General features: G+C 45.0%; 8 protein-coding genes and 1 long non-coding RNA gene across 23 annotated transcripts; 2 read left to right on the forward strand and 7 right to left on the reverse strand.

Moving 5' to 3' along the window:
• Window positions 1–2,231: 2,231 nt before the first annotated feature.
• Window positions 2,232–98,069, reverse strand: sh3pxd2aa (SH3 and PX domains 2Aa). Of its 3 annotated transcripts, XM_039613977.1 has the most exons (15): window positions 97,453–98,069; window positions 83,162–83,242; window positions 65,125–65,200; window positions 63,053–63,129; window positions 61,310–61,401; window positions 46,835–46,860; window positions 36,831–36,959; window positions 22,029–22,142; window positions 16,757–16,840; window positions 12,104–12,221; window positions 10,169–10,566; window positions 10,068–10,082; window positions 9,608–9,657; window positions 9,081–9,200; window positions 2,232–8,683 (listed from the first exon to the last, which is right to left on the reverse strand). In XM_039613977.1, the coding sequence occupies exons 1-15, from the start codon at window positions 97,546–97,548 to the stop codon at window positions 6,527–6,529; spliced, it is 3,633 nt and encodes a 1,210-aa protein (XP_039469911.1). In that variant the 5' UTR covers window positions 97,549–98,069; the 3' UTR covers window positions 2,232–6,526. The 3 variants fall into 3 exon arrangements, with proteins under 3 accessions (XP_039469911.1, XP_039469912.1, XP_039469913.1); XM_039613978.1 differs by lacking the exon at window positions 10,068–10,082; XM_039613979.1 differs by lacking the exons at window positions 46,835–46,860; window positions 61,310–61,401; window positions 63,053–63,129; ... (1 more) ...; window positions 83,162–83,242; window positions 97,453–98,069 and adding an exon at window positions 37,030–37,386.
• Window positions 98,070–101,983: 3,914 nt separating this feature from the next.
• On the reverse strand, window positions 101,984–107,020 carry stn1 (STN1 subunit of CST complex). 3 transcript variants are annotated; one of them, XM_031738954.2, is made up of 9 exons: window positions 106,775–107,019; window positions 105,749–105,844; window positions 105,543–105,620; window positions 104,890–105,060; window positions 104,599–104,710; window positions 103,688–103,838; window positions 103,042–103,164; window positions 102,895–102,967; window positions 101,984–102,331 (listed from the first exon to the last, which is right to left on the reverse strand). In XM_031738954.2, exons 1-9 carry the CDS (start codon window positions 106,905–106,907, stop codon window positions 102,174–102,176), a joined length of 1,095 nt encoding a protein of 364 aa, XP_031594814.1. In that variant the 5' UTR covers window positions 106,908–107,019; the 3' UTR covers window positions 101,984–102,173. The 3 variants fall into 3 exon arrangements, with proteins under 3 accessions (XP_031594814.1, XP_031594813.1, XP_031594815.1); XM_031738953.2 differs by having other exon boundaries at window positions 104,890–105,063; window positions 106,775–107,018; XM_031738955.2 differs by lacking the exon at window positions 105,543–105,620 and having other exon boundaries at window positions 104,890–105,063; window positions 106,775–107,020.
• Window positions 107,021–107,906: 886 nt separating this feature from the next.
• slkb (STE20-like kinase b) lies at window positions 107,907–128,923 on the forward strand. The gene is made up of 18 exons (XM_039614035.1): window positions 107,907–108,869; window positions 110,405–110,569; window positions 114,778–114,826; window positions 115,084–115,233; window positions 116,815–116,887; window positions 117,030–117,224; window positions 117,573–117,654; window positions 118,400–118,531; window positions 119,016–119,759; window positions 119,838–119,968; window positions 120,148–120,271; window positions 121,168–121,347; window positions 123,250–123,379; window positions 124,279–124,403; window positions 125,543–125,734; window positions 125,814–125,939; window positions 126,020–126,133; window positions 127,039–128,923. The coding sequence occupies exons 1-18, from the start codon at window positions 108,720–108,722 to the stop codon at window positions 127,183–127,185; spliced, it is 3,009 nt and encodes a 1,002-aa protein (XP_039469969.1). The 5' UTR covers window positions 107,907–108,719; the 3' UTR covers window positions 127,186–128,923.
• Window positions 128,521–155,656, reverse strand: LOC116319579 (collagen alpha-1(I) chain-like). Of its 9 annotated transcripts, XM_031738952.2 has the most exons (55): window positions 155,149–155,588; window positions 147,918–148,000; window positions 147,745–147,815; window positions 147,499–147,540; window positions 145,635–146,069; window positions 143,818–143,865; window positions 143,682–143,735; window positions 143,519–143,566; window positions 143,277–143,420; window positions 142,833–142,922; window positions 141,807–141,881; window positions 141,636–141,716; window positions 141,452–141,496; window positions 141,180–141,338; window positions 140,964–141,035; window positions 140,845–140,889; window positions 139,396–139,527; window positions 139,020–139,310; window positions 138,886–138,936; window positions 138,781–138,807; window positions 138,675–138,701; window positions 138,531–138,593; window positions 138,344–138,448; window positions 138,205–138,267; window positions 138,043–138,078; window positions 137,899–137,952; window positions 137,216–137,287; window positions 136,635–136,697; window positions 136,483–136,554; window positions 136,334–136,360; window positions 136,199–136,234; window positions 135,839–135,874; window positions 135,625–135,741; window positions 135,485–135,538; window positions 135,306–135,389; window positions 135,165–135,215; window positions 134,978–135,040; window positions 134,810–134,869; window positions 134,686–134,712; window positions 134,561–134,611; window positions 134,391–134,453; window positions 134,196–134,243; window positions 132,488–132,619; window positions 132,311–132,406; window positions 132,086–132,211; window positions 131,924–132,007; window positions 131,583–131,720; window positions 131,353–131,493; window positions 131,061–131,195; window positions 130,851–130,979; window positions 130,590–130,667; window positions 130,374–130,508; window positions 130,222–130,302; window positions 130,089–130,124; window positions 128,521–129,211 (listed from the first exon to the last, which is right to left on the reverse strand). In XM_031738952.2, the coding sequence occupies exons 3-55, from the start codon at window positions 147,800–147,802 to the stop codon at window positions 129,162–129,164; spliced, it is 4,530 nt and encodes a 1,509-aa protein (XP_031594812.1). In that variant the 5' UTR covers window positions 147,803–147,815; window positions 147,918–148,000; window positions 155,149–155,588; the 3' UTR covers window positions 128,521–129,161. The 9 variants fall into 9 exon arrangements, with proteins under 9 accessions (XP_031594812.1, XP_039469968.1, XP_039469963.1 ...); XM_039614034.1 differs by lacking the exon at window positions 130,374–130,508 and having other exon boundaries at window positions 130,560–130,667; window positions 155,149–155,656; XM_039614029.1 differs by having other exon boundaries at window positions 130,374–130,667; window positions 147,745–147,812; window positions 155,149–155,651.
• A 1,905-nt stretch (window positions 155,657–157,561) lies between these two features.
• LOC116319569 (E3 ubiquitin-protein ligase TRIM21-like) lies at window positions 157,562–160,426 on the reverse strand. Its single transcript, XM_031738945.2, has 2 exons — window positions 160,133–160,426; window positions 157,562–159,463 (listed from the first exon to the last, which is right to left on the reverse strand). Exon 2 carries the CDS (start codon window positions 159,452–159,454, stop codon window positions 158,159–158,161), a length of 1,296 nt encoding a protein of 431 aa, XP_031594805.2. The 5' UTR covers window positions 159,455–159,463; window positions 160,133–160,426; the 3' UTR covers window positions 157,562–158,158.
• A 2,215-nt stretch (window positions 160,427–162,641) lies between these two features.
• On the reverse strand, window positions 162,642–172,881 carry LOC116319576. The gene is made up of 7 exons (XM_039613524.1): window positions 172,719–172,881; window positions 169,960–170,086; window positions 164,870–165,027; window positions 164,528–164,573; window positions 164,325–164,440; window positions 164,118–164,153; window positions 162,642–163,434 (listed from the first exon to the last, which is right to left on the reverse strand). The coding sequence occupies exons 4-7, from the start codon at window positions 164,531–164,533 to the stop codon at window positions 162,642–162,644; spliced, it is 951 nt and encodes a 316-aa protein (XP_039469458.1). The 5' UTR covers window positions 164,534–164,573; window positions 164,870–165,027; window positions 169,960–170,086; window positions 172,719–172,881.
• Window positions 172,882–177,085: 4,204 nt separating this feature from the next.
• On the reverse strand, window positions 177,086–180,743 carry LOC120440718. Its single transcript, XM_039613868.1, has 5 exons — window positions 180,594–180,743; window positions 179,994–180,058; window positions 179,197–179,330; window positions 178,891–178,926; window positions 177,086–178,323 (listed from the first exon to the last, which is right to left on the reverse strand). The coding sequence occupies exons 3-5, from the start codon at window positions 179,328–179,330 to the stop codon at window positions 177,423–177,425; spliced, it is 1,071 nt and encodes a 356-aa protein (XP_039469802.1). The 5' UTR covers window positions 179,994–180,058; window positions 180,594–180,743; the 3' UTR covers window positions 177,086–177,422.
• A 21,781-nt stretch (window positions 180,744–202,524) lies between these two features.
• Window positions 202,525–238,345, reverse strand: LOC116319573. Of its 3 annotated transcripts, none has more exons than XR_005613459.1 (5): window positions 238,245–238,345; window positions 205,326–205,640; window positions 204,715–204,780; window positions 204,316–204,444; window positions 202,525–203,576 (listed from the first exon to the last, which is right to left on the reverse strand). XR_005613459.1 is itself a non-coding variant. In XM_039613805.1 (5 exons), the coding sequence occupies exons 1-5, from the start codon at window positions 210,303–210,305 to the stop codon at window positions 203,470–203,472; spliced, it is 672 nt and encodes a 223-aa protein (XP_039469739.1). In that variant the 5' UTR covers window positions 210,306–210,320; the 3' UTR covers window positions 202,525–203,469. The 3 variants fall into 3 exon arrangements, 2 of the variants coding, with proteins under 2 accessions (XP_039469739.1, XP_031594809.1); XM_039613805.1 differs by lacking the exon at window positions 238,245–238,345 and adding an exon at window positions 210,251–210,320; XM_031738949.2 differs by lacking the exon at window positions 238,245–238,345 and adding an exon at window positions 208,719–208,872.
• Window positions 238,346–241,498: 3,153 nt separating this feature from the next.
• Window positions 241,499–245,515, forward strand: LOC120440801. Its single transcript, XR_005613525.1, has 3 exons — window positions 241,499–241,576; window positions 241,668–241,723; window positions 244,958–245,515. It is a non-coding gene; the product is annotated as an uncharacterized LOC120440801 (long non-coding RNA).
• Window positions 245,516–246,664: the final 1,149 nt, after the last annotated feature.

Here is a 246,664-nt window from a genome sequence, read left to right on the forward strand (position 1 = left end):
TCTTTGTCATTTGCAACTTTTCCTTCTGTCAGTGTGCAGTTACTCTCACTGCCAGAAGGGGGCGACTAAAGTCATGCGCTACAGTTTGAACCCGCTTAAAAACATGGCAATAAAAGCAGAAAGAAAAGAGAAAGTGAAAGAGTAGCACCTCCTTTGGTCCAACTCGAGGCCTGTAGTTGTTACTGACTTGCTGGTAACGGACTGTTTTCGTCAGAATCGAGAGATCGCGAGCTCCACGGGCGCTTTGTTTTGGCACACTGCTTTCCACAGCAGGGTGGGGACACATTCTATTCTACAAATGCAGCGGCGAGTTAAAAAAGAAGAAAAACAGGCACCACCTTTGCCATTAAAATACTACTTCAGCTGTCACTCAGCATCAGTCACTTGTGACAGCTCGTCTCGGCCGCAGCGCTGGGCGCCATCTCCCACGCGGGAAGCCGCGGCGTTCTTTATTGGGAAGCCATTAGCGCTGAAATACTGTCAGACCGGCTGAGGTTAATTAAGACACACTGTTGTGCTAATTGGAAACAGGGATTCAAACGGAGACAAAGAAAGCGCCGCCGAGGCACAGCGGCGCGCCTCCTTCCTCGACACAGCCTCCTCCTCTGGAGCTCCTGCTGATGCCTGCTGGCATCTCAAACGACTCAACTGCATGAGGAAGTTTTCAGAGTGACATAAATAATCTGCATCGCCTGATTTTCTGCACTTCTGTTTTACCTGCTTGAGAAAGAGCCCTCAGCATCCGCAGCTCATCTGTGCTCTCACGCTCTAACAAGAAGCCAGACGTTAATTAAAAACCTACAAAGCCCCCCCTTAAATGCACCTCACCTGCTCCCACACACTTACTGAAACTTTCCTATCTAACCTGCCTTCATCACCTCCACCATCGCTCTGCCTGCCGTCGACTTCTGAAACTTTTACATCTTTTGTTTACAGCTTTAAGGCGTTTCATTAGAAGCCAACGAGCCCTTCAAATCCCGCCTCACCCTTTTTACAACATTCAATTATTTTCTCAACAAAAACATGAGAGAATAAAGCAAAACATGAAGTCTTTTTTGTCTTATTCTAAAAAACTGTTTTCCACCAGCCGGCTCAGCTCTCTCAGCCTCGGGGCTACGTGAGATGTGAGAACAGCAGCAGGAGGAGCTGCTCATATCAGAGGTGGGACCAGTTCTGAAGTTCTCCTGCAGACAGGCGGGGAGGCCGAGAGAAGCTGCTGCAACATCAAGTCATTCGTCTCTCGCAGACTTTTGAAACTTCAAGCGGTGCAATTAAAACCGTGTTTGACGTAATGAGATTTCACAGCTCGGCTCAGGAGAGGAGCGCTCATTAGGTGTGAGGTTTCTAGAAAGGTGGTTAGAAGGAGTTTGATAAAATGGACTTCCTGTTGAAGACATTACTGTTCGTCTCCCTCCAATCAAAGCACAGCTCCTCTCACCTCCCTGCCGCCTCGTCTCCTACGATCCACTATCTGATCCGTCGTCTGTCTGCCTGCATCCTGCAAACCCCTCCTTGACCTCCGACTTCTCTTTTCTCCAACACACCTGCAAACGATCCATCTCATCATGCACGCACACACTCCATCCTGTCGGGTATCTTTGTGATCTCAGCGGCCCGGCTGTGTCGAGGAAGGAGACGGAGGTGAATCAAAAAAACAAAACTGGAAAGGCGCTTCACGCCCGGGAGGCGCCGTCCGTTTGTTAGAATACAAAGAGAGAGCGAGGAATCAGACGGCCAAGCGGAGCCGTCTCGCTCGGCTGACCTCCTGGAAGATGATGGAAAACTTGAGCGTTTCCTGTAAGACTCGCGATCGGCACGGAAACCGTGTTGGCGTGTGGACACACCTGCTGAGCTGTGCAGGTGAAAGGCAAAAAGTAGCGGACGGTAACCGAGCTGTTATTAAAGAGCAAAACTCCAACGTAAATTATACTCTGACTATTTTCACTTTGCTGCTGAGCGTTAAAGGAGACTGATAGCACTGATTAAACACAGGAAGTGAGGGAAAGGGCTGGGCCATATCATACCGTCCACGGTAATACCGGTATAATGTTAGGCAATGATAAGAAAATGAAATATCGCGATAGAATATGGGTAAAACTCGTTGGCTGAAACAGCATGCGCAGTGCCTTTGTTTTCATACGCACATGGCGGCGACGGAGAATGAGAAGGGGGAAAGCGGATCGTTGAACGAAACAGATGAACCAGAGTTGGTTTGTAAAAATGCTGCAACTTCAGAGGTGTGGAACTGGTTTGGCTTTTAACCGGCGCTCAAAAATCTGTCAAAAATGTTTTAGTACGACTTCACTAAGCTACGAAGCCGCACCGCCTGATGGATTGTCGGAGCATCACGGCTATCATACGCAGGCGCCTCGCGGAGTGATACGTAGTGTGCTTCAACATAACATCACCGTATTGTGTGTGTATAACCTCTTTTTAAGTTTTGTGGATATTATACATGGTTATGCTGAGGATATGTTGGCCAGTTTCCACTGGAAATGCTTTTTGGTTAAACTGTCAGTGAAGAATTTGCATTTGCTGTTAAATCTTTATATAACTTTAATGCACATAAAAAAAAAGCTGCTTGTTTAAGTGAAAATACATTATTTGTGCAAAAAACCATCAAAGTTGTGGAGCTGTAAAGTATTTTGCCTTGTGTCAATTATATCATTATCAAATTTTCAAATATAAATCGTGATAAATATTTTTGGCCATATTGCCCTAGTGAGGGATTTAAAGGGACTATTTCTTGTCCACGTACAGTGACCTGCTGACAAATCTCATCTTCAACAAACAAATGTTGATCTGGGAGTTTCGGAGCTGTCAGCTTTGAGCTCTTTGCACTTTCAGTTTTTGTGTTTCTTAGTCTAAAAGTCAGAAAACCAACGTGAGCAGAGGCAACGGGCTGAAAACATTCAGACAGCTCACAGACGCGCGTGTCTGTTCTGCGGTCAGCAGTGACAGTTAGAAGGTTTCAGAACTGGCTTCCAGCTTCTGACTGAAAACCAGTTTCAAAAATCTGTGCGAATCTCTCAGCAACAAAGCGAATTAGGGAATTTTTCCCTTAAACGTGGAGTTAAACACAAAGTCAGCCGACCCCCCCAAAAAGGACCGGGCTCGAGGCGCGTCGGGCTCGAGGCGCGTCGGCCTCTACGAACAGCACGATCGCGCGTTCACCTGTGGCAGAGCTCTCTGCAAAGACAGCGTGGGGGCGAAAAAACAGGATTTTCTATTTTTGGTGTTTATCCTGGAAGTTGATGGATTGAACTGAAAAGGCCTGAAGGAGCGTTCGTCTCCCCGGTGTTTTGTTTACCGCCGAGACACTGGCGTCGACGTCACATCGCCAGCCGGCGGTCCCAAAGGTCAACAACGTTACGGTGATTGCTGACGAAAAGGCCCGACTTGGTCTCACAGCCGTGGGGGTAAATGTCAAAAGAGGCATCCACGTAGGTGGGGAGAGGACACAGTCCAGAGGGAGAGGAAGAAGAAAACAACAACACAGAAACAATCAAAGAATTCCATTCAGGCACAAACGTGACAGCTGAGAGCCCCCGATGATGATGATGATGGGCCAGTGACTCTACGTCTGTGACGAAGATCCCAGATGGCTGTAATGTCACTACAGGATGGGTCAGCGGACTTCTCCGTCCACGGCTGACGGAGGTCGCGGGAGCAGACTTCCTCATGTTAGTCCATCACGTCGCAGATGATGACGCGTCACTGCTTTGGTCCGATGAGTGCTCTGACGTCAGGACCTCACACACCTGCTCTCTGAAAACAGACTTAAACATGACACACTGGAAAAGACGACAAAAGCCTCGTGACCGGCAGTCTGACCGGGAATATCTACTCCCGGCCGTCCCACTATGATCTTCCTCCTTTCACTGAAGCATGAAGTGTTTTTGTCTTTTTTCTTCTTCTTTTTTTAAATCTATTGCACATTTCCTCGTGGGTTCAGAATGAAAGAAAACAAAGAGGAAATAAGAAAAAAGAAGTAAAAGCATGAATAAAGATCGATGCTACACAGCTAATCGCAGGCTCGACACAGAACGATTCCCTTGCAAGTAAGTTCAGCTCAATCAAACAAAGCGATATGCAATGATAATAATAATAATAATAATAATAATAATAATAAATGTGCTGGAGCGAAATGTTTAGAGTGATTCGACACATTTACATAATGCCTTCGTCTCAAAGGATGGGGCCTGTCAGCATCCAGACTGTTACTGGTTTTATTTATAGGTCCATACATGATTTTATCACCATCACAGGACACGCTGATGGTTTCTGTTTGAATGAGGGGGAACGGAGCTTTCCAAACTGTGAAAATAATAATACTATTCATTATAAATATGCTTTAATCAGGCATTATGTAAAGCACAATAAAGATGAAGGAAGTGCCCATGATTTGCTAAAGTTGCAGCAAACAGCATCGAGAAAAAAATCACTAAATTTTCAGAAACTAAATTATTGCCCAATGCGAAACAAAATGTGCTATAAAACAGTTTTAGCTGCACTAAGATTAAAAAAACAAAACAGTTTTTGTGGAGACTCACTGACCAGCAGCGCATTTCTTATTGCACTGAGGTAGGACGGCAGGAAAGTCACGTTGTAGTACCTTTCACTTTCCACAAGAGGTCTCCAATTTGACCAAATCCCTGTCACTGAGAGCAGAACTCATTCATAATTAAATAATTACCAAAAAACACATTCAATAAATAACATGCTGAGTATTTACTGCATCTTTACATTAATGCACCATAAAAACAGTTTTTAAAGTGCACTAACTCACAAAACAGAACCACTTCGTTCCTCGTTATTGTCGGTGTGCGATCACAGAGACGACAGAAACAAATATGGTTTTGTTAAAATAGATAACTGCGATCTAGCAGGTACTGCACTTTGTTTAATACTATGATACTGTCCAGCAGAAACATAATGAGAAGTTCGTGTTCGTTAGAAAATGTATTTCAGCAGTCTTGAACATCAGCCATCAGAATTTTGAACTTTGACTCCTTTTGGAAGAATTAATTCTATCGTCACATTTCAAACAGTTGCTAATACCAATAAAATACCTACTCTAGTCTCTGTTTAAATCCCAATACTGCACAGCAATATCTGATATTACAATTAACTGTTCACTTCCTGCCTCTATTAAAAATCAAGTGCTTCCAGATATTGATAGAAAACGTCAGTTTAGAAACCTCGTTTTAGGCAATTTGGTGAAAGTGTGTTACCATTTGTACCGTAAGTAAACAGTAAAATCCCCAAAACTGCCAATGAAGTGATCTCTCTCTTTGGTTCACATTTTGGCCACTAATCTATTCAACTAAACCCCTGGATTAAAGTTATTTCACTACGTTTCCAGTAATTTATCACCGCGATAGCTGCATTATGACAACAAAATATACACAAAATCATTTGTTCCTGGAGCTAAAAACATCTCTGTGAAATGAGGTTATCCTTTACGCTTGTATGAGGTCTCATTGTTCCGCTGCTTGTTCTGTATTTTTCAAGTTTCACAGGTTTGTTGGTTTTTTTTGGTTTTTGTTTGTTTTTTTTTAAATAAATTTGTTCTCCCAGATGACTACATCCAGGACAAATGACACTAAGATATTTCTGTGGTATCTATGATAGAAACTGTTTACAGAAGCCGAGCGTCAGCCGTCTATTCTGCCAGAGTCGAGCTTTGACTCGTCCAATTCAAGGCTGTCGGTGGAAAACAGATGTCACAAGAAAGCAGAAATAATTCTCTAAGGAAGACTTGTATCAACACGAGACACATTAACAGAAACAAACTAAAGTAGTGATGATGAGATTCAACTATCGTCTTTGTTTGGTGACTTTGTGGCTTAAAACAAATAAATCCTCTGGGAACTTGAGTCCCTTCAGTCGTGCTTTTCTTTCTTTAATCTGCGCATCGAACTGAAGACATCTAAATCCAAACTTTGCGCTTCGAACTCGTAACTTTGTATAGAAACGCTCTCGGTGGTGTTCATAGGACTATGGCACTCTGTAAAGATTTGGTTGATTTACTGGTTTGCCATCCACCATTTAGGACCTTCGTTCAGGTGACCAAATACAAAAGGCACTTATTGGCCATCGTAGTCAGTGATGGGCAGGATGAGCGTAGCCACTACTCTTCTCCACTTCTGTGTTACATGACACAAACCTCTTTAAGAGGTCATCGCTCCCAGTTAGACCATTTTCCATGTCAGACACAGCATCCACCTCGAACTTCCTCAACCAGTGTGGCCAATTCCATCTTTGTCTCTCCTTCCTAGGTAAAATACTGAAAATCTTCCCACTCCTTTCGTATAAATTTTAGTAAACCAGCACTAAAAGTGTCCTTCTTTATCAGATTAAAACATCTTTCTCTTTACACAGTCTGACCTTATGTAAATTTTCAAGGACATATTGCTTAAGGGAGATTGCAGGTAACATTCTCAAGGAGTGATGCTGCCGCCCAAGGGCCTAGAGCGGGGTGTGGGGGTTGGGGGTGGGCGTGGCTACGGATGTAGGCTTGCCTTTATTTTTTCCGCTCAAGGTAGTTAGAGGGGACCCAGCCTTTGCGGGGAACCAGGCTGTCCTGCACCTGGCAGTACCACCATCCATTGGGGTTTCTCTCCAACACCTCCAGACAGGTTCCCTCTGTGAACCCCATGGTCTCCTCGTCGCCACGGTAATCAGCAATGGACACATACACATCCCTGCCAAGGTTGTTGTGGATCAGCTGGCTCTTCTCCAAGGGCTTGGGTCTGACCGTGGACACGGGGATACCGTTGCGTTGGTTAACTCTGCTCAGGGCGTCTTGGACATTGCTTGTGCTGAACGCGCTCCCCGAAGACAGACTGGAGCGTTCGGCAGGCCTTGTTTGGCTTTCAACAACTACGTGTGGCCGCACGGTGCTGAATGAGGCATTTCGGCGAACTCCAAGAGTGGCAGAACCAGAACCATAGTGATCGCTCCTGCCCAGTGACTCATTCCGTCTCAAGGACCCTGTTGTGTAGTGCGTGTCCTTGGCTGGTTGGGTAGTGGTGACAAATACAGACTGAGGCCTCACCGCCACCTGGCGTACCCCGTTCCTCATCCTTACGCCTCCATTAACCATCCCAGATGGCTTCGAGAAGCCGCCGGGAGGCTTGGAAGGAATCGGTGGAGAGTTCCTCCTCAAGCCTTGATGCTGCTGCGTCAGGCCCTGAATATTAATGTTATTGAGGGCCAAAACATGCTGCTCATTCTTCTCCAGGCTGTTGGACTTACTCCCACCACTCCCGTGTCCATCTAAACCACCACCGTCGCCCATTTGTCTGACAGGTTCCAGGTAGTATGAGGGCGCCCAGCCTTCTTCAGAGCCCCAACGGATGTACCACCAACCACTCTCCTGTTTCTCCAAAACCTCCACCTCAGCCCCAGCTGGAAAACTGATCTCAGAGTCCTGGACTTTCTTATAGGCATCCACGGAGCGGTAGAGATTGGGGCCCTCTACATCGGAGTCACCGCGGCTTCCTTTGGAGTAAACAGAGGAGAGATCTGAGGTACTGCGTGAACACACCGAGTCCTCTGATGATATTACAGAAGCTGTTTCAGAGTCCTCCCCACGAGAAGGTTTGAGGCTATGTCTAAACTGACTCGTAGGCCTCAGCTGTCGTCTCAGAGAGGTGATGTCCATCCTCTCTGGACTCTGGGGCTCTGATTTGGTCAAAAGGGGTTTAGGTCTGACGGAAGGCTTGGACCTGGTGGAGGGGCTCTGGCCTATTCTCTGCTCCACCTCCCGGTTGAAGACAGGGCCTTTCTTGGAGCCTCTGCTCAATTCATCTGATGACGAGTGAGGACTGTTATCCTGGGATCTGAAGCTGATATCTATGTGTCTGCCCAGGGTCTGGCTTCTCCGACTCATCTCTGGTGTCATGGTTTTCATGGGCCTGCCAGGTAAAGGCGAAGATCCGGAGGGTTTTCTCGGGACTGTGGAGGAATGGTAGCTCCGTGGGGAGTTAGGCTCACTGGAACCTTTAGTCAGGGTTCCTTCAACACTGCTGCTCGGCCTGAAGCCATCATTCTCATAGATACACTCCTCCTTAGCAACCTCCTCTACAGACCTGAAGGAGGTTCTTCGATGGGTGAAAACAGGAGATGCCTTGCAAACAGGAGGGGAGGCCTTGCAGGAAGGAGGGGAGGCCTTGCAGACGGGAGGGGAGGCTTTGCAAGAAGGAGGGGAGGCCTTGCAAACGGGAGGGGAGGCCTTGCAGACGGGAGGGGAGGCCTTGCAGACGGGAGGGGAGGCTTTGCAAGAAGGAGGGGAGGCCTTGCATGATGAAGGGGAGCTGCTGTACTTGTCGCTGACCACACTGTTGATCTTCACATCGCGGGAACGCTCGTCCTTCAGAGGATCCGGTTCAGGCTCACTTTCGCATCCGACTGCAGGAATATCATATTCAGGTTCTTCGTACACAGCCCTGCTAGGCACCTCTGTGGTTTTGGAGGAAGAGTTAGCAGAAGGCGGAGCCTCCTCAGATTCTTGTTTTTTGACAGGTGGAGCTGGAGGAGGGACTTTGGGGCGGGTCAGTGTGCTGGACCTACGACTGAGATTGGGCTTTTTACGCTTGTCGATGTAGGAGCAGGGGGCCCAGCCCTCCATCTCCCCAATCTGCACATACCACCAGCCTCCAGGATTCTTCTCTATTACCTGCACAATAAGGAGTAAAGAGTTACTGGAATACTTTTTATATATATATATATATATATATATATGTTTGCTATATACTAGTGATTAAAGACATGCTAATGAAAGCAGAATACTGTAATAAGATCAATAATGCATCTATTACTGCACTCGGTACAAGAATCACCTCAGCATAACTTAATAAAAAAAACCCTGAAGGAATCTCCGTCATTATCTCCATCCTCATCCTGAATCCCTGCACAGTGAATTCTGTCTACGTCATCACTTTCACACACAATATCCCAAGGTCATCTCTTTTGTGCCTCAGCTTTCCTGCCTGTCGGGGGAGCACGCAGTCTGCATACATATTCAACAGGCCCTGTCTCATCTGAGCGACAGCATTGTAGATCTGGCCTCTTACATCAGCCTTTTGTCCTCCACGGAAACTGATGCCATCAGAGATCGCGGACTGGAAATCTGCTATAGTGTAATACTCTGCTTCCACAGCAGGGGGCTCTGGTGGCTTGGGTAACTGGAAACCCTGTACAGCAAAGAGGGAGAGAAGTGAGCCGCTCACGTTGAGCCATCCTGTATCTGACACACATAAAACATAAGATGTGATTTACGAATGTGTGCAATCATGATATATAAATATGAGGGTAAATGTAAGGTGTGCACGTACGATACTGGACCGGGATAATCACAGACATGCTGAAAATGTGCCTTAATGGTTGCTATGCAACTCCTGCAGTAGTCTGAGAGCCAATTAGATTATTTCTCTTTTTATATTATTTATTGGTATTTATCCTTGCACTGAAAGATTCTTGAACACAAGAAGAGTCTCGACTGTGATCACGTGTGCTTCAGCAGAAGCATGGTAACATCACTGAGCACACAGGAAAGGCGCTCTGGGTTTGTCAGTAAGCAGAAGCTTCTCTGGAGTCTTACCAAGTTGGTGTCTCTTCTCGGGGGAGGTTTTTGCCGCAGATTAGGAGACCCTGATTAAAAAATAATAAGATTTTATTAAGAAAAATTCAGAAAAATGACCAAAGAAAGAGGTTAACACTCGCTGTAACAACAAACACCAAACGTTTAGTTCTAAGATGAATTATGTCACACTAGAAAGAACAACATATTTAAAGCAAAAGTAAGATCTGAAAGATTTAAGGATTGCTTTTTTCCTGGGTTTGGACATTTGTGGAGCATCGGTTTGTTAAAAAATGGGCTCATCCTAAGGGATGGATGGGCGGAGCTGAGCGATGACTTAGTAACTACAAACTGACCACAGATTCTTAGTTTGTGAGTGAAACCGAGGCTGAAACACACACCGAGCATTCGAAATGCCCGCGTTTTACATTACAGGTTAGTGTGACAGAGCACGGTTCGATACAGCAGCCGTGTAGCTTACCTACAGCGTCGAATCCTGCACAAATGGAAAGGGGCACGTCTTAATGTTGCATTCAAGCTTTAGGTTGAACTTTAAACCTTACAAACAACACATTCTCTCACCGATTTCCACTCTGTGCGGTGCCACTCTTGCAACAGCCGGGGAGCCCGGCTCACCTCTCGCTTTATTCTCATTCAGGGCGGCACTCGCCGCTATTCCGAGACACGGGCTGTTGGTGTCCCGGCCCGCGCTCAGCCTGCGGCCTGTCGCGGCGTTGATTTCGGACGGCATCGGCAGGCTGATCTCGCTCTTGGAGAAATGGCGTTCCGGTGTGGTGCCGCCCTCTCCGTCTGTCTGGATGTCCTTCTCACTAACAGACTTCTTTTGCAGCAGGTTGCTGATCTCCATGATGTTTCCGATGATCTCCACGGGGCCCGTCAGCGTCTTCTTCCGTGGGGAGAAATCCTCTTTAATCTTCTTCAAGTAGGAGGCCGGGGCCCAGCCCTCTTTCCCTAAATACCTGCAGCCCAAACATATAAAGACAGAACCTTTATTATGACATTGAGTTTATGTTTCCCTCATTTTTTCAACTAAACTCAATTAGACATCAGGACCATGTCAGGATCAGGTAAAGCTGCCCTTTCCATACAGCACAGGGCAGGAAGTAGACTGTGCCAGGAGTGATCTGCTGTGCCACAGCAAAATCTCAGGTTTCACTCTTATTAGTTTCCCCTCAACTCCCTGATCCTGGCTCTCTTCCTGCTAAAAGGGAGTTCTTCCTTCCCACTGTTGCCAAGTTCTTGCTCACAGGTGGAGGGAGTGCTCTCTTTGTAATATTGCAATTTGATGATGATAACTCCAGCTGACATCCAGGCCTTCCCCTCTCCACGACTGCTCTACTCCCAACAATGAGCCAGCATTCAGTACACCTTTGTACATACGTGTGTCTGTGTGTGTGCTACTTTTTCCTATTGCAGCTGTGTAGTAACAGTAGTGTAATGAGCTCAGCATGAGAGCTTCATTTAGCACATTTTAATACACTAAGAAAAAAACGTGTGATTTGAGTAATGACTGAATGTGTCGCAGCAGAGCTTTAATGCACTCCATGCTCCTGCACTCGAGTACCATTCTAACTCAGTGCAGCCACTGTGCAGCAGTGGCGTCATGAGCTATACGTACAATTAATAAATAACTGAAAAATTCCACAATTTCTGCTGTTTAAAAATGTATGAAATCACACCGAGTCAGATCCTGTGTGTTGCAATAAAGCCACAATTTTAATTCTGGTGATGTGAGTAGCCAAAGGCAAGTAAACAGAATGCATAATAGATGCAAAGAGATGCTGCTTCCCCACATTTAAGCAGTCATTGTTATGCTAAACGAGTCATTTTAGAGTGCTTTGTGAAACAATAAGTAATGCTTCAAATGAAACTCCGAGTCATTTCCCCGGGACAGAAGAGAGGCGACTGTTCCCCGTTTCCCAACTCCCAACTGCGACCACAAGGAGTCCCCATAACTAAAAAAAGCTTCATGCATGGACTCTGCTGTTTAAAGAAGGGCCCACTGAGAGCAGCATGACTCAGACATGCATCTGCAGGATTATTTTCTGTTGGACACGGTGCTCAGAAATGACTCGGTGTGCACTGCAGGGAGTGCCAAAGAGCGAACAAGCTGTTAGAAAAGCAGTTAGTGTGTGCGTAGGAGCCACACAAGTACACACACAGCAGCTCGCTTCAAACAGGAGCTCTGGATCCATGTTTGTGTACATGTTGGTATGTGAGGTTCCACAAGGCGTCATGTGATAGTAATCAGCTGTGCAGCGGAGCGCCCAGGGACTCGAGGAACGGAACAACTGTGAGGAAACACACACTGGCTGAGTAAACGACACACACGTGCAAACACGCAGGCGGCTCTGACGCCACCATATGTTAATGCTTTCTTCTCAGCGCCATTATGCAAATGAGAGCCCCAGGAAATTGTTGCTCTGATCGCCGAGACGACGACGAGCAACAGCCTCACGGTGAAATGTGTGGGTTTGGCGTGCACCGTTTACCCACCTGATGTACCACCAGCCCTCCAGGTTCTTTTGGATGACCTCCACGGTGACCCCTTTCTCAAAGCTCACCTCGTCTTTTCCTTGACTGGTGTACGGCTGGATCGTCACATATTTCTCCTCTGCGGGGGTAAAGGAGAGAGGAAACAAGGGGCGGGAAAGTGAGTGAAACGTGATCATTGAAAAGTCTCACACTGCTGTAGATTACACCAGCTCAGAGGGAGAAGACGGTCAGTGTGACCCACTTCCACACCAACAGAAACACAAACCTCTCGTCTTTGTCCTGCACATTAATACCAAACAGCGCCCTCTACAGGCTGAACCTCTCCTCGTGGCTGCTTGATTTCTTTTAGGCCTCACTCATGTTACATGAACCCAGATTCAGAATCATTATTAAGCAGCTCTCAAAGAGGTAAGATGCAGAAGAAGCAGCAGCATGGTGGTTCACGAGGCTGCTGCACGTCTGATGCATGAATAAAAATGGCAGGTGCTGTAAAGTAGATCATGGTTTCCTATTACAGAAAAGTATTTGACCACAATTAAAACCCTGTAAGGATAACTAAACCTATGTCACAGCCTTTCCTGTTTCACACAGCACGAGCGCTCCCTTTAACACTCAAGTCTTTGGTCGTTTAATGTGGAGCAGAGTGGAATTTCTGACCCTGAACCTGCACTCACAAACCACACAGGGTGTGGAGGTGAGAATAACAAACATCTTCATAAATGTTGTTACGGTCGTCTCGAGCGCCGAGCGTGTGCATCAGTTTGTTGTCTCTAATTCCTCGAGGACTGGAAGAAAAGATGAAAGATTCAATTAATCGCATCTGTATTTGTTTTTCGTGAGCTGTACATGCGCGTCCGTCTCCGAGTTCATGCGCTGCTGCTGGCGTCACAGAGCTGCGAGCTGAGTGGGCGCTCAGCGGGACTATAAATCAGTGGAAGGAGCTGCTGCAAACGACAGCGTGCGGTGATAAACCTCAGGGACTCCGCCCCGGCCCCGCCGTCAGCAGCTGATCCACCACTGCCACCCGAGAGGTCGAGACACCCTGACCTGGCTTTGTGTCAGGATGAATGAACGTGAGGAGATGTGCTGTAATTTAATTTGAGTCAAGGTCTGCAGTGAAGGCTGTGTCAGCAGGATGTGAGCATACGACTGTTCTTCCATTAGCAAACTGCATCCTGAGAGAACATAAATCTGTGATCAGTCTTTGTTTTTGTCCTTTACTAAATCAAACTACATCTGAAGCGTCTGCACGGAGCTGTGAAGCCTCATTCACCTGAATCTCGTCTCTAGCAGCCGGGGACGGAGGGGGTGACTCCATTCAATGGAATAACTCAAGTTTTTCACACTTTTCTCTGCTTCGCTCAGCTTTCTGCAGCTCCTGGTAGCAGACCCAAACCATCTGGTTGCCAGGCAGCATAAAGCAACTGGACGTTGGCCCGCAGTCGCATAGTCAAGAGCGGTGGTGGATGAAAAAGCCACGAGAACTAAAGTCTGACATGACTACAGTGAGCATTGCTCCAGCTTTAATGGTGAGACTGTTTCTGATGGTGGAAAAAAGGCGACCGGTCCAAGAGTCTTTAGCCTGTTTGCAGCCAGGAGCACTCGCTGCCATGAGAAACTCGTCTGTCCCCGGCTTCTCTCGAGTCCTCTGTGACCTCACATGTGGCTTCATCGGGACGACATTTTCAGCCAGTAAACCTCAGCACTGAGGCTCATTCTCTGCCTCGTTACTAAATATGTTACAAGGTCAGATCAAAAACATTTTTGTAGCGGATCGATGTTGATTCAATTCTCAGATTTTTGGGCCGTCTGCTGGGAACAGATCGTGTGCCTCTCATATAAACCTGCTGTTTCTGTATTTAAGTTTAGATTTTAGCTTCCATCGCTCCGATATTCTTGTGGTTACTCCAGTTGATATAGGGTGACAGACGGGGTTTACGGGGTCAACCGTGTTAACCACAGGTCGCCTCGTCATGTCATATTAGCAATGCTAATGCCCTGTAAACACAGGACTGCACTGATAACACAGATCTTCACAGTCAAAGTTTCTATGCTGACAAACTGACTTCTGGAGTCCTGTTACACCAAAAAAAGCTGCTTTCCATCAGGGTCCTTGATTAACAGCTTCACTGAGAGAACACTGATCTCACAAGCAGGTTATTGTATAAACCACAGATCCAGCCTTTCTGCACTTTTGTCCTCTGTGTTCTCCTGTTCAGCAAAGGTGTGAACCCAGCATCAAAACTTAAACTCCACTCAAATTCAGGCCCAACTCAACTAGTGAGGACAGCTACACGTGACTCAGGTCCCGTGTCCATGCCCGCATGTATGTGATGTGTTTTGCATGAAGCAGATCGTGTCCATGTCGAGGCTGAGCAGTGAACGAACAGAAGGGGCGTTTTTACGCGGGTGCCACAGCTGCTAATGGACCGAGGGCCCAAAAAGAGCTGCTCGGCCTTCATCAACAGCCTCACTGTGTGTCTGGGACTTTCACGTTTTACTTTCACCATCCAGAAACATTTTAATGGAGGCACGTTGTGTACCAACATCACAAAATTGGAACAACACCACCGAGCAATAAAAGTTAAAAAGCTAAGGTGTCTTAAAAAGCAGGAATTAGAGAGGATGGCGTCCAACACAGCCTGGTGCCCTCATTCTCTGGTGGCGTCAGCTAGTCGAGTGACTCATCCACGCTGCAGAGGCAGAGGTCTGTGTGATTACAAGCAGTCTACAGATTGGGCCGCTGCCCCACTTTCACACTTTCCATTGGATCGTTGGGTTGGAGCGTTCTGGGAGACGCATCTGTAGTCAGGCAACATTCCCGCAGACATGGCCGGCCCGTATGGTCACATTCCATGAACGAAGTGGTAATCCTTTAATATTTCTACGTTAGCCACTAAGACTGGTGACAAAGAGGTCCCCACTCTGAGTTCATAACCAGCTGAGTGGGAGATGTGAATGAGTAATGCCCCCCGCTTCTCAACCACTACCACATTTCTCTAACGTGGCCGTGACGTACGACTCCATCTCCATCATACTGCTCTCATTTCCAGCACGCTTTAGGTCAACTTCAACACTTCCATCAGGAGCCCACTCTATAAATCAGCCGGGTCTGATTAATCATTAATCAGTGCTCTGCTGCCTGCTGGTCCGGGACAAAGTGGACACAGAGCTTCAGTCGGAGTATGTAAAGTTAAAGAGAAACAAAGAGCGTTCTTAGTTTTCTCGGCTCGGGATGAGCTTCCGTAAACACGGCACAACTACAAGGCGTCGTTATGAAGCAGACAGGTGCCAGACCGACAGTCTGGATTAGAAAGCGCCGGCTCGCTCCTCAGCAAAGAGACGCTTGTTTGTTTCTCACACATCGTTTCTCTCGCTTTTCAGCATTTACACAAAAATGACTCAACCAAACCACAAGTATCCAAAAATTAAAATCGAAATGTGAAAGTCATTGACAGCCTTTCAAAGCCTAAGGAAGCAACAACGCTGTTACGCAACCATTTACGTTGATGTCGCGGCATTCGTGCTGCGGGTGCCAAACGCTCTTTATTATCTAAATCTGTTTAATGCAGTCCAATTATTTTGCTTCTCAGCGAGAGCCGGGGAGCGTTCCACGTCTGAGGGAGCAAGATTTGAAATTTTACTGTCAGAGCTGACTCATGGGCACCCAGTATGCTGCTGCTGGCAGATACACAAAAACAACAAGTGGCCCAGTAAGTGAAGTTCACCATGTAGATGCAGACTAGGAGAGGACAGAGACGGCTTCAGCTACAGCTGTGTGATTAAACACACTATATTAGGGTATCGTGCAGCAGACCGAGCCAAGACAAAAAGACTAGTGTTACAACAGCCTGAGCTTTTAACTCCCAGGGATTACAAACACTGACCACACTATTTGACTTAATCGTTCACTTTGGCCACGTTTAACACAAACATCCACATCCAGGAAATAAAGAAGAGCTCAACACGTCCCACTTAATGCTGCTGAGAGAGGACCACACACCAAAGAATAATTTTATCTTATAGAGTCTCCAAATTAACCTCTAACATCATCTCGCTGTTAGCACGGCAAACATTTACCCTGCACAACTGTGGCACAGATCTTTGTGGCAATACTTACACAGGGTCACACAGGGACACACAAGATCAGACGGGGACACATAAGGTCACACAAGGTCACAGGGGGTCACACAGGGTCACACAGGGACACACAGGGTCAGACGGGGTCACCAGAGAAACATGCATCTGATGACAAAAACTGCAAAATGGAGCTGAAAATGTAAAAGTCCTGTGTGTGTTTGTCTGTGTGTGTCTCTCTGTGTGTGTCTCTCTGTGTGTGTTTGTCTGTGTGTGTCTCTGTGTGTGTGTGTCTCTCTGTGTGTGTTTGTCTGTGTGTGTCTCTGTGTGTGTGTGTCTCTCTGTGTGTGTGTCTCTGTGTCTCTCTGTGTGTGTTTGTCTGTGTGTGTCTCTGTGTGTGTGTCTCTCTGTGTGTGTTTGTCTGTGTGTCTCTGTGTGTGTGTCTCTGTGTGTGTGTGTCTCTCTGTGTGTGTTTGTCTCTGTGTGTCTCTGTGTGTGTGCGCTCATTTGTTACTCGATGTGGAGAAAATGACTCAGCGTGTGATTCGTTGTGGGTTTGTGTGTTTTCATGTTCACCTCTGCTCTGCTGGCGGTTAACTATACCGCCGAGGGTCCAGCGGCGGTCCAGCCTCTTCAGGTGGGCTTTGCGTCTCTTAGTAACTGATGAGGGGGGAGGGGGAGCAGCAACCAAAAGACAAAACAGACGAGTTAGTGTAAGAAGCACGTATTAGCAAAATGAACTGCTGTTAGTCGTCATAAACACGCTTTTAAACTGCTTCTCTTACAGGAAGTGTGTTTGTGAGTTTTAAAGACTCGGTGAGAAACAAAGCGGGACGATTCATTTCAGCCATCAAATCCTCTGCAGTACCACGGAGACAAAATGAGGGGAGCATGTGCACTGCTTGGTGCAAACTCACTGTGTTGTGTCTGTGGACTTAATAAGATAGTAATTGTATTTTGCCTGGAACAGCAGAACATCGCATGGCTGGAGGAGCCAGCGTGAAAGCTGACCCTGCAAACCCCACCGCACTGATTGTCAGGGATCAGTGTACCCAGCACGCTACACGCTGTTTGTTAGCATTAGCTGATAATTTAGCACTCTTCCAAATATGGACACATCCACCTTAACAAATCACCAAACCCAGGAACACAGCGGTGTCGCGTTCAGAGCTAATAAGATCATGCTTGCTGTTCCAACAAACACAATGCAGCTTATTTTAGGAGCATCCCAGAAGCTCTGCTCCACATTGCTTAAAATAGTACCGGGTCTATATTTTGCAGAATCCATATGAAGCTACACGACGCAGCTATCAGAGGAGGGTCAAATCTGAAACAAGTTCACTGATGTGCTTCTGATGTCCAGTGTGACCTGCAGCGGTGCAGATGCACACCACGTTTAATCCTGCTAACACTGATGCTTCAAAAGCCAATGAAGACGTCACCGTGGTTACGTTCATGGTTATTATACCGTCTGTGGTTATCACACACACACACGAGAACACCAATTACAGACACAGCTCCAGGACCTCTGAGGGCCTCGACACATTATGTGGCTGCCGTGTGTCGAACTCTTAACCTCGAAGCTTGTACGACGAAGCAGCGATCAAACATGGTGAGCCAGTTTCCTGTTCTGCTGCCTCCTGAGGGGAAAATATTAATGACAGGAAGGATGGAGGGAAACAGCAGCTGTCCTCCGTCTTTCTTTTGCCTGCAGTAATTTCATTTCTTCTCCGTCTTCTGTCCTCGCTCATCTCTCCATCGCTCCTCTGACTCTGCTCCTTGTCACTCGCTGTCCCTTTTGATTCCTCTCCGGCGTTCCTTCCATCCCACCGAGCGCCATCCTGCTCGCGTTGACCTCTTAATTGAAATATTGGCTTAAAGGAAGGGACACGGGGAAATGTTATTTGGAGGTAATTTCAGCAGGGCTGGGCGCGCCTGTCGGTTCCTCCCCAGCGAGCTGAGCTGTCAGTGGAATTAGGTTACGGACCATGCAGAGATAATGAGACGTAAGAGACGACGGGAAACCGGAAGGGAGAGATCGGGAATGAGAAGTGACAATGTGTGCAAACACAAAGACACCAGGCCTAATGGGAAAATGGGACCACTGACGGAGGATGAGGGGGAAGGGAGTGCATGTGTAGCTGTGAGCTTTGGGCAGTTAACATCAGTGTCAGATGCCACTGGGCTTTAAGAGTAACTCTAGTTTATTTGAGGCTTTTCAAATATTTTTATCTTTAACAGAGTATTCTTACGCAACGCCGTTCCTGTAATCCGGTTCCTCTACCCGGTGTTGAGTCGCTTTCTCTGGAACCACAAAAGGCTTTAAACAACTTTTCCACATATTGTTGCCAAACTTTTGTAAACAGCTGATGAGTCAACTTTTAAAGTCTTTTTAAAAAACACATGGTACATTTCAACAACACGATCTCCACATTGGTTCCACTTTTATGTTTTTAGCATTGTTGAGCCAATGAAGAGGAGGAGGAAGAGCCAGGCTTTGCTCTGAAAACTCTAACCTACTGTCCAACACTGTCCCTAACCCAAAGGTCAGAGGTGACACTCCTTCTCTTTCCCTAACCGGTTGCAGCAGATGGCCCCGCCCCTCCCTGAGCCTGGTTCTGCCGGAGGTTTCTTCCTGTTAAAAGGGAGTTTTTCCTTCCCACTGTCGCCAAAGTGCTTGTTCATAGGGGGTCATATGATTGTTGGGTTTTTCTCTGTATGTATTATTGTAGGGTCTACCTACAATAATACATTCAAGCGCCTTGAGGCGACTGTTGTTGTGATTTGGTGCTGTGTAAATAAAACTGAATTAAATAAACTGAACTGACGACTAGCACATCCTTAGTGCTAATACTTCCAGACCTTTGTGATTTGAAGGTGTGCAGTGTGGCTGTGTGGTCACAGCATGAGAACAGGCTGCAAACGCTGCACATCAGCTGAAATCATAATGTGACTGCAGGATCATTTAAAGCTTTGTTTGTAAGTCCGAGTGAAGCGAGCAGAGGTTAGACGTCTGATATGGCCATTTGTCCAGAAGCAACAGAGATCAGTTAGACTACGCAAGAACATCATCTTCTTTTAAAGTGAAACCATTTTTGAAGTCTACTAGGACAGCTTAGCATGATTCACAATTCAGATATTTCTAATTTACCATACTCGGCCTATTTATGCTTCCTGATGTTAAAAAGCATAAACAACAGCAGGTGGATGGAGCTTCTACGTGCCTGAGATGCGTGGCTGTATTGATAGATCTGCTCTGACTGGCATCATACAGAGGCATGAGTAAAGGAAAGAACTGCAGCCTGAAGCTTTTGGCTCACAGTGCTGCACATCTAAAATAATCAAATGAGATGAAAAGATAGAATAGAAACATAAAATGAGAAATAACACAAATAAAGGTAGTCTGAACTGATTCTGATTTAAAAATAGAATAAAAGTGGGTTTTCAAATGTCTAATGTTGTGGAGAGGAAGTTTGTTCCCGGTTTAGGTGCAGTCACAGCAAAGGCCCGATCGCCTCTTTAATCTGGACCTCGGGACAGCTCGGAGTGTTCGGTCTGCAGACCTCAGTGACCTCGAAGGAGCGTACCGATTCAAAAGATCAGAAAGGTGTGAGGCTGCGAACCCATGCAATGCCAAACAAAAGTCAATTCAAAAAGTGACTGTAACTATGCCAGTATGGGAGATATGTGGTCTCGCTTTCAAGTGATGGTTAGTAACCGTGCTGCAGCGTTTTGGACCAGCTGCAGTTGGCTAACCGATGATAGACTGATATCAGAGTAAAGATGAAACGAAGGCATGGATAGCTCTCTCAAGGAATAGCTTCACTTTAGTGAGCAGCCGGAGACGAAAGAAACGAGCTCTGATGACATCATTGATCTGTTTGTCAAAAGTACGCTGTATATGACAGAAAATGTAACAAACACACACTCAGGCCTCCTTTAAGGGCTTTTAGAGGCTTTACCAACCAACACCTGCTGCTTCCCGACACAAACAGAGTAACAGTGTACGCTGTTAAGTGCCAGGAGGCCAGTGGGCACTCTTTCAATGATGAGGATGTACACATCCTGGACAGGGAGGAACGCTGGTTTGAGGGCGGAGTCAAGGAGGCCATTTACGTGAAAAGGGAAAGACCATCTCTGAATCGAGGAGGGGCCTAAGGGTCCATCTGTCGCCATCTTACAATGCTGTGATTGCAGCCATTCCCCAACTCTCTGTGAATGGGACTCATGGCCATTGATCAGTGTTCTTTGATCAGTGGGTTTTGGTCAGTGATTGTTGATCAATGGTCATGGGAATTTGCATAATTATGATTAAGGAACTGACCTCACAGCCCATTGTTCCTTCAGTGGGCTGGTTTCAGTCATTATGCAAATGTACTGTTTATAAGGTTTGGGGAAACCTGCAGTCAGCTGAGACTGAAGAAGTCACTTGGATGAGTGACGAAACGTTTCTCCCACAAAACGCTACGTCCAGATGAACAGATTCAACTTTTGGAGAACACCTGCTGCTGTTTGACATAAAGGAAGTCAATCAAGGTGCTTTAGAGGTCACATTGAAACCAAAAGAAATAAAAATGACCAACGATAAAAACAACAGAATGAACAAAAATAAAAAGGAAAAAAACAATAAAAGCAATGATGGTCGAGCCACCCGTGAATGTGAACAGAGCTGTTTCTAGCTGAGCTTCCAGCAGCAGATAAATGCTCGTCACGCGCTAACAGGTGACCAGATCATTCAGACGGTTCGTCTCCATCAAACATCTCAGATACATATTTATGGCCCAAATCATTTAATCATTTATAAACAATCAGACTTTAAACTCAGTTCTGTATATTACTCTAAACATCGCAGCGAGCTGAGAACTGCAGCGATGCCCTCTCTTCCTGTTTTTGTTAAAATTCTAGCTCCAGTTTTCTCAACTGAAAGTGTCAGAGCACGAGTCTCGTACGTGCCGTTTCATTCAGTGATGCAAAATCCATTCAGTTCAGCTGAATAAATCAGAGACAGAATCAATGGGCAAAGCTACAAAGATATAATAAGGCTAAAGTATTCCCGAGAGCTGGGTGTTGGTGTTCGGGAATCTGCAGCAGATGTCAAACAAGTTCTGAGCACAACTCAAAAACAAACAGAAACACCATTAACAACACATGCATCCAATCAACAGGCAGCAAACAGCCATTAAGTTATTATTTCATCTCCAGCACGTCACAATGTAACAAAATAACACTAAATCTTTGTTACAGGCACTGCCAACTCCTCAAAAAGAACAGCAAATAACAGCAACTGAGCTGTTTGTGTTTGTTTGTCCACTGAAGCATGGAGCCCAGCATGTGTCGCAACAGAGACGGAAAAGTGTTTGCAGGAGAATCCAGCAGGATTCTACATCCCATAAACTGCTTACATGCATCTGCAAATAAACTGCATGCATGCGTCTGTGCGTTTGCACGCTCCAGATCTCAGAAAGGGGAGTTGGGGGGGGGGCGTATGACAGTGATGAAATGCTCCGTCCCAGCAGGCAGACTAAACATTCAGGAGGAAAGGGTCGCAACAAAACGAGAGCCGTGGCGTCCCGGGGGAGCTGGAAGGAATTTTCTGTGGTGCCAAAATATTGCAACCCCTTTGGCTGCAGTCTGGTACCATTTCACCATGCTGCTGCTGCGACTGTGGTCTCCAAGGTTCCCAATGTGTGACTGGAAATGCGTTTGTGTGTTCAGCACTAACTTGTGGATGATGTGATGACAGTGAACACAGAAGGAAACTAGAAAGGATGGGCTGCACACGCAGACTGACGTTTATGTCTTTCAGTGTTTTATGAATGTAATAACGCGTGTCTGTGTCAGCGCTAACCTTCGACAGTCCTGGACGTGCCCAGATCCAAATCGTCTCTGGTTCCATTTTGTGAGTCGAGGTATGTGGCCGGGACCCAGCCCTGCTCCTCCGCTGTGCTGACGAACCACCAACCTGAGGAGAAGACATTAGTGCTGTCAGTAAAGCCTGACGGATGTCAGTGAGCACACCAGCTGTGGGACAATTTACACCAAAAAAGAGACGTTACTGGATACAGCCCACGCAGGGGTGGGAGAACACGTCTAATAGGCTGCTCCTGTCTGTGTGAGTGTCAAAGGGACATCTAAAGGGAGCTCATGCAGCTCAGAGTTTCACCTTCCTGGAAAGTGGTGTTCATTACTAAACCAGACACTGAAAGACACATAAGTGCTGGGAGTTCCTGGGTCAGGAGCTAGGAGACCTCCTGAGTTCCCCTTTGTTCCTGCTGCTGTTTAGCTTCTCTTTCACCTCCAGGTTTGTTTGAAAAGCACGATTTCCAACAGTAAACAGGAGTTTAAACCCCTGACGATCCCCCAGAGGAGGCTTTAATGCTTAAATGGAAACCCTGTGAGGTAAACTAGGATCGCACGTTTTCACACTGTTATGTCAAAGGCGTTGTCTCCATTTTAAGTTCACTGTGTGATAGAAAAGTCAAGCTTCGTATGAGATGAACTGTTACTTTTATGTATTCATGTTGAGCACCGGTGCCAGAGGAACATTACCTACGATGCAGCTCAAGCTGACTGCCACGAGCTAGCTTGTAGCCTTCGCTCCGTTTTGGTGTTTGCAAACAAAATGCTGGACAGAATTTCACTGGGAAAGTATTTGGGGTTTTCCAATTTATATTTGGAAGACTTTGTGAGATATTTCAGGTGAAACAAAAAGCTGGTCCTGGTAAATCAGGAGTTACTGGATTCAGCATTTGTGAACTGGGAACACTGGTGCCAAATTTTGTGCCAATCAGGCCTTTGTGGGCGTGCACATATGTGGTAAACAACAACAGCCAACACAATTCATCACCAATCCCTCCATGAAGTTCACTACATTTACCCAAAGCCACAGCAGAAACGTCACAAACTTACCGACCCCTGGTTGGTCCATACATCTGCACAAAATGTGCTTTGCCAGACAGCCTCCTCCAAGAACGAGGTCAGAAACTTTCACGATTATCTACGTTTAACTCTTTTTCCTTTGGGGTGTCTTATGAGGCTTGAAAGGCTTCCACTCACAAATGGCCTAAATCACGGCGTAACATCACCCCGTGGCGTTCCCCTCTTCACCCACACCCTGTGGCTGCACAGCAGAGATCATGTCTTGATTACTACTGACGCATGAGAAGTTTGTGGTCACGTCTACGTTATGCTGTTACAGCGCTCGCTGAGCTGACTTGACACAGTTGCAGAAACACACGACACGTTGGGCTGCGACCAAAACCAAAAGAACCCAATCCATTTACACAGATCACAGTCTGACAGCTAGCATGCGTCTCTAAGCAAAGGCTGTCGTCAGACTGTAGTGACGACATCGAACGCACCAAAACCCTGTTAGCCATCTAAAAGCCAGGAGACGTGGCTTCATTAGTGTTGCTGTGCTGCATGGCTGCAACCCAACGTGTGACACATTCTTACAGCCTATACAGGGATGATATGACGGCAAGAGTGAGGTCATACATGACAGCATTTCACTCCTTACTGTGGAAAGTACAACAATAGTGTGGATGTCCTGGGTCTAATGTGAAGGTGCGCGTGCAGTGGAAGTGATAATGTAAAAGCAATGGTGGTTAGCAGTGGAGCTAATGGCAACAAACTGTTTTTTTCTTTCCCCAAACGAGTCCAACAATTAAGTCATCGCTGCTCGGCTGTATTTACAGCCATATGGCTCCGCTCTCTAATGCGGTTGGAGAAGCCTGGGTGAATCAATTCATCACGCCCTTTTTTTATTACCCGGCACGACACCAATCACAATAATATGTGTTATGAATGATGCGGAAAATATGCACACAACATAGAGCTGTATCATAGGGAAAGTAGCAGTAATGGCACTGAGAGGTAGGTGGTAGAAGTGAAAAAGTGTGGTCACGGCAACAGAGAGTGAGCATTGGTTTCAACTTCACAGCTCTGATAGGAAGTAATAGTCACAGCTAGAATTCAAATCATGTCAACTATTAAACTGAGCCTACAGTCACATCGTTTGGACTGATGGAAAAACACGTTGCCACTGCAGGGAAAATCCACTCTTAGTTGTAGAGTTATGACAAAAATAATGCGTTTTCCTCTACTTCAGGCTAAATGGGATTAAGTCATGATAAAGATACAGTCCTCTGGAAATTACTGGGTTACCTTATGTCATATTTTAGCAGTAAAATTAATGATTATTAGACCGCATTATACTCGCAGCTTTTCTTTTATACAGAAAACAGGAAGCACGGTGACAGAATCAATACCCAGTGTAGCACAATGAATTAAAACGATCGTCTCATGTAAACCAGCAGACATGATGCTGTTTAAGTCAGAAACAGCATGAATGGATGGAGGAGCAGCAGAAGCTAATGTGGGTTGCAAAGCGGCTTGCAGGAAATGAGTGCAGGTTAAAGCTCAACCAGCTAACCTTCTATATATCATATTTGATAAATGAGCTTCTGAGACGTCTGCACCAGCGGTCCCCAACCCCCGGGCCACGGACCGGTACGGGGCCGTGTGTCATTTGGTACGGGGCCGCTAGAGTTGAGGCTCGGGAGTGAAATTTATGGTTTTCAGGGTTTTTATCGTTAACTCTGTTTCACTGGGTCTTTTCCTGTGTTGTAGTCGTGTGTCTTATTTTGAAAGAAATATTTATGCGTTACCATAGCAACCAGAGATCACTAAGGTGCAGAGAGGAGGATGTTACTCTCAGTGTTGCTGGCGCATTTCAGGAGGACGCTGCTAATAAAGTTACACAATTACACAGTGAATTCATGTTTATTATTATATTTACAAAATACCAGTTTTTGTCTCGGTCGTATCGTTTTATTTTGTTGTATTTATCCGCGACACCTTAAAGGCCGGTCCGTGAAAATATTGTCTGACATTAAACTGGCCGGCGGCGCAAAAAAAAGTTGGCGTCGGCTGCTCTACACCATCAGCGTGGCCTCATCTCTCCTTATACAAGCCCCGTGATGCCTGAGCTACCCTGACTCTGACAGCTGACGTGCATCATAAAAACACCTTCTTTCAGCATGAACAGAAAATCCTGTCTGCCTGAAATTCCCCCGCAGCAGGTCACGTCTCAGGGTGAACACAGGAGCTGATTCAACCTGAGGGCTGACAGACATGCAGGGGGACGCACAGCAGCTCCAGTGTAGCTCATCCAGCCTGAGCTTGCTCGCAGTCACACTGGCTGTTTGTTGATGCTCTGACTCCTGCAAACACACAGCAGTGCAGTCTGACTTTGGGAGAGGTCGCAGTCGACAGTTTGGACCCAACAGGGTTTGATATGAGGAGGAATCGCTTTCATATGTAATTCTATTAAATAAATCTGATACCATATATGGTCAGTGCTGCAAAACCCTGGGACGATTAAGATTTAAAATGTGAATTTAACTATGACTTTCTTTGTTTTGATGTATTATCATTCTCTTTTAGTGTCACGTTGTGCGTTTTATTTTCTCTTTCGCTGCAGTGTGAAAGGTCCACCTAGCAGAAAGAATAGCTTGGCCCATATGAGACACATTAGGCCTTTCATAGGCTGATTCATTACGACTTTTAAAAAGCTGAAGAAGAATTGGAGCCACCTGTACCGAAGACAGCACGGAGACAAAAGCAGGAGCTTCTCTTCATCCCACCTGGTACCTGCTGGAAAAACAGAATCATAAATCTCCCACGCCGACGGAAGAGACCAAGGTGACCGTTTGCCATCAGCAGTGGCAAGTGTGAGCGCCCCAGCTGACGCATATCGTATCTTACCTCCAGTAACTGAAGCCAATAGAAGCAGGAGTTTGAACAGAGACAGAAAAAGAAGGCGGCTGAACACTAATGCTAATCAATCAAACACCTGCCAGATAAGACGCGAGAGCTGTGCAACATGAACATCTCTGCAGCATATCTCTGTCCGCAGAGACGATGGAAGTCTCGACTGATGCCAGAACCATGAGGACTGCAGGAGCCAAATGTGGGGAATTAAAAGCATGAAGAGTTTCCTCCAGACCGCTAAATAATGAAAACTGGCTCAGTGAAGAAAGCCAGATGCCACGACTCTTTAGCAGCACCGCTGATCAAAGCTGATGTTAGAACGTTTATTCGAGGTTTTAAAGACAAAAACAAAGAAAAATGAAAACTTGCGTGAATATGAACAGGCTGGGAGAGTTCTGGGGTTCTCCAGCCTTACTCACACACGCACATCAATACAAAACATCTCAAAGGGCATAAACACACACGCAGCAGGCCTCGGCCTCCATCGTGTGCACACATGGTATCATAAGGCAAGCTTTTGACAGGGCCCAGTTCGCTAATAAATCCAGCTCAGGAGAAAGTGGGCACAGTAAAAACAGATAAATGAGGACCAGAAACACTGCTGCCCACCCTCAAACACACACACACACACACACACACACACACACACACACACACACACACACACACACACAACACACACACACACACACACACACACACACACACACCTCACATCACAAAGCACTGAACAGACTGCAGACAGAGCACGGGGAAACAACACAGAGAGGCAAATGTGAACATAAGACACCAAATGAGAACGACTGGCACAAAAACACTCGCTGTAACAAACAGTCGGCATCGTGGTGAACCTGAGCGCGTGAGCCACCTGTGGACAGATTAGAGTTTTCACTAAAAATCTGTCTCGTAGGAGGAGATCTGGACCAGAGAGAAACTGTTCTCAGAGTCAATTAAAGCGAAGCAGAAGTTGTCCCAGCATATGTGTGGAATAAACTGTCCACTTCTGTGTGTGGAGGGCCGAAACACTCGAGAAGGGCTAAATGTTCACTTGCAGCAAGACGAGTGGATTTTTGTCCTCGTGCTGGCGTCGCCTGGATCCTCCAACCATCCCACCGTCTGTGACTCCGAAACAATAAAGTACTTTCAGCTACTTTAGAATGGAAATACTTCAAAGTAGGGCTAAAGTGGATTCAGGTGAGGATGCACACTGTGGAACATCATCTCCTGAAAGTCGTTCATGATGCTGCACAGAGCTGCACAAAGAAAGCTTTCAGGATAAGTCCAGTTAAATATTCCAAACCAGAGAGGTCAGCGGTGCAGGATCCACAGTCTAAGTGGTCAGAACACGATTTTCACAGGTTTGGAGACAAAGTCATGGATGTTCATGACAACGCACAACACCAGCCACTGAAAATGATCCCCAGACATCTACTTTGCTACTAAATCTGTTCATTTCCTCCAGCATTAATCCAGTGTTTATTGTAACACGTGCTTTCTGCTTCTCTGTCACTGTGTGAAGTTTGCAGGTGGTGACATTTTAACTTGAATTTAACCTTGGAGAAGAGGATGAAGCCACAGGTGCAACAGTGTTGGCGTGAGCTAAGAGCGCTGTGAGTTCAGAATAAACACGGCTGAGGTCGGCGTGTCGGAGTCTTCGGGATGCTTCAGTCGAACTCTGACCGTCCGACTCGATGACTAAGTATGTCCTGGTTGTGCTCCTGACCTGACGCGCTGCCTTTGGGCTCGGACGCGGCACAGCTTCTTTCATTAAAGACTTTCATGAACAGGGATGATCCTCAGCAGAAATGTGGGTCAGGTTTACCCACGAACACTGAGCGAGTGTGAAGTCCAAAGTTAAACTGCTGAAATGCACGAGCAAGCGCTCAGAGCAGGAAACCCCGGCCTAGCAGATGGTTATTATTCTTTTTATGCATCAGAACTTTTGTTTGCACCTTTAATAAATAGATTCACTTCTCGTTTCTGGGGAGACATGGAGCTGTAGGCCTCTTATTAAATCTACAGCGATTCAAACACAGCCCAGGCGGAGCTGTACGTGCTTGGAGATGAGATAGTCACCTTCCTGAAACATGACACATACATCAAGAAGGTGAATCAGCAGCAGCTGTGAAAATGAAGCAGCACAGAACGAGGCGAATAAAAGGTGTCCAGGTAATGAAGTGCATCCTGCAGAGCCATGTGCACGTACAGCAGAACGCAGTTGCTTTAACAGGCTGAAATCATCATACCTTGTTATTGGTGGCTGGGTTCACCCAGTGTGTGTGTGTGTGTGTGTGTGTGTGTGTGTGTGTGTGTGTGTGTGTGTGTGTGTGTGTGTGTGTGTGTGTGTGTGTGTGTGTGTGTGTGTGTGTATCACCAATGAGCAGAGCAATCCCAGAGCTCTCAGAGTGTTCCCGACAGCTGTAGCGTGTGCTGTTTCTTTACCCAAACACTAAAATAGAACCCGTCCAGCAGCCGCGCTCGCGTTTCTGCGCCCATTTACACGCTCCTGAGAGTCTGTCTGACAAACTACACCCAACTGCTCTGGGGATTTATGAGGCGTTCAGAAACTAATGACTAATATTCAGTTAGATTGTGCTGCGACACTCGCTGCCTGCCACATTTATACACAGACACAGCACAAAGCATAAATATGGAGACAGCAGAGGGGCAGTAATTGGCATTTCTTACAGTGCTGGGCTCTAATTGGAGTTTCTAACTACACCAAACCTTGGCAGGCAATAACTGCCTTTTTTCCCCACAGAGGGAAAGTGGAGGTCACAGTGAACATAGTGGAACAGTAACCGGGAAGAGCCGGCTTATCACTGACTGAAACGGGCCTGGGGGGGGAGCTTTGGATGAACGGGAGATACACGAAGTTCTTAAGAGTGAAAGCGATAAAAAGAAGACAGAGGTGAGGAAGAGAGCCAGAGCGGGAGGAAGAAAGAGAGATTAAAAGAGTGTTATGGGCAAAGACTGACCGAGGGAAGACAAAGGAGGGGAGCAGATGTTTGGCTGGGGCTTCAAAGCTCGAGTATTTCATGCTAATTCCCCTCCAAAAACAGCACCTCACACTTTCCTCTCACGTTCTCATTTTCTGGACCGCCAAACGCTCATCAGCTTCAACAAGGATGTCTTTTATTAATGTGATATGCAGGGGTTACCTACGAGGTGACTGTCATTTTTGTTCGTTCCCTTCAGCTTCTAATTGGGAACAGATCCCCTGGAGAGCGGCGAGGGCTGGAACGCAGTGCTGCTTCTCAGCATTGAACTAACAGCTTATCTTTCTGCAGAGTTAGCAGGAGGAGAGATTCAAAGAATAGGAGAACAACATTTCTCGCTGCCTAAAACCAGCTGCACAATTAGCCGCAGTGTTATCTTTACCGTGAACTGCAGCAGCTTCATAAACGAGATTAGCCTGAAGCAGTGCTTTTCTACCAGAGATATTCATCATCATCATCATCCAAAAATATCCTTTTTATCCAGTCGACACGCTAAATGTTGGTGACTGAATGCTTCCAACTGAAACCCAGACTGTCCCCAGTTAAACCTGTGTACCGACACAAAGCTGGGATTCCACAGACTGAACTCTGTGAAGCTATAAAAGTCATTAAAGAGAGAAGGAGACGACATGTCAAGGCTGTAGACCGAAGTCATATTTGTTTAGCAGATGGCAGTGCCAAGAATCATCAGTGTTATATCTGCTGCTTTATCCAAAAACTCCAGTGAAATGCAGCACGAAACATTTCTGTAACAAGCATCTGATCAGTATCCTTAAAACTTTCTTCAGTTCAAGCGCCAATGGTGAGCTCAAACTACACACAGCATTTAGCATTCAGCACATAAAATACATTTGATTTTGGTTTTAGGGTCATTTGTTTGTGGTTTGTTACTGATTGGGATAATAAAGCATTCTGAAAGTGTAACAGCTCTAATTTGGCTCCTCCATTCGGTCCCTTTATAAACTGCCAAGTTGCTACTCAACATCGAACAGCTCAATAGACTTGACCAAAAACACTGCCTGCTGGAAACATGCAGCTACGTCTATCACTGCTGCTTGGTTGCAAAACTACTGCAGTACATACTGTCTGTAAAACTAGAGCTTCTGAAAGCCCAGCCACACAGGCAGAGAGCCCCTTCATCGACAGCTAGCTAACTGTTTCTAGTTTTTTTTTAATGCATAATTTTAGCTAGCTAATTTAACCGTTTATCCAGCATGTTTAGGCCAAAAATGTCATGTTTGTCCATCCTGCTAGCTAGCAACCCAACTGCTACACACAGGGTTAGGGTATAGCTAGCTATTTTAGCTAGCTATACCCTACCCTGATTAGCTATTTTTAATTATCTATCTTTTGTCTAGCCTGGTAAAGCTACCCTGTTATTATACAACCTGCAGAAGTGTCCCAGCATTCAGTAGGCCAGTGTTTCTTTACTCGCCAGCTTCTTATTTAAATCTGTATAAAAGGTTTGTTTAACCTGAAGCCTTTTCCTTGTTTCACTGAGTTACTTGATTACTCGGCCTACTATTGTCCTTTCCAAGAACAACATTAAGGTTATCATGATAACTTTTAAACGTCAGCTTACACTGGAGTAAAATCCTTCCAGAAACTTCCCCTCCACCCATCTCACTAATGACTTAGCACAGTACATTTAATAGACTGAAACTTTGCTGTGGAAATAACTGGAACCTACTTTCCCAATCTACAGGCTTACATCATACATCCACCTCTCAAACCTTCATGGGGTTAATGTTTCATATTCAAAGCATAGATTTCACATGGCGTGTCACTTTAAAGCACTTCAAAGCTCGTCTCAAAAAGAGTATATAAAAGAGCACCCAATCCTCTTAATGACAAATGTCAAGGTTCTGGTCTTTACTGACGAGCAATGGTGGAAGCATTACATCCCAGTTTGAAGCTCATGTTACCTCCTGGAAGTTTTCATAAAACTCGGGGGTCTTGTGACTGAACCGACTTGTTACAAGTGAAAGGGGATAGCTGGCAGTGGGACCTTCAAAAACCAGTGTTGGCTAAACATCACGATCAATGGAGTGAGGCTAAACCTGCGCTGAGCGTGTGTTAGCATGTGCTAACACTGTCCTCATGCTCATTAAAGATGGCAGATTTGTTCTGAGGGTGCAGAGAGTACCAAAAACCAGCCTGTCAGATACATTTACACACATCTTTGCTGTCGTTATTGAACCATGCTGGGATTTTTTTCACCTCCACCCCCTGAAGGTGGCCAGCTTCAAGTACAGCAGCTCCTCTGAGCTCCCAGTATTCCCAGCCTCTCTGAGCTCCCAGTATTCCCAGCCTCTCTGAGCTCCCAGTATTCCCAGCCTCTCTGAGCTCGACTCTAAGAAGTGACTGAAGCACTTTCACGCCTTTTTACTGCCTGAGGGTGAAGCTAGCTAATGCAGCCAAGCTAGGCTGTAGAGATGATAGCACACCATCTTCTGGATAAACCACCTTGTTTGATGCTGGCTGTCAGTATTAATGCTCGCCCCCAGCCTGCTGTGCAAACTCTGTCCGAAACAGCCTTTTTCTGATCCAGAACATCCTGCGAGTTAGCCTTGGCACAACTTAATTAAAGACTTAATCTACAACTGAAGGCCTAAAGCAATGGACATGTCAAGCTAGGTTAAATACAAAATGTTTAAAAGGCTTTCATAAAGTTTTTATTTCACAGTTTGGCACTTTGGTGATTTTTATGACACACAGTGGTACATTCAATATTTCCAGTGTAACATTATTGGATATATTTATTGTGTCTTTCCTGTACTTTCAGCGGGGTTATTGATGCAGTTCTGAAAGCCAAGTTTCTTTTATAATTGCTCATAAATCTAAACCACAGTTGTGAGTAAACATACAGTATCCTTATACAAGGAGCAAAGCCTTTAGGGGCAGGTGGAGCACTATACTGGCAACTGCAGCAAGATTCAAATAATTAACGAAGCAGAAGAATTTAAATACATTCAGAGACATTTTTCATCCAGCAGTCTGGTGCAAATTAATAAATTATTTCACAGCCGAAAGTTAAGGCTTGCCCCAAGTTAACAGGAGCGTTTAATGTAAATGATCTAACGCTGAGGTTTCACTCAGTGTGTTAGCTCATGGCTCTCTCTTTATGAACCTCACTGAGGACAGGGCTTTGGAAAGGCGTCATGGGCTAGTCTAAGTGCTGCCATTCTTACCAGCTCCCCTGGGCACATGGAAAGGTGTGGCGGCAAAATGTTGCCAAAACTTCTGCCGTTGACTCTCCGTCCAACAGAATTTTAGCAGCTAACAATAATTCAACATAACTAAGATGTGGCTTCAGTATTTCCATGTAGACTTCAGCTTTATGACAGAAACTGCTGTAACTTTCTTAAACGGAGGATTAGTATTATCTGGGAACACAGCAGGAGGTCATACTCTATGAGGTGCTGAGTCAAGACCAGAGAAAGCCAAGCAAATCTGTCTAATCTCTTAAAATCAACTGTGACAAAATGCTCTTGAACCCTGGCAGTAAGCAAGGCCAAGATATTTGGGCAAATGGCTTCTCCGGCTGGTGGGGCTGAGGCGGCACACTAACCCAAAGAATCCTGTTTGCAGTTTAGAGTCAAGGTCCTGCTGGTAGATCCATTAGTCTCAGATGATGAAACAGGGGGAAGAGGGGTGTTTTTCTCCACATATACTCTCTGTCTGCCCACAGAGAGGAAGGCTAGTCGCTGCAATTCAGAATTCACTGTCAAAGATCTCAGAAGGTGACGAATTAATCTGCTGAACACTCTTTATCTTTATTCTGTACAATGTTTATATCATTTCTGAACTTGTTGGGCATTAGACCTTAAAGAAATTAGAAAATGAAAGAAGAATGGGAGGGATTACATGAAGCAACGGTCATGTTTAAGACCCTACGCCAACATGTAGCTAGATTTGGGTATAAAAAAAATGTGCATCCATCACTGAAATCAAGTCCATGATCTAGAACAGAAACCTGGTATTTAGAGGACATTAAGTCAGCCCTGATACCGACAGATCCAAGCATAATTTAACCAGAAACAATTAACCTGTGGAGTCATAAAAAGTCTGCCAAGCAGGCATCGTTTTGTAGAAGTGCCTGGAGTTAGTCTCAGGGGACGACTCTGTTTGTTGGTCTACCATTACAGACCAGACTGAACTGTGGTCTCCTTAAAATGGACCATAATGACTGCCGTGTTCTCATTAGCCTCCTCCTGTGGTTTTAAATGAAACTCATTGACTCTTTGTATCTGCTGGACTGATGGAGTCTGGCACAGATGTCCACAGTGCCAGTGGATCCTCAGGTCCAAGCTCTAACTCCTGTGAAAAATCGCAGCGTCGTGATGAAATATAATCAATTCCATGTTGTTTTTCTAGTTTCATATAAAATGCAGATCTCAGAGAGCAGGGAGGTTTGTATAGATTTGCAGAGCAACCCTTCTACCATGGGAAAGTGGACCATTTATAACCAGTTATGAGTGGACCAGGGACCAGGAAGGTGGACCAAAGTCACTGGATTCAAACCGTTTGGAAGGTGGACCAGGGACCAGGAGAGTGGAACAGGGACCAGGAGAGTGGAACAGGGACCAGGAGAGTGGACCAGGGACCAGGAAGGTGGACCAGGGACCAGGAAGGTGGACCAGGGACCAGGAAGGTGGACTGCTGTCCCCAGGGACCACATTTTTGCAACAGGGTCTTTTTGAGAGAGTGGAACAGGGACCAGGAAGTCCAGGAGACAGGGACCAGTAAAAACTGGAACAGGGGACCAGGAGAGTGAGACCATGACAGTGGACCTGGGAGCTGTGGAACAGGGACCAGGGTGTTTGGACCAGGGACCAGGAAGGTCCCGAGATCCCCAGGGACACATGCTTCAGTGGAACATGATCTCTCAGAGAAGGTGGACCAGGGACCAGGAAGGTGGACCAGGGACCAGGAGAGTGGAACAGGGACCAGGAAGGTGGACCAGGGACCAGGAGAGTGGGTCAGGGACCACTTTTTTGATCAAGTGACTAATTAACAACACCAGCCTTCCCTCTCTGTCCCTTCACATCACTGCCTCCTCTTACTCCAACACATCATATAATTTAACTAGTCACATATGCAGATTTATTTTCTCCAGCTGGAACGTTGCCGCTCCAGACACTGAATGGTTCCCATGTCTAGGAGAGCCCAGAGGGAGAGATCCAGGATGGTGGCCCAGACCGACTCTATCGCTCACTTGGGGATGATTCTGGTTCGCCCCGTCCCCCTGATGCTTCATCTATTTTTACTGGATTAGCAGCTCTTAAATTGTAAGTTACTTGTTCAGTGATACACAAACAGACCTGCGTGCACACCACCTCACACAGATGAGACTGTGACTTAACCAGTTTCCAGTCTGATGAGGGAGCTTGTCGACACTACAGTGAAACAGCTGGGTCTTGACTTGTAAGGCCAATAGCTTCTCACAGAGGCAAAAATAAACGACATCCGGCTCCACGGTTGAACCCGTAATTATGTCAGGTCAAGCCTGCAGACACATGAAAAACCCGACTGAACTCTTCTCTGCTGGAATAAATAAAAGCAAATGCATAACAACATGTGCGGCGAGTGTGCAGAGAGAAAGAAAATGTGCATGTGAATGAAAAAGATCAGGTACACAAAAGGATTTCAACATTTCCTGGAGAGGATCAGAGGATAACACACCACTCCACTGACACGCATTAAAAGACAATAAGCTGTAATTAACAGCCCCACTGTCAGTGTCTTTGCATTGAAGACAGAACATAAGCACATCGGGCCAGGAGGCTGCAGGAAAGCCTTGAAAAGCAGGAAGGGGGCTGTGGGATATTATACGAGCTCTCAGATGTGTTTGCCTTGGCATAGTCTCCAAGTGATGTCACCATCATCATCACCACCGTTGCTCCACTTCCTTGGCTCAGCAGATGACGACGGCGCACACATCCAGCTCTCAGACGAGAGTTCCCGAGAGCTCAGAAGCCGCTCCTGATGCTCCGAGTTCTGCATCCACGCTGCTTTTAAACACGCCTGGTGAGCAGCTGCTGTCAGGCCTCATACGCAGAAACAGGATCACAGGGAAAAACTACTGTGCAACTTGAGCAAACATGAATATTCATGACATGAAATATTCAGCGATGTGTGCGCTTAACACCAAACGGTGCCTGCGATCAAAGTTATATGAGAAGAGTCGAGAGTTTCTAAGAACACTTGACATTAATAACTGGTTTTTATTCCTGTTACAGTTTCAGCTTTGAAGAATTATGAAAACAAAAACAAACTAAATGATTCCTTTTTTCTTTCACTTAGCGACATGCATCAAGTGAGCGAGGAATCAAGGAGCCACTGGTAATAAAAGGGAACGACCATCTCTGAACCGGGGAGGCGGGGGTGGGGAGGGTCTGAGGGTAGTCTGCGGTGCGCTCGTTATGCAAATGAGCTGTTTGTAAGGTTGGGGGAACCTGAAGGAGTCATCTGGATGAGGAGGAAATGTTTCCTCCACATCCAGATGAACAGGATCAACTTTCTGGGATCAAGTAGAGCTTCACCACCACTAAACTCACTCACAGTTCATTAACTCAAAAACTTTTATAAAAAGTCATAAAAGGTTTGATCAGGTGAGATTTTCACGGCACACCACCTACGTATGGAATCACTGCAGGCATTGTACGGTCAGCTGAGCCCGTGTCCCACCACACGCTCACCTTTACTTGCTTTCATGTGTTTACATTATCTTTCAAGTTCAAAGAAATGCCATATTTTCAAAAAATAAGCTGCTTCATAATTTCATAACATCATAAACAAAGCTGCAGCGTGACGCAGCAGTTCTCTCGACTTCCTGAGCCACATCGAGACAGAACCAGCTTCCCATGTGACGCCTTGCTCTGTCTAAACTTCCCATAAAAATAGTCTCATTTCTGCTGACTGTGTTCAAACTGCAAACAAACAAAACGCCAAATAAACAAAAATGTGAAAAATGTTGAGCTTCAGCCTAAACGGACTCAATAAGGCACATAATGACTCGAAGATGTGCGAACTCCGGATATCTGAAAGAGAATGGACTCCTGTGTAATCAGAGTACAGATAAGAGCTGAGCGACGCAGCGACGTGCTGTGTCTGTGCCAGAGTTTCTGCTGTGAGTTGTCCAAGCTGCTGGCTGTCAGTGGCTGTTAGCACGGAAAATCAGATCCAGCTCTGAGGTCGCTAAACAGAATTCCAACGGGGGGAGAGCAAGGTAAAGCGTGGAGCGTCTGCTGATGAAGCAAACACTGTCGAGGTGGTGTAGAATAGAATAGAATAGAATAGCTTTTTATTGTCACTGTTACAAGAACAGTGAAAGGCAGTTTGGCATCTCTCCATGTGTGTGAAGTACACAATAGCGTAAGTATTTACACAATGACAAATTTACATTTACACAAGAAAGATATGTACAAGTTATACATACACCTGCAAACATACACGCACATACATACATATATGTATATATATGTGTGTGCACATATATGATTACTGGACAGTCCTGTCCACATATCCCGACTTCTCCGAGTCAAACAGCACCTCCAGGTGGTGCCAAGCCCAGCCCGGAGAAGCAGGAGGCAGGCGTGTGTATATAAAGGGGTTTGAAAAGGAGGAAACATAATCAAGAGGACAGGAGACAGCATCCAGAGAGGCGCTGAGTGAGCGTGGTTTTGTGTGTTTATGCCACTGTACAAACAGGAAGAATCAAACTAAATGTCAAGCAGTTCAAAGCGTTTTTAGGAAAAACCGCACTTTTCCCTTTGTTTTCGACACAACACCTGTGAGCTACGATGTTTGGCTGTAGATCTGAGTCAGCACTTGATGCTTGGCATGTAAACTGAGAGAAAAAAAAATCCACTCACCGCTTTCGCTCTTCTCGATCACGTCCACCGTCTCGCCGGCCTTCAGGCTGATCTCAGAGTTCTCCTGCCGCTCGTAGTTGGCCACGGCCACGTACTGCTCCAGCACCATGGGCTCCGAGCTGTCAATCCCTGAGGGGAAGAAACATGCCGTCAGCCACCTGCCCGCCGTGGCACCCCGCGAACGCCCACCGCAACCAACCGCACTGCCGCCGCGCGCCCGGTACGTCTCCATCGGCCGAACCCCGCTCCCCGCCGCTGTGCGTCCCTGCCCAATCAGAATGCGACCTCGCGACTTGGCTGCATAGTCCCAAACGTGTGGCCATACAGCTGAGTCGACCCTTGGCCCGCAGCGAAAGACCGAGGAGCATCGGAAGGAGTCAAAACACAAGCGAAGAAGCGGAGGGAGAAGTTTGTAGGGGCTCCATCTCACATCTACAGAGGATCCATGACCCGAGGCAAACTCCCAAATCCAAAAAGGAAAGAGAGAGGAAAAGGGGGGAAAGAAAAAGGAGAAACAGCGGAGCTGCTAACGGTCTGAAGGGAAGGCTGGGGAGCGAATGAGTGGAGGAATGGTGAAGTTTCCCTGTGGAAAATCAACAGTGCGGTTGAGAGGAAAGGCCTCCCCTCCGCTGCCTCTGGGAGCCAGCCGTTGGACGGGGGAGTCTGAGGGGGGGTGAGCACACCAATCATAGCAGTCGGCACTGCTGGCCTTAAATAGAAACATATGAGGAGACTAGAGAGAGAGAAACAGGGAAGGAGGCTGGGTCCATGTTTATGTGAAACAAAAGAAGAAAGAGTTGCAGTTGGGTTAGCCCGCTCTGTTTTCTCCCTCTGCTTCGCTCCAGTGTTTAACCTCTTAGACGCCAGTGCTGACTCTACTCACGTCACACGCTGCCTATCAGAAACACTCATTTGGCCACAGGGAGGTGAGCCCATGCAGATTCAGATGAACTTGACTAGCAATTACTCCACATCCTGTTGTTCACAGAGACACGTTAGTGAGTTTCAGAAACCGAACGTCAATGCAGGAAGTAAAAATAAACAGGTGCTGTGGGGCCAAAACACTATAAAACATACACTTTCCACACTGGTCCAATAACTGAACCCTTTGAGGTCATTACTGGTGAGAACTCCAACCCCGAACTCCAAAACTCTTGATTTTACTAGATTTTAGAGAACAAAAAGAAAAATTCAACCATTTTCTGCCACCTGTGTGATTTGTGGTGAAACAGGTTCAGCAGCTCCTCTGGGAGACGCTGAGATGTTCCCCAGCCAGTCGAGAGACATCATCGGGGTCTGTCCCGGGGTCTCTTCCACACACAGTGATGGACACAGCTTCTACATCTCAAAGGTGACGTCAATGTGGAATAGCCTCAAACTCCCCTTCTTTATAAAGACCACCAGGGGGCGATACCACTGGAGAAAAAGCCTTGGGAGCGATGGGAAAACGGCTTTCTGACTTGACCTCAGTAAAGACTTTTCTGCTGAGCCTATGGTCATGTATTTGGGATCATATTGAATAAAAAACAGAATTAAGGCCACCTTGTGATTTAAATCAACTGTGTTGGATGAAGGGCACATCTAAAACCTGCAGGACAGCGGCCCTCGAGGCCTGGAGGTCCCACCCCTGGTTCATGGTGTCCTCCCAGGACTCCAGGAGGCAGTCAGATGATGTGAGTAGCGGCGCTGCTCACCGCCTGTCCTGAATGGCCGAACTCCTCACCCTATCTCTAGGGGAGAGCCTGGACACCTTAGTGGGTGTTAACTGTTAAGGTTAACTGTCTTTAGTCCTGCAGTACACAGAATACAGCACTGAGGCATGTTGGAAAATGTTAGGCATTTAGTGCTTTGTACGCCTAAAACACAGTTAAGCATCTTGGCACGTGAAGCAGAACTGGCATCGAACACCTTGGAATGCTCACAAATTTACTTCACCACTGGGTGAGGGCGGGTATTCCACTTTAGCATCTCCTCCAGTAGGATTAATGTGTGAGTAAGGCAGCAGCGTATGTGGAGGACGCAATCAAAGCCAGCCTGAAGTAATAAAGCAGCACAGATCCAGCTATTTAAAAGCTTTACGCTGCGGTAAAGGCAACCACGCCTTGCTGAGCAATAAAGACCTGTTTCCTTCTTCTTCGATATTCCAAAACATTCCTTGTCCAAATTAATGCTGTTTGAGAAAGTTTTACAATTACTTTTTGTCCCTAAGCAGCACTTTGACAGTTTTAAAGAAAGAACAACTTTCGATATCTGAGCTTTGGATACGTGAAGCTACACGCTTGTCAGGAGAAATGTTCTTAGCTGGAACATCAGCTGTTGTTCTTCTTTGGTCGCCCTCACTCATCTTTCCTGCACTCCCACAGTTAACCGAGCTCAGCGGCTGCCATCAAAACAAATGTGAAAGATCAGACTTGACACCTTATTTCAGACCAATGCACTTCATGCACCACATGCAGGCCTGAAGTCCACGTTCTGCAGCCAGCTGCTTTATCGCTCCAGCAGCTCTATCCATCCGCAGATGGATGAGAACGCTGCAGAGAGAGAAGCTGAATTTAAGCGGATGGGTTGGGGGAAAGAGGGGGGGGGACATGCAAAGCAGATGTTGAGAGAAAGCTGAAGTGCGAAAAGAAATAAACCGAAAAACTGAAAGGGATGCAGCTGGCATGTCGCGCGAGCACAGCAGCGCATGCATATCTACCTGAGGCCTCTTTCCTCGGGCTGTCTGTAAAGCCGTACATCCACACTGCAGACGAGGAGAAGGAAGGAAAGAAGCAGAGAGAGATTATTCAGTTTGACGGCATGCAGAAGCAAAACTATGTTGCAGCGCGCCGCTCTCACACCCACTGAACACGAAATAAACGTGGCACAGATGAGATCCTTTCACATTTAGGATCCACGAGCAACACACCAGCTCCACTTCTTGCTGCACCCATCCCACGATGCCCTTTTCATCTTTCTCCATTTCTTCCATCACTGTGTGAGGAATGTCTGAGAGGGGCGTGAGCCACTTCTAAAGCCGTTCCCGTCTCCCCACCGAGAACACCAGCAGCCCCAAACCAGGAAATTAAACGCAATGCATCAGAGGAGACACAGCTACTACACTGTGATGATTTAAAGCGTCGTCTCGAACCAGACCAAACTAAACGAAGCACGTCAAAGTCGGAGCAAGGATCAAAGCATGGAGGCGCCTCCACAACACTAGAAATGACGCAGCTTATTTAACCCAACGGGAGAGGCCTGAATGCATCTACAGCACCTCATCTGAAGCTCAACATCTGAAAAGTCTCGTAGTTCTGGAAACAGTGACTGTGCAGCGTGTGGCTGAGACGCAGCCCTAACCCGACCCCAGCGGTTCGCTGGTGACCCGGCCGATGGCGGTCTTCTGTTTCGAGGCCAAATGGGTGAAAATGTTTCATTTGAACACTAAAGAATAAACACGAGGATGAAGTGACGTATGTGGAGTGTTGTAGCATAAATAAGCTGAATACCAAACAGGATAAACGAGTCTGACGAAACATTCTCACAGTGTTTCTATCAAAGCTGTGGAAACGAGCATCAAACGAGCATTTTCACAGGAGCATTTCTGACAGTTTTACACTCTCAAATAAAACGGCAGACAGTGAGTGTGGCGTGCACTACAGGACACCAGCACACATACAAGCAGTAACTACTCCAACCACATCATCTGTTTTCTGCAGCACACAATGCTGACGGCAGCAGACGCCTGAGCAGGTTCTCAGACTTCTTTAAGATGGGAACAGCTTAAAGCTGGAAGCGTTAAATATCTTTGATAAACTGGAATAAAGATGTTTACAGAAGCTAAACAGAAAAAAGTCTGTGTGTACGTTTTCTGAGCGAACAGCAGTTTAGAAATAAATCAAAAGCAGCTCTTTATCAAATAAAGCACCGCAGAGTCAAAGGTGCTGTCCACATTTAAATTCAGCACTGAGGTAAACGGACGCTCTGATTCGTGGCTGTACTGGGCGCCGTCCCTGCCGTGAGGCCGCGGCTCTCCTCCGTGGACTCACGTGAGATAATAAAGACTAAATCCCCGCTCGTCATCCTCCTGAGCTTCGGTGGATTGAAGTTAGTCCCACAGGGAGGCATACGGCTGGTCCCAGGTCAGCCAGGGTCAAATCCTACACACTAACAGTCTACCGTTATTATTCCCCACCCGCCGCTCTCAGAGCCACACTCGCAACATCTGAATGATATTAGCTCTGCTCTCCACCCTAGGTCCTCCACACTAACCCGCTCCCCCTTCAAACAAACACGCACACGGACACGTAATTCTTTTCAGGTTTGGAAGATGACGCCACAAACCAGCCGACCCGGCAGCGTTTCCTCTGCCCCGTCGCTGCTCGGGGTAATTTTCCTGCATTTCTGACCCCAAACGTCTACACTACCCTGCAATTAAGAGCAGACGGTCAGAAATGACATCTCTGAGGTCCTTTTTCTGTGTTTGGACTGAAGGGGCCAATCAGCTGTCTGTCTAGTTTTTCTGTCAACAAGTAGATAAGTTGATGATAGTACAAAAGTTGATTTTGCTGACAATACAGCACATCCTGACGAATCAGTCCATCAACAGGATAAACGTGTTGCCTGGGGACTGTAAGGACTACGACATGCAGCATAACTGCACATCTGTACAACTTTTCTGAAGCACCACAGAAAGCATGAACGCTTTGATTTGAAATCTGAATATGATGCATTTAAATTCCCCCAAAAATCATTGTGTGATTTGCTGCTGATGTTTGTAGTGTCCATGTAACTGATAGAGAGAAGAGATGTGCAATCAGTTTATAGGAAACCCCCCTTAGGCAGCATCATTAGAAGACATAGCATAAATTTTCACTGCTATGCAGATGACACGCAGCTCTATCTGTCCATGAAGCCAGGTAACACACACCGATTAGTTAAACTGCAGGAATGTCTTAAAGACATAAAGACCTGGATGGCCGCTAACTTTCTGCTTCTTAATTCAGATCAAACTGAGGTAAAAGTACACCTACGCTAGCTCTGAGAGTCTGCACAGTGGTACCTTGTGCTAAATGCTAATGGCAGTTAGCCATTGATGTGACAATGCTAGCAGCTACAATTGTTGGCATGCGCACCGCTGCAGTTTAGCATGCTAACATTTGCATTTAAACATCAGAAGAAAACACAAGGAAAGCTAATCACAGCTACATTCCAACACAGCAACTGAATATAAGACTGTGTCAGTGAGTCATTATCTAATCAGGAGGTCAAAGCTTTGGGGTCACATACAGAGCATGAACCTAACTGCACACAGCAGTGACCCACTGGTGCTGAACTGGTGCTGAACACTGAGAGTGGAGAGCAGGCTGAGCCTGTCGGGGGGAGACGGAGCCAAAGACACTTATGATAGAATATTTAATTTGGGTGGAGTACGCGAGCATTTTCTCTGCACTTTTAAATATTTATCAGATAAGCAAAGTCCATTAATCCCCATTAAAAATGTCAAAGTGAAGCTCCAGCCTTACCTCTGAAAAGCCATTACACAGCCAGCCAAGGCTGCTGTACCACAGCAAAGATACACCGTCACCAAGACAGAAGGGACCAGTAACAAATTACAGAAACCAGCATCGATTCAGTGCTCGTGAAAAAGCTCAGCGGCCAACGGGGACGCCGGCGCTAACAATGTCAAACGGCGGGCAGAACCTAACTCGTATTGATGCCACGTTTAGCAATGAGAGACGCCGAGTCTGAAACATCAGAGACAAACAACACGCGAGGAGACGCGTGAAGGTCAAACTCCATATTACTGGATCTGCAGCTCGAGGAGACAATGATCATTTCCAGCTGAAGTCGATCCTCACTTTACCGTCTTTACCTGATGTGACAGCACTGTGCTGACATCATTACTGCTCCAATTAGGTGCTCAGTGTGACGTTAAAGGAGGAAAAGTCGACAAAAAGAAGAGTTTTATTGTTACAAAGTGGCAGCTAATGGAGGGGTGTGTGTGTGTGTGTGTGTGTGTGTGTGTGTGCTGACAGAGGAGCTCCTGAGATGGTCTGAGATCCTCATGAGCAGCGACAGCTTACATACAAACTGCTCAGCACTGACTGTAAAACTGCTAAATGGCTGGATTTTTGTACAGTCACTGCTTGTAACACACACACACGTCAGTACGCTGTCACGTATGAAATCTTATCTCTTGCGCCACGTAAACAAACAAGCTCCTGCCGCACAGCTGCGCCTCCCTCCTGCGTCCGCTCCGCTCCCACGGAGGAGTACGAGCCGCACTCCCCTCAAATCCCTCAAACTGACACTGTTTAACTCACACATGTGTCCGCCTAACGTCTGAGAGACCCGCAAACGACTGCGTCAGCGACACCCGCTGAGTGTTGTCATCACATCTGTGGCATCTGACCTTCATCGTGGGGGATTACGTGCGCTAAACAAGCGACACAACTTCCATCTCATCTGTTGTGAATTTGTGTACTTAATATTACACAACCAGTTTACGTCTGTTGTGAGAAACATCTTGTGTTTTGGGGAAAAGTGTTTTGATTCGGGGGAAGTGATGGATGCACCGCCACCAACGGTTTGTTTCAAATTAACAGAAGGCCGGCTGTTGGCAGACGCAACCACCATCATCTCTGCACACAGCAAACAAAGGAAGGCCAAACACAGCAATGTGGCAACAGACTAAACCTGCCTATGATTTCACAACGTAAAGGCCAGAGGACAATAACCAGCACTCAGACTGGTTTCCTGTAAGCCCCACGTCGCACAAGCCCTCCATCACACATCAGCATCTGCAGCTGTCACCAGTGATCAGCTGTTCTTGTTCCATAATATCGACCATAAATGATTAAACAACAATGATAAGAAACCAATTTTACTTTTGTCAACACAAAGCTGTGCTTTATGTCTCGTTTGTGGAACAAATGAAAGGACTGGTTCTTCATTTTTATGTCCTGTGTTGTTGGAAGTTCAGAGGAAAACTGAAAGCATCAACAGATCGTCTGTGAGTCGTCTGCGCAGCACAGCTACAGCCAGGGTCTGCTAATCAGGCTAATTAGTGCAGGGTTTGGTCTAGACGACAGAAAACAGGAGAGAGTTACTGCAGACGCCTGGTGTTTGTCGAGGAAAGTGTGGCGATCAGAGATTTGTTCAATATGACATTCAGTGAGCCAAACAGTCCTGCAGCAGTCAGACACGTGAAAAACCAAAGAAGAAAAAAACAGAAATGACAGTGAATTAAAAAACTGAGCTGAACACGTCTGAGCCTGAGTTTGATTAATGACTTGATTCATAATAACAAAACAAGCAATTGTTCCAAAAGTAAAGCGTTGAATTAGCCAAAGGTACAGCCATCGACTGATACTATAGGCATGAATATATTGTTAGCTAACAATCAATAAAACGTGTTAGGCTGAAGGTTTGGTTAGCTGTTAAAATGTTAGCCAGCAGTTGGGAGTACAGTGCTAACAGTAAGCTAACATTAGCTGTGTCCCAATTCCTAGGCTGCATCCTTCGGAGGACTCGGCCTTCACGGTCTACGTGGGCTGTGAAATGGGACGGTGCAGCCTTCAGCTCTGCGTCACCGCTGTCTCGGTGGAGTTTAATAAACGGGACACTGGAGTAAACTCTCGAGCGTTTCACACTCCTGTTTAATCAGCTGTGTGAAAACTAGAACTTTACTCTCAGCCAAACTGATTTACTCAGGAACAAATAAAACACTGAAAAAAGCCAAACAACATTTTTAAGTTATCTGAGTGACGCGTATATCATGTTTAACCTGAGTAGCGAAAGACTGCGGGGGTCCGAAAACGATGTGCTGGGAGTCCACTGTTCTCGCCGGCTCTAGTGACCCTTGACCTCCCGGTCAGCTATCGAGCGGGTGGGTAACAGACGTCTCTGAAAACGTCGGAGCACTTTTGCAAATATGTGGTGTCTTGATAAACCGAGCAGATATTTGAGGTTTACACAGCTACATTCTCACCTGAAAATATGTTAAAAGTTTATTTTGTGACCCAGAAAGAATAATAAGAGTAATATTAAAACTAAGTAGCGGCCGCCATTGTTGTGGCCACGAAGGACACACCCGACCCATCCTTCACATCTGGGGAAAAGGAGGACGCATTTGCAGCCTACGTTTTGGGACAGAGCTATTGATGGAGCGCTAAAACAGTTAGCTGACCGTAATTCATTATTAAATCAATAATGTGAAATTATTTCAAAGGACATGTGAGTCACAAAGATGCTGTTCTGCAGTGTGGATGTGAAAGGTTAAAGGTCATACTGGATGTTAGCTGTGATGTGCTTTAATGGTCACGTTTAACCAGAACTGGACCGTCCCCTCAAACTTCAACAGCGATACCACCGGAGAAGACGATGATGACTTGCAGTATGAAGAACAATGAGCAGTAAGACTAACAGCTATGACTGTGTAAATGTTGGTAAATGAACAGGAGCAACCACAATGGATTGTGGGGGTTTCTCTGTGTGTACAGCAGATAGTGAATGGTTTGAACGCCGTTAGCTCGACAGCTAAACGGCTTAATCAGCTTTGTGTATTTCACCACCTCTGCGTGTAAACGCCGACATGTTTGGTATATAAGAACTCGATCTGGTTCTGCCATTTCCAGGTCTCTGCCAGAACCAAACCACAGAAGAAGTGTGGCGCCTTTCCTTCGTTAGGAGATACTGTTCCTTTACTTCGCACTTACTGAAATGTTTCAGACGTTTTGTAATCTCTCTGAAATTTAAAGTAGAAGTTCAGACACCCTGTTGCAACACTGACTGACTTCATGATACTTGAGGTCGCGCTGCAGCAGAGACGAGTGGGTCAGTGGGGTGCCGTCCAACCGGGCAACATCCCAAAGACTACGTCGGCAGAGACGGAGGTTACAGGAGCCGCCTGCCTCAGAGCCTGCAGTGAAAAATCACAAGCTGGCTCTTCCGCAGAAGCAATCAGCCTCCGAGAAATCAAATCACAGCGAGGTACGTGGACGTAACTGAATAATAACCCCTCTCTCTCTCTCTCAGCTCTCTGCTTTGAGGCCAAAAATAAACTCATGATCATTTGCCAGAGTGTTCTACTCGGAGAAAATCACCTATCACAACCTTCAAGCTGCTTAAAAATCAAGACAAAGTAAGGCCAAGAGAACCATAGTCTCCCATATCCAGAGCCTACTTCCTGCATTTTCCCTTCAATAATTCATAAGGAGGTATTTCCACAGCCTACCAAGCCTTAAACATGCAGGGTTCCCATATATGAGTGACTCACATGTACCAAGGCTTTGTTAAGCAGCTATTCTGTTGCTAATACCTTCTAAGAGCCATGCATTTGCTAATGAGGCTAAAGAGCGTTCACAGTCACAGTTTTACAGTCAGATGGTTGTTTTCTGCTGTTTTTGCTTATTAGCCAATCAATGACATTTATTCCTGAATGCTATTAGCCTTTATTCTGTTACAACCATGTGTGACAGCCAATGGAGGCATTAAAGCTTCTTTTTGTTTGACTGATCAGGTTGAAATTAAAACTACTCTGAGACACCTCTCCGTACCCTCAGAGGCACCTGTGCTGACGAAGACACACCCCTTCATCTCCTATGTTGAATTATTAAGGAAACTAAACGTGTGTCACCCAGAATGCTTCGCCTGTCACTTCGACTGAAGATTCGGCGAAACAATCCAGTCGTTCTGATCGCCTCATCAGATCTCTGACAACTTTATTCTGACATCCCAAAAAGCTACTAGATAATTCTGAACCCCACCCTGGGCTGTGAGGCGAATCTGCAGCCAGAAGGAAACAGCCTGACAGCTGTTTGAACCCAGCCCAAAGCCCAGAGCGGGGCTAGCAAACACACCACACACTGACATCACATGGGCAGCAGACAATCCACAGTCCTGTTTGTGACACAGCACACACCCCCACCCCCCGATGGGGATCTCAAGGAGCAACAAGTGACAGAGAAGGAAGGTTAAAGTCAACTTTAGGGAAGAGCAATGAAGAAAAATGTTGGACTTACCCGACTTGCGCTTGGAGCCATAGTCCCTGAGAGAGAAGCAACACAAGAGGGACATGGTTAGTGATCGGGCAGCTCGGGCCACAGCACGGCACACGGTCACCACATGTGGATCTGCAGAAGCTGGCGGCTGCACTCATGCACGGACGCACGCATGCAACCTGCTTTAGCGCACTAACGAATGCGTGTGTTCGAGGGCGAGAGAGAGCGAGACAGAGCGAAGGATGGAGAGAGAGGGAGGGACGACTTTGGCCAGCTGCCTGCACTCCCCGCAACAGACACAAATCAGTCATGTGACTCTACAGCGGCACCACCATCCTCCTCCTCCTCCTCCCTGTCAGAGAAGGAGGAGACCTCTCCCCACTTTTGAAAGCAGGAGGATGAGTTGAAGATGCCTTGCTTAAAGGACTCTAATGGGATTATGCGACTAAGCTATAAATCGGCAGTGACAGATTTGTGTGCGAGGTTGGCCGAGCAGAGCGCGTCTGCTTCTGTCCTTAATCAATAGCGACTTTTGGACCGAGGCAGCGTGGCGATTGGGTGAAAACAGATGAAGGCAGAATGAGCTATTCATAGAAACACAGACCTGACAAAAACCTGTCCATCCCCGCATCCCATCATCCCTCCTTTCCTTCCTTCCTTCCTTCCTCCCAGCCTCTTTTTCTCTTTTGCTGGAATCCCAACTTTTCCTGAGGACAAATAAAACCCTCAGCTAATCTCAAATTCAGCCACGTCATCCCTGCTACAGTACAGCTGGAAATCAAACACAGGCAGTAGAACTACTGCATGGTGCTGCAGCGAAGAGCTGAATCCCACTAAAACCTGTGCTGGAATATCAGCTGATGGAAAACCACAAAGGTGACTTACAGCTACGCCTGGTCTTAGCCACGTGTGACTGCCACAGCTCTACTCAGGGTTATTCAAGTAAAAAGCATTTTAACAGCTAAATAAATGAAAAGTAGGACTGAACAAAGACAAACTTATTCATTGCATTCATTCTTTACTAAACAAGTAACTTAGCAGTGCCTGCAGCAGACAGTAACCAATGCTTTTGGTTGGTCAGAAACTCTTGAAGGAATTTTAAGAAGTTTCTCTGATTTGTGTTGCAGTATATGGCGCTCAGCTGGTGCAGATTTTGGCCCCAGTATATTGTGCATAAGTGCATGTAGGCACGTGTGTGGTCATGTAAGGTCTTTGCATGTATGCACACACAAGGATCAGCTGCAGCTCTGAGATGTCCTTGACTTGGACAGGTGGCCTGGGCGGTGCCTGTGACACGGCCCACTTCATTAATGAGGGGCTTCATCTGGTCATGTAGGACGGCTGATTACACTGACGAGGGCAGAAGCAGCCCGGAGCAGGGTGGCCGGTGTGACCGGCGGTGGAGGTGCCCTCTCACTGCACGAGGTTAATGAGTACCTTCTCTTGGCTCTCTCGACTGCACTCAGGTCCCGGCTGGACGCATCAGGCACAAACGCCTGGTTGAAGAAGCAGCTCCTGATTCTTCGTGTCACTGCGCTGTCTTCTCTCCATCCCTTCCTCCAGTCCCCTGTGATCTGATGAGCTGTATCTGCCTCTTTGTGACCGCCCGCAGCAGATGAATAAAGCCTTTATACCGACCTCTCCACCAAGATCGCTGCGTGCTAGCAACCAGAATATGCTTCATTGTCACCAAAGTGGGACACAGAGTGAGCGGGACTTGACCCCTCATCTCATCCCATCCATCTCGGGCTACACGGGACACACGACCTCTAAAACATGGGGAGTGGATTTCATTTCTGCCAGTGTCCAACCAGTTAGAGTGTCTGGATGGGTCTAAGTGGAAAGTATGCTTCGGAATGACTGAGCCTCAGTGCGGGCAGGATATCTGCCAAGATGTTTGCCCTTTTCACTCAGGATTTTCCGTCGCGGCTTTGAAAGATGCCGATATCCTCTGTTGGGGTGCGAGGGAATGTTTTACATTTCCAGGGAATGTTAACTGCCGTGTTCACATTTCCATATGCCCGGTGCTCTTCCTTTATCCACCTAATCTGCTGCGGTTTAAAATAACTTTTATTTTTATTCCAAAGTCTAACATCATTCTCACACATGCACTGCAGCCCTGCAGCCCTGCAGCCATTCAGCCCTGCAGCTCTGCACTTCTCTGGACGTTACTCGACGGAGGTGCATGTGAGAACGTAAATGTCTGATGCAGGGTTGGACATTAAATGTTTTTAAGCCTCACAACATCGACCAGGTGACCAGTGACCTGTTTGGAGTCAGAGTTGGGTTAACAGGTCCCCCTTTGTACTGAAAAGGCCAAATGCACGTTAGACACTCCAGACGTTCAGGAATAAACACGCTCGGCGCGCTCTTTACAGCCGCCGGTGCCGTTTGACCCTTTGAAACCTGGATAACAGTCTTGTTTATTAACACCAATCAAATAAATTCTGTTAATTTGATCCTTTGACTGTGTTGTGGACGAGTAGAGAAGTCCCAGGTTCCGAAACACAGAAAGGGAACGGTATAGGCCTACATGGCAAAATCCAAATGACCCCGTATGTAAAAGGATCGCCTTTCCATCAGCCACAAACAGCTTCATACACGTGCTGGATGCCTGCTGGGTTAATTGAACAACGGTAAACGATCTCCACCGAGTGGCAACACAATAGGTGCAAGTGTGAGACCTGGAAATGGCTGGTTGTAACTTATCAAGGAGGTGAGGACAGGGCCAATGAATGAGGGTTTTTTCCTCGAGGAAAACAGCAGCAGAATGAAAAGTACTTTGCTTTAGCGAGCTCCCTGGGAGCCTGTTAAGCTATTCACGCTGTGCACGGTTTGAAAGGCAAATACAACCTTGAAACGCTCTAAACAACAAGTTCCAATCAGGACAGAAGCTGGGACATGAGCGAGTCCTGGTCCAACTGTACAAGTTTGCAGAGGTCATTTTAAAGTGTGGCTTAAACCATCAGATCCTAACAGAGTAACTACAGCATGTCTGTTCACAGCCGTCAAAATAGAAAATGAGCTTGTGTCATGTGTGAGCTTTCAGACCTGCATGAAACAGCTCAACAGGCACATTACTCCAAATACAAACTCATTAGCAACACTGACAAAGAGCAGTTAATTACAGCAGCAGTTAATTAGCAGCAGAAAATAAAGTACTGTGAAGAGAGTGTGTCTGCAGCAGAATCAGAGAAAGAGGCTTTTTGGCTAAACAGCTAACATTTAACACTAAACCAGGACGTGCCAGCGGGAGCGCTGCTGGCTAGTTTTGGCTTTATTTATCGAGGTATGGACCTGGAGGCATCTGTAAAGCATTAGGCCGCAAAGGAGGAGCAATGCACCAAGAGAAGCTGGGAGAACAGAAACACGGGCTCCAGAGTTTAGCCAGTGACCAGAGTCCCTGAGGCTGAAATCAAACACTGCCCTGGAGCTGCCAGCTCTCTACTCACATCTACTGGAGGTAAGAGGAGGAAGCAGGAGGTGAGAGGTCATGTGAAGCAGCAGTGCTGGGAGAACATGCTCATCTGGTCCCTGTGACAGATGTTCACAGAGGTTGTTGTTGAGCTTTTGTTTTCCCGTATTTCAGAGATTCTGTAACAAACTATCTGTGATGACAGATCATTGAGCGCACAGATGTTCACGGCGATCAGTCACGCATCATTAAAAATGGATGTTGTTTTGATAGCAGCGGTGTTTTCATGACAGTCAAAATAAATGACGGCGTTCTGTGTGAAAGGTAAGCAGAGAGAGGCAAAAACATCAGCACGCTGGCCAGGAGTCGCAGAACAGCATCGACTGTCGAAACAAAACGTGTGTCCTGAAGCTGCGAGCCGTGTGGCACGCGGGCCGGCCGGTCAGCTGACTGAGAGGTTCAGCCAGGATGAAAGGTTTGCTGAATATTCGATTTTTGCCCCTCGAATTCTCAACAACAGGCTGGTTTCAGGGTGTTAGAGAAAATCATCATCACTGAAGAGCAGAGCTAAACAAATACTAAATCTTTAACACTGTGACCTCGTGGTATGAAAGAAATCACACGTAAGAGCAGCTCCAGCTCAGTGAGGTCAGAGGTCACAGGTGCCAAAGCTGCCGTTTCATTTTCAGTGGCTTCAGTTTACAAAAGAAACTTTTTAGTGGCCTCAAAAACGATGGATTTCCTAATTAGAGAGTATGAGTGGGGCTGGCAGATAAAGGCCTAATCGATGTGTTTACCACTATTAGCGTAATGGATGCAACTTAATGATTCTCACTGGCCTCCTGCTAGGCTACCCTGCACCACCAGTAAATAAATACTTCCCCAGATTATCGCCTTAGCCTCTCTCTGCTTCCCTCCCCGCCGAGGTCATCTCTAAGCCTCGTCAAATCCAGACCTCAGCTCCAACCTCCCGCCCGTGACCCCGCCTACTCTAAGCCCCCCGTGGACCCCCACATTACCCTCGGGGCCACAACAAGACTGAGGCTGACTCTGGGCATTAGCTGTCCAGACGAGTTTGGAGGAATCAATTAACCGCTTTGTACGCGGCAGCGCCGTCACACTTGGCGAGCACAGAAGAGAAGCACGTACAGCTGGCATGGAGCAGGCAGCTGAAGGCTCAAGCATTCAGTTTTGTTTCTCCTGATCCTCTCCACCGCACGCTTCTCAGTCACTTATCGTGGAAATAGCTTAATCGTTTAGTGTTTCCTTTATTATCCATCGATGAATTTTTCATCATTTTTCCAAGTTGACACCGTCTCATGTTTGATTTTGTCCTGTAACTTCACCATCTAATAGATGGTGAGAGCAGCAGACAGGTGAGGAGTGCACATGAAAGAAAAATGAATGATGAGTGAATGAAATATGAGAAAGGTTGCAGAGTGACTCGAGGTCAGTTCACCGAGTCAGTGTTTCAGCCTGAGGTTCACATGTTGGATCTTAAAAACCCCTCAACACTCTCTGCAGAGCGATTCAGCATTCAAAGCCTCAGCAGCAGGCTCAGAAATCATGACCTGGATTGTACAGGTTAGGGTCAGAGGTCAGGGGTCGTCACAGGAACATCGAGCTGCTCGGACACGGCCTCATAGCCTTCACCTTTAACATTTCTGTCTCCATCTCCTGAGACGGCTCTGTCCTTAGGCAGACACCTGTGATGCTAAGGACACGCCCACTTTAACATGTCGTCAACTTATGTTTAATTTTTTCTGTGCACCATCGTTTCTGTCCAGGCTGCTTTCAGTATTTATTTATTTATTTTAATGATTCTGATGAATCACAGTTTAAAAACAATGTCTGAAGTTCACTAGCAGCACATTTTCTCTTTTTACTCACTTTCAGATTATTTCAGTGACCACTGTGGGTTTGTGTGTCCTGCCCAGCTCTTCATATAATTCAGTTATTGAATGAAGTTTAAATGGTAACCTGTACTAACAGCTCTCTGTCATTTAAACCCCAGTTTAGGCTTAAATGCAGAATCATTTTAATCTTCGGCTCAGCTGGAGATGAGCTCACCCTGTGAATCAGGACGATGAACAGAGACACCTTTAACCTCGGTGACCTCAATAAAAGAAGAATGTCATTAACACGGTGTGAACCAGCATGGTGGATGTGAGGCCGTCTCCTGTCAGTGACAGAGCCGACCTCCTGGGTTACACCAACACATCGTCGCCCACAATTATTCCCAACGAGCCCCATCACCAGGGGTAACACTGCCGCTTAACCAGCCCCCTGTTGGGAGCCCGAAAACTGGCCAATCACACGAGTTCATGCCTTATCCAGCAATAATCTGATAATCTTGCAGCATCTCTACCCCGCCAGACACAAGCCAAGGTCAAAGCCTGTTGTTATTCACAGAGAGGGCTGTGAGGGGCGAGATGAATGATGACAGCATCACCGTGGCCTATAGGAGGGCGGCGGCGATGCCTTCATCGTGGCTCAAATACAGCATGCGCATAACAACACAGTGATTTGTCAACGTTATGGTCCGCAGAGGACGGATATTCCATTTAAGCTGATAGTTATACGATTACCAACCGTGAGCCCCGACAGATAAAACAAATCACTGCCCACAGCCATGCAAATTGACTCGATAAAAATGCAAGATCTGCAGGAAAAAATGCCAAGTAAGAGAAGAGGAAATAAAATATGTCTCAGAAAAAAGGGGAAAACAGACGGAGAGGAGGGCAGGAAGCTTTGGCCGGCCGAGAAATTCCACACGGTGGAAATATATCTGACAGAGAGGCTCGGCTACGAGGACACACGCTCGATACGTTTATACATGAAGCCTGTGGGAGGCGTGGGCTCCATCGGACGGGTTTGTGATGCAGAGTGCGCCACCATGTGGCCAGTTTTTAGAGAGTAGTGAACGACTCTGAGATTACTGTCCTAAAGACCGCTCACACAGTCAAACACTCAGTTCTTGGCTTTGGTGATCGCTCCAGAGTCCTCACTCTGAGTTCAAACACCTTCAGCCTGAGCTAACGCGAGCATTCAGGAGTTAGACACCCCGACTGTGTCAGGCACAACCTTGTAGTGTTACAGTATTTTTTCTTCTGTGAGCAGAATCGGCTGTTAATGCTTGCAGATGTCTGTGAAGGTTCTCAGTCCTCCAGGTCATTGTAGCCTAAGGAGCTCGGAGAGAAAAGAGTCTTCCTCAGGCGGACTCTTCAGACTCTTCATGACTCTGAGCTGAGTTGTAGTGTAACAACTTTCCTGTCAGATGAAGAAAAATCCTAGATTTTCTTTAATATTCTACCTCAGTAATCATCTTGTGACACCTTGATTCATTTGGCATCTTTAGCACACAGACTGGAAACCAGAGCTGAGGCGTCAGTCTGATGTTTGGAGGAGTTAAGCCGTTCCCGGTGTGTGAAAAACGTGTGTAGTTGTAAAAATGATGTGTTGGAGACATAAAAGCTCCAAAGACAAAGCCTTTGCTTTGATATCAGGCTTTTGCATCACAGGAGAGAAATATTTTTGCGGTTTTCTTTCTGCAGGGCACTTCGACGCATCAAAAAGCAAACAAAAAAGAAGAGCGGCGATCCGACTAAAGCTCCATTAAAACTTCATTTATTATCAAGGCTGCCGGACTTCAAAAAGGAGCAGCTGATGATTGCACGCGAGTGACATCAGCTCAGTGCCACTTGTGCCTGCGCTGCAGTACGCTGCTCTGCAGACAGGGGTCGACGTTGCACTCTCACATGGAGAGCGTGACGGTGGGCTGCGCTCGGGGTCTCCGCTCTCTTTGGAGCTTTGATTGATGGCGCCGGTTCCTGCGCCGCCCTGCCAGGCATGCGGCTCCTTTTCTAATCAGATCACAGTCACAGGATTCCATCTTTCATAGCAGAAGCACACCGACTACAGTTAAGGCACGACTCCTGTAATCAGATTTTATGAAGGGCCAATAAAGAATAAGACGTCATGACCGGATCCATAACCTCCCTCCTTCCTCCTTTCTGACCTGCTCTCCTCCTCCCCCTGAGGGACATCCCCCTTTCCTCTTTCCTTTCCCGCTCTCCTTCCTCATTTTCCAGGAAATGATAAAGTGCACACATTTCATCACCACGGTAGCTCCAGCTGCCGCGGCCCGCTCTATTCATCACACTCTCATGCAGCCAGGCCCTCGCAAAGCTATGACGGTAGGAAGCTCCCTCCCCAGGCTGACAACGGCCAGCGAGTAAGTGTGCGAGTACTCGTGAGTCAGACGCTGCATCTAGGTGAACGAGTGCATCCGTGAAGGGTGACGGCGGGAAAGAAGCCGAGCCGAGAGCAGACGAGAGGCGCGCTGAAGTCGCTGCAAACGTGCAGCAATGTTCAGTCGTGGAGAAGAAAATCCTCTCTGATGATGCTGCGCGTCTTTTTGTGTGAGGTGCGTGAGGTCACCGTTTCTGACACGGATCAATAAATACGCACGCTCAGCTGCCCGCTCCTCGCCACTCTGACACACTTTAACCCCGTCGACGCCTTAGTGTTCACCGCTCGTGCCGTCTCCCCTGAGTGCAACGACCCTGATACTGAAGCAGCTTATCCATCACGGGTGAGTGAGCACGCCGCCTGCCTGCTGCTCACAGCAGACGGGCTGATACAGACGGGACACTGGGAGGACGAGGGGACGGAGACGGATGTTTCCTGGACGACAGAAAGACACAGCTGATGCAGGCTCAGCTCAGACTTTGGAGCTTCTGCTCAAACGTAAACATGGTTTTCGGATCCATCCATTAATCTGCTTCCTGCTACTCGCCCAGGACATGTCCACACCTCGCTCTCCCCAGTCGCCTCCTCCAGGTCTGAGATGCGTGTCCTGGATCTGTCCTCTGGTCTCCTTCCAGCTCCGCCTCTCTGGTTACTGCAACAGGCCAGTGTGGCATCCACGTCTGTCTCTCCTGCACATCTCTGCCGTCACTTGAGAACAAGACCTGAACATACTTCACCTCCATCACTTGGAGACACGATTCCTCTCCCAGAGTGGGCACTCCACCCTCCACCCAGCTGAGAGTCATCGCCATCAGATTTTAAGGTGCTCGTTCTCATCCGCACTGCTTCAATCAGACCAGTGAACGACCTCTGTGCAAGCTAACGAACCAACAAGATCCACAAGACCGCCGACACTCTGGACCCTGGACCCCTCACAGGATGCGGTCACTCGATATTTGAGCAGTTTTAATCGTGATACTTCAAACCTGTTGGCCCATATATGATTGAAACACCTGACAAACTCACTCAGACACACAGTGTCTACCAAACAGGTCCTGCAGCACAGAAGTCTAATAATCAGCTCCAGTTCCTGCTGCATAAGAAACAATAAAAGTCGGACTGATCAAAAATATTCTCATGATGAGCATTTTTACCATGAATGAAGCGAAACATCAGGTCACCAAAGGTCATCAGTGTTGGGGAACAGTTCCCAGCAGGGGCCCGTGCACCCGTCAGCTTCCCTTCCCTGTTCTTTTCTCTGCGGCTCGAAGCTGATGAGAAGCTGTCGTCATTCACTTTCTTTCCAATTAACATTCGGGCACCAAATTATGTCGACTCATCAAAACGCCGCCTCGTTACGCAGGGTGAGAGGAAAAGTGGGGAAGGAGATAAACACACGTGCAGGCGTTCAGAGTGTTCAGAGATTAGCGGCGCCTTCTGGCAGCGTGTCGTGCATTTTAAGAAGCACCAGGCAGCGAGGACGTCTGCACGCCGACGTTAAGCAGCGAGCACAGAGGCGGAGGCAGCATCTACTACCAAGAGAGAGCGCCTTTAAACAGTTTCCTGTGACATCACAGAATTATATCATTCTGTCCAGTCACTGCGCTCACCTCCACAGTGAGGACATTTATAGCCACACTGACACATCTATAGAACATGAAGCGTACTTATATTTGTATTTTATGGAAAATAAACTTTAACATCATGATTAGAGCTCCAGTTTCATGGATGCTTGTTTAGGTCGACGTTTTCAGTAGTCATCCTCTCACGTGCTAATTCTTGGAAAAGGCTAAAATAACTCTTGGCTGTAATGTTAACGCTCTCATCAGCAGCCGGGGAAGCAGCGGTGCGAGCCGACGCTGTTGAGTGGAGATGGTCTCTGCTGATTCGGTCTCGTCTGCCTGGAGCCAGAATCCTCCGGTTAATCCACATCAATATTTTAGGCTTATTAACAAATAGTTCAAGACCTCTCATATTTGGATTAAATAGGTCATGAAAAATGAAGCATCAAAGCTGGTTAGTCCAGTGATTTGAAACATTTAACATTTTTTGGCTACAATTCATGAAATATTATAAAACTGCTAAAAAGTTCTGCTTTAAAGATATAAACATGTGAAAGTGACAGGAAGTAGACGAGCAGACTAAAGTCTGGACACGGACAAACTTGAAGCCTTTTCGGTCCTGTTGTTATGGGAGCAAACAGAGGAAAGCCGAACTGAGCAATAACACAAAGAAAACAGATGATTCAGATTCCTCCATCGTTTACCGTCACCGCAGGTTTGCAGTGTCTGATATCTGACCATCACCACAGGAGCCCTGTCAATAGTTACTGTGGGGTTTCCTGCACTCTTTGTTGTAATGAGGTGGTTTTGCAAACCACTCAGGTGCTGCTGGAATCCATTTCATCGTGAGAAACAACAGTCCATCTTTAACTTTAGACAAGAAGGTCCCAAAAAACTCAACGACTTTAAACGTTTCTTCAAGTTCAGCTGCAAAAACCATCAAACCTTCATTACATCACATCTCAGCACCAACAGCTGTGACAGTCCAGCTGCTGCTAGGAAACCACTACTGTACACACCTGTAGGACCTGCTCAGGTATCACACCTGAACCTTCGACGGACTCCTAAGAGTCCCCATGTGAGAGTTTTAGTTCGAGGGTGTTGGTGGTTTATTCTTGTTTCTTGGTATTTAATACTCGATAGTCTGCAGAGGTGACAGGTGACCTCGCCCTCCATCAGCTGAGGATGTTTGGGTCCTGCTGGACTACAGATTGGCAGAAAAGGTGCCAACAGGTGCCCGGATGTGCCAATTTTAAATGTATTTGTTTAAAACAGTTTGAAAACCTTTAAAATGTGACTTTATGTCCCAAAGTCTGTGAATCCTGTTGAAGAGATCTGAAATAACCAGACGGTACGTTTGTGTCATGCAGTGAGTCACTGTATCCAAACACATTCGTATTTACAGCCAGGCTGGGGGCAGGTACAAAGAAATATCCACTAGTAAAGCGCTGCCCCCTGCTGGTGAGGTTTCCGTTTAATTCTGCAGATGGTTCCTTGGAAAACTGCTGGAAAAGCTCCGGGTGACGACAGACTGAAGCAGGCAGTGAAAACAAAGAGTGTCCAAAGCTGATCTAGAAACATGACTCGTGTCAAAGTCCAGAGGTGTCCAAACGTCCGACTGCACACACACACACACACACACACACACACACACACAGCAGGGTGTGTTTGCACGGCTGCTCGGCCCAAATCGCCTTTCTTCTTCCACAGCACTCAGTCTGACACACACACACACACACACACACACACACACACACACACACACACACACACACACACACAGACAGTCCAATCATGGCTTTGAATCAATGGCCACTCTGGTTGCCGAACGCCCCCTCCCCCACGGTTCATTTTCATTTAGCAGATGCATTATGGGTAGGGAATGAAAGGAGCCCATCCAATTTAGCCGAGACACAAGTCGAGTCGTCTGGATCACGACGTCTAACTAACCGAGCAGAGCTGTTCTATAAAGCAGGCGGCGGGCGCTTCACCCTCCTGAGTATTTCCTTCTGTTATTAAGGCGGAGCCTGCAGGGACACCGAGCAGCCAGGAGAGGTTGGAGCTCCATTTGATCCGAATCTACCCGAAGTGCAGCGCTTCCTCACATCCTGCGATCTCCGTCGTTCCACAGCCACGCTCAAGAAAATTTCATGCATAAACCTTAAATGAGCGTGTGTTTCCCTTTAAATTCACTTATGATTTATAGCTGGTTTCAATCTGATCAATCGATATAAATGAGACTTTTCTTTTTTCACTGGAAAATGAGTTCAAATGTGGTTTTCACTGCCTCGACGCTGGGCACTGAGATGGACTTATTTAGGAAGATTAAAACACACATTGATTTGTTTTGTTTTTTTCCCAAATATTAATGGTGTGCTGTATTGATTTGGCTTTCTTCTTATGAAATATCCAAATTAAATGGTTACTTGGTAAAAGGCCGGGAGATTAAAAAGAGAGCCCTCTGTAAGGATGAACAGCTGGTTGTTACAATTAAATTTCCCTTTTATTTCATCTTGTGATGAAATAAAAGGGAAACTGTGCTGCGATGTTCTACTCTAATGGGAGATGCATTTCCTTTTAATTTACAGCTGTGAAAGCAGGAAAGAAAAGTGCTTTTCTGATTTTCTTCCTAGCTACACACAGCTGTCATAAAAAACACATTTTCATTTTGTGAAGTCCGACTGAATCTCCATGCAGAGCACCAAAGGAGGTCCCAGCAAAGATGTTTCTTTCTTTTATTCTCAGCTCTAACAGCCATGTGGCTTTTTTAACAGACATTATTGACCATGTTGGAGGAGGCTGGACTGCTACGCTATTAGCTAACAACAACAACAACAATAATAATAATAACAATAATAAAAAGGATGCCTGTTAATTAGTGCTCCGTGACAATTAAAATTCTTTAATTTCACTTGCCAAAACTGAAGCACAGGTTTCTTTAAAGGTCTGTTACCACAGTAACCTCACAGCAGCCGTGTTATTGGTCACATGATGTCATTAAAAATGCTCCAAAAGGCTCCAACAGCACGAACACGGTGCACTGGTCCAGTTCAGGGACCCAGTTAGCTGAGGTGTAGGTTAGCAGAGAGCTAGCAGCTACAGATGCTAATGTATGTACACCTGTCACTCAGTGGGACGACAACAACTTTAAGCCTTAACAAAATGCAGACAAGTTAGTCAAAATAATAAAAATAATAATCTATATGGTTGCTATGAAGGGGGAAATTTATACATGGAAGTCTATGAAAACTGACTCAGTTTTAGAGCCGACCTCCAAGTGGCCACTGGAGGAAGTGCAGCTGTTGCTGCTCGTCTGACTGTAGCTCTGCTCAACAGCAGCTGTAGGTTTGAAATGTACGCTACATAAGCAAAGGTTTGCAGCACGCCTGTGTGCCCCGTAATCACGGTGTTCCTCAGGGGTCAACCTTTGTACCCCCGTTCATTCTGTCTGCACAGACTTCGCCTAGTGCACTTTGTTAGTGGGTGTTTCGCACATCCTTGAAAGTCCTTTAACAACTTTCATGCATTGCCTCTTGTTTTGGCATCCATTCAGTTTCAGAGGAGCTAAATTAAGTATTCAAAGTAATTCTGCATGCCGCTGTGTGTAACAGATGGAGGATAACAGGCTGTATGTGATGAGGTCAGTGCTTGCACACATTATTGATGCGCCACATGTATGACTTCATCTCCCACATCCTCTGGCAGCAAGATTAATGGGATTTCTTAATGCACTGGGCATACAGGAGAGAGGGGAGGAGGAGGAGGAGAGATGATGAGGAGCAGAAGTCAAATGAGAAAAACGAGAGAGATGAGATGATGAGATGAGGTATGACAGAGTGTGGATGGCGAGGGGACCAAAGCTGAGCGAAGAACAACCGTGTCGGCGCCGTTGTTTGTAACCTTGAACAGTCTCGTCAATTAAACGCACTTGAATTTACGAGGGTGAGTTAGACACAAAGTTAGAGGAGGAGGAAAATGAGCGAGAAGAGACGCTTCGTTACTGACAAACACAGGAAAGCAAGAGGTCAGTGAGCAAGGCGTGCAGAGAGGAGGAGCCTGGATGGAGCAGGAGCGCTGGGCCTCAGCTGTCTCAGTACATACAGGAACACATTACCAGTGAATACTGCGATACTGGCATTTGAGGTTTGGAGAGGAGAGTGTTCTCTAATTAACAACTACCCAAAGGGGCCATCTCCTGCTATGAAACAAGTCATTCTCCTCCTCCCACACTGACATCCATCAACTGCTCTCCCTACAACAGCCCTCCCTCCCTCTCCGCCTGGCCTGGTAGGAGGTTTTAACGAACTCAGTGAGAAAGAGTCGAATTGGGAATAGACTAGAAAGCGAGAACAGACAGAGAGGCAATGAGCTGAGCCAGTGAGCGCTGGGCGTACTGGAACATCTGAGCTGAACCATTATCAATCAACACACGAGATTTACTCAGTCGTTTAGCATCATGTTTGCATGCAGCGCAATGCAATTAGTGCCAGCAATTCACACAGTGTCTGCATGCACGTGTGTGTGTGTGTGTGTGTGTGTGTGTGTGTGTGTGTGTGTGTGTGTGTGTGTTGTACTGCATAGACTAATCCAGGCTGGAGGCAGAGCAAACAAGCTGCTGTTACCGTACAATCTAATCAACATGCTACGCTCAACTTCCTGTGTCGATTTGTAGTTTATTTTACCAAGAAAGAGTAAAAACTTCCTGTTAAACACGAGTATTTCTATGACAAACTACATGCTAATTAGCATGACCATCTAAATGATTTTAGCTTCTTTTGCCATGAAGTGTGTACAGTTAGCTACATGCTAATGCAGCAGATGGCTATCAAAATGTTGCTAATTAACAAGGAAAACTACATATTTTCACTTTGCCAACACTTTCAGCTGATTTAATAACAACATTTAGCTTAGTGGAAAAAAAAGGAATTGTCATACAGGGCATGTAGCACCATCTGTAAAGCTAGCAAACAGTAGCTAACAGTGATGTCACACATGACATCAGCTGGTCATGTGATTAAACCCCTGAAACACTGAGCAGCTGTGGATTTAAATGCTTTTACATTTGACTCGTCATCCTTGAGAGGAAGACTGACAAGTTTGATAATGCTGATGTCATAGCCCTCCTTTAAAAGTGATGCCTATCTAAGCCACACCCACTCTCACCTGGAAAGGTGTGTAAAGCTGATTCAGGTACAGAAATTGGCCAGCGGATTAGCCTATACAGCAACTGTGTGTGTGGTGTTTGTCCACAGTGTGTGCTTCACTCACTCCACGGGGGGGTTGATGTCCTCAGCCTTCGTCTCGAAGAAGCGCAGCACCTCCTCGCTCTGAGAAATCTGAGGAGGGAGTCGCACCAGCGCCTGCAGAGAGAGAGTGACAGTGAGTGCCTCTCTGAAGACGCTCCACAGTTTCATCCTCAGACTCTACCTGAGCAGCTTAAAAATAAGTTTGAGTTTAAACAAAACTGTTTATTATATTAAAGCACGACCTGTATATAAAAGATTAATGAAGACTTTAAAGCAAACCCTGATTTATTCCTTTCAGCTCTAAACGGAACCACAAATTACAAAATGCACTTTATGTTGTATTCAGCAAGACTTGAAAATAGTGATCGAGTTCATAAACTCATCAGAATAATGAGTAACGTTAGAATTATTGTAATTTTACACCAATCAGCCTTCAGAGTCAGCGCCCCCAGCTGGTCAGTAGAGAAACTGCAGGTCTAAGGCACCAGCTACACTCAGACATGCAGCAGAGATTATTGGACTTCAATCTCTATAAAGTGAAAATATAGCAGAGCTGTGTGCAGCTTGTATTTCTCCCACCGAGAGGTATAAATAAAAATATCATCAGTTTAAGTTTAGATCTTTGTTTCCAGAGCGACTGTTTTACATTTAAGGTTTCAATATAAGCTGAATGATACAGACTACAGACATCTACAGAACACAAACACACGATAAATGACTGTTCACACACAGAAGCACGCCGCAGTCAGAGACAGGATCACGTGTCCGTCTAAATATCTATATTTAATGATGTGACTGGCTCCAGCTGTAGAGTGACTTGCGTACAGCTCGCCGTGCTGGATCGCGAAATATACACAACATATGTGCGGCGTAGGCTTTTTATTTAAATTGCCACAGTCTGAGCTGCCTTCATGTTTCATTCATCCGATCCTATATTATCCACAGCAGAGGCCATGTGCACCCACAGCCGGCCGGACTTCCACCCCGCAGGCTCCGGGGAGCCCATCCTTGGAGAATAATTTCTCTTCCTCTGTGTTTGCCTCATAAACAGGATGCAGGAAGTAAACAGTGCGGCGTGCTCCATAACGCTGGCTGAAAAACACCAGTTTGCTGTAGCAACTGTAAACACTGGAGCGCTTTAGGTTATTTGGATAATGAAAAGGCTTTTGTGTGAACCTTCGCCTGTGCTGAGCTGAGGACCAGCTTCACTTCACATGTGTGGAACTGCTTCTTAAACTAGTCCCAATTACTGAGCTAATGCTGTGGGTAACCCTGCCTGACACAGGCGAGGAATACTGCCCCATAATTATGTGGGGAGACAAACATAAGAGCCTGAATCTCCCTTCTGCTCGTGCAGCTTTGAGCCAAGAGGAAGGAAGGAAGGAAGGAAGGGAGGAAGAGGGGGAGGGCATGATGGAGGATTAGAAAAACTAATAAGAGTGGGAACAGGAAGTGATAAGGAAAGTCACTCTGGAGCTGCAGGACTACAAACGCTCGTCACAAGTTTGGTTTTGTTGCTGGAAACAAAACCAGCAAACGAGGGACGAGGTCGTTAGTGAGATGGACTTTAAAATAATGGAGGTCAGTTTAAGGTGTGAAAGCTTTATGCAAACTACGTCGACCCTGCTTTCCTACAACATGTCCCATCAGAGCTCCCCCCCCCCGTCTGAACAGCTTGTGAAAGACAGCACGGATCGTGACCCTCGACCCCTGACAGGCTCGGGGATGCCCCCCACAGACAGACGAGAAGCTGGGGGATGTTTACCCTGCAGTAGTCATCGATGAAACGCAGACGCTTCATGGCCACGTCTCGCACATGACTCCTCCGGAACAGGATTTTGCCTGGAAGGGAGGAAAGGGGACAAAAAATAATAAAGATGGAGGTGAAGGCCAACAGAGGCAAGGAGAAGAGTAAATACTTCAGACATGCACAGCATCCCTAAAAATACACATTTAAGCTGATTCTGCAGAGCAGCCAAAGCTTCCTGTAATACTCAGACCTGTCAGGAGATGTCAGTAATGAATGACATCTCCGGCCCACACTCCGGGCTCCAGCTGTGACACACCCCCACCCCGTCAGGCCCGGGGTCGTGCACTCTGTTGTGTAAGGAACCCTGGAATTACTGTTTAATGGGGAATCATCCAGCATGGACTTTAGTCCCATTTTTCCCCATGAGTCATAAAAACGGTGCAACGTTGGACCTGGAGCAGCATTAGTGTGACTTTACAGCAACAACAGCAACAAGGCATCAGTCAACACTGTGACGTGCACACACACACACACACACACACACACACACACACACCTCCCGGGGACATGTCCTTGGCATCATGCTTTCCCTAACCATAGCCTAACCTTGGTTGGCCTTCAAACTTGTGGTGACCTGGATTTTGGTCCCCACAAACCTGCAGTGATACCAGAATATAGATGAAATCTGAAAGTGGCAGAAATCATACAATAACTTTCACTACATTCATACTTTTGTAAACGATCCCTTTTCAGTTGATCCAGCCAAAGAGAGGCCACAACAACATGACTGCTTCACGCACTGCAACCTGAAAAGTTTGACCTTAAACACCATCTAACTGCACATATTCTCTCTACTGAATCTACAGAAATCAAAATCAACCAAAACGTGACTCACTTCTGACCGGGACACGACCCCGACCAGCCACTGATGTTCCAACGAGGAGCTCAGCACACATTAAACAGCCGCTTACTGACCAATCAGTGCAGGGAAACAGCGTGATCATTAGCAGAAGATCTCTCAGAGCTCAGTGTGCCGACAGGAGAATGGTGTGAAGTTAAGTGAACCTGGATATGTTGAACGTATCCACAGTCCCCACTGTGGGGCCGTGAGCGTCCTCTTGAATATAAACAAATTTAAACCCACTCACCGTGTGACCTCAAAAACACCCAAAACTGTTTTTGCATTTATTTAATAATCAGATCTTTTTTGGCACTTATTGGCTTCCATACACAAAACTGTAGAAAAACTGCACACTTGGTGATTTCTTTTTCTTTTTTTTATTGCCGAGCTCTGAAACTAAAACGCTGTCCTGCAACTTCAGACTGAAAGAGTCCATTAAGAATCGCGCGGCTTAGAGTCCGAGCTGAGGCGTGCATCCGCAGACAGGCGGTTATGTTTGCGTGTGGCGCCACTGGCTTTCTAGCAAAGTGGGAGGTTTGTGTTTGGTGGGTTTCCAGATTGGTTTTGTTTGTGAGTGTGAGGACGAGGAGGGCTGGTGGGAGGGGGCGGGGCTTTAAAGCTGATGCTGGGACCACGTGTGGGCCACAGGGCTTAAACAGAGTGTTTACCAACATAAACTGCTGTGAAGACACAGAAGCCTTTTACTGCCTGAGCACACACGGAGCTGGAATCTCCATGGAGAACACACACAGGTGGACACACACAGGTGGACACACACATGCAGCATCGTGCTCACTGCTGCAGGTCACCATCAACCTGAATGTGAGGAGAGACGAGTGTGTGTGTGTGTGTGTGTGTGTGTGTGTGTGTGTGTGTGTGTGTGTGCTGTCAATCTCACACACACAGACACGCGAGCGCCGCATAATCAGGCGATCACATTCATGCATGATCATAATGTGACTCAGACGCTCTGCACATCCAAAAGTGAACATCACACAGACGCACAGGCACCAAAACACAGCTGAGATTTGAAAGTCACAGATAATGCCTCATCAGCAGTAACACACACACACACACACAAACACACACCAGTAACCAGCTCACACTGACGCCCCGCGAGTGCCAGTCATACATTATTAATATGGGAGCCTGTTCAGATAACGAGAGCTCGGGAGCAGGCTATTACCTGGGAGAAACGGGATGATCCTCTTCTTCGGGTCTTTTTGCCCTCCCTCAATTGGGAACTTGTCGAGTATCTGCATCTGTGGAAACACGAGGAGAGGAAACGGCTTTAGTTTTATGCTCGGCTCAGCTTCACGTTTTAGGAATCATCTGCCGTCTCTTCACGAGATAAAGATCGATATCAATCTCGTGAGTCATGTCGAGTGTAAACCTGAAGCCAGGAGGCAATTAGCTTAGCATAAACACAGCTAGCCTGGCTCTATAGCTCAAATCCTGAGAGCAGCTTGAGAGATCATTTTCACCCACACGGAGAAAAACCTCAGATAAACGATCCTGCATCGGTGGATGAGATGATTCCAGGATGGCATTCCTTAAAAGCAAAACGTCTTAGACGTCAGCTTGTGTGCATGTTACCTTTTTAGCTCTAGTTATAGAGACAAACGGTTTCCTTATTTGTGAGCGATATTCAAAAATGTTTGACTGTCATTAATTATTTATATAGAAAAATGGGTTAGGCTCAGCCTCAAGGCCTCTGCAGCAGTAAATCTTTAGCCGTGGGTTAATACAAATATAAATGCACACGATCTCATTCTGTGGCCATGCATGTGTGGATGTAAAGACAAAACACCATGAAGGAAGAACACTGGGGGACAAAGAGGAATGCAAAGATGAATTTAAAGATTTAGATCAGTTATCCAAGACAATGACACGTGATCAGAACGAGAGTGGAGCGGCTGATTAACTGTCAAAGTTTATCTTTATTAATTAAAGAAATCAATGATGTGCTCACTCCTGTGTGCACTCTCAGTCTCTCAAACACCACAAAGTTGGGAAATGATGCAATGCTGTCACAGCAGGACAGTTACACATCACTGTGGGACGCCAGGAGGCCACACAAAAAGGTAAACGCTATAAACCAACCGTGGACATGAAGCCTAGCCCAGCTACCACAGGGCTGGTGACCAATCAGGTTTAAAAAACAAACAAACAAAAAGACAATAGTTTAACATGAGGACAAAGACCTGTAGCAGTTAGCTTAGCATCACCACCACAGTAATGTCTGTTAAACACAAGCATCTCTTTGTATCTGTTGCTGCTGGAACATGTTACTATGAAGCAAACATATTGCTGACACCAAACTTCCTCCTGAGTCTTCCTCACCAAACAAAAAGAATGAAGGTAACTCTTAAATATGAAGTAAGACAGCCTCAGTCAAACTAGCAACTTTTAATCTACTAAAAACGCTTCTTTACCATCATTAAACAGTTTTTCTGCTCAGGGGTGATTGTGCATCATATCGAGGGTTACACCTCAGCCCCAAAGCTGCATGCTGGTATCAATAAGAAAACAAGTCCACCAGCACGCCGTTGGTCCGAGCAGCAGCGGTTTCATGAGCCGCAGGGTTCACGGGAGTCAAACCAGCATGAACGACATGAACATGGTGAGAGAAGTGCTGACACCAGAGCAGGAGCTGCAGAGAGGGAGCGTGCAGAGCGAAGCATAAAGACAAAGAAAAAACAGGAGAAAGTCTAGAGAGAGGGGAACGCAGCAGATTCCTGCTCTTTTCCACTTTCACTCTTCAAATAAATCAATCAAGATTAGAGAGAAAGCAAAAACAGCAAAGGACAGATGCAGAGGATTAGCAGGCATACTGCACAGCACTGCAGCAAACGGATTCCTACAGAATCACAGACGGGAAGGAGCATGTATGCACACGTGTGTGCACGTGTGTGCAGGGGGCTGAAGTCCATAAAGAGGTATAACAGGAGCTGAGAGCTGTCGGCGTGTCTGTGTGTGATGGCTGAAAGCTGTAAAAGACCTCGGGGAACCCAGTGAGCAAACAGCCGGGTGGGTCTCTGGATGCAAGAAGATACCCAGAAAACACTCGCACTAATCCCCAGCGCCCACTCCGGAAACATCCGTCGCCTGATCCCGTTTCCCCCGTCCATCTGTCAGTCTGCCTCCACCTTTTCATTGAATTCCTGTCTTTTTTTCCACTCATCCACTTGGCTGAAGTCTTAGAGGATACACTCCACTGGCAATGCCCAACTCTTTTCCTGTAATGCTGCCACGGCACTAAACGGTTTGGATCCTGCTCACAGGATCTGTGTCCGTGACACACGGATGGATGACGGACGGCCCCCAAATATTTCCCCAATGCTGAACCCGCAGGTTTATAGTGTGACTGCGCCGCCGTTTCCACTTTCTTAATGAAGGCAAAGATGTAAGGTGCGGCACGTGCTCACCTGCGTGCAGGTGCGACAACCTGAGAGGACAGAAGTAACCGTAAGGGTCGTCATGTCAGCTCTCAGCCGCTGTCATGTTCAAACCGCTGACTTTTTTCTCAGTTCAACACACTAATTGCACGCCCACCCCCACCCCCACCCTCCTTCTCAAACTCTGCTGGTGCAGCCTGAACTGATCCACTCGGATCAAGGTCAGCTCATTATTCGAGACACTCTCCGGCTGGTCGAAGCTTGTCCTGAAATACACGTTTTCCTGTCGCTGCTGACAGATTCCTGGCAGGAGAGAGCGTGCTCACGACCTGCCGGGAGTTACAGGATCACCGAGGGAGAGAGAATGGTGAGAACAGGTGGGACGGCGGGGATCAGGTGACACAGCCACGGGCACAACTGCTCTTTTACATGGATGCATGCACACAGGCTGCACATGCACGGCCTGCGAGCGTGCACGTTTGCAGCACGATGACAGACGATCAGGAGTCCAGGTGGTAAAATTCCACTCTGAGGATGCCAAAGAGAAAGAAAGAAACGCCAAACCATCGCTCCACTTCTCAGACTTCACTGTCTCCTTGGTAACCAGCACAGAGAGAGTGTGAAGAAGAGTTGTGAAGAGATGTGATTGGATGATGCGGTGCAGCTCTGGACCACTGGTGTAAATGTTGGGAGTCAGGTAAAAAAAAAGGTTCTTCTCCCCTCAGAGTGGATCCAGGATGCGATGATGTAATGCTTACTGTCCTGCTCGTGCTGACGCTCGTCTTATTTCCACATTACCACACGAGCTAAAAGCATAAACGTGATCAGAGTGTAGTTACTGAGAGGAAGCTGGTCTGTAGTCCTGAGACGGCCTCGGGACTACAATTCAGCAGAGTCCAAAACAAACCCTTTAAAATGAAGCACCACAAAAATACCAGCTGAGCTCCTTCAGCGACTAAATGAGTGGGGTCGGTCCCACTTTATACAGAAATCCTTTATTAATGACTCTGCTTGTGTTTCCCATATCGTTACTTTGTCTATGCCAGATGTTCTAAAATACATTTCATACATCTGTGTGAAAAAGACAGACTCCTGCCTCCAAATCCAACACTGCTGAACGGCTTTCCCAATGTTTGTGTGTGTGAGGGTGTAGCTACTTCTCATAACAAGACGAGCATGTAGGCCATGGAGGCAGGCTCGGTACTGACAGAGGTAACTGAAGGAAAACACCGGACAAACCATATGGTAGAGCAGGGGCGGGAACTCCAGGCCTCGAGGGCCGGGGTCCTTGATCCAACACAGCTGGTTTAAATGGCTAAATGACCTCCTCAGCATGTCTTGAAGTTCTCCAGAGGTCTGGTAATGAACCAATCATGTGATTCAGGTGTGTTGACCCAGGGTGAGATCTAAAACCTGCAGGACACCGGCCCTCGAGGCCTGGAGGTCCCCACCGTTGGGCTGGAATGACCAAACAAGTACCAGTACAGTACACGTCTCACACTCAGTAACAGGCAGTACTTCATTTTTCAGTAATCGCTGGTTCTACACTGATGGTCTCAGCCACAATATTAGGCATGTTGTAGCTGATATAGCAGCACTGACACAGCACTAATCTCCATGTAATTAACACATGTGAACGCTGACGGCTCGTGCTGTGCATGACTGAACGTAAACCGTCCACCATTAATGACACCGGACTACAACTGTGGGTAAGTGAAATATCCACTGACTTATTTTGCCTCTTTTTAGGATGACGACAAACAGAATGCATATAGAAAACTAACATTTACCATCAACAGTCTCTAATAATCAGGACAGTCTGTGCACTCTGATTGCAGGAGAATTTCCACCAATCAGGAGCCAACAGGGCTGACACACATGGCTGAATTCATAAAAACATCAGTTTGAATTTTGCAGAGTCCTAAACATCGCTGTCCATCTTTGATACGTCTATGATTTCCACACAGTCACTGGGGAAGTGTAGCTTATTAAACTTTGAATTCAGTCCTCTTCCCCAAACTCTGTGTCACAGCTACAAACCGAGTCAGAAAATCCAGATATACAGAAATATATTTGGATGCACTTCTGCCTCAGTGGCTAGCATAGATACGCAGGACTGGACTTCATGTCTGCTCTCGAAGGAACTGAGCGAAGATTAAAAGGCTCCAGTAAAACATTCGTTTCGCAATGATTCAACTGTTTATTCATTCATTTAGTCGACTAAAGAAAAAAAAATCATATAATGTGCACCATAATTTTGTGAAAATGAAGGAAACTAGAACAGAGGCAAAGCAGGAAGATGTAACTGTAACCAGCAGAGGTCGCTCAAATTTTCCACATGAAACCTAAAGAAATGTGTCTCTGTAATGAAAACCTAGAAACATCCACCTTAAAGAGAACGTTCCAGCTCAGCGTTTGGTCAAACTGGCTTTAGCAGTGACAGTTATTATAAGAGCGCTTTAGTCTCACTTTAGTCTTCGTTCACTCCAGTTCAGCTTCATTCAGGAACGACGGGGCTCAGAGACTAACAGCAGCTCTGTTTCATGCACATGTGCTAAGAATAGAGCCGCTCTATAAGGAGCTGTGAGAGTCACTTGGCACAAACTTGGGGGATGCCACAGTGCCATTATAGCCAACTCATGCCTCACTTCCTGTTGTGGGTGATGTGGGTTTACTCTGGGCTCTGCAGGAGTGGAACAGAGTGGAATGGAAATAAACACACACACACGAGAACTACTGCAACAACTCATGACCGTCCTGACAAAGCAACCATGTGATCTGCTGAGTGAGGCCGCAGGCTCGAGCATGCTTCTCCTCACTGGCGAGCGCGCGATAAGGTTGCTGCTCTCGCTGTCGTGTCAGTATGCAAACATCCCGTCACAGACAAACTCAACATGCTCACGCTCGCTTTTACACCCCGGAGCTGTCAGATTCCCCCTGCTCATTCCCAGATCCAGATTTTTATACTCGGACGCTACCAGAGAAGCTCGGCATGATTCACAGTTCAAAATAATCCTTATGTACATTAATACAACCCTTCGTTTGTTTAGCTGTTTGACACAAGCTCCTCCTTCTTCAAGCCAACCATCTTCTGATTGGCTGCCCCTCCCAAAGAGAAGCCAGCAGTCTGAGCTTTGGGTCAAATGTCGACCTCATTAATTGAAAATCTGGACGTGTTTAATAAAAAGATTCACCATTATGACAGAAAACAAGGAGAAACATGGCGGGTCTCCATTAGAAAGCTTCCTGAAAGCTCGAATCCAACAAGCAGAAACTAATGGAGCACATGAATCAAGCATGAGCATGCATTAGCACCCAGCAGTGTTCAGTTTCAGAGAGGCAGATGTCTCAGATTATGGAGGGAAGGCGTTCCTTTCCAACCACAATCACTCACAGTTGTGCCTCTAAATTTAGACTGGCACCCTGGCAGCAGATCCGGACAGGTCGCTGCCCGTGGTGGGCACATTATATCAGGTCGGAACATGATATGCTGGATTCCTGAACGCTTTAAGCAGCGAATGCATGTGTGGGAGTCAAGCAGGGGGCTTGGATTTGTCTAAAAGTTGAGGCTCTGTTCATGAATATGTCGACGCCACAGGGTGTTCAACCCCACGTGGCGAGCCGGGCTCCCCTCGCTTTCAGTACGACAACAGGTGCAGGCGTGTGTTGATGTTCGTCCATCTGCAGTCACTCTGTCATCACTACCCAACCCCAGGCTGCAGGGCCCGCTGTGAGCTTTGGAACAAGGCTCGAGAAATGGACTCTGACTGGGAAACTCCCTTACTGGAGTGAGATCCTGTTTTCTCTAGAGGATGAACCGGAATTCCAGCTTATCTCAACTCCTTGTGGCATCTGCAGTCACACGAATACTCACAATCAGACCAACAGGAAGACCTTTAATCTTTGCAACATTAAAGGGCTTCAGACAGCATTTGTTTTCAACACTGAGTATCTGCAGTACTGCTGCCTCTGCTGCAGGTTCACATGAGCACCAAGCATTGTGTCTGTAATAACTCTGATATATAAATGTTAGCTTTGAGTCATATTCCTGCATGCTGTGCTAAAGCATGTTTGCAGTGGGTCTTCCAGGAAGCTGTGCGAGGTGTAACGTCTGCAGGTCCCTCACCGGACTAAAGTAGCATACAAACTAGGTTTCTATGAGTTTTTAGCAATTAATTAGCTCAATTCAGTTTTATCTTGTTAGCACCAATTTACAGCCACAGTCACCTCAGGCTACTTTACAGTAAAGTAAAGACCCTGCAGCGCTGAGAGACACGCCAACAATCAGACGATCTGCTCCGAGCAGCGTTTGGCGACAGAATCACTCTGAGAGCAGATGCTTCTAATTTTAGCATCATCCTGTTGATGATTGGAAGCGGTCCTACATTTGTTTAATGCACGTGTTGAAGGACATATCCCAGTCTCCGAGGTTTCTCCCAGTGTTCCTGGAAGCCGGGTTAATGCCACCCAGAGTCGGGATGTAGGGCCAAATATAATCAGCTGTCAGCTTTGTCAGAATCTCGAGGAAGAGGACAGCCCACTGAAGTTTTAAGACTTTCATTTCTGCAGTTTTAATCAGCCAGGAGTTTCTCTGGTCATGTGACAAAAAGACTGTTTAAAAATCTCTCCCATCTATGATTTGACCTCTGAGCTGTGGAGACGTCGTGTAACTGGTTGATATATCGATACTTCCATTTTTAAAATCACCGAATGCCGGTATCGGCCTAAAAACATCGGATACCTGTCAGGCTCCCGTAGTTACTGGTTTAGCTGGTTTTAAAGATCAGCAGGTGAACGTGCGGCCACAAATTTCGACTGAATCTTTGAATATTCGGCACAGTTCACTCTGGATCCACTCCACGTGGCAGCTGAAGGTGCAGATGAAGTGGGTAATATCAACCAAGCACTCTCACTGAAAAACCATTTAAGACTCGTGACTGGCCTGCCAGTTGTGTCAACTCTGTGCTGGAGGAGAAGCTTGGCAGAAAAATGCGGTTTGTGAGGCACTCGAACAATCCGCACGCCTCTCCGTGTCCATCTCAAGAGTTCGGCACAAGCAGCGGTGTTAAGGTTCAGGCAAGTGGGTGCTTCGCTCACAAACGGCCATTAAAAATACATTAATCACTGACATAAAACAGCATTTGCTGTGAAAACCTGAAGTCTGAGTCGGTGCGCTGAGTGCAGAAGAGAATGAAAAGAAGCCGTTTGCTTTCCCCTCACAGAGTTTATTTTACTGGCGTTTGGGCTGCGACGACTTGATTTTTAATCCATAATAAAAAGCAGTTTTGAAGGGCAAAATTAATCAAAGAGTGACTATTTTATCCTACGAGCTCTGCCCTTTATTTGCACCCACAGTTTAACCTCCTTTCACATTTAATAGAGGCACCGGCTAAATGTTCCACTGGCATTTTCAGGCCAGTCATCGCTTCAGCCGCCTGGCTGAGTCCTGCCGGAGTAAACCAACAATATCTTTGCTCTTTAGAGCAGCTGCAGCCTCGGTCTAGGGAGAAGAACATGGGCGTGTTTAGGTTGGGTTAAGTAAGTAGGCCAGCCAGCTTACAGTTACACTACAGGCAGAGAGGAGAGGCCCTCACCTGAGCCAGAGTTCAGTGCTAATAAAGCAGCTGAGGACCTAATTTAGCCATGCTGGCGGTCTCCAGAGTTTCCATGCTGACAGCCAGGACCGACCTCGGGCGGCGTGGCTAAACCACATTCTCCTCCCTACGGGGTGAATGTGTGTGTGTTGGTTCTCAGTGCACTGCATGGCTGAGGGTGGGGATGGTAAATGAGAAGTGAGGTTTGGAATATAACCACGAGTGGGCTGAGAGAAGCAGGAGGCAGAAAATACTGGAAACCAAGTGGAAGAAACCAGAAAAATGTGGATTCGAATTAGCCGTCCCTGATTGGTGCCAAGTTATTTATACACAAGGAACTCGTGGAGAGCATAAAAGACTGTTTTATGTGAAATCAAACTTTGGACCAACTGTTGTGTGTTACACATTCATGAACTTGCTGCCGTGAACTAATACCAACCCTGCTGTTAATTTCCACCAGTGGTCACGCACAGGACGCCAACGGGAAACAAAATCTCACTGAGACCAGAATTATAACTGTGACTATAAACCAGTTGCTCCCATTCATAAGAACTGGGCAAGGTTTCATATCTTTTGCATAATTTTGGCGGTGTTGAGTAATGGTTCGAGGTTTTTTGAAGGTTTGTCACAGTTTTCTCTGGACTTTGGCTGCTTTTTCACTCAGTCCTCGAACCGCACAGACACCTCTGAGTCCTCGAACCGTGAAAAGGCCCCCAACTCAAGATCAACCAACGAGTCTACACATAAGAGAAAAGCTGGCAAAGACTCAGTTTTAAATGCATCTTTAGGCTCTTTGTTACGAGAAGCCAAAAACACTACATTCATTTCCATTTGTTTAGCTGAAACTATGAACAATGCCAAAGATAACACAGTCTGACAGGCATAAAATAGCATTTCTACAGAAGCACGTTGACTGCAGAAGTGCTATTAGCTGCAAACTTGGTCTCAGCATGGTGTGCAGCGTGTCCATGCAGAACAGAAGAAGTGACAGGCCTAAAAAAAAAAAAAAACTACAGTAGATGAATAATATCTGAAAATCACATCATAAAGAAACAGGAAAGAAATCCAGCAGAGACCTGACGACTAATCTGTACCTTCAGCTGATCCATCTACTGTTCACTGAAGCCTCATCAGAAATGTCTGCGTGGACGAGCGGCTGTCCAGAAGCCATTCATAAGGAAGGGACGCAGAGAGGAAAGGCTGAAGTATGAAACTTACACAAGAACTGAGGGAGCAATCAACATGTGAGGAGAGTGGTGAGCGAGGCACAGCAGCAAGTGTCTGCAGACATCGCTGAAACACGGTGCAGGGCTGCACTTCAGACAGTGGTGCTGGAGATCTTGTTAAAGTTGAAGGAATTATGAACCTGAGAAAATACCATCAGATTCTGATCCAGCATGCAATTCAATCTGGAAAGCATCAGGATGATCCCAAACACACATGCTAGTCACGGATCAGCTTCGTCAGAGCCCAGACTTCAGCATCACGAAGCAGTGACGGATCATTGTGACAGAGAACAGAACAAAAGGCAGAAACATCCAAAGAAGACCTTTGAACATCAGTCCAAAACTATTCCTGCAGACTGCTTAAAGAAATAATAAGAAGGCTTCCTCAGAAACTTCCAGCTGTGCTGCAGAATAAAGGCGCTCGAACCAAATATTGACTTTCAAGCTTGTTAGAGTTGGACAAACTCTGTTTTTGCCTCTGCAGTGGATTTTCATATACATTAGCTCATGTTTCAACACATTCATGCACCTATGCCCCGTGCTCAGAGCAAAATATGAAGAAATTAGAGGTGCTCGAGCCTTTTGCACAGTACTGTAGCTGTGTGTCTGAAACCATCGAAGAGGCAGCACACCACATCAAGTTTCCAATAGTGAAACATTTAATCAATGAATACTAAAACTTACTATCCTCAAACAGGTGAGACCGTCACGCTAAAGCTGCAGAAATGTGCATGCATATTTCCGTGCATTAACATGTAAACGTTTGTTATTACGCAGCGGTAACACTTTTGCGTTGCTGTTTCCATTTGCACGCTCACATTTTTACCATTTCCTTTTAGGGACATAATTAATTCCATAGGGTCAGCCTGCAGAGGCCAACTTTCCAAGTGTAAATGGTATTATGGTTTGTTAAAGGGTTTTAATTCAAAGGTCTTTTATTTCCTTTAAAGCTCCTCCTGTGTCTGCACTATAAAATGTAATCCGACTGAGATGGAGAGGTCCCCGCGGGGTTAAATTGGATCACGCCGTAATAGAAAGACTGCCTGGGTAATCAGGAGAAAACGCCAGCATCTCAGGCATCACGCATACACCCACATGCAAACGTGTGCATGCACGTCCACGGACACGCAAACTGACGAGATGTGCACGAAGAAGAGCGCCGAGTTGGCGAAAGCACTCAACCGCGGGAGGATAGAAGCTGCGGTGGATCGGCTGGGGAGGAGATAGGAGGGTGCACAGGTGGTGAAGGTTGAAGCCAGGAAGGCATTTTTGCAAAGAGCCAGAGACAGGTGAAGAAAACAGAAATGCAGGCAGAGACGCAGATCGACAAGTTGCAGGAGGTTGATGTGAACGAAGAGTGTGAGGCAGCAGGGGAGACGTGACGAGTGCGGAGGGAGGCAAACGAAAAAGGGAGACGACAGCATGAGAGATTTTCCCTCATCTGTTATCTCTGTGCTCCTCTACCTCGACCTCTCCCATGTGTCCTATCCTGCCTGCTGTTTACTCAGTCCTTGTTTATTAACCTACAGGCAGCGAGATAAAGCTGGGCTGGGACCAGCCACCGATACTGCAGATAAGGAGCACTGTGAGAACTTCAGTCCTGGATTCAGCACAAGTTAGTGTTTGGAATGACTGATGGGAGACGTTCCAGGCGTTAGCAGAGCGTAGATGGCGTCAGATTAAGGAAGCATGCTCGATTTACTTTCAAATACACAGCATTAGACCGAAGTTTCCTTTAGCATGTTTATAGCATTAAAGAGCAAACAGCAGACTGTGTCGGGCAAGTTTCAGCCCACATTTTAAAACTAAAAAGAGCGAATCTTAGTAACAACTGAGGAGTCCTGATGTCACTAATTTGCAGGACGCACTGTATGACACATGGATGTAGCTGCTGGTTTGCATATTCCTGCTATGAACTGAGAAAATGAACACACTCCTTGGTTAATGAGTTGTGAGTGATAAATCGTTAGCATATGAATCCTGAATAATCTCCTTTCTGACTCTTTGAATTATCATAATTTACAAATGTGCTTAATGTTTTATTCGGTGGGGCTTTAAACAAGTGGCTGAGCGCATAAACTCGACTGCTCTGTGACGCCGCAGGACCACAGGTACTAGCATCAGGATCTCCATGCTGCAAAGCTTTATTAGTGATGTTTTGACCACGAGTGGTGCATAATCTTCATGAGTGGGCCTAGTTTGTCTGTGCAGATCACAAAGGTCATATCTGTTCTGGTGAATCGTCCACTCTCACAGTGATTTGGGGGAAGTGTAGATGTTGCTGTGCCGTCCTCGGGCCGCGGTGACGCCTCGCTGCACTCACTACTGATTGGAAGAGAGCCCAGTCCAACCCACCAATCAGTGGATTCTCCTGGTTGCTGCCCTATTTAAGCCCAACAGGGCTGCGACTCAGGGTGGGCTGTGATTTAGTTGATAAATTCCTACAGGCAGACACTGGGAGGATGTGTTCTGCTAACAGGCAGATACTAGGTGGAGTTACTCGCTGCTGCCTGAGGCTGGGCCAGGTTTAGACACATACTCACACACTGCACACACACCAGGAGCAAAGGCAGCGGTGCTTTCTTCTTGGCCAGGAGTCAGTTTGTAGTTTAGTCATCCTGTGAGCTGGTTGGTTTTGTTCCCGTCTTTGATTTGGCAGCACTCTCACGCCCTTCAGTTTGTCCCGTTCTTGCTTGTGGACATTAAACATCGCCACCAAAACCAACAACATCTGGTTGCACGTCGGTTCTCTCTCCCCCAACTCAGCTGGGACGCGCTCCTGCAAACATTCCCACCATCTGGTTCCTGAAGTGAAGCGTCTTCCCAGCAGCGCGTGAAAGATGCATCTATCCATCTTCTAGATGATCTCTCTGGGATGCATCTTCAGCGCTCTGCAGTGGTGGGGTCACGGGGGGGGTTTGTGTCTTTAAACATTAGACCCAGCTGGGATTAATCAAGCCCCGACTTGCATCCCACCAGCAACCAATCACGGATCAACCTTTTAATCCAAAGTCACCGAGTGCCTTACAGACTGAGGCCCTGATTGGCTCAGTCGTCTGAGGATTTTGCAGAATGACCATCCTGCAAAGCCTCTCTGAGCACTTTCCAGTCTCTCTCCACCAGCTCCTGGTTCTTCTCACTTGCTGCTTCTTCCTTGGGCACCGAGTCCCAGATCGATCAGCTGTTTGTGAAGCCCGGTCGGAGCGATGTCATGACAATGTCTTCTGGAAACGTCGACTGTTTGTCGAGCTCCCAAAATAAAGTTTGAACACACTCGTTGCTTCAGATGGGCCAAACAGTCTTCCTCCATTTTCCCAGAGTCTTCCTCCACGTCTCAGTCTCACCAGTAGCCGGAGTCACGTTTTATACTTCGTGTATTTATTTTTCACCCCACTGCTGATAACATCTGTTGTTCAGTCACTGAACAGTGAAAGCTGCTCTGTGCTCAACAATATCCGGACATACAGAGAACACCACCCGCCCTCTCTGAACAACAGACGCCGCAGGAGTGTAAAATAAATACTGTGTTATTCATCAAACGGCGAACAAAGGCACGTCATTCTTGGGCAGAAATGTAATGAAAAAGCAAAAAAACCTTGAGCAACTTCTTTGTTCAAAGCTCAGCGTGAAGCTGCCGGAGCTCTCCCAAGTTTTCATCGAGTCTCCTTCTGAGCTCAGCGGCGGAGAAGACCTTGAGCTGCACAGAAACACGAAGCCTGACCAGCTGAGCGTGGAGAAGAGAGAGGAAAGAAAGCCAGACTGAGACAGCCAGAAGTCTGTCAGCTACCACATACATCGCAGGTAACAGGCAGCAAAGGAAACAGAGGAAGCACACTGTGGGAACGTGCAGAGGCCTTCTATCTGCAGGCCGCCTCCGTATCTAATCAAATATTGCAACCGGCCGAAGTCGGGAGAAGAAGTGCAGGAGGGAAGACACAGCTGCACAGAAACACAAAGCTACTGTAAAAATAGAGCTTTAAGTCTGCACTGACCTCAGAGTCGGGCCACAAAATGGCATGAAAACAGAATAAGTGACAGACGTGCAGCCATGAACTCCCAGCATGCACTTCATGCTGCCCGTCTCTGGGAGCGAGAGCAATCAGCTCAGTGAGAAACACTGAAGCCAGAAACAGCTTCTGGCTTTAGAGGGTTAACTGGCTGTTTGTTGGTGACGACACACCAACGTTCATCGGTGTCGGGAGGCTTTGTGCTCATTATAAAGGCTACTTCATCTTGCCTTCAGCTTAACCACACGCAGCATTTCTGCTTCGTGTTTCATGTTTAAAACTGTTTTCTATCAGCGTCGGCTGTCGCGCTTCCTTCTGCTCGCCTCTCTCACTCCTTGAAACACTTCCAGTCACACTGCTGACTGTTTCAAGCCACGGAAACGTCCCACAAACAAATGAACTGTGCTCATTCATCCTAAATTTAGCCCCTCTCCCGATCCCTTCGCTGTGACTGTGGGAAACGCTGCATACTCCCCCCCTCTGCTCTGGGTCCAGTGAGGACCCGGCCTGTAGCCGTCTTCTCAACTGCTTGATTGAAACTGGGAGGGACACGTCCAGTGTTTGGCGTGTAGGTGTCCTTCCTGTGTCTGTACCTCCCGCTCTCTTTTCTCTCAGGCGCACACGCCCATAAATAAAATAAAGCAGCTTTTATCCTCGACCTGAAACAATGGGCTGAGTTACAGTTCATCCACAAAGCACCTCAAGGACAAAGAGGCTGAGCTAGCGCTCTGTCCATTCAGCAATTTGTCCTCGAGGATGGCATACCGATAATGCCTCGCGGTCTAGACACACGTTTCCATCAAACAGCCCACATAGAGGTTAGAGATTCACGATTCAGTGACCTTCTGTGTAAGCGATTTGACCACAGCGACTGTGTAATTTGCTGTGCTGAATATATACACGCTGCTGTTTTACCAGAAGCCTGCTGCTAGCATCTGTTAAGCTGCTTCCAGCCTTGAGACTGAGCAGCTAATAAAAGGGATTTTTGGAAAGACGTAGCATGAAAACCTCCCTGAGCCGCACATTCAGTAGCTGTAGGGAAGCTCGTGTGAGTGTGGACTCGGGCAAAGAAGAAAAAGAGTGCTTGTGAAGGCGCGTGCCGACAGAGCACAAATGAAGAGCCCTCGTAAAGGCGTGAGTCAGAGGCCTTCCTTCACAGAGCCAGGCCACAGCTTTAAATAGACAAACTTCAGCGGAGGCCCAAGGACACCCGGAGCGCCATCACCCGCTCCTCACGGCTTCCTGGAATACAAAAGCCTGTTTTGTAAAGAGTGACCTCGAAGAAACGCAGATGATCAGAATACTCATGTCTTCCACCTGCATCACCGGCGTCGTCATCAGCCTGAATCTTAATCTCAGTACCGTCACTTACCGTTAAAGCTTTCATGTTCCAGCTCTCCACTGCTTCATCATCTCGTCATCATCAGTCCACCTTTCCTCCCGGGACCGCTGGCTGACCTGGGCTGCTCCCTGTCCCAGTTTCTATCCACCTGATGATTAACTCAGGCACTTCTGCCAGAGCTGCTCAGTCAGGTCTGAGTCAAAACCACATCCGTGCACAGCAGCCAGCAGGAGCCAGTCAATGAGGAGGACTGGTGCAAATGTATGTGCTTATGCTTCAGGTATGTGTGCTCCAGGAGCAGCTTCTCATGTGTCATCACAGCACTGCGCTGTACCAGGGCGTGTGGAAACACTGTCGATGACTCTGCCACCAAACAGAGCTCAGCGAGCTGTGAAACACAAAGTTTAACTGCCCAACTATTTATGACTATTTGGGGTTTTAGTCGTCTTGATGAATGTGAGCTGGTCAAAGCTTTGTGGCTAAAGAAGCTCTGAGGCGTCGGTGTCTGCAACAGCAACAAGCTCCACCGGGACATCGAGCAATCATACTGAAGGAGATGCAAGCTGCTACTTTCACGATGACGGAGCTCCTCCATCTCAGAGTCGGCCCAGACACCACTGGGAGGATGCTGGTTTCACAGACCAGATCAGCCCTGCTCATTTACTGGTTGGACACCAATCACAGCATTAATTAGTTTAGCAAACTGGTTCCAGATAGTGAGGGCAGCTAAATAATAGTGACATCTGTGACTTCCATCAGCAGCAGTTTATCTTTGACTTTTTTCATTATTTAAACGTAAACGCCATCGAGTGAAATGTCGGGAAAAACTGCCAGAAAAACCACCATCCAATAAAGTGATACTGGATGGACGACGGTGGCAGACGGAGGTAAAACCTTTGTTCTAGAGTGTGGGATCCAACACACTCCTAACAGAGTGAAAGTACAGAAAAAATGGTTCCCTCCAGGGCGATTCTGGCAACACTTTGCACTAATATATTCATTCTATTATCCGTAAATGACTTCCTTTTTCACAGAGGGACACAAAATAGCACTAATATGGCTCCTATTATTTTTACCTTAACACATTCTCTGCGCTGTGCAGACAGAAGCGCTTTGAAACTGAAGGATTTGTGAACTTCAGAGTTTTTGGCTACATTCAAACCACTCTTCATGTGTGACTAACATCGAAGCATGTGAGCTTCACTGCCCGTGCATTCAGCACAACATAAAGAGCTTGTTTCCGTGACTCAACCTATACAAAGTCAGTCAAAGCAACATCTGTGGTCCCTCTCATTTGGATGGCAGCCTGGAAGCGGGGCCAGTGTTTCCAGGAACACGGCCCGGTCTGGTTATTACTAGGAAACTGTCTTGGAATCCCCAGCGGTGTTTGCCAAGGATTTGGTTAAACTGCTCTCCGGCAGTTTCAGAGCTCCAGTCCGTGTTTTTCTCCCTTAGGGTTACAGCAAGGCGGCTTGAAAGCAGCGGGGACCCCGCAGCAGATAAATGTTTGGACAGGAGAGGCTCCAGGTCTCACTGGAAACAATGAGATCAAAAAGGCTCCATCAAAGCCATCGAGAGAGATCAAAGTCTGGCAGGGAGAACTTCACTCTGAGTGCACACACCGACAGAGAGGATTAGAAAGCTGGCCTGTCACTGCTGCCAGCGGTGGTTTTATTCATGAATGTCACCGTGGAAATGGAAACATCAAGAAACCGGGCAAGGGGAGCCGTGCTGGAGCTGAAGTACTGCAGTGCGATTTAATGAGGGCATTTGGTAAATGTTTGAAATATTTACCAGAAGATTCTTCACAACAGAGCTGATTGAAAAGCAGCCAAACTCTGTTGACACGACTATATTTGACTCAATAAAGGAACCAAGTTAGACGACCTTTGCCCCCGTGCCATCTCATATACCTAACAAAATCAATCCTGCTGCTGCTGACTGGGAGTCATTTTGTACAAAGCTACCCAGGAACCATTAAGGCTCATTAGTTTTCTCCCAGGCAATTTGAGGACCTCGCTCTTGTAGACAGCGAGGTGAATATTAGAGGTGCAAATCACCAAACACCACATCAATACAGAATTATTATCATTAATAACTGTTTTATAAAATAGGATAAACCTGTCTGACTTTCACTAAGACCTGCCATAAATGTTGCTATAAGAAGGAGCCAGTCTGCGATCAGTCTGCCACCAGTCTGCCACCAGTCTGCCACCAGTCTGCTACTGAATGGGGCCAAGCTGGAAATTACATGCAATCTGTTTCTGATGTTCCGACAATTAGCTGTGATAAATCCAAAGTCCACTCACGTCCCCACGGGTACAACCGCCACAAATGTGCTGTCTGGGGCTAGTTATAGGATTTGTGGACATTTAAGGACCAGAAAGGAACTGATTAAAAAAAAGGTGCATATTTGCACCACATCTTCCACAATCTGTGATCTCAGTCGATCTGTGTTTGGCAAAACACACAAAGACATTGGATAAAATATTATGTTCACTCTTAGAGTTGCAGGTTTAATCACAGACTGTAATTACTGTCACCAGACCAAAAAAACTGTCACCAGAGGTTCGAGGGCGACTTTGATAGAGAACAAACCACAAGGGTGTAAATAAGCCCCCCTACACCACCCCAGCTGTTCAACCACTACAATAAGGTACTTTATTCTTTCTGAGAGTGTATGAAGCATTCATACTGTTCTGTGTTTATCACTCTACCTCTCTCTTTATTCCATTTTGGGACTAATCAGCTGCAGTAGGGGTGAGGGTCTATTTTTCACTGCCCCAGTGGTCATCAATGGGACCTTTCAGGAAGGACCTTTCCTCTGCTGATTGAAACATCATTCCCTGCTGGACGAGCACACTGGAGCTATTGAGATGTGCTCCCTGTAACTCTCACACTATGGCTCTGTTATATTTACTAGTTATTGGTAGACCCCTGGTGCACTCTACATATGGTATCAGCTTGCAGTAGGGCAAAGGTGCAAGGGGCCTGAAGCAGAGCACATAAACATTCTCTCAGTATGGAAGAGTCCATGTGAAAGATACAGGGAAGGTTTTCATTCCCACTCCTGCCTCATTCCAAAATAAATAGTCCCAAAGAGACAACGCAACAACATTTTAAACAAGGGAGTAAAGCGTCTGAGCCAAGACAGCAAAGCAGAAAAAAACTCTATTTAAAGAAGCCACCAATCAGAGCAGCCCGTAGCAAGAGAATCTAACGACAAGCCACTGCAAAGCCTGGTACATTAAATTTGACTTCCATGGGGCTTTCTTGCTTGTACCATAAAAAAAGGCCTGTCAGCTCCCTGACGTTTTGAGGCCAAGCCAGCGATGAGACGAGAAAGGAAAGAAGAAGAGCGGGAGGAGAGAGAGGCGCAGGCTGAGGCATACAAACCACGTCTCCCCCGCTCCCCGACCAATTACTAACTCACACATTGATTCATTGAGGCGGCGAGGTGTGGCGAACACGGCCGGAGACACGGCAGCAGCAGCAAACGGGTGCCAGGTTTACACATTAATCTATACAAAACAATGCTGCAAGTTCACACGCTCGACCTGCTGAAGAATACATCAGCGGGCGGCGGCATCGGGGACTTCAATCCAAACACGGCCCACACAGGGCAGCAGGGCGGGCTGAGACTGATGGGGGATTACCTGTAGGTCAAAGAATTTGCTGTATCTTCTGTAGATGATGTGAGAGGTGTTGTCCGAGTAGGTGACATTGATGAGATACACCTGCAAAGACAAAGAAGGCACAGTTAAAACTGCAGCTTGGTTTAATCTCTTAAATCCAGAAGACTTGCACCTGAAAAAAAAAGCACACAAGCTGGGACTGAAATTCACAAACGCAGCACGTGACAGAAACGAAGCACCACATAGATGCACCTACGGTGTGAAGTTCTTTCTCAAGTTGTCGTGTGCACAAAGTTGGGTGGGTGAGGGGTAATAGAGGGACGCTTGGTCAATGGCAAACAAATAATCAATAACTGTACTCGTAATGGTTTTCTGTCTGTCCAGCGGCTCCGTTTCCTCCAGTGCTGCAAGGATTAGCAAACTCGCAATCATTTGCCTAAAGCACTGATGCTTCACAGTAGCTGACGGTCATAAAACCGCCAACCAGCCACAAGATGGATGGTGACATCATCCCTCTTTTTCCCGCACACTGACCTGGCGGCCTTTACCCTGCCAGACGAAGCCTCGCTGCAGCCCTGAGAGGCCTGATAAGATTGAGATAGAGTCCATTTATCTGTCAAGAGGAGGTAAGTGATGCTGCCATCATCTCTAATCTAATGAAACATAGATAACCAAGGTAACGGATCCGGAGGCCAGGAAACTTTCATCAGAGACGTTAAGAGCAGGTGGGATCTCTCAATTGCTGTTATAAAGGCGCTCAGAGAAGACCTGGATGTGAAATTACTCGAGTGGATAAGCTGTTACGTAACATTAGACTGCAAGCTCGAGCTGCCGTGGGCACAATCGAAAGAAATTCAATAAGACTGAAAGTTTTTTCTGCATAAAGGAATTTTTGGCGCAGCCCAAAGAGGTTTTAGTCAGCCCCAAGAAAAAATGTTAAAACAAACCCACCGCCAAAACGATACGAAGTGAGAATAAATATTAAAATCATCTCTGAATGTGTTTATTAGCAATTTATGAAACAACTGTTCACCAAGCAACACGTAATGCTGCACGAACTGCTTCCTGTCCTGTGCAGTTAAAGGCCAAATATGAGACGCCCTAAATACAGATTTTTATATTTTGGTTCCGAATGGATGGAAATACAGTGGACAGCATATCAGACACCTTCATTACAAATACAAAAAGGATTACTTTTACATAAAAGTTCACCTTCATGGTTAAAAGTGACTTTTAAATATTATTTAAAATCTAAACACATCAAATGAGTAAACTGAGAAAGCTCATTCTGAATCCGACGGCAGCGTCTGTGACATCATCACGTTTTGATGATATTATGTCCTGTAACTCAGCGGTCCCCAACCTTCTTTGCACCACGGACGGTTTAATGTCCGACAATATTTTCACGGACCGGCCTTTAAGGTGTCGCGGATAAATACAACAAAATAAAACGATACGACCGAGACACAAACGGTGGGATTTTGTAAATATAATAACAAACATGAATTCACTGTGTAACTGTGTAACTTTATTAGCAGCGTCCTCCTGAAATGCACCAACAACATTGAGAGTAACATCCTCCTCTCTGCCCCTTAACGCTCTCTGGTTGCTATGGTAACACGTAAATATTTCTTTCAAAATAAGACACACGACTACAACACGGGAAAAGACCCAGGGAAACCGAGTTAATGATAAAAACCCTGAAAACCATAAATTTCACACCCGAGCCTCAAACGACTCACGGCCCGCCCGGGGGTTGGGGACCGCTGCTGTAACAGATCAGATGGTCTACAAAAGTTTACCTTGAAGAACATTATTCTGAAATTCTTCCACATTTTGCAGATGCACAGTCTGATTCTCAAAGATGCTCTTTCTGCACCAGATCATGTGACTGACGTGTTGCCAGTTAACCTGATTTGTTTCTTCTTAGTTCAGTTTCAGTTTCCAGTCGTTGCTCCATCACGAATTAAAAATGTGCTCTTTTTTTCCTCATGAAACTTAAAAATGTCTCAGTTCAAACGTGCGTTTAGACCTTGACATGTTTTCTGTGTCGTAGTGTGAATAAAGTATAGGTTTTATTTAAAGCCTTTAACTTTTTTGTTTGTAGTGCTCGTTACATTTAGGCAATTAAAGCATTTTGGCTGTGGGAGAAACTCCCGGTCATCCTCGTGGCAGGCTCTGGACTTTAGTTCTTGCGGGTTTGAGGCAACTAAAGCTGCTGAAATCAAGGTAAGGATCGTAACTATGACAAAGAGACACTGACGTTTATCGTGGTTTCAAATCTAGGATGAAGGCTTTTCCGCTGATGTTGCCAGAGACTGATCCAATATATGCTATATACATCTGGCAAGTACACTCTGTACGACTTAAACGGCCATTATCAAGTGATTTGTAGTAAAATAGCACTGTCACCCAGCAAAGCATTTCAGTGAAGTGGCCTGGACGCAGTGCAAACAGGAATCACTCAGCATCAAGTCACAATGTGAACAGAAACAGCTGCCTTTGCCTCACGTATAGCATGAAACAGGCGGTGTGTGTTTCCCCGGTGAGCCATTGCTGCTCTTTATTTCAGCAGACTCCATCTTTTGGGACTGATCTTACGCCGTCACTCCAACCCTCCGTACCTGCCAAGAGTCTGAAGAGCAGCGGCGAGATGAATGAGGTTGAGTCAAAGGCCCTGACGTTGACGCAGGAAGGGCAACAGCCCGAACAAAGGAAGTTCCACAACAAAGGCGGAGGGTTAAAAGGCCTCGCTGCTGCTGGCAACGAGCCACCGCGGTACGTTCGCTCTCATGCAAACACGGCTGCTGGCATGCAGAAGCTGCGACTGTCACACTGCACCGACAAACGTGCACGGTGGGGTGTCACCACAGTGATTAGCTCTGGCATTTACTGCTATGAAAATGTGCTCCCCGGGGTCCTGCGGAGTTACAAAATCCCAAAAATGGCTCAGCCAGGCACAGTCAGCAACATCCAAGTGTCTCTGTGGTTTCTGTAGCGTAACAAGGACTTGTGAGAAGAAGCAAAGAGCTCTTTTTACTGCTCATTCATGTCAAAGAAAAGAGTTTTAAAAACTAAATCAACTGGTTGAGGTGTCCTCGGGTAACACGAGGCCTCGTCCCACCTTCAAAGCTTCATGTAATCATAAATAAGGAAGCAGAAACACACAAACGCGTGCTCTTGTAAACGGCAGCCCACATCAGACTGGGGGGGGGGCATGCCTGAGGGTGGATGGAGGGTCTGCCTCACAGCTTGTTTTTGCTTAATGACAATTATTTTTAAGCAGTTTATTTAAAAAAATAAATCAGTTCATAACATCAGTGCCATCTCTGTGTTTAAGCCGGTGCACAGATTCAAATATCTGTACCAGTATTAGTGTGACGGTCCAGAGCATCAGTGTCACTGTGCTCAGTAACAGCTGCTCTTTACCTGCAGCAGAACGATGAAGACGACGTGACGCTGAATGTAAAAACATCTAAATAACTACGGCATCGTTTTCTATATGATTATCTACAGAGTGACGTGATGCTGGGACTTTGTCTCCTGGACAGACTGGGTCACCAAACACCACAGAGTCACTGGCTGCCTCATTAGTTTCTCTGCTTCTGCTTTCATTCCCGTGGCTCAGATTGATCCATGACAGGTTTTGGTCCATGTTGACAGCCTTGATAAAGACCATAAAAACAACACTCAGACTGTCGCTGTTGACCTGAGTTCAAAGAACGCTCAGTTGGGATTAGGGGGCCCAAAGTGTGCCCACACTATTACACCAGCCTGAACCGCTGATCCGAGGGAGGATGGATCCATGCTTTCATGTGCTTTACTCCAAATTCGGACCCTCCCGTCTTTAAATTTTGAGACTCATCAGACCAGGCAAAGGTTTTCGGTTTAGAGGAGTCTGCGTGAAGCTTAGCCTCAGCTTCCTGTTCTTATCTGTGTTCTCCATCTGCTTTAAGCCATGCTGTGCTGTTCAGAGATGCTCTTCTGCCTACCGTAGCTGTAACTAGCATTGAGTTACTGTTGCTTTGCTATCAGCTTGAAGAAGTCTGATCAGTCGACGCAGATCTGTCATCACTGAAGCATTTTCACCAGGAGAACCGTCGCTCGCTGGATATTTTGTCCATCCTCTGTGAACACTACAGACGTCTGTGTGGGAAGAGAATAATCAGACCCATGTGTCGCTCTGACTTTCTGTTTGATCTTCAGCAGGTCGGCTTGACCACGCCTACACACCTGAAGACATGAAGTTGTTGCCATTAATGAGGTGACCAGTGAGCGCTGCAACAAACTAAAGTCTGATTCCAGACGTACTAAAAGGTTTAAGTTTAATTTAATTGAAATGAGATTCCTCCACGACCTTTTCTAACTAAAATTACTTTACATGTTCCTTTGGGCTGCAAAAGCCATTTTTCCCATGAACTTTGCATAATTTGGGGATGTTTTCCACAACTGTCTCATATGTAGGACACAGCTGGAAATGGTCTGCTGTGGATACATTCCCACTATTGAGTGGGTTAGGTAAGGAAGCACGCTAGCTGCCCTGTCCTCCATCCAATGTTGCCTCAAATTTTTCATGTGTCTGAGCGAACACACAAACTCCCTGAGCGTCCCTTGGACCACTGTGAGCGACATCAGACGTGTGCACTGTGGTCACGCCAGCATCTAATCCATCCAAGTTACATGGTTTATTAAAATAATCAAATTACAGCATTTACATTTATGGTAGACTACTTTTAATTAACTGCTTTAGCCCACTTACAATGAAAATGTAAAAAATCCTGTTCATGACCTGTGTAGTATGTTAACACTATTGGAAGTAAAAATAACTTGAACTCCAATTTTGAAAACACAACTTTGTTTCTTTTTTTTTTTTTCATAAAGCTCTGACTTGTATTATGAGTCTGTGGTCTGGGAGAGAGTCTGTAACTCTGTCTGCAAAATACAGCATATAATGACCAATGTTGGGCAATTAATTATATAGTTACTACTTCAAAAAAGTAACTCAGTTTTGCAAACAACAAAGTTTTTTGCAGCTGTTTACCTAAAAATGCAGCCAAGGCGTTTTTTTAAATAAACATTTCAAACTATTTACAGAACAATCAGCTGTTCTGCATCAAATCTGATGCCACACAAATTATTTGTGCCACTCCAAAAAATCATTTCTGTCCACTATGAGATAAAGGAGAACAACAGCCTGATACCTGCAGGCCTGACAACAGGAGATGTATCACTGCTGTAACACCTGTAACATTCAGCAGCCGCCTCATTGTTCTGACACACACAACAAAACTATTGACTACACTACACATTAACTACACACTAACTACACACTAACTACACAAGATTTGCGCTAAACGTCTCAAATCTCTCACATCTCAGAACACCGCTGTCACTCCTAAAACTTCCCCCCGTTTCTTAACAACTAGATGCCACGTTGCCATATCATTTTTTGATTGGTCGACACGGTACTTTTTTCGACCAATAGGAAAGGGTGGGGGGTTTTGGTGTTGTTTTTGCTCACAGGCGGAGAGTGCTTTTCCTTATAAAACGCCGTTTTTACCGTTTCTTCCCGCAGTAAATATAAACAACGACAGTATTCAGGAAGAAAACCAAACATTGCAGATATTTTTATCATAACTCTGGTTTTACGTGGCCTATCAACACAATTTAAAAACTGGTATAAAGTCCACACTTTTTCTGTCAGTTGTTCCGTCTGTCCTGCTCACATCTCCAATGGTTGGACACGTTGTTATTAACGTGGCTTCACTGCACATCAGCCACGCCGCTTTGCTAGCTAAAACACCGGTGTCGGCACATATTTACTTTAATTTCAATTCAGGTTAGAATTTTTTTTGTGTGCGCAACGCAGATTTTCTCTGCGCAGAGCCCGTGCCAACAGTGCGCAATTGCGCACGTGCGCAGCTTAGAGGGAACATTGCCTCCATCAGTGCAGGTCGACGTCACGTCGACGGGCTTGTCAGACTGTAGCGTGGAGGTTAAAGATCGGCTAACAATAGAGTTTGGACTTTTTTTCTGTTTCCAGAGTTTAAAACTGCAGCGTTGGATTGCTGATGTCATGCTGATGTCATGCTGAAGCATGTCACGAGGATCAGCCTGGAGCTGAGCGAGCGATCGAGTGTGGGAGCAAACTGTGAGTGAATCTTTGTCATTTCTCTGCAGCAGTACCTCGACGTGGATCAGCCAACACAGACTTGGATCTAACAGCACGCAGCACTGCAATTTTACCAAGTGGCTGCGTGTGAATGAGAGCACTATAAACTCCTCTGACCTTAATGGCATGCCAGACTATCATCCTCCCATCATGCCTCTGGACCACTTAATTCGACTCGGATGAAAATCCGTGCTGAGCTTAAGTGTAAGACGGGAGCCAGGCCGGAGGATGTGGACTCAGTGAAAGGATCCAAACCCCAGAAGCAGATGGGTATGTGATGGCAACCGCAGTGAAAAACACAACCGACAAGGTCCCAGGTCTGCTCGAGCCCAAAATATCACGCTTAAACCGAACGCCCTCCCACTCCCTGAAATAAACTGCACACACTCTGCATCGCCGCTGCCGCCTCTCGGGATAAATCTAGCAGCAAACATCGTCTGATTGGCTGCTAATTACATTTGTATCGTTTCTGTTTGCATTTTACATGGTAGCTGCATTTTCCAGACACTCGTGCAACTAAAATAAGCCGAGCTGAGATGACTCAGAGCTCAAGTACGCCCAGTCGTGAGAGCCTAAATGCCCCGACTCAAGCGTTTGATTGACTCACTCAAATGTCAGTTAGGAAATAATCTGTCTGCCTATTAAATAACTCGCATACATTTTTCATCACCACAGACAGTGAGCGAAAAAGCTGCGATTGCTGCGAGACATTCCTGCACAGCAGGCATGTCAGGACCAACCAGGCATTGCTGCAAGGCCAAAACCGAGGCTGAGATTTGTGTGAGGTGGCCACATTAAAACGTCTGCGCGATCTCAGAGTCTCTAACAGTGAGCTGATAATAACCAGGCCTACATCTGGAAACAGGAAGGTGTTTGACGCTAAAACCACGAGATTAGGAAACGATGAGATGAGAAGACTGACGTGAGAAACAGCCCACAGCTGCTACAGAATAGGAGCAATACATAAGATATATATGTAAGAATAGAAGCTCCTCTTCAGGCTCCGCAGCACTGATGTATTCTTCCTTCAAACTAGTCAGAAAAAATGATTCATAAAGCACGTAAACAAAAACGTGGGGAAAAAACTCCCAAAAAAAGGCCTGTGAGGGAAGCACGTCCCAGATAGGAAGAAAAGCACTCACACATCTGTTAATCCCACAGAGGAAGAGCTGCTTGAACACAAAAGTTTTATTCATGCTCTGAAGCAACGACAGAAACACGAGTTCTGACGACTGAACAAATTGGACCTCTGATTATTTCATCGTCTTCATCTGAACCGGTTATGAATATTCATGCCAAGCTTACAGCTCGCTTTATTTCCCCCCCGCCTCGCCTCTGCAGAGCGCTCCTCTAATTACCAGGACGTTAAAATAATTCATCGACAATCGCGGAGAACGTATAAAAACACAAAAACAAAAACTTACAGTGTCGGAGAAGAGCCAGGACCCAGCCTCGCCGTTTCCAGGAGAAGAAGGCAAAGGAGCCGAGCTCTTGGTGGGGCACTGAATGTGGGCCCAGCCACTAAATGCGCTGAACCCCGCCTAAACTATATTTAAAGGAACTTATAAAACAGGACGGCATACTTTCAAACCATCAAAGAAAAAAATCGAGCTGGAAAAATTCAAGTCTTTCCACATGCAGCTGGTCTAAATATACTCGAGTCTAATAGGGTCACTGATTCTTTCAGTTCAGCCCAAGAGGTTAGCAACTGACAGTAGAGCTTTAAAGCTGTTTGCTGACAAAAATGTCAAAGCAGCGAAACAAACTGTAGGACAAGCTCATCCACCAGCATCGGCGGGGGTCTCTGGAAACCCCTCCAAAGACGCAGTTTTTGTTCCCGCAGCCAAAGCTGTGGCCTTTAGCAGCCACGCAGCAAGACGCCGCAGCGATGCTTCGAAACTGTCAGCGAGCCGCTTTGAAGGGGCCCGGTCACGCCTCGTGTGCCCGAGCTGCGGGCGCAGGAAGTGTCTGCTCAGCAGGTAAAGTCCACCTTTGAAGCCTCCTCCATACATTTTTCAGATTGCACAATACACGAGAACAATTCTCAAGTTTTTCCATATTAGATTCCAGCAAAGTGAAAAAGCAGACAAGGTCGTGCGCTTGAATAAATCACTCTACCAACGCCGCTTCAACGGCGGGCCCTGCACGGCGGATTCCCGGTAATTGAATTTTAGCTAGTCTGAGTCTGAGCATCAGCGCTCATGTGAGAAACCCAGAGCAACGTTACCCAGCTGACAGAGCCGCACCCAAGTTATGGACGCGCTGGTCGCAGTGACTTCATAACCTGTGCAGCACAGACACAGGCAGAGCCACCTAAGGTCAGACTGAAGGAAGGGATCGCACAGAGCGAGCCGCTGTTTCCATGGAAGCTCCTTCATCTGAAGCCTAAAGAGATTTTTATGTTATCCTGAGGTCAGCACATCAACAGGAACCCATAACACGGAGGACACAGAGCAGCAGGGTCCGATCATGCTCCTCGTCTCCCTGCTTTGGTCTTTCTGAGACGTCAGTCGCACAGGGCGCTGAAGGTAACCTGCGAGCGCCTTACAGCGTACAGAGTAGCACGTCTGAGGCACTGCTGTGGGGAATCTTTGCAGAGCCCACAAAGTAGAGGCCGACATCACTGCTCACATTTATGCTTGTGCAGGTGCAGTACTGTCGCGTCCTGATGTTTTATATGATATATGTGTGTTTTATATCACGACTATTCTTCCTCATATTGACGATTGTTATTCTCTTCCTGATAAATTCAAAAACAGCAGAGAAAAAGGAGCAGGAAATACACAGCATGTCTTTATCCTGTCTTCCTTCTCTCACCCCAACCAATCACAGCAGATGGCCCCGCCCCTCCCTGAGCCTGGTTCTGCCCGAGGTTTCTTCCTGTTAAAAGGGAGTTTTTCCTTCCCACTGTCTCCAAAGTGCTTGTTCATAGGGGGTCATATGATTGTTGGGTTTTTCTCTGTGTGTGTTATTGTAGGGTCTACCTTACAGTATAAAGCACCTTTAGGTGACTGTTGTTGTGATTTGGAGCTGTGTAAATAAAATTGAATTGATGAGGAACCAAACGTTACTGAACAGACCAATCACAGTAGTGATTCCCAGGGATGTGCAGGTCAGCGCTGCAGCTACAGACTACCAACACACCTGCGCTTTAATCTGGCAGGTGATGTCCGTTGGCTTTGTCTGCAGCTTCCTGCTGATAGCAGCTAACCGCTGCCTCTGGAAACCAAACTGATGGGAGTTTATCTTCTAACTGCCGGCTACAGCAACAGTCTAAGTCACTGGATTAACTGTTTAAACTGAAGTATTTGTGTGACTATCTGAGTCTAACTGCTGCTGTACTGTAGCTGATTGTGCTCGAATATTCCTCATAAATCATCCTTGTGCTTAGGGAGAGAAACAGTATCTTGTCATGCTGATCAAGCCGGTCTAATTCTAATAATGTTTTAGCCAATTTCCCTGACTATCTGGTAATCTCATGAAAAGAGCCACAAGCCAACTCCATCTCCCTCCATCACTCCGCCTGCTCTCTCACATAAAGACACATAAGATCGAACTGTTTCCCAAACAACAAAACCAAAGCCAGCACCGTCCTGGCCACACCCACTCCACCTCTCATCATCTCCAGTTATGACGTCATCGCAAGTCAAGCTGCTCAGAAGGAAGCGAGGAGGTGTTCACACATGTGCCTTCACCAAAAACAGTCGTCGTTCTGCATCAAGACGTCTGTAAGAGACAAACTTTCCTCGATCATCAAACACACGAAAACAACCCCGAGGTCCTGGTGATATCAGCGCGGCATGACAGCACCCGCCTCAAACGCATCGACATCAGCAGAAGCTTCTGCCTCGCCGTGCTCTGACCCCGCAGCACCGCCCGCTGCTCATCAACCTCCCCCAAACAAAAAGCAGGCGGCCTCGTAAACCGCCGTCTTCCCAGTTAGAGGCGAGGCTGGAAAAAAGGCGCTCTCTTTACTGAGATATCAGCCTGTGTTTGATAGGCCAATAAACATGTGAGTGTGGAACGGCCCTCTGAAGAGATGTTTTACGGCGCCAAATAACACCGTCTTCCAGCCTGGGCCTCGGCGCGGCGCAGGAGTCTCTGGAAAATGAAACGTTATGGGACTGGGACTTGTAGGGAAACAGAAGCTTAAAGTAAACATGGCCGTGCCCGGCCTGCTTTCTCTTTTATCACCTCCTCCTCCTCCTGCTGCCAGTACACAAACCCTTAAAAAAAGTGTGTGTTTGATTCGTGTTTGCGACTCAGCGGTCCGGTTTTCTCTGACAAAAGCCGGGCTCTAATCCCCCCCCCCCCTCCCACAGGATAAGCATTTCCAGCTGGTTTCACAAACATTACAAATGGGATTCAGTGTTTGCCACAGATTGTGTCTTCCTCTCGTCTTCTCCGCTTCCCTCTCGCCCCGCCTCCCACTTTTCTCTTCTCACAGTGACTAGCCTCGTCCCTTGAGACCGGGTAGCTAGGGAAACTAGGCCACAGACTAGCCTGCTGAGACCGTGGAGCTCCAAACACAGTACGGCTCTGAGAAGAAGCTCCTCTTACTCCTTCACTGTACATACGAGTGGCCTGGGTAGCGCTCAGCAAGCCTTCCTATAGAGCAGGAGCGATTTGGGAAGCTCGTGTTACACAACTAATCCACTCTAAGGGAAAAACAGCCCGCGCTGCACTGAAACTGTGTCTATATTATCAACAGTAGACCATTAATTCAGTGTCTCCGAGCACCTGCCTGTGGGTGTATTTTCAATTAGCCTGCTAAGAATAATTATTTGCTTTCCGTGTGTGTTTTTGAGGAGTAATTTGACATTCTGAGGAGTGCATTTATTCGCTTTCCTGCCGAGAGCGAGCTCAGAAGACTGATCTCCTGTCTGTGTATTAAGTATGGCGCTGGAGGCGCAGAGATCAGCTTAGCTCCAGTTATTTTTATGCTAATGAACACAAACACTGCAGACAGGAGCAACCGGCCAGCCGGGCTCCGTCCAAAGGCACAGCGGGACACAGGAGACAGTGAGTTTTATCATCCTAATATCTTAAACTAAGCTAAGATAGCGGTTTCCATCCTTGCTTCTTAATCTGTCACTTCTTTGTTTAATCTTGTGGATGAACCAGGACAGAGCAAAAATCTGGTGCAGTGACAGCTGACTACACCCTGAAGGATCTGCACCACCTGGTTTTCCTGCCTTTATCCCAACAGAACAGAAGTAAAGGAATATTTTTGTCTGTTTTTTAAACTCATCCATATGAGGAGATGGGGGTGTGGCCGCTTTGATTGAAAAGTGTCACCGCAGGTAAAAGTAACCAAAACGCTCCAATCAGGTCCAATGGATGGCTCCAGGGTCGTCTTCTTTTGGGTCACCACAGCAGATCCATCCCTACTGTCCTCCTCTGTCACACCAGCCCATCAATCTCCTCTGAGGTCTTCCTGTTTTCCTCCTGCCTGGCAGCTCCTTCCTTCCTCCCTCTGATGGACTCATCTCTAACCCTCTCCATGCTGCTCACTCCCAGTAAACATCTGAACGTCTTCCATCATCTCCAAACCATCACAGCAGGTCTCACTGCCATCTTGTAGCTCTCTGCACTGTGCTAACCCTAGCTTAGCTAGCATTAGTGCTAACTTAGCACTCCAGCCTCATCTCCAAATATAATCACTCCTGGTTTCCAGAAAGCCAACACGGCGGCAGCCAAAGCATTAGCCCTGAGGTGTCAAAATGTTTAATCCCACTGCAACAGGTGACATCAAGGCAATTGCATCTTTTATTTACAGTCTGTGTGCACTGCAGTCTGTGACTGGACTGTGCTGCGATGCTGGACGCGTCACCTGCTCCTAAACAGACCTTAAATGATTGAAAACAAGGTTTCTTATCTCCCCTCGTCTTCTACAGCAGGTTCGTTGTGTCCCGGCACACTGAGGAGAATAAGTGTGCTAATTGTGTCCACATATCACTGAGCCTAAGGGCCTGCAGGAATGTAATTGCATATGAGCAAGATCGTGTTCCTTTCATGGCGGTCATTTATTTTGACTTGTTTATGAGCTTGAAATAGGATCTGAAGCGGGGATGTGAGGTGCAGAGCCCCGGCACAAACTCTCGCTGTCACGCTTATAACAAGTGTGGTATTGATGAGCGAGGCCACAGGAGGTGAGCTTCAGGAAAGTAACTGGAGCCTGTCACGAGGGTTCGCTTGGTCCAGAAAGTGGAGAATAAAGTGACCAAGATTCCTACAGGAAAAAGGTTTCATGCAACGAGGCGTTTAAGAGATTAAATACAGCAAGCAACGGGCTTTTTTTCAGCCAGCACATGACCGCAAAAAAGGTTATTACAGGTTATCGAGGATGAACGACCGATCTGGCTTTCACACGAATAAAATCAAGCCAATGTGCCCAAACCCGCTCTGCACATGCTCAGTGCGGAGCAGGATCATCTCACCTTGGCACAAGCTTTTAAACAAAGAAGAGATTTTAGAGTTTTTATTTAATGTACAGAATTTATCCTCTGATGATTTTACAGCAACTTTAACTTCAGCTTCCTGGTTAAAAATGCCCCCGAGCTTCTTATCCAGACATAGTGACGGCCATACGAGATTTTATCATGGCTGCAATGTCCGACACATTGAATGGCCTGTCATCGAGGACGCACTCTTTACATTTAATACTGCAGACAATAACATTTGTATTTATCCACGATAATAAAGACAAATTTAAATATCAACACAGCTGCGTAAAATCAGTATTTCATGTAAAAGCCATAATTAGTCTAAATGTTTCACTAAAGCCTGAAACATCAGTGACTCAGGTAAACTGTGGGGGTCCTTACATCCAGACAAAACACCTGCAGCCTCCAGCTCACCGAACATCACCTTAAACTCATTCAGTCACTCGGGGGGAGCAGACTCTTCAGTCAGCTGATTCCTACAAATTCAGGGGGAACTTTGGGGACAGCAGCAGGAGTCCTGGGACAGATGGAAATAACCTCCTGCACTTTTCTCGTGTTTATCCTGTGCTGAAAGTCTCCTGCTGCTCTCTGCCTGGACATCATCTCACAAAACATCCACCCAACATCCACCCACCCACCCATCCATCTACCATCATCTTCCACTTATTCATTGAGCTGTTACAGGCTGAGAGGCAGAGACCCCCTGCACAGGTCACTGTTACAGGATCTTCTAATAAATACTGACGCCTGTTTGTGTGACTCTTACAAACCCAGAGTTACAAAGTGCTTCACAAACACAAATATATACGTTCAAATAAGGCAAAGGACACATTTTAGAAACAATAAATCTGAAATGTGCCATCAAGAACCAACAACAGCATCACAGGATGAGGACACTTTACTGTAGTATCATCTTCACTGTTGCTACATTTAGGTGCTGCTCGCCTTTACATGTGCGTTTGAAGTCATCTGTGAGTTCTGAAGGAAAATGCTGCTTCAGACGGAGCACCAGGGTTTGGTACCAAAGAGGTTTGATGCTTCCACCACAGGGAAATGCGCAGGCTGAGATATGAAAATCTGCAGGAAACTTCTTTTAACTGGAGCATCGTTTCCTCAAGAATGAAACAGATTCTTGACAGAAGTAAGAGGAAAACGCTCAGATGTTGGTAAAGGAAGGTAACACGGACTCGTTACCTTTAATATGTCGTGCTCGTGAGCACAGCTCCCCCCTGAAGGTAAACTGTGGGTACAGTGTCTCCACAGTGATGCCACACTGCACCAAAGCATGTCAGGAGCTCAGAATAACGATGAAGCTGACGAGCAGAGGCAGCAGGCTGGCTGTGTGACAGCTCACCTGTGCTCGTGCTCTCTGAGGTGAAGCACTGAGCGGGCTGCTGCCCGAGCTCCGGCTCCTCCTTCACTGATAGCAGGGACTCGAGCCGAGCTTAGCGGCTGTCCTCCCCCAGCAGCCAGGCCGCACGGAGAGAGGGCTAAACGCTGCGTTTAGGTGTCACACTGTGACTGTGAACAGGCCGGACACACACACACACACACGGACGCACACAGAGACACTGAGACACAAACACACACACAGTGACACACAGTGACACACAATGACACACAGACACACAAACGCACACAGAGACACACACACTCGTGAGCGGGACCAGGTGCGGGGGGTGCAGGTGACTCACGTAGTGCTTGGACGGACTGCGCCTCTTCTCCACGTCCACCACCTTGACGTCCAGCACGGTGCGCAGCTGCATCTTCACCCTGCAAAGGCTCTGCATGGAGGCGCGTGCGTGCGGCCGCCGGGCTCCGGTCAGCTGACTCGTATCACGGCAGAGAAATCACCGCGCGCATCGCCGGTGTCGGCTAACGGTTCGGCGCTCCGGTCTCGTGACGCAACCAGCATCCGATCAGACCCCAAACTTATCGACCGTCCATCTGAGCGCGTGCCCGTGAGCGGGTTCGCCTGCAGCCTCCACAGGCTGAGCCGGCGGCGGGCGGTCACCTCACAAACGAAAACGACGTGCGGCGGCTGCCTTTGTGTCTGCGGTCTGCATACCTGGAACTGCCGGCGGAGGGGGGCGGGGCTTCACGCGCGTCCTCACGGCTGAAGACGAGAACGAGCCGGTACCGGCTGCGCCTCCATCCCGCTGCCCTGACACGGAACCCGAAATATGTACGGCCACCCCCGAGCGTCCCCCTCTCAGAGAACCGGAAATGCTGTGGACATCTGGCAGCACGTGCGGCTGGGAACGTCACAGGCTAAACACCACAACCACCACCGTCCCACGCAGCGGCAGCTTTCTGGCCGGAGACACGCGCAAGTGGAAGTATGGATACAGATGTTTCACTGGCGACCAATCAGCGGCCGCCCCTCTGCTCCACATGAAGGAGCCAATTAGTGACTAAACACTGCCCCCCTGCGCACGCAGCAGCACCCTTTAAAGACCCTTTTTGTGATCCCGCTCTGCAAACTGCAGCTATAACTCCCAGCAGCAGGGGGCGGTGTGGTACCGCTCCGTGTCTTATGAGTGCTGCTGTTTAACCTTAGTTGTTACTTTTGTAACGTCCTGCATCTCCTCAAAGCTCTGTCCCAGTCCGCACGTGTAAATGAGACTGACCTGATTAAATAAAAGTTACTCGGACTCACTGTGCGCCACCCTATGGTACAAAGTGGTATTACACCACAGTACTGCGAGCTCCAGGTTTGCTTTCAGGAGAAGTTTTGCACACCGTATGTTCAGTTGATTTTTTAAGAGATAAACTCAAAGCGATTCTTTTTCTACACAATCTGATGATAGTTTCAGTTTATTTAGAAATTTACTTCAAATTTACTTTTGAAGTTAATAATTTACCTTTAAAACACTCAAGTACCTCAAAATGTTTGAAATCACTTTTAAAAAAAATCTCATCTCTGAGGCTTTGCTGTAACCAGGAGCACAGCCGTGCAGCTGCCTGGAAGCTCCAGGTTTCCTGCTGCAGGGGCATCTGCTCCGTGGTAATCTAATTACATTTGAAAGACTAGATTACCAAGCAGGCAAAATGCACAAATCTGCCCCAGGAGCTTGAATCCTGAGAGGCTTCAGAACCCGGGTGTCTGTGGGAAAAAAAACATGCATCTCTACTGAAAGCAGCACTTCACCAGTTTCACATGATGAACTGGAGCCGTGACAATGAGGCCGTTGTGTGTTTTTGCTGTTTTGGCGCCACAGGGATGTTTCCAGGGTTTCAGAAGATTCCTCATAACTGAAACTGTGAGCAGCTGTGGAAGTTAGTGAAGAATGTAGGAGACAAACTTCAGTCAGGGGTGTTTGAGGTGGCACAGGGAGAGGGGCAGGAAACACTGGGCCTGATTCTCTTGCTCATGTGCTGGAGGTCTGCCTGTCCATCCATCCTTCTTATCTCCGTCCTGGTTGCGCACACAGCGGTCGAAGTAGAGACGCCCACACCTCCACATGACACGATGCTGCACAAAGGCCTAAACATCTCTTCGTATTGTATCTGAAGTCCCAAATTTAATACAAAGGTTTCATCTACATGTACTTAAAGTAATGAAAGTAAGAGTACTTGTTATGCAGCATCACATCAATTACATTACTGTTTGCTTCACTTCAATAATTTACTCACATCCTGCAGGTAGTGCTCATCTTTAAAAGTACTGCATATAAAACCAGGGTAAGGTCAGGGAGCTGTGGCAAAGTTAAAACTGTAGGATAAAGACTCATCTATGAATTTTGTCCCTTTGTTCAGTTTTCAATTCTCCATCATCAACAACAGAAAGCTGGAATAAGGCCTGAAGCAGCAGGTGAGTGTAATCATGGTCATCTCGTGTTTCCAGCCTCCCTCTAGCGATAATAAAGCCACGAGTTTTGCTTTAAACACCATCTTCTCTGTGTTTATCTACCATGGATGTAATGTTTGTGACAAACGTCTCCGGGTGTATTCCAACCAGAAACCCTGGATGACTAAAGAGGTCCAGGTCCTGCTGAAGCAACGTGACGCCGCTTTTAGATCCGGTGATGGTATGCAGTACAGTGCAGCCAGATCTGAGCTGAAAAGAGGCATCAGAGAAGCCAAGGCAGTGTACAAGAGAAGGATCGAAGACCACTTCAGCAATAACAACTCACGACAGGTATGGCAGGGAGTTCAGCACTTAACCAACTACAAACCTTGCAATACCACGTTGACTGAGGGTAACGCGGGCGCTATGGAGGAGCTGAACCACTTCTTCGCACGCTTTGAGACGAAGGGACCAGAGGCAGCAGCAAAAACATCAGAAAGCAGAAGCAGCCCAAGCCTAAAAGTGCAGGAATATGAGGTGAGGCGCACACTGAGGGCAGTGAACCCCAGGAAGGCCGCCGGACCAGATGGGGTAACCGCAAAGGTCCTTAAAGAGTGTGCAGACCAGCTGGCTGGGGTCTTTACTAAGATCTTCAACACTTCACTGTCCCAGTCCTGCATCCCACCGTGCCTAAAGTCAGCCACAATTGTCCCACTGCCAAAGCGTACTAACATTAGCAGCCTCAACGACTACCGACCAGTTGCTCTAACACCTGTTATAATGAAGTGCTTTGAGAAACTGGTCCGACGTCACATCATGTCCTGCTTGCCACCCACACTCGACCCGCTCCAGTTTGCATACAGAGCTAACAGATCAACTGAAGACGCCATTATTACAACGCTCCACACCACCATCTCACCTGGAAGTGCAGGGCCGTTATGCCAGGCTGCTCTTTGTTGACTTTAGCTCTGCTTTCAATACGATACTCCCGGACAGACTAATAGTTAAACTGCTGGAAATCGGACTTCCTTCTACCACCTGCCGCTGGATCAGAGACTTCCTCTCAGACCGTGTACAGAGAGTTAGAGTGGGGCCTCATCTTTCCTCAGCCCTCAGCCTTAACACCGGCTCCCCACAAGGCTGTGTACTGAGTCCCCTACTGTACACTCTGTACACACATGACTGTGTTAGTACCCACCCAGACAATGCAGTCATCAAGTTTGCAGATGATACCACCGTGGTGGGGCTCATCTCAGGGGGAGATGAGACGGCGTACAGAGCTGAAGTTCAGAGGCTGTCAGATTGGTGTGTAGATAACAACCTGGACCTCAATACCAACAAGACAAAAGAACTTGTTGTTGATTTCAGAAGGAGGAAGTCTGAGCTGCAGCCTGTCAGCATCAACGGGAGTGTGTGGAAAGGGTCTCCAGTTTCAAGTTTCTGGGTGTGCACATAGACACAAACCTCCAATGGAGCTCAAACACCTCTGCGGTTTTAAAGAAGGCCCAACAGCGTCTCCACTTTCTGAGAATCCTCAGAAAAATGGACCTGAAGAAGGAGCTGCTGACCGTCTTCTACCGCTGCTCCATTGAAAGTGTGCTGACATATTGCATCAGTGTGTGGTTCTCCAGCTGCACCGCAGCACACAGAAAGGCACTCCAGAGGGTCATCAACATGGCCCAAAAAATCACTGGACATCCTCTTCCCTCCCTGAAGGACCTGTACAGCACTCGCTGTCTCAAGAGGGCACGCAGCATCCTACGGGACTGCACACACCCAGGACACCGGGTGTTTAAGCTGCTGCCATCTGGCAGGAGGTTCAGGCTGCTGAGGTCCCGAACGAATAGACTCAAGGACAGCTTTTACAACAGGGCAATAGCCCTGATCAGTGCAAATAGCTAAACTTGACTGGCTACCTACCTGGACTTACCGTTAACAACGGTAAAAACAGTAATAATAATAATAATATTTATATTTATAACAAGGTGCAATAATAATTAATGTGCAATAATAACAGTAATACAAATACACTTCTTCTTCTTCTTTTTAACTAAGTTATTATACTGTGTTGTGTTGTTTGTGTTGCGTTGTGATGTGTCGTATCGTGTCATGTTGTGTTGTGTTACATGGTTGGTTGTTGCCGACGTAGGACAGTTTTCCAATTTCATTGTACTAGTGTACTATGTATGACTGTGCAATGACAATAAAGAGTTATCTTATCTTAATGAAGCTTGTGGGAGGAGCCGGGCTGATAAGGAGGTAATGGACTGACGTGATGAGGAGGCGGCGACGGGGGAAATGTTATGTGGGGTTTCTTCTTCTTGGGACCTTATCTGATGATGTTCTTGAGCAGACGAGCTTAATGGAGCCCAGGAGACTTGGCCTGCCCCGCGGGAACCTCCCACAGGCTACTTAGGCCACACTCCAGTCCCGTCTTTGTTTCTTATTTATTTAAAAACTGAACGTATATTTACAACAGTGATGGTTTGTTTACACATGGCTGTCATGGTTTTTAGAAACATTAATAACTTAATATTTAACATTTGTGCGCTCATACAGCAGCTGGGTAAAAGCTAAACATGATTTCTGCACCGAGCGCTGATGTTCGGGGCCAGCGGCGGCTCCTCAGATGGCGGTGTAGTGGCTGTCACTGGTGCTGATGATGTCACTGTTGCACTCGAGCGTCTTGAGGACGAGCTCCAGAGCGGCGCGGCTCACGTTGAGGCTGTACCGCTGCCTGACTGCCGACAGGATGTGCAGGACGTGGCAGCCCTTCTCCACGTCTGCAGGCGCAGGAGGAGGAAATGAATGTCCGCACACACGCGCGCACACACACACACACACACACACAAGCCTGTTCAGCTATCTTAGTGAGGACCTTCATTGACATAATGCTTTCCCCAGCCCCTAACCATCAAAACTGAATGCCTAACCCGGACCCTTACCCTAAACCTAACCATAACCCAATTGTAACCCTGACACTAAAACCACGTTTTGAGCCTCAAAAAGGCCTTCAAACTTGTGAGGACCGGTGTGTGTGTCCTTAGAAGTGACTGTTGGTTCTCACAAGTATAGTAGAATGTCCTCACAAAGATAGCTAGACAGGAACACACACACGAGATCTGAAAGTACGATAAGGATTTGTGCCACAGTGAAAACGGAGCTGTGATTAGCGAGTAACAGGTGTAATTGTTGTGCTAATTTGATTTCTGACAAGCAGGTAAAAGCTTTCATTCTTAATTATATCCTCTGAAAAATAATTAGTGCCTCTGAGGAGAGAAAGCTGTGAGGGCATCACTAATCTAAACTTTTGTGTCTGTACTGCACTGAGAGTGTGTCCACGCACACTTCTCCCTCCTCGAGTCCTCCCTGATGATGTCTTTGACGGCCACGAGCAGATCCTTGTCCTGCACGGTCACCTGGCGAGGAGCAACAGCGTCACACAGGGCACAGCAAAAAGCTCCCAGAGATGAATGTCTCTGCTGTTTCTTACGAGATAGACTTCGTCCTGGGACTTGACCTTGCGGTACACGGCACCCTCGTCCTGTAGGATCTGCAGGGCCTCCTTCAGGAGCTGACGGAGCTGCTGGCACGCAGACGGACCTGCGACAGGCTCCTAATCAGCATCAGAGGAGCAGGAGACAGAAAAATCCAATGAAATGAAGAAAGAAGGAATTTTGCTTCAGATTTTAACACATTTGTCACTGATGAGGAGACTTCACCTCCACATGAGTTACACTTTTCAACGCTACAGGGAACTCATGTTAGAATCACTGCAGGAGGTTTGGTCTGGGTTTCAATGCGCTAACCAATGCTAACCAATGCTAACATGTCAGGATTCAGCTTCCTTCATTGCCATGGCGTCAGATCAGAAACGCTCTCTGGGGAAAATACCAAACATACACGCGCCTCATGCACGCGCTGTTTGATGGCGTGCTTTCACATCTTCTAAACTTTGCTAGCTAGCATGCTAATACCGGTATTAGCATGCAGCACATCACATTCTGAGAATAAAATGTGATGTCAGAAGAATCAGTTTTACTTTGCTGCAAAGTATCAAATCCTGGTGTTTATTCCAGTATTTCAAAAGGAGGGTTCGAGGTCTGACGACTGGTTTCACGTCCCCTCCCAGTTCATACCTGGTCAGCAGATGCTGCCTGAGGCTGGCTGGAGATCAGAGGCTGCAGGAGGTCCTGGACATCGTAGGGTCTGAACCTGCTCACCGACTTCTGCTTTAAAAAGTCTTTCAAGATCTTAGTTGCCCTGCTGAGGGAGCTGACAGCCGAGTCTCTGAAAGACAGATGTTTGTTGTGACCATTTGAGCTGCTGTAATAAAAATAATAATACTAACTGATCAAACGTGTAAGCAGCCTGTGACCTCTTTCACCTTCTGTCCTGCCAACAAACCTGAGAACGCACTGAAAAACTAAGTTAGGTTTACTGTAAGCCTGAAATAACCATAGCCCGAGGATTTCAAGGCACAACAAGATGTGGGAATAAAAAAACATCTGTATCCATTTTAGCTTCTCCTCTTTTTCCGAGGACGTTCAGAGGTTCTCTCCAGCGAATCGTCAGAAAACAGACCGACTGAAACGCTGACACATCCTGTGACACTGATCTCAGAACAGATTTGGGCTTTAGACTGTGACACTTAGAGTTTAGACTGCAGTTTCAAACAGAGCCTGAAAATGTGATGATGAAATCTCCTGTAATTATAAAGAAAAACATGACAGTGTGAAATGTTGACCGGCTGGTGTGTAGTCTGGCCCCACAGCTGTGAAATCGACCAGAGTGTGAAGGTAAAACTTTTAATGGCTTCATTACATATACTAAGTTATTGTATTTGAAAGAAGAGCTGATCCTGGGTCAGCTGTGGTTTATTGATGTGGACTGAGGACATCTCAGCCACTGGATACCCTGTGTGTGTGTGTGTGTGTGTGTGTGTGTGTGTGTGTGTGTGTGTGTGTGTGTGTGTGTGTGTGTGTGTGTGTGTGTTTAGGGTTATATGTTGAAATGTTGACTCTCTGGTGTGTTGGGTGGACGTTCGTACCCCGCCGCGTCGGGCTCCAGCTGAGGCGCTTTGTCGTAACACTGTCTGTAGAGCTGAGGAGCCTCCATCATCCAGGAAATCTGCACCGCCATCACGGGGTCGCTCACTTTATCTGAGGACGCACAAGCACACGGGTGAGGACGGAGGCGGAGCCTGCCTACATCCAAATATTCACTGTGAGTGTTTGTGTGTGTGTTTTAAGTGCATGTGTCGCTCTGTTTGTGGTTCTTTGTGTTATTTGCAGTGATGGTGGTTATGAGCGTGTCTGCAGATGAAGCCGTCTCCACTCACAGTAGGTGGAGGCCTTGATTTCCCTCTGCTGCCTCGACGTCTTCACCGGTCCCCTGACTCGGAGCAGCTCTCCGATCTCCAGGTGGCAGCGCGTCCGCTGGGCTCGTCTCAGCTTCTGCAGCTCCGCCACCGGCTCGAAGCCTCCCTGAGCCGCAGCGCTGAGCTGCGCCCCTGCTGGAGATCACACGAGGACACTCGCTCTGTATCAAGTCTGCATCTGAAGCATCACCAGGCTGACAAAGGTGATTATAAGCTGTGGAGGAGAGCACAGCTGGCTGGCTATTGATCTATGACCATGAATGTCTGACCCTAAAGCAGGTCAGCTGCACTGTGACCACGATGAATTTACACATCTCATCTTTTCTCCCTTGAACCTGAAGTTAACTTGATAAACACAGAGTCCTACTTCGTAGCACCGGCCTCTGATCCAAACATCCGATCAGTGCATGCTAAACACAAACACACCCTGGACTGATGATGACGCCTCCTCCTGGCATCTATTTAAAGTGAAGCTCAGAGGATGAAGAGATCAAACAAGCTGCTTCATTTTATCCTCCGCTCTCTGCAGCACTGAGACACAGCTTTAGTGCACGGCTCATTTTTTTGCATGCAGCGCTAACCACGCTAACACTGGGATACAAACATGAACTCACACTTGCTCGGCTCCCGCTCCTCTTTCAGGAGGTCACTTTTCCAGCACAGGCAGTTTATAACACCCGTACCATCATCCACTGTGAGCACAGCAGCAGAGCGTGGGCGGAGACAAAAACAGAGCACATGTGACCAGAACACAATCGTGAGGTCTCACGACTACAGCAGTGATGAGCACAGCTCCATAACAGTAAGTGATGAAGAGCACCTCCATAGCAGAAGAAGTCCTCCCTCTCCCTCTTGTAGACCACCGTTCCCAGCACATCGACTTTGGAGATCGGGTGCAGGTTGTAGAAGTAAATCCCTTTGAGTGGAAAACAACAGATAATTACAGGTAAATGTGTGGCTCCAGTGAGAGAGCAGTGTGTCCTCCTCTCCATGTGCTGAAGTGTCCTTGAGCAAGACACTGAAGCGAAGCTGCTCCTGATTGTCCAGTCTAGCTAGACTTCACCTGAGCTAACTGGAGTCCCTGAACTGGACCTCTGGACCAGGATTGTACTGTTGGACTATTTTTAATGCAATTACATGACCAATAATATGGCTGCTGTGCTTAATGGCACTAACAGACCATCCAAGATGTAATAATAACAAAAGTTTATGTCCTTCTTTGATTTACAGACTAAGGTTTCTAAAATATATCCAGACAGAAAAAACTTTGTGATATCAGTCTGGATATCACAGATTTATCTGGCACAACTTTGCAAATGTTTGCGCTTCTTTGTTGTCTTTTTGCACGTCATCACATGGGGCCTGACCCCGTGGACCGCTGAGCTGGGGCACCTGGTCCACTCCATCACACCTGCAGGGTTTACATTTATGCGCTGACAGTAACTACAACACATGACACCTGGCACACCATCAGGTGATGTAGTTTAAATGAAATAACGGGCATTACACGCAGGATTTATGATCGCAAGCAGATTAAGCTGCCTTTTCTGTCACTAAAAATGTGAGACTCAAACTCAGACCTGACATGATATGAACGAAACAGATTGTTTTAAGGTGTCCGTATTGCAGCATACTACCAAACAACAGGTAAAACAGTATAAATAACTACAATAAATGCAAAAATAAAAATAAAGGAGCTCAATAAATGTAAAAAAAAATAATAAAAATAAATAGCCCAATGCGTGGTGCAGGCTAACAGGAGCTTTAACAAAATCTAATTTCAAATTAAAAAGAGCTTCAGGAGTGACGACCAAGTAAAAGGTGAGGGACAGGTCCAGTTTGTTACCTGGTACCTGGGTGGACTCCGTCATCTCCAGGATGTCTCTGATATACAGCCGAGCGAAGGCGGAAAACACCGGGTCCAGTCCCCACAGCATCGACGGAGGCTCTTCCGCTGGATCCATCGCAGCTGCCTGCATTTCATCCTGGGATCAAACACTGATGGTTTACCTGCTTTCACTGGTTTCCCGCCGGCCACACAAACTGTCTCGAGGACAAAGTTAGCTGGTTTCAGTGGCGTCACTTCCTGTTAATCCCACGGTAAATGAACCTGTAGTTCATCCAGAGCGGCAGCAGAGGGCGCGCACGATTAATAAAAGTGGACCGAATTTAATGTACAGTTTCATCCAGAAGATACAATCCAGGTTTTATTTCAGGTTTCAAAAATTTTATTTTCCAATGCATTCAAAATACAGTAAAACGACACGCGTTTCCCTTTTTCTTACAAAGAAACTGATTTTGCCCACAAATTCAGGATTTACGACAGGACCCCATACCTTGATGGCAGCCAAATGAAAAAGTAATTAGGCGTTATCAGTGAAGTTCAACCACAACAGACACGATCATGTGTGTATAACAGTTATCTGGTTGTGGTGGGCGAACTCGACTGTTTCAGGCGTACGCTGTTACAGATTTTCCGCGGCTGCTCGCTTCATGCCTGAAAGCAAAATGGCGAATGCCGTAAAGTGGAAAAGGGTGCAGAAAAGTCCCTAATATAAATATTCTTTTTATTTCTTTTTAAAACTGTACGAGAAGATATAAAAACAATCTAACTAAATAAAATCTCCAAACTCCTCATATAAAAGAACGCTGACAGAGAAAAAGTGCTAACCCTACGAAATTCATCCAATCCGTATAGTGTTATTCATTTTGGATTATTTCGCGACTAGAAACCTGGAAAGAACGGTTTTTCGGTCACGTGACCTTTAATCAACTTTTTAACTTTTCTTAAATGCTAACTAAAAGTGCTAGATAGATTTCGTGTATGTACAAAGTATTTAAAAAGGTACGTTAGCAGCATTTCTGTGAGTAAAACTAAATATTTCAAGGCATATTTTGTCTCGCCAATTCGGCGCGTCTACGTTTGCAGTGGCCGATGGGAAATGTAGTTCCACGAACACAAAGAACCCCGACTGTTCTGTTTATAGAAATGACAGAGACCGTTGAACGCAATAACACCACAACGACTGAGTAAAGCTGGGTGTGTCGGTTGTTTTCATGGTGGGAATGCGGCACGGGAACCGTTTAACCGTCAGCTGTGATCGGTCTCCGGGACAGACGGGGGCAGCAGGAGACCGGAATCCGCGCGCCAACCGTCAGGCACGAGGAGCTGGGAAAGAAAAGACCGCAGGCACGCGCACCCGTGGACGCGCACCGACACTAAATCCGCTAGAATACTAAACCCGTCCCACACCAGGGAAAGATGACTGTTTTTAACCGTTTTAGCGAATGATAATACACGGACCAACTGTACGTGTTTTTTTATACCCTGAAGGAAACTAATGAATTACTCCGTGGAAAGCGACTCGGTTATTTTAAAGGACTCTTTTCCCGTGTTTTTTTGTCTTTTGGCAGAAGAAAGAGCTCCGCAGGGCTGTCGGGCCAGTGGGTCGCCAGGAGTTGGAACAACGACGAGCCTCCAATAACACTTTTACTACTTTACAGCAACATAAAATCTTCTTTTGGACGAACTTTAAATACTAGAAGACGTCTAGGTGATTCGTTGGTGTTTTTGTAGGCGTTAACAATGACCCGTGATGTGAGAAAGCGCGTTTCAGTGGACCGTCCAGAACAGTGTCAAAGGCTAAGCTAGGTCTGAACCCGACTGTGAGAAAAGCCTTCATAGTCGTTATAACTAATGACACACACATGATCAGCCAAAGACCGACGCTGAACCATTACTTCTGTTAAAGTTGAATTCCTTCAGGAACTTTCCAGCTGAATAAACCACGATGTCGTTTTTTAATTTCCGTAAAATATTCAAATTGGGAGCGGAGAAGAAGAAGAAACAGTACGAGCACGTCCGCAGGGATGAAAACCCGGAGGAGATCTGGGAGATCATCGGTGAGCTTGGAGATGGAGCCTTTGGAAAAGTCTTCAAGGTAGGCATTTTGTGCTCCACCATCCATTCGTTGCTCTGTGCCTCACGTCTCTTGCTCGGTTTTAATGATAGTGTTTCCTTTGGAGTGTCTTGTGTTTTTTCCCACTCGCATGAACTCCGGTTTCTGGGGGCACCCAACCAGCAAGCAGGGCCACCACCCCCTACACCTGCCCCTACACCTGCTCTGTAACAGCCAGAGATGGTGTCAGGTAGAGTGCTGTGATCCAGCCGAGCTTCATTCACACACCTTTGATGGTCTTGTGCTGACAGGTTGGTTTCGGTTGTTTGGGTGTTTAGGTCCGTGGTTTGATTTGATCCTAGCTGGAGCCTCATTACCATGAGAGACAGTAAATATTATCACACAGGAGTCCAACGCCAGGAAGTCTGCATGTTCTGTGTGCCCCCTTTTGTTGCCAGATGCTATATTTGGAGACTTTTAAATAGTTGGATTTACCCAAGACTTCAGGCCAGTGTATCATACTTACGTTAAGCCTAATCTTCTTCCACATTCAGCCCTAGGGTTGCTAGTTTCCCAGCATTTCACCGGCAAGCCTCATGCAAACAACACAGACCATTCATGCAAGCCTTTCAGCACTTATTTTGTCCTCAGCTGTTTGTTTCTATGTGTTGTTGTGATATTTTTAACTGTAAATTTCCAAACTTCGTTTTACAGGAGTTTGCAGGGATAATGGAAATTTGACCATGCCAAGTAATTTCCCACCTTTTTTTCATCATCCTGTTCTCATATGTATTGCAAATTTAATATTATACATCTTTAAAGGGTATACAGTCGCCACCCCTCCATAATCCAGGTTCTGTTGGAGGTCTTTTTCTGTCAGAAGGGAATTCTTCCTCTCCACCATCACCGTGTTCTCTAATACTGTAGGGTCCTGAGATATGAGTAAAGCTGTGCCTTTTTTGATGCACTAAAGTCCTAAATAATCAGATTAGTTATGTTTATTTTCTGTTGAAAGACAAACCAAAGAACTGTTGCATGTTTGTGCTGCACTCCAGAGTCGAGCTGCAGGAGATCCACAAATAGTAAACTGCAGTTTTATGTTTATATGTCTGGGCTTTGGGCCATCGCCGTTATGCATCACATCACCAGGGCAGTACCCACACTGTGATTCATAGAGCAATACCAGTTCTCCATTCTGAAGAATGGATTAGTATGTTGTAGGGGGTGCATCAGTGTTTGGCACTCAGGTCACCAGGAAGTGGCTGAATCCCATATCGCAACAGCGACTTCATCGAGAGCTTCCTGTCTGCAGAGAAGCCCAAAACAAACAGGAGGAATTTCCACTTTGGCGAGACGTGTCACATGTTCTGCTGACATATTCAGACCTGCAGCACAGCTCAGTGTTTGTTTGTTGGTTGTTGAGCCATTGATCTCAGTTTGAGGTATTTCTCCGAGGTCTGGGGTCAACAGCACTTCAGATCTAATATAAACCACCTCTGGTCTCCTGAGTGTTTAAGACAAGTGTCTAGAGGAGTGGAGAGTTACTTGTTCTCATAATTCCTAAAAATATTTTACAGGCTCAGAACAAGCAGACGGGCGTACTCGCTGCAGCCAAAGTTATTGACACAAAGACTGAGGAGGAGCTGGAGGACTACATGGTGGAGATTGACATCCTCGCCTCCTGCGACCACCAAAACATTGTCAAACTGCTCGATGCTTTCTATTACGAGAGCAAACTGTGGGTGAGTAGAAGGATGTGCTGTGTGATCACCGTGTGACTAATGAGGGGGATTATGGATCCAATACAAAGCTTGCAGAATCACAAATTAGAGCAGGCTAGATGTCAGTGTAGCATTCAGGACTTACACCCGTGTCTGCTGCGTGCTGTCGGTGCAAGCCTCTTCCAGCATTCGCTGCTGTAGTATTCTTATCAAAATGCGTGGCCAAAGTTCACACGAGCTGCCGAAACTAAGAGCCTTCAGTGCTGTTAATCATCATACTGGTTTATAATCCATCCGCTTATGATATGAGCTCATATTTAATGCCTTTGTTTTCTCCCCAGCTATTTATGTAACACAGACGTGTGTGTTTTGATGACATTTATAATTAAAGTGAAAAAACCCCATTTAGGTATTTTCACATCATAGAAGCTGATTTATGCATCGCTGTAAACACTGATGAGCTCTTCAGACGTGCTGACAGCACATGTGATTGTAGCCTGAGGACTGAGGCCATGTTCCTGGATAAATGTGCTGCTTGTGAGGGGCACTCATAGCTTTCAGTCACATGACCGGTGCAGAGTATTGGAGGGGAAAATTGTACATTAATATTCAGTATGTCAGCTAACATCGGACACTGGGAATCATCTGATTATCAGAGCCAATATTGTGTCTAGTTATTTAAAGATTTCCTACATCATTGGTGACGGCTGGATTGATGCTCAAATCCTTTACATTGAAGTAAGCCTAGACTCACTGTCAGCTATCTGAAGTGATTAAAGTCAGGGAAACGTTGATAATCAGCTGTAGGTGATGGGTGTGCTTCTCTAACAGGTCTGTCATCCAGGTCAGGGTAGTAAACTGGACTTCTTTACATGTCTTGAAAGAAGTCGATGCCGCTTTCTTTCCAAGCTTGTTAGACTCTCTGGCAGAGACATCCATCAGACAAAGACTGAACAAGAAATCTTCAGCATTAATAAGGGAACAACAATGGCAATGGCTACAAAGATACACTAAAGACAAATGAACAGCCAAGTTATCAGACAGCCTCAGACGAGCAGAGAGCATTCAGGAAAAGGACGAAGAGAAACCCCCACTGCTAACTAAACCAGCATTCCAGTGGCTTTCAAATTGCAGAGCAAAGCAGGCGCACCGCAAGTATAAACGCTGGAAGCTCTTACCTAGACTGCATCATAGGAACTGCACAAAGTCAGCATCGAAGTTTAAATTAAGCTGCGTGTGTGTGCGTGTGTGCACGAACGCAGTAACCAATGCAAATGGGGTTACACTAAACAGCGCTCTTTATTTATAGCACATAAGGCAACAACTTCACAACAACCACTGATACACTGCAGCTTGTTGATGATGAACTCAGTCACTTGTCAGTTATTATGATTGTGTGTTTCCATTAACAGATGGTAGAGTGGTATATGTACTACAAGAGGTAATAAAGGAAGCATTGAAGCACCTTTCCTCAGTATTCAGATAATTTGTTCGGCCATGCTGCAGCTATTGTGGCTGCAGGGTCACTTCAGTCATTTGGGAGCCTTTCAAATCCAAATAAAATGTTCAGACACGTCCCCTGAGCTGCTGTGGAGCTTATATGGCCATACTCTAACAAACGGAGTGGCTGCGTTTGATTGAACGATTGTGATTGTTTTGAAAGTCAATGTTCCTGTGAGGATGTGATGTCACAGGAAAATTATGAATTCAGGGTTTTTGTTTTTTGCACAAATCAAACAGTTGCTACGGATGGGAAAAGGTAGCCTGCCACTTGCTCCAACCCTGAAATGTATAAATTCATACTGAAACAGCTCAAACATGTCTGATTTAAATCAGGAAATGTGAGTCTGCAGTAACATTTCAAAGGAAGGTTGGGCCTTCATAAGCGCTCGCGCTCACTTGTACATGTGAGCGTTCTGCCCTTTTCTTCCTTTTGTCCTGTGAATAAAAACTGCCGCCTGATGGAGGCTGATGTCTGTCAGGTGCTGAACAGGTGCCACATTCATGCAAAGAGGAGGTGGAGATGAAAGGCTTCGTCCCACATTAACCCAGGAGGAGCTGGCAGGTGACGTTCTCGATAACTGCCTCGTGAATCGGTGCCACCTGCTGACCTTTGTTTCTCTTTCACTGTGCTGTCTAAACTGAACATTTCCGAGGCTCTGCTTTGATTTCGGTGCCGCTTCCCGGCCTTGAACTTGCAGGTGAGATCACATCCTCCCTCTCTGTGCCACATGAATGGATTAGAAAGTATGCGGGTGCATTCATGTATGTGTCAAATAAACAAATAGGGGAGGAAGCCGCAGCCCTGGCCCACGATTCCTCTCCGCGCGCCGCCGCGACTGTGGGGACCATTGTGCGATAGCGGAGCCACTAAAACAACAACACGCCTACAGAGAAACACGAGAACCGTGTGTGTGAGCGCACAAGACCGCTCTGATACTGGAGGCATTGTGTGTCCTGTAAGGGCTTTGTTTTAGGAAGTGGAGCAGTCTTGAAAAGCTCAGCTGTCTTGGAAGGCTGTTCAAACTTTACGTTACAACCCGTCTTCTTTTTTTCCCTTTTCTCTGTACTTCCTGAAAGATTTTCCATTTTTAACCTCGGGCTGACCCTGTGTGAAAAGTTTGGGCCATAACCAACGGATCAACCACAAGTCGTTTCTCAATGGTTTCCAAAATTGCAGAAGTGCAGCTTTACTTCCTCTTCTGTGGGTGTGACGTTCAGCCAAATGTTCCCCAAATCTCTGCAGGTGTGTGAGTGAACGTCACGCCACATGGCTGAGCTAAGCTCACAAAAGACGCTCCAGATGCTTTGTCTTACCTCCTGCACATCATCATCCTCATTGCTACCTGAGCCTCTGTGCCCAGAGATAATCCGGTTAGCAGAATAAGGTCTGGAAAGATAGCTATCAAGCAGGCTAGGTAGCAGCTGTGTGAGCCCTTTCCACAATGTGGCCCCAACTGGGCCAATCCTCTTACATCAGCAGCCATACTCAAAGCTCCTAAATGCCTTTAAGAGCTCAGAGTGTTTCATTCATGCAGGAGGAGGCGACGTTCATTCTCACAGTGGTTTCATCAGGGTACATGATGAGGAGGAGGAGGAGCTCTGCTGAGTGGTTTTAATGTGTACAGTGGATGTTCCAGTAATATTTCTCTGAGCCAGTGTCTGTTGGGTCATGAAGGTGGTGCTCAAAGTCATTTACAGTAAATGCAAGCTTTTATTTTTTTTAACTTTCAGTTTTATATGTAAGATTAAAATTGCCATGACGTATTCATATTTTACAAAACGAGCAGTGTCCTGTGATTTAATAATGTTATAACTGTTAATGTACAATCAACCTTAACCAATAAACTATCTGCACATCAAAGTGAATCAGTGAAGACGCAGAAGGAAATCTCATCTTCATCCTGTGTGAAGCTCAGAGATGATTAAATGTGACCGTAAACTAGGATGGACACCGCCCTGTTTAACCTGGAAGAGAGGCGAGGGCGTGGAAGTCTGGACCAGAACCATGCTGGACCTGTTTCAGCACTGCTGGAGCTGTTGGCATGAAGTTGATCACACAGAGGTGGTTGTTGCCTCTTCACTTCAAACTCCTCACAGCGGAGGACGTAACTGTGAAAAGTGTGACATAAAGCAAAAATGGAGACTGCTTCTGGGAATGTTCACCTTTTACTTTAGAGTGAACATTCTCTGCTCACACCTTTTCAAGTTTCATTGCAGCTTATCATTAGTTTGCGAGTATCTGTGTCTTCCATGCAAACTCCAGACACCTGCAGCAACCTGCTGGTAACCAGTGCAGTCACAGGGAGGTTTATGGTATAGCAGCCTCTTTGCAACAGCCAGCAGACCTTCTCCACCCACTCACATTGTTCCAGACAGTCTTCATTACTGTGACCGAGACCTTCATCCTGACTACAGGTCCACCTCAGCTAGCTTCACAGGTGAACGCAGCTGTGAGTTGTGGAAATCCAATCAAACTGCCCACCATACTTTTTGCTGGCCCTGGGTCATCGGCTCAATGTTTATTATGTGGACCCCCGATGAGAAGCTTCCAGAGCCTCACAGCAGATTTCAGAGGTGACCAGGTTCAGCCGGAGCCTGCCGCCTCGTCAATGACCTGCACTCTGTTGGAGATGTTCTGCAGCACTGCCCTCTCGGCACATAATGGTACACTGTGTGCTTTACATAAACAAATGCTTGTGTTCACACTTCTTTCCTCGTGTTGGCAGATACTCATCGAGTTCTGTGCAGGAGGGGCCGTGGATGCTGTTATGCTCGGTGAGTCAGCATTCCCACGTTGCACACAGGTTATAACATTAAAGAAAGCTGCTCTCATGGCAGCACTAACCAGCTAAGGGAAAAGAGCCAGTTTTAAACTTGAGACATTTCTCAGCAGGCCACCCACATGTTACAGCGTTCTTCTCCAAGACACTAAATGCAGCTTTAGCCCTCATTACCACCTATGATTAGGTTGCATTAGTATGTCAGGAATTGTAAGTGTGCTTTCGTGTGACCCCCTCACCCTTTCCCCACAGAGCTGGAGAGACCCCTGACAGAGCCTCAGATCAGGGTGGTGTGTAGGCAGACTCTGCAGGCGCTCGTCTACCTCCACGAAAACAAAATCATCCACAGAGACCTGAAAGCCGGCAACATCCTCCTCACGCTGGACGGTGACGTCAAGCTGGGTAAGGGCCAAGTGACACCCAGCTGTTAACAACAACAGTCCAGGATTGAAGCTCTGACTCAGACCCTCAGTTCACTGATGTTTAAAGTGGAGAGGGAGAAACCTAAGAACTAAAAAAGAATTAGTCCCTGTAAACGTTTCTCATGAGAAATCATAAGAGTTCAGTCTGATATAGATGAAAACTGCTGTTTTGTATGGCATCATCTAGATTTTTCCCTCACAAACATTCTTCTTTTAATCTTTCTAATACAAGAATCTTGGATGTTCACATGACTTCTCTCATGACTCTGTGCAGCTTGTTCTGACAGTCTTTGCAGAAACTGAAATATTTGCTGGAAATTTGACCAGATGTTTTTGTCTGCCAGTAATGACGTGATGAGCTTGTGTCTCTGGAGGGAGGGGAGATGGTCACTCCTTTGATCCTGCTGGTGCTTTGATCTTCATTACTAATGTGGTTTTATCTTTGTGATTCAGAGAGAGGCACAGCTCTATCCAGATGTTTCCTTGAATATCTTCTGGCTTTTAGTATCTTCTTGTATTATCGGTGATGATGATGGAGGGAGTAATGCTGTTGGTCGACTCCCACGTTAGGAAGGTGTATTTGGGTTGTTCCCATCACTGTTGCGCTGGCATCAGTAATATGATCAATGCGATGACAGGCTGATGGTTACTCACCATGCTGTGGTAATTTTCCTCAAACCTCTTTGATTGTTATATTAACTTGTCAGGGACTGTTTTAAGCCTCATTGACTTCTCATTTTAACTGTCAGCCAGTTTAGTTTGTAGTTTGGCTGCAGCTAGTAAACACCCATACACACCACTCAGAGCACACCACATACACACTAACAGAAGAGTGTGTGCAAAAGTTGTTAGTCTACGATAAAGACTGTCCCTGGTTCAGTTCTTTCACACTCCTGTCCAAGCTCAGACTCTTCAACATGTTATATAACAGTTTCACAGGCAGGAAAGGTGTGTGTGTGTGTGTGTGCGTGTGCGCGTCAGTGCTGTGTGTGTATTCATATCTTTGTGGGGACATAAAATTGGAAGTTCACTATACTTATGGGGACCAAAATCCTGGGGGGTTAAAATTGTTATAAAAAAACAACAACATTGAAATGAAGTGTGATTTAAACTGCAACCCGTCACTGCAGCTCTATGAGTCAGTGATTAGAGCCTTTGTAACAGCAGAGGCTGTTCGGTGGAGCTGCTCAGCGTCTGGGCCGACATCCTCAGCAGATGCAGCACTGACGCTTACTTAAAGGGGGATGAGTCACTGGGGAAATGACACACAGCAAGCATTTTGTCCAGTGACATAACACACACAGAGGTGCCTGTGCATCTGCCTGCTGGGACGCAGATGAGTGTGACTCACTCATGATACAAAGAATGATGCCTTCATGCACGTGTAGCTGCAGAATGATGTTTTATGCTGTGTTCAGATCATGCCCAGAAATCTGGGATTGAACCTCTCAGGACCAGTTTTCCATTTTGAACATTTGGCTTTTGTGGCCACATTTGGAAACTCAGTGATGACAGATGGTGACGTTCCTCTGGCTAATTTCTGGTTTTGCATGACTTCCAGCGGACTTCGGTGTGTCTGCCAAGAACACCAAAACACTCCAGAGAAGAGACTCTTTCATTGGAACGCCGTACTGGTGAGTCGAATGTAAAACAAACAAAAAAAAAAAATCACTCTGGCCTCCAAGAGGTTATTAAAAAACTTGGAAAAACACACTCACATCCACGCTAAAAAAGAGAGAAGTTCAGATTTCTTCTTCTTCTTGTGTCTTCCTCCAGGATGGCTCCAGAGGTGGTGATGTGCGAGACATCCAAGGACCGTCCGTACGACTACAAGGCTGACATCTGGTCCCTCGGGGTCACCCTGATTGAGATGGCACAGGTTGAGCCACCAAACCATGAGATGAACCCCATGAGAGTTCTGCTGAAAATAGCCAAGTCCGATCCTCCGACGCTGATGCAGCCGTCACGCTGGTAAAACTTTGCTTCAGTCATTTAACTTTTATACATTTAAAAAGAATTATAAAACATGTATTTTATACTTCTTTATATATGTAGTCAGATTTTTTTACTGCTACCACAAAACTACAAAACCGTAACTATACATACACACACACACACACACACACACACACACACACACACACACACACACACACACACACACACACAAATAAATGAATTCACCACTATACCATTTTTATGGGAAGTTATCCATAGAAGCCAAAATTATTTTTGCATCAGGCTGTAAACGTGAACTTCTGCTGTAAATCTGGACTTTGTAACTTGGAGTCTGCATCATCTTCTGACTTCCACCTTTAGGTCTCCAGATTTTAGTGATTTCCTGAAGCGCTGCCTGGACAAGAACATCGACAACAGATGGAGTGCGATGCAGCTTCTGCAGGTAACTTTGTTTCAAACATCTCTCCAGCTAAACCCTCGAGCACTCGTTCTCTTTTCCTTAAGCCCCACACCTGGACGCTTACATGCTGCAGCCCTCCCCAACCCCTCCCCACGGCCCACCTGCCGTTAGAGCGTAAGCTGGCCGACATCTGTTTACCTGCTCGGCGTCGGGACTGAACCGTCTGTCCCAGCGAGGCTCATCCCCGTGTGCTTGAGCTGACGTCAGCAGAGCAGGCTTTTCTTTTTCCAAAGGGTTTAAGGTGCTCGGCCACGTCTGAGCCACTTACTCACAGAGAGGACACGTCGGTACACACAGGTACACCGGAGCACGTCGAGGCTAACGGATTCTTCTGTGCGGACGAAGAGCTCGATGGGCTTAAAAATACAAAATAGCGGTCTGCCGCCGATGAAGGTTTTGATATCAAAGAAGCTGCATATTCTCAGGCCAGCGATCGAATATGTGCAGCACGTTTCTAAGCCGAAGAAGGTGAGCTGTAGCGTTTCTCTGTGAACAAGCTGCTGATCTGTTTGTTGGTTTTTGTGCTCGGACCGCAAGAAAGAAGAAGGATGAAGAGTAAAACCTGAAATGGTTATTTCAGGTTGTTTTGATGTGCTGTGAAGAGTTTATATCTCGGTCGGCAGTTTAAATGGAGAGTTTACCACAACATGTCCCCCCCACTGGGTGCTTCTTTTTTAAATAAAGTCTTTATTTCCTGTTGTGTTGTTTTTCTTTCTCTTACGAGCAGCATTCGTTCGTGTCTAGTGTGACGGACAGTAGGCCACTGAGGGAGCTGATCGCTGAGGCGAAGGCCGAGGTCACCGAGGAGATAGAAGAGCACAAAGAGGAAGAGGAGGAGGAAGAGACAGAAGCACGTCTGGTGAGTGGATATGGAACCAATGTGAACCTATTTGGAGTGTAAACATGCACTGCAGTACTGTGAATCTGTGTTTGTAAGTGTGAAGAATAAAATCTTCCACGTGACGTTTATTACCAGAAAAGAGCTTCCAGCTGTTTCATTTCTTAACTTAAATCTGCAACTGCATCTTATTTCAGTTATAAACCAGTCATTATCTACGGCTTGCAGGAAAGTGCCTTACTTGGAAATGCATTTAAAGGATAAGAGGTGCATGCAAGTTTTAATGTCCTGCTGTTGCAGTGAAACACAGTGAGCATCCTTGTTTTTAGTGTTAGTCTCTCTGCACAATCACACCGACTGTGGAGGAGAATCTGCAGACCAAGTTTCCTCACCCTGTAATAGAAACTTTGTCTAATGCAGCCGGGCTTTTAGATCCTGCTCCTCAGTTTATATGGAGGACGGTCACAGTAATTTGTCTTCATTTCCTCCTCTTCTTCTTCTTTAGGGTCATAAACGCGCTCCTTCTGATGTCAGCGTCGGCAGTTCTGAGGATGAGAAGATCCCCCTTTCTCCCTCCAGCTTGGAATCAGTCCCTGAGAAGGCGGAGCCAATTCTTCCTTTGCCCATACCTGCTGAACTCCCTGTGGCCAACCACGTGGTGAGCACCAGCTCCGTAGAGGAACCTCCTGCTCCTGCTGCAGGAGAGCCTGCAGAGGAGGCATTAAACACTCCAGTTAAGGATGAAGAGGCAGAAAAGAAGCCGGTAGAGGAAGAAGTTCCAGAAGTTCCTCTGGCTGATGTCACCCCATCAGAGCCAGAGTCTGAGCCGGAGGCACCTGCTAAGGAACTACAGCAGCTGGAACTAGCTGTGGAGGACGAAAAGGAGGTGGACACAGCCGAGGATGAGGAGCGCTCAGAGGTCACTGAGGCTTCTCAGGAGGAAAAGACGCCCATCACAGAGGAAACAAACACTCCAGCAGAGGAGGAAGAGGAGGAGGAAGATCGGTACAAGCATCTAAAAGTGACTCTGACACTACCAGATCAAGATAACGCTGTCCTGAAGGAGGAGGATGGAGAGAAGCCCACAGAGAAGGATGAGAAGACGGTGCCAGACAGAGCGAAGGACGACAAGGAGAGAGATTCGGATTCTGGAAATGGCTCAGCTGCAGATAACAGCAGCGTAGACCTGAATCTGTCCATCTCAAGCTTCCTGTCCAAAGCAAAAGAGGCTGGATCTGTTTCCATACAGGTAACGCACACAGTCCACACACTCGAAAAGACAAAATGTCACAGAGGCATCTATAAACTCTCCTCTGGGGTCTTTCAGGACACCAAGCGGCAGAAGAAGACGCTGAAGAAGACTCGCAAGTTCATTGTGGATGGAGTGGAAGTTAGCGTCACGACATCAAAGATCATCACAGACAATGACACCAAGAACGAGGAGATGAGATTCCTCAGGTAGTTCCTGCTTTTGCATAAACGGCAGACGCCACTTTAATGCAAATATTATGAAAATGAGTCATACAGGAAGCTAAGAGCACAACCCGACTGTGTCACATTAAGCTACCACACAGACTTGCTTTATGTAAAAATGACACACAAAATGACACATGATTAACAGCTCCCCTCCTCCTCAGGCGACAGGAGCTGAGGGAGCTGCGTCTCCTGCAGAAGGAGGAGCAGAGGGCCCAGCAGCAGCTCAGCAACAAGCTGCAGCAGCAGAAGGAGCAGATCTACCGACGCTTCGAGCAGGAGACCACGGTCAGTCTCTCGTAGGCCGATTGTTATTCATCTCTGTCTCTCTTCCACAGCATGTCTTCATCCCCTCACCCCAACGGGTCGCAGCAGATGGCCCCGCCCCTCCCTGAGCCTGGTTCTGCCCGAGGTTTCTTCCTGTTAAAAGGGAGTTTTTCCTTCCCACTGTCGCCAAAGTGCTTGTTCATAGGGGGTCATTTGATTGTTGGGTTTTTCTCTGTGTGTATTATTGTAGGGTCTTTACTGTTTGAACGGTCACATCATTTTACAGCCTCACACCTGCAGTCATGCTTGAACGTTGTTTGCCTGATAACCTGCATACGCTTGCTTTCTGAACTGAACAGCTCAGTGATGAGTAATGTTTTAAGGTCCAAAGTTTTGAGTAAATGGGTGAAATATGTGCTGTGTGAGCAGCAGGTACCTGTGTGAGGACAGATACTCCTCACGCTCTGCAGAGGGATCTTGATCTTTTTGCATCTCATCACTGTTTCTTCTGTATGTTTAAAATCCAGCTCATTCTGTGGTGAAGTCAAATTTAGCTTCTTTTTTTATAGTCAGCATGGAAAATATTCAAATGAGTCACGATTTGTCACACATTAGTTGGCCTGTATTGGACCTGTGTGATGTTCCTCTGTGAAGGCCAACCGGCCTGTTTATGGGGGCATAACACAGAACCTGCAAAGCTTGTTTCCCTTCCTGTGAAGAGCACATTTATTTCAATAAATAACAAGGTGCTGCAGGAAAAGCTCAGTTCACTGTTGGAAGTGTTGCACGTGATAGTTTTTTGTTTTTTTTAAACTGATGGAGATAATATTGCCAGAGATTGAGAAAGGTTTACTAAGTACTATATGATCACATTTGGATTCTCCATCTGAGGTGACTCGTTCCCGTCTGTCCTCCAGAGTAAGAAGCGACAGTACGACCAGGAGGTGGAGAACCTGGAGCGGCAGCAGAAGCAGACGATTGAGAGGCTGGAGCAGGAGCACACCAGCCGGCTCAGAGACGAGGCCAAACGCATCAAAGGCGAGCAGGAGAAAGAACTCGCCAAGTACCAGAACGTGCTGAAGAACCGCAAGAAAGAGGTTAGACGCGTCTCCGTGCCTTTCACCTCCCACCCCCACACGTAGCCCTCAGAAGGACGGGATAGCTTTCTATTTATAGTAGCATGTTTTGACATTTGCAACCCACCCCATCCCCCACCCGCACACACCCACACCCACTTCTCTCATCTGTCTTATAACAGCTTGCGTAACCTGTGTTTATCTTGGTGAGGGTTAACTCCGTCTACGCTGCCACTTCTCATTTACTTTCTCATCGAGTCCTAATCTACCCGCAGCTTTTGTCTAATTTTATTTCCATGTGCTCCCCACAGCTGTGCTGGTGCAGCACAAACAGGAAGCAGGAATTTCTCCAAAGCATGAAACACATTAAAGATGATATTATCCAAACCGGTCTGAGGGCTCCGTTTGCTGTGGAGTTTGAAATCTTCAAACCTGTTCTGAACTTGAACTTGTTCTTCAAAGTAAAAAAAGTCACAGAAAGCTGATATTTGATGCAGTTTTTATGACTTTCCTCTTTGCAAACCTGAGCTTGCTGTACCCGACACGGGTTCAGAGTGTAATGTGCTGCGATCCACAGGGAGCGGCCCACGGTGTGATTCAGTCCTTTCAGTTGTCCTCGTGCAGGATGTAAGTGAACCCTGCTCTGTGTCACTGAGGCCTCCTCAGATCATTTCTGGACTTTCATCTTATAATATTTAACTAAAACTCGACTGAAACTGTGTGTGGAAAAGCAAATCAGACAAAGATAGTTTTTGTAAATTCCTGTATTTAAATAAAGTTTTAAATCATCCAAAATGAATCTAATCATCTGAACGTGATGAAACGACGCCTATGACTCAAAGTCCAAAGTTCAGCTGCAGCTGGACTGGACTTTAGTGTGCTAACACTTCCATCACAGGATGGTGCACCAAGTCACGTACTCTTAGTTAGCCTGTAGACAACATACAGACAACTGATGCAATGTAAGAAGCTAGCCATGTTTTTAGCTAACCTGAGCTTAACAGGCCTGCAGTCACAGACACTTGATGATTAGTGATAAGTAACACAGTAATAAAGTATTGAAAATGTAATCATCTAAAAAAATTGTAATTCAGTTAAAAATGCTCCAGGAGGCACCAGCATGGTGGAAAGGTCCAGTTTAGTGACTCCAGTTAGAGAAGCAGACAGTCATCAGGACCAGCCGTCAATCAGAGACGTCACAGCTCTTTGCTTTTCAGAGCAGGAGGTTACAGGAGGAAGAGGGTGTAGGACGAAGACGAGCTACTCGAAGTTCTATAACAGCAGAGAAACTAACTCTAACTGGAAACATGAAGAACTAGACTTCAGGGAAAAAACAGCTGGAACTGATTATGTGATGTGCATGTAAAAATATTACACACAGGAAACGGCACCAACAAGTCCTCCTTTCATCTTGATTAGAATTATAATTTCACATCATTATTTTTAGTTTGTTTTATTCATTTAGAGCGAGCAAACTGCAACAAACACTGTAAATGAAATAAAATAACTCGGGTGTCATTGCTCAAAATGATGTATTGATAAAGACATAAATATGTCTGCTCTGTGTTTGTTAAGAGCAGCTCATTTTCAAACGTTTGGCCAGCTGTGTGTCGCCGTCCTGGAGTCAGAGATCATCTCCTCTCTGTTCACCGGGCCAAGTAGATCAGATTAATGTGACAGGCAGGTGAAATGTTCTTTAAGGACAGCTGCAACTGTCTGGTTCATCAGTTCAAACCACACTTAGCCTGACTTGGCTGAACGCCTGTGACACACACACACACACACACACACACACACACACACACACACACACACACACACACACTCTCTGCTCTTGGACGTTATTTAAGTCGTCCACAGCGTTTGGATGATAATCACATGATCTGTGATTTGCTGACATCATTTCTAATCTGGCTCATCCAGGAACAGGAGTTTCTGCAGAAGCAGCAGCAGGATCTGGACAGCGCCCTGAAGAAGATCATCCAGCAGCACAAACACGAGCTCGCCACCATCGAGAGAGAGTGCCTCAACCACAAGCAGCAGCTCCTCCGAGGTAAACGTTCGCCATCCGAGTCGAGAAGATCAGCATCTAAGGATGGACTTACAAAACTAAAAATAAAATCCAGTTTTTTCAGTTGTAGTCTTTCTCAGTGCGGTCTGCTTGTCTGAGTCACCTGCACAGTGTTCAGTTCCCTCCACCCGCAACAAATACTTCCTGTTTTATGATGAGAAGCATAACTAAAGGTAGTGCTTAAACTTAAATAAGCAGATTTCCTCTGGGTTTGAGTCTGTTCATTGGATGGTTTGGATTTCTGTGATAACTGCAGAAATCACTCGTATGACTGAGCCTTGAAGGTCTCACTGCAACAATAAGCTGCAAAAAACTGTTTTCCAGTTTTTATGACTGTTTATAAAAATAAATAAACCCTACTCAACAAAGATGAATGTTATTATTATAGCGGTGATTTTTCTCTGAACAAACAGCATTCCTCCCCTGAGATGGTCCCTGCTGTGCCGACACTGTAAACCGCACTCAGACTGATGTTAGCAGGTGTTTTCACCTCAGAACGTAAAAACTGAGGTTTCTGACCGTGACCCCTTCCAGTCGGAGCGAGGTGGACGGCTGCCCGTTGGCACAGACTGGGACTTAATCCCATGATTAATATTCCAGGAGCTGCACAAATAACACTTCTCAGAAATGCAGGTCACGGGAGGCTGCAGCTGTGCTTCAGGAGCTCAGAAAGAGCTCCGGCTGGCAGCAGAGAGAGGTCAAATGTGAACCGTCATTAGCAAAGTTGACGCCGAGGTTAGGAGCCTTTTTCTCTAAATAGGAGAGATCTGCCGCTGCAGGTCTCGAGCTCATGTAGTGAAGAAGACGTTCTCCTGTCAGCCTGTGAATGCTTCCTCTGTGCTCAGCTTCAGCTTTGTCTTTTGTTCTGTGTCTGCGTACAGCACGGGAGGCCGCCATGTGGGAGCTGGAAGAGCGCCATCTGCAGGAGAAACACCAGCTGCTCAAACAGCAGCTCAAAGACCAGTACTTCATGCAGAGGCATCAGCTGCTGAAGAGACACGAGAAGGTACGGCGTGGACGGTGCTGCTGGTTCAGTTTGTTAGGTGACCTCAGACGTGCACAGAGGAACATCGTTCACCTTAAAAGGATGAAAATCTGTGATGTCCTCCTGATTTAGGCACTTTTTAGTTATTTGATGTTTTTTCATTTAAGTCGAGAAACTAAAGTGTTTGACTCTGTTTGTCTCAGCTGTGTGTGTGTGTGTGTAAGAAAAACTGATGATTTAACACCGTTATTAGAAAAAAGGAATAAAGAGGTGGACAGATGTGTCCTGGGGCTAGTCAGGCTGGTCTTGTGAGGGTAACCTCTGCCTTCACTGGATGTTTGCAGTCGCACCTCAAACCCACACGACAGATTTACTAACCAAAGTCATCCATCCATCCTCTTATCCTCGTCAGGGTCACAGGGGGGCTGCAGCCTATCCCAGCTCTCTTAGTGCGAGAGGCGGGGTCACCAGTCTGTCGCAGGGCTAACACAGACACAGACAAACATTTGGCAATTTAGAGTCACCAGTTAACCTAACTCCACACAGAAAGACCACAGTCCGATGGTGGGATTGAACTAAGGACCCTCGTGCTAACCACTGTGCCACTCTAACCATAGCCGGTCCTTCAGCATGTTGTCGAACCCCAAGTTTTACTTCTACTTCAGATCCTGTTGATTCTCTTTAAGTCGGCCCGAGCTCAACAGCGAGTCAGTTTAAGATTGTGGGGAAAGGCAACACTGCGCTTCCTGAGAGACTAAATGTTCAGCGTCTGAAATTCTGCTGAAGGTCACAACAAAACTTCACAGACCCCGAGTGGCTCTTCCCACTAAATCCAGTCAGCATTTCTAAACTCTGGCCATTTCAACACATCAAATCCTCTGAACATCCTGTTAGAAGCTGAGTCGTTGGAATGAGTGTAGTGATTGTTCTTGAGCCAACTGCTGATGTCCTGCTGAACCCTTCATGACTTGATCCTGCCTGTTCCTCTCTTCTCTCTGTGCTTCCTGTCAAACTTGTCAGTATTTTTTCAGCCAACTTTACTGAAAGATGCTCAAAACTGTTTGTCGTCTTTCTTGTTGCTACTTTTGATTCTATCTGAATGAAAACCTGAATGTGTTTCACGTTGCCCACATTAACTCTGGCCGGTGTCCCGAGTACAGGAGATGGAGCAGATGCAGCGCTACAACCAGCGTCTGATCGAGGAGATGAAGAACAAGCAGACGCAGGAGAAAGCCCGACTGCCCAAGATCCAGCGCAGCGAAGCCAAAACCCGCATGGCCATGTTCAAGAAGAGCCTTCGCATCACCGGAGCCGCCATCAGCCCCGAGCAGGAGAGGGAGAAGGTCAAACAGGTGAGACGCCGCCTTCAGCTCGGAGAGTGAAACGTTCCCTCAAAGAATTCCAGCCTTTAGTCAATAATCGCGTCTCCAGTTCGCAGCTCAGGAAGAGAAGAGGCAGAAGAACGAGCGGCTGCACCAACAGCAGAAGCACGAAAACCAGATGAGAGACCTGCAGCTCCAGTGTGACGCCAACATCCGCGAGCTCCAGCAGCTGCAGGTCGGCTCCGTTAAACACGCCAAAGTCCCGTTTGAAAAAAGACTGCACTAAAATAACGTAACTGTGTGTGTGTGCTTCAGAACGAGAAGTGCCACCTGCTGATCGAACACGAGACCCAGAAGCTGAAGGAGCTGGACGAGGAGCACAGCCAGGAGCTGAAGGAGTGGAGGGAGAAACTGCGACCCAGGAAGAAGGTAACGCCCCTGAAACAGAATGAGTCAGAGAGTGATGACATCATGTGTAACTAGAGCTGGGCGCTATGAGAATCTAATATCGTAGTATTTTATTTTTTTTGACTACATCCTGATACATGATATATATATGGCAATATTTCTTGAGCCCCAGTGCTCCCAGTACTGGGGCTCGCTGCAGGCCTCTGTGACCCACCCTAACCAGCCACAAAAGAAGACCACAAATATACAATAACGTGGAATCAGAGTTACCGAGCAGCTACTCGCTGAGAGCTGCTGCAGCTCGTATCACGGCTGGTTTATTGAAAGGTTTCTTTGTGTGTGATGTTCACATGCTGAGTTTAAAACACTCCTCACGTTGCAGTGCATGACTTTTCAGCTGGTGGAATAATTTCGTGGCACTGCTGCCTTTTGGGGCAATAGTTTTACGGCATGTTTACCGCATTTTGTTCGACATCTGAAATCCAAACGACAGCGAGTCTGAAACTCCCAACGTGGCCATGTTTGTCCCTGTGTGGTAGGATATAAACACGCATGCTCAGCTCAGTGCGCCGGGTACAACATTTTCCAGTTGGGAGGGGGGATTAATGATGCATTCACAGCGTGTGGGAGAAACAAAACTCTGTGAATTACGTGGAAACAGCTTAATATTTCCATGGCAACCTATACTCGATGGTTACAATGATGTCATTTTAACCATCGTACGTGGAAAAACTTGCGATATATCGAGTATATTCGATATATCGCCCAGCCCAACACGTAACGTCTAAAAATGTGTTTTAGGAAGCGATTTAAAGGCGTGGACTGATTCTGTGAGTCGTAGCACCTCAGTCAGGTGACCCCTCAGTTTACCTGAGGTTCATTACACGAAGGAAACTGAAGCATTTTCATGTGTGTGTGCTCTGCAGGCGCTGGAGGAGGAGTTCGCCAGGAAGCTGCAGGAGCAGGAAGTGTTCTTCAAGATGAGCGGCGAGTCGGAGTGCCTTAATCCCTCCACCCAGACCCGCATCTCCAAGTTCTATCCAATCCCCAGCGTCCAGTCCACCGGCTTCTAGAGGACACCGACGTTTACACACACACGGACAAACGAACGGATGCATCGATGGAGACGGTGAAGACTGAGCCGTGCTGCCTTTGACCTCTGACAGCTGCAGAGACTTTTCCTCTGTTGTTTTCTATCAGGATCCATTTGAAGGAGAGTTCGTGTGAAGTGCTCAGTCCAACCTGCCGCAAGTATTTTTCTAAACAGCGCAGTGCCTGCAGAGTGTCGGCATTTAAATTCAATTAATTTCTAATTTTATTTGCTGCTCGACGTTTTTCCCGTTTAGATTTTTGCACAAAGGAAATGATGAAAAATAGTTTTACCACTAAATCTGATCAGTAAGTATCATTTCTAAGTGATGATGGAGAATGTATTGCAGATAAAAGAGGAGCCTCCTGGCGAAGGACTGATGACGTTTGATGAACTCGTACATATCTGTGTGTGCTAGAACTTTAGCTCGTGATCTGATGCATGACTTTAATGCAACGTTTAGGAACTTTTACTGCAGGTTTTTCTTCAGGATGCCTTCAGTCTTGAGCTCAAGACTATTAGTTGTTTAGGAACAAACCCTGTGAGGAGGTTGGAGACTGTTAGGGAGTCACTGTGGTGACAGGAGGAAAGCATTTACGCACCCGTCAGCCGGGTTATTCTCCTTGTTGTCTGTAGGAATGATATTCAGGGATGAAGAAGGAATACAAACTGCAGTTTCTAAGTAGGCTACGAATAACCGGACGATGATGTGACACAGCGATCTGATTTTAGGGTTACAGCGAGCTTCCCTTCAGGGTCGTGTCCTCGTGCTCCTCTGGATTATTTCTGCACTTGTTTTAAAACGTTCGATGGAAGTCCCGTTCGAACCACTTTCCCCACAAACACTTCTGCACAGATTTGACTTTCACGTTCTCGCCTGTTTCTCAAATTATTTTTTTCCATATTCAGTGTTCATCTCTCCTCCACTATTGATTTAATGAAGGATACCTTCACCACCTGTCGTACTCGGCAGGCTTGTTGATGGAGGCGCTCCACACAGGCACAGTGATATAAAGTGACTTCCACTGCTGTAGAAAATAGTCCCGAGGTGCACGAGGAGATGATCTTAACTAAGAGATCAGTCAAACTAAGTCACATGACTCCATCACACCTCATATTTGCCTCGTCTGTATTTTTGCTGCCACATGCAGCTCAGCAGGTTTGGATTCAGACTGTAACACTGTTTTAGCTACTAGCCTTAATCCTACAGACGTGGAGACCCTGCATACCTGTTGCGACTGCCTTTGAAGGAATTCTGAAGCTTATTAACAGTTATTGAGCAGGTGGGACGGCTCTTTATTAAAAAACACACATGAGCTCTTTGCAGTTTTTTTTATTATTATTATTGTTAAATCTGATGTAATGTTAAGAAAAATTGGACCTGACTGGTTTAGGCCATCTCCTCCTCTGATTGGTTCATTTGATCATCTCATCTTCTTTGATTGGCTGTTATGAGTTAGTCAAAGTGTTTCATATCATATGTACAAAAAACAAAACTCAGTGACGGAGTGCTGTGCACCTTTTACAAAACGTCCTCAGCAGTTATTTATGTATGAAAGCTGATCGTCCACCACAAACAGTTACAAAATTCTGGTTCTTAACTTCTGAATGTTGACTATAAAACAAACAAAAAACATATCACATTTTATAACATGTATAGTTTTTAGAAGGCCTGTAATGCTGATTTTCATTTTCATGTAAATAAACTTTTTTCTCTCTAACGTTGTGCTGTTTCATTCTTTATACTGATACCAAGAATTAAAACACAAACTCCAAAAAACATAAAATACTTGTTGGTCTGATGAGTAAAAAAATGAAATGGTAAAGTCTGCTGTTACCCCTGAACACCGTCACACACGAGCTAATTCAGTACGACGTCCCTGATTTCATGTGTTTCAGGTTCAAAACACACATTTACAGTTAAAACAGCGAAACGCAGGAAACTCAGCAGCTCAGGCGTCAAACACCAGCATTCCTCTTCCTCCTTTTACTCGTCACTGTGAATTCTCCTGAAACGGCAGAAAACCTTCAGTTAAAATTTGCAGCTGGAAGTTTTTTTAACTGTAAACTGAAAGAAAATCGTTCCCGATCATCCTCACAAAAACATTTCAGCCAAAATTCTGCTGCGTTTTTCACAGCCTGTGGAAAGAAAAACAAAAATGGCTCAGGGTCTGAAAAAGGAATTTGGGTAGAGGTTTAGACATCTGCTTGTCTAACAAAAGGTCGCTGGCTTTATTCCAGCAGGAGACACAAATGCCTTCGAGGTTGAGTCAGGAAAGTCTGCTGACATAAAGTTGGAGCCCAAATGAAATGTGTTGAGCCTGCATTCTCTCAAACGGCCAGCAGGGGCCGACTCGTCTAGCTGCAAACAATCAGCCTCCAGAGAAGAAAAGTTCAGCTGACACTGAAATGCCAAATAAGCAGCATTAAAAAGCATGTTTATGGCTATTTTTTAGAGTACAAACCCAGTGGGTGATGAAAGCTATGCTGAACATTTATAAACAGCTTATCGCTGCAGATGTAAGGGGTCGCAGTAAAGACTGTTTTCAGTGAATATTGTTACCAGTTTGACAGTTTGTTACCCCGAGGGCGTGTCGAGTCCCGCCCTTTCTCAGACTCATCCCTCACTTACAGCCGTCAGCTCGAGGCTTCATATCGGGGCTTTACTGCATTACCATGGTGCCTACGTCCTGTTTGCTCACTTTGATGTGCCGTTTAGTTGAGTTTAAGAGAAGTGAGCACTTTGCCAGTTTTGGCGAATTAGCTACAGAAGTGTTAACGACATCAGAAGAGTCTGGATGGATGAACAGCACAACAGGCCAGAGGAAAACTTAACTGTTCTTTTAAACTCTGTTTCCCACGAGCGATACGGAGTTCAACACTAACCTCTGTACACTTCAGGTCCAGGAAGGCCTCGCTCACCTGTGTCCACACACACAAAACACATCTTAAGATTACAAGCCGATGCGTTAAATGTTCTGACACTAACAATGAAGTCCATGATTTCCTTTTACTGCACCTCTGTCTCCTTTCAGTCCTGGAAATCCCCTCTCCCCCTTCTGGCCTGGTCTCCCAGGTGGTCCCACGATGGCTCCATGAGCTGTGGAGGACACACTCGGTGGTTAAAACACATCCACATTCTGCTGTACCATGCTGCTATATGTTCTTTACTTTTTATGTATTCCACTAAATCAGAAACGTTGGTGTCAGAACCAAAAAGTCTGCTGTATCCTGGTGGACCCGGAGGTCCCGGTGGCCCCGGGGGTCCCTGGATGACACGTTCAGTGTCTCGGAGGAGACCACGAGCTGCAAAGAAACCGAGAAGGAGAGAAGTGTGAACCAGCAGTCCTTTCAGACCTTTCAGCCAGTGGCTGTATCCTGGATGACCTGGGGGTCCTGGGGGCCCTGGAGGGCCTTGGAAGACATGTCTGTACTCCCTCATAATGTCCCGCATCACACCATGAGCTGCAGATCAAAGGAAACAGGGTGATACAAATGTCACGAATAAAGAGTGTTTAGCATTGTCTATTTAAAAGAAACGTCCAGTAGGGGGCAGCACCTCTGGATACAGTCCATTTACCATTTTATATACATAACCGTGCACTTCAGTGTCAGTTATAAAGGAAACCAAAGGTCAGGTTGACTTACATTTTAAGTATTCCACCACATCCATGACATTTTGTTGGGAACTAACCAATCGGGCCTCTCCAGGCATTCCTGGAGGTCCTTGAACCACGCGCTCAGAGTTGCTCATGGCATCATGGAGCAGACCGTGGGCTGCATGATTTAAGAAAATGTGTTTAAACAGATTCAGTCTGAAGTCAGTCATATTTTTTATGAAGTGTGACTGCCACCTACATTTGATGTAATCAGTTACTTTGAGAGCCATACTGGAGTAGTCATCAGGCAAACCTGGCTCTCCCTTGTGTCCTGGGGGTCCAGGAGGACCTGGTGGACCAGGAATTCCAAACATGGCGGCACTCGCATCATCACCTGGAGGAAAACACAGCACAGTCTGAGTTCATTAAACTGTAGCCTCTTCTCTACCCACAATTCTCTGTAACACCTGTCACCATCTATTCCCCAAAAACAGGTCCAGAACCAAAGATTATCTGGATTTGAAATGGGTGAAGCATTGCTCTAAACTCACTCTTGATATATTCTTGTAGTTCAGCTTTGAGTGCGTCTCTGTTGAGATGGTCAGCAAAAGTAACCAACCCACTGATTGGTCCAGGGGGTCCCTCAGGTCCAGGGGGTCTGGGTGGGCCTGGAGGACCTTTGAAAGCAACATCTGTAGGAGGACAGTGGAGAAGAAGACCAACAGTGAGACACAGTTTCTCTCTTTGAGAAGGTGGAGCGAAAGATTTTGGTCAAACTCACTTTGCAGGTAGTCACGAATGTCTGAGCTGATGTAGTTAAAAAATCCAGGTGGTCCTTCTGGGCCAGGTGGACCTTGTGGGCCAGGGATACCCGGGGGACCAGGAGGCCCCTGAGGGCCAACTAAAGTTTGATACCCATCTAGTTGGATAATATATTTATTGGATTAATAATGGTATTAAATCACGGTGAACTTGAGGGGTCTTAAAGTCGACCCACTCAGCTGGACTCTGGCTGTGGGGCAACATTGAACAAGACCTGTTTGTTTCACCCAGACCAAAATGGTTTGGCCTCAAGGTCAACCATTTGGTCTAACTGGAGAAATTAGTGATTCTGCTTCTTACCTGGTAAAAAGTTTCCAGGAAAACCAGGAGCTCCAGGTGGTCCAGGAGGTCCAGGAGGTCCAGGGACACCAAGCGCCTCCCTCTCTGCAGAGAGACCAGGATTATAGTCAGACACAACAGAGGACCTTATTGGTAGGTCACCTGTAAGACTATCACACCTACCAGTCATCAAACTAAGGACACGTTCAGCCACCTCCTGCGTGTTAAAGCTGTAGCTGCCATAACCTGGAGCTCCTGGAGGTCCCGGTGGACCCGGAGGACCAGCAATGTATCGCCTCACGTCCTCTCCTGGAAACAAATGAGAGGATTCATCACTTTTAGATTATCATGAAACAATTTTGTATTTCTTCCATTGTAGCAGATGTTACCTGTGTATCAGAGACTTACTCTGTAATAGGCTGATAATGTCATTGAGAGAGACGGAGCCGGGTGGACCCGGAGGACCAGGAGGGCCTGGGGTCCCATCATAACCTCTGCCTGAACCTGAAAGAGCAACAGTTCCAGACCTTCACTCCCACGTCTTGTGTACCATCCTGTGGAGCGTTATCATGTGATTGACCATACTGTGGATGTAGGCGATGACTCTGCTGGCGACATCATCAACCAGCCCGTCCACTGCATGTCCAGGTGTGCCTGGTGCCCCCGGAGGCCCAGGAGGCCCAGGAGGTCCAACGAAGTACTCTCTGATGCCACCACCTGATGTCAAAGCAGATTTATTCATCATTTTTATCCATATGTAGATACCAAGTTAAAATACCAGCTTCAAATATAGTTGCAAGCAGCGACAAAGTACAATGAAAGCTACAAGCAGCCATGCAGTTCAGCAGGCCGCCATGTCCAAAGCGAGGCTGAAAGCACTTTTTGCTTTTCGCAGCACCTCCCAGGGTTCAGGTGATGCTCATGAGGGGGCGACAAGTCCAAGATCGTGGATTGGAAAACGGAATCATGGCTCGGAAAATATTTAAACTCAAACAATAACAAAGTGGACATATGACAACTGACAGCTGATAGGACAACTTTTCATGTCTTGGTCTTAAAAGAATTATTTTTTAATTATTGCCGCATCCTTTTTAGTTGCAGGATGTTTTGTGCCATCTTAAAATGTGATTCAAGTCCATGTACCAAATTGGAATTTGACAAATACTTCCCATTTTCCCAACTTTGTGGCTGATTTATGTTAGCTGTGATGGATGAGGACATTTAAAAATGAAAAATCTATACCCTAATATCTGCGAGGCTTGGCCCGAAGATCATCCATCCCAGTTTTATCCCAACTGTGGCCTTTTCTTTAATCCCGAATTTCACTGGTTTTGGATGCTTAAAATCAACATGATCCAAGGATTCCAAGTGTCGTCATTTGTATAAAGCAGTTCAAAGTTACATGCATAAACACAAGTCCAATTCTGGCCCATTGGTGGCGCTGGAGTGCCTGAGGCGCAGATAAAAACCAGCAAAAAACAGAAAATCAGGAACTTTTTGCCAAATTTGTTAATGTTTTTAAAGTGTCTGCCATGGACCCCAGGGGGAGATTCAAAGAACAAGAATTTGATGGAGATGGATAAGAAAAGGGAGAAGCAGCGTGCCTGCGCAGCTTTGCCAGTGCACAGCTTACTCTTAAGGAATTCTGCAATGCATGGGGTCAAACCAAGTGATCCAGATCCAGGACAATCTCTTCCAGGTGGACCGGGCGGTCCAGGTAGGCCTGGGGGGCAATGATTGAGCAAGCTACCTGGTGCGATAACACGAATTCCCAGAATGTCATTTACATGTAGACAATAAGCTCAAATATCAGTTTAAAAATATTTGCTAATAACAGAACATGCTACATCTTCACCAAGAAAAACATGAGCGAGCAGCAGTAACGCTGGCCGAGCACTGACAGTGACTTCTATACAGCCACAAGTTGTATAGTGTGCTGAACGCTTTCCAACCAGAGGAGTCGCCCCCTGTTGGTTGTTCAAAGGAAAGCATGTTTGAAACAGTAACATTCCTAATTCCTAATCTAACACTGTCAAACTCACACTGGAAAGGCTTTAAAAAGAAAAAAGGTCCAAACTAGATACAGAGCAACTAATGCCTGAGGGTTCTGAAAATTTGGGTTTGGTGTGCTAGCAGCAGCTAATCAGGCCTCTGGCAGAGACGAATAGGCTGTAAGTGAGGGCCTTCCTTTAATTATTTTACATCACCCTGGGACAAATTACTTCCAATAATGTAAAACTGTGAGACTTTGAAGATACATCACAGATATAACATATATAAGAAATGATTTTACCTGCGGAGACTCCTGGAATTCCTGGAGGTCCTGGATCTCCCATATCACCTGTGAAAGGAAACATAAATCAAATTAAAGTAAATTAGAGCCTCTTCTGAGCTGGAAGCACACGGACAGAAAGAACAACCAATGTGCAAACATAAAAAGAGAATGATATTGGAAAGCTCAATAAGCTCAAGAATGATTTGAATTTACCTTTAGGTCCCGGTGGCCCGTCTGGACCTGGTGGACCTTGAGGTCCAGGCTGACCTGGGAAACCTGCAATGAAAACCATTCATATTCAATCATAGCTTGACTGTTACTGACCCCAGAAATACCTCAGGGACACCTGAACAAATTGAGACAGTAAAAAGTTCCTGACATACCAACACCTGGGTCTCCGGAGCTTCCTGGAAGGCCTGGTTGTCCTGGTTCACCTGGAATAGTCACCATTACATTTAGACTATCTGTGAAAACCTGGAGTTTCTAAAGTACGACGCAGTTTCCTCACCTTGGTACCCTTGTGGTCCTGGGTCACCTAAGATGAAAGAATTATAGAAAACATTCAAACTTCAACACTGGTCAGTTAATTTCAAAGATTTTCAATCATCAATATTCTGGTCCTCTGCACCTACCCTGTGACCCTTTCTGCCCCGGGGGTCCTGGAGGTCCGGGTGGTCCAGCAAAGAAGGTTTCTGAGATACAAAGTAAAGTGCACCAAATGCCATGCGAAGACACCAGAGGACAGTGTGTTTTTTGTTATTAAATAACTGTTTGTGTGAAATTAGTTTTCTTTTACCAACCTGATGTCGGCACAAAGCTCCCAGGTGCTCCTTTCTCGCCTGGAGGTCCAGGTTCGCCGATACCTGTGAGGACACAGATCGGTTTAAGATGGAGAAAAACTGTTTTATCTGATGCTTCCAAAATCATCTTTTATGCTGATGATCTATTTATTTATCTTTGTGTCCGTGGAGAAGAATACTTATTTACCTGGCTCTCCAGGAGGACCTCTGGGTCCTGGGGGACCCTCTTTAGGCTCACCTGAATGAAAGTAACATTTGCATAATCGTGAGTTTAATTTAAGCCACAATGTTTGAAATATTTGTATGTTACATATAGCTCTAAACATACCAGGAGGACCCTGTGGACCAGGTACTCCAGGAGGCCCTGGAGGTCCTGGTGGACCACGAGATCCAACCACTGAGGAAGTGTCTGCTAGGTAAGAAAACACAGAGGACATATTAATATAATATGTTTTTGCTGAAACCAGTAGCGGATTTGGTGAAACTAAAGAGTTCTGTACCGCTCACCTGGCTCCCCCTTCTGTCCCCTCTCTCCCTTTTCTCCTCGTTCTCCCTTAGATCCTAAATGATTTTATCACAGGAAAAAAATCAGTCCACATTTTTATTCCATCCCAGATGCTTCACATTGGACAAGATGGCAGATTTACCTGGTTGTCCTGGGATGCCAGCAGGGCCAATTGGACCTGACAGACCAGGTGGTCCAGCAGGACCTGGAGGTCCAGCTGGTCCTGGAGGTCCAGGGATGGCCACAGTATCAGAGCCAACTATACACAAAAAGAAGATAAATCAAAACCAAGTAAAGCTTTACAAGACCAAAAATGAACGAGATGTAGTGAGTGTAACAAAACCTGCTGTTCTTACCTGGAGAAATGACTTTGCCAGGTGTTCCTGGTTCACCTGAAACACAGCGTCACGTTAGGTTTCATCAAGCACCTATACAATCTAGACATATATCAACACCTCCTCCAGCTTTTGAGAAAACCACTCTTTAGTGTTTCATATATTTAAGAGTGTTAACAGAAAAAAAAACGTAATTAATAAGTAACAGTATTTATTAATTTCTTTGAGTTTTTTAGGGGAACTTTGGCTCCAGTTTTATTCATTAGCGTAGCCTCATATGCTTTAAGGTTAAGAGCTCAAGAGCTTCTGCCATGTTGGTCCAAACTTTTTTCATTTTCATAGGAAATAAATAAACTGACTAGAAAGAAAAGACGACCTCACCTTTACCACCAGGCTGGCCTGGGATTCCTGCAATACCTGGAGCAACAGATCACAAACACAAAAGCAAAACATGATCATTTAAATATCTACATTTGAATTTGTAGCTTAGTATTTGTAGTATGTATATTATCATACCTGGGGGTCCCTGCAGCCCAGGGGGGCCTGGGAAAAAAAGTGTTATTGTAAGGCGTGAGAGAGGTTTTTATTTCAGGTTAGGTAATAACATTAAACCAAACATGTAACCAGTAACAGCATAGGACTTTTTGTGGACAGGCATTTGATACCTGGGGGACCGGCATCTCCAGGAACTCCAGGTGGTCCTCTGGCACCAGGAAGTCCTACTGAACCTGGGTCACCTACAGTTTAAACACAGATATTTTATACCATTTACAGCACTGTGTTCTGTAGTTATTCAGTGTTTGTCCAAACTTCTCACCTGCAATTCCTTTAGATCCCTTTAATCCTGCAGGTCCTTGAGGTCCAGGCTGTCCAGGTTCACCTTTGAAGATGACATTTTTAAGTCTCACTAGTTATTTCTTGCTTCGTATTGTAATAGAATAACCTCAACCCAACATACATATGTACTGCTAGCTTGCACTGGCTGACAACGTGGCGCGTCCTTACACACTTTTGGTAACTTTTAGTTCTACAAGCCAAACATGGTGGTGGGCAAAATATCAGCATTAAAAATGACTATTTTTAGTTATTCTTAAAGATGCAGAGTGAATCTGGGTGGGGCTAAAATATAAAACTAAACTGCCCCCTTCTGCGGACAGAGTCTTTTTACCCTTTAGCTGTAAAAGGCAGGCATTGTGGAAACCAGAGTTTGTGAACATCCTGGTGACCTTGACCTCAAGGTCAGAGGTCAATGTGTCTGAAACTGTCGTAGGATTTTCAAATATTTAATATTAGTTATGTGCTGGGGGTCACAGCAGAGAGGCCATGTGAGTGAACTCTTCATGTGTAACAGAATGACTGTGTGGCGGTTGTGGATCATAGACGTGTGCTGAGACACACCTGCTGGTCCACGTGGTCCCCTCTCTCCGTGGTCTCCTTTGATTCCCGGCAGCCCAGGTGTTCCTCGGTCCCCTGCGTTACAGACAGTGGAGAAAGGTGGGTGATCAGGGAGTTGTCCAAAATGGATAAATGCTTATCCGTTAAGCAACTCAGTGCATTTAGGTACATGGACATGGTTGAGATGAGCTGCTGAAGATCAAACGGAGCACCAGAAGTGAGGAAAAAAGGGGATTCAAGTGATTTGGATCATGCCAGGGCTGATTGATAGGAAGGCACCAACTCAAAGAACTGCTCGTTAAAACTGAGCTATGCATGAATGCACAACAATCGTATTAAAGGTTCAGGCTGCTGGTGGTGATGTAGCCATGTGGGGATATTTTCTGGGCACCTTAGTACCAGCTGAGCACGCCACAGTGTACCTGAGTATTGTTACTGAGCCTTTATGACCGTAGCATAGCAACTGCATGGTGCTATCACCTTAACATGGACCAATATGTTAGTGAGACAAAGGATTTAAGCAGCAAAACGAAGTCCAACCAGGTATGAGCAAGGTATATCTAATAAAGTGGCCACTGAATGTACACATGGTCTATGGATTTTGGGTAATATTGTCACAACACACTTAGAAGTGTCAGCATCCCAGTTTATACACAAGTCTAAAAAACCGAAGAGAAACCGTCTACCTTTGGTTCCTGGAGGCCCCGCCTCCCCCTGGAATCCCTTTGATCCAGGAGCACCTGGATACATTTTGACAGATTTAATGAAGAAAAGACCGATGGTCGATACAAATCAACACTTTTAATATAGATGTGAAACCGAGTCTTTACCAGGACTTCCTGCGGCACCCGGCTCTCCTGTGGCACCTAAAGCAGACAAGAAAAACATGCTTATAGCTGCTAATTAGCATTCAACCTAAAACCTGCTAAATAACATTTTTGATTCTTTGAATCTGAACTAATCTGGTCTGATCATCACAAGCTTAACGTTACCTTTTGGACCTGCAGGTCCAGCAATACCAGCAGGACCCGGTCTCCCTGGCTCACCTTGGAATCCTTTCAAAGCCAAAATACAATCAATAAATCCTCTCATGTATTTAGCTCGCTGACTTAATTGTATATATTTTCAAACCTCTGTCTCCTTTGGCTCCAAAGCCAGGTGATCCAGGTTCTCCTCGGGGGCCCGCCGGTCCTTCCCGACCCCTCTGACCTTGTGGTCCCTCAGCACCTGGTTCACCTGGGCAAAAAAGAGGAGGAGTCAGGGTTTTTTTCCCTTTTAGTGTTGTCTTTACAAAAATTATTTAAAAAAATAAATATACCTGCACTTCCCTTTGGTCCCCTTGGTCCTTCCAAACCTGGGTGCCCGATCTGCCCAGGAAGACCTAAAGCAGTGAGACACCATAGAAGAAGTTTGTCGGCTCACCGGGGAGGAAACACTACAACACATTAGTTCTGAGGCTTACCTGGAGGGCCAGAGGTTCCCATATCACCTGCAACAAAACAAGTGTCAGCAGCTAGTTCCACATATTACACTGCACGTTATTATGTGTACCTAGAAGTACTCCTCACCTTTTTGTCCTAATGGCCCTGGGTCACCTGTAATGCAGAAGCCAAGACGATAAATACGAACAAAATATGAATTTCTAAATGATTTTTAAATGATTTCAAACATACCTTTAGGTCCCGGCTCTCCTCTCTCTCCTTTCAGTGAGTATGCCAGAGTTTCTAAACCCAAATAAAGTTTTCAGAATTTGTTAAATGTCCAGAAATGGTTGAAGACAGCTGATCAGTGTGTTACATTTTCACACCTCTTACAGATCCTGAGTGGAGCTCAGCCCTGACCAGCTGCTGTATGAGTCTTTCCAGGGCGGCCCTGTCCTGGACCAGGCTGTTTCCTGTGCCTCCGCCTGTGCCAGCACCATCCAGGTTGAGCCCGTTGTCGGAGTGGATGAGGGTTGAAGCGGCATTCTTCTCGATGTATGTGGATTCCACCCGCTCAGAGATTTTGTTGCCAGAAGACGTCAAGTGACTGACTGACGCAGATCTGGTGATGGCTTCCAGAACGTCCACGCGGCCTTTCAGGCGTCTGACTTCTTCACCTGTGAGACAAGACGCAGGCTGGCAGGTAAACCTGTGCAGATCACTCTCACAGACCCCTGTGATGGTGAAGTCTTTCCATCTTACCCAAAGCAATGAGTCCAAAAAGGACACTGAAGAGTAGCAACAGGCTGAGCAGGAGGCCCAGGAGCCACTGCCACCAGCTGCAGCAGGAGCAGAAGCCAAAACTGGACTGTTTTATGTCTTTTATATGGATGTCTGAGAAATAAAGAGATTCATGTTGTTTAGTCATATTGGATCTATTTTTACATACAAGATAAAAATAAACCTGCATTCTTTTTAATGGCCAGCAGGGGGCGACTGCTGCAAAATGAGTCAGATTGTACAAAAGTCCGGTTTCGTGATTTCAATTCAATTCAAATCAGTTTTATTTATACAGGGACAAATCACAAGAACAGTCGCCTCAAGGTGCTTTATATTGTAGGGTAGACCCTACAATCATACGATCATACAGTCCCGATCAAAAGTTTAAGACCGTCTGAAAAATGGCCAAAAATCCTATTTTGTATGTTTGGATCGTAACAAGGTTCCAAGTAGAACTTCAACATGCAACAAGAAGAAATGGGAGTGACACAAAACATTTTTTCTAGCCATTTATTGAAAACAGTGCTTAAACTGAAACAGGCTGTTTTAAAACTGATCAAAAGTTTCGGACCACATCTCCAAAAAACCTGTAAAGCCCCCAAAACAGAAATCAAAGTTCCAAACATGAACTCAGTCATGAGCAGCTCCACTGTTATTGATGATCACCTCAAAAATTCGTTGCGGCATGCTTGATTCAAGCGTTTCCATGAGGTGAGGGGAACAGATGTCTGCACAAAGGACATCTACTGTCTGGAACTGTTGTCCATTTTGGTAAACTTTCCTTGTCATCCATCCTGAAAGGTTCTCAGTTGGATTTAGATCAGAGGAACACGCAGGATGGTCCAAGAGAGTGATGTTATTCTCCTGGAAGAAGTCTCTTGTCCTGTGGCACTGTGACCCTGCTCCTGCAGTTCAACAACCCGAACATGTTCTAAAAGGTAACGTTTTTTTGGCTTTGCCATCAGAACATCATGGCAGTGTGACTACCTGACAGAAAATGACAATGAATCCACATTTTGCAACAGCCTGCTTCAGTTTAAGCGTTATTTTCAATAAATTGCTCAGAAAATGTTTTGCGTCACTCCCATTTCATCTTGTTGGATGTTGAAGTTCTACTTGGAACCGTGGTAAGACAACATATGATATTTTGTCATTTTTCAAGTGGTCCCCGTTGGAGACAGTGGGAAGGAAAAACTCCCTTTTAAGAGGAAGAAACCTCCAGCAGAACCAGGCTCAGGGAGGGGCGGGGCCATCTGCTGAGACTTCCATCTGAAACTTCAGATGAACTAGGAGACCTCCACACAGACCCAGGCTAGCAGTTCCCAGTGCACACGTTAAGTGTTTCACTTTGTAGCAAACAGCTGAGGATGTGTGGGTAACATCACACCCTAAATCTAAATCTGCAGGAGTTTATTAAGACTGTTAATATACCTGCATAGGTGGCTTTGTCTTTAGTCCCAGCTTTCAGGTTCGAAGCTACGACAGAAACAGAGATGACATTAATAAGTGCAAACCAGTCGTATAATCTATGTGACAGTTGTCCAGCCTACATTCTGTTCCTCTGTCCACTGTGCTGAAGGATTTCAGTTTCTCAGTCTTCAGGGTGTCATCAGAGAACAAAGCTGCAACACAGATCAATGACACCTGATCAAGAATTAGATCTTCAGGACCATTCAAATAATAATATATCTACAAAAGCCAAACACAGCTGTGATTTAGGCATTTTATCTTCAAATTTAACCCCTAAGATTTTTAGTTTGTGTTACCGGGTAAACTGGCAGGTGCAGCAGACATGAACTGCTTCCCGGTGTCTTTGGCCACAGCGAGCTGCTCTGTCTGCTTGATTGGAGCGTTCTCCTTCTCCGTGAGCACAAACTTAAAGTCTTTCCCCGAGGCCTCGTCACTGATGGGGCTGCTGGGTCTCACTGTCAGACACAGACGGCGAGACATTCGTGTCAGCGATGACCTGCGCCTAATTAAATATCTAGAATCTTTTTCACAGCCAGCAGCTGGAGCGTTATCTTCGTCGTGTCCTCACCGGCGGCTGTGATCGTTCCACAGACGTTCTTCTGCACGCCGTAAACTGTGAAGAGACAGGAACACGTCCTCATTAAACAGGGAGAGGGCAAAGCTGTGAGCTAATGTGTTCAGGTGCTTTTTAGTGTCATGTGCACGTCTAGGAGGTGAAGTGGGACAGACTGGATAAAGGATCAGTGCTTCACCTATGTGTGTGTTGGCTGCAGTGGGAGAAAGGGCAGTGGGAGTGGGACTGGTCAGGTTATTCTGCACGCCGTACACTGGAGCTGAAACAGAGTCAAACAGCGTCGTTATCCGGTGACAGCGTGAAGCTCAGCATTGAACGCTGCGCTGAAACACGGCAGGAAAAGGCTCACCGGAGCTGCCGCTCTGCACCGGAGACGGGCCGCCATTCACAGACGGAGAGCCGAGTGTCAGGTTGTTCTGGACTCCTGTACGTGACAGAACAGCCTCATTAGTCCATCTGCCACAGACGGCAAAGAAAAGGCTTTAAAAGCCTGCACAGGTCTACAGCAGAAACATGCAGTGCAGGGCGACCTGAGGAGAACATCACAGTACTTTGTTACTGCCAGAGGAAATGATGATACCTCAGTTCATCTATAGCAGGGACATGCATGCAGCATGTAATATATGGAGTGTGTTTTAATGCCCAGCAGCTTTAATAACCGTCTATCGATGTTTTCAGTAAACAAAGGTTTACAAAAGGTTTGCTGGAGCTTATTTTACGAGTCATTTTTCCCTTTGTTGTCTTTGTTTCCTTGCATCACATTATAGTGATTAAAATCATCTTCATCATCTTCCTTTTTAGTTTTGTAAAGTCTTCAGCTTTTTCTTTTTGTTTAAAGTAAATTTTAAATGAAGTCTCTGAATATGTTCAATATATAAGATGATTTTATATTAAAACATTTATAAAATAAAAACAAGCTTTTATAGATTTTTCTTTTCAGAAGTAAACAAAACTGCCCCACGGTTTGTTTATAAACAGTGTTTATACAAATATTATTTTTTTTATTAAAGTAATCAAAGTCTTCAGATAATGTTTGAGTCGTGAATGTTTTCATTTTTCTTCACCAAAGTAAACAAACCTTTTTTCTATGCGGATGTATTACAAAGACAGATCAGCTTAAGCTTAAGTTGAACCCCTCTCTGCTCTGACCTGTCTGGATCACCATGGTAACTCATGCTGAACAGACGAGCTGATCTGGAGCAGAATTTTGAAATTGTGTGGATTCATGTTTATTTTTATTTACTGTTGCTGAAGGAACACATCAGCAGATCCATACAGAGCGTGAAGCAGAAAGTTTGGCCTAACAAAAAAGATCGTGACCTCCATCATGACGCCGTCCTCTCTGAGGCGTACAGAAACCCTGCCTGTCACTGACCTGGCTGGTAGAGGCTGCTCAGGTTGCTGTGGTTGGGGTTGTACATGTAGCTGCTCACAGACGACCCACTCCACAGGCTGCCGTACTGATCTAACAGGGAAGAAAGACAAGAGGAGATATTCATCCACTGACCTCCTCCTCACATGGGAGACATGTTTGGGCCTAACTGGGCCTCCTTTCAGCCCTCATTGCTCGGTTGCAGCACTGACAAAGGTTGCATGGGCTCAATGTGATCCAGATGTCACATCTGACAAATATAAGTTGGAACTTTGGTTGAGTTCCAGCAGTCAGATCCATCCTGGATCAATCCTCTCAATCCAGGCCGGTTGTTGCCCGTCTAAAACTTGTGTGCAGAGGTGGGCAACTCCTGAGGTCCATCTGTGCATCATCTCAGAGTTTAAATTGCTACACGAGTGACATGTGAGGCCTTTAAAGTGACCGAACCTGCACCGGAGCGGTCAGGCAGGGTCCTCGGTTCCACGCTGGCCTTCTTGGGGATGGGCAGCGTGTTGTTAGGGGACTGGGTGGGGCTGGTGCCGGTGGAGTGGTTTCCTCTCAGCAGGCGCTTCACGTCGTCCAGCTCCGTCCCTGAAGCACAGGAACCGGTGCATTTGGACCAAACAGAGGATGATGGCTGATGAATGAATGCTTTAGTGTCTGGATGTGTGATGGAGGGCGATACTCACAGCTTCCTGTAGGAGAAGCGCTCTGCAGCCGAACTCTGATCTCACTCTCTGAAAGCAACCCAAACTAATCAGCTGACCTTTAACCCGATACATTTAGATTAAAACAAAACTGAGCCGTGCTTCATTTTTATTGTTCACGTGGTTTCAGTGTGTCAGAGCGTACCTCGGCTCTGAGTTCTCCCTCTGGTGACAGAAGTGGATGGTGCGCTTGAACTGCCTGTAAAAAAAACAAACAAACTCCGAAAATCTGTTATAGTGTAAACTCCAGCTTTTAATCTGAAATTCAAGCATAAACTCACCATAGTCCTTCCTGTTGTACTCTGGAGACGAGTTTGGACTCGAGCTTTCTGAAACATAAAATTAAAGAATTAATTATTAGAAAGCTGGACTTCCTGTTCCACAGGGGGCGCTATCGAGACCGTCCAGCATGAATGAGAACCTGAAGAGTCCAAACATAGATATTTTATATTCTTTTGTTTTTCTGGAAATGTCCATCATGGTTCAGTAGACGTGTTTTAGACAATAGTTAAAGCTCAGTTTCTCTTTTACAGTTTGAGCTGATGTAAAATCGTTTCTGTGAGTGAAAGTCATCGCAGCAGCAGAGGGATGGGAGCTGCATCCTCCTGACAGCATCACCACAACCAGCCGTGGAAGTTTCTGCTGGGCTTTAACTACTAACACCTGCTGACTGTTAGACTATGAATACAGAAACACCGACACTGCAGTTCCTCAAATGACCACTTGAGGCTTCCGGTCTCGATGAAGGTTCCAGGATTCCTAACAAGCTTAGAGGTTCATTTTTTTTACCTCTTACATCTGGATACTGACGTGCTAATCGATGTCTGGTCGACTTCAGCTGCATCTTTTTAATCTACCTGATGCAATAATATGTAAATATACTCACTTCATGCTTGCAGTGAACAAAATGCTCTGCTAATGACTTATTTCAGCTGGACAAATAATTAATATTATGTTCACGAAGCTAAAATAAAAAGTCTTAGGTGTCACGGCCTGGAGGTTCAGCTGGTCGCTGATCAGCTGTCTCTGCCTCTTTCTCTCTAGTCCTCTCTCTCTCTCTCTCTCTCTCTCTCTCTGGCCAGGGCTGAACTCATTATGGGTTCACGCCCTTGGAGGAAGAAACACATAGAAACACCTGTGCCTCATTAGTGTGGATGGTATTTAAGCCAGGAAGCAACGGCTGTTCTTCGCTGGATCGTTGTGAGAATCGCGTCAGTGAAAGTCAAGCGTCTAAGCAAGTATCTTCCCATGCAGTGTGTGTTTGGAATCTAACAAGCGTTTCTTTGTGTACAGACTCCCTGGACTGTTTCCCTGGTGTGCGAGTGGATTTGTGTTTGGATTGTGTGGAGAGAGACGAGCGTGTTCCCCTGGATTTTCCCCGGAGCCCTGCCCCCCTCACCTTTTGTAGATAGCACTGCCCCGCATCTGTGTATATACAGTCATTGGACTTTGTTCTTCAATAAATTCTCTTGTGTGCATCATCCCCGGAGTCCAGCGCGTGAGTCCACCTTGTACTCCGTGACATTAGGAGCTTAAAGAGAAAGTGACCGGACGTCTTTGAGTTTGTTAAAGATGTTTCACCTCTAACCCGAGAAGCTCGTTCAGTTAGAATAAATGTGATAGTTTGATTTTTTTCTAGTAAATAATTATTTTAGCTGTTTAGTCATTGGAATCCTTTGACTACGATGACCTGGATGACTGAGAACCTTCACAGACATTTAGCTGTTTAGCTTCATTGACTCGAGGATTAGCCTGCCAGCGCCCCCTGCTGCAACTCAGACCAAACTGCAGCCAGTTAATATATGAAGGCTGAACCTTCAATGATTCAGGCTGTTTATGACTTTAGCTGATTTCTGTGATGTTTTTATTGAAAAACATTAATTTTATTAAGGTTATTTAAAATGTTTACTATGACTCATCATGTTTTCTACAGGAACTGGTCGATTGCTGAAAAATGTCTGTTTTTACTTTTTTGGCGCTGATTGTAATTTGCTGGTACTGATTCCATAATTAATCTTATTTTGAAATACACATTTTTTTCACGTATCTCAGTAACATAAAGCTGGCTCATTACTGCTTATTGACCTTTGACCCTCACCGTCAAAGGCCTCTGACAGCGCTGCAGCCATGGTGGTGATGCTCTTCCTCTCCTTTGAAGCAGGTGAAGAAGTGAACACTGAGGAGGAGCCCCTGTTCGCCTCCCCTGATCTTCCTGAGCTGTAGCCGGGTTTGTTCACGGTGGAAACTGTCACGGCACCCAAACCTCCGTCCCTTTTTGCCCCCTCTCTGCCACCGCTTCCTGCACTGTAGGACATGTTTGAGGAGCCTGTTGCAGCCCTGAACTCTTCACCCGACCCCGACGCCTCCCAAGCCTCTGAAACCAGAGACCCTCCGCCTGAAGATGCAGCGGAGGAAGCTCCTACAGAGGTGGTGCTGATTCCCTCGCTGGATGTGGTCGCTCCAGAGCCTCCTGGTGCAGCTCCACCACCTGACCCACTGACACCCAGCGATGGATCACCTGAAGGCAAAGAGACTGGAGACAAACAGCTTAGTTAAAACTAAATGAATATTTTTTTTTTTTTTCCTTCTCTATCTTTGTTTTTCTTGTCATCGGTTCAGTGATTTATCAAACTGTCTGCCTGACGGGACCGAGCCAGGCGAGAACTGCAAGACCGAACTGGCAGAGTTCATATTTGACCTTTAATTTAAAAAAAAAAAAAGAAGAAAAGTAATAACATTCCTCAGATGATCCTCTGCTTCCCTCTCTGTGTCTCAGCATGCTTTAGGACTGTGAGCCCTGCAGCCTCAGGTGTGATTTATGCCAGGCACACAGCAGGTGCTGCCCACAGTCATCGTCTCTATTTCTATTAAAAATGATAAGCTGTCAGCTGCCACCGACCAGCCTGTGCCAGGAACAACACAGGAACACAGCAGCATCACTCTCAGTCTGTACAGAGAACGGTGCCAGTTATGAAGACCTGTCAGGCCTTTCTTTAGTTTCACAGCTCGCAGTCGTGCTGCTGTGGTTCAGCTTCATGTTCTTCTTTTTAACACATTGTTCACTTCAGTGTTTTCTAACAAAGTGAAGCATTTAGCTTCAGCAGCACAAGTACATCATTGATGTGGCAGCAGCTACACATGCTTTGTTCTGCAGGTACTACTCCAAGAAAAAAGATGATTCCCGAGGCTCAGGTTTGGATTTGGATGAGCCGAGAGCTTCTGTGTTGGCACCTGTGGTGTGATGAGAGGATCCAACCTTGCCAAATGTTCAAGTTTATCCTTCAGCTGGATGATTTTTGAATCTCAAACAATGTTAAAGATGTGGTTGTAAATTTCTGTCTCCTAAATCTTCAGTCTGGTTCAGTTCCAGCCGGAGACGTGAGCCTCCTGTGGGCTTCTGTCACAGGGCACCGGTTTAAAACCCACGTGAGCCGTGAAAATCTTGTTCACTGAAAGTCTGAAAAGTTGATTTTGGTGAACAGAACAAACTTTCTGTGGTTTCCTGGATGACTGAGCATCGAAACACTGACCGAGAGCCGACTCTCCTTTTCATGGATTTCTGTAAACCAGGTTTTGTTGATTTGTGGCCACTTGGAGGCGACGGAAACGAGACAACAAACAACATTTAGTTTCTTCATAGAAAGTTTTTGATTGAACTCTTTTACATGTTCAAGTTTGCACTGCAAAAATAAAACTATGATGAATGTGCTAAAGCAGAGTGGATACTGACTCAAAACCAATAAAAACATGTTATGATGATAACTGTGTGATAACTACAGGATAAAAATGTTTTTCTTACTCTTTTGTCTCCAAGTGGAGAAAAAAATGATTCTAAAAACAACTTTTGTTTATTCCTGTAACTTAATGATGATTAATGTGTTTGATGTGATTTGTTTCGTCTCCATGAATAATGACTCTGGAGTTATTGATATCCACATGAAAGTAAAATCATCTAAACTTACTCGGCGACGTCAGTCGAGCAGTCTTTGGTGGTTTTCTGAAGACTGTGAAGAAATATTTAGTCGTTAATACGTCGTCTCTGATGTCCTCACAGGATTTTCCACCATGTTTCCCAAAATCCTGACAGCCTTTAACGTGCATTCACATTCAGTCCAAACATGATAAATATGTTCTCAGCTGTGATTCGATTAAACTGAGTTTCTTTTATCCAACCAGCTGCATTTCAGAACAAACCTCTCTGGTCTTACCTTTGTTTGCGGCGCCTCCGCCTGATCCGACCGTCCTCGCCGCTGTCGACCTGTCCATCCAACGCTAACTGCTGCAACAACACACATGCTGCTGCCGTCAGTCCACAACAAAGCAGCTCTCGTATTGTGTGAGAGATGAAAGAGCACGACTCGTAAAAAGCTCGTTTTCTTACAGTGAAGTGGACTTTGCTGCACGCCCGAGGTCGTGTTTGCACACCGATATTTCTCTGAGCTCGTGTTTCTCTCCTTTGTGTCTCTGGTGGAAAAAGCTCTTTAGAATGATTGAAAGCGGCTGAAGCTCTGCAGAAAGGACGCAGCTCTTTGTTCTCCTGATAAATGTGGCTTTGCTTTTAACAGATGGGACGAATGTAGAAAAACAATCCTCAACAAAACTGAAGCAGGTCTGAGGTTTTACTCATGAACTGGGAGGGGGCATCAAAGGTTTTCCAACAGTCCAACAAATGGACTGAAAACACCTGAATTCTCCTCAACTGAAATAATTTAAAGGCTTCCAGAATCAATGCTGAAAACAAACCACTGTGGCCCATCTGTCAGCTGATGGAGGGAGAAGAACCGAGGACTGAGGCAAACAGGATGAACTCAAAACTAGAAGTTTAAAGTTTACAGAATCCACAAAAGCACAAAGAAAGGCACAGAGAACTCTGAAAGCAGAGAGATGAGACCGTTCATACAGAGAAAAGGAGGGAGGGAGCTCGGAGAAGAGCGCGTGAGACAGGTGGAAACAGTCAGGGAATCAAAGACAGGAAGTTGAAGACTCGAGGAAGAGCGACTATTAAAGACTGGAAGTGAAACCTGGAGGACACAATCCCTGACAGCATCATCAAAACTAAAAGATAACCTCACTGAGGATTCAGGACTGTGAGTCAGTGTGTCGTGTTAAAGAGACGTTAACTGAAGTTAAAGACGGGTCGAGCTGTACTTTTACACGATGGCACCCTGAGTCAGCGTAACCTTGGAGACGAGTGCAGAGAGCCTTTAACCTCCTAAGACCCGAACTCTTTCATGGCACGCATTTTTAATTTCTCTTCATCAGATGAAGACCTGATGAAGAGGATTTCAGTCCCTTGTAGAGCAAAATGTAGTATTTGATGTGATGTCCACATATGTGGTCCTAGGAGGGGATACCACACTCACTTTACACGGTGGCACACATACAGCCCACTGTGACCTTCAGTGGGTCAGACTGGGGAAAATCCACTTCCTGTCAGTGTAAAGTAGGTTATCTGCACGTTTAGTCCCCAAGATATCGCAATACAAGAAAAGGAAGGGCCAACAGTACGTCTCAGTTTTTATTAGATAAAGAAATCCTGCTGGTAACTTACAGGCCACACTGTCCTGTTTCATTTATTTACGGTGGACAAAAAGGACGTTTACAGAAGTCAAAGGAGCTTGCAAAGAAAAGCGTCTGGACTTCTTTGAGTTGCTTGAAGACGTTTCACCTCTCATCCGAGAAGCTTCTTCAGTTCTAAGGTCAAATGGCCGAGAGTCCCAGATTTAAACCCAGTGGGAGTATCCCCCCAAGGAGGGACAAAGGACCCCCTGGTGATCCTCTAATCACATGAGCCAAGGTGTGAAAGCGGGTGTGGGACCTAATCAGCCAGGGTTTCAGGTGAGCTCATTGTGAAACCTGGCCCCACCCTATCATGTGATTTCCTGAGGTCAGATGGCCCAGGGTGTGAGTGGGCGTTAAGGCGTCTGGGGAGGGAACTCAAAACTGGATTATAGATGGCAGACAGTTGGTGTCGTAAACCACCGCCTCTGTTCAAAGATGGTCGCTCACAGTGGACATAGATGGCCTCTTTCACTCCTCTTTCAAACCATCTGTCCTCTCTGTCCAATATGTGAACATTGGCATCCTCGAAAGAGTGACCTTTATCCTTAAGATGCAGATGGACTGCTGAGTCTTGTCCTGTGGAGGTGGCTCTTCTATGTTGTGCCATGCGCTTGTGAAGTGGCTGTTTGGTCTCTCCAATGTAGAGGTCTGGGCATTCCTCGCTGCACTGTACAGCATACACCACGTTGTTCAGTCTGTGTTTTGGAGTTTTGTCTTTCGGGTGAACCAGTTTGTGTCTGAGTGTGTTGCTGGGTCTGAAGTACACTGGGATGTCATGCTTGGAGAAAACTCTCCTGAGTTTCTCTGATACACCGGCTACATAGGGGATGACAATGTTGTTGCGTCTGTCTTTCTTATCCTCCCTCGCTGGTGTCTGATCTTCTTTTCTGTGCCTCTTTGCTGACTTTATGAACGCCCAATTAGGATAACCGCATGTTTTCAGTGCTTCCTTTACATGTGTGTGTTCCTTCTTTTTCCCTTCAGGCTTAGAGGGACCATGTTCTGCACGGTGGTGTAGGGTCCTAATTACTCCAAGTTTGTGTTCCAGAGGGTGATGGGAGTCAAAGAGGAGGTACTGGTCCGTGTGTGTGGGCTTCCGGTAAACTTCAATGTTGAGGTTGCCATTCTCTTCAATGTGCACAGCGCAGTCCAGGAAAGGCAAACAGTTGTCCTTAGTGTCTTCCCTGGTGAACTTGATGTTTTTATCCACGGCGTTAATGTGCGCAGTGAAGGATTCCACTTCTTGTGTCTTGATTTTGACCCAGGTGTCGTCCACATATCTGTACCAGTGGCTGGGTGCTCTTCCTTTGAAAGAGCCAAGAGCCTTTCTTTCCACTTCCTCCATGTAAAGGTTGGCTACAATAGGTGACACAGGGGAGCCCATGGCACAGCCATGTTTTTGTCTGTAGAAGCCTTCGTTGTATTTGAAGTATGTTGTGGTGAGGCAGAGGTCTAACAGTGTGCAGATCTGATCGGGTGTGAAGTTGGTCCTGTCTTCCAAGGAGCTGTCTTCTTGTAGTCGTTTTCTGACAGTCTCCACTGCTTCCGTGGTGGGTATGCAAGTGAAGAGAGAGACTACATCAAAGGACACCATGGTTTCATCTGGATCCAGGGTAAGTTTCTGGACCTTGTCGGTGAAGTCGGTGGAGTTCTTGATGTGATGTGGGGTGTTCCCCACGAGAGGTGCCAGGATGGTAGCAAGGTGTTTCGCAATGTTATAAGTGGCTGAGTTTATGCTACTGACTATGGGTCTGAGTGGGACCCCTTCCTTGTGGATCTTAGGAAGTCCATAAATGCAGGGTATGGCATCCCCTGGATAAAGGCGGTGATATTTGAGGCGGTCAATGATTTTGTCCTTTTCAAGGTCTTGAAGGCAAGCTATAACTTTCTTTTTTTGTAGCTGCTTGTGGGGTCTCGTTTTAAAGCTTCGTAGGTGTTGTTGTCACTGAGGAGAGTAGTGATCTTTGTGTGGTAATCTGTTGTGTTTAGGACCACGGTGCACCTTCCCTTATCCGCTGGTAATATAGTGATGTTGTGGTCTTTGCTCAGGGAAGCGACGGCCTTCTTTTCTTGTGGTGTGAGGTTAGACGGAGGGACTTTGGCACTGGAGAGGGTGGCTGAGACTTTCATCCTAATTTGCTCTGCTTCTGTCTGTGATAATTTATTAATCCGTATGGCGGTTTCTGTGGCTGTGATGAGGTCCACTATGGGCAACTGTTGCGGAGAAATGGCGAAATTGAGTCCTTTGGCTAAAACCTTCTTTTCAGGTTCAGTGAGATTCCGGTCTGAAAAGTTCTTTACCCATTTCTCCCGACTGTCTTCAGGTGTGTTTTCTTCTCTGAGTTCTCTGAGTCAGAAAACGACTACAAGAAGACAGCTCCTTGGAAGACAGGACCAACTTCACACCCAATCACATCTGCACACTGTTAGACCTCTGCCTTACCACAACATACTTCAAATACAACGAAGGCTTCTACAGACAAAAACATGGCTGTGCCATGGGCTCCCCCGTGTCACCTATTGTAGCCAACCTTTACATGGAGGAAGTGGAAAGAACGGCTCTTGGCTCTTTTAAAGGGAGAGTACCCAGCCACTGGTACAGATATGTGGACGACACCTGGGTCAAAATCAAGACACAAGAAGTGGAATCCTTCACTGCGCACATTAACGCCGTGGATAAAAACATCAAGTTCACCAGGGAAGACACTAAGGACAACTGCTTGCCTTTCCTGGACTGTGCTGTGCACATTGAAGAGAATGGCAACCTCAACATTGAAGTTTACCGGAAGCCCACACACACGGACCAGTACCTCCTCTTTGACTCCCATCACCCTCTGGAACACAAACTTGGAGTAATTAGGACCCTACACCACCGGGCAGAACATGTTCCCTCTAAGCCTGAAGGGAAAAAGAAGGAACACACACACACGTAAAGGAAGCACTGAAAACATGTGGTTATCCTAACTGGGCGTTCATAAAGTCAGCAAAGAGGCACAGAAAAGAAGATCAGACACCAGCGAGGGAGGATAAGAAAGACAGGCGCAACAACGTTGTCATCCCGATGTAGCGGTGTATCAGAGAAACTCAGGAGAGTTTTCTCCAAGCATGACATCCCAGTGTACTTCAGACCCAGCAACACACTCAGACACAAACTGGTTCACCCGAAAGACAAAACTCCAAAACACAGACTGAACAACGTGGTGTATGCTGTACAGTGCAGCGAGGAATGCCCAGACCTCTACATTGGAGAGACCAAACAGCCACTTCACAAGCGCATGGCACAACATAGAAGAGCCACCTCCACAGGACAAGACTCAGCAGTCCATCTGCATCTTAAGGATAAAGGTCACTCTTTCGAGGATGCCAATGTTCACATATTGGACAGAGAGGACAGATGGTTTGAAAGAGGAGTGAAAGAGGCCATCTATGTCCACTGTGAGCGACCATCTTTGAACAGAGGCGGTGGTTTACGACACCAACTGTCTGCCATCTATAATCCAGTTTTGAGTTCCCTCCCCAGACGCCTTAACGCCCACTCACATCCTGGGCCATCTGACCTCAGGAAATCACATGATAGGGTGGGGCCAGGTTTCACAATGAGCTCACCCGAAACCCTGGCTGATTAGGTCCCACACCCACTTTCACACCTTGGCTCATGTGATTAGAGGATCACCAGGGGGTCCTTTGTCCCTCCTTGGGGGGATACTCCCACTGGGTTTAAATCTGGGACTCTCGGCCATTTGACCTTAGAACTGAAGAAGCTTCTCGGATGAGAGGTGAAACGTCTTCAAGCAACTCAAAGAAGTCCAGACGCTTTTCTTTGCAAACTCCTTTGACTACGATGACCTGGATGACTGAGAACCTTCACAGACAGACGTTTACAGAAGACTGTAAAAAAACAGGAACTTTCTGTATTTAGTTTTTTATCTTTTACTTCATTACTGTAGCTTTGACTTTGTCAGTAAGACAAGCTGTAAAAAGCATATAAAGACAGTTAAAGTCCAGAATTCCTCGTTTACGTGTGTTGATGCTGCTCAGCCATCCAGGTGAGGAAACGCTGATTCTGTTCATCTGGACGTAACTTTGTCAAAGCTGAAGAAGTGACTGAGATCAGTGACCAAATGTCTCTCTCACTGAAAACGTCCAGATGAACAGAGTCGACTTCCTGGCCGTCGTCCTTCATGTTTCCAAAGTCAACTTTGTGACAGTTTAAATAAAGGTTACACGGAGCTGCTGCGCCCCGCTGTGGTACAAAGTGGTATTACAGAAAAGTCCAGCCTTTGTTTATCTCTTCTACATGTCAACATAAAGTCATTGTTTCTTCAGTTTTTTAAAACACAAGAATTACAAACAGCTTTAAAGACATATAAAAATACTACCTCAAGGCTTTGGTGTAAAAACGTTTCTAAAGCACCTCATAATTCATCCTGTGAGTTTACAAATGTTTAAAAATACTCCGATTGTGTCGGGACGTTCACAGCATCACATGTAGGAAACTCTGGGTCATTTGATGAGAAGCAGAATCAACATGTACTACCTTTATATACCTTTTAAAATAATCCATCTTCACTCATTTCTAAAAAAATACTCCGAGTATAATTAGTTCTGCAGTACTTTGGTTACTTCCTTCTTCTTCTGAGCCCACATTTTTAAAATCTGACATTAAACCCTAAACTGAATTATGACGCACTGCTGATGGTTTTTTCTTCCAAATCTTGAAATGTAAACTTTTGAGGTTTTATTAGAATAAAACATAATTAGAGACGGTATATTAGGAACACCTGGACTGATTAACTCGTCACTGCTGCGCTTTTGATTATCAACTCAACATCTTTAAATTCAGACCCAAAACGAACAGCCTCTGTGGGTCAGAGATGCTCGGAGAACTTTCAGTTTTAGAGTTTTTAAGCGACATTTTAACTTCTGCCTATCTGAAAATAACATCCTTACATCATAATCAGAGCCAATAAAATTCTGATGTGACAATTCTCAAATATTACACGACAGAAATGAATGCACTGTAATCACAGCAGCCTCGTCACTGAGATCGCTCTGCGCTGTCAGATGGCAGCTTTCATTCTCTGATTGTGTCTGAGAACTAAAACTTATTTGGCTTCATTTAGGAAACGACAGAGTTCAGGATGAAACAAGTGCTTTCACAGCAGTTACCCTGCAAAGACAACATCTCATCTACCCTCAGAGTGTCCACACCTCACTTCCTCGCAGGCCGTAAAAGAAGGAAAAGTTAAAAAATGGTGCCCTCGAGTGTTTTTGTCACTAATGCCAAAATCTGGTGCCTCCAGCTCTGCTGATCGATGCAAGCTGATTGGACAACAATGTTTCACTGATGCCAGAGAAAGTGACAGGCTGGTCTGAACAGGAGCTTCTGGATATCTGAGTGCTGCTCAGCCCTCTCGGCATCAGCAGCCTTCCCAGACCCAGACCAACACATGATGCTAAACCGCTGGACCTTTGACCGGAGGGAGATGTTTCCACTGAGAGTAATGCTGGGCATCTTTTTGGAAAAAAATGATCCTGATATAACAGGAGAATCTATTAACGAGCAAAGTGTAACTCACACTCCCCCCAAACCCCCTGCAAAGGCTGCACATGTGCGCCTGCACAGTTTAACAGCTCAGAGGAAAGTGCTGACAAACACATGAGATTCAGATCTGCTCATAACAAAAACCTGATTACACTTGGACAGTGATGCTACATGAACACATGAAACTCTTCATCCACTTTAAATATATACATATATAAACATTGTTATTCTTCTTGTTTTTGTAATACACAGAGGGTCTGAGCTTCTCCTCAAACATTCACTAAAGTTAAAAAAGTTATTTTTCACTTTCTAACAAACCCTAAAGCTTAAAAAAATAATATTTTCTGTTAATTTTTCTCAGATGAACTAAATGAGTCCGTCACAGGCTGGTGCTCTGCTCAGGAACACACAGGTGAACCAGCAGCTTTAGCCACACCAGCCAGACTCAGTCTCACCTGAGAAACGCCGAAACAAAGAAAAAGATAAAGATGAAGGTTTACTTTACCTCTCAGCTCGTTTGTGCTAAACCAGTGCGTCTCATCCTCCTCAGTACAAGTAAAGAAGACGTGGAGTCCAGGTGCTGAAGGGGAGCGATGTGCATGCATGCGTGTGTCTGCAGAGTTTATGTATTAGCTTTGTGTGACTCACAGCTTCATCCGACAAGTTCCAACAAAGTCAAAGGCGCTTTCATTTCAGCGCTGACAGGCCGCCCGAGGCAACGGGAATCAAAGTTTTACACACTCGCATTAATGCAGCGAAAGCCGCTCAACAACATGCTGCACAAATACACTACTAATGCATTGACTTACAGCTGTGATTAAACCTGTTTGTGGCGAACAGACTGAATTTTTTTATGTTGGATTAAATGAAACAAAAATGAAAGGAGGGAAAAATCCTCCACTCACTGAAACGTGTCATTAAAAATGACAGCAGGAAACTTTGTGCACAGAAAAAGTGCTAAAAACTGCACAGCAGGTAAACATGCACAGATCTTCTCGGTATAAGTGCTCGTGCACGTGTTTACGTGCTCGTGCACGTGCAGCGGGCCTTACAGCTGCAGTGAAGCCTCCCGACTCTTTTTACTCTCAGTGAAGCAGAGAAATGCAGCTCACAACATGATCTCCACCTGCATAGTTCACACCAGGAATTATGAGAAATATTCACGCACTTTTCATTTTTGTGTATATGCTTGTAGGCCACTTTATTAGGTACACCATTCTGGTACCAGATTGGACCCTCTTTTTAAAGCCTCTTCAGTCCTTCGTGGCACAAACTCACTGAGGTGCTGCAAACATTCCTCTGACACTCTGATCCATGTTGACATGATACCATCACACAGTTATAAACGATGTGAAGCTGTCGTTCCACCTCTGTGGACTGTGGAGGCCGTCTGAGCACAGCAAACTCATTGTCAAGTTCAAGAAACCGTCTGAGGTGATGTGAGATGTGTGTGCTGTCCTGGAAGCAGCCAGCAGAGGATGCCACACTGAGGCCACGGTCAGCAACAACACTCAGGTAGGTCGTGCTGTTAAAACGATGCTCAGGAGGTGCTGAAGGGCCCAACGTGTACCAGCGAAATATCCATCCCATGAAACACCACCAACTACAGCCTGAAGTATTGATACAGGGCAGGAAGAATCACTTCATGTTGTTCACACCAGATTCTGACCCGAACATCTGAATCTCACAGAAGAGATGAAGACTCCTCCCACCAGGTGGTTTTCAAATCTTTTGTTTTCTGTTTTCAGACCTAAAAGCACCGAGGTTGGCCGGAAACTAAATCATTCACATAAATGACTCCAGTGTGAGGCTCTTGCTCTCCTCAGACACGAGTCTGAGTCTAAACCAGTAAATGTCCTGCAGTAAATCTAATCGGCCACTAGATGGAGGAATAAACACCAGACTGGGTAAAATATGTTGGACACCTCCTGCATCAATTCAGCGTTTATTGACTAAATAAACAACCAGCTGTTCTGTGAACACAAGAAAAACTGGTTTATGTGTAAAGAGAAAGTGTGAACGCCTGTAGCTGCGTCACGTTGCTATAAGGTGCTCTGTGTAAATGTTTGCCTTTACCTGTGAGGTTCCTCCCCCATTGACTCTAACAGAAAACCAGTTTACGTTACTGGAAGTACCGGTTTCCCCGTGCAGTGGATGAGCTGAGCTGCTCTGCAGGTGTATTATCAATGAGGGGCTCCTTCTAACTCACCTGTTTATGGAAAGTTCCTCTTCTATCACAGGACATTTCCACATGCTGTGACAGTCCACACTGAGGGGAATACCTGGGAATATATTTCATGATGGAGGGAGAGTGTGCTGACTGTCTCTGAGTCTGACATGGAAATGTTGATGAACTTTTCCGTCGGCTCCAAACTGCAGCATCCATCAGTAACTTCATTCTAATAACCAGATCACATGATGCAGCACACACAGCAGTCTGCAGCCCGAGCTCTCGCCTCACAGCGATGACTTTAACAAAGACACATTTCATTGTTTGAAACTTTGTGAACTTCCACCACTGTAGCGTTTCAGAGCTGACAGACAATAAGCAAAAGCAGAACAGACGAGCTTTAATATGACAGGAATCAGATTTTTTGGAAGGCTTTCTTTCATATTTTGGCTCATCTGCTGTAATCTTTAGATTTTACTTCTGTTGCTTGAACAAGTCTGAAACTGAATGAAACTGAAGTGAGGAATGAATTCTTCACTGACGGGAATCTTCTGATATGATAAATGCTCGTTAATAAATTTAAATAAAATCTCAGGTCACTGCTGAGTCAGCTGGTCTTCAAACTAGAAAGGCTGTAGGCTGTTAATACCAGCCATGCTGATGAGGTTAAAGTGTCATTCCCACAGCTCAGGTATAAAAAATATATGAGTTATTGGCCTCTGTTAAAAAATGTGCCGTTCGGGGGAAAATGAGTCTGTGCCATTTAAACCTCCCAGAGGCTAAATGCATCAGTCAGGTGTGCGTTATTTCCTGGCAGTAGCATGACCTGCGTGGGTGGGAACATGAATAATGAAATAACATTTCTAAATAAAATCAATGATATAAACAGGAAGAGTCGGATTATTGATTTAATGTGAAGAAGAAGACAAAAAGAAGTAAAGTTGGTTCGACACAATCAGCTGAGCATTTCTAGAGTAACTTTACATAATTCAAAAATAATCTTTACTTATCTTTCACTCGGCCTGAGCCTATGGCAGTGAAACTAAAGGCTGGCTCACATCACCTGATCCAGTCCCAGCTGTTTTGGAAAGAGAGAAGTTTGAAGCCGAGTCTTAAGTAGAGAGGGGGTCTGTCCCCTGAATCCAAACTGGGAGCTGCTTCCACAGCAGCTGAAGGCTCTGCCTCCCATTCTACTTTTAGAAACTCGAGGAAACACAAGTAATCCAAGTATTCTTTTACTGGAATACCAGAGGATGCACCGAGCAACAGGAGCTTCTAGTTCACAGTGTGGTTTAGGATAAGGCCAGGAAACCTGACCTCATTACTCTGGTGCTGTGGAGCCGGTCTAATCAATGGCGGTGATGATTAGCGGTGCAGAGTTTCTACCATCATCATTCAGACCGGGACTGAAGAATGGGCGGAGCTTCTGAGTGAAGGAGCAGCCAGTAAAGGAGTAGATCAGAGCTGCAGCAGACACGTCATAAAAAGAGACCCAACCCCTCTCATAGTCCACAAACACTCCCACCTTCTCAGGACCAGACCGGAGAGAGAGAGCGACATCAGGGTCAGCCTTAGCTTTGTACTCGTATCCGTCTCTCAGCCTCACAGTCCAGAAACCGTCCCGAGGACTCAGTGTGATTTGAGCCTTCCTGTTGGTCGACTCTGTGGCCACTCCTAAAGTCCACTCGGTCTTTCCTTTAACCTGAACCTCAAAGTAAAATCTGCCTGAAGAGAAACTCTGCTCTCCTAAAACATTGATGCAGTAAGAAAATCTCTCTGGGTTGTCTGGAAGCTTCTGCCTCACGTCACTATCGTGAACTTGTTTCCCATCATCAGACAAGACGAGGTAAGGATTTGCTGTGTCTGGATCAAACGTCACGTCCACTGCGTAGCTCTGAATCCGCCTCAGCTCGACCCTGGCGACCATCTTGGGTAGTTTCTCCTTCATCTCTGCAGTTTCCTCCAGCTGAAGGACAGAGAGCAGCTCCACCTCCATCTTCCTCTTCTTCAGCTCACGGATGTCCTGCTCCATCTTTCTGATGAAGCCTTCAGCCTGCAGCTCTGTTTGTCTCTGCTTCTCTCTGATGGCCTCCGTGAGCTTGGCCACATAGTCTTTAAGAGCAGCAAAGACCTGAACACCATCTGCCGTCTCTCTGTCTGCGTCCTCTTCGCCGAGCTCCACTGAGCGTTTGAGCTCCTCAATCTTCAGTCGGATCTCCTCGATCATCTGCTGGATTTCAGCCTCCATCTTCACCAGTTTCTCTCCTTTACTTATTTCCTCCAGAGGATGATTGAATTTCATGAAGTCCCAAAGTAATGAAAGGCAGACCATGCACACAATCGCCATCAGTTTGAAGCCTTCCCCATGGAGAACCTCCACCCGTCTACCTGGCCGTTGCTCTGAGCGTCTGAAGGCATCGACCATCTCAGAGATCAGAGTGTTGACCTGCAGCTCGGGCTTTGGGTACAACATCTTCATGCAGACGGGACACTGGAACGGGACGTCAGGATCTGCATATTTACACATGCAGGCTTTGCAGAAGTTGTGTCCACACGGCGTGCTGACCGGATCGGTGAACACATCCAGACAGACGGAGCACAGAAGCTGATCTTCAGTCAGCAGACGGGCGGCAGCAGCCATGTTTGAACTCTGAGACGGGAAAGATGAATATTAAAAAGTGTCTGTGATGTTTACATGTTTGTGTTTATTTGTTTGTCACTGCTGGAAACGTCTTCATGGATCTGAGTGAACGACGAGTTTACACCTGTTATCAAACCTGTTGAAGCCGACAGGATGTTTCTGCTTAATTTCCTCTGAATGAGAACATTTAGAATAAACTGATTTAAGACTTACACTAAAAATTATTGCAAAAGACTTTTAACAGCTGATTTTTACAAATATTTCTGAAACTTCATCCACACAAAGACTCATATCCAACAACCTTTCCTCATTCTGTTGCATTATTACTTCCCTTTGTCACTGCTCCCTTTAAACATGTGCTAAATGTGTGACAGCAGATTGCCACAGTGTTTGTGTATTATTGAGCTCATGAAGCAGTTTGAACAAGTCTTGTGAAAGCTAAGCAAACATGACAGAGTGAGCTCAGGCGAGGAGGATGAGCGGCTGAAATATGAGCCTTCAAACAGGTTCTCTTTAAGATAAATGAGTTTACTGAGCTCGTCATGATGCAAAGAACTAAAGTACAAAGACTGAAATCTGCATGAAATATTCCATCAGAAAAAAATCTGTTTGAGAAGCAAAAAGATGCAAAGATCAGCTTTGTTTTCATGAATGTTTAAAGACATGAGCCGTACTCACCACAGACACTCTGTTGATGGGGAACTCTGACAAACTCACACTAACGTTTGTTTGAAAAGAAAAGAGAAAGCGAAGAGCCCAACAGGTGTTTAAACTGAGCGTGTGTCAGAGTAAATGTGCTTCTGACTCACCTGTGGAGCTCCGCCTCCTGCTGCAGTGTCAGCTGAGCAGCTCCTGTGATGTGGAAGTTAGTGTCCTGTCCTCCTCCTGCTGGAGACCTCATATCAGACTGTGTGTTGGTGCCTGGTTATGAGCTGGAAGCCTCAGCCCTCTGAAATTTGTTCTGGCCTCCAGTTTTCTAACAATAAACCACATTACTGCCATCATGCATCCAACAAACCAGAGAAACAGTGAAGTAGTTACTACGAGATGAACCTCATTCATCAACTTTAGTATTTTATATCCTCCAGCAGCATAAATACACAAATACATGTCATAAGCTTGTTAGCATCAGTTAGAAAGACGAGCCCAAACTCTGACACAGACAACAGGAAACAAAAAGCTGCATGAACACATGCTAAAGCTACTTGGACATGGAGTCACTATTTCACTGTGGTGGAGAAGCTTGTGTGGCTAATAAGCAACGTTGTGTTTTATTTTGAATCAGAAAAGTGAGAAAAATATTTAATCATGTAATCAATGCAGATGAAGCTAGTTGTTACCATGAAAAGTGTGAGACTGATAAAAAGGGGAAAAATTTAAGCAGGTTTTGTTGTGGATTTTTTTGATGACCTGGAAGCTCCTGACCATGCATGGAGGGTTTCACCCCAAGTCCAGCATCCTGAGGCTGTACGCTAAGCATAAGGAAGGAGGCCGGGGACTGGTGAGCACCACAGACCAGGATGAGACAATGAACATCCACGAATGCATCAGGAAGATGGCCACGACCGACCGTGTGCTCAGTGAATACCTCAGGCAGCAGAAACCAAAGAAAGAGGAGGAAGGCGAGGAACCATCATGGAAGGACAGGAACAAGCACTGAGTACAAGATCCATAGAGGCTGGGGTCTATCACAGCAGGCCAGACCCCAGGTGCAGGCTGTGTAAAGATGCCCCTGAGACAATCCAGCACATAACAGCAGGGTGCAAGATGCTAGCAGGCAAGGCATACATGGAACGCCAGAACCAAGTGGCCGGCATAGTGTACAGGAACATCTGTGCCGAGTATAACCTGGAAGCCCCGAGGTCAAAATGGGAGACGCCCCCAAGGGTGATGGAGAATGACCGAGCTAAGATCCTGTGGGACTTCCAGATACAGACGGACAAACTGGTGATGGTTAACCAACCGGACATAGTGGTGGAGGATAAACAAAAGAAGACATCTGTAGTGATCGATGTAGTGAATGACAGCAACATCAGAAAGAAGGAACACGAGAAGCTGGAGAAATACCAAGGGCTCAGAGAAGCGCTCGAGAGGATGTGGAGGGTGAAGCTGACGGTGGTCCCCGTGGTAATCGGAGCACTCGGTGCGGTGACTCCCAAACTGGGCAAGTGGTTTCAGCAGATCCCGGGAACAACATCAGAGATCTCTGTCCAGAAGAGCGCAGTCCTGGGAACAGCATCCAAATGGTTTGTGACATGACCCATAAACTTTGGTCAAGTATTATTCACATGTATATCATAAGTTTATGCCACCTGTTGATTTGCACTGCTTGTAGTGAGATTTAATAATTAGGACTGATGTGTAACTTTAATCATGTTATGGTCGACTGTGACAAAGCAAAGCTGGCCCACCTGAAGATGGCGCCCGGCCCGACCCCTGACCTTCATGTGTTGTTTATGGCTGGATGACAAGGAGGGGAAAGTTACCCATCAGCTGCAGGAGGAGTTATGGAGGGTCAGAGGTGACATCGGGGCTCTTTTCTGTCTGTGCTGACGGCTCTACACCCAGGCTTTGCTCAGCTTGCTTTGCTATGTGTTGTCCTGCTGTTCTGTGTGTTGTAATGTTTCAGTGTTCATGTGATTCTGTTTATTCTGTTTCAATAACTCTGCTGTTTCCAGAGGATCTTTTTGAGTGATTGGATTGTAATTGGATCTAAAAAGCTGGATCTCCACACCACTGGCTGGAGAAGGTTATCCAGCGAGTCCAGCGTTTCTGTGGAGTGACCCGTGAAGAGAAAACCTGCAGCATCTTTACCTCAAACTTCATATTCAATCATAGAAACAGAAAATACAACATCGAGCTTTAAAAGAAGGACAGACCAGATCCAAGCTGTGACATGTTTTAATGCAGTTTATTAAGCTTTAATCAGAAACAGTATCAGAGGCTATAAATGGATTACACTCACTCCACACACACTGTTTGTGTTTCAGTTCACAGACACAATCAGAGGCACAGACAGTATCGTGGACTAGAATGACCAGAGTGCACGATGGCAGCTGTGATTTCAGGAGCACATGTTAATCTTGCTGTGACGTACACACACATTTAAAGTTAATCATGGATGCAGGAAAACGATGCAAAGCACGGATTACATTTTCTGTTTACCTCATTCTTTTCCCCTCTCTGGTTAATTCTGATGATTTTCTCTCATTACTCCCCCTCTCTGCCTGTTACTCCTCTGCTTCTTCTTGCTCTTATTCTGTTTCTTTCCTCTGTCCTGACTTTTCCCAACATCAGATAGTTTGCTGTCAGGTTGCTTACCATCTGAAACACATTCATCTGTAACAGCACCATTGTCATTGCAGCTAAAGCACTTCATTTTTTGCTGCCTGTAGCATCGGAATATATGCTGAAGACCATTTGACCCTGGATCTGCGATTGCATTCCCAAGCCTCTCAAGTGATCCACGCAGGTTATTCACAGGTATGGGCCCACCATTACGAGGTCTAAATACATCTGAAAACACAACAACATAATCCTTCCATTTCATAATGTCTTGTATTTTAGTGAGAATATTCCATCTATTATCTTCGTTGGTACATCTCTGATCACATGGGGAGGCACGGACGTAGAAAACTATCAGATCATTTTGGGATTTGACCAAAGTGTTGACATACTGCAGGGTTCGAAACTCTGCATGATCAGCTCTGCCATCCTTGATTGTATTAGCACCACACAGACTTTCAACTTCAGCCCATGTCATCTGCTGTTTACCACATTCCTTCAAAACATCATCCCACTGTACTTGAGCATCAGGACACTGAGTTAGAACATTGGGCCATCTCAGCACTGTGGCTGCCACCACTCTGTCACTTTTGTATACGTCACAGTTTAGAATCTTCCTCCTCACAGCTTCACCATCATCAAACTTGTCTTCATTGTACGGGACGCTCACGGCCACACTGAACATGGGGGGAATTCTGTCAAAGCAAACAGAGAATATTCACCTGTAAAACATTTTCTTTATAACGTGAAGACAAAAGTATTCAGAGTGTTAAACCAGCCAAAGTGAGTTTAGTCTCATTTTGCTCAGGAAATCAGTCTTTTTATGACTTTTGGAAATTTGATTAAATTCTTTTGGTTGTTTTGAAAGTGTAACAGTAAAATATCTTCATGCAGCTCAAGCATCAGGTAAGGAAATCCCCAAAAAGTTGATTCTGTTCATCTGGATGTTTATAAGGTTGGAAACATCAGCTGGATGATGATGAAACGTTTCTACCAGATGAACAGAATCAACGTTTGGGATAAAGTGTTCTACCACCTGCACCTCACCATTACACACAAACTGTTGTTGGTTGTGTTTGTGTGTTTATGCTCCTGCTTCAATAATCAACACTTGTTTTATTGATGTATAAAGTCTGCATGATACACTGACAGGTTGTGGTTAAAGACAGTTTCGTGTTCGTCTCACTAACACCCAGCGTGTCAGAGCTAAAGAACATAACAGAGACTATTATTGTGAATAACAGTGAGCATGTAATGATGCATTTGTCCTGTCAGTCTCTGCTTCTACATGTAGTTCTAATGATCTCAGCTTGCTTCTGTTACTATAAAGTACACTGTAAGTACTGTGCTGCAGATTAAAGTGACCTTTGTTACTGACCTGTTGTTGTTTGCACCATTGTAGTTTGGTGTGTACCTGCCAAAAGACACAAACACAGGTTCTGATGTTGATTTCATTGGAAAGATTTACATGAAACCACAACAATGTTGGTTTGTTTCACTGAGAGTTTGTGAAAGGACAGAGGGGCTGATCTGTGTCAGAGTCATGTTCAGTTTTTCTTTAGTATTTCACAGAAAGTTCACTCACCTGTTCAGAATTTCTTCTACAATTGGTGCGAGGTTGTTTGGGTCAATAACAGTCTCACCGTTTCTAACAGTCATCAAAACAACGACGGCTACAAAAACCCAGTAAGGAGCAGCCATCTGAGTGGGTTTAACAAGGATGGAAAAATTAGATGAGTGAATATATAACAGTGTCCAAATATCTGCAGACTATTCTCCAAAACTCACCGTCATTCACCAGATTATCAGCTCCGCTCTTTCAGGAGATGTTTGTCTAAAAGTTTAAAGTGTCGTTAATAAAAAACGAAAAAAACCTCTCGCAGTTTGCAGGATGTCAGGACTAAATAAGAGTTTTAGGCTCAGTTTCACAGACATGAGTTTGGTCTTAGTCTGATTTTCACTGAACTTTTCTTTTCCTCTAGAATGACTCTGAAAAAAAAACTGTCTGCCTGTTTTCTACTTTATCTGTCTTTAAATTTACTCATCAATTTGAGATGATGAAAAAAAAAATTCTCTCTGTGGTTTATTCTGAATTGTCATCAATATTGTGCTAATTAAAACCTTTGTTACCTGCAGTGGTGGAGAAAGGTCTGAGTGATGCTGGAGGCTCTGTGCAGGACGAGATGCTGCTGCAGTGGATGCAGCTACAAGGAGAAGACACCTTTATAGAGGGCAGGCTGGTGAAGGTCAAACCCTCTGCATGGCTTAATGCCCTTATTTGAACATGTCTTTAAGCCATGGGTGTAAGAGGAAGACACACACACACACACACACACACACACACACACACACACACACACACACACACACACAGACTTGTGTTTTAGGATAACGTTTAGCAGTGGGAGCTGCACTGCTGACAGCCTCATGTCACTCAAAGCAGCACAGCTTTAAAGCTTAACACAATTTAACACTTCCACCCCAACAGTCACCCTGCTCTCGGTTAGTTGTCTCAAATGAAAGCAGAGGTTCCTGAAAACAAGCAGGAAGCAGATGAGTGAAGGCGTTGTGATCATAAATCTGTTGTGACAGACATGTCGGTTTAGTGGCTGTGATCCCAGCCTCAGTTGTGCGAGCTGTAACCTGCTTAGTCATTACCAGATGAAGATGAAGACTTCTGCTTTTTAGATGACTAGTTCTTCTGGTCATTTTGCATCTTGAAATAAAGAAAAACAACAAATTATGACTGGGGTTTGAATAGTATGACTAGTTTTTCATAAAACTGTCATGATGCTGTTACAGACTCAATCTTATAAACCAGGCCTAATCCTAAAGACCAAAACAGGGTCAGAATAATCATCGTTATGGAGTGAAAAACGTTTGAGTCTTGATGATGACAAAGCATCCAATAAAGAGTAATTTGTGTGCAGCTGGTGACACACAGTAAAAATACTGACTGTCTACACATAACCCAAAAGATTGATTCTGTTCATCTGGACGTTTTCAGTGGGAGAAATGTTTCATCACTCATCCAGGTGACTCCTTCAGTCTCAGCTGACTGCAGGTTTCCAACCTTATAAACAGCACATTTGACTGAAACCAGCCCAGTGAAGGAACAATGGGCTGGGAGGTCAGGTTATGATCATTAATATGCAAATTGTCATGACCACTGATCAATGGCCATGAGTACCAGACACATAGAGTTGGGGAATGGCTGCAATCATAGCATTATAAGATGGTGACAGATGTATCCTTACTACTAATAATAATAATTATAATAATAATATTTTAAGTAATAATATTTTTTTCTCTTTGTAAGGTCACCTTGGGTTTTAGAAAGGCACCCTATTATGATGATGATTATTATTAAATGATAGATTAATTAGAACAGGCCTCACCCACCCATCAAACTGCTTGTCAGATACTTTTGAACCTCTCAAAAAGAGGGGGCTGTCCCAAACAGGTAATGTAGTATTTTTAAATAAAACTGAAAGTCCACACCTCACATCTTTACTGTGTGGTGAAAACATGGTGTAATTCTACGCCACATAAACTACAGGGGTAGTGAGTCTGAGAGCTTTAATGTTATGAAAATCCAACAACATGTAACATTTACCCCAAACCAGTACCACTCAGTAAAAATCCACTCAGGTCTGTCCTTTGTTGAACTTGGTCTATTGGAAATGTCCCTACAGTGTGTAAACGCAGTTGTTCTAAATCTTGCTCACATTTTCAACAAACTAGTAAAACTTGAATTATTTTGCAACAGCCACAAAAACTTTAACTCATCAGTGTGATGCGAGTAATGACTATAGATATTTGACCATAAAGCAGAAACAACAGTTCACCTCAAAAGAAGAAGTTTGAAGTGTTACCTTGAAAAACTTAAGAAGTGCACTAAAGAAACTCACCAACACTAACACAACACATAGTTTATCATCTTCCTGTTTCCAGGTGACAATGAGCGACAGCACACGAGTAACACTAACGAGTAAGTGTGTAACACTCAGTGTCGGCCAAGTTACTTAAAAATAGTAAATAGTTACTAATTACTGATTACTTCTCCAAGAAAAGAATCCAATTACTTTACTGATTCCTTATTTTCAAAAGTTATTAGTTGCTTCATTACTTAGTATTTTTAAAAAATATGATACACAACCTGAATATGTAATGAAGCAACAGACCGATTCTATTTTTTCATCAAATGAAAAAATCTTTTTAAAATTGTTTTATTAGCTTTAATCTTTTAACTTTATGCACATTGCATTAGGCAAAAATTATATTATATGCAACAGTCTTTGACTGTTCAAACCTATTTCCTGCATAATCCAGCATATAAAATAAAATCATGTTTTGTGTTTACACTCTTTCAAATAGATGCAAGTAAAACACAGCAGAAAATAATTAAAATCATAGATCTGTCTAATCTATTGTCAGGTGTTTAGCAGGAGTGGGGCGGGTGGAGGTTTGCCCACAGCGGTCATGTCAGTAGGAGGATCCGGGGGTTTCTCTGGGAATGTCACATTCCCGTGGCAGCGTGCTCGCTGCTTGATCAGAAGTTTAGGATTTTTTTCGCTGTAAAAAGAAGTTTCAGACACTTTTTACAGAATCAAACTCAAAGTAATGTGATTACTTCCACGCTTTAAACGCTGCATGGTCGTACTCTCTCCATCACTCCATGTTATCCATTGTTGATCTGCACATGTCTGTTGTTGCCATGGACGTCGCACGCTCATACGTCATTGTCATGCAACACTCTCACAAACAACATCACAGTTTAGTAACGCAGTAATGCAGCGTGCTTACAGGAAAGTAACAGTACTCTAATTACTTTTTTGCAATAGTAATCCCTTACTTTACTCGTTACTTTTAAAAAGTAATCGGATTACATGTTACTGCCCATCTCTGGTAACACTACATGTACACACTTGTGCAAACAAACGCAGCTTCACAGTAAATGTTTAGAAAAGCTGTTTATGAGAGATGACATCAGCTGACCCGGGCGTCTAAATACTCACTCAGTGATGTCAGAGACAAAGCTGTGCTGAGTTTGCTGCTGTTAGCCTATTACAGTTTGAATCTCGATGATGAGACTGAGCAAGCTTTGCACATCCAGAATGGAGCAGTCGACAGCAGATTTTTGATTTTCCACAAAGTCACAAAAACCTTCTCTGACAGAGTTTATCATTGAGGGAGACTGTGTTTGAGAATGTCAGGGGAGCTGTAAGAACTGTGAGGAGATGCATCGAGGACACTGCAGCAAACCTGCAACGTTGAAAAACAAAGTGGAAAATCTTGACTTTTTCTCTCTTTCCCAAACCACAGAAGCAAAAAGGAAGATTTCTTTTTTCAACTGTATTTTCTGTTTTACAGCACTTTTACTGGCATATAGATCCCGGGGCCTGGCACACTCCACCAAAGTAAGTAATGAATAAATCATTAAATGACACTATTAGACATTCAGTTACTGCTGAAAGTAGTTTAGTTGACAGTTTAACCTTTGGGATGTATTTTTAATTTCTTCTACCTATTTGGGATTATTTGGAAAACAGTTAGTATAAAATAAAAAAAATGTAATGATGAATAAGTTTAGACTGGTAAGGATGTTTGCTGAGACAGAACAGTGTGCGGTTCTTAAAAGAGTCTTTGTGTTTGTTTGCAGCAGGAGTGTTGCTGCTGTGCTTCCTGGATCTTCACAGACTTTTTGGTCTTCTTGAGCAGCAGCATTGTCTGTTTGTTGGGCTACACTCCACCCTGAGTGACGGTGACTCCACCCAGCAGCTTGTTGAGCTCCCCGTTGTTGTGCGTATGATCCGTATGATCCTTGCCACGGGCAGCGTTTCTGGCTAGCTCCTGTGGACACGACCCATGCCGAACTGCAGTCGAACGAATCACTTAACAAGTATGTTAAGCAAATACTGCTGAGTTGTGCACTGGACGGGATGGAAATGTGTCGATATATGGCACTAGTGACTTGCTATACATGAGCAGTGCACGCTGAGATGGTGGGGTCTCCTCACCAATCAGGAGCCACAGCATCACAGCTGCTCCTGCACACAGTGCATGCACTCTTCTTCCTCCATATTCTCCTATTGACAGCAGACGTAAAGAAAGGATGACTGCAAAGCCACTGGAGGCAAAGCACCTCTGAAGCAGCGACCCGAAAGAGTACCAGAAGCCTCACCGCTACAGGCCCTGGCCCGTGGTTCTCTGAGAGGTCTGCTGTTAGCAGAAATCCTCCGAGCTGCTCATCTGCAAGCTGCTCCTAATGGGCCTGATGTAAGAGATTACTAAGGACTTCAAGACCGACCAGCACTTCCAGTGCTCCACCATCATGGCTCTGCAGGAGGCCACCAAGACCAGGAGGCCTGGTCAGCCTCTTTGACGACACCAACCTGTGCACCATCCACGCCAAGAGGGTCACCATCATACATACAAAGTCACTAACACAGGGCTAGCATCATTCAGCAGGCACATTCACGTTATTCATCACGGCTAACCTGAGTGATCTTCCTCACTTGGTCACATTAAACTCCTTATAAACAGGAAACACACTCCAAACATGTTACTTCACATAAGTATCAACTTTACATAGATGTGCTTGTGCACTGCTCTAAGCTGAAACAGCAAAATAGCAGTTCAGTGTGTTAATGTTGGCTTCCATTACCCTGACTGGCCTGCGTTACATTTGTAAGAGATTACTTTGCCAGTCACTCATTTGTCTGAATCGCCACTGCCACCTACTGGCGAAACTCAATATTTTCACATCAGCTGACAGGAAATGAGCTTTTTTGCTCTGTACTATGACGTCAAACTATTGTCACAAAAAAAAAGATGATGTGTGTGTGTGTGTGTGGTGGTGGTGGAGGTTGTTCAGCTTCTCTCCTCCTGTTACCTCCCATCACCCCAAAATGTTGAAAAAAAAAGTGACTAAAGCTCATGTAAATCACAACTTTATTTCCTCCAATCAAACTCCTGCTAAAGGGCAAACACACTGAAAGAAACTGGAAGTGCAAAAACCCTCAGACCAGTATCGTAACATGTTCCTGTTCCAGGTTAGAGATCACTGTGGTCAGTGAAATCACAGCACTGTGCAGTAAATATCAGAGCCTCTGGTTTTATGGTCCAGAGAACAAAGTAATCATTCACTATGAAAATGGAAAGTGGGTGGCAAAACCATCAGAAAGGTTCCAGCTGGATTTAAAGACTGGGTTGCTCACCATGAGTTCCCTCACCATCAGTGACAGCAGTCCATCCATCCATCTGTTCCTCTTCTTCACCGTTAAATTAGCAGGTATCCAGCTGTTGGACTACAGCTTGAACCGTCTGCTGTACTTTCATTTACACCTGCAGACATCAGTGCACATATTCAGGTCAGAGTGTGATACATGAGTACAGCATTACCACACAGACTGTGGTGTAATCTATATTGATGTACATGCATGCGCCACTAGGCGGCAGTACTTACCCACTAAACAGGAAATGGGTTGGCATGTGAACAGCCACGAGAAAACTGTATTAAAATTATTATTGCTCCACGTTGTCGCTTGAGCAGGAGTTTTTATTCAAGAGCCCAACACAACATGGTGTCAGAAGTGCACCTGCCCTAAGCGGTGAACTAAGAACAAGGAAAAGAAAGTCAGCTTGGCAATCGGCAAGCGACAAACATGACGGAGCAAGCAGCAGCGGCTCAACCGGTGGCAGCAGTGGCGCCTGGCCCGGTTATGGCGGCTCCACCAGCGGCAACTTTCACCATCAAGCCACCGGAACCGTTCGACTTTGCAAAGCCCCAACAGTGGGAGAAGTGGATCAGAGCTTTTGAGCGTTTTAGAGTGGCAAGTCCTCTGAACATCTCAACAGATGCTAACCAAGTGAACACATTAGTTTACTGCATGGGAGACGAGGCTGACGACGTGCTAAGGGGACTTGACCTAACAGACGGGCAGCGCCAGCAGTCAGATGCAGTCAGAAATGCATTTGACATTTTGACATTTTGTCCCCAGAAAGAATGAAAGAGCAAAGTTTAATAAGAGAGTACAACAACCAGCAGAAACCGTTGACTCCTTCACAACAGCTCTATATGCTCTTGCCAAAAACTGAATATGGTGAACTTCACGATGAACTTTGAGGGACAGGCTCATTGTGGGTCTTAAAGATTCATCACTGTTGGAGAGAATACAGCTCGACAAAGATTTGACCCTAGCTAAAGCTATCACATGGGGAGACAATCTGAGGAAATAAAAAGACAGCAAACTGACCTAAGAGGTGAAAGCAGCGCTAGCAAAACAGATGTGACTGTCAGAAAATCAAAGCCAAATAAATTCAGAAACAGAGACCAAAAGCAGTTCAAGCACCAAAAAACCACAAATAACAAAACAAAAAAATAAAATATATTCTAAATATGGAAAGCACCACTGCACCCCACAGTACAGTGCCCAGCTAATAATGCAGAATGCCACAACTGTGGGGAACGTGAACACTGCGGGAGAGGTTGTAGGTCTACAACTGTGCATGAGGTGGCAGACAGAGCAGATGGACGTTTTCTAGGTTGAACTGGATTCAGGAGAAGACCCGTGGCTTGCTAACATCTGCGTGAGAGGCAAAAGCATGACGTTTAAATTAGACTGAGGTGCAGATACACCTGGGTAAACCCCATGCATGTAAATGTTGCTGAACTGCAGAGCTCCTTCAGTGACAGACTGCTGCATCCTCGATGCATGAAGGAGCGTTTCCGCAGGTCCTTCCTCCCTGCAGCTGTCAGACTGTACAATCAGAACTGCTCCCAACAAACATAGATGTTTACATCTGTGCTATAACTGCAATAATTTAATCAACCGATTTGCACTACAACCTGGTTGTACATTGGCACATTAGTATATGTGAGGGGGCAAACTCCTCAACATGGGTGGTGACCATGGAAAGTTACGTTGAAACCAAGCACACCATTGTTTTTCTTGTGACATTACCAATAAGTTTGATGTGTCACATGGCCCTCTTCCTATTGAAAAAACAAAAGTTGTATCCAAGATGGCCGACTTTTAAATGGCCACCATAGTCACCACCCATCTTGAAGCGTTTGCCCCCTCACATATACTAATGTGCCACAAACAGGACTTTAATATCACCAACCATTCCCATGTTATTACGGTGTATCCATATAAATGGCCCACCCTGTAGAAAGGCTGTAAGTTTTTAATACCGGCCATGCTGATGAGGTTAAAGTGTCATTCCCACAGCTCTGGTATAAAAAATATGAGTTATTGGCCTCTGTTAAAAAAATGTGCTGTTCAGGGGAAAATTAATCTGTGGCATTTAAACCTCCCAGAGGCTAAATGCATCAGTCAGGTGTGCGTTATTTCCTGGCAGTAGTATGACCTGCATGGGTGGAAACATGAATAATGAAATAACATTTCTAAATAAAATCAGTGATATAAACAGGAAGAGTCGGATTATTGATTTAATGTGAAGAAGAAGACAAACAGAAATAAAGTTCGTTTGACCCAATCAGCTGAGCATTTCTAGAGTAACTTTACATAATTCAAAACTAATCTTTACTTATCTTTCACTCAGCCTTGCTGTAAACTGGCCTGAGCCTATGGCAGTGAAACTAAAGCAAACATGACAGAGTGAGCTCAGGGGAGGAGGATGAGCGGCTGAAATATGAGCCTTCAAACAGGTTCTCTTTAAGATAAATGAGTTTACTGAGCTCTACATGATGCAAAGAACTAAAGTACAAAGACTGAAATCTGCATGAAATATTCCATCAGAAAAAAATCTGTTTGAGAAGCAAAAAGATGCAAAGATCAGCTTTGTTTTCATGAATGTTTAAAGACATGAGCCGTACTCACCACAGACACTCTGTTGATGGGGAACTCTGACAAACTCACACTAACGTTTGTTTGAAAAGAAAAGAGAAAGCGAAGAGCCCAACAGGTGTTTAAACTGAGCGTGTGTCAGAGTAAATGTGCTTCTGACTCACCTGTGGAGCTCCGCCTCCTGCTGCAGTGTCAGCTGAGCAGCTCCTGTGATGTGGAAGTTAGTGTCCTGTCCTCCTCCTGCTGGAGACCTCATATCAGACTGTGTGTTGGTGCCTGGTTATGAGCTGGAAGCCTCAGCCCTCTGAAATTTGTTCTGGCCTCCAGTTTTCTAACAATAAACCACATTACTGCCATCATGCATCCAACAAACCAGAGAAACAGTGAAGTAGTTACTACGAGATGAACCTCATTCATCAACTTTAGTATTTTATATCCTCCAGCAGCATAAATACACAAATACATGTCATAAGCTTGTTAGCATCAGTTAGAAAGACGAGCCCAAACTCTGACACAGACAACAGGAAACAAAAAGCTGCATGAACACATGCTAAAGCTACTTGGACATGGAGTCACTATTTCACTGTGGTGGAGAGGCTTGTGTGGCTAATAAGCAACGTTGTGTTTTATTTTGAATCAGAAAAGTGAGAAAAATATTTAATCATGTAATCAATGCAGATGAAGCTAGTTGTTACCATGAAAAGTGTGAGACTGATAAAAGGGGAAAAATTTAAGCAGGTTTTGTTGTGGATTTTTTGATGACCAGGAAGCTCCTGACCATGCATGGAGGGTTTCACCCCAAGTCCAGCATCCTGAGGCTGCACGCTAAGCATAAGGAAGGAGGCCGGGACTGGTGAGCACCACAGACCAGGATGAGACAATGAACATCCACGAATGCATCAGGAAGATGGCCACGACCGACCGTGTGCTCAGTGAATACCTCAGGCAGCAGAAACCAAAGAAAGAGGAGGAAGGCGAGGAACCATCATGGAAGGACAGGAACAAGCACTGAGTACAAGATCCATAGAGGCTGGGGTCTATCACAGCAGGCCAGACCCCAGGTGCAGGCTGTGTAAAGATGCCCCTGAGACAATCCAGCACATAACAGCAGGGTGCAAGATGCTAGCAGGCAAGGCATACATGGAACGCCAGAACCATAGTGTACAGGAACATCTGTGCCGAGTATAACCTGGAAGCCCCGAGGTCAAAATGGGAGACGCCCCCAAGGGTGATGGAGAATGACCGAGCTAAGATCCTGTGGGACTTCCAGATACAGACGGACAAACTGGTGATGGTTAACCAACCGGACATAGTGGTGGAGGATAAACAAAAGAAGACATCTGTAGTGATCGATGTAGTGAATGACAGCAACATCAGAAAGAAGGAACACGAGAAGCTGGAGAAATACCAAGGGCTCAGAGAAGCGCTCGAGAGGATGTGGAGGGTGAAGCTGACGGTGGTCCCCGTGGTAATCGGAGCACTCGGTGCGGTGACTCCCAAACTGGGCAAGTGGTTTCAGCAGATCCCGGGAACAACATCAGAGATCTCTGTCCAGAAGAGCGCAGTCCTGGGAACAGCATCCAAATGGTTTGTGACATGACCCATAAACTTTGGTCAAGTATTATTCACATGTATATCATAAGTTTATGCCACCTGTTGATTTGCACTGCTTGTAGTGAGATTTAATAATTAGGACTGATGTGTAACTTTAATTTTTGTAATCGTATCACCAGACCTGCGACCATATGTTCTGGACACTCGGGTAAAGAGAGGGGCTGAGCTGTCAACTGATCACCACCTGGTGGTGAGTTGGATCAGGTGGTGGGGAGGACGCTGGACAGACCCGGTGCACCTAAGCGCGTGAGTGAGGGTGTGCTGGGAGCGTCTAGCAGAGGCCCCAGTCTGCGAGATCTTCAACGCACACCTCCAGCAGAGCTTCAACAGCATTCCGAGGGAGACTGGGGACATTGAGTCCGAATGGACCATGTTCAGCGTCTCCATTGCCGAAGCTGCTGCAGTGAGCTGCGGCCGCAAGGTGGTTGGTGCCTGCCGTGGTGGTAACCCCCGAACCAAATGGTGGACACCAGAGGTGAAGGGAGCCACCAGGCTGAAGAAGGAGTCCTATCGGGCTTGGTTAGCCTGTGGGACTCCGGAAGCAGCCGACAGGTATCGACAGGCCAAGCGGAATGCGGCTCGGGCAGTGGCTGAAGCAAAAACTCGGGTGTGGGAGGAGTTCGGAAAGGCCATGGAAAAAGACTTTCGGACTGCCTCGAAGAGATTCTGGCAAACCGTCAGGCGTCTCAGGAGGGGAAAGCGGTGCTCTACCTGCACTGTGTATAGTGCTGGCGGAGCACTGCTGACGTCGACTGAGAAAATTGTCAGGCGGTGGAAGGAATACTTCGAGGACCTCCTTAATCCCACTGACATGTCTTCCGAGGAGGAAGCAGAGTCTGGGGATGAGGGAATGACCCGCCAATTTCGGGGCGAGGTCACTGAGGCAGTTAAACAACTCCTTGGTGGCAGAGCCCCTGGTGTTGATGAGGTCCGCCCCGAGTTCCTGAAGGCTCTGGACGTTGTAGGGCTGTCCTGGTTGACACGCCTCTACAATGTTGCGTGGAGATCAGGGGCAGTACCCCTGGACTGGCAGACCAGGGTGGTGGTCCCCATCTTTAAGAAGGGGGACCGGAGGGTGTGTTCCAACTACAGGGGGATCACACTCCTCAGCCTCCCTGGGAAAGTCTATGCCAGGGTGCTGGAAAGGAGAGTTCGTCCGCTAGTCGAACCTCGGATACAGGAGGAACAATGCGGTTTTCGTCCTGGTCGCGGAACACTGGACCAGCTCTTTATCCTCTCAAGGATACTCGAGGGTGCATGGGAGTTTGCCCAACCAGTCTACATGTGTTTTGTGGACTTGGAGAAGGCATTCGACCGTGTCCCTCGGGGTGTCCTGTGGGAGGTGTTGCGGGAGTATGGGGTGTCTGGCCCATTGCTACGGGCCATTCGAGCCCTATACAACCGTTGCAAGAGTTTGGTTCGCATTGCCGGCAATAACTCGGACTCGCCCCGGTGGGTGATGGGCTCCGCCAGGGCTGCCCTTTGTCACCGGTTCTGTTCATAATTTTATGGACAGGATTTCTAGGTGCAGCCAAGTGGCGGAGGGCTTTCACCGGTGGCCTCAGAATCTCATCTCTGCTTTTTTGCGGATGATGTGGTTCTGTTGGCTTCATCAGGTGAAGGCCTCCAGCTCGCACTGGAATGGTTCGCAGCCGAGTGTGAAGCAGCGGGAATGAGGATCAGCACCTCCAAATCTGAGGCCATGGTTCTCAGCCGGAAAAGGGTGGAGTGCCCACTCCGGGTCAGGGATGAGTTCCTGCCCCAAGTGGAGGAGTTCAAGTATCTCGGGGTCTTGTTCGCGAGTGATGGGAGAAGGGAGCCGGAGATCGACAGGCGGATTGGTGCTGCGGCTGCAGTGATGCGGACGCTGCACCGGTCCGTCGTGGTGAAAGGAGCTGAGTGTAAAAGCGAAGCTCTCAATTTACCGGTCGATCACGTCCCTACCCTCACCTATGGCCACGAGCTGTGGGTAGTGACCGAAAGAACGAGATCGCGGATACAAGCGGCAGAAATGAGCTTCCTCCGAAGGGTGGCTGGCCTCTCCCTTAGAGATAGGGTGAGAAGTTCGGCCATCCGGGAGGGGCTCAGAGTAGAGCCGCTGCTCCTCCACATCAAAAGGAGCCAGTTGAGGTGGTTCGGGCATCTGACAAGGATGCCTCCTGGGCGCCTCCTGGGTGAGGTGTTCGGGATGTCCCACGGGAGGAGGCCCAGGGCAGACCCAGGACACGCTGGAGAGATTATATCTCTCGGCTGGCCTGGGAACGCATTTGGTGTTCCCCGGATAAGCTGGAGGAGGTGGCTGGGGAGAGGGAGGTCTGGGCTTCTCTGCTTAGGCTGCTGCCCCCGCAACCCGGCCTCGGATAAAGCGGATGAAGATGGAGATGGTGTAACTTTAATCATGTTATGGCCGACTGTGACAAAGCAAAGCTGGCCCACCTGAAGATGGCGCCCGGCCCGACCCCTGACCTGCATGTGTTGTTTATGGCTGGATGACAAGGAGGGGAAAGTTACCCATCAGCTGCAGGAGGAGTTATGGAGGGTCAGAGGTGACATCGGGGCTCTTTTCTGTCTGTGCTGACGGCTCTACACCCAGGCTTTGCTCAGCTTGCTTTGCTATGTGTTGTCCTGCTGCTCTCTGTGTTGTAATGTTTCAGTGTTCATGTGATTCTGTTTATTCTGTTTCAATAACTCTGCTGTTTCCAGAGGATCTTTTTGAGTGATTGGATTGTAATTGGATCTAAAAAGCTGGATCTCCACACCACTGGCTGGAGAAGGTTATCCAGCGAGTCCAGCGTTTCTGTGGAGTGACCCGTGAAGAGAAAACCTGCAGCATCTTTACCTCAAACTTCATATTCAATCATAGAAACAGAAAATACAACATCGAGCTTTAAAAGAAGGACAGACCAGATCCAAGCTGTGACATGTTTTAATGCAGTTTATTAAGCTTTAATCAGAAACAGTATCAGAGGCTATAAATGGATTACACTCACTCCACACACACTGTTTGTGTTTCAGTTCACAGACACAATCAGAGGCGCAGACAGTATCGTGGACTAGAATGACCAGAGTGCACGATGGCAGCTGTGATTTCAGGAGCACATGTTAATCTTGCTGTGACGTACACACACATTTAAAGTTAATCATGGATGCAGGAAAACGATGCAAAGCACGGATTACATTTTCTGTTTACCTCATTCTTTTCCCCTCTCTGGTTAATTCTGATGATTTTCTCTCATTACTCCCCCTCTCTGCATTCAGCCCCATGTTCTGTTACTCCTCTTCTTCTTCTTGCTCTGACGCTGTGTTTCCCCACTTTCCTGATTTTGTTTCTGCTCAACGCAGCACTGCTCTTTAATGTTTTTATTGCTGAGCTTTCTGCCACTTTGCTTGCCTCTGCCCTCCTTGCTGCCTGATTGGAGGCCATCTGACAAACAAGTCCATGGAATGTCATCATCGCTCTTGTTATAGCAGCTAATGCACTCCACTTTTCTCTGCTTGGAATATGGAGAACATCGGAATATATACTGAAGACCATTCGACCTTTTATCTTTGAGCTTTGACCTTTGATCCCTGATTGCATCCCCAAGCCTCTTAAGTGAGTGACGCAGGTCATCCATATATGTGGTTTTACCACCACATTTTTTAAATACATCTGAAAACACAACAACATAATTCTTCCAGTTCATTATCTTTTTTATGCTACTGAGAATATTACGCTCATGTGATGGATTGGTACATATTTTATCACACGAGGAGGCACGGACGTAAAAAACCATCAGATCATCTTTGGATTTTTGGCTCTTTGTGACCAAAGTGTTGACATGCTGCAGGGTTCTGCACTCTGCATGATCAGCTCTGCCATCCTGGATTTCACTTTTACCACACAACCTTTCAACATCAGCCCATGAGTTAATCTGCTGTTTACCACATCGCTTCCGGACATCAGTCCACTTAACACGTCCATCAGGACACTGTTTTAGAACATTGGGCCATCTCAGCACTGTGGCTGCCACCACTCTGTCACCTTTGTATACGTCACAGTTTAGAATATCCTTCCTCACTTTTTCACCATCATCAGGGACTTCATTCATATCATACATGTACTTGTCTTCATTGTACGGGACGCTCACAGCCACACTGAACATGGGGGGGAAACTGTCAAAGGAAACAGAGAATATTCACCTGTAAAACATTTTCGTTATAACGTGTAGATTAAAGTATCCAGAGTGTTAAACCAGCCAAAGTGGGCGGTAGAGTTCAGTCTCGTTTTGCTCAGGAAATTCCGTCTTTTAGAAAATAAATTAAAATCTTTTGGTTGTTTTGAAAATGTAGCAGCAACACAGTAACGCCGTCTCAAATAATGCAGCTTTGTCAGATACCACCTGCACCTCACCATTACACACAAACTGTTTTTGGCTGTTTGTGTGTTTATGCTCCTGCTTCAATAATCAACACTTGTGTTACTGATCTATAAAGTCTGCATGATACACTGACAGGTTGTGGTTAAAGACAGTTTCATGTTCGTCTCACTAACACCCAGCGTGTCAGAGCTAAAGAACATAACAGAGACTGTTATTGTGAATAACAGTGAGTTTGTAATGATGCATTTGTTCTGTCAGTCTCTGCTTCTACATGTAGTTCTAATGATCTCAGCTTGCTTCTGTTACTATAAAGTACACTGTAAGTACTGTGCTGCAGATTAAAGTGACCTTTGTTACTGACCTGTTGTCGTCTGCACCATTGTAGTTTGGTGTGTACCTGCCAAAAGACACAAACACAGGTTCTGATGTTGATTTCATTGGAAAGATTTACATGAAACCACAACAATGTTGGTTTGTTTCACTGAGAGTTTGTGAAAGGACAGAGGGGCTGATCTGTGTCAGAGTCCAGTGTGATACACTTTTATATCATATTTGTCACATGTTACTCCGTATGCTCACAGTTTGTTTGTTAAAAACAGCTGCTGTAAACATCATCATCATCATCATGTTCAGTTTTTCTTCTGAATTTCACAGAAGGTTCACTCACCTCTTTAGAATTTCTTCTACGATTGGTGCGAGCTGGTGTTGGTCAATCACAGTCTCATCGTTTGTAACAGTTGCACCGTTTCTAACGGTCATCAAAACAACGACCGCTACAGAAACCCAGTAAGGACCAGCCATCTGAGTGGGTTTAACAAACAGAGACAAAAATACCAATAAGAAGACTGAATATATTACAGCTTCAAATGTAATCTGTTCAACAAAACTATCCCTAAATCTCCCAGATTATCAGCTCTGCTCCACCAATTTATTTACCGAATAAACAGTAAATAACCTTAAACCCAAAGTACCAACTTATAAGTGAATAAGGTCGATGTTAGAGAGGAGCAAGAGTGACCTGTCTTCAAAGTCACTGTACACGGCTTAGTTAGCACGTTAAAGGTTAAAGTTGAAATGTAAAAAGTTCCATGTAATCTTAATTAATAGATAGTGATTATGATTTTCTGTCATTGTGCTGTAGTTATCACCGTCAGGCAGAGTTTATTTTAAAAAAGTTTATAAAGTATTTAAAAAAAGAACATCAGGACTAAATAAGACTCACAGAGATGGATTAAGTTTAGTTTTACAATAAAATTTTTTAAATGGAGATTTTCACTGAAGTTTTCTTTTAGTCCAGATGTAAGCTTAACAAAACTGTCTGTTTTTACTTTTATTGTATTTAAAGACAGATCATTTAATTTCCAGCTCATCATTATTTTCATCACCTGTGAGATACTGAAAAAGATTCCTCTACCTGACTTAATAATCTAAACTGTAATCTTCACCCGATAAAAGCTTTGTTACCTGCTGTGATAGAGATCGACTGCCTGATGCTGGAAGCTCTGTTTCCTTCTCTGGACGAGATGCTGCTGCAGTGGATTCAGTTACAAGGAGAAGACATTTTTATAGAGGCCAGGCTGATGATGGTCAAACCCTCTGCATGGCTTCATGTCCTTATTTGAACATGTCTTTAAGCCATGGGTGTGGGAGGAGGAGCTGCTTCAAACCTCTGTCAGAGCTCACACAGGTGTTTGCTTAGACTGAGCTCTAGTGACGACATTTGATTCGTATCGTCTTCATGTGATGGCAGGAAATCAAAGCAGTTGTCAGAATCATCATTTTTAACTTGGGTCACAGTTGGGTGGACACATTTTCAACAGGTCACCAGCCACCAGCTGGACTACCAGCAGCTTAACATAAACAGGACAAATGTCACTCAAAGCAGCTTTAACCTTGATACAGCTTAACGCTTCTGCCCTGCTCCGAGTTATTTGTCTCAAACAACAGCAACGTTACTGAAAGCAAAAATAAAGCAGCTGAACAACGGAAACAACAACAAAAAAGCAGAAGTGACTGATGCAGAGCTGTGTGTTTAGTGGAAACAAACTGTAGGTGCGATCTCACCATCGGTTGTGTTAGCTATAACTTGTTTAGTTGTTAACAGATGAAGTTGAAGATAAGATGAAGATTTCTGCTTGGTGGTCGACTTATTCCTCTTTCCATTTCGCCTCTTTGTCACTTCATAAAATAAAGAAAAACAAAGAAGTATGACTGGCTAACAAGCTTCTTTGTTGATGTAGGAGACGTAGGTGTTGGCTCACTGCGGTTTTGTGTCACTTCCTGTTAGAATGCATGCTGATCTTTTGCGTTGCTTAAACTATGTGGATCAATTAATTGCAAACTTTTCCACAGAGACTTATTTCATACATCAAATTCTTATCCGTTGTTAATTAATTGTGTTACTGGTAGTATGGCCTTTAGCCATAAGGTGGAATGAGGTGACCATACACGAGCTCTACGACGTGCCTGTCGTCGAGCAGAGAGGGCATGGAAAAAAGGCCCAATGTGTCCTTAGACATTCTATGTTGAAGTCGCACAGCATATCAGAAATCTGTTAAGATGGCTAGAGGTGATCATTGCTGCACCGGAACCTCTGGAACAGTCTTCCAGCTGATATTTGCACGTCAGAACCTACTATGCTTCAGCACCCCCAAAATGAATCAAAGCACCCCCAAAGATTTCTTACTTTTTTTGACAATATTTTCTGCTTTTGGGACACACTACTAAAAATAAAAAAAGCATACCGTACTTAATTGAGATGGAACATTTTAACAACAAAAGTATAGATAACCCGTCCCCCCTCCCAAAATGGTTTGTTCCAGCTCGGCTCTCCCCTACCCTGGCTCTAGCTCCGTTGCTGCAGTGCCAGAGCGATAGTGGCTGAGACGCAGCGGAGCGGAGGTGTAAGTGCCTGGCTTAAAACAGGACATATTAGCTGCATTTAACCTTCAGTTACTCTTTATATATTTAGGTAGGAGTCAGGCCATGTTTCTTTTTAGCTGAAAAACATTACACCCAGGTAACCTGCAGTGTTGAAAACGTGTTTCCCGACTATGTTTGCTACCCTACAATCTGTCCTGCTCTGTAGTAATATCAGCGACATTTGACCGTCCTGTTGCTCCCATTGAAATGTATACAGCCTATTTAAAATCTAAAACTTAACATTGTCCGTAGCTTCTGCTGTTACAACTGTCCTGTTTAAAATGTAATGAGAGAAACTGGTTATTTTGTCATATGGCATGTGCTGATATTGAACCCAAGGTACTAACTAGCTAATTGACTGGATGCCCATTAACCTTATAACCAGTGTTCCCTCTAATTTTCCATGTGTCTGAGCGAACACACAAACTCCCTGAGCGTCCCTTGGACCACCGTGAGCGACATCAGACGTGTGCACTGTGGTCATGCCAGCATCTAATCCATCCAAGTTACATGGTTTATTAAGATAATCAAATTACAGCATTTACATTTATGTTAGACTACTTTTAATTAACTGCTTTAACCCACTTACAATGGAAATGTAAAACAAAAATGTAGTCATTGACCTGTGTAGTATGTTAACACTATTGGAAGTAAAAATAACTTGAACTCGAATTTTGAAAACACAACTTTCTCCTTCTTCTTCTTTTTTTTTTTAAATAAAGCTCTGACTTGTACTATGAGTTTGAGTCTGTGGTCTGGGAGAGAGTCCTGTAACTCTCTGTCTGCAAAATACAGTATATAAAGACCAATGTTTGGCAATTAATTATATAGTTCTTCAAAAATTAACTGAGTTATGCAAACAACAAAGTTTTTTGCAGCTATTTTTTAAAATGCAGCCAAGGTGTTTTTTTTAAATAAACATTTCAAACTATTTACAGAACAATCAGCTGTTCTGCATCAAATTTGATGCCACAGAAATTGTTTGTGCCACTCCAAAAATAATTTCTGTCCACATAAAGGAGAACAACAGCCTGATACCTGCAGGCCTGACAACAGGAGATGTATCACTGCTGTAACACCTGTAACATTCAGCAGCCGCCTCATTGTTCTGACACACAACAAAACTATTGACTACACTACACACTAACTACACACTAACTACACAAGATTTGCGCTAAACGTCGCAAATCTCTTACATCTCAGAACACCACCCTCACTTCTAAAACTTCCCCCCGTTTCTTAACAACTAGATGCCACGTTGCCATATCATTTTTTGATTGGGCGACATGGTACTTTTTTCGACCAATAGGAAAGGCTGGGGTTTCTTGGTTTTGTTTTTGCTCACAGGTGGGGAGCGCTTTCGAGTGTTTTTCTTATAAAACGCCGTTTTTACCGTTTCTTCCCGCAGTAAATATAAACAACGACAGTATTCAGGAAGAAAACCAAACATTGCAGATATTTTTATCATAACTCTGGTTTTACGTGGCCGATCAACACAATTTAAAAACTGGTATAAAGTCCACACTTTTTCCGTCAATTGTTCCGTCTGTCCTGCTCACATCTCCAATGGTTGGACACGTTGTCATTAATGTGGCTTCACTCCACATCAGCCACGCCGCTTTGCTAGCTAAAACACCGGTGTCGGCACATAAGGACGCTGTCATAGCCTGTCAACCACGTTGATTAGCTGCGTATATACGAATGTGAATCGCATTATTGGCTGGACTATAGGATAAGGTGGCATCGTTCTAATCCCATACAGGAGCAGCCAGTCACTCACTGACTAACACTGCAAAACAGAATTGTTAAAGTTTTAAGTTTAATTTCAATTCAGGTTAGATTTTTTTTTGTGCGCAATGCAGATTTTCTGTGCGCAGAGACCGTGCCAGCAGTGCGCAATTGCGCACGTGCGCAGCTTAGAGGGAACATTGCTTATAACTCCCGTTGTGTGTGTGTGTACAGAGACACAGCCAGGTTCATAATGGATATGAGGAAGTTTTTTCAAAAACAGGAGCCACATTCAGGTAAAAGTGTAAGATCAAATGATCCATCAATAAAGGATAATGTTGGATCAGTGTTTCAATATTTATATCCTTTATTAGGTGTACATGTGGTTTGGTTATTTGCCTTTTGGTTGAAAGTACACTGAGAGAGGACTTTTTTATTAGTGATCTTAATAGTATTTTTTTTAATCTAATTGAATACAATCTATTTGTGTATGATTGTCAGTCCAAAGAGGGAGAGAGGAAAGAGGGGAACATGAGGAGAAAGTACAAGATCAGGAAGAACCAGGTAAGAAAACAGACAGGGAATACTAACAGGCAAAACAAATAAAGTTAAACTGGCAAAGAAAAAAAACAACTAATTTTACTCGTACAATCTGGAAGTTGTGTTCTCCCTATATTAAAGCTGCTATACAGAATCTGCAAAACAAACTGGGTTGTCAGCCCTGGTGCTGCATTACCATATTGAACTTCAGTCAGAGGAAGTCACAGTTGCGAAAAACTTTTTGAAGCTCAAGAGTGAGGCTGGTGCCATCCCAGATATGTTAACATTGTACAATCTTCTGGATAATCAGATTTTCCCCACACTGAAAACTGTTATTCAGGTTGCCCTAACAAACCCAGTTAGCAGCTGTATCTGTCAAAGGTCTTTTAGAGTCTTGAGTCAGCTCCATACCTGGCTGAGAAGGACCATGGGTCAAAGCAGACTCCAGCACCTGGCTGTGATGTCAGTTGAGAAAGAGATGCTTGAGAGACTTGACCACCAAAATGTGATAGACAGATTTGCCAACCTCAAGGTGAGGCGACATAGGTTAAAAGAAAAGAAAAGAAAAAATCTGCAGAGCCGTAGTAGTATCTGCAGTAAAGATCTTTTCATACATTGTACAGAAACAGCTTTAGTGAAGGTTACAAATGATCTTCTTATGGCCTCTGACAGTGGACTCATCTCTGTGCTTGTCCTGCTAGACCTCAGTGCTGCATTCGATACTGTTGACCATAATATCCTATTAGAGCGGTTAGAACATGCTGTAGGTATTACAGGTACTGCACTGCAGTGGTTTGTATCATATCTATCTAATAGACTCCAATTTGTACATGTAAATGGAGAGTCCTCTTCACACACTAAGGTCAATTATGGTGTTCCACAGGGTTCAGTGCTAGGACCAATTCTATTTACATTATACATGCTTCCCTTAGGCAGCATCATTAGAAGACATAGCATACATTTTCACTGCTATGCAGATGACACGCAGCTCTATCTATCCATGAAGCCAGGTAACACACACCAATTAGTTAAACTGCAGGAATGTCTTAAAGACATAAAGACCTGGATGGCCGCTAACTCTCTGCTTCTTAATTCAGATCAAACTGAGGTTATTGTACTCTGCCCTGAAAATCTTAGAAATATGGTATCTAAGCAGATTCTTACTCTGGATGGCATTACCTTGGCCTCCAGTAATGCTGTGAGAAACCTTGGAGTCATTTTTGACCAGGACATGTCCTTCAATGCACATATTAAACAACTATGTAAGACTGCTTTCTTCCATTTGCGCAACATCTCTAAAGTTAGAAATATCCTGTCTCAGAGTGACGCTGAAAAACTAGTTCATGCATTTATTACTTCCAGGCTGGACTACTGCAATTCATTATTATGAGGATGTCCTAAAAACTGGCTGAAAGGCCTTCAGTTAATCCAAAATGCTGCAGCAAGAGTCCTGACAGGGACTAGAAAGAGAGAGCATATTTCTCCTGTTTTGGCTTCCCTTCATTGGCTTCCTGTTAAATCCAGAATTGAATTCAAAATCCTGCTCCTCACATACAAGGTCTTAAATAATCAGACCCCATCTTATCTTAATGACCTTGTAGTACCATATCACCCTATTAGAGCACTTCGCTCTCGCACTGCAGGCCTACTTGTTGTTCCTAGAGTATTTAAAAGTAGAATGGGAGGCAGAGCCTTCAGTTTTCAGGCCCCTCTTCTGTGGAACCAGCTTCCAGTTTGGATTCGGGAGACAGACACTATCTCTACTTTCAAGATTAGGCTTCAAACTTTCCTTTTTGCTAAAGCATATAGTTAGGGCTGGACCAGGTGACCCTGAATCCTCCCTTAGTTATGCTGCAGTAGACGTAGGCTGATGCATCCCATGATGCATGAAGTTTTTCCTTTCCAGTCACCTTTCTCACTCACTATGTGTTAATAGACCTCTCTGCATCGAATCATATCTGTTATTAACCTCTGTCTCTCTTCCACAGCATGTCTTTATCCTGTCCTTCCTTCCTCATTGTGACGAGTAAAGTTTACCTTGCCTGGATGGGCAGCTCTCTGGGTGCTCAGCACCCCCAAAGCTCTGATCCTAGAATCGCCCCTGATGAAAATACATAAACATTACCATCGAGGGTGTTATGATGATTTCTGATATGAGGTTCAGTTCTACGGTGGTGATCGCAGGGTGTGCACAGGTCAAGTGCCACTATGACCCTCCAGGAAATAACGAGGACAGGGGATGATCGTTCAGCTCTTTAATGGCAGATTTGGCGTGGGTATGTGTGGGTGTGTGTGTGTGGTTCTACAAACAGAATGGGAAAACAGAACACAAATTACAATCAAATATAGACAACAATAATCACTATATAACATATTACAGCCACATACTTGTCTTATAGGACTTACTACTAGGCTGACGGCCTGTACTTTTAGTCTGATCCATATTTGGCAACAAAGAAAATAAACATCTTTCTATCACTTAACCCTTGTGCCTCACTCACTTATGATGCTAAATAAAGAAGGCAAATACACATAACAAATCACCAACTCAAACCGAACTCAGTTTGGCCTAGGTGAACTTAGCTTAGCTTAGCCCGCTTAGCTTAGCGATAAATTAGCTTATAGCAAATGTACGAACAGAGGATGCCCAGAGCAAGAAAACATGCAGGCTATCATTCTTACACAAGAAATATCCTGTAACTCACCAGTCTTATGGACGCACACTCTCAATGAACCCACATAAACCGCTCCAAAGGATAACTTGTGATTCACACTGCCTCCATGAACACCATTTTACATTCTAGTCAAAACATTACTCACAAAACGGCCGCGCCCTCTAGTGGCGAGGCAGAAAACTGCATCACAGTCCTGCCTTCAGAACAGAGGGAATGTTTTTACTATGAAGCAAACAGAAATTCACATCGTTCACGTGCACCCACCTCCTGTCGCATGCACTGTGCAGCGATGGGGAACCTTGACAGTGCAGTTGCGTTATTTATCCACCAGGTGGCTCCAACTATTCATGTTACAAAGCACATGAAGTTTGAGGAAAATTTATAATACAAGTCTTTGCTCGTGTGTCTGTTTGTCGCATTTCTTTTGCTTTATTTGGAGGAAATAACGATCACATGTGGTCCCTTCTATAAAATGTCTCAAATGCAGAGTCTCACTCAGTGATAGAAGTTGCAGTGATGCTCTTTTGGTTTGAGCTCCGCTTAATCAGCGATTTGTTGTAATATCAGGTCACTGACACCAGGTGGGATCCATTGAACAGTGTTTAACAAATCCTGCATGCTGATAAGAGGCGTGACCTGTTTATTATTTTTTGTCATATGTTCTAGAGTGGGAGGGATCAGTCATTTCATTCAGAGCTCACTCGGTGTGCTGACACTCCGCTGCGATCAGCCAGGGAATGTCCATGTGGGTGGCAGCCCTCGCATGTAAGTAGTTTATTGATTTTTCTACGGTATTAATGAGCGGATCATCTTTCTTATTGTGTCGTTTAGTTTGATTAAAGATGAAGAGATTCCACAGAGACCCTTGTTACTCTTTGCACATTGCTCCAGTCTGCTCCTCCTGCTCACTTTATGCTGATATAAGTGAGAGGAGAAGGGCAGAGCGATGCGCACAAGACAGAGATAAGATAAGAAGAACCATATTTATCCCGAGGGAAATTCTTTTGTCATACACATGCTCAATGCAGCAAGAGAGACAGAGGAACAGAGTAATAAGATATGCAATATGTACAATAGAATAGAATAGGTTCTATTCAAAAGTTCCAACAGGACTCGAAGGTCCTGGCTGTTAACCGGGGCTCTGATGTGGGAGACCCCATACGCAGAGAGTGGGAAACCTCCTGTTAAACCGCAGATCCTCTACACTGATGTTACAGAAAGGTGAGGATGTTAGATAAACGATGTGATAGAGTGGTGAAGAGGCGAGCATCATATCAGAGGATCAAAGAAAAAGCGCGACGTGCCATTCCGCGCACGAGCCACAAGTGGGGCTTTCCTCGCTGTCAAGCAAAAACCACAGAAGCCCTAACTCTCTGTCTCTAACTAGTTAGAGACAGAGAGTTAGGGCTTCTGGCTCTTCTGGCTAACACATCCTTTTTTTTCTTTTCTTTTTTCTTTCTTTTTTTTTTTTTGTCTGTCCCGTCCGGCACTGGAGAAACCAGAATTATTGTCTTAAACCCAAGAAGAATGCCCAGCAGATTTATTTTCCCATGTGGACTATTACAGCATTTGCTATACTGGTCCACTTTCTTGTCATATTTTATTCGTCCTTTATTATTTTTTCATTTATTCAGGGCCGAGAAACAGGAAAGAGAAAGAGAGGTTGGGAAGAGAGTAAACAGAAGGCGAGGGGGAGAAAAATAGAGCAGAAGAGGACTAGAGAGAAAAGACAGAAAATCTGCTTGATCACCTGCTGAGAGAAAACAAGCAAAACGAAGACAACACAGCAGGGAAACCACAGCAATAACCAACCTCAGCATTAGTAAATAAATATTCAAATAATTACTGAATGTTGCTGAGCAGCACACAGAACTAATAATGCATGATATGTGTAGAGGCAGCAGCCTGTGTGTCTGTGAGTACCTGTGTGCACACGTGTGGGTGGGAGCAAGGCTTATGTTCACAAGATTTCTCCATGTAAGTGTCTAATAGTGGGTATGGGGAGCCATAGCCCTGCCCTCCAGGTCATGAGGCAGGCATAGAGGAGACCTGTTTGCACCATGCGAGTAATTAGTTTCCTCTTTATTTATGAGCTCCCATCATCTCCTCCTTGCTCTCTTTCCTTTCAGTTCTCACTTTTGTGGGAGAAGCAATGAATCAGGAGATCCAGAATCTGATGGTGAGGCCTGGAGGCTCGGTCACTCTACCGACTGGACTCACTGGGCTCAATGGTGACGATATCCTCTGGATTTATGGTTCTGACCAGACACTCCTCCTCTGTGATGGGGGAGAAATCACCAGAGTCCCAGAGGAGTATGCTGGACGACTCCAGCTTGACCAGTCATCTGGCTGCCTTACTATTTCCAACATCAGGAAGAGTGCTGTTTTCAGAGGGGAGATGTTAAAAGGAAACAAAACCCACAACTTTGATTATAACGTGACTGTTGTGGGTGAGTGTTAGAATACGCTGTGTTACGCCACATACGGCTCTTTGTGCGCTCCTCGATGTCCCAGCTGCTAACTTTGTCTCCTGCTCTGTTGTTTCAGAGGCTGCTGCTGTCTGCTGTGTGCTGGTCGGCAGCTGAAGGTCAGTAGGAGGAAGTCACCTGCTGGAGCTGTGACGTATATAATGAAGCTCAGAGTGATATTTAGTCTGATTCAAGCAGCAGAATCCTGAAAACTGAAGAAACGGCTTCGTCAGAAATGAATGAAAGGAAGCTACACGTCTATAAGACAGTTACATATGAAGTGTTTCTCATTAGGGAGCTTTGAGCAAACTTTAAAGATTCTCAGGTCAAAATGATCCAAATAGCCAGAATAATCTGACACTGGGGTGCTGTGCAGACACTTACTTTTTTTTGCTAGTAATGTGCAAAAGTCTTGAGCCACCCCTCACATTTGAATTAAAGCCGAGTCGGCACTTTTTAACGGCTTCTTTTTTAAACCCTGTGCAGTGGTGTAAAAAGGCAAAACGAGCAAACCTACAGTTACAGCTGACTGAGCGTGGCACAGATCTCTCTGTGAAATCAAAATGCAGCTGTTTCTTTTGTTCCCACAGTGACCTCTGATGTCTGCAAACCTCTGGTCCAAAGATCACCTCAGCCTCCCTCACATCTCACCAACGTCCTGCTGAGACCAAATGAAGGAGCCAATAAGGAGAAATGTATTTGTACTCCACAGTTATGTCACAGCTTGTTTCAAATCATTCCCATGTTTGACTGACGGTGCTGATATGCTACTGACTATGACACTATCCAAATGAACTTATGTGATATTATTGGATTTATTTAAAAAAACATTTCTCACTGAAAACAGTGAGTTTGTGAAATGTATCTGATCTGAGCTTTAAAATCTGCCAGCTTTCATACGGAGTGTGCACACCTGTCTGAAGGTACACAGGTAAAGAGGGTGGAGAAATGTTTTCTTCTTCAATCCAGTCAAAATGGTAGCAATAAATTTTATGCAATCTTTCATAAACCTGGCTGTTGTTATTATTTGTTGGCCTGTGGCTGTGAAACAGTTCACCTACTGAACCCAAAACAGGACAGAAATCCAGTTCTCCCAGCAGACCCATTAACATAAGATCAATAGTGTTTAAGGATGTTTAAGGTTGAGAGCAGCAGAGTGACAGGAGGGCGGGGCTAAAAGAGACCCTGTTGGTGGAAGAAGTGAGTCAGACCAGCATCAGTATCAGAGGAACAAAGGGGGCAGTCCCCTCACAGTTTCCTGTGTGTGTGTGTGTGTGTGTGTGTTTGTGTGTTTGTGTAAATGCATCTCAGACTCTTTGTTATCACAATTTTTCGACTTCACTTCAGATCCACAGCTCTAACAGGACAATGATCCCAAATACACAACGAACTCCACACTCCTATTGAAAATGTGTGGACTGCACATAAAAGCCACATCTGTACAACACCACCACACTCTCCACCCAGACCGTGACACTGACAGTTTCAGGGGAAGGATGAGGAATGTGGGTCCTTGGTCAGGAAAAAGCTCTCCGTGTTTTTGTGGTCGCCAGGCTGAAATTTGGCTGCAGATTCCCTGATAAAGACGCTTTGCAGGAAATATTAAAGGTGGAAATATAACACAAGCAGGCCAAGAATGTCTCTGACAAAATAATGCCACATCAAATCAAATCACTTTTATTGTCACATCACATGTGCAGGTACACTGGTACAGTACATGTGAGTGAAATTCTTGTGTGCGAGCTTCACAAGCAACAGAGGTGTGCAAAAGTACAATAACATAAGAACAAGCAAAATATAAGAATGGCTAAATCTGAGAGTAATAAATATATGTACAATATATAAGAGTATATGCATTACTGGATGTGTATACTAAATATTTTTTTCTACGTATGTGTGTATACATATTTTACAAATTAAATAGAGTAAATAATAAAATAAAATATATAAAATATACAGAGGTTGGTAGTTGGACATGTCTGTTTGTGCAGCTGAACTGGGTGGGGTGATATATGGACCCACAATGCATTTTTGACCCATTAGTGATCTCACTGAAGCCTCGTGTTTGCCATTGTAATCTAAAAACTTCAAACCTCAGCTTGACCATCCTCCTCTTCCTGTTAGCATCTACGTTTCAAGGCAACAAAAGACACAGATCAACTACAACTGACCTGTTCTGTCTTCTTCTGAGTGTGAGCTGAGCCGTGCTTCAGGAAGAAAAACTTCTCTGAGATAATGAAGGTCAGCTTGCTAACATGCTTCTGGTGTCAATATGCCAGTGTGTACAGGTGTAATAACATAACATGTAATGTAATGACAGTGTTGCTACACACACTCTCACAGAGGAAGTGTCCCCTCAGTCATGGCCTCTGCTAACCACCACGTGTTATTGTGAGGATATGTAAAATGGTGAATAATGGTTTAAAGTAACTTTCAGTGTTTGAGTAAATGCAGGCAGGTCGCTCCTTTTTATTTGTTTGTGATGTGATAAACATTTCACATGCTGGTGCCACGCCCACACACATTTTTAAACATTGCCATGGAGATGAATAGCTGTGCTGTAGCATGGACAAAGCTGCACTTTCACTCGTCATATTTGCACCCAGCTCAAAACAAGAGCTCAGAGCAGGGAGGCTGAACACCTGCAAACACACCTGCATTTGTCTCAATGTTAAAACATATTTAAAAATCCCTCATTCACAAACATCAGAATAAAAAACCATCGTGTTCACCTGAACGTCTCAGTTGTGAATGTTGTGTCATGTACTAAAGCTCAGACATCAGCAGGACACGTGCTGCAGGCCACGGCTTCATGCAGACGCCTCTCTGGGTGTCTGTGTCTGTACTTCCTGAATCTGCTGTGTAAGCATTTCACACGAGGCTCTGATCAAAGTCGAGAGCTGAACTCACTGAAACACTCAGGTCTTTAACAGGAGTAAGAATAGCTGTCAAAGGGCAGTCCTGATCTGTGTATTTTCACAGATGACTTAATGATAATCTTTGCCATCTGCTAAATGTGAGCCATGAAAATGGTGCAGGGGGACATCAAGCAGCCTTTTAGTTGTGCAATGCTGCTCCTGGGAGCATACTGCTGCAGGGCGTGGCTGCTTCCGCTGTGTTTGTTTTCCCCCTGATGAGGCCACAGTGGTGTCGGGAGGGTGTAGTGGTGTGCTTGTCCTTGTGTTTGCACGTATGTTAGTGGGTTTGACAAAAAGGTAGTTCATTACTGCATCAGGACAAAGCATTTCCGGAGTATTCCCCCAGAAAGGATGGAGGATTTGGCCGGGCAGAGGGAGGTCTGGGCTTCTCTGCTGAGGCTGCCAGGACTCTTACCAGGAGCAGTTCATAAAGAGATCAAATGAATACTACAATAGTTAAATGAGCTCAGCTTATTGAACAGGCCCAGTTTCTCCTAATAGACCATTAAATGAGCCCTGAGGAGTAAACAGCTGCTCCTTGTTCTCTGAATCACTCACACAGCTCATAGAGCTCCTGCTACAACAATAACAGACACAGCACTCTTTCACTACTTCCTGCTTTCAAGTTCAGTTTCCTTCCACCCAGACAGAAACTGCACGTGGAGCTCGAGTTCCCCACACCCCCCTCACACACTCTTCATCCTGCTGCAGGTACCGGAGCATTCGGGCCCTCACTGCCAGACTGGAGAACAGTTTCTTCCCCAAACTGTAAAACTCCTGAACACTGTTGCACTTTTCTATTGCACCTCTCAAGGTGAAACATCTTCAAGCAACTTAGAGTCCAATCAGAGAACAGATGGGTTTGGCTGTTGGAGGTAAAGGTCCTTTCACGTGCCAGCGCCTTCTTTCGTCACCACAAAGGAAAACTGCGTGAGTTGGGCGAAATTTGTGTCACAGGTTTACATGCTCACACAGGGACCTCCAGAGCTTTTTCAACGGCTCTGTGGACCTCGGGGGGAAATGCAGTGTTGTGGAAACGCCCAAAAACAATGTGTAAACTTGTGCAAACGATTTGAGTGCATAACAAATTCTGAGGCAGACTCATCATAACCCTCCCAAAGCACTCTGCACCCAAAGAACCAATAAAAGATATTTTTTCTTATCTACAGCTGTCACGGTCCCCGTGCCTCACCGGCTGATTCCGCGTTAGGCAACATGTCTTTGTTTTTGTTCTCTCTCTCTCCCTCTCCCTCTTTCCCCTGCCGCGGCGGTGCTTACTGCGGACTCCGCCCCTGGCCCACGCACCTGTGCTCTTCATCACACCTGTCGCTGTTTACTGCAATCAGAAGGGCCTTTTAAGATGGCAGACCTACACTACTCGTCGCTGGAACGTTGAGCCACCCGTATTCCCCCCGGACCCGTCCCTGTACCCCCGAGTGAGCGAGAGGAGCGACTGGAGGAAAAGGAGTGGGATTGTTGGCTGAGAGAGCGGAGTGTGGTTTTGGACACTTTCCCTTCCCCTCGCACCCTGGAGCCCCGGACCCCTTTCCCAAGCACCTTGTATATATATTCACCCGGTGACACCACTGTAAATAAACGCACTATCAGTTTCTGCAAGAGTCTCCTGGTCTGCGCCTGAGTCCGTTTACGAAACCTTGTCAGAACGTTCCAGCCATCATGGACTCAGCAGGTCAGGACCCCGTCAGTCAGGCTGTTGGACAGGCGCTAGCCGCTCAGGAAGCCACGCTAGCCTGCCATGAGCAAATGCTTATGCAGTTGCAGAACGCGATCGCCGGGTTAACGCAGGCCATTGCCCGATTAACACCGTTGGAAAACCACCCACCACCAGGGGATCCCCAGCCGGCTAACCCAGCCTCTCAGGGCTCCTCGGCCCCAGCTGCGGCGGCTAGCTCATCTGCGGTGTCCACTCCGTCTGCGGAGGGATCCCTGCCTACGCCTGAGCCTTTTTCTGGTGAGTCAGATAAATGTGCTGGATTTCTGGCTCAGTGCTCCCTTGTCTTCCGTGAGCAACGTCGCTTTCATAATAATGACGGGGCAAGAATCACCTTTTTTGTACAACTTCTGAGGGACCGTGCGCTTAAGTGGGCTCAAGTAGTGCTAAACGCTGACCCTGATATTGCTTACGTTAACTTCTTGTCCAAGTTTAAGACTGTGTTTAATAGAGGTTCCGGCGCTGAAGCCGCTGCACTACGCCTGCTCAACTTCAAGCAAGGTAAGCGGAGCATGTCCGATTACTCCATTGATTTCTGGATTTTGGCCGAAGAGACCGGCTGGGGGCCGGAAGCGCTACGAAGCGCGTTGCTTAATAATGTTCGTGAGGAATTAAAAGACGAGTTGATCATGCGTGATCTCCCTGCCTCTTTTGATGAATTAATGTCATTATGCATCAAGGTAGACGAACGGCTGCGCGCTCGTCGGGCGACACCGAACTACAACCCCCATGAGGCCGCGGGGCAACTCGGTGCAGCTTCCTCAGCTGAACACGGGCCCTCCCGGGCACTTGAGGGCGCTGACAGGGAGGAACCGATGCAGGTTGGCAGCTCACACCTCTCTGCAGCGGAGCGTCAGCGCCGCATCTCGGCTGGTGAGTACCTCTATTGCGGTCGTAAGGGACATATTGCCGCCGTCTGCCCGTCAAAAGTAAAAGGCCATGCCCGCCAGTGAGGGTAGGAGTGCTGGTGGGCGAACTCAGTCAAGATAAATCTCCTCCACGCTTAACATTACCAGCCAAGATTTCTGTTCGCTCTGAGTCCCATTCGCTCTCCGTTTTAATTGATTCTGGAGCTGAACAAAATCTTATTGACTCGGATTTAGTCCAGCAACTCGGTTTAAAGACAGGACCCCTGCCTCATGCTCTACGTGTAACTGCTCTGTCGGGGCAGCGTCTCCCAGACATCACACACATCACTGAGTCGTTAATTCTCACCCTTTCCGGCAACCATTCAGAGGAGATTTGTTTCTTTGTATTCAAAGCCACGCGAACCCCCCTAGTTCTGGGACATCCTTGGCTGCAGCATCACAACCCTCACATTAACTGGCTAAAGGGATGCATCACTGGGTGGGGGGAGGGCTGTCACATGACTTGCCTTAAGGCGGCCTTACCCCCTAGTGCGGTGGTCTCCTCTGAGCAGCCTGTGTCCGCCGACTTGTCTAACGTCCCTCCTGTTTACCACGACCTTGCAGAGGTTTTTCGGAAGGACCGGGCTCAATCATTGCCTCCACACAGACCTTATGATTGCGCTATTGATCTGCTCCCTGGCGCCCCGTTACCAACTAGCCGTCTCTATAGCCTCTCGCTTCCCGAACGAGAAGCTATGGAGAGATATATTACGGAGTCTCTTGCTGCCGGCTTCATCCGTGCCTCCTCCTCTCCTGTAGCAGCAGGGTTTTTCTTTGTAGAAAAGAAAGACAAGACTCTTCGACCGTGTATAGACTATCGCGGACTGAACAACATAACAGTTAAAAACAAGTACCCGCTGCCGCTCCTCACCTCTGCCTTCGAGCTCCTCCAGGGGGCCACAATCTTTAGTAAACTGGATTTAAGAAACGCCTACCACCTGGTCCGCATTCGCGAGGGTGATGAATGGAAAACCGCATTCAATACACACCTGGGACACTTTGAGTATTTGGTCATGCCATTTGGTCTTACTAATGCCCCAGCAGTTTTCCAGGCCCTGGTAAACGACGTTCTGAGGGACTTCATCAATCGGTTTGTGTTTGTGTATCTTGATGATATTCTGATCTTCTCCAAAACCCAGGCCGAGCACGAAACCCATGTCCGACGGGTTTTGCAGCGTCTCTTGGAGAACCGCTTATTCGTCAAGAATGAAAAATGCAAGTTTCATGTCTCCACAGTCGCTTTCCTGGGCTATATAATAGAAAAGGGGGACCTCCGCCCGGATCCAGCAAAGGTCAAAGTCGTGGTGGAATGGCCCGAACCACCCAATCGGCGCCAGCTGCAACGGTTCCTCGGGTTTGCGAACTTCTATAGAAGATTTATCCGGGATTTCAGTAAGGTAGCGTTACCACTCACCCAATTAACATCACCCAAGGTTCCCTTTCAGTGGAATGGTGCTGCCCGGTCAGCCTTTCAGGAACTCAAGAGGAGGTTTGCCTCAGCACCCATCCTGATTCAGCCCGACCTCACACAGCAGTTCGTGGTGGAGGTGGACGCCTCCGACTCCGGTGTGGGTGCAGTTCTATCTCAACAGAGGAAAGGTAAGCTGCACCCCTGTGCGTTTTTCTCTCGCGGTCTCTCACCAGCAGAGCGAAATTATGATGTTGGGGACCGGGAGCTACTGGCCATCAAACTCGCCTTGGAGGAGTGGCGGCACTGGCTTGAGGGCACGGCCCAACCCTTCGTCGTCTGGACGGATCATAAGAACCTGGCCTACCTACAAACCGCAAAAGACTCAACGCCCGGCAAGCAAGGTGGGCCCTGTTTTTCACCCGCTTTCGGTTTTCAATCTCTTACAGACCTGGATCACGTAACGTTAAGCCCGACGCCCTATCCCGGCAATATTCTGGTTCTGAGGACGAGACTGACGCTGCACCCATCTTACCTGCAACCTGCACCGTGGGGGCCATCTCCTGGGAGATTGAGGCGGCTGTTCGGGAGGCTCAGAAGACAGAACCCGACCCGGGAGGCTATTTGTTCCTCAGACGGTCAGGTCTCAAGTCCTTCATTGGGCCCATACGGCTCGTTTCTCCTGCCACCCAGGAACTCACCGGACCATTCGGTTTCTGCAACGCTATTTCTGGTGGCCCTCTTTGACCCGAGACACTCGAGAATATGTCTCTGCCTGTCCCGTCTGCGCCAGGAACAAGTCTACAAACCAGTCACCTGCAGGACAACTCCACCCTCTTCCTACACCCTCCAGGCCATGGTCCCACATCGCACTAGACTTCGTGACGGGGCTGCCTCCCTCAGCAGGTAACACTGTAATTCTAACCATAATTGACCGTTTCTCCAAAGCTGCCCACTTCGTGGCCCTGCCCAAGCTTCCCACGGCCCTGGAGACTGCGCAGTTGCTCACCCAACACGTTTTTCGTCTGCATGGGATCCCGGAGGACATTGTGTCAGATCGGGGGCCTCAATTCACTTCCCGCGTCTGGAAGGAGTTCTGCACCTCCTTGGGGGCCAAGGTCAGTCTCACCTCAGGCTATCATCCACAGAGCAATGGCCAGTCAGAGCGGGCAAACCAGGAGCTGGAGGCCGCCCTGCGCTGTGTCACCTCCTCCAATCAAACCATCTGGAGTGAGGAACTGCCGTGGATAGAATATGCTCACAACAGTCTGACGGCCTCTGCCACCGGCCGATCCCCCTTTGAGGCCTCCCTGGGATTTCAACCTCCCTTGTTTCCCTCGGTGGAAGGTGAGCATTCCGTGCCCTCGGTCCAAACTCATCTGCGCAGGTGTCGGCGGGTGTGGCGGGCCACCCAGGCAGCCCTGCTGCGCACCAAGGACCGCAACAAGCGCATTGCAGATCGCAAACGGACTCCTGCGCCCGACTATGCCGTGGGACAGAAGGTATGGCTCTCAACACGTTTTGTTCCTCTCAGAACAGAGTCCAAGAAACTCGCTCCTACCTACATCGGTCCGTTTGAGATTTCAGCCCTGGTCAACCCTGTTTCCGTGAGGCTCAAGTTGCCCCGTAATATGAGGATCCACAATGTTTTTCATGTTTCTCAACTCAAACCTGTCCGGTCCAGTCCTCTGTGCCCTCCTTCCAGGCCCCCTCCTCCCGCCCGGCTCGTGGGTGGCCTCCCTGCTTACTCCATCACTCGCATTATGGATTCGCGCCGCCGGGGGCGCGGCTGTCAGTACCTGGTCGATTGGGAGGGCTACGGCATGGAGGAACGCTCTTGGGTCCCGCGTGCGGCCATCCTGGACAGGCGCATGCTGCGTGAGTTCCACCGCCTGCGCCCTGGTAAGCCTGGTGGGTCGCCGGGAGGCTCCCGTTGAGGGGGGGGTACTGTCACGGTCCCCGTGCCTCACCGGCTGATTCCGCGTTAGGCAACATGTCTTTGTTTTTGTTCTCTCTCTCTCCCTCTCCCTCTTTCCCCTGCCGCGGCGGTGCTCACTGCGGACTCCGCCCCTGGCCCACGCACCTGTGCTCTTCATCACACCTGTCGCTGTTTACTGCAATCAGAAGGGCCTTTTAAGATGGCAGACCTACACTACTCGTCGCTGGAACGTTGAGCCACCCGTATTCCCCCCGGACCCGTCCCTGTACCCCCGAGTGAGCGAGAGGGCGACTGGAGGAAAGGGTGGGATTGTTGGCTGAGAGAGCGGAGTGTGGTTTTGGACCCTTTCCCTTCCCCTCGCACCCTGGAGCCCCGGACCCCTTTCCCAAGCACCTTGTATATATATTCACCCGGTGACACCACTGTAAATAAACGCACTATCAGTTTCTGCAAGAGTCTCCTGGTCTGCGCCTGAGTCCGTTTACGAAACCTTGTCAACAGCTGTTCTTATTATTTCTGAAGGAGCAAATTTAAACATTTTAGTTGACAGGACACTTTCACAGTGAGCCATGGATAGATGGATCCATTCAGTCCTTTTAGTTCCTGTCGGTTCAAACACAAACCAACAAAGTCCAAAGACAAATCAGGATCATGTTTAATAAATTTAGGACACTAAATCATAGATCTTCAAACACTTTGATGTGTTCAACAGGAAACATGAATCAGGAACACATGCATTACTCTGATTATTAAAGTCACAGTAACTAAAGGACGATAAGGAAGCACTGCAGTCCAGTGTTCACAGACTGTCAGACGTGCATCAGTCTCTCCAGCATCTCTCACACCTTCACTGTTTCAAAGTTTAACAATTTAGCAGATTTTCTTTAAAGGAAGCAAAGGAGATAAAAATACATCATCAAAGTCAGAGGTCACATACAACAGCTGCCATGAGGGGGGAATACCTGCAAACTAGGAAACCAAAACACTTCCTCATCAGCCTGCTGATGGTTCTTTTATTTACTCTTCTGAGAAAATACGGCTTCTGATGTGTTCCTCATTGGACATTGGCTGCTGCCCTTCTCTCTCCTGTCTTTCTGAGGATTTAAATAAACTTCCTGGTAAACACACTTACCAGAGTTCCCCACACACACGTGTGCCTGCTGCTAAACTCACCTGTTATGCATGATGTAATGATTTTCTGGGCTAAAGACAGAAATCTGTTGATCCGTTTTTTGCTGTTTGAAATGTGTGTGAAGCTGCAGACGGCAGACTTCCTCCCACAGGACAGCAGGCGAGAGGAATGCAGGGCAACACGATCAGCATGACTCATCAACAGTACGTCGCCATCTTTGAGGGAAATAAGACGCTCAGTACCCTCTCTGCTGTCTCTGCTTTGTGCAAGCACACATTTGTAAAGTTGTTCCCTTGATCTGCATAATATCCACACTTCTGAAAGGCCAGCAAAGTGCACCATGATGAGGCCCATAGACCAGGCCAGCACAACACAGTATGGAAAAGATCACGGGAAAGAAAGGGGGAGGGAGCTAGAAGAGTCAGAGCAGCTTCGGGTTCTTCCTGAACAAGTTAGCAGTGTTGAAGGACCCGTGGATTTCTGATAAGACTGCAATAATTAAGAGGATGTGATGGTTTCTAAATATAAAACTTTCTCCTCAGTCAGGCCACACCAACCCAGCCAAAACAAATAAATTACTAACACGTGAGAAAACTACCACATATGCAAAAACACAGAGTTACATGTTGTCACACACTCATGCTAACACTTTAGCACCTGTGTTCAGAGACAGTGTTCTCTCCGTTATGTTATCACTGTGTAAACAGACTGTTGAGGAAAGGATTGTTGGTGGTTCAGTTGTGAACATTTAATTGTTTGTAGAGCACACAGTGACTGATGAGACACCAGAGAACAAAACATCTAAAATACGTGGCTGCATGAATGAATCATACGGTGGTTTGTTAGCATGTTTCCTCTTTATGAATAGAAATGAACAATAACTAAACAAACAGTTGAATACATTCCTCAGTCTGATCTCTCTGCTCTGCTGCCAAATCATCTTATACATACAGAGACTCCAGCGTCGTTGTTTATCAGTGTTTCACATTAGAAATGAAGAACAGAGGCTGTAAAGAGACCCTGCCCTCACTTGTCTCTGGGAGGGGCATGTTTGTCCTTCTGTCTTTTACTGAGGACTCCACACCATTATTGTTACATCAGCTTCCTGTCAGCCGACTGGGTTTGATGGAAGGTGCTGTTGTTGCATCTCAGCAGTTTATCGGGGAAATTCCTCTGGTCCCAGTGGTCCCAGTGGCTCACTTGGCATGATTGTTATGCTTCACATCACAGTTAGCCATGTTTAATGACTCGGACAGATTATAAGAGTCCCATTGTTTGTTTAAGTCATGGTCCTGTTAGAGAGTCTGCATTTATCTGTGTGAGCTGGATTTTAGCTGGAAATGTTTCTGCCTTTACTACAAAAACAGCAGCAGGGCATGCTGGGAAATATATTACTGCTACTTCTTCACCTTTCTGTCGTTTGTCCAAAAACCCACGAACCTGTTAAAATAAACTATGTACAATATATTGAACATACAATACAGAACACACCCACAAGAAAAATCTTGAAATCTTCTCCACCCAGTCCAACCTGTGTGACTACATAACAACGCCGCCCTGCCCGCTCACTGATCAACCCATCTGTTATACTAACACACTTACTCAGGCTTATTATCTGATGGCTGTGATTATACACTCCTATTGTGTGAATTTATATTAATATTTACATAGAAATGTTTATTTTACATATACTGTAAATATCACATATTCTATTAATTAATTTATTAACAACACAGTTAATGTGTAGCTGGTGGCTGATGCAGTAAAACATGTTGCACTGTTGGAGTTTGGAGGTTTGACTCAGTGTGGCTCTTTGTGTCAGTCAGTTCATAAGTACGTGAGCTTGTTTAACCACGAGTGATGAAAAGAGCAGCTCTTTGTCATCAAACACATTTCACCTTTTAGAAGTTTCACCGGTTTTTATCGTCACTTGTCTCTATTGTAGCTGTTCACTGTGCTGATAATCTCCAGGAGAAATGTGATTCCTGCTGTGGAAGATAAGTGATGATGAAGAGTGTGTGACCTGATCAGGCAAATATGGCTGCACACTCAGGAGGGGGGCAGGCAGTGGCTGTATGTAATAGTTCAGAGTTTATTAAAACTCAGAGGATCAGAAGCATAAACTCTCTTTCATTTGCTTTTGTTTCTTTAGAATTTATTATTTAAACTCTGTGAAACGTCTCAGTCACACAGTGTGGTTACAAAACGCTTTGCGGGTGGCGTCTGCCATGATTTACAGTCTAAACTCAGGACTGTGCTTACTGCAGTGATGGAGTGTCTCCCTGCTGTACTGCTGCAGTGTTGGTCTGACAGTCTGAAATACCCCGAGCATGTTTTGCATAACACAGAGATTCATGTACTTATTCCTGAACAGCAGCAGGAACAAGAAACCACCTGGAGACAAACAAAGTATTTGCACTGTTCAGACAAACAATCAGGCAGAAAAGAAAGTGTGCTGTGACTCAGACATGTAGCACACTCAGCACGCACAAAGTGTTACTCAGTCACAGCTGAACTTCCTGTCTGCAGTGTTTGGGTAGGTGACCTTTTGCTTTTAGGCAGGTTAAAAGCTGGAAATGACCCTGAGTATTTCCTATCTGCTGCTGAGGGTACACATGTTTAAAATCTCCAGATATTCCAGTCACAGTGAGTCACCATGAAGACGAGGCCACAGGTCACTGTGTTTGGAGAAGCTCCGTTATTTAAACGACTTTCCTGTTGGTGTTCATTGACAGCCTGATTACACACTGCAAACATCAAGGTTTAAGAAAGAAGGAAAGTTTCACATCACTTTCTTTGATGTGACCTGATCAGATCAGTCACGGCTGCTCTGTAAACTCTGTGTTCATAAAAGTAAGCGACTGATTGAAATGAATGCTTTCAAACACTGCACAGCTGCCAGTCTCACCCCAAGCTCAGACCTTTCAATGCTCAGAGAAACGATTAAATAACCCAAGAGCTCCAGATTCTAAGGGCCTCAGTCAGCAAGTTGAAGGTTAAAGTTCATGACAGTAACAAACAGACAGACTAAACAAGTATGGCTGCTTTGGAAGGGCTGCAGGGGAAAGTACCCTCTCTCTAAAAACAACACGAAAGCACAGCTTAGTTGCTTGGAGCAAAGATTTGTGGACAGATCCGACCGAAGTGGAGACGTTTGTCTACAATGCACAGCAGCACGTTTGGAGTCACTGATACTCACCACAAACACCAAGTGTTAGCAGAGTGGAGGATTTGGGCTCTTTTAGTCACTGAGCGGACCGTGAACGGCTCTGAACACCAAAGTGTTTTAGAGTGAAACGGCCACCTGTCCCACAGCTACAGTAAAACTGAACCAGATCCTGGACAGCTGACAGACTAGCAACAGAAATCCTGATGTTCAAGGATCAATTTGATCAAACACAATAAAGCAAAAGTGAATTGATTATTTAAATGGATGTAAATGTAAGTTTATAACTAGAATTTTGGTCACCATCTGTACAAGTACATGAAATTCCAGCAGCATTCTCAGTAAATCAGCATCATTCAGTCTCACTGTTGTTTTTACGTACAGATAACAACGTCAAAGAAAAGGAAAAACTACAATCATGCAAAGTCTGTCACACACACACTTCACAGGGAGTCTGTAGTTTTTGGAAATGTCTTTTATTGCTATATTATTACAACAGTAAACACCAAAGAGCCCGGTGTCTCAGAGCTCTTCAAGTTTCCTCAAAATCAGTTTTAGTTTGTTTGGAAAGACGTCATTCAGTAAACAGTACAGGTTAGTCGTACAGTGAGCTCTGCAACAGGAAGTCCATGTGTTGTGCGCTCTCATGGTTTTGTCTGGGTAGGCAGCAGATCTCAACCCTCCTGTTACTACAGCGTACTCACTGATGACGCCCACAGAGATGTCCTTTCTGTGACAGTTTGGCTTCATTCTTATAGAGTGTGAACAGATGATGGCACAGCATCCATCTTTACACGGGGTGGAGTTCATCCAGCAGCTTAAAGCAGCTCATAGAGAAATGTGACAGCCGCGAGTTCAAGTCAGTGTCAGTGACCTCAGATGACCTTTGGTCTCTTCAGAATCAGAGCACTTTAATGATTCATAAGGAAATTATGTGGTTACAGTCGCTCCAATACAACAACAGTAACAGACTAAACTAATTAAATAATATGATACATTATAAAGTTTACACATTTAAGATGATCTAATATACACAAATGTCTCTTTCTTGTGCATCTTTGGTGTTATCAGAGACTGACATCCAGAATCAGTGTAACATGTATTCAGTACCTGATGAAGAAAATGTAAAAGCAGCACTGCATATCAGAAAGAGCAGGTCCACTGAGATACATGAGTCAGACTTTAAGGCCTCATTATGTGTCTGATCTTTAAAAACCTACGACTCTCTCCATGGATGTTACAGGTTCACAGTGCAGCAGCTGCTCTTTGGATCTTTTATAGACAAATGTCTTAAAGAGACAGACAGTAAAGACAGAGGCCATATTTACTGCTATTTACTGCTCACTGTCATGTCCTCAGCATTAAACATGAGATTTGTAACGCTGGACGTCTGTGGGAGGTCCGTTACACAGCTGTATCCTGCACAGCTGTACCCTGTGTTACATTCTCCTGTCTGGAGGATCTTCCAGGATCTTCTCGATCACACGGCGCGTACCAAACCCAAAACCTTTCTGTGAACAAAGAAAACACAAAATACGACTGATGACAGTGGATCACGTGTTAAAGACGTCACGGGTGCTCACTGAAAGAAGAAGAGCAGCTCTGCAGATGCAACAAATGGTAAATGGCCTGTATTTATATAGCGCTTTACTAGTCCCTAAGGACCCCAAAGCGCTTTACACATCCAATCATCCACACATTGGTGATGGCAAGCTACATTGTAGCCACAGCCACCCTGGGGCGCACTGACAGAGGCGAGGCTGCCGGACACTGGCGCCACCGGGCCCTCTGACCACCACCAGTAGGAAACGGGTGAAGTGTCTTGCCCAAGGACACAACGACCGAGACTGTCCAAGCCAGGGCTCGAACCGGCAACCTTACGATTACAAGGCGAACTCCCAACTCTTGAGCCACGATCGCCAACTGAAAACATCAACGGACACAAGAGATGCTGACTGTGACTCCTAATTTCTCTCAGTGTGGTGGACACTTCATCAAGTTCATATTAACAACCAGCTGCAGCTGATGCATGCAGGCTGCTGACCACAGGGTGTGATGGTATTTGTAGTAATATCTGGATAAAAGCTAGAAATGATCAAACCTTCAAAGGATTTTGAAATGTGACTTCCTGGTTTTACTTTCAGTGACACAGACTGAGAATCTGTCAGCTCATCGTGTCTCATAGTGAGAACGTTCATTCATCACAGGTGAGGGTAACCCCACACGAAACTAACCCACACTCTTACTTACGCTCACACTGAGCTTTGATTAGCTCACGATTTTTCCACACAGCAAAGAGAAGAACGGCGAACCCACTCAGTACACCAACACCAACGATCCAGAGTATCCAGTTCTTTGGAGGTGTAGTTGGTTCTGGACCTGGAACAGACGAAAAGGAGACAACAAGTAGTTTCACTAAAATCAGTGATGTTTATTTCAATGATGAAATTCCTGTGAAATATTAAATATTATAACTGAAAACGTAATTAGGAAACCCAAATACATCACAAAAAATAGACACTATGAATTAAGAAAGGTGCTCTTCTCTGCCACAGAAGGATAAAAATATAAAAACTATCCATGTCTGCTGTAATAAATGCTGATGTATTCATACTGATATATGGAAACGAGCCCTCGCTGAAAACTCACCAGCGGTGCTGTGATCAGCTGACGCTTGTGCCGGTGTTGTTGGTGTTGCAGAATAACTGGACGGTCCTGGGGAAACAGGATGAGCTCATTTACAGCAAACTCAAATATCTCAGATCAAACAATAACCACAGCAGCTGAAACACAGCGAGCTGAGGTGTGACGGTGGTGGAAAAATCACACTCTGAACAATAATGTGCATAAATGAATGAGTGAAACAGACGTTCAGTGTCAGAAAGAATCGATGTGACATCTGTTAAACAGCCGCCCGCCTCATGAGCTCACGTGTGTAATTAAATTGATTTTGGCCGTGTTTAAATTTTGCTGTGTGCATGATATAATATTATCACTCATGACAGTATTAAAGGAAAAGCTTAAAAAGTTTAAATGAAACTCCATTTCCCATCATCCTCTGAGTGTCACAGGGTCACTGTCACATCTGAAAATGAGTTAATGATGCTGATGCTTTTATTGTGAAGGATGCTGAAAGGGTTTTTAATGTGACTTCATGATGTGACATTTCTATAATAAGAAATAATGGTAAATAATGTGATGCTAACTAAAGTGAGTATGTCCCCAGTGTGTTTGTGTTGCGTGACTATTTTACTACTGACCCACAACAGTCACGTTAAATTCTTTCTCGATCAGCTCGCTCCCTTTGATGAGCTGCCTCTGATAACGTCCGCTGTCATTAGCAGTGAGGGACCGAATGATGAGTGATCCGGTCTTTTCATCCAGCTGGTGCTTCTCAGTTGCATTTTTTCTCCATTCTCCAGCGTCGTAGTGAATTAAGACTCTGTTTCCATGAGACCAGATGATCCCATATTCACCGATCAGCTGAGTCTCTGGAGTGTCGAGGGTCAGGGTCTCCCCAAACCTCCCAGTCAGTGATTGAACCTCACTCGCTCCATCAGATGGAACAACTGCCCCTGAGAGAGACACAGAGCAGGGCAACGGGAATCAAACCTTTGTTCTTTTTTCCTCATTTTAATACTAAAAGGGAAATGATAACTGTGTGATATCTCAGCTGTAATATTTGAAACCATATTACTGTGAGCTTTAAGTATAAATCTTTGGCAGGCCGGGTCTCCATCAGGCCACACAGTTAAAAACATGTCTCTGCCTGCAGATCAGTTTGATGAAAATCATTTGTAAATTATTTTTGTCTGTTAAAGACTCATTAAAGTTTACTTAGTTTCACCAACAGACATCAGGCATTTATAATTACATACTGACATGAGAAGCAATAATAAAATAAGTAATAAAACAGATCACACATCTTCTACATGAAGCTTTTTATCATCTAATCCAAAAACCGATGGTTTTTAAAGAAAAAGAAGAAAATAAGAAAAAGACACACACACACACGCACACCTCTTGTGTGCTTGCGCGCATGGACATTTGTGAGGTTGCGTCATTATTAACACATTCTTTAAAGTTCAGCCTGCTGAGGCTTCGACACCAAACATGCAGGCATGGTGAGCACACTGGAGTAGATAACTCCAGGTAGTGTGGGAGCTTGTTCTGTGAGAACATCTCCACCTCCATCAAGGTCACAAACACCGGAACAGCAGTGTACTGCACCAGTGTCCAGAGCTCCCACGGAAATTTAAGTCAGCACATCCTGGCTCCACAGACATGCTAAGGGCCAGTGGCGCTCCTAGCCTGTTTGGCGCTCTGGGCGAACACCCTATGCCCCTCTATGCTGTTGCATGCTGGGGCAGCAGGTTGAGGGTCACAGATGCTAACAGACTAAATAAGCTAATCTGTAAGGCCAGTAATGTTGTGGGGATGGAGCTGGACTCCCTCAAGGTGGTGTCTGAGAGGCAGATGTTGTTCAAGATAAAGACAATGTTGGATAATACCTCCCACCCACTCCATGACATGCTGGCTACTCACAGGAGCACGTTTAGTAAGAGACTGAGATTACCCACAATGCACCACTGACCAACACAGGAAATCATTCCTGCCTGTGGCCATCTCTCTGTACAACTCCTCCATCTAACACACTGTAAACACTGCAATAGTTACACCCTTTTTACACACACTCTTTATTACTCTGGAATATTCTTGTCAATTTTCTTGATATTTATTTATAATCACCTCTGTTAATCCTTGATATTTATAATTGACTGATCTGTATATATTAGTGCTATTTCCTAAATGTGTAAAATGTGTAACATAATGTATTGTTTGGAGTTTAGTTTGTTACTGTTACTATTTTTACCATTTCTTCTTGGAGCAACTGTAACCCACATAATTTCCTTAAGGATTAATAAAGTATTCTGATTCTGATTGTTTCAGGATGACCTGCCAGTATCCAATGACACATCTGCTTACCTGAAACTTTTGCTCATTTCTCCTCCTCTTCTTTTCTCTTTTTTTCTAAACTGATCTTTTGAACTGTTCTTGTCCATCTTCCATCGGTTTTAATTTTGCCCTCCAGTATGAACACCCATCCCCTACAATCTACACCTTAGTTCACAGATTCACTTTGTCTAAGGTTTATTTCTCGGATTTGGCACAACCCAGGATTCAAATCATGAATCCATGATGGGCTTGGATTTACAACATTATGAATGAAATGTGCTCTATTTGGAAGCAGCAGGCCCCTCCCCTGTCGACAGGTTGTCTTTGAGACTTTAAATCATTAAACTGTAAATTATAAATTTTAAATTGTTATTGATCCCTTTACCCCGAGTCCTAAAGTGTATATTTATTTTCTTACTCTACTATATTTATTGTTTGTTTACTTGCACTGCTGTAACTGGAGCCTCGTCGTCTCGTCTCTCTATATACTGGACTGTATGTAGCGGAGATGACAATAAAGTTTACTTTGACTTCAGCAGCGAGCAGGCGCACCGAGGGCTCTCGCGCTCACTTTATAGAATTTGGAAAAAACATGCAAATTATAAGTCTGTATCATGATGTCTGCTGTTTTCATGTTTGTTGGTTTGTTTTTATTTTGCGAGGTTCTTATTAGACGCTGCTCCAGCCAGCCAGAGAATCCCCCGCCGCCCCGCCCTCTCCTCCCTGTGCCGCAAGTAGCAGGCGCACCTTGCAAACGGAATGTTCGCCCAGGGCGCCAAACAGGCTAGGACCACCACTGGGGGGATGGGCGTTTATACTGGAGTATAAAATTAAAACCAATGGAAGATGGACAAGAAAAGTTCAAAGCCATCAGGTGCTCAGTTTAGAAAAAAGAGAAAAGAAGAGGAGGAGAAACGTGTGTATGTTTCTCTGGTGAAATTCAGTATGGTTCCGACAACAGTTTTATGTTAATGTACAATTCTTAATATGTTTTGTGTGTGTGTGTGTGTGTTTTTTTTTTTTTTTTTTTTTTTGCCGATGCCCGTGATGCCGCCCTGGGCAAACATGTCGCCCGTATCAAAAACCGCTACTGCTACGGGCAGGCAGACAGAAGGACTCAGAACACCGCAGAAACCGAAGCCCAAGCAGGGTACCGGGCGGCACGACCCAGCCGCAACGGCCCACCCCCAAACGAGCGAGACAGCAGACCCCAAACGGCACCCACCCGATCCCCACACTCCTTGACCCTCACCAGTTTTTCCAAGTATCTTTATAACTGTGATATTGTACCTACATTTTAACCAATCCGGTTCTTTTTGGCCTCTTAAAATATCGGTACAGAACTACTGTAACATTCCTCTGGGCCAAATCTGTCTTAGAGAGACATTTAAAATGTCAGCGACAATTTTAACTGGAGTTTCAACTAAATAAAGTCAAAAGCTGCCAAAAGCTGATCGCGCCTTCAACCTTCTGGCTGGATCTCATTCGGCACAGGCCGGTCACCGGCACGACGCCCCACATATCCAGCCACATTGCCGCCCCTCAAGGAGCGACACACACCTTACTGCTGTCATCTGCACTAATAATGTAATAACCTCTAACGTCACCTGTTTGCTGTGCGAAAGTTTGACAAACGCAGATTTGTCTTAAAAAAAGGCAAAGGAGGCAAATTATAATTAAAAATGCGAGTTACTCACACAGAGCGGACACGAGGAAGACCAAGCAGCGCATCCTCACGCACGAGCAGCCACAGACTGGGCGGGTGTGAGGGATTGAGCCGCTTTTTAATCTCTCACTTTCTTGCCTCACTGCTTCCTGCTGTGTGTGACGCCACGCCCCTGCGCCCTGGGGATACTGTTTGTACCCAGTAAAAGTTTCGCGCTGCCCTGATTAAAGTTCCAACCAGTTCAAACTGGTTGGACACTGACAGACACACACTTCACCATCAGTCGGGATAGTTACAAAGCTTTCTTCTTTATTACCGTGTGTCAGTAATCTGACAGCACTGACTACATCTGCGGTCTGTGACAACAATTAGCCCTCCGGCTTCAAACCACCGACTGTATATAAAGATCAACAACATGACAGCTGACAAACTACCAACAGAAATCCTGATGTTCAAGGATCAATTTGTTCACAAAAAATAAATAAAGTAAAAGTGAATTGATTCTAATCACAATCTTTATTTAAATGGATATAAATGTACGTTTATGACCAGAATTTTATCCACCATCCGTACAAATACATGAAATTCCAGCAGCATTCTCAGTAAATCAGCATCATTCAGTCTCACTGTGGTTTTTACGTACAGATAACAACGTCAAAAGAAAGGAAAAACTACCAAAGTGAAGCTGATTACACATTTAATGCAGCCCAGCCCTCCTCTCTTTAGACTGTCTGTGTGTAAACAGGGGAATTTCCTGTTAAATAGTTTTAATACACAAAAGGGAAAAAAAAACACTTCTTGAATCAGGGTGCACATGTGAGCACTGATCTGCTGTGGCACGCAGGAAAACCTGTTTATCAGGGTGTGTTCTGTGTCTTACAGGTGTTCTCAAACAGGGGTACATTTTTTCCAAGGACCTCTTTATAATCCTCATACTGATAAAACAGTTTGCTTTATGATCAGATGCTTCATTTGTTAGCACTTAAACACTCCCAACACGTTTACCATCATTATTCCAATGAAGTCAAATTCAAAGTATAATTTTAGCTGGGGTGGACAGACTTAAATATTTTACCAGTGTGCTAATTCTCAGTCCCAGATGAGGCACATGCAGACCCCCTGCACTCAGAACAGCAGCCCAGTGAGAAACACATCACTTAATACTTTAGATGAAACAGAGCTGAAGCAAAGAGAAAAGATGCTGATCAAAACTACGTCTCAAAGACAAACAGAAGAACTCAGCATAGAAAAAATAAAAAGTCCCTTTCATAGTTATCAACAAGGCAACACCATGACCTCAATGACAGACACACTCCTGACTGTAGGACCAGGTCTTAAAATAACACTTAGTTTTACTCATTACACAAATAACACACAGTTACAGGCTCTGTGATTCAGCCAGAAGCTCCTGTTTAAAAGCTTTGGGACTTACAAAGAGCATAACCACACACACATTAGTCCTCTGCACTAACATCCCAGCTGATGCAATGAACTCTAATGTGACCTGTTTACTATGTTGAAGGCAAAAGAGGTAAATGATGTTGAAAAAGGAGAATTACTCACACAGAGGGACAAACACGAGGAAGATGAGGCAGTGCATTGAAGGAGAGCAGTTCATTCCTCAGCAGCAGCAGAATGAGAGTGTGTGACACACCTGCAGGGTATGTATAGACCCACCTCAAGACCCTCCCTTTTTTCTCTGCTGACTCTCTCTTACTTTGTCACCTGCTTGAGTGTTATTTCATTCAGACTATTCAGACCTGTTCACAGAAGTACCGCTTGCTATTGAATCAACCACAACTACAAGATGTGAAGAAAAACCAGGGAAAAATTTTAAACACTTTCAGTTAATGAGTGGTTGAATCTGAATGCAGTTTAATGCTTAATAATACCGTGGAACCGGTTTGTTCGCCACATTGTGGAGGCATGACTCATGGGTGCAGGTGTGAAGTTGTGATCATGTTAGAGAAATTACACAGTTACAGTTATCATGTTAACAGCAATGCCAGAACTCAGCCTTTCATTTGGTTCTGTTCTGCTCTAAACCTGAATAAAAATACTCATTCGTGCTGAAGCCTCAGTGTCCGCGGGACGTTTACTGATTCTAGAAACAGTTTGAATCATTAATGACGCTGCCTCTTTAAGGCTTTAAACCTCGTCTGTTTAACTGTTCCAGGTCTGACACTTTAGTTTGTGGGCAGATCAAAGTGAAATTAATCGAACTGGTTTTATATTCTCAGTGACCAACAGCTGATGAATAGATTGATTTTCTAAGCTGTCTGCTGTCGGCTGCAGTTACAGCATGTTAGAAATGACTTGGCAGAAAATTAGAAACAATAACGTCGAGTGTTTTCTCCATCAGCACCCTCGTACATGCTCACAGGGTCAAAGGTAAAAGCCACACAGGCTTTACTATAGTTATTACAGTTATGAACAATCAGCCAAATGATTGAATGTGATGTGAACGTTTGACAGAGGGATGGATGACAGCAGGACATGTTACGGGTTCGAAATTGAGGACGAGAGTAAAACAATGATGGTCCAGAAGAGGTCATTCAAACAATTGATTTTAATGAATGCACGCAGCGTGGAGAGGTGCAAACTGCAAAACAGTTGTACATCTCTGCCCAAAATACACTCTAGATTGCTTTTATAACATCAGGGTATTGTAACGCCCCTTCTTGCGTTTACAAGCACATAATTTGCATGTACAGAACATTCATGTATTTTAAGAATTAACTGCAACATAGAGGTTCCTCCTTGTGGCATACTCTTCCGAATATAGTGATGACCTAAGGCCTTCGAGGTCACCATGGACTGGACATCCTTCCGTCACCTGTAACTAAGCAAACTCAAATACCACAAGAAGCTGAATACATTCAGGCCTTTGCTCAGCTACTATTTTACTGTAACAATATACTCAGCATATGAGTTATGATATATATATATTTAACTCAATCATTTTAAAGTAGTTATACTGCACCTGTAATAAACATGTTAATATTTGATTATGATAACCCCTATAATATAAATTATAACATAATGCCAGCAGCTTCAATAAATGCTTGGATGAAATGATAATTAATGCAATGACAAGATGATGGTTATGTAAAATAGTCCCTATAATTCTACAATTCCCCTTTTGACGTCTTCCAAAGACGTCACTACACTATTCCCAGGTCCACTACCTTCGCTCTGACCCTCTCTCTGCTACACCTTACTAACCTACTGTGTTCATCTCAGGTTCCTGTCATTATTCAAAGTTGGTTCCCAATATCATATCAGGCAAAATCACAAACCCTACTGCCACGTCTGCTTTGTTAAGCTCTTCAGTTAGACTCTGTACCGGTTTGCCAATCTGTGTGTACATGTCTCTACACTTTTAATGTCTAAATGCACATCTGGATGTATGTGCACTTGTATGTCTATCTGCATCTATGAGTCAGTGGTTTTTCATAAAAAACGCGTTAAAGTGAAGAATGTTTCCTGACTATTAACTCCTGATACTGGAGGGACTTTCCGGGTTGCCCAACCTCCTAGGTTTGGCCTTTACACTTTTACTAAAGAAATTTTAACAGAGCCCAAAGAGATTTTTATTTTGCTCCTGTGCTTGACAGGTTAAGCGAAGTTGTTTTTTGTTTTGTTTTGAAATTTTTCCCTTCTGTGTGTGTGTGTGTACATAAGTAAGAATATGATAATCAACATAAGATCCCTGGTTTGGAAATGATTTTCTGCCCCCGCTGCAGGGCAACATCATGTGGTGGTGAGTCTATGTTGGCTAGTTTAATACAGATATGTAACAGTTGCTTGATTGCATGGCCCACTCAGAGTTGCACAGTTTCAAAGTATGTGGAGAGTGTTTTCACAGTTTAAACATAGGTTACTCACATTTCTAGCCTGATTGTTTCCCAATAAAAGTGAAATCAAACATTACATTTGATTTTACTTATGTATTTTCCTGTTCTGGGCTCTATCCATTATATTAACTTTATTTAATCTCAATACTCTTTATGTGTGTGAGCAACGCTTTTTTTTTTTTTTATTAAACACACCCGGGTAAAATATACACCATCCCCTGTCAGCCTAAATCTCCGCTAAAAAGCACACTTCAAAGTTTTCTATCTGGATTTATGCCTCCTTTGGCCTCAAGCATATACATAACATGCAAAGGTTACTGTTAATGCCCGTTAGACAAGTTTCCATTATCTACAACATTTTGTTTCACCCGGCTCACCCTTACACATTTCTTGTTCACTTATTGCATATTTATCTTTAACACCATTTACCTCAGTAGTTGCTAAGCAGAAACAAAGCAACCTGTGGTCCACCTTTACCCTGTAAAATAAACCCCTGTCATGTTTGTGTCTGTAAGCATGTTTTGCATTCATTCATTACACTCCCCGCCATTCCTGCAAGTTAGGAGCTGTAAAGTTGAAAGCTGCATCAAGTCCAGGCCTTTGGCCTGGCCTATATTTAAATCATGTGTGTTTGTAAGCGTGCATGCAATTCACCTGCTATGTTCTCACCTTCCCTCAACATGTATCACCTGGACACTCTCACCAGTGAAGCTTAAAACCCTCTTGGATAGAACATCAACTCCAAACAAGCACAGATATGCAATGTGTATAAAATGAACTAAACCTGTGAATAGAATGAGTGTGATGACAAACCTATGCAATGCAATATGAACCCTGTAAACAATATTACTGGTAAACAATGCTGTAAAACATGTTCTTAATGCAATCATAATAATGCAGATTATATAATAGGAATAAAGAATTTCCCTCAACCCAGGCAGGGTTCGCAACCCTCGCCATTATCTTTACCAACCATCCTCTGACACAAGGAATGATACCACAACTAGCGATGACCAATATTCCCAAAAGTACAGTCAAAGAAAACATCACTGACACTTGCCAAGTTTACTTAGCCACACCTTTCCATTGTCCAAACACAGATGTCATCCAGGACGCCAGCATATTTTCGATACCTGAGTGCTCATGCATGGTTTTAGATAATTCGATTTCGCTCTCCGTCAGCGAACTCGGACCTAATTGTTCTGCGAACCCCATCATGGCGTCCCTGGTTTGGTCAGAGAGTCTCAGCAGGTTGTAATGAACATATCACGCCAACATTTTCCTTAGGCGTTACCCAAAGAAATATACTCTCCGATCCTGCAACTACCTGACTTACCAGCTTGCACTCATTAGGAACTCCCCTGGGCACTCCTATGGAGTCTATCCAGGTCGGCGAGTTCAAACGAGGATCATATGCATGGGTAGTCTGGGTCCCTCTCTTTGGCCAAAATGTATCTCTTTACGTATGGCAGCTAAAGTTCACGTGTTATGTTGTGGAATAGCCTTTACCTGGTTTCCAATAAGCATGATCGGAGCTCCCAATCGCACCATCGCACATGTCCCTCACGCTTCCCATAGGAACACGAATATCTTCCCCACAGTATTAGTAGAGCCCACTTCTTGCCCATGTTCCAATTACCGTGGTAGGGTCGCTTACATTGTTGGTGGTTCGTCCTGTGAGTGTGACAGCACACCTAGTTGGGTCGATCTCTCCCACCTTGTACTTTTCATTATCTGTAGAAAACTTGAAACATGTAATTATCTAATTTTAGCATAAATGGTCCCACTGCTGTCTGCTTTGAAATGGCAGGGAAAAGTCTGGACAACACAGTACAGTTGCCAGTAGTCACTTCACTTCTAGTTAACTGTAACATACAATCATAGCCCCACTCATCCTCTAATGCAATGGTGCGGGCTCTGTAAACAACCGTGACCTAGCTGAAGCACAGGCAACACAGTCAGATACATGTTGTTCTCTAGCATCTTGAGCCACCCAATCAAGCCAGAGGTTACTGTCCTTGAAACCCGTGGGCGCTTTATCAACTCTTTAAGCTTCAGTCTAAAGTAATCTGTTGTCAGAAGTACTCTCCTTTTGGTTCCTGTTCCTTTTGAGCTACTGTTCCCGAAGTTACCATCTGATCAGTCAGAATGGTGATTAAGCTTTCTGAGCGGCTTAGACTTTGCATCAACTAAATTTACCCTAAGCATATCATGGGGTGATTGCAGACCCGTACCTCATCGCTCTCCAGCTACTACTAGCTCCTGTACACTTAATGACGCCACACAAATCAAATGTGAATGAGCTGGTAGACCCTTTACCATAATTCAACCCTATGCCCTTATTCCTGCTGAGACACTCATCACCTTTACCTGACCCCTCGCGCTTTTGTCTTTTTTACCGATCCTGTTTTAGCAACTACAGTCTCAGGAAGTGCTGGGCTGGACTGGCCTCCGTGTTCAGACAAGTGGTTCGGAGTGCCCTGCAAAATATAGACAATAAACAACACAGCCATAGTTAATATCATTGCATACAATAAACATGTAGTTGTAAGGAGCATTCTAATCAGTTTTCTCATTACGTGTCTCTGATTCGTGTGTTTGCATCATGTTATATAAACTTTGTATACTTTGTAGTGCATTATGCTAAACAAACCAACCCTTTCAATTCCCCAACCCTATCTGTCTCCTCAACGGGTTGTATGTTTTCAATGTTTCCTTATTATTTTGTCATAAAATAAATCAAACAAATAACTTAAGCTGTGTGACGGCACCTTGCATTTACGCCAGGCTGTGAACTGCCCTAAATCTACTTGCTACACCCCTTTTCACCTAGTTTAATTTTTTTTTCAATCCTAATTTAAACTATTCCTGACTTCCCTCAATGCACACTGTAAAGTGTAAAAGATACAGTTAGCTTTCTCCTGGTAAAAGGTCCTACATTATTTTCTCTACCTTTGGAAACATCCTCTATCGAGTTAACCCATTTCATTTTTCAAACTTAGGCCTGATTTCTTCGCCCCCTTTAACGGGTAGCGCATATCCGGTCTGAACACTGTGTTTGGGCAATTTACTGAATTGTTGCAGGATTTCTATGTTATGTAAAGTTCCTCTCATCCCTTTTATGCTTCCATTATAACCTGTGTCTAACAAGCTTTTGATCTTCTTTGTAATATAAACAACTCGGTGTATTTGTGCTCTGTTCTTCTCCTTTCTCTCATCTGATCATCTCAAGCACGTCCTGTACCAAATTTGCTTCCTCTTTTCAAGCCCACATTTAATTACAAGCTCTAACACATTTGCCCTATACGGCGGTCTCGACGTGTTTCCTGTCTACTTATAAAAATACCAGAGTTATTCTCAGAACTCAAAGCTGAAGTTCCCTTTTCTAAGTCTGTAGGTTCAAGAAGAGAGCAAGCTGCTAGTCGGTAAACAACTTTATCATCACATAAGTTATTAGGTAAACGTCACGTAGACACATTTCATGTAGCTGATAACATATATACAATTTTCCTTTGACATATCTGTATGTGCACGCCTAAATTATAACCTCTTATTCTAGAAATCAAAAATAACCTGAAAATAACACTTTCTGCCTCAGTTTTACCATACCTAAATTATCAAAAAACCTAAACATCATCAAGTAATCCTAAAACCCCTTTCAAATTAAACCTTAAATCCTGTAACTCCCCCCTTTTTGTGACACATCTCATGTGTTACAAACTCAAAATCCTTCACTCAGGTTAGGGCATTAAAAAGGTTAGTCATATCATATTAAGTCTACATGCTCCGGACCTTCAAACCTGTTTTTAAGGAATGAAATCAAATTAATCATCATGTCAAATCTTTTCTTGGCTCCATCCACAGCCTGCATCCTTGAAACGTCCTATAAACAAAAGCCTGTGTGTTAACCAGAACATCACCTTTTATACTCACTTTCTCCACTGATGATCCAACCTGTGTTATAACCCAAAATAAACTTACACAGAACAGTTATTAATCATGTGTCCCCTCCGTTCATGGTAACTTAAGTTACATCAATGTTTCCCTTTTAGCATTTAACATCCTATAATGTAATAACATAATCCAACCCCAATAAATAATTTTCTCAACGCACACATCAATATCCCAAAATCAGCATCCCCAGATTTAAGTCTCCCACTTGTCCTGTTTGTCAACCTTTTATTTATTTCCCCTCTTGGTCCCATCACTCACATTCACTCCCATGCATTCACACATGGTATTTTTGCTGATCTGCAGCCTTCTGCGCACGTGATCAGATGCTCCACATCAGCAAAATGAGCTCAATCATTTGTTTTATTTCGTTTTTCCTTTTTAGGAAAATAGTTCTCTATACTTTTGACTGGATTGACTCGCTGCAATCCTTACTTGGTAATTTGTCCGCGCCGTCAGTTCACTCTCTTCCAGGCCTGCTTAGAGCAAAAATGAGAAAAAAGAGAGCTGATTGTTAGCTCATCAAAGTACAAAACAAAATCACCTGACAGGTTTTTTCTAAGTGCACTGTTATAAAAACTATGGGCCCTTTTAGACATGTCCATGTTTATCAAAACTCCCTCTATTAAAATGAAAAACAACAGCCCCAAAAAATCTGAAACAATCTTAAATTTCACCCGTTCGACACACCGAAAACCTCGCCAAAAGCTACACCGTTTCGTACACAACAATAACCCCGGTTAAGCACTTTACCATACTCAGATTCAGCCTAACACCTTACCACAATGTGTCAACACTAATTTATAAACCTCCTAATCAAATTTGCACCCCTGAACAATCTACCCCTCCTTTAAGGCCTCAATCACACACACACAGCAAGCTCCTCTGTCCACATTCACACAAGCTCTCAAACTTTTCCATACTCAGCCATATCTCAACAATTTAACTTGGCAAAAGAAATACATGTTTAAACTTTATCACATTATTGAATTATTTTCATTTTCTTTCTATACTAATCACTTACTTTGATCAATCAGTGCAAGAGCACTCCTGAGTCACTCTTATAAACACTTTTCTTTTGTTTTTTTTTTTTTCCATCTCTTTTAAATCTTTCCATCAATTGTATTAACCATTCACACCATTCTCTCACTCATACAAGCAGCAAGCAGATCTTCATTGCATATGCTTATGTTCTTAGCCAGGTTTTTAATCAATATCTGTTCATTAAGCTTCAGGAGCTTGTCTTTATAAGGTTAATGCATTTTCTGTTTGTGTGTGTATGGGTATATGTTATTTTGCATCTATGACTTCACAGTCTCCCAGACTTCTTCCCAACTCTCCAGTTAAGCAGTCAGTTTTCTTTTTCCCCGAGTTACTAACCCACATTTTGATTTCCCACCTTAAATTACCGCCCTCCTGGTCTTCAGCCAGGAGCTGGGGCTTGCTTTTCAGGTTCCTGGACACATCATGCTGTGAACAATTCAACCAGAAACTTGCCTTAACTTATCCATAGATGTTAACCTCTAACTTTCTTCCGACTGCTGCTGTGGAGAGCCGGTCCAAGTCTGCTTTACTCCTGAAAATAACAAAACTAAGACATTTTCATTATTATCACCAGTGGTTAAATAACCCATTTCTCTGTCTCTGGTCAGAAACACCAATTATGCCATGCATATAAGCGTGTTCTTCCCTGCATTTTATGTTAATTGGGTGTAAACTGCTTCTTCATTAAATTAATTCATTGAGTTTCTCATTGCATTTCTATGTATTCATGTTAATGTACACTACGTGTAAGCTGTTTCTTCATTGCATCCTATATATTCATATTTAATTTATGCATTTCACCACTGAGCTTTAGATTCAAACTATCTCACTTCTGATTCATTTCAAAAATATCTCACATGTAACAATTTGTATGTGTGTTTTCTATTCATTAAGGTAATGACAATTATTTCTTTCATTATTCTCACCTTTTCTAATGTTTACCTCTTTGTTATGCTGTGGTGGACATCCCTAAACAATTCATGAGTTCAGGCTTCAATTTTCAATCCAATTATATCCTATATTCTCGCAGTCAAACTCGTCCAGCTTCATCTCTCACTGGTCCTCTCTGCACAATGTCCTATTCGGGCTTCAAAGCTCCAGCAAACACAGTCTCAACTCAGCTGCTGTCTTCTTCTCTGTTTCTTTACAGTCTTTTCTTTCAGATTAAGTCCCAGCGTGGCAAAATATCACTCAATGTCCAGTGCTCTTCCACAATTCTTTATCCCACTGTTCAACTGCCCAGCCTGTATTTTCACAGTACATGTTGCATTAGTCTTACATGCTGCTGCTGGTCGTCAGTCGTCATCAGTGTTAATGGATCAGTGGCCCTGTCGTTTGCCTGCTGTATTCAAGTCCACGATGTTCTATCTGTCTTCATCAGGTGATTAACTGTCTTTTGCGTGTCTTCTCGGGGTGAAGGACAAAGTAAGAGCTCAAGCTGCACAATTTCGAGCCAAAGACTGGCTTATTTTCTCCCAATTCTTTTAATCTACTTTTCTGCTGCTGAACTCAAGGTTGCAAAGTTGAAAGACGCCCACCTGTATTGACACACTAAACCATATAATTAGTAATATATGCATTTTTCTTAAAGGCTTCATTTGCTTCATGTGCCTAGAGTTAAATCTCTCTCTGTGTTCTTTCTGTACACACTCAGTTCCCATATATGGGCATGCACAGTTCCTGTTCACTATTTCCTGTCGCTGCAGCCCCGGTAGACAGAGCAATATTTCCTGTTCCTCAAACTAATCTAACTCCTTTGTTTTTTGTTTTCTTGAATTAAAAACACTTTCAAACTTTAGCACATCCTACTTTTCATCACACAAGAAATATATTTCACACTCCTTTATTCCATACACACCTTTTAAATGCTCTAACCTCTTTCAGACGCCATAAATCGTCTCACACGCACTGCCTTTCTCTCTTTTCAAACTTCCCCTTTTCACTTAGACAAATCACCCAGTCACTCAAATCAAATACTGACAGCATTCACACAGTTAAAATCACACAAAATACGCTTTCATACGAGTATTTTGGACATGCCTTCCATGATCAGAAAGAGCAAGTCAAAAGAAAAAAGAAAAAGAAAACTGAAACCTCTCATAACATCACTGAAGGTCAAATATCTTCATAGACCCAAAAGTAAGCATATTATTTCCCTAGTCAAAAGTCAAACCGTTACTCACAGTAATTTTTAATCTCACAGCCTTTGTGTTTTGAAACTAAAAAGAGGAAGGAACAGCGCCCAATTTAAACTGCGCATGTTGTCACTCAACAACACACACACAGAAAATGTAACTGTATATATATTATCTCAAACTGAAACAAAACCCATCTAAAAATCCTAAAACATCTTACTTCGACACCCCAAAACACACATGGCTTGCAGACATATTTATTAATTAAATTATCTCAAATTCAATTTCAGTTCTCAGAACCCAGGTAACGGTCTTAAGTATCAACAGTTTATGTATCCTATCTCAAAACCCCGCAAAAGTCATACAGTCATGGCAAGAAATAAAACTTTACTTACAATATTGTAATAAACAACTCCAGCGTCTTAAATACAGGCATCAGCCATATGTAGCAGTCCCTATAAACTTCCTATCAGTTTTACACAGTTTTACCTAGTACAGACACGTGTCAAGCAAACCCCATACTCATATTCTACAGTTATCATGAAATACTTATCATAATCAACAACAGTCACACAAATATAATAAACATAAACTGCATTTCTTCCCTTAAAACACAGATTGAAGTCGTCCTTAACCCAGGCTCTGCAGTCAGTCATTAGCCACTCATTAGTAAACAGGAAATGTCACTCTAAATAAGTCACAGGCATCTCATTTACATAAACACAGACACACTCTCAAAATAACCAGCCTGCTGCAGTGCCCGTGGCAGACAGAACCTATATACAAACATAAAAATTATAACACAGAGACGTCTGATATCTTAAAAATATTTACAAGGCCTGAAATTGCAGAACCTACCGAATTTAGACAAAACTTTAACTTAACCCTCCAAGGGACAAACTCCCTGAGTTTTTATGATCAATTTAACCAGTCCGGCCCCGGCCGTGGTCACATATCTAATGCCCTAACACAATTTAAAAGCGTCAACCAACTCAACCCCTGCCAAGAAGCCCTGTTTTGGGGACACTTCACATCCCAGGCTTCCCCGAAGTTTTAAGTCAAAAGGTAGACGCCCGAAACCCGGTTTCTACTAACCAAAAAAGTGCACACCACCGCCCCGGACGGTAAACTGACCCAGTCAGTGGCTATTTTGGAGTGTCGTAGTTCTCCACACTTGCCAAGTGAACTATCTCTCCCGAGGAAATGTCGATCGTCACCGACAACTTGGAAGCGTCACCTTCCGACAAAATGCACTTGTTAGACTCCCAGAGTCCCGTTCTATACAATTTAATTATTTTGAAGACACCCGAAAATCACAAACCCACCATATCGGTGTCCAAGCCCGGCTTTATAATCAATTGAGACTTTAATGTCACAAACTCTTCGCCAATAACCTATACTCTAACTTCACTCTGCAGTCCAACTGCTTTAAATACACTTATTCTCTTTACTCTTTACTTATTTTCTCTTATTCTCTTTTCCTTTGGGACTTTAACCCGGTACCTTTAGTGAGACTCTAACTCACTTTTACTCTTTTTCTTATTCCTTACTTCAACTTCAACTTCTCATGAGATTTTCACCAAAATCAAAAGAGACATTTACCAGTAATTTCAGTAAGTAGACTTTAATTTCTCATGTCCAATCTGGCACATTTTGGAAATAATTCAACAGGTAGTGCCTTACCTTTGAATAAGCCGGCTTATGTCCACTCACTTGACCACTGACTCGTGTCTGCTTGTTCGAGCGCCCGGACCCTCTCGGTCTCAACCTCCAACTTTTCTCCCTCAACCTCGGCCAAATGCACCAAATGTTACGGGTTCGAAATTGAGGACGAGAGTAAAACAATGATGGTCCAGAAGAGGTCATTCAAACAATTGATTTTAATGAATGCACGCAGCGTGGAGAGGTGCAAACTGCAAAACAGTTGTACATCTCTGCCCAAAATACACTCTAGATTGCTTTTATAACATCAGGGTATTGTAACGCCCCTTCTTGCGTTTACAAGCACATAATTTGCATGTACAGAACATTCATGTATTTTAAGAATTAACTGCAACATAGAGGTTCCTCCTTGTGGCATACTCTTCCGAATATAGTGATGACCTAAGGCCTCGAGGTCACCATGGACTGGACATCCTTCCGTCACCTGTAACTAAGCAAACTCAAATACCACAAGAAGCTGAATACATTCAGGCCTTTGCTCAGCTACTATTTTACTGTAACAATATACTCAGCATATGAGTTATGATATATATATATTTAACTCAATCATTTTAAAGTAGTTATACTGCACCTGTAATAAACATGTTAATATTTGATTATGATAACCCCTATAATATAAATTATAACATAATGCCAGCAGCTTCAATAAATGCTTGGATGAAATGATAATTAATGCAATGACAAGATGATGGTTATGTAAAATAGTCCCTATAATTCTACAGACAGCATGCAGCGGCTGCAGCTGAGGCACAGACTGGGCTCATGTTTCCAGACTCAATCCACTTTCTTCATCTCGTAAAGAGAAATGTTGGAGCACGCTCAGCAGTGCGAGAACAGGTTGAAAGGCTGGAGCCGATGTTCAGGTGAGATTTCGGCTCCCCTGTCAGACAGACGTGCATCTAATGCACTGAAACCTCAGACTACATAATCCAAAATATAAAGAATCAGAAATACAGATGATAAACTTAACTCATCAAAACAGGACAAAACAAACCTTAAACCATTTCAAACCTGGGCTGTTACATATTTGTAAAGTTCATATGCTGCACACAGATCAGACGAGGGCTGGTTTAAGGTCTAAAGCAAGAAAACAACAACTGCAACATTAAACTTGGTAAACACAGAGTCTAAAACCAGAGGGTGACAGCGTCCTCATCAGGTTCTTGGTTGCTTTGTTCACGTCTCACAGAAAATCTGACAGAGCCACACTTGGACACTGTCTCTGTCCTGTTTTATATATCGTTGTCCCCACCTTCAGCTGAGTAACAGCCACGTCCACCTGCTGTGGTGGAAGGTGGATGTTGACTAATGAATTGGGACTAACTAAAACTAATGGGAAAGAGAAAGCGTGTGGCTCTGAGGCACAGTCGGGTCTAAACAAACAGTCATGTGAGGCTTTTGTTTCAGCACCAAAGGTGTGTCTGTAGCAGCAGATTCACAGACGTTACCTGCAGGAACATGAAACAGGTTGTTGTGATGAGAGCTGTGTGGCAGCGAGCTGTCAATAACCAGCTGAACGAGAATGAAGCTGGAGGTTAATGAAATCATGTTGTCGCCATTTTATTGAATTCTTATGAATCATTATTGTTTTTTTATTTAAAACAGTAAGAATATACTGAAGCTAGTTTTGCTACTTAAATCTGTAATCTTGGAAAAGTTGTGATTAGTTTGGTAACTTTTGGACCCTCCCATTAATAAAGTCACGCTGTGGGGGGTGGAAATGTTTGTTTTGTTTGTCAAATGTCAGGTGGGACGACGGGAGGGTCAAAAAAAATTTTTTGACCACTTTTTTTGGCCTTTTTCAGCTTAGTTTGACAGATACAGTGAAGAGAGGACAGGAAAGTAGAGACAAGGGAGGACAGGCAGCAAAGGGCCGCCGGTCAGACTCACGGAGCTAAACCGGCGCCCAGCTGTGACCACTCTTTGAACCTGTGGAACGAGATTACGTTAACTTTCGTTTACGTCTAAATTGTCAGAAATGATTGGGATGAATTTTGGTTTATATTTTACCACAAAGTAAACATCATATATTTTTCAAAGAGTGAAGTCAGAAGTGCGCTCTGAAACAAACCCCCCGATGCTCCCACGCCCTTTTCTCAGACGATTTTTTGTTTGGAACTTAACAGGCTGTGACCACTCACATCCCCGTGTTTCTTAAACCACTCTGTAACTATGTGTGTTCAAACACACCTGGTGACCCTCAGTGGCATCAGTCCCTCCTCTCACCCCCACCCACCCATGATAGATGCCCCTCCCTAAACCTGGTTCTGCACACCTGGGTGTTGTCTGAGTGTCTGTATCACTGTGGAGTCTTTACCTCAGAATGTAAAGCAGCTCAGTGTTGCTGTGATTTGGTGCTTTATAAGTAAAGCAGTGAATCCACATTCAGTCCACATTCGACACTGTTAGCGTGTGAATTCCACTTTAATGTGCACCGGTCACCTCGTATGTTTTACAAAATGCTCACCATGAAACACTCCAGTTTAAATATTTGATGAGAAAACAACAAACTGCCTAATTTAACCCGACAAATTACAGCTGCACGCTCTTTAAACTCAGCTGCAGGGTTTAAGTAACAGTCTGGGATGAGGGACTTCCTGATTGTTGCTTTTCACTAATGTTGCCACGGAGCCTGAGGCAGTGGTATCACTTGGCTGAGACTAACTCAGCACCACCCAGACTCCAGTTATTCTTGTCTGCTGCAGTTAATGCTGATGCACGGGGACGAAGCATGAGGATTACACAAACACACGCAGGCCCATAATCAACCCTGTTAGCTCAGGTTAAACTTGATGTTTGGAGTGAAAATCCAAATGTTGGGTTAGTCTTTAGATTCTTCAGGGATCATGTTGTAAACCAGCGATCAGAGAGGAGAAGCCAGAGTGACTGATGTGAGATCAGTGCAGGTGTGGTCGACTGATTCCAGGTGATCAAATATTTTATGAAAGTCAGAATCAAACATGAGCTCATAATCCTGCTGTCCGGTGTAATCCTGTAAACCTGCATCAGAAGCAGAGCGTGATGCGCTCAGACTGAGAACACACGTGTGAGTGACCTCTCATCATGACCCCTGAGGGACCCGTTTTAGCTTTCATCTATTTGGGCTGTTTTCAGGCTGATGTCGTCCCACCTGTGAAAATGACTCACGGTCATTCATGTGTTTGTTCTTCCCGTTTCATTAGAAGAATAATTCTTCATAACTCTGACACCATTCCCACCTCCACTGCAGAGGCCGCTTTGACACAGAGACAAAAATGTCTCGAACACGAACAACACCAACAAGCTGTACTTTGGTTGTGAGTCTTTGTTACACACTAAACTACACTCTGACATGACCTACATTTAGACTCTATTATATGAGAATTAGCCTTTATTATAAAAAGACAGTAGTTTCAATGGATCTTTATTTGACATAATTTCACTTTATTAGAGCTCATTAAAGGAAACTGTTCCTGGAGTCAAACATCATCTGGGAGCCAGTTCAGAGTCTCTGAGTGAATGAGCTTCTGTTATTATTAGAAATCATTTAAATGTAGCTGCTGTGGATTTTAAAGCTGTTATTAGAATAACCACATTTCACTGAACTGAAAAGCATGTCAGTACATACAAACATGTGGCTTCCATCATTGATAATAAGATCTCGTTCCTGAAAAAATGAAACCAAGAATCTGTGTCATCCAAAAACAACCAGCAACCTGAGGTTATGTGAATAAAGTTATGCTGCTGTGTTTTTGCCTTTTCATGTAACTGGTGTGTTTGTGGTCAGTCAGAAGCCACCACCACGCTGACAGCTGGTGTGAGGTGTTTGGCTGCCTCCCAGCATGCTGCTCTGAACGAACGTCTCCACTTTAGTCTCATCTGTCTAAAGGACATTGTTGCACAAATCTTGTGCTTCGTCCAGATGAAGGTTTGTGAAGCTAAGCTGTTATGTTATCTTCTTTTTAGAGACAAGAGAGACGAGGTACAGTCTTTCTCCAGTGGTGCTGTCATGAACTTGAACCTTTTGGGGCTTTTTTTCTTTGCACATTTTACAAATGTGAGTCAGCTGGAAGCTCCTTGTTTCCCCTCCACCTGCTCAGCCCAGGCTGATTGGGAGTCCTGTGAGCATTTCCCTTTCACACAGCTGCCAACCACAAACTGTTTCCATTTCTCCCCAAGGCCACCTTTGTGCACTTGTTTCTTCCTCTCTGGTATGAAGGGTGTGTGTGCAGCCTGCTAAGTCTCTCTCAAAGGCAGTGCATGCTTTTAAACACAGATGAACAATGACCCAAAACATACGGCCAAAGCGACCCAGGCTCAGTGACAGGTTTGTCAAACTGAAACACAAAGCTGTCTTAAACAACAGAGGAAGAGCACAGCGGAGCAGGACTTATGTATGACTCCCCTTTTTGAAGGAGGAAGCACTTTCTCTCTGCACTGACTGTGGTGTGTCTGTGACCAGCTGTTGTATGGTAATTAAAAGGGTAAGTTCAGAGCAGCCAGGTGACCCTGATGACCTGATCATCAGTAGGTGTGAGAACCTCTGTTACAGCAGAGGCTTCAGTTTGCTGGTCATCATAATCAGAGAGAATCTAGCTGCTGCTTATCAACCTGAGAAGGATTAAAAGGCCAAAACACTGAGAGGTCCAAATTCACCATCACTCTGGGACTGACCCGATTATCCCGTCTGCACTGTGACAGTAACTGTGGAAGTCTGCGGTGTGCATTTGAAGTGCAGACAAACAGCTCTCACTGTGAGGTCGGCCACAAGCCTCAACTCATTCAACAAGCCACTGTGGAAATGTGCACAGTGGGTCACGCCCACAGAGTGCTTCAATGATGAAACTCAAAAAAGTAAAACAGTTTTGTTATGCAGGTGTTTAAACCGGTATTTGATGATTTTGATGAACACTCCTTACTTCATCTTAACCTGGAAGGTTTTTCAGGCTGAAGCTCAACAGGTCTTAAAATCAGGTTTAAACCACCAAAGTTTCTCTGAGGTGGTTTGAACCTGTTTCCCAAGAAAATGTTCTGGTTTGTCATCATAAAGGGAAAATTCACATGTGTGCATTGGTTTAACATGTGGCGGTTGGTCAACAGTCACTCACAGATATCAGCTAGCTAGTTTTAGCTAGCTGATATATGTGCACAGGTTGCAGGTCATCATCCAGACCACAGCTACACCAAGTATTCAGTATTCACAGTTTCTGTGGTTCAGGCTGTACTACAAACCCACACATGTATTCAGTGGTTGTCATCCCATCATAATAGACCAATAAAAGCTCGTAGCTGGTGCAAAGAATGAGGAGAGGAGGCAAAAGCAAGAAAGCGCCCTCATGAAAAAAAGAGGCAGGTATCACTCTGACTGAAACAGATGAAGCAGTGACCATGAGTCATCAGTCAGATATTCTTTATTCCTTGCCGACTTCTAGAAACCACAAACAGATTTCAGGTTAAAATCATTATGTGATATTTCAGCATTTAGTTTAAGAGAGAGGGAAGAATCACCACCCACATAAAAAACAAGACGTGGCTGCTGTGGAAAGTCGACAGGAGACATAATGAGGCCATTGTTAAGATTCCTGCTGCAGTAATCACATTACTCCGGTGCAAATATGCTTTTATTAGACGTGATGCGAGCGTTCACGGTTCCTCTGTGTAAACACAGGCGATTAAATCTGAGATAGAAAATTCTTTTTTGTGTCTAGCTGTAACATGATGCAACTGTTGTAGCACTGCTGTTAACTGATCTGATTGGTCACACTGCAGCCATGCAGAGAGAGAGAGAGCAGAGTTTAGAGCAGGGGTGGGCAATCTCAGTCCACGAGGGCCGGTGTCCTGCAGGTTTTAGATCTCACCCTGGGTCAACACATCTGAATCACATGATTAGTTCATTACCAGACCTCTGGAGAACTTCAGGACATGTTGAGGAGCTAATTTAGCCATTTAAATCAGCTGGTTGGTTCGAGGACACATCTAAAACCTGCAGGGACACCGGCCCTCGTGGACTGAGATTGCCCACCCCTGGTTTAGAGGAAAAGCTGGTCCCTCACAATCCAAGCAGATATGATGAGCAGAGGCAGGCAGGACCGAACTTTACAGCTTTATTGCTCAAAAATACAAAAAACTAAATCCAAGGAACACAAATGATGATAACTGAATATTGCCTAACCTAATGAGAAACACTGGACACAAAGGAAACTGACATAAACAAGAAACTATGAGCCAGAAATAGAGACAATGAAACTCAGAGGGAAAAAGAATAAGCAGAAGAGCTCCAACCCAAAACTCATCTTAACCTGGAATAAAGCAAAAAACTATAAAATTATACGAAACTATAATAATAAGATACCAAAGAAGAATGAATAACCCCCCACAAACTCAAAACCATGATGGGGTGCTGGTGAGGGGGGAGGAAGTTTAATCATGTATGGTAATCACAGTATGACACAGTCCAGCCCTCGGCCATCAGACTGGCTGCACGTGGAAACCAGTTTAAGTTTGGCACAAACTGGAAAACATACCTAAGTTAACCTGTTAGCAGTCGCTTCCTTTGTTGCTGTGAAGTGAAGACTGTGAATAATGAGAGGAACAATATTAAATGTGCAGACATGCTGGCAGAGGTTCAGCTTTGACTGCTTTACTTATTTTGGTTAAACTGACTAAGAAAGCTTCAGCAGCTTACAACACGACAGCTGCACATGAGAGAAACAGGTTGCTGTGATGTTGAGTGCTGCAGATGTGGGAACTGTAACTTGTGGCCAAAACAACATAAAACCCACAGAATCTAAATCCTCAGTGAGAAACACGACTAACAAACGGATCCATTTTCTGCTCTCTTGTTATTACAGCATGTGGTCTGTTACCACTCTGTTTGTGACTTTACTGCACATCTTCCTGTGTTACTGTGATTCAGTGAAAATGTTCAGCTGTGGACCAGGATATGTGGTCAGCATGTGTTACCATGGTTACCAACATTGAGAACTCTGATTTCAGACCTCTCACACCTCGCATTAACATCTCTTTATACTGCACCGTGTTGGTTGGGCTATCTGTCAGGGAGGATGTAGCTGTATCAGTTATCAGCCTCTCCTTCCCTCGTCTGCCAAAACCACCAGTCTTGTAAAGCGCCCACCCTCCAACCACAGACAGGCCGCTGTGTTTCCATTGCTGAGTGTGTGTGTGTGTGTGTGTGCAGTGGGGGAGTGCGGTGTTTCACAAACAGTGAGTGCTTTAACCTTCAACCCTTCAGGTCTGTGGATTTATGACTTCTAACTGTTCTGTCAGATTCACAGTGACAAAGTGTAACAAATGCAAATCAACTTTTTTTCTGTAGAAAAAATCAATAAAAAGATGAAAAACACAAAGCAAACTAAGACAGTGTTAAGGATATTAAAATAGAAACAATCAAACAGGTCTCAGTCATGTGATCACTGCTCAGTAATCACCCCACTTCCTGTCGGTCCTTTTGGCTTGAACAGGGGGGACTGAAGCTCGCTGTGTTTGCTTTTGTGCTGTGTCATCATGACTGAGCATCTCCTCCCAACTCCCAAAGAATCTGCACCAACAGGATTCTTGGATCTTTCTCTGACTCTAGACCAGAATCGGCTCATTACAAAACAGCAAAGACCAACTGATCCAGCAGAGCCTCAGCTCATCTGATCCAGAATATAAAGGAGAAAAAGCCAAACTGATCAAACATGCCACACAAGGCTGTTCCATATATGGTAAGAAATCCCCCGGCACACAGGAAGGGCAAGAGTCAAGGCAGCAGAAGCTAGAGGGAAGTCAGCCTTTAACCACACACACACACACACACACACACACACACACACACACACACACACACACACACACACACACACACACACACACACACACACACACACACACACACAGCTGCTAACACCAGGCCCCTTGAAGAGGTCAAACTCATATTACTGGAAACATAACAAAGAACGATCAGAACCAGAAGACCCGAGACACAGAGGGAACTGTAACACTGGCTCATCATGGAACAAATGATAATGATGATTTTTAACAACAAGAACCAAAATTAATAGTTACACATTTACAACTTTTTGCCTTAATGTCATGTGTATGAAAACAAACATAACTTCAGAAACGTTGTATAAAGCTGTGGGTGGAGTTTGAGAAATGGGTGATTAATAGAAACTGTCTTCATATTTCTCGCTCACACTGGCACATCCAGTTTAGTTTGATAAACAAAAGCAATCTTCATAAGCTTGAAACATCTGTTTAAGTATGTGTATCAAAGCTAACAAAGAGGATAATCCTCAGGCTCCACAGCAGCAGAAACAGTAAGTAATCCACCACGAGCCACTATAAACCAGTATAATCAGCTGATTTCAGTCGAGTGTGTCTAATTTTAGAGAAACAAACCCTTTAAATATAAACTTTGCTCTTTGTGCAGCATCATTGTCAGCTTTGTGTAATTAAATACTCGACTACAGCTCAAAGAGGAAGAGTACAGGAGAGTAACAGCTGAAATCAGCTGCTCTGCTACGATGATCATCAGTCCAGCTTCAGCTTCAGAGCCTGTTTTAAAGTGTCAGTGCTCATCTTTAAGGAACCTCGCCGTCGCTGACAGCCTCATGAGCTCGTTCCAAATCAAATATTCTTCTATTATATGTAAACTGATAACATAAGTTTCAGGTCTTTAACCTGTTGGACCAAGAATGCATTTATGGTTCTGCCTCTCTACACCTCACTACAGACTTTCAGCTTTAATTCAAGCAGCTTCACCAATTTTAAATGAGCTGATTATGAATTACAGACACTTTATCAGAACACAGATACAGTGTTGTGCAGTTATACTGTACGGTCCAGTTCATTCATCCACTTTCTTTACTGGTTCTCCAACTACAGCCACAGGAAGCTGTCACAGGGTGAGAGGGGCGGTGCATCTCAGAGAGGTTACCAGTCCAACCCACAGAGACAGAAAACACACTCTCACATCCACACCGACAACAACGATCCCTACTTAACCTGACACACACATGTCCGGAGCACCAGGGACAGGAAGAACATGGAAACTCCCTCAGAAAGACCTGAGCTGACCAGGAACCCCCTGCTCGCTAATAAACATCCAAACACTGAAACTTCATTAGGATTGTTCAGCAAAACACTCAGCAGCTTTGTGAAGATGTTTGAATCAGGAAGCCTGTAAAAAGGCAGCTTAGATTTCATAACAACAGAAGACAGAACCACAGATGACCAAAGGTGCTTTTGTAGCTCTGGTTACAGTTAATCAGTGAGTATAACAAAGATTTCACTTGGCGAGTATCAGAGGATGTAGGAACGGCAGGAGTCCAGGGTATAAACGTCAGTAATGAAGTACAACAGCAGAGTGAACAGTGCACAGAATTTGTATTTAACTCACAGCAGCTGCAGGTACATGTACTTCATATGATAAATCCAAATACTAAACACGTGTCCCTGCTGCAACACACCTGAATAAAATTAGCATGTCATTAAAATATTCTATAGCCCTGACTGCATGCTGAGGTAGTGATTCAGCCGTTTGGTTCATGTTACAGCAGCTCATGAGTGAATGAAGATGGTGCAATAAAAGTACCTTTGGAAGGACATTTTTCCAAACACTTACATTTATTTAAAATGACTTGAGTAGAGTTAGGGGTGCCAAGACACCAGCACCCGAGGACTGGAGTGACACCCCTGACCTAATTTGTTTTTATTTAAAATCAAAAACACATGACTAAATTATTTACATCACAAAACATAAAAAAAAAATACTTTCTCATGCTTTTTCTTAACTTAGCTTTAAACAGCTCCAGTTGTGCAGTTTGGAGAAGCTAAAATAAAAATCCAGCTGTGAAACATTTGATGCCATAATATTTAATTATCTTTTGTTGGAGAAAGTTTGAATATCTGCTGAGTTTCTTATAAGATGAACACTAAATTTAGCTCAAGCCAAATACTGCAGTACTGTGTACTTTTCCACTGCAGTACTGTGTACTTTTCCACAGTCATGGTTTTTAGATGTAACTATGATGCCATCTAGTGGTGAAATTCTGAAGTTAAAAGTTGTGCAGTTTGACCTCAAATCGGTCTCTTGCGTCCTACGAACCAGTCTATTCATTTATGTCCTCTGTAATGGACATTTGTTTTTAGTCTGTATGTTTTGACTTATTTGAGCTACCCTAACAAGTCCTGATGCACTAAACAGAGGACATCCTGGGCTTTCCATTGATGTCTCGTGTATGGGTGGTTTCTTTTAGCTCCAAAGAGGCAGGAAATCACAAAGAAGATTAAACAGGAAGATTCTTTTTTTTCTCGGTTCTCGGGAAGATAATATCAATCTATCTATATACACAAAACCAGATGCTTTTAGAGTTTAGATAAAAAAATAATAATAATAAAGAAATGATGTCATCATGTGCAGCTATGCTGCTAGCTTCAAACCCAGAAACTGTTACGAGTTCAAACTTGTCCTGATCCAAACCATATGCACCAGATGTAAGACCAGCGGAAACCAAAAATCACCCTGTGGTGACTGATAACAGATCACACTGACACTGTGAGGGCTTTTTTACAGTTATATGAAAATCTTGGTCGAGTGTTGGACTGGCGACCTGTACAGGAAATACCCGCCTCTCACCCTGTGACAGCCCGGGAGAGTCCGCAGTCAGGATGGAAAATATCATTTAAACAGCTCAATTCAATTCAATTCAATTTTATTTATATAGCGCCAAATCACAACAAAAGTCGCCTCAAGGCGCTTTAGATTGTACAGTAGATAGCACAATAATAAATACAGAGAAAAACCCAACAATCATATGACCCCCTATGAGCAAGCACTTTGGCGACAGTGGGAAGGAAAAACTCCCTTTTAACAGGAAGAAACCTCCGGCAGAACCAGGCTCAGGGAGGGGCGGGGCCATCTGCTGCGACCGGTTGGGGTGAGAGAAGGAAGACAGGATAAAGACATGCTGTGGAAGAGAGACAGAGATTAATAACAGATATGATTCGATGCAGAGAGGTCTATTAACACATAGTGAGTGAGAAAGGTGACCGGAAGGGAAAAACTCAATGCATCATGGGAATCCCCGGCAGCCTACACCTATTGCAGCATAACTAAGGGAGGATTCAGGGTCACCTGGTCCAGCCCTAACTATATGCTTTAGCAAAAAGGAAAGTTTGAAGCCTAATCTTGAAAGTAGAGATAGTGTCTGTCTCCTGAATCCAAACTGGAAGTTGGTTCCACAGAAGAGGGGCCTGAAAACTGAAGGCTCTGCCTCCCATTCTACTTTTAAATACTCTAGGAACAACAAGTAGGCCTGCAGTGCAAGAGCGAAGTGCTCTAATAGGGTGATATGGTACTACAAGGTCATTAAGATAAGATGGGGCCTGATTATTTAAGACCTTGTATGTGAGGAGCAGGATTTTGAATTCAATTCTAGATTTAACAGGAAGCCAGTGAATGGAAGCCAAAACAGGAGAAATCTGCTCTCTCTTTCTAGTCCCTGTCAGGACTCTTGCTGCAGCATTTTGGATCAGCTGAAGGCTTTTCAGCGAGTTTTTAGGACATCCTGATAATAATGAATTACAGTAGTCCAGCCTGGAAGTAATAAATGCATGAACTAGTTTTTCAGCATCACTCTGAGACAGGATATTTCTAATTTTAGAGATGTTGCACAAATGGAAGAAAGCAGTCTTACATATTTGTTTAATATGTGCGTTGAAGGACATGTCCTGGTCAAAAATGACTCCAAGGTTCCTCACAGTGTTACTGGAGGCCAAGGTAATGCCATCCAGAGTAAGAATCTGCTTAGATACCATATTTCTAAGATTTTCAGGGCCGAGTACAATAACCTCAGTTTTATCTGAATTAAGAAGCAGAAAGTTAGCGGCCATCCAGGTCTTTATGTCTTTAAGACATTCCTGCAGTTTAACTAATTGGTGTGTGTTACCTGGCTTCATGGATAGATAGAGCTGCGTGTCATCTGCATAGCAGTGAAAATTTATGCTATGTCTTCTAATGATGCTGCCTAGGGGAAGCATGTATAATGTAAATAGAATTGGTCCTAGCACCGAACCCTGTGGAACACCATAATTGACCTTAGTGTGTGAAGAGGACTCTCCATTTACATGTACAAATTGGAGTCTATTAGATAGATATGATACAAACCACTGCAGCGCAGTTCCTGTAATACCTACAGCATGTTCTAATCGCTCTAATAGGATATTATGGTCAACAGTATTGAACGCTGCACTGAGGTCTAGCAGGACAAGCACAGAGATGAGTCCACTGTCAGAGGCCATAAGAAGATCATTTGTAACCTTCACTAAAGCTGTTTCTGTGCTGTGATGAGCTCTGAAACCTGACTGAAACTCTTCAAATAAGCCATTCCTCTGCAGATGATCTGTTAGCTGTTTGACAACTACTCTTTCAAGGATGTTTGATATGAAAGGAAGGTTGGAGATTGGCCTATAATTAGCTAAGACAGCTGGGTCTAGAGATGCTTTTTAAGTAAAGGTTTAACTACAGCCAGCTTGAAGGCCTGTGGTACATAGCCGATTATTAGAGATAGGTTGATCATATTTAAGATCGAAGAATTAATTAATGGCAGGACTTCTTTGAGCAGTTTTGTAGGAATGGGGTCTAAAAGACACGTTGATGGTTTGGAGGAATTAATTATTGAAGTTAATTCAGAAAGATCAATTGGAGAAAAAGAGTCTAACTTAACATTGATGGTACTAAAAGTAGCTGTAGATAATATTACATCTGTGGGATGATTATTGGTAATTTTTCTCTAATGATAAAAATTTTATTTGTGAAGAAGTTCATGAAGTCATTACTAGTTAACGTTAAAGGGATTGTTGGCTCAGTAGAGCTCTGACTGTTTGTCAGCCTGGCTACAGTGCTGAAGAGAAACCTGGGGTTGTTCTTATTTTCTTCAATCAGTGACGAATAGTAAGATGTTCTGGCTTTTATGGAGGGCTTTCTTATAAAGCAGCAAACTATTTCTCCAGGCTAAATGATGATCCTCTAAATTTGTGACACGCCATTTCCTCTCCAGCTTACGAGTTATCTGCTTTAGGCTACGTGTTTGAGAATTATACCACGGAGTCAGGTACTTCTGATTTGAGGCCTTAGTTTTCACAGGAGCTACAGTATCCAGAGTCGTGCGTAGTGAGGAGGTAAAATTATCAACAAGATAATCGACCTCTGTTGGAGTAGCGTTCAGATAGCTGCTCTGCTCTGTGTTGGTACAGGGCATTGAAGATGATAACAGTGGGTGGATTATATTCTTAAACTTAGTTACAGCACTTTCAGAAAGACATCTACTGTGATAAAGTCTACTCTCCACTGCTGTGTAATCAATTATTGTAAATGTAAATGTTATCAGGAAATGATCAGACAGCAGAGGGTTTTCAGGAAACACTGTTAAATGTTCAGTTTCTATGCCATATGTTAAAACAAGATCTAGAGTGTGATTAAAGTGGTGGGTGGGTTCTTTTACATTTTGAGAGAAGCCAATTGAGTCTAATAACAGATTAAATGCCATGTTGAGGCTGTCATTTTAGCATCTACATGGATGTTAAAATCACCCACAATAATTATTTTATCTGAGCTGAGCACTAAATCAGATAAAAGTCTGAGAAATCAGAGAGAAACTCTGTGTAAGGCCCAGGTGGACGATAGATGATAACAAGTAAGACTGGTTTCTGAGTTTTACAGCTGGGGTGGACGAGGCTAAGCATCAGGCTTTCAAATGAATTAAAAGTCTGTCTTGGTCTTTCGTTAATTAATAGGCTGGTGTGAAAAATTGCTGCCACACCGCCCCCTCGGCCTGTGCTTCGAGGTTTCTGGTAGTTAGAATGACTCGGGGTGTTGATTCATTTAAACTAACATACTCATCCTGCTGCAACCAGGATTCTGTAAGGCAGAGTAAATCGATTTGTTGATCAATTATTAAGTCATGTACTAACAGAGACTTGGAGGAGAGAGACCTAATATTTAATAATCCACATTTCACTGTTTTACTCTTTGGTTCAGATGTGGATACTGTATTGTTCTTTCTTTGTGATTTTTATGTTTAAGTTGTTTATTGCTGGTTTTGGTTTGTTTTTTGTCTGTTTGGGAGCTGACACAGTCTCAATGGAGATGGGTTTTTGGGGGGTAGCAGGAGGAGAGAAGCTGCAGAGAGGCGTGTAAGACTGCAACTCTGCTTCCTGGTCCCAACTCTGGATAGTCATATTTTGGGGGTTTAATGAATTTGTCCATATTTCTAGAAATGAGAGCTGCTCCATCCAAAGTGGGATGGATGCCGTCTCTCCTAACAAGACCAGGTTTCCTCCAGAAGGTTTGCCAATTATCTATGAAGCCCACATCATTTCTGGGACACCACTCAGACAGCCAGCAATTTAAGGAGAACATGCGGCTAAACATGTCACTCCTGGTCTGATTGGGGAGGGACCAGAGAAAACTACAGAGTCCCACATTGTTTTAGCAAAGTTACACACCGATTCAATATTGATTTTAGTGACCTCCGATTGGCGTAACGGGTGTCATTACTGCCGACGTGAATTATGATCTTACTGTATTTACGTTTACCCTTAGCCAGCAGTTTTAAATTTCCTTCAATGTCGCCTGCTCTGGCCCCTGGAAGACAATTGACTATGGTTGCCGGTGTCTCTAGCTTCACATGTCTGAGAACAGAATCACCAATTACCAGAGTTTGACCCCGGCGGGTGTGTCGCCGAGTGGGGAAAAAGCAGTTGAGACACATGAACAGGTTGGTGGTGTACCTGGGGCTTCAGTTTAAGACTATGCTTCCTCCTCACCGTCACCCAGCCGCCCTCTTTCCCCAGCTGCTTGGGGTCTGCCGGGGAACAGCTAGCGGGGCCTGCGCTATCTTCGGCTGCACCAGCTACAGGGGCCTGGCTAGCTACGGGTGAATGAAGGGTGCGAAGCCGAGTCTCCAATTCAGTAATCCTGGCCTCCAGAGCTGCAAATATGCTACATTTGTTACAGGTATCATTACTGCTAAAGGAGGCCGAGGAGTAACTAAACATCTGACACAATGAGCAGGAAAGTGCAGGAAGGACAGGTGAAGTAGCCATGGTGCTAACGAGTCGGCTACGAGCTAAGCTAAGCTAGCAAAACAGTAAAGAGACAGTGAGTGAATACTTTGGCTATAAGTTAGGTAGGTTTACAGCTGAACTGTAAACATTCAAAGAACAAATGTAGATTTTTTTTGTGAAAAAAAAGAGCTGAAAGAAACAAGAAGTTTTTGTTCTGTAATTATTTAGGAAAAGCTGAAACATCCATATTTGATGCATTCTTAATTTAACCTCTTCTGATCTTGACCTCGTAGCAGACTAAACCTAATATTAATAAATACGGCTAACGCAGTATCTGTTTTTTTTAAATTAAGAACTAGTACAAAAAGGAAATTTAAGATGAATGATTTTTGTCTGACAGTCACATTATGTTTTTTTTTTTTGTGTGACCCTCGGTCATTTTCTCTCACAGCAGCTTTAAAAACCTCAGTGAGTAACTAGTGAAGAAATAAACACTGACACCAACCCGGTCAGACTGAACTAAAACTACATCTCTGCTGCAGTCCAATGAAATGTTTCACTGTCTGTATCTGGTATCAGTGTGTTTATGGACTCAACTGAACAGCCAATCAGAACAACTGAACATGCAACCCTGAGCAAAAGAAGACTGCAGTTACAATCAGGCCTGAACACGCGGATCGTGTTTGTGCTGATGGGGCAGCTCAGCACACAGAGAGCTGTTCCAAACCAAACCTTTGGAAACCACCAGGTGGCGCTGCTGAGGTTAGAAATCTCAATTGCGGCAGGGTGTTGGACTGAGCGGGTTATATCACTCTGTGAATCTGTGAAGGTGAACCACCTGTTGTGTGTCTGATATGGAGGAGAAATCCACCTTAACAGGTACAGCTTCAACAGTTTTACAAAGCAGAGCGTTTTGGCTGAAACTGAAAAAAAACCCCCCCAGGAAGCTCAAAGTAAAACCTTCAAACAGCCGAGAGCAGCAGTAAAAGTGCTGCATGCGCACATTAGAGGTTCCTGTTTGAGTCACAGTAATCCACATCCCCCTGTATTAAGTCTCAAATAAAACTAACTACAGGTAAATCTATTGATAGCAGACTCAGCTCTGGGTTTCTATTCTTGGACTCTGCTGCTGTATCTTTGCATGATTCATATTTAAATGAACCCATGTTTGTTTATTCTGACAGCCCTTCAGTTCAGCCTGTTTGTAAATGTGTTTAGCTGAGATGACCATATTAGGGATAACCCCTCCCTGTGACATCACACAGTTGGTAAACTACTTTTTATTATAAACACAGCGCTGGAAAAGGATGTGTCAGAAAAAAGGAAAAGTGGAAGAGGTCTGCTGCGTGAACGCTCAGCAGTGCATTCCTGCTGTGATCTGCCTTTACCTGCTGTAATCTGCTGTAATCTGTGGTTATGAGTAAAGAATGCAGACGTGTCAGACTCAGCAAAAACAACACAGTCAGTAAATCTCACTGAATCTAAGTCAGACTTTCCCTCCTCACTTCACAGCAGAGAAACAGGAACACAAAAATAACCCAAAGCAGTCTGAAAACAACAACCGCAGTTTAATAATGTCACAATAACAACAACAGAGAAGAACTTTCACTTTTTCACTCTCACAGCGACACACACACACACACACACACACACACACACACACACACACACACACACACACACACACAGAAATTCCCTGTGAGGGACTAAAGTGAGCCAGCTTTGCTGAGTCAACATTAACAGCCTCTGTTTTTCCTTTGTATAAAACATTTTAAAGAGTTATTCAGCTTTTCTTACCAGCATTGTGATCTGGAGTCGAGCGGGAACATTTGTGAAAAAGAAAGTTGGAACTTTCTCGTGTGCTTGAAGGGAGGGGCTTTCAGCAGGAAAGGGTGTTCCCTCCTCCCCCGTTTGCTCCAGTGAGAGTGATCCAAGTGTACAGCAGCAGTCATTCTTAGAGCTCACAGCAGAAACTGTGTGTTTGTGTTTAAATGGCTGATCAGGACTGATGTAAAAAACTCTTAAACCTTCTTTAACCAGGCAAGTTATCGAGACCATGTTCATTATTTTAAAATGTGTCAGTGCCCAAACACTCCAAGGGCTAAAAAATATCTAAAGTTAAACAGCTGGCAGTAGTTTCAAAACATATAAGTATTTGCACAGATGGTGAGTCAGTGTTCTACATTTTCTCTCTTCAAGGACGTATCGTGTCTAGGAGTTCAAAAGTTTAAGTGTCTGGAGATGAGCTCTCTACTGGGTTTAGGTCAGGTGACTGTGGAGGCCAGGTCACTGCAGGATGCTGTGGTAACCTTGGTTCAATGTGCCTTAAATTTAGATTAAATCCACTACAGTTTCACCAGCAAAGCAGCCCCACACCATCACACCTCTTCATCATTTTTCTTTGCTACATAATTTCATATATTTTGCTTCATATATTTGATGTCTCCAGTTTGTTTCTACAGTGCAGAAAGTAGTAAAAATAAAGAAAAAGCATTAAATGAGAAGGTGTGTCCAAAACTTTTAATTGGTGGTGTACACAGACAGTGGTGGCCAAGCAGAAGAAGACGGCCGTAGTGATAGATGTAGATATACCAAGTGACAACAACATCAGGAAGAAGCTGGAGAAGTACCCAGGGCTGAGAGATGAGCTCGGGAAGATTCGGAGGGTGAAGGTAACAGTGATCCTGGTGGTAACCGGAGTGCTCAGTGAGGTGACCCCCCCAGCTAGATGAGTGGCTCCAGCAGATCCCAGGAACAACATCTGAGATGTCTGTGCAGGAGAGCGCAGTCCTAGTAAAAGCTCAGCTCGATGAACAAAACAAAGACTTTCTGCACGTCGAGCAGGGAATTATTGGAAATGTTATTTAATTAATTTCTTTCTCCTCTTTAGGCTTTGTCTGTTCTGAAGAATCACAAATAATCGTGAAGGCTGGAGAGACTGTGACTTTACATGGTAATAAAACATGGCATCAAACTCAGCATTACCTTTGGCTCTACGGGCGACGTTCCCCAGAGACAATTACCATCGTCATCAGAGGAGACGTCATCAATGGAACGAGATTTACAGACAGGCTCAACACAGACGTGAACACGGGATCGATCACCATCTCAAACCTCACCGTCCATGACACCGGAGTATTTTCAGCTCAGTTTTTTACACCAGACGGAGTCTTAAAAGAAGCGTTTGACCTCATCGTCCACGGTAAGTAATAAATAACAGTTTCCTGTCTCTGAATGTTTTAGATTTAGTCGTTTGCTTTGAAAACTGTCTGCTTTGATTTTTGAGATTCTGTGATGTGTTGAAATTCTCAAATAATAACAAAATGACAATTTTCTTTGTACATTTTTTGTGATTTCTCTTTAAAATCCAGATAATACTATTGTTGTTATTGATGTTGATGTTCTGGAGGGGAACGATGTCACTCTGGACCCTAAACTAAACATGCGACTGAAAAACCTCCAAGTCAGATGGATGCAGGGTGAAAGCTGCAATGGAGAGCCCATAGTTGTGTTTGAGAATAATATGACTTCTATTAAGGAAAGCTTTGAGAGTCTTCTGCTGCTGAACCCGTGCACTGCAGAGCTCACCTTTATCGGCATAACCAAAGACCTTTCTGGGAGTTACTGTGTCAGGATAGAGGACTCTGGGTTCGTGGAAATAACGACAAAGTTTTTCATCACTGTCTATGGTGAGTACATGTTCTTTGTGCCATCACTGAGAAGCATGATAACGGTGACTTTTGTTGTTGTTGAACCAGTAAAACCTGTTTTAAATGCTGACGTCACACATGTAATCTAATCATGTGAATGTTCAGGTACAATTCAACAGCAGCACTTTCCTTCTTAGATCCTGTTTCTGTTCCACACATCACTGAAGCCCAGACGGACATTACAGCAAAGACCAGCATTGAAACCCAGTCAGCTGTCAGTGAGATCTGCTCTGCAAGATGTTGGGTAGAGAATTCATTCAATGTCATCCTGTCATGGTACAGAGGAAGTGAGATTATAATGAATACTAGTGACCCAGACGTCTCCAACAACCTAACCCTCACTCTGGAGATCCAGAGAAAGAATGAATCCATCTACACCTGCAGGGCAGAAAACCCGGTCAGTAACAAGACTGCTGCCCTCAACTCCAGACTGTGGTGTTCAGCTCATGACATCACAGGTACTCTGTGTGTGTGTGTGTGTGTGTGTGTGTGTGTGTGTGTGTGTGTGTGTGTCCAGCCTTCGTTGTGTGGAGCAGAAACGTGGCCGCCTGAAACACTGGAACCTGCTCTCAGTGAAAAGGAAACTTAGATGTGCATCTTAAACTTTAAGCTTAGTTCTTGGTTCAATAAAGCTCCGGTACTGTTGCAGAGCAGGCTGTCAGTACTCCGAGTGAGGACAGAGCCAGAGTACAGTGCTGTGCTCACAGCCCTGAGCCGTCCATCCGTGCTAACCACCGTGCTACTGGTTCCAAGTAAATGAGCGCATCTTTCAGAAGTTATTGAAATATTTTCACTTTCTCAAACTAACGATGTTTGATTTTCGTAAACATATTTTTTTCTGTACTTACTTTTGTTGGGTGCCTTCAGTGCACTCTGCACTTACCCACTGATACAGAAGCATCCAGAGTGGGCGTGTCACGGAAGATCCATTCAAATACTCATATCAGTTCATTTATTTGGCTTATTTAAACCAGGGGTGCATCGCAGGTGATTAAACATCCATTTAACACTGATTTGAATGATCAAATGTCCAAAAGTATAAAATTATTTATTGATTTTTATTATTAAAATTAATCTTCTTCACAACTTCTGCACACATGCAGGGTTCAGTGATTGATGTTTGTTGTGCCTTCATCTTGTGACTGTATGAGAAACATGTTTCCTGTTGTTATGTAACTGAGTGTGTGAACAACATGAAAATCATCTCAGTTTAAAACTGAACTTTATTAAACTGAAACTAGTTTTAATCATATCTGTATCATTAACAGCTTAAAGAAGAGTAAAACTAATATTTGAATTTGTTTACAGGTGACACAGGATGGATTAATAGAGTGATTGTAGGGGTGGGAGCGCCTGTAATGGTCCTGGTGATTGTTGCTGTTGCTCATTGTTACAGGCAAAGAAACAGAAATTCAGGAAGTATGTGAATGTAAATCTTTGCTGTTTTCATGATTATCTTTTACTTATAAAATTTCCTGTTACACACATTTGTTCTTTATTTCTTATCTAGATAAGAACTCTTCACTAGAGATGCGAGAACAACCCAATAACAACCAAAACCTCCAGGTATCCTCCTCTGTTTCATATCATAAACTTGGTCAGTCTTTTCATTAAATGCAGTTGTTTCCACACATGAACGTAACAATTTCAGGAAAATCATATTTTCCACAGTTGCTCTTTCTCACACAAAAATAAACTTCTTCAGATTAAATCTCAGTCCAGCAAATATTCTGGTTTAGATGGTAAATGGACTGATTCTTATATAGCGCTTTTCTACTCTCACGGAGTTCTCAGAGCGCTCTATACAACTTTATAAAAAGAACGATGCATGAAGTCCACCTGCTGTGGATTCACGGTACAAATGCAGGGCTGTTCTTCGATGTGTCACAGGGACTTTGAGGGCATGTTCAGTATTTGTGTTCTTACCATCTACTGCCAGGTCAGCTAAGATGTAGCCTAGCAGACAGCTAGCAGCCTGTCATGATCCTGGGTCTTATGACCCAGTGTTTTGAGTTTTAGTTCTTTTGATGTTTATAGTGTATGTTTAAGCTTATTAGGTTTCCTATGTTCATTTGTTATTAGATTCCCCTTGTGTCTTCCAACCCCTGTTAAGTCTCCCTTGCCCTTCATGTGTTTCATGTCTGTTATGTTGTCAAGTTCATGTAGTCATGTCTACGTTTCATTATGTGTCCTCTTTTATTTTCTAAGAGGTTCTGTGTTTTGTTTTACTCTTTTCCCTGTGGCGTTGTTATGTCATGTTGTGTCTACTGTGCCTTTTTGTCCCACGTTTCAGGTCCCTATGTTCTGTCTCTTCAGTTGCTGTTAAGTTTGCATGTCTAGAGTTCAGTCAGTGTGTTTCCTGTTTTACTTTGAAGGTCCGTGTCTCATGTGAGTGATTCTAGTTTTGCTTCCCTTGTCTCGTCCAGCCTGATTACTCCCAGCTGTTTCTCCATGTGTTCCCACTTCCTTCATTATCCTCCTGTGTGTATTTAGTCCGTGTGCTTTCAGTCAGTCCTTGTCAGGTCGTCTGCTCATCCACATCTCAACTTCAGGTATCCATGTTCATGTTTAAGGTTTTTCATGTTTAGTTTTAGTTCTCCCAGTTTAGGTTATTGTTTAGTTTCACCAATGCCCTTTTGTTTGTACCTTTTTGCTAGCCACAATAAACGGCTTGTTTTTTGTTAAATCCACGTCACGTTCAGTTTTTGGTCTGCGTTTGAGTCCTCTTTTGCAAACACATACAGTCTGCCCCAGCCAGACACTGACACAGCCACCTGTCAGTCAGAGAGGCCACGCCCCTAACAGTGATATTCAGCGAGTTATGTGCAGGGTGGGCTGATACTGCTGTGCCTCTTAGTGAACACAAAGGTGTTCAACTGTAAACTCTGCAGGACAACAACTAAAGCACAACACAACATGTGACCTGGGCCCTGTTTCAGAAAGCCGGTTTAGAAAACTCAGAGTTAAAAATGATACTCAGGGTTGAGTAACCCCGAACTGTCCAACTCGGAATATTCGGTTTCAGAAAGGCTGATAACAATTAGTTCAATCAACGCGGAGTTGCTTTAACCCCAAGTTAAGCACGCGCATAAAGCCCTGATTAGTGGAGCACAGATTAAGCGAGTCACCATGGAGACGGAGGGAAAGAAGGCGCGGCCAATGTATTTTACAGCGCTTGAGGCCGAAATTCTGATGGCAGCATATGCCGATAACATGCAAATTTTGCGGAAAAAAAGTAACACAGCCTCAGCTGCAAAAGAAAGGGAGCATGCATGGCAAAACATAGCCGACAGAGTCAATGCATGAGTGTTAATTTAAACATTGATCTAGGGATTTCCACCCATTTAACACGTTATTTTATTATATTTCATTTTATTTTTTATTTTATACATTTTATTTTGTGATGTGAGCGCATGTGCAACCCAACAGGCCCCAAACGTTCCTGGCAGCAAGTAAAAATGAAATATAAAAAATGTAGAGGAAGAGGGTCCAGCCACTTCTCCAACAAACCTTTCCTCAGTAAGATGTTCAGCACTGATTTACAACCAACCTAAGTAGGCATGTACTATGAATGTCAATGCTATTTTCTGTGTTTCAATAGCTCCCTGTAAAGCAGCTGTACAAGACCTATTTGATCAAGAAAATAAAAAAATGCTTTTTGGAAATGGAACACTTCAAGCAGCAGAATGGAATGTGAGTGCCATCTATACAGCCAATCACGCCTGGGAACCCTGAAAATAAATGTAGAATTTAAGTAGCAGTTCAAGTATCACCACATCATGAATTAGGTTTTGTTCATCCTGATACCTGCAATTTTGTGGAATCCCTCTTTGATAAATCTTGTGGGTCTATGACCGGGGAACACCACAAACGAGTACAGGAGACGTTTCAGTGCAACTGTAACATTCCTGACTGTCCGACAGACGGTAGCCTTGGAAACGTGCTCAGCGTCACCAATATTATACAGAAAGCTCCCGTTTGCAAACAAAAACGAAGTGCAATACAAATAATATGTACAGAACTGAGAGAATGTCCGCGATGTGTCACATGAGCAATATAAGGCCTGAGGATGTTATTCAAATAAATTATCGATTGTGCTGAAAAACGGTAACGTTCACACAGAAAATCATCAGGACATGATAAAATGTCCAAACGCGCTCTAATCACTCTCTCCCGGCGGAGAGCTCTGCGGAGAATTTGGGCTTCAACATCTACTGGCTCTTCAAGGAAGGGGCACCATGTCTGACACTTCCTACAGTCAGGTTTCTGACAAAGAGGCGGAGAAAGTCAGGGTTAGTTGAAGTAAACCTGCTAGGGGGCAGGTTAGCTTCACGGAGTGTGTCGTCAGAGTAACTCACTCAGAATTAATCTAAACTCGCTTTGTGAAACCGAAAACCCAGAGTTTTCGTTAACTCAGGGTATACTTACTCAGAGTTTGCACTAAACCGGCTTTCTGAAACAGGGCCCTGCTCTAAGTCCTGTAGACGAGTCCATGTGTTGTTTATGCTCTCTAAGAGTCTGCTGCAGCTTCTTTTGTGTGACATGAACTTCCTCTGTCCTTTGGATAGCACATTTAATCTAACAAACATTCATTACTGACATGTTTTGGTGAAGGAAAAAACGTCTGTTACTTAAAATAAATCTGTGATAAATGTCCCACAGTTACATTTAGTTTGGTGACTGCAGGGCCCTGAGAAATGAGCTCAGTGTCTCACGAGCACTTTATTTTGGTGATTGTGTTTACGTGATCTGGAGGGTGAGACGTGAAATGTGTAACGGGGACTTTATGTTCTTTTTCAGGGCAGTGATGAATCTCTGCTCGTAAACAGCAGAGATCAAAACTATCGAATGAGAAATGATGAGTGAGACGTCATCAAAGTAACAGCACACAGACACCCCGACGGTCCAGATTCAGGCTAAAGATCAGTTATATTACATTGTTAATGTGGTGACTTATGCTCCAGCGTCCCTTTGAGCAGACTGCTGAATGAGATTTTAAAACAGCTGGTGTCATTTTAACGTTATGTCTAAGTGGACAAGTGTGTCCTGGTCTACAGCAGCAAACTCGTTGTATGATGGCTGCATTTGGTTTGTAGCTATTTTTTTGTTTTTTAGTCTACGACCAACTGGTATGAACTATCTGTCTTTCCTCAATACAGCAAACATGAGATTTTTCTTTTTTCACATTAACTTTGTTAATGAGCTTTTTGTTTAAACCACCATCACTCCTGAGGTAACACTGTGAAAGCTGTCCTGTCTGGCTTCCTCCTCTGATGTTAGTTCATTTACTTCATATGCAGACGTTCTCCTTCGTTTCTGGTTTAGCAGCGCAGACTTCTCCACGCGAACACTGTCACCATCAACCCCATGATCTACGTCAAAGTGGAGAAATAGGGAACCTTCAGTAAGCAGATTTCAGGTTGCAATCAGGACCCTATCGATTTACAGCCATTTAGATTCACACTTTGAGGTAAAACTTACAAATGTTCACTGTCATGATTCATATTCCAGAAGGGGTCATAAGGTTCATCAGTGATACTGCATACAGAGATCATGGGGGATCCAGCTTTGGGAATTGGGGTAAATTTAAAACATCCCCATGTCTGTATGACACTAAAACTTATTGCATCTCTTTATGTGGAGTGAAGCTGTGGAACAGGCTGAGTGATGAACTGAATCTCTGTCCCAGCATGACTCAGTTTAGAAAGCAAAACAGGGAGGAGGCGGGGCTTTAACCAGGTGCTCTCACCCACTATTTACACACTGTGTGTGTAAGTGTGTAATGTATATCTGCTGATGTGTTACTGGGGTTATAAAACTAAATCCAGGTAACAAGTTGCAAGGAAACATTTCTAAAAGCATACGGCAAAAACAGGAAGAAAAGTGATGATCACTAAAGAGTCAAAAAAGGGTGAGATTAAATATAAATTAAAGCCTGCACTTCTTCCTTTTTGCAGTTTTTAATTAAGATGCATTTTGTGCTTGTGTTTTGTTTTGTTTTCTTTGTTGTTGTATTATGTTCACATGTTTAAATTAAAGCCACATTACAATTACATACATAACAAATGGCGACTGTGCACACTTCATAATCTGATAGTAATTTTGCATGTGCACTTATTTACTTTTTAACACTCGTTACTGAATGAAGCCCGTTCTCTTTGTGTATATAACGTGTACAAGCGTCTCTTTGTGTCATACTATTTTTATTCGGCTACATTTTTATTGCTTTATCTGGATGATGTTTGTATTTGTAAAGTCTTTTTGGAATATTGTTTAAAAATGGGTTATTAAAGTTCTCTATAATAATGTAAACAGTGACAGTTACTGTAGGACTGAGAGGCTGTACCAAGATAAAGAGAAGTTTAGTTAGCTGCTGTTTATAAACTGTTTCTGGTGCTATTTCATAAATATAAAAACTTTTCAGGGCAAACTGAGTAACTCACACATTTTCTATTCTGTACTATTGACCCTGCCTGCTGCTGCAAACACAGAGCTGCGTTAGCTTCT

The sequence above is a fragment of the Oreochromis aureus genome, linkage group 6, assembly GCF_013358895.1.
Source record: "Oreochromis aureus strain Israel breed Guangdong linkage group 6, ZZ_aureus, whole genome shotgun sequence".
Lineage (NCBI taxonomy): Eukaryota > Metazoa > Chordata > Actinopteri > Cichliformes > Cichlidae > Oreochromis > Oreochromis aureus.

Excerpts from the sequence above, each read along its gene's own strand:
- sh3pxd2aa (XM_039613977.1), bottom strand. The coding sequence starts at position 97,548 with ATGCAGAGCCTTTGCAGGGTGAAGATGCAGCTGCGCACCGTGCTGGAC. Across the intron at positions 36,960-46,834 it reads TGGCTCCAAGCGCAAGTCGG|GGATTGACAGCTCGGAGCCC; the intron begins GTAAGTCCAACA and ends TCTTCCCCTCAG. Across the intron at positions 10,567-12,103 it reads GAGGGCTGGTGGTACATCAG|GTATTTAGGGAAAGAGGGCT; the intron begins GTGGGTAAACGG and ends TTTGGGCTGCAG.
- stn1 (XM_031738953.2), bottom strand. The coding sequence starts at position 106,907 with ATGCAGGCAGCTGCGATGGATCCAGCGGAAGAGCCTCCGTCGATGCTG. Across the intron at positions 104,711-104,889 it reads AATCAAGGCCTCCACCTACT|ATAAAGTGAGCGACCCCGTG; the intron begins GTGAGTGGAGAC and ends GTGCGTCCTCAG. Across the intron at positions 103,165-103,687 it reads AGGCAGCATCTGCTGACCAG|GAGCCTGTCGCAGGTCCGTC; the intron begins GTATGAACTGGG and ends GATGCTGATTAG.
- slkb (XM_039614035.1), top strand. The coding sequence starts at position 108,720 with ATGTCGTTTTTTAATTTCCGTAAAATATTCAAATTGGGAGCGGAGAAG. Across the intron at positions 115,234-116,814 it reads GGACGGTGACGTCAAGCTGG|CGGACTTCGGTGTGTCTGCC; the intron begins GTAAGGGCCAAG and ends CATGACTTCCAG. Across the intron at positions 123,380-124,278 it reads CAAGCAGCAGCTCCTCCGAG|CACGGGAGGCCGCCATGTGG; the intron begins GTAAACGTTCGC and ends GTCTGCGTACAG.
- LOC116319579 (XM_039614031.1), bottom strand. The coding sequence starts at position 147,802 with ATGGACAGGTCGACAGCGGCGAGGACGGTCGGATCAGGCGGAGGCGCC. Across the intron at positions 135,041-135,164 it reads AGGTCCTCCTGGAGAGCCAG|GTATCGGCGAACCTGGACCT; the intron begins GTAAATAAGTAT and ends GTGTCCTCACAG. Across the intron at positions 134,612-134,685 it reads AGGACCACAAGGGTACCAAG|GTGAACCAGGACAACCAGGC; the intron begins GTGAGGAAACTG and ends TGACTATTCCAG.
- LOC116319569 (XM_031738945.2), bottom strand. The coding sequence starts at position 159,454 with ATGGCTGCTGCCGCCCGTCTGCTGACTGAAGATCAGCTTCTGTGCTCC.
- LOC116319576 (XM_039613524.1), bottom strand. Across the intron at positions 164,154-164,324 it reads GTAGAAGAAATTCTGAACAG|GTACACACCAAACTACAATG; the intron begins GTGAGTGAACTT and ends GTCTTTTGGCAG. Across the intron at positions 163,435-164,117 it reads AATGGTGCAAACAACAACAG|AATTCCCCCCATGTTCAGTG; the intron begins GTCAGTAACAAA and ends TTGCTTTGACAG.
- LOC120440718 (XM_039613868.1), bottom strand. The coding sequence starts at position 179,330 with ATGGCTGGTCCTTACTGGGTTTCTGTAGCGGTCGTTGTTTTGATGACC. Across the intron at positions 178,927-179,196 it reads GTAGAAGAAATTCTAAAGAG|GTACACACCAAACTACAATG; the intron begins GTGAGTGAACCT and ends GTCTTTTGGCAG. Across the intron at positions 178,324-178,890 it reads AATGGTGCAGACGACAACAG|TTTCCCCCCCATGTTCAGTG; the intron begins GTCAGTAACAAA and ends TTCCTTTGACAG.
- LOC116319573 (XM_039613805.1), bottom strand. The coding sequence starts at position 210,305 with ATGAACTGCTCTCCTTCAATGCACTGCCTCATCTTCCTCGTGTTTGTC. Across the intron at positions 204,445-204,714 it reads AGCTGATCACAGCACCGCTG|GTCCAGAACCAACTACACCT; the intron begins GTGAGTTTTCAG and ends CGTCTGTTCCAG. Across the intron at positions 203,577-204,315 it reads AATCAAAGCTCAGTGTGAGC|AAAGGTTTTGGGTTTGGTAC; the intron begins GTAAGTAAGAGT and ends CTTTGTTCACAG.